Source organism: Panthera uncia (genome assembly GCF_023721935.1).
Source record: "Panthera uncia isolate 11264 chromosome A1 unlocalized genomic scaffold, Puncia_PCG_1.0 HiC_scaffold_17, whole genome shotgun sequence".
Taxonomy (NCBI): domain Eukaryota; kingdom Metazoa; phylum Chordata; class Mammalia; order Carnivora; family Felidae; genus Panthera; species Panthera uncia.
Genome location: NW_026057577.1, coordinates 58,285,525 through 58,568,348, shown reverse-complemented (window position 1 = coordinate 58,568,348; position 282,824 = coordinate 58,285,525). Strand labels below are relative to the sequence as shown.

General features: G+C 37.6%; 3 protein-coding genes across 5 annotated transcripts in view; 1 reads left to right on the top strand and 2 right to left on the bottom strand.

Annotated features, from left to right (window-relative positions):
* TENT2 (terminal nucleotidyltransferase 2) overlaps positions 1–17,790 on the bottom strand; it is a 66,773-nt gene extending 48,983 nt beyond the window's left edge. Inside the window, exons 1-4 of one of the 2 annotated variants that reach the window (XM_049648575.1) lie at positions 16,928–17,790; positions 16,149–16,322; positions 15,629–15,718; positions 12,893–13,130 (exon numbers count right to left, since the gene is read on the bottom strand). In XM_049648575.1, coding sequence (XP_049504532.1) covers positions 12,893–13,130; positions 15,629–15,718; positions 16,149–16,285 — 465 coding nt within the window. In that variant the 5' untranslated portion in view covers positions 16,286–16,322; positions 16,928–17,790. The remainder of the gene's footprint in view (positions 1–12,892; positions 13,131–15,628; positions 15,719–16,148; positions 16,323–16,927) is intronic. The other variant, XM_049648576.1, reaches the window with a different exon arrangement.
* A 70,543-nt stretch (positions 17,791–88,333) lies between these two features.
* On the top strand, positions 88,334–231,993 carry HOMER1 (homer scaffold protein 1). Its single transcript, XM_049648580.1, has 9 exons — positions 88,334–90,138; positions 137,613–137,769; positions 141,763–141,894; positions 145,389–145,481; positions 155,680–155,819; positions 202,719–202,875; positions 207,226–207,336; positions 207,959–208,039; positions 224,619–231,993. The coding sequence occupies exons 1-9, from the start codon at positions 90,134–90,136 to the stop codon at positions 224,805–224,807; spliced, it is 1,065 nt and encodes a 354-aa protein (XP_049504537.1). The 5' UTR covers positions 88,334–90,133; the 3' UTR covers positions 224,808–231,993.
* A 28,497-nt stretch (positions 231,994–260,490) lies between these two features.
* The window catches only part of JMY (junction mediating and regulatory protein, p53 cofactor), a 56,474-nt gene continuing 34,140 nt past the window's right edge, over positions 260,491–282,824 (bottom strand). Inside the window, exons 4-10 of one of the 2 annotated variants that reach the window (XM_049648574.1) lie at positions 281,131–281,296; positions 280,218–280,405; positions 277,161–277,247; positions 271,411–271,506; positions 269,451–270,048; positions 267,267–267,577; positions 260,491–262,885 (exon numbers count right to left, since the gene is read on the bottom strand). In XM_049648574.1, the coding sequence (XP_049504531.1) occupies positions 267,270–267,577; positions 269,451–270,048; positions 271,411–271,506; positions 277,161–277,247; positions 280,218–280,405; positions 281,131–281,296 (1,443 nt within the window). In that variant the 3' untranslated portion in view covers positions 260,491–262,885; positions 267,267–267,269. Of the gene's footprint in view, positions 267,578–269,450; positions 270,049–271,410; positions 271,507–277,160; positions 277,248–280,217; positions 280,406–281,130; positions 281,297–282,824 lie in introns of both variants that reach the window. The other variant, XM_049648572.1, reaches the window with a different exon arrangement.

Here is a 282,824-nt window from a genome sequence, read left to right as displayed (position 1 = left end):
AGAAAGAAAGAAAGAAAGAAAGAAAGAAAGAAAGAAAGAAAGAAAGAAAAGAGACAAGACCAGACCTAGCAGGCTTGTTTCTAGAAACTAAGAAAATAACTTTAAATTTTATTTGAAAGGCAAAAAAACAATACACACACACAAAGAAGAAGAAGACAAAATTTGGAGGATCTGCATTACCTGCCTTCAAGACTTACAAGATAGTATGGCATTGGCAAAAGGATAAAAAAGATAACAAAAAATATTGAAAATATTTGTGAATATTATGTCATTATATAATGACTCAAACTAATGAGGGAGAGAGGTATAGATGAAATAAAACTGGCAGTATGTTGGTAGTTTTTAAAGTTTGGTGATACAAGGATCTGTGATACCATATTCTATTTTTGTATGTATTTGATATTTTCCATAATAAAAAGCATCCAAGTTTATAAAAGATTTGAAAAAGGTTTCCAGTAAAGTGGTTAATATAAATATTTTTTAATTTTTTTTTAACATTTATTTATTTTTGAGAGACAGAGAGAGATAGAGCATGAGCAGGGGAAGGGTAGAGAGAGAGGCAGGCTCCGGGCTCCGAGCTCCAAGCTGTCAGCACGGGGCCCGATGCAGGGCTCGAACTCACAAACCGCGAGTTCATGTAAGTCCATGACCTGAGCCAAAGTTGGACGCTTAACCGACTGAGGCACCCCGGCGCCCCTAAAATTTTAAATGACACTTGAATGATTAAGTTTAATTCATCTGTAGGATTGGCAAACTATAACCTGTAAGCCAAATAACCGTCTCTGAACTGTTTTACAGGCCAGTAACATAAAATAATTTTTACATTTTTTAAGGATTGCTTCAAAAAGAAAGAAAAAAAATTTAACAGAGGCCCCACATAGCCCACACGTCTAAAATATTTACTATTTGGCCCTTATAGAAAAGTTTTGCCAATCCCCTGATCTACAGAATCAGTTAGGCAGATCAACACAATCCTAGAACTGATAGCAGGTACTATCCTACATATAATTACATTTGTTGGATAACAAAAAGTTACAAATTTCTTTATAACAATGCTCAAATGAAATTTTATATATAAAAATTCTTTCATCTGAATGATCGTGTTCATATAGAAACATTCACATATGAAAAAATTTATGATTATATGAAAAATATAATACTATATACTAGCTCCCTTCCCTTTTTTACACTCATGGAAACATTTCTTCTCTTTCAAGTACTGTTATAATGGAGATCTAATAGGTTTCTATACAAAAGAATTTTCCTTACTATCTAATTATTTACTTAGGGATTCTCATTATCAAATTATGTTTTTGTATCTTAGAACAAACACCATACAGAATATAGAGTAAAAATGCGACAAAACTCAAAATTAATACACATATATGCTAAAGTAAGACTTCTACTTAAATTTAGAGAAATATTTCAGAAGACGGTTCAATAATTCAGGGGAGCAGGGAGGGAGGTAGGATATGAATTCTCCTCAGCTGATGAATATCAAGCATCAAATATTCAGATCATATACGTAACACCAAGGTGACTATTAATAATGGCACTTCAGGAACTTTCTTTAATTGCTTTTGCTTCACTCAGGCACCTGAGTGGCTCAGTGAGTTAAGAGTCTGACTCTTGGTCTCGGCTCAGGTCATGATCTCGTGGTTTTATGAGTTCAAGCTCCACATCGGGCTTTGTGCGGGCAGTGTGGAGCCTGCTTAGGATTCTCTCTCTCCCTCTATCGCTGCCACTCCCCCCACTCACACTGTCTCTCTCTCTCTCTCAAAACAAACTTCAAAAATATAATAATTGCTTTTGTTTCCTTATCGTTAGTTTAAAAAAATAATTACAACAAAGTATCCGTAAAATAGATTATTCTTTACAGTTATTTAAATTTTTTTAATGTTTATTTATTTTTGAGAGAGAGCATGAGTGGGGTAGGGACAGAGAGAGGGCAGGGAATCTGAAACAGGATCCAAGATCTGAGCTGTCAGCACAGAGCCCAACGTGGGGCTGTAACTCGGGAACAGCGAGATCATGACCTAGGCTTAAGTCGGCCGCTTAACCAACTGAGCCACCCAGGCCCCCCTATTCTTAAAGTTATTTAAATCTCTACAATACTACCCGTTTAGGCTGCCTGCCAAGATCTACTGCTTTAACTTCAAAGTAATAATAATAGTAAAAGATATCTATTTTTTACTATAAGTAAATGTTATATATGTTCAAAACTGTAAAAAGATTTATATACATACCGTTTAAAATATTATTGTTTCTTCCAAATATAAATGTTCATTTTTCCTAAAAAAATACTATAACCCGTCCTCAAAGTCAGGCTCAAACAAATTACAAGTTATCACTGTCTTAGGTCAACACAAGCCATCAAGGACAAGTATAGATTGGGATTCAGAAAAAATTTTAAGTGTGTCAATAAATAAAGCCTAATGTCATCCTCAGCAGCTTCTATATCTGCCCCTGTTCACTGGGTCCCCAGGTAAAAGAAAGCAAAAAAAAACTACCAGCTGGGATTACCAAGACCTGACCACATACTATAATATATGAAAATGGTGACAGGCTTTTGACTAAACATAATTGCTATTTGAAACAACAAGCACAAGTCGGTAATGAGCTATCAAGGCAAGGGAAATAAAATTAAGTATGGTACAGAAAACATTAGTTATTAGTTCATAAACATTTCAACAAAACAGGCAATTTCTCAAGCTCTCTCAGGCTCTCTCCCCTCAGACACAAAGACTGCCATAATCTTACAATACAGTACTGGGACAGCTGGGTGGCTCAGTCAGGTAAGTTTCCAACTCTTGGTTTTGGCTCTGGGCATGATCTCACAGTTCTTAAGACTGAACCCCACACAGGGGGTCACCCTGCTTGAGATTTTCTCTCTCTCTCTCTGTTCCTCTCACACTCGTGCACACATGCATGTGCACACAAACGGGCTCTTTCCTTCTCTCTCAAAAAATAAACTTTAAAACAAAAAAGAAAAAGTTGGTATTAATTACTGAATAAAGTTAGATAAGTAATAAAAGTTTAAATTCATTACTGATGCTGAATTCCCTTTCTCTTAAAATTAACTAAAATAAGGGGCGCCTGGGTGGCGCAGTCGGTTAAGCGTCCGACTTCAGCCAGGTCACGATCTCACGGTCCGTGAGTTCGAGCCCCGCGTCAGGCTCTGGGCTGATGGCTCGGAGCCTGGAGCCTGTTTCCGATTCTGTGTCTCCCTCTCTCTGCCCCTCCCCCGTTCATGCTATGTCTCTCTCTGTCCCAAAAATAAATTAAAAAGAAAAAAAAAATTTAACTAAAATAAAATAGAATCAGGAAAATGTCATGTCAAAAATAACAGACTCCTTGTTAGCAGGTTAAATTACTATGTTTTTGTGTGTGGACAAAATGTAGTCTTCTTAATTTATCAACTGGCACAATGATTAGGCAGTCTGAATTACTGATTTCTTTCCCTTAAGTTTGACTGCTTTTAGGCATATATTATTACTGAACTTGGAAATAACAAAATAAAACAAGTTTTCACTTGAGGACCTCTTCTGCTGAGTCCTGGCCTAGATTTTCTACATAAATTTACATCTCAGTAGCTTTCAAAACTTTTCTGACACATACATTACAAAGATAGGGCCCTAGGAATAAGTTTAACCAAGGAGGCAAAAGATCTTCACAATGAAGACTATAAAATATTGACAAAAGAAACCGAAGACAACAAATAAATAGAAAGACATCCCATATTTGCAGATTGGAAGAATTAAAATTGCTAAGAAGTTCACAGTACCCAAAATGATCTATAGATTTAATGCAATCCCTATCAAAACTCAAATGGCATTTTTCACAGAAATAGAAAAGACATTGGTAAAATTCCTATGGAACCCAAATGACCCAGAATAGCTACAACAATCTTGAGCAAGAACAAAAAAGCTGGAAGCATCACACTTCCTGATTTCAAATTATATTACAAAGCTATAGTAATCAAAATACTATGGTACTGGCATAAAAAACAGACACACAGACCACACTAGAGAGCACAGAAATAAACCTATCTGGTACCTTGAACAAAGGTACCAAGACTTCACAATGGAAAAAGGGTACTCTTCAACAATGTTGGGCAAACTGGATATCTACGTGCAAAAGAATGAAAATGGACCCCTATCTTACACCATACACAAAAGCCAAGTCAAAATGGATTAAAGATTTAACTGTAAGATCTGAAACAGTAAAACTCCTTAGCAAAGAAGAGTGTAAAAAAGCTCCCTGACAACGGTCTTGCAATGATTTTTTGGACTTGACACCAAAATCACAGGTAACTAAAGCTAAAATCAAGTGGGACTACATCAAACTAAGAAGTTTTTGCACAGCAAAAGAAACAGTCAACAAAATGAAAAAGCAATCTACAGAATGGGAGAAAATTATTTGCAAATGATATACCAAATAAGGGGTTAATATCCAAAATATAAAGAAACTCCTATGACTCAATAGCAATCAATTAATCAATAATCCAATTTAAAAACAGGCAAAGGACCTGAACAAACATTTTCCAATGACACACAAATGTCAACAGATACATGAAAAGATGTTCAACATTACTAATCATCAGGGAGATGCAAATCAAAGCCACAATGAGATATCCTCTCACACTTGTTAAAAGACCATTATCAAAGTCAAAGGTAACAAGTGTCAGCAAGGATGCAGAGGAAAGGAAACACATACTGTCTGTGAGAATGTAAATTGGTACAACCACACTGGAAAGCAGTATGGAGACTCCTCAAAAAATTAAAAATATGGGGCACCCGGGTGGCTCAGCTGGTTGGGAGTCTGGCTCTTGGTTTTGGCTCAGGTCATGACCTCACAATTTGTGGGTTCATGGCCCTGTGTTAGGCTCTGCGCTGACAGCATGCAGAGCCTGCTTGGGATTCTCTCTCTCTGCTTCTCCCCCACTAGCACTCACTCTCTCTTAAAAATAAATAAATAAACTTTAAAAAATTAAAAAATGGAACTACCATATGATCCAGCAATTCCACTTCTGGGTATACATTCAAAGGAAATAAAACCAGTATCTCAAAGAGATATCTGCACTTCCATGTTCACTGTAGCATTAAACAGTAGCCAAGATAAGAAAACAACCTAAATGTCAACCGACGAATGGATAAAGAAAATGTGGTATATAAACATACATACACACATACGTATACATACATATACATACACACACACATACATACACCATGGAATATCATTTGGCCTTAAAAAAAGAAGGAAATTCTGCCATTTGCAACATGGATAAACCTGGAAGACAATATAGTAAATGAAATAAACTAAACATAAAAAGAAAACACTGAATGATCTCTTTTATGCGAAATCTAAAAAAGTCAAATTAATAAGCAGAGAGTAGAACAGTGATTATCAGGAGCTGGGGGTATGGAGGAAATGGGGTGATGTTGATGAAAGCATACAAACTTCCAGTTATAAGATGACTAAGTTCTAGAGACATAATTTATAATATGGTGACTTTAATTAATAATAATGTATTGTGCGGGCGACTGGGTGGCTCAGTCAGTTAAGTATCTGACTTCGGCTCAGGTTATGATCTCACAGTTTGTGAGTTCAAGCCCCACGTTGGGCTCTGTGCTAACAGCACAGAACCTGGAGCTCACATTGAGTTCTGTGTCTCCCTCTCTCTCTGCCTCTTCCCCGCTCAAACTCAGTCTTTCTCTCTCTCTCTCAAAAGCAAACACTTAAAAAAATTTTTTTAATAATCATGTATTATATACTTGAAATGTGCTAATAGACTGTATCTTAGTTGTTCTCACCACAAAAAAAGTGTGGTAACTATGGGAGGTGATGGATATTAGGTTGATTATGGTAAATCACAATTTACAGACATTATAGTTACACCTTAAATATATACAATTTTTATTTGTCAATCATATCTCAAAAAAGCTGAAATAAAAGATTAGCAGGAGTTGTGGGCATACACGCATTTTAACTACAGTTGACCTTTGAATAACACAGGTTTGAACTGCACAGGTATCCTTATACTCAGATTTTTTTCGATAAATACAGTATAGTACTATAAATGTATTTTCTCTTCCCTACGATTTCAACATTTTTTCTCCATCCTATTTTAAGAATACAGTATATGATACATTCAACATACAAACTGTATGTTAACTGACTGTTTATGTTATTGGTAAGGCTTCCAGTCAACAGGCTATTAGCAGTGAAGTTTTGGTGGTGTCAAAAGTTATACAAGGATTTCGACAGTATAGGAGGCCAGCACCCCTAACCACTGTGTTGTTCAGTGGCCAAGTGTATTTAAAATTCAGTGAGCCAACACTTTACAAATACTTTATCCCCTTTTTTAATGTTTCTAAACAAAGTGAAATACTGAAATTTAAAAAAAAAATTTTTTTTTAAACATGGAGCCTCTAAGAGATCTGTAAGATAACTGTCCCTAAACTGTTCCTCCAAAGGTGACAAGAGGATCCACCATATTTTCTCCTTTCCAAAATTAAACATTATAAAAGATACCTTGAATAATTAATTCACAATCATCTTTTTTATTTTATAATCAGTACCAAGAAAACCTCAGCCTAACCTCATCTCAACTAAAAATTCAAAATCAATTACTTCAACTCACATAGTATCTTCAAACTAATCAGAATTTCCAAAGAACAGTTATAATAGAATTCAGGAGCTTGGTTAACTCTTGATTCCTCTACAGCCTCTTTTTTGTCCAGGCAACCATATATTCACCTAAAAGCTAGAGTGAAATAAATGTTAATTCAGAAAGGTAATTCAGATATTTTAAAGAATTCTGTTAATATAGCAACTTGAAAAAAACTGACAAGAGATTTTAAAATGGAGGAAAAATGTGAACTCAAAGGGTATTCATTTTCAAAAACTTACATCTTCAGGTCTCAAAACACAGAATATGAATTTTCAAAGAAATTAAAACTAACTAACAAAACCTCTCCTTGGAGCTAACTGAACCAGTTGATGACTCATTATTATTATAATAAATTCATTATTACCAATCTTAAGCGAATCGTCTAACACCAGCCAGCAACTGGTCTTTCTCTATTTTATTTCTCTGGTCACAGCTTGATGTCCTGCCCTCAGTCAATTTTATTTCAAACCCTCTCCACTATTCTCAAACCCTGGATATCCCACTTCATTCTCCTCACTCTTAACATATGCCCTTGCATAATAATTCATAAAGAAAACAGGAAGAAGCCACTCAACTATGGGAACTCCACATTAATGTCTCCATATCATATCTACAAACTTCCTTATTATCTACACCTATCCTCCCCTCCTTTCCTCCAGTTCCAGAAAGCTTTTCTCTTACCTAAAGCCAATCACTCCACCCATAAGCAAGATCCATGCCCTTCCTATCTTCTGAGGAATCTTATTCATGATTGTTCTTTTCCTGGCAGAATAGTCAATTTCCCCTCTCTCCACTAAATCTTTCCCCTAAACATTTATATATGGTTCAAATAAAAATTTAAAAATTTAAAAAATCCTTTGCTACAACTTCAAATCTTTAGCTCCTCCACTTCACAGCCAAACTCCCCAAAACAGTTGTATATAGTTTTAATTTCCATTTCTGTTTTCCCATCCTTTCCTCAACCTCTTTCAGTCTTGAATCCAGGCTCTCTTCTCTCCCTGAACAATCACATCCACACTCTTGGTTTCACAATTACCATCTATATGCCAATGATTACCAAATGTACATTTCTAGTCAATACCTTTCCTCTGAATTCCAGATCTATAATATTAAACTATCATCTTTAATATCTAATGTGATGTTTCAAATACACATTAAAGACAAATGTCCACAGAATTGATGAGGCTCCTGTTTATCCTCCAATCCCTACTAAGCACACACACACACACACATAAATATTGCTACTCTTCCATTTTGTTCCATCTCAGTCAATGATACCACCATGAATCCATGTAGAAGCCTGAAATTCTCAGTATCTTCTTCTCTATCTAATTCAGTGGTTCTCAACCAGGAGCAATTCTACCCCAAGGTGAGACGGCAATGTCTGTAGACTTTTTTGTTTCTCATAATGGGATTAGTGGTATCTAGTGAGTTGAAAGCCAGGAGTGTTAGACATTCTAAAATGAACAAGACACTCCTTGTGAAAGTAGGCCTGGATGACCTAATATAATCCATCACCAAATCCTATAAATTCGAATTCCCAAATAAAGCTTAAATCCATCAATTTCTCTTCCTAATGTGAAGTGCTCTACAAGCACTTCATAATTCAAGGTATAATTCCCTTTCACCTAGAACAGAACACTACAATAACTTCCTTACATCTACCTTTACTCAAATTCATACAGTGAAGTCTCAGAATCATAACCTTCACGAGAAAGAAAAAGAATCCCTGAGGTTGGCTGTTGCACAGGTAAGAGTCCTTATGGATCTAACACAACTAAAAATAAGCCCCCACCTGTTTGTTTGCGTTCCTACTATATTGAGGGTTCCCACTCAATAAAACATCTCCCCAGCCTCAAACAGCTCTTTGCTGGTATATTTCCTTCTGTGTCTACTTGTAGCAGCCTCACTGACTCAGAGCTCCACTTTTAACTGCCTTGTCTCAGTGCCCTCCACAAGCCAATATCTCAACTCTATTTTGTATATTTTTAATATCCCCTGCAGCAGCATCCAGTCATACTAAGCCGCCTATCTGGTATGACCAAGTTATTTCCCAAGGTATCAATTATTACTCTTGATAGCATTCTGGTTACAAAAATGTTTAGATTTCAAATAATATGCTCCAGTCCTATTTTTCCATAGACCTATATTCTTAGTGTGTAATCTGCAGAAGATGAAGTTTCCCAAAAATTACAGATATTCCCATACTTCCAAAAATTCTTGTGGAGCACCTGGGTGGATCAGTCCGTTAAGTGTCCAAATTCAGCTCAGGTCATGATCTCGCAGATCATGGGTTTAAGTCCCACATTGAGCTCTGTGCTGACAGCTCGGATCTTGGAGCCTGCTTCAGATTGTGTCCCCCCCCCCTGCTCCTCCCCCACTTGTGCTCTGATCACTCTCTCTCAAAAATAAACATTTAAAAAAAATCAAACAAAACAAATGACTGGTTCCTCAACTAATTTATACGCCTCACATCTAGGTTTCTTATCTCTGTTAGTAGTCCAAAATCAAAGCAGTGGAGACATCAAAGCCTCCCCCTCTCTCCCCTATATTCAGTGATTCCACACATTCTACCAATTTGCCTTATGCGTGGTCTTTCACATCTTTCCCACTACCATATGCCATAATTGAAAGCTTCCATGCCTCTCATCAAATGAATTTAATAGCTTTAAAGGTAATCACCCATCTTCCAGGCCCTCCTTATTCCAAGCTCAACTCCACTATACCACAAGAACCATCTTCCCCAAAATGTCAATCTGTGCTATTTCTCTACTCAAAAAACCTTCAATGGCATTCCACTGGGCACTCAAGACCCCAAACCACTACTCCATTTTTTTCACACTGGACTTCCCATTCACTTCATACTGTAGCAGAGATAAACAGAGGTAAATGATAGAAACCACTGAGCACACTGCTGGCAAAGAAAGCCACTAAATATTAGCTATTACTTTCACAGATCACCTGGTGTTATAGTCAATTCTAAGAATGTCATCTCCCTACCCCTGATTTTAAACATCTTAAATTCCTCCTCTTTGTATTATTAGAGACAAAGGTCAAATCTTGGTTGTGTCAGTTACTAGCTGTGACCTTGAACAAGTTATTTAGCTTTCTGAGCCTAAGATTAGGATAATATCCATGTCATGGGGTTGCTGAAAAGACTAAATGATATAACATATGAATGCCTAGAAAAGGCATCAATAAGTGTTAGTTTTCTTTAAAAGTGTTCTCTTAAAGGATGAACACAAAACTAATTGCTTGCCTTCTTTCTCCCACAACTAGGCAGGTAGAGAGTAGCACTCAAAAAAATTTGCTTAACAAAATATATCTTTACCTTTCTGAAACAAATGCTTACTCCAAAAACATGAGATATAAGAGATCTTTTTCCATGCTACTACACACAGAAAAAGTTACTGATATGGAACCATACTTCACTAAATGATATATACTGACTAATGTAAATTATGTTATTAAATTTACTGACACTCAACATATACCTCGTCCACATGCAGAACTAGCAGTTATTTAGTTAGTTCCAATAGTTACCTATTATGACTATATAAATACATACAAAAAGATAGAAAGATTCAATATTTATAAATTCCATAGAAAATGAGTCTGTATACATAAAACTCATAGTAAAAGATTCTTATATATTCACTAAAAGAATTTGTCAGATTTGATTTATACCATAGGCTTTTACATTATAGCATTGTAAGAGTTTCTTTAAAATGAGAAAGCAAAGAAAGGACAAAGAATGGAGAGAGGAGAGAAACAGTACCAAAACTTCTCAAGTTAGTCTTTTCCCATTTTACTTTGCCTCATCCTCCCTCCCACTCGTTTTACCTAATTGCTTTTCTACTTCATATTAACAGAAGAATGATAGAATCTATTTAATAAATAGTGCTGGGACAACTGGACTAACAGCAAAAGAATGAAGTTGGACCCCTACTTCATATCATATTAAAACTCAAAATGGATCAAAGACCTAAATCTAAGAGCTAAAACTATAAAACTCTTAGAATAGCACATAGACATTAATCTTTGAGACCTTGGATCAGGCAATGGTTTTATATATGACACCAAAAGCTCAAGCAACCAAAGAAAAAGATAAATTGGACTTGGTTACAATGAAAAGCTTTTGTGCTTCAAAGGACACCATCAAGAAAGGAAAAATACAAATCAGGAATGGGAGAATATACTTGCAAATCATATATAATGGTCTAATATTCAAAATATACAAAGAACTCTTACAACTCAACAATAAAAAATAAATACTCCAATTAAAAAATGGGCAAAAGATCTGAATACACAAATGAAAAGATGACCAACATCATTAGTTATTAGAGAAATGCAAATCAAAATCACAATGAGATACCATTTCTTACCAACTAGGATGGCTATAATCAAAAAGTCAGACAATAACAAGTGTTGACAAGGATGGAGATAAATTGGAACACTCATACATTGGTGGTGAGAATGTAAAATGGTGCAGCCACTTTAGAAAACACTGGCAGCTCTCAAAAAGGTATACATAGAATTAGCACCTAACCCACCAATTTCACTACTAGGCATACACACCCAAAAGAAATAGAAACATGTCCATACAAACCTGTACACAGATTTTCATAGCAGCATTATTCAGAATAGCCAAAGAGAAGAAACAGCCCCAAAGCTGAGCAAATGATGAATGCATAAACAAAATACAATGGTGTATCTATACAGCAGAATATTATTCAGTTATAAAAAGAGACAAAGAACTGACACATTCTATGACATGGATGAACCTTGAAAATACACTAAGTTAAAAAAGCAAGACCACATAATGTATGATTCCACTTATATGAATGTCTAGAATAAGCAAATCCATAGAGATAAAAAAATCAACTGGTGGCAACCAAGGGGGGCAGGTGGTAAGGGAGAGGAAGGTCAGGGATGGGGAAGGGACTGGTACTGGGTTCATGTTTCGTCCGGGGACGATGAAAGCATACTAGAATTAGAGAGTGGTGATCACTGTACAACTGTGTGAATATACTAAAAACTGAACTGTATACTTAAAAAGAGTGAATTTTATGATACAATGAAAGAATGATGACGGAATAAAAAGCAGCACAACTAAAGAATGAACCAAGTGCTCCTTTTTTTTTTTTTTTTTCAACGTTTTTTATTTATTTTTGGGACAGAGAGAGACAGAGCATGAACGGGGGAGGGGCAGAGAGAGAGGGAGACACAGAATCGGAAACAGGCTCCAGGCTCCGAGCCATCAGCCCAGAGCCTGACGCGGGGCTCGAACTCACGGACCGCGAGATCGTGACCTGGCTGAAGTCGGACGCTTAACCGACTGCGCCACCCAGGCGCCCCCCAAGTGCTCCTTTTTTGATCCAACATTTTCTATACATTTACAACATTCTAGACCTATGCTGGTTGCCAGGAACCCACAGATGAGTAAAACAAAGTCACTATACTCCCTTCAGGATCATTCTCCTTAGCCTACAGATGTCAGTATTTCTTAAAAGTGGAGCAGCTTTGAAAATGTAAAAACAGCAAAATGTAATCCACAGACAAGCCAAGAGAACACAGATATTTACATTGTAAACTCTTCTAAATTACCTAAAATTATTTGGGGGTAGGGGGCAAATATGCTTCTAATATTAGTGTTAAATAACTCATTGTTCCCCAATGCTGATAATGTCATTTTCCAAGAATTATTAAACAGCTTTATTTCATTTATTGGAAATGCTTTTTACAAATGTTTCTGATAGATCTTTCTGCATCATATCACTCTGATTGTATCAATTTCTCCATGACTCCTGGATTCGCTATTTTTGACATTCAAAAACTTCATGACAAACACAAACCTCCCAAAAGGAAATGCTTTTTGACATTTATAATAACCATATGAAAATGTGTTTCTCTAAAATAAAAATAAGTAACAGTAGAGTTCTCTAAACTAAGAAATCAAATGTTTTGAGTTCTAATCCAGATTTTTATGAATCAGAGAAAATCTGATTTCCTGATATGAAAGCTACACTTCCATAAAAGAAAAGCTAACAAAAATCAAAAAATCAAATTTAGACAGAAAACTAAGTTGAACAGTTTAAACAGTGCAAAAAAAGACACATTCTATTTAATCCAAAACATTAGATATTTCTGATGTTTTTAATACATTATTTATATCAACTTTCCAAAAAGTAAAACTAAAATCTATATTATTATTACCTTATCTTTGGCCTCAGGCAGTGTGATTTCTCTAGGTTCTAAAAATGGTATTTCTCGAAAAGGTGGAACACATCTGACTATATCTGGTACATAGTGTGTATGAAACAATGGCGGCATTGAGTATCTTCTTTCACCTGATAAAGGCACTATGTGGTTAACTAGAGTTGGCTCTTGGTGGGGTGAATGGAAACGCTGCCGTTTACCGTCAAGAGGAAGGTTTTTTTCATCGCTTAATCTCCTGAAAACAAGCAATATACCTTAGTAATTAAAGATATAACTTTCTAATGACAGAAAACAATTAAAACTATAAAAATAACAAATGCCAATATTGACTCTTTCAGCAAGGCCACATTATTAGTTCTATATGAATCTTAAAATATTCATTTTGAGCACAAGAGAAGCCTTAGAAAAACACCTTAGGAAAAATGCATACTGATAATGTGTGTGTACGTATGTGGGTGTGTGTATATATGTACATACATGTGTATGTATATATATGCATATATATAATTTATAGAATATATACGTATATATTTTTAAACCTATACACTATATATATCAGGGTTAGTCTCCTGCAGAACTATCCCAATATTTTATCTCAGCAGTTAAAACTTTGGAGGAAAACTTCCATTCATAGAAACACTGACAATAAAACCCAAATTCTAAAGAATGAGAATAAAATTAAGTGAACTGAGTGTTACATAGTTAAAAAGGGTCTTTAAGTCCACCTACATTCCGGTTCATCAGTTGGAAAGATCATATTAAAAAGCTATAAAGACACTGAACAACTAAAGAAATATGAAAACTAACTGCATTTCAGATAACAGTATTGTATTAATGTTAAATTTCTTGGGCATGACTAATGTATTTTGGTTATATAGGAAAAGATCCCTGTTCTTAGCAGGAAAGCACTGATGTACAGTGAAATGACGTCTACAATTTTTTCATCATGGTTCAGGAAAAAAAAAAGTAGGAATAAAGAGAAAGAGGCAAAAAAAATCAAATGAAGCAAAACTTTAATGAACCTAGGTAAACAGCATACAGATGTTCACTGTACTATTCTTTAAATTTTTCTGGAGGCATAAAATTTTTCAAAATAAAAGCCAGAATGAAAATAATTATTTGTCTAAAAAAAGAAATTTACTTCAATGATATATTAAGTTTGTTCATACAGACAATACTTTCGGCCATGGTAAATGATCCAATTACTTTAAAGCTCTCAAATTCTATGGGTCACGGCCATCCGAAGGTTTTTTAATGTAATACCCCAGTAGGATTACACCAACTCCTCTCTCCTTGACCCCAAAAATAAGTAGAACTCCTATTCACAAGTAAAAGTGTACAGCACTAAAAACCTAAGAGTATATTTAATATCTGCTAACATAAAAGTGATTTAGCTTTATATGCTGCTTCTCTTGAGAATGTCAATTTTAGTTTTTAAAGTACAACTATGAGCCAATGGAATTTGTTTTCATTTGTGATTCACAAACTGGCTATCCAGGCAATTTCAAAAAAATTAAAATCTCAATTAAAGCCAATACTTGTGGCATCATTATAAAGCCTTCCACAATGATAACTTTGAAGAACAACTCACAGTGCTCTGAAGCACAAGATCTAGAGCCAGACTACCTGGGTTCAAATCCTAAGTGTGCTTCTACCTGAATAACTAGTTGCTCAACCTCTGTTTCATCTTCCTCAACAGAAGAGGGATAACAGTACTCATCTCATAAAGTTTTGTGAAACTTAAATCATTTGTAAACTCCACAGAACAATGCTACTACGTGAATGATCAATAATTCTTAGCTAGTGTTATTTTTAATTGGACATAAATTTATGGAATGTTTATATAGGCATTCAACAGCTATATCTTGCAAATACTGCCAAACCTTATTATAATAATCATCTCTAAAATTCTATTATAATTACTTTGTGGTACATCAATTTCTTCTAATTGGTTAAAATTAGTTGACTCTGACTTCTCTATAGAAAGCTTTAAACATGCAGAAATTTTTACTATAATAATATTTATTACAGAACCTTAGGTGTGTAAGATTTAGATAAATTGAATAGTGAATTTTACTAGAAAGAAGATATTATGGGCTGAACTGTGTCCCCTCAAAATTCTAATGGTTGAGCAGTACCTCAAAATTTAACTGTTTTGAACATCCAGCCTTTAAAGAACTTAAAATGGTGTCATTAAAAGTAGGCCCTAATCCAATATGACTATTGTCCTTAGAAGTAGAGATTAGGACACAGAAAACACAGAGATGCCTGTGTAGGACACAGAGAAGGCAGCCATCTACACGCCAAGGAGGGAGGTCTCAGAAGAAAACAAACCTGCCAACACCTTGATCTTGGACTTCGAGCCTCCAGGATTGTGAGAAAATAAATTTCTGTGCAAGCCACCCAATCAGTTGTACTTTGATATGGCAGCCCCAGCAAACTAATTCAGAAAACAATCTAATTTAGTTAAAATCTCAATTAAAAGTAGTCTTCTGAAAAATGTGGCTTCATTCCATCTAAAATTTGCAATGGCAGTAATAAATCAACAAAAGTATCCCTAAAATTTTTTAAATTTAATATAAAAGTTTCAAAATTTTGTCACAGGAATGACTTCACAGGTTTCAGAAAATAAAATTTAGGGCATAATGTCCACACAATCTTAATACAAGAAACACTCAGCTACAGTTCAGAGAAATGCAAACTTTTCTTTTAAAATAATTAAGAAGTACTTACTTCCTTCCTCGAAATAACGGAGAAGTTGAGGTCTGTATTGGACTGACATTTCCATATGTCAACTGCTGTAATGACACCGCTCTTGACAAACTACCAAAAACACATAAAGAACAATAGTAATAAACATTTTTCCCTTAAACAAAAAAGCAATTTCATAAAAAACTAAATATTTCACTGATCAGAAAAAACAATACAATGACCTTTTTTATTATTGTTTTAGAGACAGCGCAAGTGAGCACGAGTGGGGTAGGGGACAGAGGGAGAGAGAGAGAATCTTAAGCAGACTCCATGCTCAGCATGGAGCCCAACGTAGCAACTCAATCCCACGACAGGATCATGACCTGAGCCAATATCAAGAGCCGGTTACTCAACCAAATGAGCCACCCAAACACCCCAACAATGACAGTTTTTTTAACTTGAAACATTTCATATAAAAATGAAACATATAAACATATAAAAATGTCCTCAATTAGAAAACAAAATTTACAAATGATATGGGCCAAAATAACACCATACTTACTCTGTATTCTGAAAGTTGAACTGTGCATCTATAAGCTGCTGGTGTGAATAAAGAGTTGGTGACAGGGCGAAGAAATTATTATGTTGTTGATGGTTTGGGGTGAAAGGCGGGCGACCCAAAATTGAGTTTGGGAACATGCTCTTGTTCACTAAAAGTGAACATGTATTCTTCTACCTAGGATAGTTTTAAAAGACAAATTATTATATCTTGAAAATATTGAACTCAGTAATAACTAATATCTATTATTTAAAACAATTATTTACCAAGTTATGAATTTTACTTACAAAGTTATTTCAAAAGTTTTACCAGATCTCTTAAGTCCCACTACAGGTAACAAAAAACTTGTTAATAATGAATTTTAAATCTAGATTAAGAATATCATGCAAATAATTAAAAAAATGCAAATTTCTAATTTCTGATGTGTTTATTTGATAATTTCAACAGATCTTTCAGAAATCAAGTTATCACCACATACTTTGATAATAAAAAAGACACCACTCAGGACAGACATTTAATGAAGCCATACAGATTCTTACATTTATACGCAGTTGAATTTATTCAAAGGTATAAACCATAATATGACAACCTGATTCTTAGGATATAGATCTTACACATCTTCTTACAGATCAACTCAAACAAAGGAAGGAATCCGTACTGCCTAATACCTATAAAATTCTGAGATTTCCTTCAAAGTCTAAATAATTTATATAAAGGACGTCACTTAAAAGAGAGCCTGTTCCACAGCAATGGGGAAAACATACATAACAGTCCCCCCTTACCCACAATTTCACTTTCTGTGGTTTCAGTTATCTGTGGTCAACCATGGCCCAGAAGCAGATGATCCTCCTCCTGACATATCATCAGGTCAATAGTAGCCTAACACTATGTCATAATACACACACCATTCACCTCACTTCATATTATCATATGTGTATGTTATCATCTACATCATCAAAGAATACAATATAATTAAGATATTCCAAGAGACAACATTTACAAAACTTTTATTGCAGTATACAGTAATATAATTGTTCTATTTTATTATTAATTGTTGTACTTAATTTATAAACTTTATCGAAGGTACGTATATACAGGAAAAAACGTAGTATATATAGGGTTCGGTACTACCCACAGTTTTAGACATTCCCTGGGGGTCTTAGTATGTCTCCTGTGTGAATAAGCAGGGGAACTATTGTACAAAGCAATCAGAACCATTCACTGACCCAGGCAGGAGAGATTTATACTTTGCAATGACTGATCCCAAAGGCTACAAACTTACAAAGAGGAGGGCAAAGTAACAAACAAATCAAGTATTAAGTAAAATCAACAAAGTGAAAATAGGATCCCCAGCCCACCCTCCCAATGCAGGCAATCAGAAAACCCATTTATGGTACTGGGAAAGAAACCAAATGACATGGTAACCAGAGAACCTATAATATAGTAACAGTTTTCCACGAAGAAAAAGTTAAGCCTGCTAGCAAACTACAGTAAAGTCTACTACTAAACTGCCCACCCATGCACACAGAGCTTCCAATTTGATTTCTAGAAACTCTCACTTAAAATAAACATTCAAGGATCACCATAAGAGAAAAAAGATCTAGGAATAAACAAAAACAATTCCAAGAGCAAAATAAATATATTAATTAATTAATTAATTAAAGCAAAAAAACACCAGAAAACAATATACTGTTTAAAAAGCAGAAAAGGCTCTTTGAAATTATAAAATTAAAAGCAGAAACACTGAGTAGAAAGTTAAAAGAACACTGAGGAAATCTCTTAGAATAAAAAGGAAAAACTAGTAAAGGCAGAAAGGAGGCAGAACAATAAGAGAAAAAAATATAAGAGAATCAAACTATATGGTCCATCATCCAACATAACAGAAGTTCCTGTAGAAGAGAGAAAACACACAGAAGGAAATTATCAAATAAACAAAACAATAAAATGTCCAGGACTGAAAAAAACCAATCCTGAGATTTAAAGGACCTAATGAGCACAAAGCACACCTTAAAAAATGTATGTACCAAGGTATATTATGGTAAGATTTCAGAACATAAGGAAAAAGAAACTTATATTTCAGAAGAGGAAAATGTTATAAATAAAGAGCTGACAATCAAAATGACTTTAAAATCCTCAATAGCAACAGAGGAAACTATAAGACAATGAAGTTAGTGCCTTCAAGTCTCTGCAGGAAATGCTCTCAAGCTATAATTCTATACCGAGCCATACTATCACTGCAAGGGAGAATAAAAACATGTTCAGACATGTCACGTATCAAAAAAATAAAACAAAACAAAAAACCTGGGATCTAGGAAAAGGGAGACCTGCTGTAGGGCAGAGACAAAGTAATTCCCCGGAACAGTGGTGAAGGAAAGCTACCAGCTTAAATTAGAGCAAGAGGATGAAGGGTTTCAAGAAGAGACCCAAGGAGAAAAAAACTTAGAACTTTACTGGCAGTTTACCTGATGTATTTGACCACAGAGAGGAGCAAAAATAATCACACAAACAAAAAAGTAACAAGTTAAAAAGAAATTACCTAAACACACACACACACACTCAAAAAGTCATATAAAAAAGGATATATAATCATTATCTATTTGGTTCTCACAATAACACAAACATTAAAAATATCAATCTAAACAAAATTGTAACATATTACATATCTATTTCATATATTTATTTAAAGATTACGTATATTATTAAAATATGCTATATATTTACATGTTAATATACAGTACAATTTAATGATAAGGGAGGCTACATTAAGGTGCTGAATTTTCAGTAGATGTCAATTTTAAAAACAAGCCATAGAAGTTTTTGAAGAATAAGAGAGGAAAATAACACTTAAGCATCTAAAAGAAATAATAGCTGCCTCTGGGTATTGAGACCAGATGGTTGGAAAAACTGGTGGAAAAAACAGGATAGAAAAAGAGAAAGATCTGTGAAGAAACTAATAAATCACTCATACACACTTTGTTCCTTGCTTTTTTTCAATTTTGCAAGACTAAAGTTCCAAGGATGTACACAGATAATGAATGAGATTCACTAGGCCAAGATTTATAATGGATTGTGAATAAGAGTCGTGGGGTCCCATCAGATCTCATCCCAAGTGCCCGACTCTCTCATCTGAACCAGAGACAAGGTGTTACCTCCAGAAAACAAGAGTTCATCAACTCCCTTCAGCAGGTCTGTATCTCATTACAGGATACTTTTTTTTTTAATCATTCTTATCATAACTGCTAAACTGTACTCCCTGATTTTCACTGCTCAAAGGAAATGGAAAATATCTTGAACCAAGCAGGATTCTGGACAATCCTTTATTAAAAGTACATGTAATAATCACAGAATGCCAGATTCAAGACTAGCAACTAAAGCCATGTTCTAGCCTTTGTCTGGGTTCATGCTCTTTTCTTTCTTGGCTTTCTTTATTCTGTTTCCCTAACCCAAACTCCCACAAAACATAACTCCTATTTCATAAGATTCATGAGAAAATAACATTAAATATAATTCATTAAATGAACTTTGCTTGATATTTCATTTTCTTGGAATACAGATACTACTGATCAAACAAGGGAAGGAATTTGTATTCAGAAAGCTAAAATTAAAATGTTCTATTTTCGGATTTATTTAAATCAATTAATAGTTAAAATTCTAGACACTTTGTTTACATCAATATGCTTATGTTTTTCCTCTGGACCCAAATAAAGCCCCATATACATGCATTAAGACTTGAAAACCAAAAATGACAAAACAGTCTAGACCTCACCTTATTTCTATGCCATGACATGATAAGATCCAAAACAAGAACAAGTCAAAAGATGTCTTGTGGCCCACAAATACTCTACAAAGCTAATGACCAAATTATCCAAGGTTTAAAAGCTTACAGTGATTTCAGAGCCAAAAGTTTACCTAAAGCAGGTATCTAGTTAGCCTATCCCAAATTCCCAGATAAGCAACTGAAGCTTTTGGAGTTCCTCCAAAACAAAGTATCTGTCAGGTTCTCCTCAGTATGAATCTTGGCCCTGAAGTATGGCTTCAACAAGGCCAGCCCTCACAGTCAGATCATTCCTAGGGAATGTAACCAATGGCATTCACTGCTCCCCAACATGGGCATCCCGCATGACCATCTAGAAATCAGGAAGTAAACCAAAAGGCATGAATTTCAATTCCTCCTTCTAATATTTTTCTAATACATTTCAACACTGATTTTGATGAAGATAAATAATATAAATAATCCAAAAATAATCATCCATCAAAAACGATATGAGGAATCATTTTTTAAACAGAATATAGAGCTTTAGAGTATAAAATCCGACACACCTATTACCATAGAATTAAGGAGACCACCACAAAATTTTGTATCTTTTTCTTTATATTCTGAATGAAAGGCTCCTTCAGTAAGTCTATTTGATGATCTACATAAAACACGATTCCACATCAACTGTGATAGCAGGGATAAGAAATTCTACAATAAAGAAAGAAAATCCAGATTATTGCTGGTATCTTATTTTCCTTAGCTTTAAAGTTATTGGCTTCTCAATGCTCGTGACAATAAAATAGGATGATATAGGAACTTCTGAAGAAGTGTTTTAAAACCGTTGCATGGTTCTTAAGGCAAGAATCTTAAAGTTGCTTCTTGACTAAGGTTGACACAATGGGAAATTATATACGTTTATTTGTAAATAATCATACAGGAGACAAGGGTGTACAGGAGTGGTTTACAAAGTAATTCCTACTGATATGGTATTTAGTCCTGTAACTCACAACCTGGAATTTCTGTCCTGAATTTGACTCTTCTCCAACCAATTAGAGAACTTTCAAGGTTACATAATTCCTTCCATAATCAGGATTCCCTGGAAAGCAGAATCTCCCCAGTATAAAAACCAAAAGCCAGAACTATGGCAACTAAATCAAGTTATCTGTCCACTTTGTCCAAATGCCTTTGACCTCCTAAACTCACTTCTTTTCTCCACAACGCAAAAAGTCCAAATCCTATATCCTGCTCACCCACTGTCAAAACTACTTGCGAGTTTTGAAAAGGACATTCCTTTTGATTAGGAATTAGATACCAACCCAGAGCTAAAAGAAAAAAATCTTGTCATGTGGTTTGAAATGGCCATTTCTTAAACGACTGATAAATGGCCTGTTCCACCTAAAGCCTGTATGAAAGAGCATTTCCAGACCAGACATAATTGGGGCCATCACACCAACAAAATAATGTTACTACCACTGGCTAAATATTGTGAGCCTCTTCGCTGTACATATTAAAAGCCTTGTGGTAATAAACCGTCCAAGACAGAATTTACAAGAAGGGTATGTTACCTGTAATACAAAACACAGATTTAGTGTTCAGTTATGATCTTCCCTCACAAAATCACATACCACATATCCGTCAACAAGTTCCCATTTCGCCTGAGTTTTAGTTTCTCTGTTTCTTTTCGGCTCACCCTATTGGTATCCGCAATCTAAGTACGTAACTCCTATTTTAAACAAAGAGCTGAAGGAGAGAAAAGACGGTATCTGGATAATCAAGAAATTGTGAGACACATAAACCCCATCGTGCTCTCTGGCCTAGACAGATGACGAGTCTATCCACAAAGGCTGACCGGGAAATGAAGGGTACAACAATCTGACAGAGTCCTAGCCTGAGCACTTCCCTGGAAAGTGAAGAACTGAGGTCCCTTTAACTAAAAGCCTTACATTTTAAATACTTAATCCAGATGTTTACCTTATTTTTTCACCACCCTCTGAAACTCCATGCAGGGGTCCCAACACGGTCTTCCTCTTTGGCTCCTAGACTGAGAACGGGGCGCGAGGAAAGGAAACGAGTGGAAAAAGTAAGCGGTCCTAAGATTCTTCAGAAAGTGCAGCAGCCTTGGGGCCGCCCATACGTCTGGGACGTCTAAGAAAGATCGCCGGAACTTCCCACGCAAACATAACAGTGCGGTTTGAGGAAAAGTTCCCCGAGCCCCGCCCCCGACCTGGGCCTACACCATTGCGTCCCTTTCCGAAGCCCCCTAACTCACAGGTCTCCTCGGGGAAGGGCTAAGCAGGGCCTACTGGTACTGCCCGCCCAGGAGCTCCAAGGCCGGAGCAGCGAGAGCCCGGCGCGCTCGGTTGTCGCTTTCGCCGCAGCCAAAGCAGGTAGCGGCCCGCGTAAAAGCTAGGCCTGGCTCCGGATCCGGATCGCAACCTAAACCCCGGGCTCGGCGGCCGGGGAGGAGCGACACAAGAAAAGGCAGGGCCAGCAAGGGTGTGGGAGGTTCGGGGCGGTGGCAAGAAGCGGAAGACCAAAAAGTCACCGAAAAAGCGGCGTAGAAAGCCCTGTCAGAAACACCCGGAAGACTGTCGCGACCCGGATGGGAACAGCGAGCAGGGAGCGAAAGGTCACACTTCCGGCAGCCTCCCCGCCCGCCCCAGCAAGTGCTTTGCTTGAGTGCGCAGGCGCACAAGTGCTGCGGTCTGGGTTAGGACGGAGGTGCCTGTTCAGCAGCTGCGAGCGCGAATGTGGAAGGGCTAGGCCTGCCCTGAGACAAGAGGGATCAGGCAGTCGGCGGTGGCCGGGCCGCGGAGTTCGGCTCTGGGCCGCGTTCGCGCTAATGCACAACGACTCCTGTGCACTTTTTAAAAAGTGAAGCACTTTTTACGGGTCCTTCGTGTCTCAGCTGGATGACTCCGCCCGAGAGGAGCTTTTCCTGACCCAGCTTTCCCTCACTCTTTTGCACTGATCTGTATTAAGTTTTGGTTATTTTCCTCCCTCCAGTGAAATGAAAGCAGCTTGGGGCTGAAATGCCTTATTGATCTCTAAAGCCTGGACTCGGCGCCCTGTCCTTAATAATAGCTAACATTCCCTTATTCAACAAATATTTAATATTTCTACTGGAGTGAACTTCGGTGGTGGTGAAAATATCAACGTTGTTGGATTTGTTAATGTAAATCTGTTAAAAATATACCTTTATTTTCTTTTTAATTCCTGTAGAAGAATTTCTCATTTCTGAAGTTGGTAATTTGTATCCTCGTTCTTTTTTCCTGATCATTCTGGAGAGAGGCTTATCAACTTTACTGATCTCAAATCCCAAAGCCATCTTTGGCTTTCAAAGATTATATTTATTGTTTGTTTCCTATTTACTGATTTCTTCTCTTAGGTTTATTTCCTTTCTTTTGCTTTTTTTTTTTAATTTTTAAAGTTTTTTTTTAATTTACTAGTTTTTTAACTTGGAAACCGAGATCACTGATTACAGATGTTTCTTCTTTTGTAACTCAGTACTGCTTTAACTACATCTCACACGTTTTAATATATTTAATATGTTTAATATTAATGTTTAATATGTTTAATATATTATGTTTTCATTTTCCTTCATTTCAAAATACTTTCTAATTTCCCCATAGATTTTTTTCTTTGACTCGTGGTTTATATGTAAGTGTATTATGTTGTCTCCAAAAATTGAGGAATTTTCCAGACATCTTTCTGTTACTGATTTCTAATTCAATTCCATTATTTAATAATCCAGTTAAAATACTTTGCATAATTTGAATCATTTTCAACTTACTGAGACTTATTCTGTGACTCATAATACAGTCTGCCTTGGTAAATATTCGATGTGCATTTAAGATGAATGTGTATTGATACAATTGTTGGGTGAAATGTTCTACAAATATCAATCACATCAAATTGGTTGATACTATTGTTCAAATCTTCTAAATCCTAGAGGATTTAGAATATGTTTTTTGTCTACTTACCCGATTATTGAGAGGAGTATTGAACTCTCCAACTATAATTATGGATTCTTCTAATTCTGCTTGTTCTATCAGGTTTGCCTCATGTATTTTGAACTCTGCTGTTAGTTGCATAAACTATTTTTTGCATTTGTAATTGTTCTATTATTTTTTTAATATAATTTATTGTCAAGTTAACTAACATACAGTGTGTACAGTGTGCTCTTGGCTTCGGGATTTTGTTCTGTTATTTAGATTAATTTATCCTTAATGAAATTGATTGTGAAAAGTATTTTCTCATTATGAAATGATCTATTTTATAAATCATCCACTTTATAAAATCTCTTTTTCTCCTGGTAATATTTTTTTGCTCTAAAGTGTACTTTCTCTGATGGTAATGTAGCCACTCCAGCTTTCTTTTTTTGTCGAGTTAACAAGATGTATTTTTAAAAGAAAATTTCCAATTCTGCCCAAGTCCTCCTGGTACTCAAACCCAAGAGGTTACAAGAAAACTACAGACCAATATACTTATAAACAGATGCAAAAATTCTTAACAAAATTCCTGCTGTTTTTATTCTAATATATGTAAGAAAGATAATACATCATGACCAAAAGGGGAATTATCCCAGCAATTAGGTTGAATTAATAGAAAATCAAACACTATAATTCACTATATTAACTAAGAAAAATTTTATCATCATTTTAATAGATGCAGCAAAAGCACTGGACAAAACCCAATATCCATTCCTAGGAATTCAAGGAAACTTCTTCAACTTGATAGAAAGCATCTATAAAAAGCACCATACTTAATGGTAAAGAACTAAATGTTTTCAGCAAAGATGAGGAACAGGGCAAGGATTTCTGTACTCACCACTTCTTCAGCATTGTAATAGGGGGTCTAGCCTGTGCAATGGGCAAGAAAAAGATATAAAAGGCATCCGAATTGAAAAGCAAAAAGTAAAACTGGTTTTATTTGCAGATAATATGATCTGTGGTGAAAATCCTACAGAATCTACAAAAGCTACTGGAACTGTTAATGAGATCATCAAGATCACAGGATATAAAATCAATACACTAAAGTCAATTGTATTTGTATTATACTAACAATACACAATCTGAAATTGGAATTTAAAATATCATTTAAAATAGCATCAAAAATGTGAAATATATCAGGATGAGTTTGATAAAAGATAGTCAAGTTGTACACTGAAAATACAAAATATGCTGAGAGAAATGTAAGAAGACACAAGCAGAAAGATATACCATGTTCATGGTTTAGAAGAGCCAAAACTTTAAAAATGTCAGTTCTTCTCCAAATTAATCTGTAAATTCAATACAATCCCGATCAAAATCCCAGCAGGCTTTTTTAGTAATTGACAAAAGGATTCTAAAATTTATATGGAGAGGCAAAGGACCTAGAACAACCAAAACAACTTTGAGAGTGAAGAGCAAAGTTGCAGAACTTACACTAAATTACCTGATTTCAATATTTACTATAAAGCTACATTAACCCAGAAGATATAGTATTGGTGTAAAGAAAGAGAAACAGATCAATAAAACTGACCAAATCCTATTCAATGAAACTGAATAGAGTTCTTAAAAAGTGCCAAAGTTGTTGATTTCAACAAAGGACAGAGGCAATTCAGTGGAGAAAAGAAAGACTTCACTAATAATGCTGAAACGTTTGGGTGTTCATAGGTGAAATGAATAAATTAATTAGTTAAATATTGTGTTGGAAATTAAATATTGTGTGGGAAAACACAAAATGGATCATACATCTAAACATAAAACTTAAAGCTTGTGGAAGAAAACAGGGAAAAATATCTGTGAACTTAGGCTAAACAAAGATTTCTTGGGTATAATACCTAAAGCACTATCCTTAAAAGACAAAAAGTAATAAATTGAACTTCATCATTCAATAGTTAAAAGAAATTAACTATTTATTTAAAGGACACTAAGAAAATGAAAAAACTAGCCAAAAACCGAAGAAAATATTTAGAAATCACATATCTGATAAAGAATTTGTATCCAGAATGTATATTTTGAAAATCTCTCATACCTCAAAAACAAAAAACAAAAAATTCTCATACCTTAATAAGAAAATGAGCAACTCAATAAACAATTGAGCATAAAGTTTGAATAGACACTTCACCAGAGAGGTCATATAAATGGCAAATAAGTGCATGAAAAGATACTCAACATCATGAGTAATTAGAGAATATATGAATTAAAACCACAGTGAAATATCACCACCTACCTATTTCATGGTAAAATGAAAAAGACTAGCCATACCAACTATGGTTGCAATGTGGAGTGATTGGAACTCTCATAACCACTAATGAGAATGTGAAATGTTACATCCTCTTAGGAAAATTCTTCGGCGATTTCTTAAAAAGTTAAACGTATATTTACATGTGACCTAGACATTACACCCCTAGATATATACCCAAAAGAAATGAAAGCATTTGTTTACACAAAGACTTGTACACACATGTCATAGCAATTGTGTTCATAATAGGCAAGAACTGGAAACAACACAAATGTCTGCCAACAGGTAAATGAATAAACAATTCATGATATATCCATACAATGGAATACTAAGAGTAAAAACAAATTTACTTTTGATATACTTGCAACATGGTTAATCTCAATTATGATCAGTGAAAGAAGTTGAGCAAAAAATATGATCCCATTCACATAAAATTCCAGGACATGAAAACTAATCTTTAGAGAGAAAACAAGTCAGTGGTAGCCTGGAGAATGAGTTGGGGTGAAGGGTTGAATGTAGGGAGAATGTAGAAGGGAGAGATTGTAGAGGATTAGAAAAGAACTTTCGTGAGTGATATTCACATTAATTATCTTGATTGTTGTAATATTTTCATGTGTATATACATGTGTAGAAATGTGTAGCTTATTATGAGTCAATTATACCTCCAACAAGCTGTGAAGTTTTTTTTTTAAAGGGAAAATCTATTGGTCCATGTTGCACTTTCGGTGAATCTCTTAAACTGTGAGTAATTTTAACATCCCACAGTGGTCAATTGGAAATATTGGTTCACTGAGTTATGTAGATCTTCCAAATGTTGACATATTTCATCCTATGCTATCTAAATACCACATTTGTTACTATCACTTCCAATCTCATCGGAAGAATCTAAGTATTTGGTAATTGTCAAGATGACAGTGATGATGCAACTTTTACAGTTTTTTTTCTTAAAAGCTCAATTATATCAATGATAACAAATATTATTAGTTGTTTTACATGAACTGATGATTCCACTTCATTTATTTTTGAGAAAATATTTGTCAAATACCCAAGTCTAAATAACCACACTTTGTCTATGAATAGATATTTTAATAAAAATCGTGTTCCATAATATTAAAAGAAGTTAGTTCAGCTTGTAACTCAATCTCACAAAGCGCTTCTCCTAGAGACAATTATGGTCTTTAGTATGCAGTAGAAACGTCCTATGAATACTTATTTTTTTAAACAGAATGTTTTAAAAGATGTGAATTCAAGGATCAATAGTCAATAGAATTAATATTTTTTACTGCTTCCTTAAGAGCATTCTTTTTTATTTTTTAATGTTTATTTTTGAGAGACAGAAAGACAGAGTATGAGCAGAGGAGGGGCAGAAAGGGAGACACAGAGTCTGAAGTAGGCTCCAGGCTCTGAGCTGTCAGCACAAAGTCCAACATGGGGCTTGAATCCACAAACCATGAGATCACGACCTGAGCCAAAGTCAGCGGCTTTTTAACCAACTGAGTCACTCAGGCACCCTCCTTAAGAACACTGTTAAGTAATAAAAAACGTTGAAAATTAAAAAAAAAAAAAAAAAGAACACTGTTAAGTTAAATTGTAATTTATTTTTAAACAGCAAGAGAAGGATAGTGAAGAACATAAGAACTATTGATTTGTGCCAGTGGTGTTCAACTAGAGGTGATTTTGCTCCCAGAGGTTATTTAACAATATTCGGAGACATTTTGGGTTGACACAACTTGGGACTAGAGGTGGTTGCTCCTGGCATCTGATGACTAGAAGCCAGAGATGCTACTAAACTTTCCAATAATCAATACACAGGACAACCCCTTCAATAGTATTATCCAACCCAATATTCCATTGTGTCATATACCACATTTTGCTTATCCAATCACCAGCTGATGGACATTTGGGTGTCCCCTTTTTGACTGTTACAAATAATGTTGCTATAACCATTCATGTGTAAGTTTCTGTTTAAACACATCTTGGGGTGCTTGAGTGGCTCACTCAGTTAAGAGTCTGACTTTGGCTTGGGTCATGATCTCATGGTTCATGGATTCAAGCCCTGCATCGAGCTCTGTGCTGACAGCTCAGACCCTGGAACCTGCTTCGGATTCTGTGTCTCCCTCTCTCTCTGCCCCTCCCCTGTTCACACTCTGTCTGTCTGTCTGTCTGTCTTTCTCAAAGAAATAAATAAACATTAAAAATTTTTTAAAAACCTATGTCTTCAATTATCTTAGGTATATACTTAAGAGTGAAATTGCTAGGCCATGTGATAACTCTGTGTTTAATTTTTTGAGGAACTGCTGACTCCTTTCCAAAATGGCTGCAGCATTTGCATCCCCATCAGCTGTGTATGAGTATTCCTTTTTTTCCACATACTTGCCAACATTTATTACTGTCTCTCTTTTTTATTATAGCCATCTTAGTGGATGTGAGGTAGTATTTTGTGGTCTACAATGATTTGCTTTTGAACTATCAAAGCAAAAGTTAAAACAATAAAAAAACATAAATTCTTACTATTGTTTTGAAAATAATTTTGACTACATGGCTCCTAAAACACACTTTGAAAATGGCTGGAGCAGGGTATAGCAGAAGTCCTAACAAGAATTGATAGCAAAGAGATTTATTGGGAGCTTACTATATGCCAGGCACCTTGCTAAGCAATTTGCGTAAATTATGTCTTATACTCTGATTAACAGTCCTCTAAGATTGCTACTTTCATTATCTTCACTATACACGTAAAAAAATTAAGTCTTAGTGAAGTCAAGCAACTTTGCTCAATATCCCACAAAAAGGCCAAAGATAAGATTTGAATCTCGATAGCTGGACTCTGCACTCTATGCCTCCTCCTTTAGCATAGCGTAGGCCCCTCCCTGACTCAAAGCTCTGCTTTGGGACGTAGTCAGGGAAGAAGGGCAGGACTAAGGGACTCAAGAGCTTTTGATGATGTGGTGTTGTAGTTGTTGATTTTATATTTGCCTGTTGAGCATCTTGAACTTTTCCATGATGTGGAGTCCACTCTAACTTCTAGGTTCCTTCATCTTTGTCTTACTCACTTACATTCCCATTCGTATCTCCCTAACACTCTCTGTTGTATCTGATGAAAATTTTGGTTTCCAGAAAGGAGATGGGGATGGAGAAATAGGTCATTTAGAGAGAAGTTGGCAATCACCAGTGTATATAAATAGCTCTCTAGGCCCAGAAGAGACATTCTTTAGATTCTACCCACTGAAATAGTAGAAAGAATTTACAACCAGGTGCTAGAAGTTCTTCTTTCCTCATCATGAGTGTATTTTAGCACATTTCCCAAATCCGTCTTCAAAGCTTCATCACTTTTGATTCGCTTTGATACATATTAAAAGGAAAGATGCGGGGCACCTGAGTGGTTCAGTTGGTTAAGCGTCTGAGTCTCGCTTTTGGCTCAAGTCATGATCTCATGGTTGGTGGGATCCAGCCCTGCACTGGGCTCTGCGCCGACATTGCGGAGCCTGCTTGGGATTCTCTCCCTGCCCCTCCCCTGCACACGCATGCTCTCGTGCTCTCTCTCAAAATAAATGGATGAACATTTTTTAAAAAGTTAAAAACAAAAGTAAAGATGCAACATCTCCCTAAGACAAAATGAAATAAAGACGCTCCAGAGAAAATAAGGTTAAGCTGAAATCTGCAAGTTATCCTGCAGTGTGAGGCCGCAGTGCTTTGATTTGGACGTGGTAAAGTGCAGAATAGAAGAGAATGGATAAAAATAATGACTACTCTTGTACTTTGTATTTATTATCTGCCATTTCACCCAAGGCATCTTGTGCCTCTTGGGGAAGCAATGGTAAAGAAGATCCACCCAGTTTCTACCTTCGTGTAGATGACCGTTCAGAGACAATAACCTTTACAAATTTAGAAAACAGAAACTTAATTTTTACGGTGGTAACAGAGAAAAGGAACATACGTGTCTCTATAAGAGCAAATAACTGGGAGATCCAACCTATTATGGAGGCTGTGCTGGCTATGGACATGCACTTCTTAGCTCTCCTATGTGAGGAGCATTGTTGACTGACAACCCCAGCTACTGCCTCTCCAGACCCACAACGTTTGGAGTGGAGGCTATGCCTCTCCTGAGCCTCAACCAGCCAATGACTGAGCACAGCAGAGATACTACTGCCAGTCCATTCCTACAGGACACAGAACTCCTCTAATGGGCAATTCTGGCTTCAGAACTCCCCACTGGCATAGCCAGCACTTTCTTAGTACTGCAATCTTTTCCTACCCGATTCTCCTTTCTCCCTCTCCTTCAACAGATGTCAGACTTGCATTGGAATCCGAGTCTTTCTCTGCTTACTCTTGCTTTCTCTCCTTTATCTTCCTCAGGGATCTCCTCTAATAAATCTCTTGCACATCTAATCCTAACCTGATATTAGTTTCTTGGAGGACCTGAGCTAACACAGAGGATTTCTGTGAGAAAAGTGCCATTTAAACGGAGACCTAAAGGAATAGAAGTTAGATTAAAAAAAAAAAAAAAAAAAACAACAACCTTGAGGGAAGAAAAAGAACAGTCCTGAGTTAGACCAGAGCTTGGCACAGTGCCTGGCACATTCTTGGTGCTCAATAAGTATTACTTGATTAAATGGAATGCAAAGTGCTTAGTGTGTGGCATGTAATTATTCCTCATAAGCAATTTTACAAAATGAGTTCTATTATTATCTCTATTTTACAAATGACAAAACTGAGGGTGAGAGCCGTAAAGTAACTTGTCCAAGGTCAGGCAGAAGTTCAAAGTACAGCTGGGATACGAACAGGTTTGTTTATTTCCAAGCTTGTTATTTTTAACTGTTTTCCTGCCAAGATATGCTGGCTCTCTTCAGAAGAAGTGAAAATGGACTTTCAAAAGAAAATACCTGTAGGGTCCTCTGGGTGGCTCAGTCGGTTAAGTATGTGGCTTCGGCTCAGGTTATGATCTCGCACTTTGTGGGTTCAAGCCCCGCGTTGGGCTCTGTACTGACAGCTCAGAGCCTGGAGCCTGCTTCGGATTCTGTGTCTCCCTCTCTGTCTGCCCCTCCCCAGCTCACACTCTGTCTCTCTGTCTTTCTCTCTGCCTCTGAAAACTAAATAATCATTAAAAAAAGAAAAAAAGAAAATACCTGTAATATATTTTTTAAATTCATAATCCATCCAAAGGCCACCACCTCTTCTAAAAGCAGATCAGACACATCCTGAGTTATCCTGGGGATGTATATGAAAGTCATGAGGTAACTGAATAGAAGTTCATTAACGGAGTCTATGTTATAAGCAGGGTTCTACAGTTAGAGAAATAAAAGTTTCAAAAAGATTCAAAGAAATTATAGAAAGTTCCTCTTTATTAAGTAATGTCATATGGAAATCCATAGATGTCTTTCTATTTAGGAGGTAATGACAGAAACCAGAGGTACAGGATATGGTTAGATGATTATTACAGGGTTAAAACTCTTCAAACTTACCAATTTTTTTCTATCCAGTGTGATTCTGTATAGGTCATGGGTACACTTTCAAAGTGCATTTTTCTGTATGCTATTTGAGAACATATACTGGTTCCTGAGATGAACAGTGTTCTTGGGAATTCAAAATACAATTCTCCATAATTTTCTCTCTAATGAATTTATTGTAGAACAATCTGAGTGATTAGAGAGTATCAGAACTAAAACAAAGTTTAGCAACTATTGCCCTATTTTACATGTAAGAAAACAATGGATGTCATAAATATAGAAAAGGAAATAAATTCATATGTTCTAAATCATTTTAAGTATATCAGCGTGTAATTTCAACCTTGATATTGCCTGAGTATAGACAGTACAATCAAAGAAGGCAATTGCAAATTCTACATGAATACATTTTGAATGTAATTCTCTATTCACTCACTTGGAGAGAGCCCTTAGGAATTTCAAGGTGAAATTACTGTCATAGGTTCTCATGCCTTCAGAAATTACTATGATAAAATATAAATCTGAACAACAATTTGCTCAGAGGCATAAGTGGCTGGTTTGGAGAGGTAGGGTACTAACGGGATCTATTGCTTTCTATGATTCTAAAAGTAATGAAGGTTTATTGGATAAATTTTGGAAAATACAGAAATGTATTAAGGAAATAAAAAATTTTAATTCATAAGATACAATATAAGTGAAATCTATGAGCCTGAAAGTTGCTGTATAAAAGGCTAACTTTATGGGTCACTTTATGGGTGGCTAAGTCAGTTAAGCATCTGACTCTTGATATCAGCTTATGTCATGATCTCACAGTTGTGGGATCAAGCCCTGCATTGGGCTCCATGCTCAGCAAGGATTCTTTCTTTCCCTCTATCTCTGCCCCTCCTGTGCTCACACTCACTCTCTCTCTCTCTCTCTCAATATAAATAAATAAACTTAAAAAAATAAACAAAAGGTTACTTTTATGAAGACAAAAATAAGAATTATAATAAATGCCATAAATGCCAATCAATGTCTCAGTTTTTATCATCATGAATGTTTTTTTTAAACAGGTATGATTTAATATGGCCCAGATTAATGTCACCGTCTTTAACTTTTGTTACTTTGAAAACTAAAGAACCGTACAATATAAAATGATATTCTAAGAGATTCAAAGTAAAAGTTAAGAAAGAGTAACTTACTAGGCATTAAAGATCTAAAACATCTTGTTAGTTGTAGGTGCCAAATAACCGGACAAGATAACTGTAATTAAATGAATTAATTAGACCAAAAAACTAACTTTTTAAATTGATCCAATAGTCATTTTTAGAATAGCATTTGATTTTTCTAAACTGAGTCCTGAAATTATATGGATATGTAGCCTTCTCAGAGTCAACAGATTTTAGGGAATGTAAAAGAATAAAGTCATTATCACCAAACCTTCTTTGCAAAGTCCATCAGTTACAATTTGTTTCAAGTTTTCTCTCTTTGATCTTGTTTCTTTCCTCCCTGGAAAGGTCTTCACTCACTATTTCATTTGTTCATTCCGTTTAAGCAGTCATTCAGTTAATCAACAAGTATTTACTGAGCACCTATTATTTGCCAGATTCTCTTCTAGGCAAAGAGAGGCAAGAACGACTATTAGGGAGGTGGAGGATGGTGGTAACAAAAACAGGAATAGAAAAGACGGCTAATGGAAAAGGAGACCAAAGTTCAAAATCAAGCAGTATGTGAACAAGATTAAACCTCAACAAGAGCTACAAAAGTGTTATCAAGAAACAGAGTTTCATTCAAAAAAAAATTTCCTCAAAAGGAAAAGTGGAGAAAAGGGCTGGAAGAAAAGTGAATTTATTGTAGGGAAAGATACTTCTCATAAGTATCAGAATGCAATGCTTCAGTTTCTAAATGTTTCTATTTGTATTCTGCGTAGCTTTATACCACATTCTTCCCTTAAAATTTCTTCTTAGGAAGCTCCACTCAGAGAAGAATTTTTCAGGGTAATGTTAACCAGATGGCTTTTTCTAATCTTCCCCAGAAAAAAAATGCAAAGTAGGGTTTGCAAGTAACACTGCCACCTACAAGTAAGTACTTTGGAGAAAAAATGACTGAAATTCCAATCATCTGGCTAGATGTCCAAGCTGCCAGAAATCTAAGAATAAGACTTTGCAGTGTGGCTTTTGGTTTACAGAAAATAGAAATGTGATGAAAATAAAATAAGAAAAGAAAAATAACTTCAAAGTCTTGGCATCCTTCAAAAACAAAAAGTCTATTTGTCTCTGTATTTTGTCTTTATATTAGCTACATCTTTCCAGTCATATGAGATCCTTGGCCAAGTTAATTAAACACCTCTGCATCTAAGTTTCCTTACCTGCATAGGGATATTATAATGGCAGCTGCTTCTTTTTATGAGGATTAAATTCTGACTATTTACTAAGAATGAATGGCTGAACTTTGAAGTGCCTAGGTGGCTCAGTCAATTGAGCACCCGACTCTTGATCTCGGTTCAGGTCATGATCTCACCGTTCCTGGGATCTAGCCCCATGTTGGGCTCTGCATTGGCAGCATGGAGCCTGTCTGGGATTCTCTCTCTCCGTCTCTCTCTGCCTCTCCCCTGTGCTTGCTCTCTCTCTCTCTCTTTCTCAAAATAAATAAATAAACTTTAAAAAACCCACTTTAATATACTAATATATGTCAACCATACTTCAATAATAAAAAAAAAAAACTTTGTTTAAAACCACTTAGAAAAACACTGACATTTCAAATAAACTAGAATGTGCACATGTTTACAATCCAGCAATCCTGCTCCTGAATATATACCCTAAAGAAATTCTTACCCAAGTAATATGTTTAATTATATTAACACTGCCATTTTTTCAAATAGAAAACTGGTAACTCAAATATCAAGCAACTGAATCAATAAATTGCAGTTTACTCATAAAATGGAATACAATATAGCAGTGAAAATAAATTAGTGTTACATATGTCAACATAGATGAACATCAAAAACCTATATGTTGAAGAAAAAAGAACATGTTTCAGGAGAGAAGAATTATATGCTTCCACTCATACGAAGTTCAAAAACATGCAAAGCTAAACAATCTGTTACTTAAGAATACATTCATATGTAGTAAAACTGTAAAGAAAAACAAAGAAATGATAAATACAAAATTCAGTATAGAAGATAGCCATGGGGAAGAGGAGGAAAGAAGAGGGATGAGACAGTGCAGGGACAGAAGGTAGGACACAGAGTGATAATATTCTATTTCTTAAGTGGGGTGGAGCATATCTGGGTGTTCACTTATTATTGTTATGGTTGTTATTTATACTTACATCTATGTTATGCCTAATAATAAAAAATTTTTAAACCAGAAATTATATATTATAAGAAATGTTTGATTAATATGAGATTTAAAAGTTTTACAAACATCAAAAATCTAGTTAAAGTGATCTGAACATAATTTCAGAGAGACCCTATTGAATTGAAATATTACTAATATAATCAATTGTTCAGTAGACACTTGGTCTTGAAACTATTTGTCATTCTTTTGTGGTAAGAATTTGAATTTTATTTAAAAAAAGAATTTGAATTTTATACACATAAATTCTAGTTTTACAGAATTGCTGGTGACTGAATGAGACTACCAGATTTCTTTGAATACCCCTGAAGTTTTTATCTTATTGTTCTCCCCTTACCTTTATATACATGGGGACACTTGTGAATTAATTTTCTTTAATTATTATTTCTTTATGAAAATGGTCTCCACCAGAAAGTCAATTTTTAGTGCTGGTGTTGGAACTGTAGAAAAAGAGAAACAGCCTAATTTAAAAGTGATTCCTAACTAGAAGTTTTATCAAGAAAAAAAAAGAAAAAGAAAAAGCTATCATGAAATTTGTAATTTGAAGATTTCTGAAAGTGCCAAGATACATACCCCAAGAATAAAAGGAGAATGAATTATAGAACGGAAGTTATAGCATGACTGTGCTAAGAAGGAGTAATTCTGAGGAAAATCTGATAGAAGACAAGTTAAATTAATTCATTTATATAATGTAATGAATATTATAAAAGTTTTTTTTTTTTGAGAAAGATTGAGAAGCTGGCCCATGTGATCCACTGTCTATCACTATTTCTTGGCTTTCTTGTGCTTAAATTTTTTTAATTTAAATTAAGCAGTAACTCATGAACATATTCTTAATGTAAAAACTTTCAACAATATGAACTGAAATGTCCCCCTAATTTATCATCCTTAATAATTCTTGAATGCTCCTCTCAGTTAACTATTAATTGTGGTCTTTATGTAAATGGTATCATGCAGTATAGTAAGTACTGAATCTTACTTTAATTCAATACACAAGCTCAAAGATTTTGTCTGTTTTTCTCCCTACTCTATCCCCAGCACTATTTATTCGTTTAACAAATATTTATTAAACATGAACTATGTACCAGGCTCAAGTAGGAAACATTTACTTGAGTTTTCTGCTGAATTCCATTTCCTCCAAATCTTTCAGCATAGCCCTTAGTTCTGATTCTATAGTTTGCTAGGGTTTACAAGCCGATATTATCCCAAGGATAGGGTCATTGCTGGCCCACATGGTGCTTTTATGCTACTTGAAAAAAAGGCGTTCTTCTCCCACGAACCTTATCACATACATGCCAGGGCCACATAGCCAGCACTGCACCATGTTTGGTGAGCAGAACTCAGCCTGATTTTCTCCCCCAGTGAACACTCCAATGCAGATACAACCTATTCAACTACATAAAGCAGCCCTACCCAAGAAAACTAGCTAAGAGACGCCGACTTCTCTTTCATTTTTTTGAACCTGGCTATCATCAAAAAGGCTTTTCCTTTACCTCTGCTATTTTCACTGTTAACTTGTATACTACACAGCTGTAGGTGTCCATAATTTGCCATGAAGAAAAGCGGCACCAATCATCTCTTTTAAATATAAGCTCGGTGGCTCAAAGAGCATGCTTTGTCAGTAAAATGAACCCAGATACCTTGGCCATTACAGTTTGGTTTGGCTTGGACTGAGAACTGCTTCACAAGCCAGAAATGACCTTCTCTAGGCTACGTATAAGGGACACTGGGTGCCTGAGGCGACGTCACCCAGTTTCAGCAGCCCAATTTCTGTTGATGCTGAAAAGCCAATCAAAGTCACTTTTGAGAACTGTACGTAATAGATGAATAAAGGACACATTACTCCAGTTTAGTTAACCCAAGTGATACTGAGCAATTCGTGATTTTTAGTGATACTCGAAGCTGCAAATATCCCATTGCAGGGAAATTTGGGACACAAGCCCACATTCCTTGTACAAAATCTCCAACAGAGAATGAAATCTGTATGACTCTTCCCAAGAGGTATCTGACTGGCACACTAATTGGTCATTCCCCCAGCAGTGAAGTATAAAAACTGTCTTGTGTCATTTTCCAAGTTCTGCTTTTCTCTCCAACCAGATGCAAACTTCCTCAAGAGAGCTTCCTTGTGAGTTCTTTAACGGCTGGCAGAGTGCTGAACACACACATAACAAAAATTCAATAAATACTTAAGAGGCTGAATAACTTTTAAAAATTGTGAATAACTCAGCCTAAAACATTTAGGTATAAAGTAACATATAACCATTATAAAAATGTAAACAACCTAAGGTGGAGTTCATGTGTCTTTTTTTTTTCCTACTCCCAACTGTCTGCAACCAAGGATTATCAGTGTTAACGTGTGTTACATGATCTCCGACACCCTTTTATATGCACAGACATAGTAATTTGTGGAGTTTATTCCTTATATTAAAATGGAATCACATCTTGTTCTGTAACCTGATTTTTTTAATTAAATAATTTTTTTGGTCTGTTCTTCATGTCTCTGTGTGTGTGTGTGTGTGTCTGTGTATGTGTATGTTCACCTCATTGTTTTAGATGGCTGCTAAGTATCCCTCCCAGAGTATGAATATGTCTTTATTTATTGTTTTTAATAGATTTTTTAAAATTCATTTATTTTTGAGAGAGAGAGAGAGAGAGAGAGAGAGAGCACAAGTGGGGGAGGGGCAGAGAGAGTAGGAGAGAGAGAGAGAGAGAGAGAGAGAGAGAGAATCCCAAGCAGGCTCTGCACTGTCAGTGGGGAGCCCTATGCAGGGCTCAAACTCATGAACTGCAAGATCACGAACTGAGCTGACACTGGACATTTGACCAACTGAGCCACCCAAGCACCCCTGTCATAATTTCTTTAAATAACCTTCTGTGGTTGAATCTTTAAGTAGTCTTCAAGTTTTCATTACTATGAATAATGCAATGAACACCCTTGTACATATATTCTTGCACCCTTTGAGAGTCTTTCTGGAGGCTAAAGACCCAGATGTGGAATTACTGGGTACAGTTGTAAAGGTGTTTTGAGAAGGACACTCAGAACTCTGCTACAGAACAGAACAGAACAGAACTCTTCTGATCTGTTACTCTGAGTATGCCAATTCAACTCCCCAAGATTCTATCTGATCTGTAAGACAAGGGAAAATCTCAGTAGGTTTCATAGGATTGTTGTGAAAATCAAGTAACAAAACTAAAGCTTCATGGTTGATTAATAGTGGGTTTGAGGTCAGTTTTAGTAGGTTGGGAGCATTTCCTGAGCTCTTCCTAATCTGCTAAGTCTCGTTAGATGACCTGCCAGTTCTTAGCAGTCAGCTGACATGTTCCTCTTTGGAATATAGAATAGGGAACCAAGTAGAAGAATATTATGGAAATGAAATAGACCAAACAATGCATTCTGTAGAAATAGGTCTTGCTCTATAGAAAGATGAAGTCATGATTCCAGATTCGATCATCCTTCGAAAAATGTGGAAGTGACCCACAGTAACCTCCAAAAAAGAATACAAAGAAAACATCTGTTCTAGAGTCCTATAAGGTTGTAGGCAGAGAAGGCTACAAGACCTTTATAATCCAGACAGTCAATCTTGAAACACCTTAAAATGGTTTAAAAAGTACTTGTGCCACTAATCTTGTTATCAGAAGACCTGAGTTTGAATTCTGACTTTGCCACTGACTAGTCTGTGAGCAAATGATAAGCTCTCAGAGTTTGAGTGTTTTTTCAAAACGGAGATAACAAAAATACCTACATTATTTTAAGGATTAGATGAGGTACTGTATGTAAAGGAGCCCAACAAAGTTCCTTGCAAATTGGGACATTCAGTAGGTATAATTAACATAAAGGGAGGAAAAAGAAAATTCCTGTGGAAATGACATCTCAAGGAAGAAATAGCTCTAAGCCCTAAATGAAGAATCTCCATTTTCCTCACTCACAAAATGAAAGGGTTGAATTAGATCATCTTTAAGGCCCCCTGCCTTTAAACAATACTAAGAATTATAAGTTGCATGTATAAAGTGCTCATTGTATGTCAGGCACTGTTCTAATTGCCTTATATTTGTTGGTCCATTTAGCCTTTTTTTATTGAAATATAGTTGACATACAATGTTATATTAGTTTCAGGTGCACAACAGAGTGATTCAACAATTCTATACATCACACAATGCTCACCATGACAAATGCAGTCACTGCCTGTCACCATACTAGATTATGCTGAATGAAATAAGTCAGAGAAAGACAAATAACATATGATTTCACTTATATGTGGGAATCTAAAAACCACAATAAACAAAAAATAGAAACAAACTCATAAATACAGAGAACAAATAGATTCATTTAACCTTCACCACAAACCTACGAGGCAGGAACTGAAAGGGCGGGCCTACGCCGGCTGACTCCATCTTGTTCTGTGTCCTTCACCTTGACCACACCTCCTCCCCTTGAGTAACCCCCCCTCACCCGCCTAACAGGACTCAGGACCCTTCCCCAGGACCCTTCCCCAGCCAATCGGCTGAGGCCATAGCCATTACCTCACCAACTGCCCCTAGGCCCCAATAAAACCTTTGTCCTTTTGAAACTCGCTCTCTCTCCCTGGTATCTCACCGCTGCATTGGTGCAGGTAGGGGATTGAGCTCGAGCTAGCTCGAATGAAGGCTCTTTGCTTTTGCATCGGACTCGTCTCCCTAGTGGTCTTTGGGGATCACGAATTCTGGGCATAACAGAACTACTATTGTTCCCATTTTACAGATAAGGAAACTGATGGCCAGAGAGGTTAGGTAACTTTCCCAAGGTCACAAAGCTAGTGAGGCACAGAGGAAGGGCATTAAGTCTAGATTGTCTGGCTCTAGAGTTCATGTTCTTAAGCTTCATTCTATGACTCTGATACCCTCAAACACTTGACTTCTTGGTTTGTGTTGATATTTTAAGGGAGTAGGTAATAGTTTCTTTCTGTTCCTTTCATTTTAAAGTTTTATTGACTTATAAATGTATTTAGCAGAGAATTTTCCTTTTTTGAGAAAAAATATAAATACAGAGAACTTAAAATAGTTATCTACTGCAATGTAACAAATTGCCCCAACACTTAGCAGCTTTAAACAATAAACATTTATTATCTCACACAATTTCTGAGGGTCAGAAATTTGAGAGTGGCTTAGTTGTATGGTTCTCAGTCAAGGTCTCTCACAAGCCTGTAGTCATGTTGTAGGCCAGGACGGCAGTTATCTGAAGGGGCTAAGAATCACACGAGCTCACTCCTCTGACTGTTGGTAGCAGATTCATTTCCTCACCATGCGGGCCTCTCCATAAGGCTGTTCATTTAACTTAGCAGCTGGCCCCCCAGAATGAGAAATCTGAGGGGGTTGGGAGGAAGGAATAGAAGGAGAGAAAGAGAACCCAGGATACAAGCTAGAATCTTCTTTCCTAGCTACTGGTCTTATCTTAAAGGTGGCATTCCATTCCTTCTGCCATATTCTATTTTCTAGAAGCCAGTCACCAAATCCAGCCCAAACTTAAGGAGAGGGAAATTAAACTCCATCTCTTGAGGGGAGGAATATCAAAGAATGTGTAAGCACATCTTTTTTTTTTTTTTTTTTGTAAACACATCTTTAAAACTACAATGAGTGAGGGAGTGCGTGAGTGGTTCAGTCGGTTAAGCATCCAGCTCTTGATTTCATGATCTTGCAGTTTGTGAGTTCCAGCCCCGCATTGGGCTCCACACTGACAACATGTGGAGCCTACATGGGATTCTCTCCTCCTCTCTCTCTCTCTCTCTCTCTCTGCCCCTCCCCTCTCTCACTCTCTTTCTTTCAAAATAAATAAATGAAACTTAAAAAAAATACTACAGTGAGTACAAAGAAAAATATAACAGACAGTGGTGTATTCATTGCCCCAAACTGGCAATTATTACCTTATTGCATTTTTCTCAAAAACATTTTCAATTAAAAACATGAGAAATAAAATCTTCTTTGTTCCCATGTGCAGTCCGAGTCCCTTTTCTACTCTCCAGAGGCAACAATTACCAAACCGTATGGCATATCTTTCCAGTATTTTTATTCTTTTATATAAATATAAATACAGTGAAAATAATATATGGCGTTGTTTTGTGGGTTTTTTTTTTAATTTTTCACAATTGGTATCATACTTACATATTCTTCGGCTTGCTTTTTTCACTTTTCAGATTTATGAATGCTGATATAGTTGGACCTAGTTCAATACTGCATAATATAAACAGACCACTTTCAATTCATCTACTGACAGAGATGGTTTCCTAAATTATAAATCACTATTATAATCAATGCTTTGAGAAATGGCTCTAGTCGTGTTTCCTTGTGTGCATGTGTGTGAGTTGCCCTAGAGAAGGGTTTCTACCTATTTGACCCCATCCCACAATGGAAAATTTCTTACTGTGACCAGCTCAGGTCTCCTTGTAACCAGTTGCATATACGTAGGTGAAAACATTTTTTGAGAAATAGTACTTATTCTTTCTATGAGTAATGACCTCTGATATGACCTACATTTAATCTAAGTTCTTTTAACTTGTTAGCTGAGAGCCACTTGATTTCTGGACCCACTATTGGGTGTCCATCTGCTGTTTGAAAAACTATCTTCAAGGTCTGTCTCTTGCTGTTATGGCATACATAGTTTATGGAAGTTTAAATTTTACAAAACATTGTAACCTGGCTCTTCATAGCTGTATGAGTCTACGCCATCACAACCATCCCCAGCACTGTTCCTTTTTGCCCACATTGACACTCACACTCCATATTCTCAGATTTCTCATTTTTGCCAATATCATTATTGGGTCTCACTGAAGGGTGGATGAAAGGAAGCCTGCATAAATGTACCATTTTTCTTTGTTGTTGTTTAATACATACAGGTGTAATGGGAGAATTCTCCTATGCTTGTCCTCATGGGTGCTGTATGTCACTACTGAGTTCCTTGGAAAATATAATAATTAAAGGGAGAAAGGGGGACTATGGGAGCATCCCTCAGAGGAAGGACAGGAGCCTCAATCCCCCTGCCATGGCTCCCTCTGGTTTTCCAAGGAAGCCATTTCAATCCATTTTCACCAAGCCCTCCACTCTATAAGCTGTCCTCACCTTCAGCAACCACTTCTCCTACTGCGCAAAGAACACGAGACCATCCCAGAAAAACTCCGCCATATCCTATCTTTCATCTATAAACCTATCAATACATGTTTCCATTCCCTCTCCTTCTGTCCTATCCCGAAGCGAATGGTGACCTTCCTCCCGGCCAAGGCTAATTCTTCTACCCCAGCACTGAACACATCCTCTGAGGACTCTTACTCCATAAATTATCCTGTCTTTTGCCTCTCTCCTAAACCCCCCTCGCACAACGTCATCATTCCCTTCAGCACATAAGCACGTTCGAGTTTCTCCTTCCTGAATAAGGCCTTTCCTTATTCTTCTCTGTCTGACTTCCTTTATTTATCTTCAAGCCCAAGCATCACTTTCTCAGAGAAGCATTTCCTTTCATTCATAGAGTCTATCCTTCCTTTTCCTTCATTACATTTACCCAAATATGTATTTACATTCTTATTTGAGGGTCTGCCTCCCCTACTATATAGTCAGCTCCGAGTGGTCAGGGACGTTGTCTCCCTAGCACCTAACATAAAATAGGCACTGGGTGCATATTGTTGCGTAAATGATTTCTAGCTTACAGCCTCATTTCTTCTCATCTCCCTTCCTACATCAGGTGGATATTGCAAAATGAAAAGCCTGTTGGATGCCTTCTGAGCTTGAACAATGCTGCTGGCTGCTCAGCCTGAAGAGTACAGTCCACTCCCCTTAGCGCAGCATAACAGGCTTCCGTGAAAACAACTCTCCCCTCCCCCCACCAAAGCAAAGCAAATAATGTTTCTTCTAATAGAGGAAGCAGAACAGGAAAAACTCAAATCAGCTAATATTATTATTAGCTGACAGCCCTGATAAAAGAAGTCACGGAAGAAGAAGAGTTTAGAATCCACAGATAAAGGCGGTTATGTCATTATTTATAGATTTCATCCTGTTGCCTTTGTTTTTGTTTTCCTCTTGCTCTTTTCCTTTCGTGATAAAACATTAACCTATTGGGTCAAAGGGAAGGGAATCTTAACATTTCATTGGGCAATTACAATTACAATACACCAGGCATTGGGCTAAATGCTTTGTTTATCTGATTTAACTTACTTCGCTTCAAAATCCAGTAACACGTATCACCTCCTGTTTCAAAAATTAAATGACCGAGGCCCAAACTATCAAATACACTAAGGAAAATGAAATGTTCTGGTGATTGCCACATTATAAGAAAGTGCAGAAGGGCTGTACATTATCTATGCTTTTTATTACTTAATATCAGATCACAGGTCATCTCCCGCATGTGTGATACTCCTATCTCGCTCGTTCTTCTCTTCCTCTTGGCTTTCTCCTCTTTCTCTTTCTCTCAATTAATTCCATCACGTTCTATTTTTGCCATTTTTCTCTCTGCCTATCTCTTACACCCATCGCCAGCTGCATTGTTGCCTTTTAGGCCCAAATGGTTATTGACTACTTAACTGAAATGAAAGCAAACAGAAAGAAAGCCTTTTTAAAACTTCTGGACTAGAATGGCAACAAGCAATAATGATGTCACAATACGTGACCCAAAGAGAGAAAGTCATACATTCTAGCCAAGCCTTCTGATATGCCGGGGAAAGGTGCCCACTGAACTTTTTGTGAGGTTCTGAATCATTGCTGGTAATACTAAGGTTCTCATCTTTCCATTCTGAAAAACAGAATCTGCAATCACAAGACGAACATTTTATCAGCACGTGAGAAGTTACCAGAGACCTGGAAGGTAGAAATGGAAGCAAAAACAAACTGGGGCGGGGGAAGGGGGGGGGAGGGGGGGAGGGTTGCCAGAGGGGAGGGAAGGTGGGGGATGGGTGAAATAATTGAAGGGGATTAAGAGGTGTAAACTTCCCATTATAAAATAAGTAAGTTGTGGAGGGGTACCTGGCTGGCTCAGCCAGTGGAGCATGTGATTCTTGATCTCGGGGTTATGAGTTCAAGACCCACACTGGGTATAGAGATTACTTAAAAAAAAATCTTTAAAAAAAAATTAAATTAATAAACAAATAAACAAACTGTGGAAATGGAAAGTACAGCATAGGAGATACAGTCAATAATATTCTAATAATGTAGGGCGACTACATATATAGTGGTGAGCATTGCATAATGTGTACAATTGTTGAATCACCATGTTGTACACCTGAAACTAATGTAACATTGTATGTCAGCTATACTTAAAAAAAAATCCTGAATGTAACACCTGTGTCCAAGGGTAGCAGAAGTCATGGAGCCGTTGGCATGTCCAGTGTCCAGGGCCAGCAGTGCAAAGCTACAGGTTTTCTCACTCCGCAGGGGCACTACTACCCTTCCCAGATGATGCTGGTGTGTGGCTTTGTCTGTGGTTTTATTCAACTGGCCTTTCCTATTCTTCTTTGTTTGCAGACCCTTGTTCTCTGGTTTCTTGGAGATTCTGTGAGCTATCACTATTCCGTCAGATATATTCCTTTGAATATGTCAGACAAAACGAAGAAGAAGCAGAAGAAGCAGAAGCAGAAGAAGAAGGGGAAGAAAGAAAAGAATAGAATAGAAGAAGACGAAAGAAACCTTCCTGTAAAGGACAGAGACTTAGGATGTGGACATCTGAAAGTAGCATCATGTAGAAAATTCAAGATGAGACTGGTGGACCTAAAATTCCGCCCCTTAATTTGGTCCTGAGAATGCAGAGGCTGCTTTGGAAAACCAAAGCTCTATTACTAATCCAGGAGATTTTATGCTCTATTTGACTGTTAAAGTCAAGGCTGGCACAACAGGTGCCTTCCATTTTGATGCTTTCTGAACCCCCACTTTCAGACAAACAAGAAGAAACCAAGGGAATTAATCATTTCCTCGGTTCAATTTCAAGAAAAGATATTCATTTATTTGCAAACTTTTCAAATGCCGTCTGAATACCAGACTCCATATTTAAACAAATCAAATCTTGGAGATCAAGCAGATGCTATAAATCATCATAATAGCTCCCTGTTCCCCCACCCCCCGGACAAACAAACAGGCATTAAAAGAAAATTAGTGTTGAAGAACAGAGCTAGTGGGTAGGTGGTTTATAGCTTGTGGGCTGATGATCTGACAACATTTTAGCAGAGAACTTTGCTGCCTGGCAAAAAGCAGCGAGTTGCTAAACACTCAGAGACTGTTATGAATACGTAAGGGCAAATGTATTGTTTCCTGGAAATAGGGGCAGTGTTTGAAAGCTATAGCCCTGAAACTATCATGATCTGCATCTCATGAGGATGTGTCTTTCCTTGATGAAAAGCATTTAGATTCCTGGCAGGAACCACCCCCTCCTCTTCAACAGACTCCTACCTTCCTGAATTAATCACAGACCTCGTTGGCTCATTAAGTCTTGGTGTCATTTTGATGCTTATGTTATTACAATGATACATACAAAGCTACAATATTCAATTTCTGTTTAAAGGATTTTAAGGCTATACTTTGGAGATGAGAAATTTTGAATCATCCAATTGATTCAGGAAATGAGTTTGCTGGCCTTTGGCAGAGTCATTGGAAGAAAGAAAAAGAGAAAGCAAATCCCCTGAGGCTTAAATCAAGGGCGCTCTTAGGTCTCCATTATACTTTTTGGGATAAAATAGTAACGGTAGTCATAAGAAGTTTTACAAATTCGCACACCAAAAATTTCTCTTTTGGCTAACTGGATATACCTGGTTAATTGAATAAGCTGGACCCAGTCAAGGGCAAAAGTTTTACTTTTACTCTTTCAGTTTTACTCATTCTTCACCATTCTTTCTAACTTCTGTCAAATTATTCTCCTCTATCCTTGCATGAAATCTTAGGCAGGGATCCTAGTTTTTCTGGCCATATTTGGCTATTAAAAACCTCAATATTCAGGTGCCTGGGTGGCTCAGTTGGTTAAGCGTCCCACTTCAGCTCAGGTCATGATCTCATGGTTCATGAGTTCGAGCCCCACATCAGGCTCTGTGCTGACAGCTCAGAGTATGGAGTCTGCTTCGGATTCTGTTTCTCCTTCGCGCTCTGCCCTGACCCCACTCACACTCTGTCTCTGTCTCTCAAAAATAAGTAAATGCTAAAAAAAATTTTTTTTAATAAAAATAAAAAGCTCAGTATTATCTAATATTAACATAATACACCGTCATTTGATTCAGAGTTTCTCTTTATGACCCCATTCCCCCCCTCTTTTCATGCTCAGGCCTGAATCAAGAGCCCAAGTCTCAAATGGGAAAGGCCAGGATGGGTTTGTGTGGCATAAGACATATTCTTTCTTTCTAGATCTACCTGTGTGTGATGATGAAGAGGTATTCTTTCTTTCTAGATCTATCTCCTTCTATACTTTGTAACTGCTCTTTGTGGCTCTTTTATGGTCTAATCAATGGAGGAGGTGGATTAGAGGACAAAAGTAGTATTTCCTAGTTAATGCCGTGGACTTTCTGAGTTCCCACTCCTGAGGACCTCCAACCTCCTGTTTCCTTTCATAATGAGTGATGAGGGGCTGACTACTGCTCTCTCCACCACTTCCTATTCCACATACTGCATCTCACCTGGAAGCTTTAGAAGGTCCACCACCACTCCTTAGAAAGACTGTTTTGGGGGAGTCTCTTTTATTTATTTATTTTTTTAAGAGAGAGAGAGAGAGCACAAGTCAGGGAGAGGTGTAGAGGGAGAGAAAGGGAGAAATTCAAAAAGACTCCATGCTCAGCATGAAGCCCGACATGGGACTTGATCCCACGACCCTGGGGTCATGACCTGAGCCAAAATCAGGACTCCAAACCTCAACCGACTAAGCCACCCAGATGCCCCTGATATCTCTTTTAGATGACCCAAACCCACCTCTTTTTAATGTAATCCACATGCAGACCATAGGAAACATGGACATTTGACCCCTCAGGCCCTTATTTCCAGCTGTATTAATCAGGGTTCTCCAGAGGAACAGAACCAATAGGATACAGAGATATCAAGACAGACAGATATAAAGACAGATATGAATATAAATATAGATATGGATATATAAAGAAACTTATTATGAGGAATTGGCTCATGTCATTATGGAGGCTGACAAATCCCAAGATTTTCAGTCAACAAGCTGAAGACCCAAGAGAGCTGGTAGTGTAGTTCTATTCAGAAGGTCAGTAGGCTGGAAGCCCAGGAAGAAGCAATGTTTCAATTCAATGTTTCAATTCAGAGTCTGAAGGCAGTAAAAATCTTCCCAGCTCCATGGCAGTCAAGGAGATTCCCCTTACATGTGGGAGGGGCAAACTTTTTGCTCTTTTGAGGCCCTCAGCTGACTGGATTGAGCCCACCCACATTAGAGAGGGCAATCTGCTTTACTCAGTCCTGAGTCAGAAATGTTCACCTCAGGGGCACCTGAGTAGCTCAGTTGGTGGAGCATATGACTCTTGATCTAGAATTCTAAATTTGAGCCCCATGTTGTGTATAGAGATTATTTTTTAAAAAAACAACAAAAAGAGAAATGTTAATCTCACCCAGAAGCATCCTCATAAACAGCCTCAGAATCATGTTTGACCAAATGTCTGGGTACCTTGATGCCCAGGCAAGTTGACTCTTAATATCAAGCCTAACACCAATTCTCTTCGCCTGCCACCTAGTTCCCTTAATGACATCTTTTTCCACTTACTTGTTTTCAGAGGAAGGACAGGTACAAATTCCTGATTCCTCCATGCCAGGCTCTCCCCTCCCCAAAATATTCCCCTCCTATCCCACCTTACAGGGCACAGCTGTAAGATGACTCCATGGAGAACTTAGTTTAGCTCATACCAACATGAAACCCCAAATCCATGGCAGAGTAATAGAATGCTTGAAAAGCATCAGGTCGGGGCGCCTGGGTGGCGCAGTCGGTTAAGCGTCCGACTTCAGCCAGGTCACGATCTCGCGGTCCGTGAGTTCGAGCCCCGCGTCAGGCTCTGGGCCGATGGCTCGGAGCCTGGAGCCTGTTTCCGATTCTGTGTCTCCCTCTCTCTCTGCCCCTCCCCCGTTCATGCTCTGTCTCTCTCTGTCCCAAAAATAAATAAAAACATGGAAAAAAAAAATTAAAAAAAAAAAAAAAAAAAAGAAAAGCATCAGGTCAACCTAACCTCTTTAATTTTTTTATGTCCCAGTATGACCCTATGTTTCCCCACAACCTTTCCTGCTCCCCTCTCTACCTCTAGTTCTGCCATCAGAAATAGACTCTGTTGGGGCATCTGGGTGATTCAGTCAGTTAAGTGTCTGACTCGTGATTTCAGCTCAGGTCATGATCTCATGGTTCGTCAGATTGAGCTCTGTGTCAGTAAGGAAACTGCTTGGGATTCTCTCTCTCCTTCTCTCTCTCTGCCCCTCCCCTCCTTGTGCTCTCTCTCAAATAAACGTTAAGAAAGAAAATAAGAAGAAGGAAAGAAAGAAAGAAAGAAAGAAAGAAAGAAAGAAAGAAAGAAGAAAAAAAAAAAAAGAAAGAAACAGACCCTCTTAAATTCAAATCTGAACCCATTGATCTGGCTAAATGAAAACAGCTCCACAGTCTATTTGAAATAAAGTCTAACTCTCCATATGTAGATTTTTAGTCATCAGTACTGTGGAAAGAAAATGGATGTTTATTCTTTATGAATCTCAAGCTCATTCATTCATTCATTCAGCAAATATTTACTAAGAGCTTAATGTATTCAATGTCAGAGAAACACAGGTTAAAAAAGTATGTTGTCTGCCTTTAAGGAGTCACATTCTGGTGAGTTACACAGATGATCATACAAGTGTTCATAGGGTAGGAACATAAGTTCCAAATGTCCAGGACAATTCTCTAAAAGCATTTGAATGAATAACCGGATGAGTTAGGCCAATCCTAACTGATTAACTGTTTATTCCTATGAGACTTGGACAGCAAGAGATGGATGAGGTTTTGTGAGGCCCTAAGCTTGCACAATTTGGGAAAGCTACTTTAAGAAAATGAATACAAAAATCTTGCCTTCACATTTTACAAAATCAGGAGACTATGTGAGCATGTCCCAGGGGACGTGGAAGGGACCCATGCAAGAAAGGGGCTCTGAAGCTAAAGTCCCATTAGCTTCATGTAAAATCTGTCTCAGCCTCAGTCCATTTGATAAAGTATTAGGTCTTTAAGGACTATTTTAGATTGGGGAGTGGTAAATCTAGGCTCTACAATCACACAGACCTATGTTTGATTTAACCTCTACCAGATACTTCTGTATATTCTGGGAAAAGCTATTTAAATTTCCTAAGCTTCATTTTCCTCCATTAGTAGACCTACTTCATATGGTAGTTGCAAAGATTAAAATGCATAAGCATAGGGGCTCCTGGATGGTTCAGTTGGTTAAGTGTCCAACTTGAGCTCAGGTCATAATCCCATGGTTCGTGTGTTGGGGACCCGCTTTGGGCTCTGTGCTAACAGCTCAGAGCCTGGAGCCTGTTTTGGATTCCATTATCTGCCTCTCCCCTACTCTCTCTCTCTCTCTCTCAAAAATAAACATTAAAACAACTTAAAAAAAATAAAAAATAAAGTACAGAATCATGTAAAACATTTTAGCATAGCTCATAATTAGTGCTTAACAAGTGTTACTATTATTAGCTATTATTAAAATCTGAAGTATCTGAACTCTGCCCCTCTACTTACCTTCAAAACTCACAATTCTTGGTTCCTTGCAACATGAAATCCCGTGGAGCATCTGTAAGGAAACAAAATCTAGAAATTCCAAATCTGGAACCGTGGCGAATTTCCTGGTGAGGAATGGCAGCTGGATCCCTGCTCCCCCACCTGAGGTTCCACTCCGGGTTGATTACTTTGCCACCATTCTAGCTGGCTGACAAGGAATTGTTCCTCTTTGCTGAGACCAAACTGGATTGTGGAAGAAAAAACAAAGAGTAAATTATAGAAGATATTTTTTTTTAAAAAAAGGAATAAATCAAAACAAAGTGTATCCAAGGTAGAGTTGGCTTTCTCAAAGATATCTCCCTATACCACACGAAGCCTTAGGAAAAGAAATTTTGCTTAGATTCCTTCTAGCTTCCAACTGCCCTCATCATGGTATATCCCATAGATGAGCGCCCAACCCGAGGTGTACAATCCCAGACACAGAACTATGTGGGTTGGGCACTGCAGAAAGATATCACATATAAGGAGGTACCACTCACATTATAGACATCATATATTTTTATATTTATCAAAATTACTTTCTGGCAAACGGCAGCTAAGTGCCTTGTTACATATTCAGTCAGTACATTATAGTTTTATAATCGTTGGAAGTAAAATGTCTTGAAGACTTAGGGAGGTGGTGCCTTTTTCCACTTTGTGCACATGTATCATATAGCTATGGAGACCCTGACTAGGTATCGAGAATATTCAAGTTCTACATCAAGAGGAACAGAGATCCAGCTCCCTTGTTTATCACCCCACATCTCCTTTGCCCTCTCAGTTCTGATTTCCCATGTAATCTACCTCTTCCCTTAAGAACTGACATAGAGAATTGCTCAGTCCATCAGTCAAGTCTTTACTTTTGCAGAGCTTAATAATATAAGCAGGCATTCATATAATACAATAATCTACAATAATAAATACACATGTGGTAGTAGGGAAGAATTTTCTTATAACATTTCTAAAATACATACACATATGGTTGTTTAAGGCCATGTTTGTTTCAGCAAAAACAAATTTCAGTTACCCAAATGGCTGAAGATATATTAAAGTGGGTAATAGAATATGTCTGCTCTTCTTTCTGACAACTTAAGCTTTTATAATACCACACCTAGGACAAGGAAAAGGAAAAATTTTACCAAGTTGATTTGGTTTTCAGTGTAAAGCTCACCAGATACGTCATATTTCTGGAAACATCAGTGAAAAGAGGATGTTTGGTTTTTCAAATGTGTTGGCCCAACATAAATATAGCTATATCCAACAACATCAGACCTAGCCATATTTAGCCTACCCATGCTTAGTATAAGTGTATTTCTTAAAACATGGTCTTTATTGCAATATTTTGTACTATGTTTAATTCTCAATATGTTCTGAGATATAAGTTAAAACCAAGCTTTAATTCTAAATGAAAAAGAAAACAGTTTTATGATATATACCTTGTAGGGGCACCTGGGTGGCTCAGTCGGTTAAACATCTGACTTTGACTCAGGTCATGGTCTCACGGTTTCTAAGTTTGAGATGCATGTCAGGCTCTGTGCTGACGGCTCAGTGCCTGGAGCCTGCTTCAGATTCCGTGTCTCCCTCTCTCTCTGCCCCTCCCCTGCTCATGCTCTGTCTCTCTCTCTCTCTCTTTCTCAAAAATACATAAACATTAAAAAAAAAAGTGTACCTTTGTAACCATAATTTAGAATTTCCAACTTAATTTAGAAAATATTAGCTTTCTTTTGTTTAAACTTTCTTACTGTGGAATATTTCATACCTTCACAAGAGTGTGTGTGTGTGTGTGTGTGTGTGTGTGTGTGTATGCAGTTTAAGAAGAATAATAAAAGAATAATTATGTACCTACCATTCATCTTAAGAAATAGAACATTACCAGTACCTTAGAAGTTTCCTTTGTACCTCTCCCCAATGATGTCCCCCTCCCTGTCTGCCCCATAGGTAACCATATGTTAAAACTTTGTTAATCATCCCTCACCTTTATTAATTGACTTATATGTGTGTCTCTAAGCAATATATGGTTTAATTTTGCCTTCTTTCTCAATTTATATAAATGGTATATATATCTAGGCTTGTATGACTTGTTTTTTTGTTCAACATGTTTTTAAGATTTATCTAATCCATTGATAATCCATTGAATGTAATTCATTCATTTTTGCTACCCTGTAGTATTCCACTGTATGAACAGACCACAATTTTGTTATCCATTTTACTACTGATGGATATTTGGGCTGTTTCCCATTTTTTGTGTCTTCATGAACAGTGCTACTGTGAACATTTTTATTCACATCTCCGGGGGAATGTGCACAAATTTCTCTAGAATATAAATCTAAAAGTAGAAAGCTTTAGTATTTATCAAAATAGTTAGATTAAGAAATCAAAGCAATGCCAAACCACGGTATTCAGAGAACATATATTCAAGGATGCTGATGATGATGCTGATTTTCTTGCTGAATAATGGTACAGCAGGAGAGATCATGCTTTGCTCACTAGTTCTGGCTTCAAAATGTACTTCATATCACCAAACTCACTGGGAGAAGCTCCAAAAAACCTAACACAAGCCTCCAGGTTTCTCCTGATAGGGAACAACAGCTAAGAGGGTGGAAGAATCAATGACATGGTTTACCAAGTGATGGTAAATGTTTGCCAAACGATGGAAAGAAGAACTGAAGTCTGAGTACTATTAAGGAGAACATGCCTGGACAGGGACAGGAAAGCTTGACTTCTAAGCTGCCTCTATTTACAGATGGGTATATGATCTTGGGGAAATCAGGTCATTTAACTTGGAATCCGTTTTCACGTCCATAAAATATGAAGTTTGGCTTTAATGACCTTTGGGTCATTTCCAGGTCTAAAACTCCAATCCGGTGATTTCAAAATACTTTGGAAAATGACAGTTTTGGTCGCCCCCTAGTGGTTCTTTCTAGCTTTGCAACTAGAGAACCCAGCTCAACCCTTATGGTTGTTAGGGCCTCTCAAAAACTTCCCTGCTTAATGTAATTTAGGCATTGTAATTAAAATGTATGAAAATTAAAGGAAACATTTTGTGAAGTTACTAAAATTTTTGAAAACATACACAAATAAAAAGTTATTTTTCTCACTGACAAGAACTGATATTTAGTTTTAATAATAATGTCCTTGAGCTGTACACTTATAATTTTTGCACTTACTTTCTGTGAATGCAACTCACTTTAAATACAAAGTGAGGAAAAAGTTCTTTGCCCAAGTTGGGGAAAAAAAATCAATTAATTCATCTCTCTTCTACTACATTAATGTCATTAATCATTACCTAGGTAGGTAAAAGACTGGAGAATTCCTAAGGATTAAACAAAATAACTTACACGCGACCTTACCCATAGTAAGCAAATGAATGTATTGAAACGGGTTATGTGAGTGTGAACATGAATCTAAAAAGCAACAATACTTTTTTTTTTTTTCCAGCTGGAGCCTGATGTGTCCAGTGGTTTGAATATAAAAGAGAATGGCATTGATCTACTTTGGACACTCGTGAACAGACTTAACCACTTTAACACCGAGTTTCTCTATTTGCAAGGAAGGAAAAAATTTCGTGATGCCTTTTGAAATGACAAGGACATCATAAAGATTAGTGAGTTGAATGTTGGTAAAAATATCGTGTACCTTAGAAGAGCAGTGTTACGTAAAGACTCAGTGCAGTATCATCAGAAACTGGCTACCAGGGCTCTGTGAAATACACCACATGCTATTTTTGAAATAGGGTATAAAATCGCGACAAGAAAAATAACCCTGCTCACAAAACTATAAAATGTCATTTTTCTTCAAAGAGAGGAAAATAAGAAAAATGAAGACTCCTACCTTTGAATTTAAACACAAAATCAATATATGAAGGAAAAGAATCAAATCTGAGTCCTGAATGCTTTGGTTCTTTGGGCATTTTAATGAATAAATGAAAAATAAGTTTAATTCTATAAAAATACTTTGACAGAAGTTTAATATTTCATCTTTTTGTTGTTGTTGTTGCCTTTTCAACAGTAGCGCTACCTTGAGAAAGCTATTTCTGTGCTCTCTTATCTGTTCGTCTGATTTTCATAGACACAGCCCAGTGAAGGGGGGAAAGAATGGCACTGGAGTCATTTTAGCTCTGGCTCCACCTCTTAAAGTCTAAGTGACCTTGAGCAAGCCACTATAGTTCTCAGACACTTCTATAAAATGGGGTTTTGATCATAACAGTAACTCTCTCACAGTGCTGTTCTGATGTTTAAGTAAGAGTGTGTAAATTCTTTTTAGAGATTGCCAAAATTATTTCCAAATGTTAATGATTGCTTTTTCATCTTTTTTTTTTTTTGCCTGTACAAACCTATCGATCTTGTCTATATCCATTATTAAGTCTTGATAGTTTTACTCCCAATCTCTCATGTCCAGATCTTCCTCTGCACCATTCCGGTTCACCACCTCACCACCCACTTAACCCCACCCCTGACTATCCTAGGGCTTCATTCAAACCACCTCACCACAGAGTGAAATTTCTCATGTGCAAATATAATCATGTTTTTTCTAGTGCTTGGTGTTCTTTATGGCTTCTAGTCATGTGTGGAATGAAATCTCAACTCCGTCACCATCTAGCGCTGCCTACCTGTTCAGCTTTATCTTCTGTTTCCCTTCGTGTACTTCACAATAATTCCATGGTTGTGTTTTTTCCTGTCTCCATGCATTTGCACATTTATTCCTCCTGCCTAAAAGGACTTCCTCCTCCCACTGGGCAACTCTGGTACAATATTTCTGCAGAATCTTCTCATTTATTGCTGGCAAAATTCTACTGATGTTTCATGTCTTAGTTCAAAATGTCTCCCTTTTGCATGCTCCCTTTCGACTTTGTTTGGATCTTTTTTTTTTTTTTTTTCAAATTTGTTGCACTTTTTTAGGCTGTTGATTCCTAAAGAGAATTGAGCATGTCTTCTGTTGCTGTCTCCAGTGGCTAGCACAATGCCTTCACCTAATAAACACTTTGTAAGGGTAGGGCTAATCTGTAGCCTTAACACTATAGGTTAAGAGATAATAGCCTTATCCTATCAATCAAGGGATGGATTAGCGCTTGATTGGATTGGGGCAAGGGCCTGTTTGAACTGTTTCCACCTGGGAACTATTCCTTTGTTCTCTGTTCCCAGGTGATAATAAGACGATGTGGTCGGCTATAAAAACTCTGTACCCTGGCTGTTCAGGACCACACTCTGGTCAAGAGCATCTGTCCCGATCGATCAATCGGTTTGCCTTGCCTCTCATTGTAATAAACTTTGTTGTGACTGTCACTGGTGCCCGTAGCATTCTGTTTCAGGAGTCGTGTGGATGCAACAACTTAATGTTTGTTGAATGAATGTATAGTTTCATATATTCTTAGGCCCTGGACTGATTTCATTTTATAAATCTTACTTTTCTATTTTTGCAAATTAAAAAAAAAATTTTTTTTGAGAGGGAGAGACAGACTGTGAGCAGGGGGAGGGGCAGAGAGAGAGGGAGACTCAGAATCTGAAGCAGGCTCTATCTAGGCTCTGAGCTGTCAACACAGAGCTTGATGGGTGGCTCCAATTCATGAACTGTGAGATCATGACCTGAGGTGGAAGCTTAATCGAAAGAGCCACCCAGGTGCCCCGCCTATTTTTGCAAATTTTAATCCCTTCTGTATGTCAGTTTAGCATCCTTCTTTTAGTATCAGGTAAGCAGTTCTTATAACCTTATTTTGGGACATCATTACTGTATCAAATACAACATTATTGCTTAAGTTAGATCTTGTATAATTAGAAGGAACAAAGAATTACTCAAGCTAACTCAAGGGATGAGATGGGGGTGGGAGTGGTTTTTAAGACACTGAGGTGATATTTAGGGGCTCTAAGCACAGGAAGTCTCATGGGATATGAATACACATGGGGCACAGAACATCTTCTTGGCCTCTTGTCACATCTTTGCATCCTTCTCTTCGTTCTCTCCCAACTCCATTTGCTTTTGATTTCCTGATAACTTGGGCTTGACTTTTGGCTACAATTCAAGTTTCCAACATTTTTTTACATTTTGCCCCCACAACTTCCTCTTTTTTTCTCAAATTTCAGATCCACGAGAGAACTCTAAGTGACACAGCTCATCAAGCCACATTCATTCATCAAATATTTAAGGAATATATAATATATGCTAGACATTCTTCTACATTCTGGGGTAAAAGCCCTGGAAGAAACAGATAAAGATGTCTGCTGTCATAGAACTTACTTTATTAGTCACAGACAAATCATCGAACTGGCAATCCCTAGACCAGATACCACCTTTGGGCACCACCATCTGTGGCTGGGCAGTGGGGAGGAGGGTCATGTGGTACAAAACATGGCTGAACGTCAGTAAAAGTGAGCAGGGAAGATTCTCCAGATGGAGGTGTGGGTAGATGTAGAAAGACTTAGGTGCAATTTTAGTTTGAGTCCTCTCTTTATTACTTATATTCCCTTACTTTATTCTCTTTCGTTTTCTATATATCTCATGGAAGGTTTAAAAAACTTTCTTGAAAACTTTTCTTCATTGGACATTCAAGGCCACTAAGACACTTAAACATATTCTTCTAAGTTATGTGTAATCTTGAAAGTCACTTGGAAATTTTTTACTTTAAAGACAATTTAGGGTTTGTAAGGTTTTTTAATACCTAAAGAGTATATTCCAAGACAGAAAGAATAAACATTTACTCTTGATTTATGCGTATCACCTCATTTTGTGGGTTTCAGATGTTGTTATTCCCATATATATCTATAGTTGGAGGGAAATATTTTAGAAGACTTTAGTAATAAGCCCTAAACTCCATTAAAGTCTGTCATTCAGTGTGCTTCTCCTTGTCTTTCTGGGATTTCTACGTGCGTGAGCACAGGAGTCTATTCAGCATGGTGTTCTTGTCCATTGATAGTTCCATTTCAATTTCTTTACTGTTGATCTTTCTCCCTCTCCTACCGATCCATCTTGTTCTCCCACCTCTTCTCACAGCCCCTGAGTCTGTCTGTCTCCTTGAATTAACTAAGATATAGAACTGAAGTCAATGTTTTGTCTTCAAGATTTTATTTTTAAGTAATCTCTACATTCAACATGGGGCTCAAACTTAACAACCCCAAGATCAAGAATCGGGTGCTCTACCAACAGAGCCAGCCAAGTGCTCCCTGAAGTCAGTGTTTTATTACTGGTGCCACCATTTGGTTGTACTGGGATTGGATATGAGTACCCCATGACGGGATTACCATTTGGTAGAAGGCCTAAAATTTAGTTAGCTGTTAACAGTTGAGAAATAATTACTCAACCATGAGCTCAATTGGAGGGCTTCTCACCAGAGTGAATAACTACCACTCAGTGATACCTTTTCATGTAAAACCTAATTACTGAAACACATAATGCATTATGTAAAATTTCTTAATGATGATGGATGTTTTCATTAGAAAGCTATCACAATTTATAACAATGTAAGGAAATCTAATATCCTTCTACAATCAACAATCTTGCCCATTAGCCTTTGTTATAATTACAGTTAAGTAGCCTACTCGTTAATCCTCTGGTTAAATTAACTCGGGTTTATTTTGGCCCATGCAGATTAAGTTTGCCATAAATCAGGGCACCTGGGTGGCTCAGTAAGTTAAGCGTCTGACTTTGGCGCAGGTCATGATCTCACGGCTTGTGAGTTTGAGCCCCACGTCGGGCTGTGTGGACAGCTCAGAGCTTGGGACCTGCTTCAGATTCTGTGTCTCTCTCTCTGCCCCTCATCTACTCACACTCTCTCTCAAAAATAAATAAATGTTAAAAGATATATTTAAAGTGTCAGGATGACACTTTAGAAATAAAAAATAAAATCTGTTTGATGTAATGTATTATTTAAAAAAAATAAATAAATAAACAAATTCGCCATAAATCTTCTCTTATAATCAGAAGTCTGTAGGCATGCCTTTGATCAAAAACCAAGGGACTTTAAAGCGACTTTTCATAAAGGAATTTTAGTAAGTAGTTTCTACTCTGTTTATAAACCACGAGTTATCTATAACTGCCTGCAACTTTTAGAAAGAAAGCAATTGCTTCAACTCTCCCTGTTCCAGACTTCATCTTTTTGTCCTTAGAGCAAAAGAAGGGGGGAAAAAAAAGTGTTTCAGCATGACCTAGACCTGAATCAAAATCCTGAAATGATCCTCTTTTAGTCAACAGGCAATTCTACAACTGCTGACTAACTTGATCCAATTTCTCCCAGCCTTGTAACTGATTTTATACCTACACTTTCCATCTATGTACTATTGACTCATTTCAAACAGCTTTGGTAGAATTCCACTTCTTTTCAACGTGCTTCTTAAAGAAACTCACTCTTAAACTCATATCAGACGTTTCCTTCCTTGTTCTCAAACACCTTGGCAACATGTTAAAGTAACAGGGGTTTTTAAACAATTCATTTTTAACAAACATTTATTGAGCCCCTACTAGGGCCAGCTACTGGGAATGTAGCTGAATAAAAGAGACAACAACACTTGCCCTCATGTATTTTCCATTCTAGTGGAAACAGATCTAGTTTGAATTGATCACTTGATAGCAATATTCCACTTTCCAAAGTGACTGGCAATTTGGAGCATCAGAAGACATGTTCCTAAGAGTTGATGACTCCACACAAAAAAAGAGTACTCTAGAAAACCTGGGACCAAAAACCTCTGGTGAACCCATCTGATTTGAGTTATTTTAGATAAAGGCCGAGATTTCTTGCATGCTGCTACATCTCATACACAGTAAATAACAGTACTAACCAACTATAAATATTTGTGGATTAGTATAGCATGTAATTGCCATCGTTTTCCCACATATGAAAATGAGTTTAAAGTTTATTTATTTGTTTTGATAGAGTGGATGAGTGGATAGAGCATGAGTGGAGAAGGGGCACAGAGAGAAGGAGAGACAATCCTGAGCAGGTTCTATGCTGTCAGTGCAGACCCTGACCCGGGGCTTGATCTCACGAACCGTGAGATCGTGACCTGAGCCAAAATCAAGAGTCGGACGCTTAACCCACTGAGCCACCCAGGTGCCCCAAGTTAGACTATATTTAAATGTATTATTCTATGTAGCCATGGCCACAATTCTAAGGACAGATATGAGTCTTATTTTATAGGTGGGGAACTTAGCCTCATTTCAGCGCACCGAAAATGAGTTTAGATTCTTTGTTTTGCTCTGCCTGGCTTCTCTTGAGCGTCTGCTTGCCAGCTGAACGGTCACAGGGCATCACTTCAACTTCCAATCAGCCAGACCAGTAGTTCTCAACCCTGGCTATGCACTGGAATCATCTTTTTAAGTTGCTGATGGATAGGCCCCTGATTCCAATTAAACCAGAATCTTGGGGGAGTGGGGCCAGGGTATCAGTAATGTTTTCGTTTTAATTCCAGGGGTGCACATGTGACTCAGTTGGTTAAGCACCCAACTCTTGATTGAGGCTCGGGTCATGATTTCACGGTTTGTGTAATCAAGCACCACGTCAGGCTGTGCACTGACAGTGCAGATGCTGCTTGAGATTCTTTCTCTCCCTCTCTCTCTGCACTTCCCTTGCATCTCTCTGTCTCTCTCAAAAATAAGTAAATAAACGTTTTAAAAAATCCCAGCTGCGCAAGAGATTCTAGTGCATAGCCTGGGCCAAGAATCTTTGGACGTAGCTTGTCAGGCCCAATTCAGCCTCTCCAAGGGTCTCTTAGGGCAATTAGCAATGTATTACCTCCTTAGAGACCTCAGCTTTCACCTCACTCTCCTTTTGTTTCAACTACTTTCCTCCCTTTCCTTTACTTCTTGTCCCCTTTTTGTGTGCTCCTGCCTGAGGCCTGCCAACAGTACCTGCTAAGGCTGTTTGGCCCTATTGTGGTACGGTGGGCTAGATTTTCAGCCTCTAATGCAAAACACACTGATCTAGTTACCCAGAGGTTGTCGGCTCATCATTTCTGCAGCTGCTTCTATGCTCCTCCAGGGTCTCTTCACCTCTGCCAGCCTGGCTGCCCTCCACAGGTGGTGCTGCACTCAGGGCCGGCCCCCAGGGTGGCCTGTTTGACCCTCAGAATTCCCATCTAATATATCCTATCATAGCATCCACGTGTGCCCTCCATGTAGTATAAAAGGCATTTCATTATCTGACCCCTTTCCTCTTTCAACCTCCCCACTATCAGTACCGTAGGATTCCCGCACTCCCACACACATCCCCTCATGCGTCTTATCAGATTTCCACAGACATATTTATATGGCTTAAATCTGGATACTTCCTGACTCATCCTTCAGGCCTCTTAACTGTGACTCCCCTCGGCAAAGCCTTCTCTCACCCCCTTGATCATGGTGTTATTTACACTGTATCATGATGGCTTGTGTGTTCATGCTTCTGGCCCTTCCTCTAGACTGAAGGTAGAGGATGAGTCCTTATTTTACATATTTTAAAATAATAACAACCTCTTAGTCAATGAAGAATGAGTAGACTCATACAATGTAGGCAGCAAACTACAGTTTGCTTGTAGACCACATCTGGCCCATTGCCTGTTTTGTAACTATAGTTTTAACGAAACATAGCTACATCCATCTCTATGTATTGTATAAATACATCCATTTGTATATATGTGTAAATTTGTATTGAAAACATAGCCACACTCATATGTATTGTTTGTGGTTGCTCTAATGCTGCAAGGGCAGAATTAAGTACTTGCAACAGAGACCATATGGTCCCCAAGGCCCAAAATATTTATGATATGGCCATTTGCAGAAAAAGTTTGCTGACTTCTGACCTAAAAGGAAAATGAGAGATCTTCTATTGTAGTGTATCCAGCAGAAAGATAATGCAAATCATGTATGTAATTTAAAACTTGCTGTAGGGGCACCTGGGTGGCTCAGTCGGTTAAGCATCCGACTTTAACTCAGGTCATCTTATGGTTTGCAGGTTCAAGGCCCGCGTTGGGGTCTGTGCTGACAGCTCAGGGCCTGGAGCCTGCTTTGGATTCTGCGTCTCCCTCTCTCTCTGCCCCTCCCCCACTTGCACTCTGTCTCTCACTCTCTCTCTCAAAAATAAATAAACATTAAAAAAAATAATAAAATGTAAAACTTGCTGTAGCCACATTAAAGAAAAAAGAAAAGAAACAGACAAAAATAATTTTAGTAATGAGTTTTATTTAATTCAATATATGAAAATGTTATCATTTCAATGTGTAATTAATATTAAAATTACTATGTAATGAGATATTTTACATTCTTTTTTAGTACTAAGTCTTTGAAACTGTGTAAATATTTTATACTTACAGAACATCTTAATTTCGACTACCCCTGTTTCAAGGGATCACTAGCCATATGTGCAGCTCTTAGCTATATTATTGGACAATTCTAAGTCAAATCCATCAGTTTATAGTTGAAGAAATTGATCCAAAGAGGGTAAGAGTGTAATCTAAAGTCACATGGTTAATGGAAGAATTAGACATTGGGGTGCCTGGGTGGCTCAGTCGGTTAAGCCTCTGACTTTGGCTCAGGTCATGATCTCACAGTACGTGACTTTGAGCCCTTGTCAGGCTCTATGCTGACAGCTCAGAGCCTGGAGCCTGCTTTGGATTCTGTGTCTCCCTCTCTCTCTGCCCCTCCCCTGCTGGTGTTCTGTCTCTCTCTCTCTGTCTCTCAAGAATAAATACACATAAAAAAACTATTTTAAATTAAAAAAAAAAGAATTTGAAATTGAATCTAGCTCTCTTTTTTTTTTTTTTTCTTTCTGAGAGAAAGAGAGTGAGCATGCGCATGCAAACGGGGGAGGGGCAGAGAGAGAGGGAGACAGGATCTGAAGTAGGCTCTGTGCTGAGAGCAGAGGCCTGATGTAGAGCTCGAACTCACAAACCATGAGATCATGACACGAGCCAAAGTCAGACACTTAACTGACTGAGCCCCCTAGGCACCTTGAACCTCTTTCTCTTTCTCTCTAACCAAGTGCTCCTTCCATCACATCATACTGCCCTTGGCCTTGTTGTTTGTTCACCAGAAGAGATACGATAAGAAGACCTGGATTCTAATTCCGCACAAGCATTAATCAATTGTGTAACTTTAGAATATTTCCTAGCTTCTTGGAATTTCCATTTCTTCACCTCTAGAGTAAAAGCATTGGATTAGCACTAATGTTACATGACAATCAAACATGTTGGTTTGCAAACCAGAATATACTGTAGTCATTTTGCTCCTGGAGTCTGTTTCTAAGAACCCATGTATAAATATGAACTTAAGACCATGTTGGTTGTCACCATAACTTCAAAAAAAGCTTTTAGAAACCAGAATTTTAGATAATTCATTCATTAAAATCTATATTTTAATAATAGGGCCAAGCCTAAAGCCTGATACATTTGGCACAGAACCTTTCAGGACATCTGGGTTATATTCTCGAGAGATTTTGAAGCTGATCTGAGAAGGCCATTGCTGAGCAATGAAAGAGCACAGAAAGAACTTGTGTTAGGGTTCATTCAGGGCAGCAGAACGGTCTCCTCTCTCTGCTAACTAGCAGCAGGGTCCGTGACGGGCAACCAGAGCATACTGCGGTGTGAGGGAATGGAACTGGCATAATACCCATGGAAAATTAGGGGTAGGGAACTGTGACGTGATTAGATAATCAAATTTTATTTTGTATTAGCAAATTTTATTCCAGAAATAACTTTATTAAATTTGTACTCCAGATCACAGGAGAAATATAACAGTGTAGGAGAAAGGTACAGAAATGGAAGTGGGCAGGTATGGAAAATGGATGCATTTTTTCAAAACATCTGCATAAGACTTGTGTTTACTTTCAGATACATTCGCATCTCTCCTGTCCCTTAGTACAGAGAAACACTTCCTTCCTTCCAGAGTCTGGAGATGACTGCAGTGCAGGGCAAAAGCTATGGGCCTTGGTATGAGCCCCAGATCCTTCTTTTAAAAATTATAAGGAGTTGGGGCACGTGGTGGCTCAGTCAGTTGAGTATCCAGCTCTTGATTTCGGCTCAAATCATGATCTCATGGTTTGTGAGTTCAAGCCCCACTTGGGTTTCTCCCCCTCTTTCTGCCCCTCCACTACTCTCCCTCTCTCACTCTCTCTCTCTCTCTTTCTCTCTTTGTCAGAAGAAATACACATTTAAAAAAAATTATAAGGCCATGGCATAGTTGATACCTTAGTTTCCTCTTCTATAAAATGTTCACAATAGGGGCGCCTGGGTGGCTCAGTCGGTTAAGCGTCCGACTTCAGCTCAGGTCACGATCTCGCGGTCCGTGAGTTCGAGCCCCGCGTCAGGCTCTGGGCTGATGGCCCAGAGCCTGGAGCCTCCTTCCGATTCTGTGTCTCCCTCTCTCTCTGCCCCTCCCCCGTTCATGCTCTGTCTCTCTCTGTCTCAAAAATAAATAAACGTTAAAAAAAAAAAAATTTTAAAATGTGCACAATAATAGTACTTACCACATGGGATTAAAGATGAAATTAGACAATATATGAAAAGTTTTTAGTGCAGTATCACATATTAAATTCTAAATTAATCTTAACTACTATTCTTATTCTGAAACTAGGAATCCTATTCTGAAAACAGGAATCAAGAAGGAGAGGAACTACCAGAATACTGTTCCCACAACTGGTGGTAGGTGACTCACCCAGTCCACCATGTTTATGGAAATATTTGCGGTATACATCCAATTGTGCACACATAAATCAGTGCGACTCTAAAGCATTTCACGGCAAATCCGACTCTGTCACCCAGTCCTCTATTATTAATGCCTCAAGATGGCAGAAGGGCAGCTGGACACAATGGTGAGGAGTCATCCCAGGAATCCTGCCAGACATTTTGCTTTTATTACTTCATAGGTAGGGTCTTCAGAAACGGAGTTTTGTTTCTTTGTGGCTTTTGCTTTTTTTTTTTTTTTTTTTTTTAGTGTTTATTTACTTTTGAGACAGAGAGAAAGAGAGCATCAGTGAGGGAGGGGTAGAGAGAGAGGGAGACACAGAATCTGAAGCAGGCTTCAGGCTCCGAGCTGTCAGCACAGAGCCTGACGCGGGGCTCGAACTCATGAACCCTGAGATCATGACCTGAGCTGAACTGAGATACTTAACTGACTGAGCCACGCAGGCACCCATTGCTTTTGCTTCTTTATTTCATTTTGATAAGCTTATGCATTGCTAAATGACTTTACCATTGTTTTGTTAATCTTCCATCTTTCTAGAAAAAAAATGACATGAAAGTTTAAGTGGCTTGAAGTTTACATCCTGTGTTGGAAAACTTGCCCTCCAGTACCAAGAAACTTTATGAAACAATGTTTCAGTATTTGTTCAGCCAGCAGCAAACAGGTGGGTTACCTCCCAGCTGACTCATTCACCACATTTCCTGCAGGGTGGATTCAACTCAGCGTGTTTGGAATCATTGGCCAGAGACCAACCTGACAGTCCTGGGATTTCCATCCTGGGAAATTTCTCAATGAAAACTCAGCCCCATAAGACAGAACATGAGGTTAGTTTCGAACCAACCATCAACTACAACGGAAAGTACCATTTGCTTTATAATTTAGGATTGAAAAGAAAGGTACTATAATAAAAACATCTATGCCCATATGGCACTTACCAAGTGCCACGGTTCTGAATGTTTTACTTTTATTAACTCATTTACTTTTAACAGCAACCTTACGAAGGAAGTACTGCTATTGTTGCCATCCCATTTTACAGAGAAGGAAACTGAAGGGCAGTTTCTCAACTAAGGCTGAATAACACGCCCAAGATCGCACAGCAGGGAAGAAACAGAGCCTGAGATCAAACTTCGGCTGTCTGGTACCACAGTCTGTATGCCTTTATTTCCCTATTCCACCTGTTTACAAATTAAGAGGTGTTTTTAATTTTTGACAAATTTTTGCAAAGGAATTCCAAATACGTAGATTTAAAAGTCTATTTTGTTTCATCAAAATTTTTTACATGGGGCACCTGGCTGACTTAGCCAGAAGAGTATGCAACTGTTGATCTCAGGGTCATGAGTTTGAGCCCCACATGGGCTGTAGAGATTTCTTAAATAAATGAAAAATAAAACAAACAAATCACTTTTTAAAAGTTAAAAGTATTCACAATAATTTATTTGGATACTAAGGCAAATTTCACTCTTCAGAACTTTTAAGTTATCAGTTTCTTTAAAATAATTATGTTTATTCTGCAGATAAAGAATAAGAAAGATGATAGAAGTTAGGGGCACCTGGGTGGCTCAGTCAGTTAAGCATCTGACTCTTGGTGTAGACTGAGGTCATGATCTCATCATTCGTGAGTTTGAGCCCTGCCTCCAGCGTCCATAATAACAGCGTGGAGCCTGCTTGGGATTCTCTCTCTCCCGATTTCTCTGCCTCTCTTCCACCCATGTTTATTCTCTCTTGTCTCTCAAAATAAATAAATTTTAAAAAATTAAAAAAAAGAAAGGTGATAGAAGTTAATCTTTTTGCATCAAAGTTTTTTAGAGTTATATGAAATCATTGTGATGTGATTTTTTTCTTACTATTTTACTATTTGTATCTTAAGGATTATTATTAGAAATAATCCTTTTTAATTTTGTGTTCCACATACTGCAATTTCTCATTATGATTCTATGAAGAGAATGTCATTGTACATAGTATAAAATGTTAGCAAATGTGCAAACACCAGATTTTAGCTAAAGAAATAAAGAGCCCAGTGCTGCAGCTCAATTATACATTTAGAAGCAAATACATTTATGTAACAGCTTACATTTGAATCTGTTTTTTACAAGAATAAAAGCAAAGTAATTATGTTGCATAATCTTTGATTAAAATTAGTTGAAAACCAAGATAGCTCTAACGTGTTACGTTATAACTCACCTAACAGTCAATATTATCAATATATCAAACTCGCAAATTTATGTAATTTGTTCTATTGAACATGTTATTTGTTTAGCTTCAATTCAACCAAATTTAAGCTTATGTTACTTCCTGACTAGTTTCTTAAGTTTATTATAAGAGCTCTTTTCACTGAAAATATTTTTGAATCCCGGTTTGGAGTTTATGCCATTCTACAATTATTATTAAATATGGCTTCATATATTTGTATTATAAATATATTTAGTGTTTACAATGTTTTTACAATGTGTTACATAGTGTTTACAATGTTTTATTGTAAGTATTATGGATCTAGGACCTCAGATTCCCTAAGGAGTTTTTAGGAATTTGTGGTAGATACTTTTATTTAATTAAAAAAAATTTTTTTTATGTTTATTTATTTCAGAGACAGAGAGAGACAGAGCATGAGTGGGGGAGGGCCAGAGAGAGAGGGAGACACAGAATCCAAAGCAGGCTGCAGACTCTGAGCTGTCAGCACAGAGCCCGACGTGGGGCTTGAACTCACAAACCGTGAGATCATGACCTGAGCCGAAGTCGGTCGCTCAACCGACTGAGCCACCCAGGCGCCCCAGTAGATATTTTTTTTAATTTTTAATTTTTATTTTTTTAAATTTACATCCAAATTAGTTAGTATATAGTGCAGCAATGATTTCAGGAATAGATTCCTTAGTGCCCCTTACCCATTTAGCCCATCGCCCCTCCTACAACCCCTCCCGTAACCCTCAGTTTGTTCTCCATAGTTATGAGTCTCTTCTGTTTTGTCCCCCTCCTTGTTTTTATATTATTTTTGTTTCCCTTCTCTTATGTTCATCTGTTTTGTCTCTTAAAATCTTCATATGAGTAAAGTGTACTAATTTGTCTTTCTCTGACTAATTTCACTTAGCATAATACCCTCCAGTTCCATCCACGTAGTTGCAAATGGCAAGACTTCATTCTTTTTAATTGCTGAGTAATACTCCATTGTATATATATATACCACATCTTCTTTATCCATTCATCCATCGATGGACATTTGGGCTTTTTCCATACTTTGGCTATTGTTGCTAGTGCTGCTATAAACATTGGGGTGCATGTCCCTTTGAAACAGCACACCTGTATCCCTTGGATAAATGCCTAGTAGTGCAATTGCTGGGTCATAGGGTAGTTTTATTTTTAGTTTTTTGAGGAACCTCCGTACTGTTTTCCAGAGTGGCTGCACCAGTTTGCATTCCCACCAACAATGCAAAAGAGATCCTCTCTCTCCGCATCCTTGCCAACGTCTGTTGTTGCCTGAGTTGTTAATGTTAGCCATTCTGACAGGTTTAAGGTGGTATCTCATTGTGGTTTTGATTTGTATTTTCCTGATGATGAGTGATGTTGAGCATTTTTTCATGTGTCGATTGGCCATCTGGATGTCTTTTTTGGAGAAGTGTCTATTCATGTCTTTTGTCCATTTCTTCACCGGATTATTTGTTTTTTGGTATTGAGTTTGATAAGTTCTTTATAGATTTGTGGCAGATATTTAATAGGGTGTATGGGTTTTCTTTTTCTTTTCTTTTTTATCATTATTATTGGTTTTTTGAGCCCAAAGTAGAGCTTGAACTCATGACCCTGAGATCAAGACCTGAGCTGAGATCCAGAGTTGAACACTTACCTGACTGAGCCACCCAGGAGCCCTGAGCTTTTCTTTTTTTTTTAATTTTAATTCCTACATTTCCAGAAGGGGATATAATTTAATATCAGAGTGAACTTATGGAAGCTCGCTTTCAGATTCCAAAAGGCTTTTTATTTTGTGAACATTCTCCTATAATAACAGTCTGTTGAACAAGCTGAAACTATTAGACAATCACAGGATACCTAAAGAACAATTTCCTTTCCTGTGCTACATTTACAACTAGTTTTGAAGAATCAGTCTTGAACCAAACTATTCTCACAAATATAGTATTGAATGATTTTTTTCTTCACGTGCATCCTTTGAGAAGTAGGAAGCCATAATTTTTGTGAAATCATGTTTTTAAAAAATATTTTTAAGTTTATTTACTTTGAGAGAGAGAGAGAGAGAGGAGAGAGAGTGCACAGGAGGGGCAGAGAGAGAGGGAGAGAGAGAGAATCCCAAGAAGGTTCTGTGCTGGTGGCATGGAACCTGACATGGAGTTCAAACTCCCGAACCATGAGATCATGACCTGAGCTGACGTCAAGAGTTGGATGCTGACCTGACTGAGTCACCCAGGCACCCCAAATATGTTTTGTTTTTCAATGTGTGGCTTACTCAAATTGAAAACAGTAACAGTAGGAAATTTTTTAAATCACGTACAACCTCACCATCCTCACAGATTGAGATTTTATTACTATTTTATGTGTTTGCCTAAAGTTTGGTTTTTTGCACTGCTAAAGAGCCTGTAGCATTATAATTTTAATCACATCACAGTTTTCTCTCTATTCAGCCATCAGGTAGGTATTTAACAGGCATGGAGATGGACAAATGAAGGAAAATAAGAAAAAGTAATCATTCATCTCTGAAATAGCTGAATCTTTGAAACATCTCCCTTCACAAACAGTCCACACTCTTCGTGCTTTGCTTCCGATGGAAAAAAAGCAAAGCTAACTTTGGCCATTACTATTACTTCTTTTAGTGTAAGTCCAAGTTGACCTTGTTCAACCTATGTCAAACCGTTTTAGTTGATTGCTCTCTGGGGCTTACAATGCATTCAACAAACATGTGGACATTTGATTTATTGGTCACAAACAAAAGCTAAAATCTTACAGGAGGATAAAACTCATCTTTGTTTCAGCTTATGTTAGCAGGAAGAGTTGTTTTAGCTCTATGGAGACTCTGAACCTTATTTTGAACTTATTGCATGGTTCCTTAGAGCAGCAGGATCAATATTTTGAGGCATTTCTTTCAAGTCTTGTAATTCCAAATGAGCCTCAGCAAGTTGAACTAAGTTCTATTTGGCTTAAGTAATTTCAAACCTTCAATATTTTTTTCAATATATGGTTGAAAGTCAATGCTATCTACTCATTAACGTGTTTAGGTTTTGTTTGAAGCACAGACATTTTATCCATCTGTAAAAGCCTTGACGTTTTATGCTCATGAGAGAAACATATGCTTATTACAAAAAAATTCTAACATTAAAAAATTATTGTAGATAAACTCTTCTGATATGGACAGCCATTGTTAATAGAAGAATAGCAAATATTCCTCAATAATGTTTCCTGTTTACTTTATAGAAAGACTTTTTTCAATAATTCCTTGATAGAGGGGAGCCTGAGTGGCTCAGTTGCTTGAGCAATAATTCCTTGATAATTATATAGCTCTCATAAATGTACTAAATTATACCATACATACTGTTTTGTACATTGTGTTTATCACTTAATATCTCTTGGACATCTTTCCATGTTAGTATTTATAAAGTCTATTTCATTCTTTTCTTTATGTATATAGCATTCCATAATATAAATGTACCATAATTTGCTCAAGTAGATCCATAATGATGGACACACGAGTTGTTTCCAGGTTAGTTTTGTTTGTTTTGTTTTCTTTTACCATACCAATGTCGCAGTGAATATCCTTTTAAATGTATCTGTATATACTTGGAACATGGTACCATAGAGCATTAAAAAGAAAGAATAATACTGTTTCAATGTATTCATTCTTGTTAGCAATTCAGATTATTATTAACATATCAAACGCAATAAATACTTCAAAATTCTTAATTCATTCCCTTTAGTTCTTAAGGATAAGTGCTTTTTCTAGAGTTTGAAAATACTGATCCACAAGTCACCTTCCAATACGTTCTTTCGTGATTCGTCGAATGATAGTAATAATGATTCCTTGACCATTATCTAGCTCTCCAGTTTACAAAGTGTCTTCGCGTAATTATCTCATCTGACTTCACATCAATGTGATGTATGCAAGACAGGTTTATAGAGAAAAATGGTACTGACTTAGAAATTTTTACTGCCTGAAATAGTTATGTAGAGTGTAAATTCTTTGTTCTGCTAACTCAAGGAGTCTAGGCACTGTCATGATAGGAGTGTTATATCATACTGGTACCTTAATGTGAAAAAAGACACTTACATATCACTTCAATAACCGGCGTTGCTAATTTACTATCCAGTTTTCTGGCGTTTTTATTTAATTTTCTGATATCCAGAGATGAAACTCACCAGGCATTTATTAGCTAAGTGCTCCAATAATTGCTACTCCAGAACCAAGTGCTAAAAGACATTTAAGCAGCAATTGTTAATGGTGGATGGGTTTCAGTGCCACTTTTCTTCATTTGCAATTGGGAGAACAGAGGGTGAAGACACAAAAGAAAAGCCCATAGAATGTAGCACTAACAAGACAGTGCTTGCTAAGACCTTAAAAAGTCCTATGCCCACACAATATTATTCCTATTCCTATGACCTTTAGGAAGGACTAAAGGTCCTGGAAGGACTGGCAAAAAATGGTGAAGCTTCTCTTATTACCTACCCGGCTGGTAGGAAGCAGGCTCCTGCATAGAGAGAGGAAATCATTGTAATGTTGTCTCCTGCTTTGGGAAAGGAAGCAATCTTGAATAATGGTATTGTTGCCATAGCGGCAAACTTATGTTGCCTCATTAGTAGATCTATTCCTACACTCTGTTTAGCTAAGAATGCACTTCTGAACTTCCTCTCTTCCTACATCTAGCACAGGACTTCGGAATCAGTTTCCATATCTAAAATCTTACGAGATCCTGTCCAATTCAAGCCCTGCTTATTGAATATGATAGCAATTTTTAACCAACCATGATTCTACAGAGTGGCTACATCCATACTTAAAAGCAAATTACATTACTTAAAGACAAATCACATAGCTGATAAAACTTTGAAATTCTCATGCTTTGTTCTCTTTCATCAGCTCCATTACAGAAAGTTGATCTGTCCCTATCCTATCTGTCCAATATTATTTTGTACTGCTCAAAGTGTACTTTGTCATCAAATCAAGGAGGTTTCTTCACGATCTTGTGTGTAATACCTAGCTCATTTCCACATTTCTGCCTATCCTCGTATTGTTTCTCTCTCTTGTAAGTCTGTCTACTCTCTTGCCTATCTGAATTCTAATCAAATTTGAAAACAAGACCCCAAAACCCACCTAAAGCCTTTTTCTGCTCTGATGGAGAACCCCACTGAGGTCTAACATAAATTTGTACTTTTGACATCCAGGTTCATAAAAACAGTAACCTGTTTACTGAATCGCAATAATCACATTAGGCACCAGAGTGTAGTATATGCTTTTCCCATTCTCCTGTCCCCAAGCCTTCTCTCTAAACCAAATAGGGAAATATACTGATAAGCACGGTTGGGTTTTAGTACATGTCTCTGGGCCCATATGGAGCTCCCAGTGAAATTCAGAGTCAGAAACAGTTGATCACGATCTTACTCATGTAATATATGGGAATGATGGATGGTTCCAGACTGATCAATGACAAGTGGCCCACCATTCTTCTTGTTTGGCTAATGAACTCTTCTTACCCACAGAGCAATGACCTGTTGGCCCTCAAGATGTTTATACAGCAGGTACCTTTGGACACATTTCCCCTACTCAGGATATTTCCAGAATGAGTGTTCCACGGCTGGTTAACATTTCACAAATACTTCCAGTACAGAATAACATGTTTTATAAGTCTAATGAATAAAATTTTTTTCCAGTTCAGGAAATTAAAAAATACAAGAAGTGTGGCATATCTGGAAGGTGAGTGTTTCCAATAATAATTTTATCTTGTGTCACTTGAGTAGTCCTATGAGCTGCCTAATTTAAGATTTAAAGTCCTGTATTACATATCGTTCAGTATATTGATCAGAAACCTTCTAACTAGAGTTTAAACTTGTCAAGGGCAAGAATCATGCCACAAATACCACTGGTACCTCTCATAGTACTCAGTATAATCCTATGTTTATTAAGATACCCAATATACATTCAGTGATTGAAATCAATACCATCTTTAGAAAGAGGTACTTAAATTCCATTTCAAAGTGTTTTAGGTAAGAGATGGTGTCCTCTGGAAGAAACAAAATTCACCCTAGATGGTTCAAATGAAGAGACTCTAATGAAAAGGCTATGCAAAGATATATAGACCAGGTTAAGAAAAAAGACAAAGTTGGGGCACCTGGGTGCTCAGTCGGTTAAGTGTCCAGCTCTGGATTTCAGCTCAACATGGGTTCGATCCAAGCGTTCGAGTCCTGTCTGTGCTGACAGTGCAGAGCCTGCTTGGGATTCTCTCTCTCCCTCCCTTCACCTCTCACCCCTCCTCTCAAAGTAAATAAATAAACATTAAAACGAAAAAGAAAAAAAAGACAAAATATGATGAGGCACCCAGCAACCAGCTACAGAGGGAGACCCATTTTTCCCCTGGGGCTGGAGAAACAAAGAAAGGCAACAGCAGAACCCATTGAGAGCTGAAGCTGGGGAAGAAGACCAACCTGGAAGAAAACGTGGTTGGAAGGGTGCAGCTACCAGAGAGCAGGGGTGTGAAAGCAGGAGGGTAAGGAAGAAACCTCCCACTTCCAATTCCAGCTCACAGGAGTCATGGAGATGCAGCCTGCAACTCCAGTCTTCTGAGGCAAGCAGCAGGGTGGAACAGGGTGGAGAGAGACAGAGAAACAAAATGGACACAAACAAACAAAAGGCTGAAGTAGTATATATAGAACAATAAAAGCTTAGAAATACAAAAACTATCTGGAGAAATAAATCTGACTTAGCCAAATTCAGACCCTGACACTGGTAATTTTCTTCATGAGATCACTCTGAATACAATCTGAATGAAGAGAATAAATGCTCTGTTATATTCACTTTCAACTATTGCATTTTCAAGTCAAGAACTGAGCATGTACATCCATCACTCGTGGCAATGAATAAACATTCATTTACAGACATAACTGCCAACTAACTCAAAAACGGGGGCTGTCCTGCTTAATGAGCACCTCCATTTTTTTTGCTATAAAGTAAAAGAACAAACATGTTCCTCTTATGTAGAGAAATTGTTATGAATAATATAAAACTGTTCTCTTTCAGTTTATAATAGAGGTATATTTAAACAATTTTTGCTTTTGTCCAGTGCCTATCCATGACCACATAGGCATTGGTGAATATTTACATAAACAGAATCATAGAACTGAAAGGCATTAAGGTCTGGTAATGTACACTGAATCTAACAGGTGAAGAAACAGACTCCCATAAGTTAAGTCAACTGCCCTCAATCAAGTAGTCATTTGTGGCAGAACGAGTCCAGAATGCAGATAATCAACATCCTAACTTAGTCACCCATAGTTCTAGAAATGCTTGATTTAATTCCAGTTTAATGGCAAAAGAGCATAGGGCTTAAGGGCAAAGGTTCGGAATTATGCAGAGCTAAATTCCAATCTAGCTGGACCTTAGCAAACAACAAATTCCTGCTGAGCTCCCATTTCCTCCTCTACAAAATTGGAATGAATACAGAATACCACCCCATTAGAGTTGTTTTGGATTGACTGAAAAATATACATATAACAAGTTTAGCACAGTGCTTGACATGCAATAGATAGCCAGTAAATAAAAGCTATTATACACAGTAGTAGTTATAAACATTTTCCAGCTTTCTTTGAAAATCAACTGATAATAGTCATACATGATGGTCAATAAGAATTTAAGAAGCATTATGTAGGGAACTACAAAGCAAGGAAAAGCAAGAAAAGAACCTTGAAATAAGCCAGACAGGTAAAGTAGAGAATAAGGGAAACTAAATTGGGTTGGAAAGGAAAACAGTCCTAATAAAGTAAATGAATTGTTTTGTTTTTCCTCCATCTTTACTAAGGAAACAATACCAGGAGTCTCACTCATAAAATAGGGAATTTTTAAAAAAATTAATAGATTTTTTGAATAGTTTTTTCTTTATTTATTTTTAGAGAGAGAGAGAAAGAGAGGGGAGGAGAGGGATAGACAGAGAGGGAGAAAGAGAATCCCAAGCAGGCTCCATGCTGTCACCACAGAGCCCACAGTGGGGCTCGATTGCATGAACCATGAGATCATGACCTGAGCCAAAATCAAGACTCAGACACTTAACCAACTGAGCCACCCAGGTGCCCCAGATTTTTGTGAGTAGTTTTAAGTTTACAGAAAAAATAAATTATTTTTTGATTCACAAAGATTAATACTATTGGACCCGTTAAAAAGTTGAAAATTGTTGAAAAGCATAAAACTCTATACAGATGGAAGGTGGTATGAATATATAATAAGAAGTCTCCAGGACCTAGTTTACACGCCAGAAAGAGATAAATCAACAGACTTGATCTACCTAGGTTTTTAAAGAATACCAAGGGTAAAATTATGCAACTGCTGACCAAGTTGTGTATCCTGTTACTGCAAACTTTCCAGGGGACTGATGGATTGCCTATCTAAATTCTATCTAAAAGAAGAATTGCAGGCGTAGCTGTGGAAACTTGCTGATAGTGAGTATCACACTATACAGGACAAACCAGTTGAATCTGTATTTAAAGGGTAGGACCATTGAAAAATACATAAACAAAACCTATCAGGGAAAAGGCACCATACCTCATAAGGGAAACTACACGCAGAAATATCATGAGGTCTTTAAAGAAATAATGACTTATTGTGCTAAAGGGAAAACTAGTGGATAAAATTTCTAAATATAAAACTTCTCCATAATCATTATATGCCCAGCCATTTCCTCCTATTTAATAAGAAATTTTGATTGAGTCATCATTAGATTGGCACTACTTAAAAAAAAAAAAAAAAACAAGTATAGGTAGCTGGCTTAAAATGAAGAAACAGGGTACATGAATCAATAAACACGTCTTAATTTGGAGGAGCATAAACAGCATTTCACAGATTCTTGTGTGCTGGGACAAATATATTTAAATTTTGTGAAAGTAATCTGAAAGATAGCCTACTAGCTTCGTAGGTAACAGTTATTCCAAGCAGAAAATGCCAGCAGTAGCAAATGGGGGTAATGGTAGGAAAAATCTGAAAGTTTGGGTAAGTAGCCAGAAAGGAAGCAGTTCTCATTCTTTAACACTTAATGCCCGGGATTACTGACCCTTTATTTGACCCTTTATTTGAGCAGGATTGCAGAGGGATGCTGTTAGCTAATAAAGTGCCTTGGACATGAGGAAGACTCCATGCAACTGGAGTCCCACTGTTCACTCTAAAGTAGGTTCTAGGCAAAACGTAGAGCTGGCCCACTTTCTCTCTGGGTCCAAACTGGGATGTTCTGTCACTCCAGAGAAGCCTTCCTGTAGAGGTGGGATGGGCCAAAGAACTATGAAGAGAGGCTTTCCCCTGAAGGAAAAATGTTTTGTGGAGGTTTAACTAACCCTTGTAATCAGGTACCCTAATGTACTTGCAAGAGCTCAGTTAACTCACAGGCAAGAGTTGAAGCCAACTTTGAGATCTCCAAAGTCCTTTGAGGGGTGACATGAGCCTTTGTGCCAGGAAGGCATTTTTTTTTTTTTTTTAACGTTTATTTTTTTTTGAGACAGACAGAGACACAGCATGAATGGGGGAGGGGCAGAGAGAGAGGGAAACACAGAATCGGAAGCAGGCTCCAGGCTCTGAGCCATCAGCCCAGAGCCCGACGCGGGGCTCGAACTCGCGGACCGCGAGATCGTGACCTGAGCCGAAGTCTGACGCTCAACCGACTGAGCCACCCAGGCGCCCCGGGAAGGCATTCTTAAAACACCAGGAGTTTACTCCCGCTCCTATGGGATAAATCCAGAGTCAATGGTAATTTGCAGTCTAATTCATGGATGGAAGACACTAAAATGTAGTAGTTCAGAAGGATTCAGAGATCACTGGGCTTGAACTAGAAAGGATTTTGTATTTGTGTACTAGGGTCTCTGTTTTTGCTTCCTTTTATACTTAATAAGATCAAAGTGTTGGTATGATATGCCTCTGTGTAAAACTCTCAAAGGTTTTGCATGCCTTAAAGGAGAATTCATTTTGGAAACAACTTTGGAGTCAATTCCTTTAATTCTTACATATTCTAATGTTTCGTTTCCATTTATATAGTTCCTTTTAGACAGCCGATTATAGGAGTACCTGGGTGGTTCAGGGGGTTAACCATCCATCTTTGGCTCAGGCCATGATCTCAGCGCTCATGAGTGCAAGCCCCTAATCAGCATCTCTGCTGTCAGCACAGAGCCAGCTTTGGATCCTCTGTCCCCCCTTCTCTGCCCCTTACCCACATGCATGTTCATGCGCTCTCTCTCTCTCTCTAAAATAAATAAAATTAACATTAAAAAGTAAATAAATAAACAACTGATTATAAGTGGAATAGAAAGAATGCAATTAATTTTCACATCAGTAAACGAAAAACTGACAGTTACCTTTCCTATACAAAGAGCACATTTACTAAGCACTTGCAAAGTACTGGTATTTTATTCTTCATTTAATTATGTCAGCAAGGCCTTCAAGTACTATTATTATGGCCTTCAAGTACTATTATTATTCACATTTCAGAAACTGGGAAAATGAGACTCAGAGATATTCAATAATGTATCCACAGCTACCCGGCTGGGCCAAGAGAACTCACACTCAAAGTCGATCTTCAGAGTCAATGTTCTCAATATCCCTAAACATACAAGAACCTACTGATTTCTTTAAAGTTCATGTTTGTATTCAATTGTAATTTATATTAACATAACAAAAGGAAATTTCATTAAAATACTTTCTTATCCTTAATCTCTACCTTAAAACTCTTTCCATTTTATTCTACATGCAGCTTACTCTGTTAGTAGAACAACTGCCATTCCAGATTATAAAAACTATTTTTCAACAGGGACGTATTCCTGAATGTCATGACTATTCATGTGCTGGTTCAAGTGCTTCCAAACAAATTTGTCTTATGGTGACCACTCTATTGCATTTTTGAGTAGGTGGTAAATCTTGTTAAAACCAATAAAAATATAATTTCAGAATATTTCAAAAGTGATCTCTCATGTCACTGGAGTCTCAAATGTTTTTCAGTTTTCTACGTTCTTCTTGTACAGTGCAAGAATTCTGGTCAGAATAATTTTATCTTTAGATGTAAAATTTCATTCTAATTACAAAAAGTAATACATGATGACTTGGAAGAATTTAGGATATGTATAAGGGTATAAAGAAAAAAATCCAAAATTCCATTATCCACAGATAAAAAAACATGAACATTTTAATGTACTTCCCTTAAATATATATGAGATAAAAATTTAAGTGTGGCTTTTTTTGGAGAGTGGTTGAAGAATTTCAAGTAATTTAAAATTATATATATATATATTTTTAAATATATATATTACACATGTATATATTCATCTAAGATATTCACTGAAGTTTTCAAATACTTTTCCTAAAGCTATCCCATTCCTTTATATGATGACTATAAGGTTACGATTATAAGCAAAAATGTGGCCAATTTGTCTAGTTGTGAATGAAAAAATAAATTAATGTGATTTGTATATAATAGAAATTTTGAATTTTGCATGTTTTAATTTTATTTTTTCTGTTTACAAAGATTATATGTGGCCACTATAAATAAATCAGATAACACATATAAGTATTAAAAGTAGGTAATATTTGTTGGGTGCTATCTGTGTGCCAGGCACCATTCTAAGGGTTTTATTAAGTCATTTAATCCTTATAAGAACTCTATACAGTAGGGATTATTATTTATTATTTGCATTTTACAAATGAGAAAGCTTAGTCTTCAAGAGGCTAATTTGCTTGAAGTCTTAGTTTACCAGGAAAACAGTTAAGCCAAACTAACATGGTTTTTGTTTATTCACCGAGCTGTTTATTTTAATGAGAAAATAAAATGAATTAGGGCCTGCCATGAATTCACAAAAGAAAATCTTCATTTCCTAAGAGGAAATGATAGCTCCACGTGATATTTTTGTAGGTAAAAAAGGTAAAGGTAGGGGTGTGAAAGCACACCTAGGAGGTCCTGGAGCCAGCTGAGCCCTTGGAGGAAAGGTTAATGGATCACTATCAAGGGCATATAGTTACTAAATGACAGAAGTGAGATCCAAACCTAGGCAGGATGTCCCCATAGTTAATCACTCCCTAAATTGCCTCTATAAAGTATAAAGAAGAATGGGGTGCTTGGGTGGCTCAGACGGTTAAGCATCTGACTTCAGCTCAGGTCATGATCTTGCTGTTTGTGAGTTCAAGCCCCACATCAGGCTCTGTGCTGACAGCTCAGAGCCTGGAGCCTACTTCAGATTCTATGTCTCTCTCTCTCTCTCTCTCTCTCTCTCTCTCTGCCCCTCCCCTGCTCACATTCTGTCTCTCTCTCAAAAATAAACATTAAAAAGAATTTTTTTTAAGTATAAAGAAGAAAGACATCAAGAAAAAAGCCAAAATTTCTCTGATTCCATGAGTCAAGGATAACATTTGCTGTATTTCCAGACCCTTTTAGATGCAAAGCTTAACTGTAGCTGACTTGAATTTTCACAGAATGTCCTGTGAGCCTCTTGGAACATGAGCCCATGTGAAGCTTGTGAGAAACTTCTTCAAGGCCATTTCTCATTTGTCTCCCTATCTTTCCAGGAGATTATCATGAGGCAGTTTCTCATCATCTCCTAGGTTCTAAGGAGGTAAGAGGTTTGCCGACTTCTCCTCTGCAATGCAATTACAATGCTAACTACCTGGAGTTAGGTCAAATTTCACCGGTAAGGGCACAGTCCCCCCTACAAGACTACCCTCACTTCAAACACCAGCTAAGAGCTCAGAATTTCCCAGGCCACCCACATTTCTGAGCACAAAAGTGGAAGTTCCCATGATCTCCTCAATTTTAATAATTCACTAGAACAACTCAACAGAACTCAGGAAAGCACTACACTGATGACTGTAGTTTTATTTTAAAGGATATAAAACAGAACCAGCCATCTGAAAAGACCCATGCGGGGCAAGCTCTGGGAGGGTCCTAAAAGCAGAACTTTCAAATCCTCAAGATGTGTAACCATCCCACACATCAGTGTATGATTACCAACCAGGGAAGCTCACTGGAACTTTTGTGTTCAGAGTTTTTATAGATGTTTCTTTATGTAGGCATGATTGATTAAATCATGAGCCAAATGATTGAACTAAGTTTCTAGTCCTTCTCTCCTTTCCAGAGGTTGGGCTGACATCACCTGGTTCAAAGTCCCAAACTCTCTAAGGGCTCCTGGGTGGCTCAGTTGGTTAAGCGTCCGACCCTTGATTTCAGCTCAGGTCATAATTTCATGGTTTGTGATTTCGAGCCCCCCTTCAGTCTCTGTGCTGGCAGCATGGAGCCTGCTTGAGATTCTGAATCCCTCTCTCTCTGCCCCTCCCCCACTTTCTCTCTATCTCTCTCTCAAAATAAATAAAAATTAAACTTGAAAAAAGTGTCTCAACTCTCTAATCACATGATGGTCAAAGACATCCTATCTCTCAGGAAATTTCAAGAATTTAGAGGTTAGCTCCCAGATACCATCAGCCACATTCTTTCCTATACAACATCTCCACCTCCTTAGCATACAACTGCAGGCTATAAAACTACTTGGCTGCATGCAGCAGAGAATCAACTCATCAGCAACAGCATCCCACCTCTCATGTTGCATTGTCACCTAGCCCCTTTTGTTTCTGTCTTGTTCTGCGGGAAAAGGGACGTGAGGAGCAGCCCCTTTGCTGTTCCTGCTTTTGTTATCTATGTAAGTAATAAGCTGTCTGGATTTTACAAAACTTATGGGTTTTTTTGTTTGTTTGTTTGTTTGTTTGTTTTTGATTTGCTTTCTTTTTGCCAGCCAAATCTGTTAGCCTTGGGTGACCTGTCATGTACAGAAATAAGAAAATCTCAAGAGGACAATTATGGGTGCTTCAGGTGTTTAATTCGTTTTAGCCATTTTGATTTACGAGAACACTCAAGTGTAGGGCACCTGGGTGGCTCAGTTGGTTAAGCGTCTGACTCGATTTCTGCTCAGGTCATGATCTCACCGTTCCTGAGTTCCAGCCCAGCATCTCTTAGTGTGGAGCCTGCTTGGGATTCTCTTTCCCTCTCTCTCTGCCCATCCCCTGCTCACATGCATGCACTCTCTATCTTTCTCTCTCTCTCAAAACAAACAAACAAACAAACAAACAAAGTGGGGGAAAAAAGAACATTCAAATGGGAGTTATTCAGTAAGCTAGGTGTGAGATTGGAGCCTGAAGGAAAGAGGAGAAAGTAAGTTGTGCAGTGGTGATGAATGACATCAGAGGAGAGGATGTGTTCTCTGAAGAAGACAATGTAGAGAAGCTAATGGGTGAAGGACTATTTTGACATGAGCTCAGAGTTGAGCAGTCATAAAATCTTTGAATAAAAAATGGCTTTGGGGGTGTTATATCCAACCTCTTACCTGATATAAACATCTTTTCTACATCATCCTGGCAAATGATCATATGGCTAGTTTCTGCTTCAATATACAGGGGAGGAAGAGCTGGGCCAATAATTATCAGGGCAAACAATTCTATTCATATAGATCTGAATGCTTTTGCAATCTTTCTCATATTGAGCTAAAAACCTGCCTTTTATTAATTTTTACTACCGATCCTTTACTACCTTATAGAGCACATATTCACATAGCTATTACCCATTCTGTGATGGACATGCTATGAGATCAACCAGCAAATTAAACATTTGAGTTTTGTCATCAGCAAATTAAACATTCACCTTCACCCACAACTCACACGGCGCTGTCTTGATTCTTTCTCACCATCTTGGTTATCTTGCTATCTCATCAGCATCTTGCTTAAAATAGAATATCCACATATGATTGCATCAGTGGAGAGTATGATGGAATGACTACTTCCGATAAAATACGTTATTTTTATTTCTTTTTATAAATGTATTTTTAACCTTACATAGTCTTCTTCATAAAAGAATCTGAGGGAGATAGGAAAATGAAATGTATGTAATGCCTTATTCTCTCCTCCTGCAATTGAATTTTAAGTGTATTTGTATTTTAAATAATATTTTAAAATAATTTGATTTGCTTTTGTATTATGAAAATAATAGACGTTTATGGTTAAAAATGCAAATAATCCAAATGGCAAAAAAAAAATCCCCATCCCTGTCAAATTTACAATTCTACTCCTTAAAGGCAACTGCAATTTAATTTACTATATCTATGCAGAATTCTTTTTTACATTAGGCATCTTTCCATATCAGCATTATAGATCTACCTCATTCTTTGTAATCACTGCATAATATTTTATTATATGGTCACACCATGTAATAAAATGGTCAGTTATCTACCATTCCCCTATTGATCGATATAGAGGTTGTCTCATCTTTTTTTTTAAACTTCATAGCAATACAGAAAAAACTTTGTGTTTTTTTTTTTTTTTTTTAATATTTGAGAAAGCCCATCTGTAAAATAAATTCCTTAAAGTAGAACTGCTGTGTCAAAATGTAAGCATGTCCTCAAGGGTATACCAATTGACATGGTTAAGAGTGTGTGGTAGTGTTTATTTTTCCATATGCCAAACTTTAAAATAATTGCTAATCTAACAGCTGATAAATGGAATATGATTCAGGCTGCATATTTTCTTTTGCCCCTTCAGATGCCCGTGCACCCTTCTTTTTCCCTGATTTCCCCTCCCCCCCAGGAAGACAATCTGTATGGACTACATCTGGACTCCTGTGCCTTCTCTAGCTTTCTATATATGTCAAGATTAGGAAGAGCACCAACAGGAAATGGACGATTGGGTAGAGAGGAAAGTGAAGCCGAGATATTTATTTATTTATTTATTTGGGCTCCCTTCTTGTGAAGTCTCTGTGGGTTGGCTGTGACCCTTCAGCAAAGGACACAGCTCCTGTCCACATAATTTTCTCTTGCCCCACCTTTGTAAAGAGTAGTATCATTATTAAGCACTCCTCAAAGTAACTCATTTAAATGTTCTGTTTCCTGCCAGTTCTTATTCCTGGGAGCTCAGCCTAGAGAGATTCCCAGCCCCCCCAGTGGTTCTGTTAGTTGCATATACCATTCTAGTAAATCTCTGTTCCAGTTAGAGCTGGTTCTGTGGTTCACTCCAGCTAACTAGTTAAGAACCCTGGTTAACTAGGTAATTTCTACCTAAGTATAACTGAAAATCTAGCAATTCATTCATTCAATAAATGTTTACTGAGTACCACCTATGTGCTGGACATTGTCTTGCTATTGCAGATGGAAAGTAGACAAGATTACAGATAAAGTTGCTCTTCGTGGGGTGTATAAGTATGTAAGAAAATTAATAAATCTATATTTTAGATAGAGCTGAATACACTGTGAAGAAAATAAAGTAAATCAAGTGGAAGGTGAGTGACTATGTATATTCTGGTATATTATAAAGAATGCTCAGGAGGTGTCTCTCAAGAGATGTGATTTGAAATTAGAACTGAATGATGAGGAGTGTGATAATCTTGGGCATATGTGTTCCAGGTGGCAAAGGCAATGCATTTGAAACAGTCTTTTCATATTTGAAGACTAGCAGGAATACCAGAGTGGCTTTGGGTCGTGTGTTGCATATGTGGTCTGCTTGCCTAATGCCCACTGCCTTTTCTTCCCTGATGGGAGAGCTCTAATTTGGTTCAGATGCAATATGCAGGCTCAAGGGATAAACCACCATTGGTCTAAGAAAATCATGGAAATTCTGTTCCAAACTGTCAGTGATTGATTTAGACATAGGAATATAACTCAGTTCTGGCCAAGGAGACGTGAGAGGAAAATTTCTGGGGGCCTCTTGAGAGTTTTTCTCTCTCATAAGACATAGGCATAAAGGAAAAAAAATTCCCAAGTCTCTTCCTTTCTCTTTTTGTTTTGAAATGTTCTTTGTGAGACTGTAATACCTAGAAATGTAATAATCTAACAACCATGAGATAACAAACCAGGTTTAAAAGACAACAGATTAAGATGTCAAAGTGAAAGGCTGGGAAGAGCCTGGACCATAACGACACTTTGGACTTTCCAAACCACCAAAGGACCACCTACCTTCAGACTTCTTCTTCTTCCTCTTCTTCTTCTTCTTCTTCTTCTTCTTCTTCTTCTTCTTCTTCATCATCATCATCATCATCATTTTAATGTTTATTTATTTTTGAGAGAGAGAGAGAGAGAGCAGAGGAGGGGCAAAGGGGGGTGGCAAAGGATCCTAAGGGGTCTCCACACTGACAGCAGAGAGCCCAATGTGGGGCTCGAAATCACAAGCTCATGACCCAAGCTGAAGTCAGACGCTTAACCAACTGAGCCGCCCCTGGAATTCTTAAGTAATTTGAACACTTTTATAGCTTAGGTCACCATCGGGTGGGGCTTTTGTTTCTTGCAATTAATATACTAACCCACACACTAGCAATGGAGGTATAGGGGGGGTATGGTAACCAAGGTAAGAAAGATGGACAGGGTCCCCTCATGCAATACCTCTTAGGCCACGGCATGGAGTTTGGATTTTATTTTAAGGATAAGACATTTTAGCAGATGACCAAGTCAATGCAGGCATATGATAGAGATCTATCTATATTTATACATGTATTTGTATCTATATACATATTTATTATGTATAGATGAAACATAATTTGTTCTTAAAATAATAGAAAAGGTACATTGAATAAAAATATATTTGCCATTTCCTTTTTAATTTTTAGAGAAATTACTATTTAGAACCAGATTAAAAGAAATAAAAGGTCTTATAAATTCCTCATGAAATATCTTGGCTGAAAATCTCAAAGGTTAAGAATCTTTACTTATGTCTGACCTCTTATGCTTGGGAGAGCCTTAATACAGTTTCTAGGTATTGCTTCTGCCCTTTTTAGTCATGTCAGAGTCTTTACCAATTATGTTCTGCTTCAGAGAGTTTCCAGTTGCCATCTTAAGCCCTTATCTCCCTTTGAAAGTCCCCAATTTTTGCCTCAGCCTTGTCTCTTTGGAAAGAAAGCGACTTCCTTTTATAAGCATGGCTATCCTAAATACTTTGGGTGTTGTTTTTCTCTTAGCTAGCACCAGAAGCATCACAGAATAAGGTAGCTCATTTAAAGCATTTTCCTCATGGTTGTCCTGTTCTCCCATTCAGGAAAAAGATTATTGGTTACCATGGCAATCAGCTTCCACAGCATTCCATTCCAAGTAAACGCACAGGTATAGCACAAGCTTTTACTCAACATTCTTTACTGTAGCTCTCTGCAGATCTGCATATTTTTTCCAGCCTGTTCTCGGTAACTGCTGTTTAGAACAATCAACATGAAATTAAGCCAGGTAATTTTCTCAAAGGCACCATATCCCCATCTATTCTAAATATTTTAAAAATTCGGGGCGCCTGGGTGGCGCAGTCGGTTAAGCGTCCGACTTCAGCCAGGTCACCATCTCGCGGTCCGTGAGTTCGAGCCCCGCGTCAGGCTCTGGGCTGATGGCTCGGAGCCTGGAGCCTGTTTCCGATTCTGTGTCTCCCTCTCTCTCTGCCCCTCCCCCGTTCATGCTCTGTCTCTCTCTGTCCCAAAAATAAATAAAAAACGTTGAAAAAAAAATTTTTTTTAAATATTTTAAAAATTCACACATATAGTTGTGCAATAATTTTCTCATAGCACCAAACAAAAACTTTCTTTAATAAGTCTGGGGTTATATTTACATCTCTCTAACCATTTTTAGAAAAAAAAATAATGAATTTACAGTAAAAAATCAGAGCAAAAGATAGTTTTATGAGATTATCTCCCATGCGTTCTAAATCATATCTTTCCTGAAACTAATTCTCTAACTTCCCTCCCTCCACCACTCCCAAGCCCTCTGATAAAAAAATGCACAAACTCATAAGAATAAAAATTTTCCTTAACCCACCATTATATCCTGGAGATGCCAAACCATTATATCCTTGAACCATTAACTACCCTGGTTTGGTTCAGAACATAATTAATAATAAAATAGGGTTTTGAACAGGCCAAACACATTTTATTGCCACCCAATGTCTGTTATATTGTGGAGGAGGTGGGATGACTTTGGACGATGAACTGGATAAGCTCTGTTTCCCTACAACTCTGTCATTCTTTTTTATTATTACTTATTATTACTTCTAGTCTTTGCTAGTTATTTGGTTTCTTCATAACTATGTGGCATAAACCATGAATCTTGAGACTTCTTTTGTTTGCTGAACTATCTTTTCATTTATTATTTCTACTATGATTTTATTCAAAGTAATACTGGTATTTTGGTAATTAAAAAGAGAGAACTTAAAAGGGAGTTGCTATTACCTAATGTTAAGCAATTAAAAATAAAATCTGGCTTTAACCATCTTTCTTACAAAGTCTATCACCTAGGTGTCTTTTCATTGAAAAAGACCTATCTCACACCCAATCTATGAACACCCCATTGAATATTGCCATCTCCTATTAAGGGCATGGAAGTAAATTCTGTAACTAAAACAGATGCCTTCGCCTACAGGTTCTAAAATCAGAGGGTATTCATAAACCTCTCCACAAATTTTCAGAGTGTAGTGGGAAACAGGAACTGTTAGAAATTTGAAACTCTACTAAAGTACTTTTTACCTCTTCCGGGAAAAGAAAATATATTACTTTCTAGGAAGCTTGCTACTTTAAAAAACATACAAAGCAATCCGGGTTGGAAATTCACTGTTAGCATTTGGGTTACATCAGCTTGGTTTTAGATGATATTTACTTAAAATTTTTTTTAACGTTTATACATTTTTGAAAGAGAGAGAGAGGGAGAGAGAGAGAGAGGGAGAGAGAGAGAGAAAGAGAGAGAGAGAGAGAACAAATGGGGGAGGGGCAGAGAGAGAGAGGTAGACACAGAATTCGAAGCATGCTCCAGGTTCTAGCTCAGTACCCAACTCAGGCCTCGAACCCACGAGCTGCCATATCATGACCTGAGCTGAACTCAGATGCTTAACTGACTGAGGCATGCCAGATGATTTATTTTACACGGAAAGCCATAGAATGGTTCTCTGACTCTTCTCAAAATTGTGTTGAAATTGTTTCAAGGGAGCAGAAAAGTACTTTTATTTATCTATTTTTAATTATTTTTTTAAATTTTATGTTTTAAATTTACATCCAAATTAGTGAGCATATAGTGCAACAATGATTTCAGGAGTAGATTCCTTAATGCCCCTTACCCACATCCCCTCCAGTAACTATCTGTTCTCCATATTTATAAGTCTCTTATACTTTGTCCCCCTCCCTGTTTTTATATTATTTTTGTTTCCCTTCCCTTATGTTCATCTGTTTTGTCTCTTAAAGTCCTCATATGAGTGAAGTCATATGATATTTGTCTTTCTCTGACTGACTAATTTCACTTAGCATAATACCCTCCATTTCCATCCACGTTAGTTGCAAATGGCAAGATTTCATTCTTTTTGATTGCCGAGTACTACTCCATTGTATATATATATATACCACATCTTCCTTATCCATTCATCCATCGATGGACATTTGGGCTCTTTCCATACTTTGGCTATTGTTGATAGTGCTGCTATAAACATGGGGGTGCACGTGTCCCTTCGAAACAGCACACCTGTATCCCTTGGATAAATGCCTAGTAGTGCAATTGCTGGGTTGTAGGGTAGTTCTATTTTTAGTTTTTTTGAGGAACCTCCATACTGTTTTCCAGAGTGGCTGCATCAGCTTGCATTCCCAAGTACTTTTATTTTTTTCTGATCAGATACTTTTTCTGATACATAAAATGTTTTACTTATTCCTTTGAATACACAGACATATGTATTCCTCAATATACTAACCCCATACCAGCTAGAAATAAAAATTGACCAACCATTGGTAGATTTTTTTAGGTTGAGGACAGAGGCCAACATTAAATAATCACATAGAATCTGAGTAATTACATCACGATGCACAGATTTATATAGAAAAAAAAGTTGCTCTGAATTTCAAGTCGACAAAAGAAGAAAGAGACCATGGTAGCTTTGAAAAGTAGAATCTCTAGTGAAGGGTCAGCACTCTAAAAGCAGGAAAGCAGCTGACATGCTGTTTTGACAGTTGGGTAAAGATGAGGGGGAATAAGATAGGAAACCAGAGGAAGTTCTGCTAAAAGGGTAGAATGAAGTGTTTGAAAATGGTAAAGTGAGAGCTCTAATCTACATGGACTAATGGAAAGAGCAGGAAAGAGAGAAAAGTGATTTAGTACAGATAGTAAATACTTTGTGGAGAGATTTTATAGAATAATAACTTAATTTGTATTTTAATTTGCAAGTGCCAAGGGACATTATTTGAAGAATGACAGTTTTATTGTTTTAACATTTTACACATAAGAAGCTACCATTTATCTGAAATATAAGTCAGTACCAGTTTCCATTAATGTGATAATACAGGGGGTTGTTCTTGATTAACCTTTGTTATAACCTTAACAAAACTACTTTCAATATTTCAAATTATAAGATCATGATTTTATAATGTGAAGATAAACAGAAAGCCTGATTTCGTTGCAAATTGGTCCTAACTTTTTTGGCTGGTGTCCTTTAATATCAAGCTTCTAACTTGATCAAGAAAATGTAAAAGCAAAACCCTGGAAAACCAATTTCCTTAACTAGGAATCATGTGAGTAGTTTAACATTAAAACATGTTTAAAACATACATGATAGAAATTGTGTAGAGTTTTATCTCCTTTTATTTAAAACAAATGCATGGATATCCATTTATAGCTCTCCCAATAATCACTGTAGGTTGGTAATCTTATGTTCTGGATTTTCCAGGTCACTTCAGATTTCAAATATTTTGTCTGTTGTCAAATGATGTGTATGGATTTTAGTTTGGAAAACGTGGTCACTGAATTTATAGACCAACTCTGAAATAGCAATGGCCTTTGGCATTATGCAGTAATTCCATATCCGGGTCATGATTATCAAATTAAACCAAATCAAACTTCATTATTCGAGTTTACCCAATACTCGAATAATAAAAGTAAGGACATTTTAAAACTTTGTAGTAATTTGCAATTTGAAAAGCATTCATAATATGCTTTATTATAGACACAAACATACATAATCAGTAAATCTATAAATGGCTACTCACCCTTGTCATATAGGAAATGAAAAACAACATACTTAAGTGATATTGTAATTATATACTCCATGGCCAAAACTAAAGAATACAAAAATAATCTGAATGAAACTTTGTTAATATTAAAAAGAATTTGGTAGTCTTTCTTATTTTTAAAGTCCATAGACTGGAATTCATATTCTTGATAAACTGGAACTGGGAGGGTATACTGGCATTTGCTACAGATATGACAATAATTACGAGTGAGCTTTTAAAGATTGTCTCACTACTCTGTGCCAAAATGTTGCTGTTCTGCAAATGAAAACATTTAGATCATTTGACTGCCTTCCCTCCTCCAACCTTAATTACCATCCTTTATAACACTGTACCGCTTGTTCATAGTTCTGCTCTTTATTCTTTCGTGATGTGGGTAACCACTACGGGGGGGGGGGGAGTTTTAAAGTCTACTATGTTCAGAATGGCATTTAATAACTCTTTCAAAAAGTAAGATGCTTTTTCCCAAGTCTTGTTGGAAATACATCTACCACAAGTGATCAGGCTCTCCTCCCACATTTCCGTGCTAGTTGAAACTTGAGAAGCTCGGGGATGCTGCGAAAGGTGGGAGTGGGAGATAGGATATCACCCGCTTGACACTTCGGCACTATTGCTACGAATGATTCACTTGTGTTTGGCACATTTGTTGCAAGGAAATCTCCTCCCGCCGCTTCCTTCTCGGAGCTCCTCTCGGGCTGTCTCCTGTGCTTTGGCCTTTAAGGAGAAGCGAGAGCAGGTGGGCACAGAGCTGCTCACCGAGTCCTCCTCCCCCTGCTCCTTCCCTAATTTAGCAGTACTTCCGGCCGCGTGACATCATCCCCCGCACCCGGGTGACGAGAGCGGCGGGTGACGTGTGTGCGGAGAGGAGCGCGCTGACGTTGCTATTTAAAGGTCCTCCTGCGGGGAGGATGGAGACACAGCGCGAGCACCTGGTGTGGGGCGCGGAGGAGGCTGTGGCGGCCGGGAGCGGGGCCAGGAGACAGCGGAGGAGCAGAGCGCACGGTCCGCCCGCCGCCCGCCACTAGGGGAGGGGGGGAAAGGAAGGAAGGACGGACTGACGGACCTGCAGGCCGGACTAGCTCCCCACGAGGGCCCTCTCGGCCCCTGACCACCAGCCTTCCCGCCGCCTTCGCGGCTGCTGCTTCCTCTCCCGCCGCCCGTAGGGCCCCGCTGGGCCCTAGGGACGGGTCAGCGCCCCGGCCCCCGACGCCTTCCCGCGGCTCAGAGGCGGTGGCCGCCTCCCGCTCCCTCCCACGAACGGGGGGAGGGACCGCTCTCGCCCCCGGTTCTCCCCGCCTCCTCCCCCGCCCTCCGCAGCCCGCTCCGCCGCCGCGCTCTGCTCACGCGGGCGGCGCTGACCCGGGAAGCAGCGCCTTCAGCTCCGCGAGCGGCCGGTGGAGGCGGAGGCAGCGGCGGGCTTCAGGCCGCCCGGGCCGGCGCTGCTCTGCCGAGCGGGAGCTCGAGGCCGGCGGAGGTGGGCGGTGATGGAAGCGTGAGGAGGCGGTGGCGGGCCCGGGGACTGTGAGGCGGCGTGTGGCGGCGGCGCGGAGCGTGAGAGGCGAGGAGCGCGGGTGGGGGCGCTGGAGCAGCGGCTCTCCCGCGGCTTCGAGCCCCGCTCCCCTGCCCGCGACGCGGGATTAGCCGCCCGCCCGTCGACCCTTCTGCTCAGTCCAACGCCGCTGCTCGGCCCGCCCTCGCGCTGGGAGCGGGTGCCGGGGGCAGCGTGGGGCTTGGCTCTCTGATTCATTCATTCGCCGCCGCCAGCAGCCTCAGACCTGCGGTGCTCCGAAGAGAGGAGGGAAGACGGGCAGCCGCGAATGAAGGGCCGGGCGCCAGCAGGGCTCCATTGTGCTCGGCGGCGCGAGGCGGGAAGGGGCTGAGGGAGGTGGGATCGGGCCCCCTCCCCCTGCTCCCCGGCGTGCGCTGCGCCCCCAGCCTGCTGCCAGCCTGGAAATGGCTCCGTTTATTCTCCTCGGGAGAATGAATCGATCCTGCCCAGTCTTCTCTTCCTCCTCCCCACCTCCTCTCTGCTCCGAGTCTTAGGAGGGGAAACATTTAAAAGACAGATTCCAATGTGGAGTGCCGTGCACATCGCGAGCTGTTGGGTTTGCACTTCGAGGAGATTTTTCTATCTAGCTTTTTCTAACGTGAGCGCAGGGAAGCAGTGGCATGACTGCTTTTAGGATTTTTATTTTCTCGTAGGGATCTCTGTAAAGTGCACGTCGCATTGGGTTACATGCTCCACCCCCAAGGGAACTGGTGTGGTGGAGAAATTTGAACCCGCAGCCTTAGTAGCACCAAAAGGCCGAGTTACCTGGCTCTCCCCGAGTGTCTAGGAGGACATGAGCGAAATGACCACCGAACTCATTTTTTATAGGACTCGGTGAAGCTGGATTCTGCGTTTCCGACAGACACGTAGACTCATTTTGTGGAATAGAGTTGACCGCTGTCTCCTCCGCGCAGCATTTTAACTCTAATAAGCAAATGCCACCTCTGCTTGAACGTTTTGGTATTTACGAGAGAGAAATCCTTTTACCTAAGGGAACTAATTGAATTGTCAGGCACCACTGAAATACCTCCAGAAAAGGATCTCGGGGGGTGGAAAAGCAACTGCGAAATAGCAGACGGAGAAATTCCTTTGGAAGTTATTCTGTAGCAGAAGAGCAGAAACTTCAGAGCAAGTTCTCATTGGGCAAAATGGGGTAAGGACTTTTGTGCCTAACATAGCTTTGAATCTGTTTATGTGTGTTGTTGAGCGATGGTGGTGATTGTGTTTTATGTTTTCAAACAAATTTGCCACCTTGCTAAGCTGGTCGTACATTAAAAATACGGGTTTGTTAACCTGTTAATAAGATATTTTTATAGAGTGACCCCAGAGGCCATAACGAGGGAACATATATACATAATTTTTTTTAATTTTTGATAATTTGTAACCAGAATAGAGTTCGATTAGTAATATTTAAGAAGACAGCATCTTCTGCCCTTTTACTGGTCAGCCTGCTGCATCCGTTTGTAATTAAAATCATACTGTCTTAGGTTTTGTTGCCAGGGTCTTTGAGAGAAAAGTACTGCGTTCTCTCAGTACTTTGAGAATAATCAGTTGCACAAAGGAACAATTGTAAAGTAATGAGTGGTTGGACTTTAGTCCTTGAAAATGATCCAGTGTAAATGATTGCCTCCACTGTGCCCTCTGTTTTGCCCTTGAATATCCAAAGCTAACATGTAGAATTGATTTATTGGGGCATTAAAATGAAAATCTGAAATTCTTACCCATGTGGTGTCCACAGTGCCGGTGCACTTAGTAGATCAGAGCTTCAAAGGAAAAATCTTTTTGTTGAAAGAACTTGTTCGCTTTTTCTGTTTTTTGCTCTAAAGCTCAGGTTTTCAGTTGATGTTAACAGTGTCAGATCCACATCTTCGTTCAGTACCAATGTCAACCAACAGTGTGTTTTCCAGCCTTTCATTAACTCTTCACACAGTAACTTGATAACATGACTCTTTGTAATGTAAGTCAGAAATATATTAATGGAGTAATGATGAAGTCATGTCATTGACAGATTGTCCATGCTTTTTGTCAAAGAGGAACTTCGAGAATTTTCCTTCTCTCTGTAGTTGAACAAACCCAGCTCAAGTGTAGTTAAGAGACAGGAATCGAAAGAATAGACCAAAATTTATTGTGACAGTTTAGGGGTATGTACACCTAAACTTTATTTTTTGAAACTTTGAAAGTTCTTAGATAGTACTATTTGTTGTTGTTGTTGGGAGTTAGAATTTGAAGTTTATTAACTTGAACAAGTTTGAAAATGTAGAACATGTGTTGTAGGGAGTTCTTTCTTCATCAGGAATTAATGAGAGTGATAATTGTTTTTAAAACTTGAGTGACAAGTGATGAGAATATATATAACTTGGATGATTTGAGGTAGAGCTAAGCAATTAAAATACCTTATTCTATTTTAGTACTGCTATTCGTAACTTGGTAATCTGAGGCAAATTACTTAACCTCTGTGGACTCTTATTATCTGTAAAATGAAGGACTTAGATGATAAGTTTTAACGTTTTTTTCCAGTCTGTAAAAATGAATTATTTTCATTTTCTCCTGTGTATTTTAATTACTAGCTGGTTTCTTGAAGTAGATCTTTCAGATGGAGACATTATTCTCTCAAGCAGGTTTTAAATATCAGCTAGAAAATAATGGCATTTAAAACTGGGATGAAATGCACCAATTTTAATAAGAGAAAATGCAGAAAAATACTGCTATTTAAAACCTTTGAAATATGGCTTCCTTGAGAATCTGCAGCTCTTGTGTCTAAAACATGTCAGAAGAAAAAAAAAAATCAAGTGACAATTTTTCATGTTGAAGGCTGCATTCTCTAGACTGTAGAGTGGTAGCATCATGGAAGAAAATCGGGTTTTCCACAATCTTTAAGCTGCATGAATGCTTACCTTTTTACCAAGAGAAGTTTGGGCTGAACTTCCTACCAAACAGGCTGGTATTTAAACTATTAAAATAAGCCCCCCCTCCCAACATGACACACATTTTTGATAATTCAGTGTAATTACATTTGCTTATAAACTGATTTATTTGTCCTTTTCCCAATAAAGTTTTAGAAGTAGACTGGAGAGGAAAAGGAGTGTTTCTGGCATTAGTTTTCTGAAAATCTGTGTAGGGCTATGATTATTTCCCATGGATAGTGATCTGTTCCATCTAAGTTGTCAAGAGAGGATGGACAGGTAGAAGAGAAGAGCATAGAAGAGGCATTTGTGGAAGTTTCCACACTTGGTAGGTGTCAATATCCGTTAAGTGTGGAATAGGTATAGTCTCCTGTATCTATTTAAACCAAAAGGAAATGGTGTTTTAAATGGCCTTTAAAGTTTTCTCTGGGGTAATCCAAAATTACCTTACTTTGACAGGTATATAAAATTTAATACTGTCGTGAAGAGTTTCACCATCTTATGAACATATTTTTGAATGTTAGTTTTTAATAAGAATTTTTCTTTGCCTCAATTATGGCTATAATCCAAGTCTAGGGGCAAAGTTTAAGCAGAAAGAATTATTTTTAGTTTTTTTATTTTTAGTTTTTTTAATGTTTATTTATTTCTGAGACAGAGAGAGAGCATGAGTGGGGGAGGGACAGAGAGAAAGGGAGACACAGAGTCAGAAGCAGGCTCCAGGCTCTGAGCCGTCAGTACAGAGCCCAATGCGGGACTCGAACCCACGAACCGTGAGATCCTGACCTGAGCCGAAGTTGGATGCTCAACTGGCTGAGCCACCCAGGCGCCCCTGAATTATTTTTAGTTTTAAACAAAATGGGTGATTAGGCAGAAAACAAACTTGGCTCCTATAATAGTAGTTTGTGAACCACTGTGGAAATGGAAAAAGAACAGCTGAAAATGACAGTTGCCAGAGTCTTTCAAAATATCTTGGATGCTGCCCGAACTGTTTTTAATTACAGTGAAGGCAGTTGAAGAATTGGTTTGTGAAATAGGTGCATCAGACCCCTAAAAAGTAGAGCATTCATGTGTGTAAGATAAAGTCTGGAAAAAGCTTCAAAGCTCCAGTGAGGAGCGCCTGTTAGGTCCAGCCCCCAAGTCATCCTCCAAGTAGTATCTCCTAATGAGAGCAGTGAGTCAGTAGCTATTTCAGAACCATTAGAGGAAGCAATAGAAATTAAGGAACTTCAACAAGTTATTTCATGCCACCTTTTGTTTTGCTTAGCTCATATTGACAACTTAGTGCCATCAACAAGGGAATAGAGAACCTCCCCGCCGCCCCATTTAAAGTTATTTATAAAAATGTGATTCTCCGTGCTAATAAGGTCTGATAGTGCTATTCTGATTTGTCTCACCTGCTTCTGGGAACTTCTGGAAACCATCTTCTCTGCCTTTCCCCACATAACTTCCTGGAAGCATGAAAGTGGGTGCTGCTGATTGCAGCCCGAAGAGTCCTTTCTTGGCTTAGAGAGGAAGCTGACCCCTCTTTCTCCCTCAGGCTACTGGGTGCTGCTCTCTGGGTGCCCAGGCAAAAACGTGGAAGTTTTGATCCAGCAGTGCAACATGAATGGGCTTGGTTGGAAAGGCAATCGCTCAATCATTACTAACATCTGAGAAGTTAGATGCATGTCCTTAATTGTATATTGGTTCATCTTACTAATTGTGAATCCCTAACATGTGGCATGTTCGGCAGCCCAGTGTTGGTGATACGGAAACTAATGTGCTCCTTCCCTCAGAGAGTTTATAGTTTAGAAGTTAGGAAGACAGTCAAATTAGAAAGTACAGTGAAATGTCTAAGGGGCCCTGATGTAGGGCATCTTAGGGACACAAAATATGTGTGCGTGTAGCATTAGCTGCTGAGGGAAGGATAAAAAAGCTATTGTAGAGGTGTAAATAGCTATTAAATAATGAAAGAGAACAGGTGTGCCTTATAGACAATTGAGAAGGCATTCAAGGCAGAAGGAACAGTGTGATTGACAGTACTGAGACCAGGAACTGCAAAAAAGTTTGGCTTCACAAACTCAGCTCTGTGGAGTATGGTAAGAGATAGGCCCAGAGTCTTATGCAGGGGCCAGGTTAGAAGGCCTTGTAGACCAAACAAAAGCCGGTGTATTTCAAGGTTTTTTGGGGCATTGACCCATTATAGTAAGATACGCATTTTTACCTCACCACCTAGTGCACACATATTATAAATGATAAAATGTCACAAAATAATGCCCTTTGTGTGATGCATTGTCGTATTTTCTAGTTTTAAGAAAGAATGACATTTGAGATCCAGTAAGTTGATACAACAACCCAGTGATGATAACTGGTAATTCGAAAAACACTGCTCTTGGCTATGGGAAGCACTAAAGGATTTAAAGCAGAGTAGTTACATGAAGGGTCGGGTAAGTAGGATGAAAAATTAGTTTTAAAAACCATTGAAATTTTGGTTTTGTTTGTTAGGTCCTGTGGAAACACTAAGCTGGAGCAATGAACCCTAGCTAGTAGGGGAAATGGATGGCTGAACAGGGCCTAGAAAATTCCAGGGTGAGGGGAGAGGAGGGATGATGATGAGTTGTATGCAGTTGTCTCAGTGGGACTTTTTCAGGATTAGGGCATTTCGTGTGCAGGGGTAAAAATATAGGAAATGGCATGATATGTTTGTTCTTTGCTGAGCTGCTCATTCAGATGGGCCTTGAAATCTTGAGTGTAGAAGTTTAAAAAGGACTTTCTAGCTAACATACAAATTGCATGGAAGAGTGAGAACCTGTTCCCCCAAGCAAGTAATTAAAGAATATTTGGAATTGTCAGTGATATTTGCCTTATAAGCAGATAGATGTTTCCTCCCCCTCCAGTTTATTAAAACATAATTGACATATAGCATTGTATTACTTTAAGGCCCACAATGTAATGAGTCAACACATATACACTGTGCAATGATTATTGCACAGCATGTATACTGTGCAATGATTACCATAGTAAGTTTAAGTTAACATCCTTCGTCTTATATACTTACAGATTTCTGATGAGAAATATCATCAGAATAGGTTTATTATATTAATGGCATAATCCCCCCCCCCTCATTAAAATTTGAAAGAACTCATTTTTTTGTTAGGTATTTTTCAAGGTAACATATACATAGACAAGATGACCCTGGCTCTTTCAGATGTCCTTTTCCCTCCATCTAAACCTATTGTTCCTTATAGTCAAGACTTTTAACTGATTATTTTTTGTTCTGATTTCGTTTTATCCTTGTGACTTCATTCCTTTTTCTCTTGTCCAAGGGGCAGGTATAATCACATGGACTCTCAGGGTCTCTCCCCTGGCCCCAGTGCATTTACCCTCTTGAAAGTGCTGGAAAAAATTTAAGGCCATTCCTACTCCTGTCTCCCTAAACTACTCCTGCAGTTTCCCCCCTACTTCCCAGCTTCAGTTTGCTTCAGTGTCTGATTGGCAGTGCTCATCTGAGTGCCCACCCTCCCCAACGCCCCCCCCCCCCCAACCAAAAAAAATTGGAGGAGGAGGACTTTGCTTTTCCGGATTTGGTAGTAATGGGATGGGAAGGCCATCCACTCTGGACTGAAAAGTAGCAACATCTCTATGTGGGATAACAGTGTGTGTTATGCCAAAATGAATATTATTTTTTAGATTTACAAATAAGATATTTTATAATGTCTTTTTAAAAAATTATATCCTATTCCACAGTTTTAAAAATGAAAAAAAAAACCTTTTTGAATGGTTATGTATTTAGCATGGCAGAAATTGAGAAGAGGGGAATCAAGATTATGGTACTTGAATATTTAGACAAAGCAATTAGTGGGAATGTATAAATTAGTGAGGGTTGGTTACTTTAAGTTTAATCTGCATAAATTAATTTTAGGGAGGAGCAAATACTAGAGGTGGGATTATTTGGGAAACAGAATGGATGTAGTATATGATGTTCTTGGCTCTGACCTGAGGTTTTTATAAGAACTAAAGTAGTGATTATGAGGGATGTCTGGGTGGCTCAGTAGGTTAAACGTCCAACATCAACTCAAGTCATGACCTCACAGTTGGTGGGTTTGAGCCTCGAGTCCGTCTCTGTGCTGACAGCTCAGAGCCTGGAGCCTGCTTTGGATTCTGTGTCTCCCTCCCTCTTTCTCTCTGCCCCTCTCCCCCTTGTGTGCTCTCTTTCTCAAAAATAAATAAACATTAAAAAAAATAAAATAAAGTAGTGATTATGAGTAGCATGTTAAGATGTGATTATGTAATTCTCAAAAACAAGATGTGTTATGTCATTTTGATCAGTTATATTATGTAGACGTTAATCCTTTTTAAAAACATCCTTATTAATCCTATTTTTATTTAGTTCACTTGTAACTTTCTTTTCTTTTTTTTTTTTTTTTTTGATTTCCTGTCTCTAGAACAGAATTACTAAACTTTGACCACAAACTTACACATCTGTCATGAGCAAACAAGTGTACACAAAAACAATCCTTTTCAAAATATATATACATAAAGGAAGTGTTTAGGGGAGCTCTTAACTTTGGTTCAGCAAAGTTTATTAATTTAATAATTTTGAAATGAAGTCACAATGTACATCAGACTAGTGTGACTTTTCTTTTTTGGGATTAAAGGATTCTGAAAGTTGGTTTAGGCTAATTACCTGAAACATTATTCATGCAATTAAAGGATTGAACAAAGAAACTGTCTTTATAAATAATTTATAAACTTAGTTTGGTTTTAAGTGATCAAATGTCTCAGTGAAAAAATGATTGAATCTCAAAAGGTCTAACCTCCTTGCTGCTGTATGATTTTTATTTTGTTCAGACCTCTGGTGTTTAATTGAAATACTTATTTTTACTTACTGGATTGTTACGTTATTTAGAATTCAACTCACTGGACAAAAGAGTAAGGGAAATGAGTTACAAATATTTAATTTTTCCTGATAGAAATTTTAAGTGACTTAAGACTTTTTTGAAACGTGTGTGTGTGTGTGTGTGTGTGTGTGTGTGTATGTATGTATATATTTGTAATGTTTATTTTGAGAGAGAGAGAGAGAGAGGGAATGGACGTGGGTGGGGAAGAGGCAGATTGAGAGAGAGAGTGACAGAATCCCAAGCAGGCTCCACTCTCAGTGCTGGAGCCTGACAACAGGGCTCAGTCCCATGACTGCGAGGTCATGACCTGATCCAAAATCAAGAGTCAGATGTTCAACCGACTGAGCTACCCAGGTGCCCCTGTATGTAAGATGTTTTAAATAGATTTATATCTCAATTAGTAAAGATTATCTTTAGTTGAAGGAAATGTGCAATTTTTTGTTTGTGTTGCATCTTTGTAATGCCTTGTGATCTGTGGCTTATACAGTAAATTGACCCTGTTTTATAAGATTCCTTATGTTCTTGTAATAAGTGAGATTTTCCTAGAGATTTTCCTCTGTTAAGTATTGAAAAATTGAGTGCTTTTGGGGCATTGTAAGATTTCGGACTCATTAAGTATCTTCATTTCAAAAGAATCTCCATGTAATAAGCAGTGTTTATATAGATTTTAGCCTGTCTACAAAGAATTGAGATAAAATTTCCAAATCTTACTGACCAGGCATTGCAGGAGTAGGTAAACTTTTTAAAAGCTGATCATTCAGTGGTCTTCAACCTGTAAATAAAAGCATATAGTTAAAATCCTAGTTTTTATAGCATACCTCCATATTCCATAAAATTAGGACATTTCACTATCACTCTCTGTTAAAAGAAGCAGATTTATCAGTGAACTTCTGCTCTTAATTGTAGCCTGATTCTCCTTTTCCCATCCATCATAAATAGTACACCTTTGGTCATTTCTGTGCTCCCTAATATCTGAGTAAAAGAGATGAGATCGGTAAGAATCAATGCTGCTTGTATTAAGCAATATTTTTCAGAGGAGAAGTTGAAATTGTGGACATGGGTATATATACTGTCTTTTTCATCCACTTGTATCAGTAGATCTCTCAACAACTTGGGTTTGAGCTGCGTGAGTCCACTTACAGACAGATTTTTTAATATAAATACAGTGCAGTATTATACATGTATTTTCTCTTAAGATTTTCTTTTTTTTTAGGTTCATTTCTTTTATTTTGAGAGAGAGTGCGAGCCGGGGGTGGGGAGGTCAGAGAGAGAGGGACAGAATGAGAATCCCAGGCAGGCTTCACACTGTCAGCGTGGGAGCCCGACGTGGGGCTCAAACTCATGCACTGTGAGAGGATGATCTGAGCTGAAATCAAGAGTTGGATGCTTAACTGACTGAACCACCCAGCTGCCCCTTCCTTATGATTTTCTTAATAACGTTTTCTCTCCCTCTCTTCACTGAAAGAAATAGTATATAATATACAAAGTGTGTTAATTGACTGTTGATGTTATCAGTAAGGCTTCCAGTCAACAGTAGGTTATTAGTAACGTGTTAGGGGAGTCAGAAGTTATAAGTGAATTTTTCACCGTTGAGGGAATCGGCGCTCCTAACCCACATTGTCAAGGGTCAACTAACTGTATTTCATTTATTTTCCCATCTTGTTTTAAAAAGTTTTTAAAGGGGCGCCTGGGTGGTTCAGTCGGTTAAGCGTCTGACTTCGGCTCGGGTCACGATCTTGCGGTTCGCGAGTTCAAGCCCCGAGTCGAGCTCTGTGCTGACAGCTCGGAGCTTGGAGCCTGCTTCACATTCTGTGTCTCCCTCTCTCTCTGCCCCTTTCCTGCTCATGCTCTCTCTCTGTCTCAAAAATAAATAAACATTAAAAAAATTAAAAAAAAAGTTTTTAAAAACCTCACTTCACTGTTAAGTACAGTTTAGAATTAATTTTACAGGGACATCTTTCTAGTGACCTTGCAAAGGAAAAAAACAAAAACAAATATTCTTTCTCATGAGGTTCCCCCTTCACTAATGGATTGTGAACCCAAAATGGCTTTTGTGTAGCTAAAAGAATTTTAAATGGGTAGAACTAACATTTGACTTAGTTAAGCACTGAATTTCACTTATATATAACTGTCTTGTCTCTTTTAAGGTAGGCCACTGGAGGAAGGCAAAAAGTTCCTCTTTTCTTTCTTGTATGAGAAAATAAAATTATTTATAAAATACAAAAATTTACCAATTGAGTCAATCTTTTCCCTTCATAATAAAATTTACCTTTATACTTACGCTAGCTTTCAAAAAATCACCTTAATCTCTTAATAGCTACTATTAGCTTTAAAAAACAAAAGGTTTGTTTTATAGATATTTTCTTTTAGTGTTCTTCCATAAAACATGAAACATTTTCATGTTATCTTTGAGGGTTTGGCGCTAGTTCCTCAAGGCAGAGAGCAGTTGTAAGAATTGAGGACTTTGTATAAAATTACCAAATAAGAGTTAGACAGAAATTAAACACAAACAACTGCCAAGGGACCACAGATACCAAAGCAGCTTTCATTACTTTCTTTTTAAGTCATGTTTATCATGTCATGTGTATTGGCACATCTGGATCCGTGTGTCAGAGTCCAGAGGGCTGTAGACAAGAGTCCATGACTTCCTCCCTCCCCTTAACCCATAGAAGGGAGGAAATTTGTTCGTGTATATTTTTGTTTTTGTTTTGAAAGAGAGCATGCACACATGCTCAGGGGAGGGACAGAGAAAGAATCTTAAGTCAGTCACCGGCAGGCTCCATTTCCCGACCCATGAGATCATGACTTGAGCTGAAATCAGGAGTCAGACATTTAACCAGCACCCCATGTCCCTGTGTTTAATAGGAGAGCCTTACTAGAAATGTGCTGAGAGCCACAGCTCTGGTACATATGTCTTGTGAGTGCTATATATTGTGTTTGCTAACCGTCTAGTTCATGGTATAGCATGCAAGTGCAATGTAAGTTGAAAGGATCTGGGGAAAATTAGAATCCTTTTTCCATATACAGAAAATCCGGATTCCTAATAGCAATTAGGTATATAGTTGGATGTACCAGTTATTTTTCTGATCATTTTTCTAGGTAAATTGTTGGTTCTTTTTACTTTTACCTTTAAGCATGCCTCAATCTTACTTTATTGTCTGTTTTCATTTAAGCATTTATAAGAAGTTCAGGAGAGCTATTCTGAATAAGGCTTTTTTTGTGAGTTACAATTTTCTGCCCTAGTTATTTTCAGTTTCCCCCATTAGGCTCTTAATAAGTCTCTAAGAAATTATCTTAAGTGGATTTGACTATAAGAGAACTCCAAGTGCTCATGTTAGAAAATTTCTGTCAGTCTTCACAGAAGGTAAGTCTGTACATTACTAAACATATAGGACAATTACTTTGAACCTCTCAAAATATTTGAGTGTGCTTAGCCTATCCCTTTATCTTTATATGCTTCCCTTTTGCAAAACTGCCATTTTCTCTCCTGGGTTGTTAGGAATCTCTGTCACGTGGATTTTAACATTAAAATTCATGTGCTTTGCGTAATCACCCTGCCAGCTCCCAAGATGTTTACAGAATGAGGATTCTACCTACTCTTGTTTACTCAGTACTGCCAGGGATCTGTATACGTTCAGCTGAATGGGAATACTCCCAAGCCATCCTTAAACCCATCTTTCTGTTGATTTAAAACAAACTATTCTAGATCTCGCAGGCTGCCTTACTCAACTGATAATATATAGAATTTTAGTTGTCTAATTTTCATTGTTGCTTTCATTGAATACTCTATGAATGCTGAGTTGATACTTCTATTAGTGTGGGGAAAAGAAAAAGGCATTAATGAGAATATTACTATTTGGTTTTATTTGGTGACATACTAGTATATTCTGAGTCATTAATATATAATTGGTGGTTAAACTGTAGGCTATGTGTATGGCAGGAAGCCAGCCTGAAGAATGTTTTCAAAGATGATACAGTGGTCAGTTAGAAACCAGGATGCCAAATTGTATATTCTCTGTGGCCTCGTCTATATAAAATACATTCTGTATATACATAAAAATACTTGAAGAAAATTCCTTAAAGTGCTACCATGTTTATTTTGGGGAGGTATGATTGTGAATTTTTTAATTTTTTTTTTTAGTTTTTCTGAATCTTTTAGCTTTTTCTGTGAAGGATCTGTTTTTATATTTTTTTAAGTGTTCATTTATTTATTTTGAGAGAGAGAGAAAAAGAGTCCCAAGCAGGCTCTGTGCTCACAGCAGTTGCGGGTCTTAATTCCACAAAATGTGAGATCATGACCCGAGCCAAAATCAAGAGTTGGACGCTTAGCCAACTGAGCTACCCAAGCCCCCTGAATATATTAAGTTTTTAGAACTTCTCTTGGGTTATTAGGGTGAGGGCTGTTTAAAAAATGATAATATCTACAGTACAAATTATCAGAATCGGTCACTGTTCTTACATATACTTAGGTGTTTAACCCAGTTTTAGCTTACCCTTATTTCATTTGTCTTTAAACAATTGATTAAGGAACTAGTTACGCTAATAGCAACACTTGTTTTTTGTTTTTCAGTGTAAAGAGTTTTCGGAGTGTTAGTACTTATCTACACCTTGTGTGGGTAAGGAGAGAGAGCTCAAAGGGAGTTGTGACTTACAGGAGGTTATGCCGCCATGAAATGGCAGAGTGTGTCCCAGCTCCTCCAGCTCCTCAGGCTCCTATCATTACTTTGGAGCATCCTAAATCGATGCTCACCTACGTCGTGACTCATTTAGAGAGAGGTTTCTAACCCCTCATAGTTAAAAGAAGCATTCTAATTTAGTGGAAGCTTGGTATCTTAGTGATGAGTTCATTAAATGTATCTTGTTTTCCTTGTAGATGGTATGGAAAGAAACTGCATTCTAATTTTAGTGTAATTAAATCTCTGCTCATGCATTAAATTTTGAATTCATTGAAGTGTTTCTCAGAAATGATTTGATGTTATTACATGTCCATGGTTTATATAAAGTTTCCAAAGTTCACATTAAATTATAAATTCCATCAGTCAAAGCCCTGTTAGCCACCTCGGTAGTTACTGGGCAGATGAACCTTTGAAATACTTAGGGTCTACTTTTCTGAAGACTTCAGACCAGGAACAGAAATCTTGGGATGGTATGTTGAAACACCTTTCCTAGGGCTTAATGCTGGACCAGGAAACCTGTAAATGGATGGGTAATATATTGTACATGTTTGAATCATCATGAGACAGCTATAAGTTACTCACTTGCCTGGAATTTGTAAGAGAAGATTGGACCATATTGTATCCAGATTTTAAATTATTCATTATAAATTATTTTTTCTGGATGTCAAATTCAAATGCTGTCATTGGCTGGGCAGAAAAATATGTGAACATATGAGGTAGAAGGCAGTAGGGATTGATGAAGATTGTGGGAAAGTGAATAGAACACATCCTGCCTAAAATCGTTCATATCCAATTTCTTCTAAAAACCTTCTGGTGAGAGAAACACATCTGAAGCCTAATACATTAGTTATTTAGCAAACATTTTTTTAAGCTTCTGCCAGGTGCTAGTGACTAATCTAGGAAATCTTTGGAAATGCTTTACCTCTTGACCAAAGAAGGAAGACCAGAACGTAGTAGGGCACTGGCAAAAATTGACATTAGATGAGTGGTTCTTAATTTTGAACCTGTATCAGGATCACCCAGAGGGCTTGTTAAAATCTGAGATTCCTGGGCTTCACCCCCAGTTTTTGATTCAGTGAGTCTGGGAGTGAGTTTCACAAATTTGCTGTTCTAACAAACTCCCAGGTGATGCTGATGCTGCTGGTCCTAGGACCTTGCTTGGAGAGTCGTTGTATTTGCTAAATGAAGCTGACACATGTGAGAAACTTTGTAGCCATATGAAAACTCAATTCTTGAAGCTTTTGGTTTTTTTTCTTTGCAGTTTGCAAAAATTAAAATTCTGAACTGAGGGGAAATCCTTGATTGAGCCTCTCCTCTATTTTTTTATTAGCTAAAAGATCCAGGACAACTTGAAACTGCTCTCTATCTCTTTAAACCTGCTTACTTCAGCAGTACTGACCAGTTACGTGTCTTTCTTATTCAGAGTTAATCCTGCTTTCTGGTATTACTAAATGTATTATTTCTAAAATTACTTGAGCCTGCTTTGACTCCTGAAGTTTTTGCATTTGGAGTATTATTTCCTTTGAAGTTGTGTATTCTGCTTAGATACCCTTCAGTTTGTCCACATGCCATAGTTTTACATTTCTATTGCTGTGTGACAAATTACCACAATTTTAGTGGCTTAAAACAATGTACATTTGTCTCACAGTTTCTGTGAGTCAGGAGTAATTGGATCTTCTCAGGGTGTCATGAGACAGCAGTCAAGGTGGCAGGAACTAGACACATTATGGATCTACATTATCTTTAAAGCTCATGTGGTTTTTGAGTGAATTTGTTGCCTTGCAGATGTAGAACTCAGAATCAGAAGCTGTGTCTTTGAGGCCAGGAGGAAGAACCCCTTTCCAGTCCTTCAACTTCTTTTAAAGGACTCACCCAAATAAGTGAGGGTCCTAAGATAACCTCCCTTTTGATTAACTGAAAGTCAACTGATGAGTGACCCTATCACCTCTGTGATACCCCATCCTATTCAACCCTTTTACCACACTCAAGGTGAAAGTTTTAGGCAGAAAGCATCTGCCAGGGGGCAATAATCTTGGGGCCATCTTAGAGTTCTTCCAGCCACACTGTATCATGTATGGATGGATGTTAACCAAATGGTCAAATGCCTCTATGTCCATTCCAAGTTTTTTTTATTTTTTATTTTTATTTTTAAAAATTTTTAAATGTTTATTTTTTAGGGAGAAAGAGTGTGAATGGAGGGAGGGACAGAGAGAGAGGGAGACACAGAATCTGAAGCATGCTCTAGGCTCTGAGCTGTCAGTTCAGAGCCTGACATGGGCTCGAACCCATGAACCATGAGATCATGACCTGAGCCGAAGTCGGAGGCTTAACTGACTGAGCCACCCAGGGGCCCTGTTTCCAAGTTATTTTTTAAACTAAAAAAAAAAATCTATAGCCCTCTGTACTCCTGATGCAATATGGACTAGGTACTCTTTAGGCATACTATGTAGTTCTCATCCTAAACCTTCCTCTCTCTTTATGCCCATTTATTTACTTATTTGCACTGTATCTCCCGGACATTGTTTTCTTTCTTGGTTTTACTGAAGCTCGTTTTCCTGTAGTACCTGAAAATGGCTCAGTGGGAGATGAATTTTGAGCCATAGTATATGTGAAAGTGTCTCCTCTGCTTCCTCCTTTTATAATTGAGTCTATATCTCTAGATACAGTGTGAGGGCTTTTTTTGTTTGTATGTTTTCTTTTTCTTTTTTTTTTTTTTTTTTTTTTTTTTTACCATTTTGCTGTTTAAGTCTCTGTTGGGCCATTTCAATCCGGTTAGTTTCCCTAAATTTGGGAGATTTTCTTCTGCTAAAAAAATTTACCTGTACATTTTGTCTTCTCTTTATGAATTGTCCATTGGTTGGATGGTGGACTTCCTTTTTGTCTTTTCTACCACTTTTCCCCCTTTTAATCTGCCTTCTGAGGAAGTTTCCTTGACTTCCAGCTTCTAACACTTCTTTTTTTTTTTAAGTTTATTTTTATTTATTTTGAGAAAGACCTAGAGAGCAAGCTAGAGAGGGGCAGAGGGAGAGGGAGAGAATTCCAAGCAGGCTCCACACTGTCAGTACAGAGCTGTACACAGCGCTTGAACTCATGAACCCTGAGATCATGACCTGAGCTGAAATCATGACCTGGATTTTTAATTTCCATATAAATTTTAATTTGCAAACCATCTTTTTCAGTATCTTATTTGAGGAATTTTATAGTGTTTTATAGTTTTGTTTTCTGTTTCCTAAATTACCTTTTTTTCTGTTCTTTTTGTTGTGTTTTGTTTAGTTTCTATCATGTTGGAAAGTTTCCTGAAATACCTGGTGATCCTCATCTATGTATTGGAGATATTGAAAAGCTGATTCAAAGCTCTTTGTGACTTAGTGAGTCATGTCATTAGTGAACTTCATGTTAAGCATTTAGGTGGTGGTCTTCTTGGGTGGTCCCCAAGTGTCAGTAAATAGTCTCTGTTGGGCCCTTTCAATCCAGTTAGTTTCCCTAAATTTGGGAGATTTTCTCTTTAAAAATTCTGAGATTGTTGTCTGAGATTGTTCACTTTATCTAGAGAATGATCTTCCACTATATATAACTCGTGGCATTCCTAGAGCAAGGTAAGTATTTTCTTCTCTATGTACCTATATACGGTATGTACCTGTATAATCTGAATACCACATAGGGGAGAGTTTTTGGAGGGCCATGGTTTAGTTTTCCGGCTTTCTTAAGAGAAAGTGTTAAGACACTCCTGTTTTAGGCCCCATCTTTGTCTCCTGCTCTTGGGCAAGGTTGTTGCTGGACTGTGGAGGGAGTGGGGACTCTTACTGCTTTGTTATTTAAATTTTCAATCAATTCCCAATTGTCATCCTATGACTTACGCTCTGTTCTGTATCCCATTGCCTGTGAATCCCACAAGTTCATTTACTAGTTCCCTCTTTGCAGGCAATTTAGTTTCCTTGCCTTTGCCAAGTCAAGTACTATTCCTTCTTTTAAAATTACATCTTTCAAACCGTATTTGAATTACTTGTGCACTGGTGTCACTTCTGTTCTTTGGTGTTATGGGTTTATACCTTCTTTTCCCTTCACTTACATTTTAGTGGGATTTCAGAAAAGGAAGATAAATGTATGCAATTAATTTGCTATGTTTGACCAGAATCACTGAGCCTTAGCATTTTAATTTATATAAGTCGTTTTTTAGAATGTGTTGACACTGTTGGTGGTTAATTGATTAGAACTTGGTAAATGATAAAGTGTTGGCTTTCTAAAAATCTCTCGCTGTTACCAACACCTGAAAACTCAATGCATGATGCAAACACATCTCAAAATGGGAAAAGTTAAAATTGATCATCAGCCCAGACCTCAGCAAAACAAAGCACTTACTCTTTCAACTGTTTCAGGTAACTAAGGTGTTGCTGTGGTTTTTTTCATACCACTGTGCCTCTTGAGCACTGGTAACAAACATAACACACTTAATTTGTGTCATGAATCATGCTAGGCGCTGTCAGTACAAAGATGACTAGACAGCCATGTAAACAAGAAATTACATTACTGCTGTAATGTAATGCACGTGTCTCTGACAGACCGAGAAGGAAGTGCCCACCTCTACCTGGGAAGGTCAAAAAAAGCTTCATATAGCAAGTTAGGTTTGTTTTGAGAGATGAGTTGATGGGGAGGGTGGTCAATGGGAAGTCAGAACATATGTGAGTGGATATTAGGACATTTCAGGCAGAGGGGTGGCATACGTAGAGCCTCACAGGTGACACATGCTAGTTAGAAAGTTACGGTAGGTGCACCTGGGTGGCTCAGTCCCTTAAGTGTCTGACTCTTGGTTTCAGCTCAGGTCATGATCTCACAGTTTTGTTGGTTCAAGCTCTGCGCTTACAGTGCAGAGCCTGGTTAGGATTCTCTGTCTCCCTCTCTCTGCCCCTCCCCAACTTGTGATGTCTATGGCTCTCTCAAAATAATAAACTTAAAAAAAAAAAAAGAAAATTAAGGTAGTTTGGCGTAATTCATATACAGTATAAAAGTAGATTTGATTAAAAATTAGTCCAGGGTCATATGATGACTATGTGCCATGAAGTACCCATATCAATAAAATATTTGAAGTAAATTCCTTCATATGTATCTAATTCTGTTCAATGTTCTACTGTCTGTATATATATATTCATATAGATATATTCTAAAACACATAAAAACAGAAATGAAAGAGGAGAAAACTTTTTGTACCCCACTTTAGAGGCCGTCACTTTAAGTAATGGTGAGCAAAGGAACAGTTTTAAGCCAATAGAGTTATTACTATACTTGTGTTTTATATTAACTACTCATATTGCAAGTTTTGGATTTGGGGGCTTGGGGGAGGGAAGTGTGTGTGAAAAATGGTTGGGGGTCTTGTAGACCCTCAAGTTTAATTGTGTAATAGGTTAATTATAGCAGTTTAGTCAACAATAATGGCTGGCATTAAGATAGAGTAGAACTGGGGCTGAATTTAAAAGAGGTTTACCTACTAGTATTTATAGGAGTTAATGATGAACTGTGTAGGTATAGAGGGATAAGGAGATTGGCTTCGTCAGCAATTAGTTGAGGTAGGAAATGAGAAATTTGCTGTGAGGTGAAATGACAAATTAGGTAAAAGCTGATATATTTATGGTCATCCACATGGGAATGTCTTTCAGTTGGATATCCAGGTCTGGAGCTTAGGTAAAAAGGATTGGGCTGAGGATAGAGTTTTGGGAGTCAGTACAATACGTAAGTAATGGTTGAAAGTATGAATGTGGATGAGCTCATTCAGGATATTTATAGAAAAGAGCAGATGAAGCCTCTCTGAGGGAATAGTCATTTAAGGGACAGGCAAAGGAGCGGAGAAAACTGTCAGGCTAAAACAGTGAGAGAATAGTGCCAAAAAGCCAAGAAAAGGGAGTTTTAAGAAATGAATAGCCAGGATCAAATGTAGCAGAAACACCAAAGGAAGCAAAAGTAGCTCTTAGATGGGGTAGGCAGTGGTCCTTTAATGACCTTACCATGAGAGGTTTGAGAAGGCTGAGATGGAAGCCAAAGTGCCACACGGTGATGGTGCTAATGGAATGGATAAGGAAGCAGAGACCAAAAGTGTAGACTTCTTTAAGAGCAAGCTTCTTTGAAATAGTGTAACTTCAGCAAGCTGCAGGGTTAGGAAATTTTTTTGGTTTTGCTTCAAAATAGGATTAAGCATTCTTTGAGGCCCTGGGAAAGGAGTTCATAGCTGGGGGTATTTGAAAATTAGAGTAGAGAGGGATAATTACTGAGGAAAGAGATGGGCGAGATTGTGATCTGAAGCACAGGTAGAGTAGTCAACCTCAGTAGGCTTATCTTCCACATGGACTGGAGGGGAGGCTGTAAGGAAGGAAATGACTAGATTAAGTTTGTAGGTTAAAGGGCAGGAGGTTGGGAAAGAGTTCCTTAGCTGGGGGACTTCATTTCCACAATTCATCAATTGATTCATTTAACAAACAAATATTTATTAAGTACTTGCTTTGTGTCTGGCACTATTCTATGTGTATGAGATACATCTATGAACAAAGAGCCCTGCCCTCATGGTAAATTCTAGAAAATGGTGAAAGACAAGGCCATCTGCTGAAAATGTAGAAAGTGAGGGCTGGTCAGAGCCTTGGGAAAAGAGGTGAAGAATGGGAGAGATTACCAACCATCAATAGCCAGGAGCTTGGAGGGCCCAAACTGGGGTAAAGCCATGAGTTGTTGAAGGAGTCAAAATCTAGTTTGTTGCTTTACCTGAGAAACAGAAAGCTGTGTGTTAGAAGGGTTTTCCTGGTCTCCATTCTGCTAAAAATGAAGCATGAAAGAGGTATGTTCAATTTTTATAGTGTTAAATTCAGAGTTACTTTAATATGCTACCTTTTTCCCCCTCAGCTGCCCTTTTCCTTCTTTAGAGAACATTCCATTGTTTTAGGAAACCAACCTAGTATTAAGTTTGCCAGAGCACCACCAATTTCTTAACAGTAGATGTCTTTTCTGTGGAAAACCTCCTGAACCCTTGTGGTGTGGGAAGTTTTGAAACTCTTCTGAGGTCTGGGATTACATTTAATATTTATCTTCTCATTTCTCACTTGTCCTGTACACATACCACCCACAACACACAGACACTCCTGGGGAACCAGAGTGTAGAGGTGATCTTTAAGTTTTTTTCCTCTTCTTTCACACCTGGGAAAGTCACAGAAGTCAGTTGATTGGCATAAGCACTTGAACATTCCTCAGCTTCCTACTAAGTCCTTAACTATTTTGGAAGCAGTTTTGCAGCTTTAACTTATCCTATCTCCCGTGATAAATATAAATATTTTTAGTTTTTTTGGGTAGGGTGGGCTTTTGTTCTCTTTCTAGTCCCTCAAAGTACCTGTACCCCTTTGCTGATTTTAATCTTATTATGACAGTTTTGGTAGAATTTTTTTTAAAGGGAATTTCCTGTTGAAGGGATTTGTCTCAACTAGTGAATTGAGCAGTATTTTTCTTTTTTATAGAATTAAGAGGCAGTTAAGAGAGGCTTGAAAATGAAATACATTTTTACTTTATCCTTTGTTGTGTAAGATGTAATTTCATCATCAAACTCTGATGGCACTGGTAGGATTTTTTAAAGTGTTTTTGTTTGTTTTTTTGGTTTTTTCTTTAAAAACCTTAGGAGATTTAGGCCACAGACGCTGTAGCTGTGGCAAAGCCTAGCCTGGCACAGTATGGCACAGTACAGGGTGGCTTAGTAGTCACATCAAGGTCTCTTGAGCCAGCTAGTGGCCTAATTTAAATTATTGATCTTCTTTAGCTCTGTGATCTTGGAGAAGTTACTTAAGTTTTGTAGGTCTCCATTTCCTCATCTATAAAATGGGGATAGAATTGTGAACATTAGAGGACAAAATACAAGCAAGTTTGTTGAAACAGTGGAGCACTTAACTACTCACTACATCGTGGTTATTGTTATTGTGGCTTTTATACAGTTACATTTCTGGTACTCAGCTGAATTTGTTTAACTTCTAAATAGGCAACATGAAAAAAATTAAGCTTTGGTACTACTAAAGGTGAAAAATAAGTTTATGGGATTTATCCATCTTCTTATCAAATACCCATTAAAATCATCCCTCCCTTTCTATTTTATGTCCAAAGAAATTATCTGCTTAATGTTCTTTTTTTTTTTTTTTTTTTTTTAGTTTATTTATTTCGAGACAGAGAGAGTACAAGTTGGGGAGGAACAGAGAGAAAGGGAGAGAGAGAGAATCCCAAGCAGGCTCTGCACTGTTAGCGCAGAGCTCAATGTGGGGCTCCAACTCACAAACTGAGATCATGATCTGAGCTGAAATCAAGTCAGCGGCTTACCTGACTGAGCCACCCAGACAGCCTTATCTGTTTAATGTTCTAATTTCATTGACTGTCTTGAAATATTCTGATTTTGGGGGATCTTGATGGAATCATGAAAATACTACTCAGTAAGGAAGTTTGAAGTTTGAATATTGTATATGATAGAAATCACTGTAATAAATCTTATAAAATTAAAAAAGTCAAATTTAAGTAGTGCTGTTTTTATGATAACTATAGTTAGGCCATCTTACTGATCATCTTATTAAGTCTACAGAGAAGTATTTAAATATCTGATTTGGTCTTTTTTATTAAAGATTGTTCACCAATTATGGGATTCTTAAAATCGGATATTGTTAAGTTACTCAGATTAAAATTTAATATATGAAATTTTAAGTAGAAAATCCATCAAAAATAACACATAATCTATTTGTGAAAGATGTATAACAATGTAGAGAAAGGCTCCTGTTGAAAAGTTTACAATATTTTGGTGTCATCAGATGGTAAATTCTGGTCTTTTTAGTTCACTACTTAGGATGTGTGATTTTTGGGCACTGTGGAGTGATTATCCCCTATGAAAATTCAAAAGAGAATGATACATAAACTAAGATGGCAACTTATTAATTATTTATTATAAGTCATTAAAAATACATCATCTGCCATAGAAAAAATGCCACAGTGGAAGCCAGATTGTAATCAGAAGTTTGCTTGATAAGTAAGGGTATTTTATTGGATATCCACTGCTACACCCCATGCATTGATCTCCATTTACCACTCAGATACATCAGGCCGCCTCTCGCCCAGAGAGTGCTAGAGGCACTGCCTGACCACCTCTCAGAAATCCTTGTTTCTAACTTACGTAGTTCTCTACTTTCCTCTTGTATCTTCTTGAAGACAAAGGTGAAGCACTTGGGGAGGTTTTGTGCTTAGTCATTAGCGTGATCATTCCTGCCTGAGTTTACAGCCTTATCTTGGTTGGATTTGAGAAGCTTAGATAGACTCCTAAATTTTTTAAATTTAAAGTCTGTATTATGGAAAGTTTTAAGTATATAAAAACATTAAGAGAATTGTATAATAACCCCCTGTCATCTTTCACTGTGGTTCAACAGTTAATATACATATGGCATATATTGTTTCATCTATACTGCCTGATCCTCTTAGTATTATTTTAAAGCAAGTCTAGACATCATATGGTTTTACCTGTAAAATTACATTTGGTTGATAAATTTCTTGAGTCTTTGAATCTATAATAGCCACCTTTCCTGCTGGCTATTTATCAAATATGTCATCTGGAAATCTTCCACATTCTGGATTGGCAGGCTATGTTCTCATAGTGTCATGTAACATGTTCCTCTGTTCTCTTATTACTGGTAAACTTACAATTAAATCTGGGTTTAAGTGGACTCAGTTTTGAATTTTTTTTCCCCCACAAGAATATGTTATAGGTAGTGTGGTATACTTCCAGTGTATTGTATTACTCTAGAAGGCACATTAAAATTTCTTGGCATTTCTTTTTTTGTATGTTAAAGTTGATCAGGGACTCCATGTTAATCAATTTGATCCATCCATTAGATTACAAAACCATGATACTTTAGTTCTTCCTAATTTTATTCTCAAACAGTACCTTGTTGTGAAACATTGCCTTTCTTCTAATCTGTTCTTCTCATGCAGCCAGGATGATCTTTTACATATAAATTGGATCATAGACCACTCTGCTTAAGTCATATCGCATTATTCAACGATTAATACCTATACTTTCTACCATGGTCTAAAAAGTCTGCATAGCCTGGTCTTAATCTACCTGTCTCCACCTCATTTTATGCCATTCTGTCCTTTGAGAAGCAGTATAGAATTTTGCATAAGATAGGCTTTTGCACTAGATTGCCTGAGTGTGTGGACTTTGGCAAGTCATTCAACTATTTTGTGCCTTGATTTTCCATATAAAATCAGTGTTTTAAGAGTACCTACCAACAGAATTGTAATGATTAAAGAATACATGAGTCACTTAGAACAATGCCTGTATAACACAAATACCAAGTGTTAGCTGTCAGTTGCTGCTGATATTGGTGCTGTCATTTTCTATATCTGCCTTTAAGCCTCACTGTACTTTTCAGTTTCTGGAACTGCCAAGTTCTTGCGAGCCTCAGGATCTTTGCACATTGTCTTGATTATCTCTTGCTATATAACAAACCACCCAAAATTTAGTGTCTTATAATAACAACAATCATTTAATTAGCTCATGAATTTGGAACTTGGGACAGGGCTTGGTTGGGATGGCTCATCTCTGCGGTATGTGGCATTAGCTGGGGTGGCTTAACTGGGGGCTGCAGTATCTACTTTTAAATGAGTCATTCATATAGCTGGCAAGATCATGTTTGCTTTTGACTGAGAACTCGGCCAAGGCTAGGGGCCTTGGTTCCTCTCCATAGGCTGATTGGCTTTACTCACAGCATGGTGGCCAGGTTCTAAAAGTGAGTGTCCTTGTGGGGGGAGGGGAAAGTGGGTGATGGGTATCGAGGAGGGCACCTGTTGGGATGAGCTCTGGGTGTTGCATGGAAACCAATTTGACAATAAACTTTATATAAAAAATAAAATAAGAGTGTCCTGAGAGAACCAGGCTGATGCTGAGTGGCCTATTACAGCCTGGCATCTAAAGTCACAGGGTCACTTTTGCCTTATTATTTTGGTCCAGTCTTATAGGGCCATTCAAGTTTAAGGGGAATGGACATAGACTCTACCTCCTGATAAGGGGATGGGAGGGTTCTTGAAGAAGGACAGAGATACTGTTGCAGCCATCTTTGGAAAACACATTTCGCCACACATGCATTTGAGTCTGAAATGCTGTTAACACTCTGATTCTCACTCTTTAACTAAGTATCCAGTCTAAATTAGTTCCCTTTTCTTCCATTCCCATTGTGTACTTTCTTTCTCATAGCTCTTTATTTTCCTTGGCAACCACTGATCAATTACAGTCACAGTTGGTAATTTTCTCCTAAAGTCCATGAAGGCTAGAGCGTGTTATATACCTAGTACCATGCATAAAACCTGTTGAAATGTTAAAATGTATTATATGAAGCTTACACATCTTAACACCATGTATTAATTCCCACTAAGAATAGCATATTCTAAACTTTGTAGAAGGAAGGGAACAGATACAGCAATACCCGGAGTCAGTCCTTTAACTCCTGATAGTTCACATTCTACTGCCTAGCTTGGGGTGAGGATAGGGTGGAGAGGAGACACATGTATGTATAAATTTTGTGGGGGAAAGGGGGTGGGTAGTGTAAGTTGCAATAGCTGAATCCCTGCTTAATCTCTCTATACTTTTAAAAATCAAATTCACAAATACATTTTCTCTTTCTCTGTTTCTCTAGTATCCATTTCATGGCACAAGGCTTCTAGCTGGTCTCAACAAAGAATGGTAGCCTAAGAAATATTCAGTACTGTGCTCTCAGAGCAGCCAGATAGATGTTCTTTACTCAAGGAAACCTAACCAGACCCTCACTCAGAACCACTACCCTTTCACTTTTGGCATAGATCTAACAAATTTAGTTACTGGGTTTCTCAGCCTCCTTGTGATTGGGTAGGACAAAGAGAATAGACAGTGGGGTACAGCTAATAGAACAGCTGCTAATACCTTGGATACTGTAAGCCTGGGAATAGTAATGTGGGATAGAAATTTCCACAAATTCTAAAGGCTTTCATTTGCTTAATACATACTGCATGCCACTTTGTTGGGTGTTGGAGACATAAGAGCAGATAGAATCTACGTGGCCCTTGCCCCCATGGAGCTTACAGTCTGGGGATGGGAGTACACTCATGTTTGCAAGGTATATATTTTTTCATCCTCTTACTTTTAATCTGTATGTGTGTTTGTGTTTCAAATGATTTTATTTTTTTAATGATTTAAAAATTTTAATAAGCATCTTATAGTTGAGTATTACTTTATATCCAATCTTAAAACCTCTGGCTTTTAATTGGGATGTTTAGATTGTGTCTAATTTAATATGATTACTGATATGATCAGGTTTGTCTACTATTTTACTTGCTTTCTGTTTGTCCGTCTGTTTTTGTTGTTGTTGTTCTCCTCCCTGTCTCTCTTTTGACTTATTTTGGCAAACTTACTTGAGTATCTTTTATGGTTCCTTTTATTTATTTTATTGGTTTATTAACTACCTCTAGTTCCTTTTTTAAATGATTCTTTAGAGTTTATAGTATACAGCTGACCATTGAACAACAACAGTTTGAACTGCACAGATCCAGTTATCAGTTATATGTGGATTTTTTTCAATCAATACAGTACTTTTTTTTTGTTTGTTTTTTTGAGAGCATGCAGGTGGGGGAGGGTCAGAAGGAGAGAGAATCTCAAGCAGGCTCCATGCCTCGTGCAGAGCTTGACTCAGGCTCGATCTCATGTCTGTGAGATCCTGACCTGACCTGAAATCAAGAGTCAGAAGCCCAAGTGACTCAGCCACCAAGGTACCACAATATAGTACTTTTTTTTTTTTTTTTTTTTTTAAGAGACAGAGTGCGAGCAGGGGAGGGGCAGAGGGAAAAGGAGACACAGAGTCTGAAGCAGGCTCCAGGCTCTGAGCTGTCAGCACAGAGCCCGATGCGTGGCTTAAACCCATGAACACAAGATCATGACCTGAGCCAAAGTCAGATGCTCATCTGACTGAGCCACCCAGGCACCCACCAATACAGTACTCTAAATGTATTTTTTCTTAGGATTTTAGTAACATTTCTTTTCTCTAGTTTTATTGTAAGGATACAGTGTATAATATGATGTAATAAAAACTACTTGTTAATCAACTGTTTATATTATTGGTAAGGCTTCTGGTCAAACAGTAGGCTGTTAACTTTGGGAGAAGTGAAATTTATATATGGGTTTTTAACCACACAGGGGTTCAGCACCCTTAACCTCTGTATTGTTCAAGGGTCAACTCTATAACTTATCACAGACTACCTTCAGGTGATATTATATCACTTCACATATAATAAGAACCTTACAGTAGTATTGTGTTATCTTCTACCTTTGTGCTACTGTTACACATTTTACCTTATTTTATTTTAGAGAAAGCATGTGCAAGTTGGGTAGAGGGGTAGGGCAGAGAGAGAGAGAGAGAGAGAGAGAGAGAGAGAGGGAGAGAGAAAGAAATAACTTAAGCAGGCTCCACATTCACCATAGAGCCTGATACAGGGCTCGATACCATGACCCTAGGAGCATGACCTGAACTGAAATCAAGAGGTGAATGCTCAACTGACTAAGCCATGCAGGTGCCCCATTTACATTTTACTTCTAATATAAACCCTATAGTACATTGTGATTACTTTTTGCTAAAACAGTCATTTATTTTTAAAGATATTTTAAAAATTAAAAAATGTTGTATTTACCATTTTTATGTTCCTCATTACTTTGAGTAGATCCAGATAGCTATATGGTATCAGTTTCTTCTACCTGAAGCTTCTTTTTAATATCCTTTTAGGTTTCCGATCAACTGATGATGAAGTCTCTCAATTTCTGTGTGTTTGAGAAAATCATTTCACCCTCATTTAAAAAGAATTTTTTTGAGATAAATGTGAAAGTAACCACTAACCATTTAAAAGTATATAGCATTCATTGCATTCACATGTTAGGTAAACATCATATTTGTCTAGTTCCAAGACATTTTCATTTCTTTCACTTTTATTAAATTCAATTTCACTTTTGAAAGAATTTTTTCTGGGTAGAGAATGTTTGATGAGTTCTTTCCTTTCTGTACTTGTAAGATGTTGTTCTGCTGTCTCCTGGCTTGAGTTGCTTCTGATGAGAAGTCTGCTGTCATTCTTATCGTTGTTCCTGTTTATGTAACGTGCCCCACCACCCTAAGACTGCTAAGACTTTTTCTCCATTGTCGGTTTTAGGCAACTTTAATTGTGGTATACCTTGGTATAATTGTCTTCACGTTTCTCTTTGTGCTTCTGATTTATTGAGTTTTTTGGGTCTGTGGCTTTATGATATCAAATTTGGAAATTTTTCAACCATATTTCTTCATGTATTTTTTTCGTCTCTCCCATCTTTGAGGACTTCAGTTAGATGTGTATTAGGCCTCTTTGAATTGTTTTTTGTTTTTTGTTTTTTTAATTTTTTAATGTTTGTTTATTTCTGAGAGAGTCAGAGACAGAGCATGAGCAGGGAAGGGGCTGCTGGAGACAGATGGAGACAAAGAATCTGAAACAGGCTCCAGGCTCTGAGCTGTCAGCACAGAGGCTGATGCAGGGCTCGAACTCACAAACCATGAGATCATGACCTGAGCTGAAGTCGGAGGCTCAACCGACTGAGCCACCCAGGCACCCCGGAATTGTTTTCAATAATCATATGAATACTTAATTTTTTTTAGTGATTTTTTTTCCCCTCTGTGCTTTATTTTGGATAGTTTCTATTTCTATATCTTCACATTAACTTGTTTTTTTTTTCCTCCTGCAATGTCTAGTTGGCTGTTAATTACAACCAGCATATTAGTCATCACTAGAAAATTGATTTGAAGCTTTTATATATCTTCAAGACTCTCCTTAACATGGTTGTGCTTTCCTCTGCCTTCTTGAACCTGTGGACTGTAGTTACAATAAATGTTTTAATGTCCTTGTCTACTTATCCTATCAGTGTCATTTATGGGTCTGTTTCTGTTGATTTCTTTGTGCTGATTGTATTTTACTTCTTTAAATGTTATATATTTAGATTTGTAGTTTGAGTGCTGAATATTTTTGTGTTTTAAAATACTCTTGTAGGGGCGCCTGAGTGGCTCAGTCGGTTAAGCATCCGACTTCGGCTCAGGTCATGATCTCATGGTTTGTGGGCCCAAGCCCTATGTCATGCTCTGCGCTGGCAGTGCAGAGCCTGCTTGGAATTCTTTCTCTCACTCTCTCTCTTCCCCTCCCAACTTGTGCTTTCTCTCTCTCTCTCAAATAAATAAACTTAAAAAAAAATTAAAAATAAAATAAGATATTCTTGTAAAAGGATCTAATGAAAGAGGTAGGCTATTTTCTAATATATATGTGTAGATAATAACTTGTACAGTTACAATGCTTGTCTTAAGGAAATGAGGAAATAGAATGTATTTTGTTAGCCTGACATAAAAATTTGTAAGCTAGGAAATTTTGAGTTGGTTACTGAGTTACTCAGAAGTAAAGAAAAAGGAAATTTAAGTCTAGTTTTCATTGACAGACACTATTCTCTTGTTTGGGAATAGTGAAAGTCGTGGGCTTTGGATTTAGGCATGCTATTCAATGTCAGAAATACTGGGGTGCCTGGATTGCTCAGTCAGTTGAGTGTCAGACTTCAGCTCTGGATGTGATCTCAAAGTTGTAAGCTTGAGCCCCACTTCAGGCTCGCTGCTGTCAGCGTGGAACCCATTCCATTTTGCATCCTATGTCCTTTTCTCCCTCTCTGCTCCCTCCTTTTCATGCCTCCCCTTCTCTCTCTCTCAAAAATAAAATAAACATCAAAAGGAAAAAACATCGATAGTAGTTGTGACCTGTGGCCAATTAGTTAAATCCCTCCTCCTTTAGTAAGTCTTTTTTTTTTTTTTTTAATTCCTTTTATCTCTTGGGGCACCTGGGTGGCTCAGTCGGTTAAGCGGCCGACTTCGGCTCAGGTCATGATCTCGCGGTCCATGAGTTCGAGCCCCGCGTCGGGCTCTGTGCTGACAGCTCAGAGCCTGGAGCCTGTTTCGGATTCTGTGTCTCCCTCTCTCTAACCCTCCCCCGTTCATGCTCTGTCTTTCTCTGTCTCAAAAATAAATAAACGTTAAAAAAAAAAAATTAAAAAAAATTCCTTTTATCTTTTAATGTTATTTTGATAGGAAATGAGAATATATACATATATATGTATATATATAAGGCATTTACATGTAGTAGAAATTTAACAAAATGTTGGTTTCTTCACGTTTCCCCATCCTTCAACTGTTTCATTTTTGCAACAGTGGTACTTCCGAATCACGTGTTGATTTGATGTTTAGTGAAATGGGGAGAAAAACAGAGTCACTACTCAACTACACTTGTTATTCTTGAACAATTACTGTAACTTTTCCCATAGCAATCATTTTTTACTCCTGAGCTTTAATTTTTATCAAATTACACTGCAGTTGAGGATACCCAGTTGGTAAACAAATTGCCTAAAAGTGCTTTAAGATATTCAAAATTGCTTCTATTAAGATTTTATGCTGTTTTCAGGAATTCTTCCCCTACTGAGTAAACATATTACTTGAGAAATATGATTAGAAACTTACTTTTAATAGAATTTAGAATAAACTAATCCTATAAATGGTGGAGAATTAGTAGATTTTAACTGGATGAGGATTTGTGCCATAGTCCCCTCCCTTATCCATGGTTTCACTTTCAACGGTTTTAGTCACCTGCAGTTCTGAAGCAGATGATCTTCCTTCTGATCTCTTGTCAGAAGGTCAATAGTAGCCTACCACTGCATCACAGTACCTGCATCATTCTTCTCACTTGGCATTACATAGGCATTTTATCATCTCACGTCATCACAAAAAGGGTGAGTACAGTCTAATAAGATATTTTGAGGGGTGCCTGGGTGGCTCAGTTGGTTAAGCATCCAACTTCGGCTCAGGTTGTTATCTTACAGTTCGTGGGTTCAGGCCCCACATTGGGCTCTGTGCTGGCGGCTCAGAGCCTGGAGCCTACTTCCGATTTTGTGTCTCTCTGCCCTTCTCCCCCTCGCATTCTGTCTCTGTGTTTTTCTCTCTCAAAAATAAATGAACATTTAAAAATTATTAAAATAAACAAAAATATTTTGAGATCGAGAGACCACATAACTTTTATTACAGTATATTCTATTAGTTACTGTTATTTTTACTGTGCCCAATTTATAAGTTTAACTCTATCATAAGTATAAATGTATAGGGAAAAACACAGGATAGGTAGGGTTTGGTACTACCTGTGGTTTCAGGCATCCACTGCAGGTCTTGAAACACGTCTTGCACATAAGGTGGGGACTACTATGTCATCTACTGTTGTATTAGTTTCTTATGTTTGTTGTACCAAAAAAAGTTCTTGGCTTAAAACAACACATATTTATTCCCTTAAAGTTCTAGATGTCAGAAATCCAAAATCAGTTTCACTGGAGGTGAAATCAAGATGTGAGCAGGGCTGCAGTCCTTCAGGAGCCTCTGGAGAGAATGGCTTCCTTGCCTTTTCCAGCTTCTAGAGTTATATTCCTTGCATTTGCGGTTGATGGCCGCTTCCATCTCCAAAGCCAGCACTGTACACATCTTCCAACCTCTCCCTCTTTTCCCTTTGTGACATAACCTTCTTTTGTAGCTAAATCTCCCTCTACCACTTTCTTATAAGGACTTGAGATTACGTTTAGGGTATACCCATCTAATCCAGAACAATCTCTCCCATCTGAGGAGCTTTAACTTAATCATAGCCTCAAAGTACCTTTGCCAAATAAGGTAACATTTGCATGTTTAGGTTTTAGGACCTATGTATCATCGGGGGCATTCGTCCTTCCACAGTCATTTAAAGGGGATATCAATAAATCTTACTTTTTGTATGTTAAAGTGTTTTTATGCAGTCTTATATTTAAAAGTCTGCCAGTTTACTGAGGTGACCTGTTAACTTCCCCTTTTCTGTAGACTGTTTACAATTTCACATGGTAAAGTATGTTTTTCCACCTATCTCCACAAATATTTAGTTGTGATGATTTATAAGAAAAACACGGTCTTAAGAGTCCCATTATTTTCAGAGAATTAATAAGTACTTTCAAAAGTAGTTCATGGAACCCATTTTACAAAACTTGTTTTTATGAAATTTAGCCTTTCTGATTGTGTGTAAATTCTCTCATGGCTCAGATAGCTTTTATAGAACATATACACAACTTCCCCACAAGTGCAACTAGCTAGGGAGTTATATTTTAAAAACTTTTTTTTAATGTTTATTTTTATTTTTGAGAGAGAGAGAGTGGGGGGAGGGGCAGAGGGAGAGGGAGACTCAGAATCTGAAGCAGGCTCCAGGCTCTGAGCTGTCAGCACAAAGCCCAATGCAGGGCTCCAACTCACAGACTGGGAGATCATGACCTGAGTCGAAGTTGGATGCTTAACTGACTGAGCTACCCACGCACCCCTAGCGAGTTACATTTAAAAAACCGAAAGGAAACATTTTCCTGGAAAAACTCTTTTATCAGAGGTGAAGTATTCAATGAAATAAATACTGGAAGTATTAAATTCTTAGATGCTTTTACTAAAAAGAAACTAAATCAAGATTGGGGAAAAAAGGAGAAAGTAGAAAGTATATTTGCACATGTGCAGGTATGTTAACAGAATATACATATTCTTCCTATCATGTGATACTTTTCAGAAATGCCATGTATGATTAAATCTAGCCAGTGTGTGAAGCAGATGTGAAGTAATTTGAAATTAATAACATCTAGTCTCAAAGACCAATGCTTTCACTTCACACAGGCTAACATCCTCACCATTATTCTTTTTTTTTTTTAAATTTTTTTTTTAACGTTTTTATTTATTTTTGAGACAGAGAGAGACAGAGCATGAACGGAGGAGAGGCAGAGAGAGAGTGAGACACAGAATCAGAAGCAGGCTCCAGGCTCCGAGCCATCAGCCCAGAGCCCGACGCGGGGCTCGAACTCACGGACCGTGAGATCGTGACCCGAGCCGAAGTCGGACGCTTAACCGACTGAGCCACCCAGGCGCCCCCTCACCATTATTCTTAGGAAATTCTGTTAAAGAGGTGGAATCATTGTATCAAAATACAGATCAGAGAGTTTTGTCTTCCTTGCAGAAGAACAGCTCAAGAACTATGACAATTGGCATGACTAAAAATAAGTTTTTGGATTCTCCCAAACCATACTCTCCTTCCAATAAAGTGTTAGATTACAAATTGCTTTCAAAATACAAGTGAAAGGTAAGAAAACACTTTCTTGAAAGAAAGATGAAAACACTGAAGTACTCTTAACGGTGCTTACCACGCACAGTAACCTTAGTTGTGGAGCATACTATCCCACTTCAGTCCGCAAAATTACAGGGGAGAGCCAGGCAAATGTTTGGTCATAGCATAAAGTCTGGTCTACAGGACTAAAGAATTCTTTTCCCATCCATGGACACAGCATAGGATGAAGTTGTGCGCTCTAGAGCCAGGTTATGTTTGTGTGCTGTCTCTACCGTGTGTCATCTTATGAGCAAATTATGTATGGACCCTCTCTGTGCCTTAGGATCCTCACCTTCAAAAGAGGGGTAATAGTAGCTACCTCATAAAGGCTGAGAGGATTAAGTAACACAGGGAAAGTGCTTTCAACAGTGTCTGACCATAGGGTAAGTCTTCACAAATGTTAATTAACCAAAGAATTTACCACGCACCAATTTATAAGTTGAGGTTTTTGTTTTCAGGCCTAGGAGTGGCATATTTGAATTTCTCAGTTTGAATTATCCAATCTGTGGCTTTCCTCCATTAGCATAAACGAGTGAAGTTGTTCATTTGTGTGCTCATTAATTTTTAAAAGGGAAATGGTCGAGGTATCACATTCCAAGGGCAAAAGGTTAAAAACTGTCAACTTTTTTTTGGCCCTGTGTTTTTCTCAAATTCAAAAGCTACTGTTTAAGCTATTCAGTTTTTATTATGTTACATGTGTAAGCTTTCGGTTTCTACATAGAATTTCCAATAATTTGTAAGATCAAGAACAAAGTAAAGCCAGTACAGTTGAAAACAGTTGTTGAAAAGCAGATGAGTAGATACAGCAGACACCTGAGATTACATTACTGAGGGAAAAATAGCATAGCTGAGTTTCTTGGCAAATGAGTGAGAGGTGTATTAGGTTATAGTCTTATTTGGATATAACAGCAAGCAGACGAGTTTTTCCCTAGCGCTGTCACATGGGATACTGAGTAACATGGGGATTCAATGGAAGTTTCTTTTATCAATCTATTAAAAAATTCAACGGGGAGCCTGATATCTTAATTCAGTGAAGGCTTTCTTCAAAGGAATTAAGATAAGCAGAAATTTGCCTTCTGAATGTATTACTAGTGGGGAGGTGGGAGCGGTTTATTCTTAGTTTAGAATAGTTAACCAGTTCCTTAAGCAAATACTAGATATCTGCCAAAGTACCATAATAATATATGAGAGTGAATGATTTAGGATACTAAGGATAGGAAGGTGTCTATTTTGTGTTATGGCTTAGCTTATAAATTCATATAAACTTTTCATTCTTTTCCTTAGTCTCACCGTATTTATTTCTGATACGATTTTCATTGCCATGATACAGATTGTTGTAGGAGACATGCTGTGCTCAAGCTGCTGTTAGTAGTACTCTCCTTGTTAATTCCACTGCTCTCTTTTTTTTTGAGAAGTAAGGCTAACTTGTTTTTCTGAAATGTCTCAAAAGAGAGTTTGATTGCGTCTCCTAAGCTTTTTCTCACATGGTGAGAGGCTGTTTTTGACTGGAAGAGATTTTAAAAGTAGGTATTAGTGCTTTGTCAGTACATCAGAATATGCCTTTTATAGAAGAACCGAAGAGAACTGGTATCTCAGTGGTCACCAAAAAGTTGTGTTAGGCAGCCTTAATTAGATTCCTGATATTACCCATTTAAATATTGTGGAATGTCTGCCAAACACGAAGGCTTTAGTAGAATTGGTACTTTTTGTATTTATCACTTGGTTCGGCTAATATTTGTATTTTGTTAGTTAAACTGTCATGATCTTCTATGCTGTGTTAGCTGGAAGAACCAGTTAGGGAACTTTTCCGATTGAGATGATTGGCTTTCTTAGAGTTGATGTATTGTGAGAGTTTGTAGGACAAGCTTCCTGATTCACACAGTGATACAGTTATATTTTTTACTTACTGTGCAGGATATTTATAGGTATTTTTAAACATCCTAATAGAACTTTAAGCAGACCTGATTGATGGAAAAACTTGGATCAATGGGGATTTGTGTCTGATTTATAGTGGTTGTCTATGGGCAAGAGATGAATCCATTATCAATAGGACTATAATATTTTTAATTGGCATTTACCTTTTTTTAAAAAATTTAAGACATATATTCTGTCAGGTGTGTAAATCATTGAATTCTTACACATATATTTATCTGTGTAATCACCAAGGTAACATTCTAATTGTTTTTTATTTTTTAAATTAAATTTAATTTTTTTTACTAGTTGTGTTTTTTAAAGCAAATATATTGCATGATGGTTGTTTGTTTAAAATTTTATTACAAATATAGCATGTTTACCCCCTGAAAAACTGAGTTAAAAAACCAGTCACTTATAAATTCTACCACCAAGAACTCTATATTTCTTAATATATATTCATTCATTCATTCATTCATTCATTATGTGACTAATGTGTGCCAGGTATTTGAGTTGCTTGGGGGCATAGCAAGAATTTAAAAAGACTTAATTCTTGCCCTTGAGGAGATAACATTTTAGGAGAGGGACAGTAAATAAGAAAATACATTGTATGTCACATGGCGATAAACACCAGGGGGAGAAGTTAAAACAAGGGGATTGGGGAATCCTGGGAAAGAAGAGGAAGGAGTTGCAGTTTTTACAGAGAGCCATCAGGACCAGCCTCACTGAGAAGGTAACATTTGAGCTAACAGCTGGAGGAAGCAAAGGAAAATGCTAGACAGATCTGAGGGCAAAGAGTACTTCATACAAAGGCCCTGTGGTAGGCAGTGCTTGGCATGTTTGAGAAACACCAGGAGGGCCAGTGTGGCTGGAGTAAAAGATACCACATGGCAGATGAGGTTGGAGGGTGGGTATCCTGGTGGTTCTTCCTCCTGGCTACACAGGACAATCGCCTTGCAGGCTGAGGGTTTCTAACACAGCCACGGTTGAGAAACACTGGTAGAAGGCCTTTAGACTGTTGTAAGGACTTTAGTTTTACTTTGACTAAGTTGGTAAACCACTGGAGGGTTTTGAGGAATGACCCGCCTGATTTAGGTGTTAACTCTCCTGAACCACCATCATCACACCCACTTGAGTAGCCTTCCACATTTTGCCTTTCTTGCTTTATCCTCACCCTTCCACCCTTTTTCTTCCCCATAGTTTTTTAATGCTAGCTTGGGTTTTTAGAAGGACAACTCTGGTTTCTGTGTTGAGAGAAGGAGAGGCAGGACAAAGACTGAATATAAGTACTAAATGTCCTCCATATATTTTTTCTATGCATATAGGTATATTTTAAACAAAACATACTGTATTCACTATTTTATAAACTGTTTTCCTTGACTATTTTGGACATCTTATGTCATTGAATATTCTACTACTTTGTTTTTAATAGCGACATAGGATTCCACTGTATGGCCTTACTGTAATTTGTTTGGTCTTACATTACTGAACATTTGAATTTACATCTTTTGGTTATTGTAGATTATGTGGTGATACAACCAGCTAAATAGATACTGTAGATTATGTGGTGATACAACACAGCTAAATCTCTGCATATTCCCCTGATTATTTCCTTAAGGTAAATTCCTAGAATGGAATCGATGTGTCAAAGGATACGCACAAAAATTTAAAGGCTTTTGATATACATTGTCAAAGTGTTTTTCAAAAAGACTTTAACTGATTTGTACTCCCACCTGCTGCTTTTGAAAGTGTCAGGTTTCCTTAAACTCTCACTAACATTGAGTTTTTTCATTGAAAAAAAGGTTTCCTGTTTTGACAGGTGAAAAAATAACTTGTGGTTCTAATTTTCAGTTCTTTAATTTCTAGTGAGACTGAATTTTATTTTCATTTGCATTTTAAAAATGCTTATTCATATCATTTGCTAGCTGTGTGACTTCGGGTGAGTCACCTAGGACCTATGCTTCTGAACCATGAAGTGGGTATTGTGTGCCTGCTTCACATGGTTTTCATCAACATTAAATGAAAGCATTTTGTAATGCCTAGATTTTTAAACTTTTTGACTATGATTCACAGTAAGAAAAAAAAAAGTAGCTTACATTGCAGCAAGCATAAATAAATATGTAGCCCAAAGTTTCATGGGTAATAAATATGTACACTGCTAACAAGTAAGATGTCCTCTGATATTTTACATTGTCATTCACTTTTTATAATGCCCATTGTTAACCATTAAGTTGACCATGACCCTCTGGGTTGCCACAATGTGTAAAAAAACAGTGCTATAAGCTGTAGAGTACTGTATCTGGTGCCCTTTTTATCAATGGTGATTACCTCATGTACCTCTCTACTAAAATTGCCTTTCAGAAAGGCTAAAAAGGCCAAAGACACCCCCCCAACCTAGCTTATTGTATACGTATATTAAATTTATCATCAGTGACAAATAATAAATACATTCACAGTCAGAAAGTTTGGGATTCACAGTCAGAATTTGTTTGGGACTCGATAATGCTGTAATGACTGAATTATTTTAACACCACTGTTTTGAAATAGATCTAATGCATTTGAGCAAAAACCCTATGTCATTATAGAGATTGTATTTGCAAAACCCCAAATTGGGGCACAGCATCTGACAAAAATTTTTGTCTATAATCTTTGTTTCCTGAGAAGCTGACAACAGTGGGCATCATAAATCACATTTAATTGCAGTTAATGCAGCCCTTTTTCAATAGAAAAAATAAGTATATTAAAGTTGGATAATCTGAGAAACTGAGAATGTGTGGCTATCGTACATAAAATACCAGATGCTGTTCGTTGGTAGACTTACATATAGCTAACCTACTTGAAGACCACTCAGAAAGGAGCTAGCCAGATGTAGTTACTACCTGTGACTGAGAAAACTCCATTAGATAGAAGTGATTCTTTCAAGTCTAAGGAAAGTTGGAATGGAAATTGTGTAGAAGTGGTGATATTGTTTAATATTTGAAAAACACCCATGAGTTTAACCTTTTTGACAGTAAAATCACATTATTACTTTTGACTTACAGTTTAGCATTAAAGGTTAGGTTTAAAATTTTTTTAAAGTTCATTTCTTTATTTTTGAGATGGGGGGGCAGAGAGAGAGGGAGAGTGAGCGAATCCCTACCAGCCTCTGACAGCACAGAGCTCCATTCAGGGCTTGAACTCATGCACTGTGAGAACTGTGATATGATGACCTAAGCCAGAATCAAGGGCCAGACGCTTAACTGAATTACTCAGGAGCTCCTGGATTTGTTTGTTTGTTTGTTTGTTTGTTTGTTTTGATAAGAAGCCAGGAAAACTTTAAAAAACTCTAAAAGTTTGACTAGTATACATTTATTACTCCTGTAGTCACCCCTCCACAAAGGAAAAATTTTGAAGAATGTCAGGAACAATTTGGTATATAAAAACTAAAACTATAATTTGCCTTTGGAAAAGAGCAGAATTTATGTGCTATATCTATGCTGTATTGATTTTCAAACATTAGATGTCCTTAGATTTAGGGGAAAAAAGCAACTTGGTTTTTCTGTACTTTAGTGGGTGTTGACCTCAATTAGGTTTATATATGTTAGAATTATGAAATGTTGCCCTGCATATGGTTTGAGTGCTGAATTTTGGATTCTGGTCTCTTTCACTCTCTGAAGCTAAAATAAGGTTTTAAACAAGCTCAGGAATAAGTATAGAAATCTACTGGACTCAAATGGGTCAGAAGTATACGAAGATCTCCTAAGCCTCACTAGTAATCAGTGTTATGCAGATTAAAGCAACATTGAAATACCATTTCATGCCCATCAAGTTGGCACAAATTAAAGATGTTACTTGGACATTACCAAGTGTTGGGAGGAGATTATCTAAGACTATTAAGAATATAAACTCAGGGGCATCTGGGTGGCTCAGTCGGTTAAGCATCTGACTCTGGATTTCAGCTCAGGTCTTGATCTCACTGTTCATGAAATCAAGCCCCGTGTCAGACTCTGCATGGACAGCATGGAGCCTGCTTGGGATCCCCTCCCTCTCCCTTCCCCTCTCTCTCTCTCTCTCTCTCTCTCTCTCTCTCTTCTCTCCCCCCCCCCACCTCCCCTGCTTGATTCTCTCTCTCTTGTGTCTCAAAATAAATAATAAACCTTTTTTTATAAAAGAATATAAATTGGTACATGTGCTGTGAAGAGCAAATTGGAAATATGCTTTGGTGCATACCCTATGATCAGGAATTTTTCTAGTATATCTTCTTGCATGTGTGCACAAGTAAACATACAGGGGCATTGTTTGTAATAGTGTCAAAAATGGAACTTCTATGTCTGTCAGTAAGGAAATGGCTACATAAAATAGTCCAGTATTTTCTACTTGAAATACAGTGTGAGCATCTTGTATAATTTTAAATTGTTAATGTTTTAAAAAGGTAAAATTGGTTTTAACACATTTTGGCACAATATATCCAAAATAATATCTTTTTAATATGTGATTAATATAAGAATCATTGGAATATTTTACATACTTTTACTTACTAAGTCTTTGCAATCCCTTATGTATTTTGTACTTAGAGCACCTCTCATTTTGGAGGCTAAAATCAGAAATACTTGATCTGAATTTAAATTTCATCAAATGTACGGTTGAAATAGTAGATTCACATACCCAGGTTGTTCCGTATATGCTTAAATGTGTTTAAGTGACTTGGGTATCAAAATCTAAATGAATTCACTTTATCAATTGCATAAGCCGTATTTCAAATATTCAGTACTCATGTGGCTAGTAGCTACTGTATTGGACAGTGAAGCTCTAATTATATTATAGACTTTTGTGTCGTGGTTAAAAATAAATGATCTACATATCTATAAAACATAGCTGATTATTCAGATTTCATAGTGTCAATAAAAATTCTAGAGAAGTGGTGTGAAGTTTTATTGTTTGTTGTGAGCTATTTAAAATATTCAGAATAATACAGGGAATAATGTAACATTCATGCAACTGCTATTCAAATGTAGCAAACATTAACGTTTTGCCACAGTACCTTCAATTCTTTCTCTTCACTCCTGGATTTATTTCTTAGAATAGTTACTTCTTCAGATACTATATGGATTGAGTATCCACTTGGTTAGTTGTAGTAGGTGTACAGGAAAAGTACCTAAGAGTATTGTTGTTCCTTCAAATATTACTGGTATTAGAACTTATATAATCTTCTGGGGCGCCTGGGTGGCTCAGTCAGTTAAGCATCAAACTTCAGGACATGATCTTGCAGTCATGGGTTTGAGCCCTGCTTTAGGCTCTGTGCTGACAGCTCAGAGCTTGGAGCCTGCTTCAAATTCTGTCTCCCTCTCTCTCTGTCCCTCCCCCGCTTGTGCTCTGTCTCTCTCTCAAAAATAAACATTAAAAATTTTTTTTAAATAATATTTTTACATTTTACTCACTTTTAAAGGTTTTAGGAATTGGATGTCTACTAGAAAATTTTTTTAGATTTTTTGGAATGCACCACCTATTTTAACACGAATTAAATTTTCATTAATAAGAGACTTTTTTCCTTCGATTTCCCTTTTGTATATTTTCGGTTTTCACTATTTAGCTTTATTTAGTGGAAATCACCTGGGTAAAGAATATTTAAAGTCTAATAGAGTTGGAAATAACAATACTAATTTAAAATTTTTATTTTATTTATTTTTGAGAGACAGAGTGCAAGTGGGGAGGGGCAGAGAGAGAAGGAGACAGAATCCAAAGGAGGCTCCAGGCTCTGAGCTGTCAGCACAGAGCCCGACCCAGGGCTCGAACTCACAACCTGTGAGATCATGACCTGAGCCGAAGTTGGATGCTTAACCAACTGAGCGACCCAGGCACCCCGCCTTTTTAAAAAAATTTTTTTTCATTTATTTATTTTTGAGAGACAGAGATTAAAATTTTTTTCATTTCTTTATTTTTGAGAGACAGAGAGACAATACTAATTTTAAATATAATGAGTTATCAGGAATACCTCTTTATTTTTAAACATCCAGGATTTTATCTGAAATGGATATGGTTTAAAATGGAGAAGAGGGGGGGCGCGTGGGTGGCTCGGTTGAGCGTCCAACTTCAGCTCTGGTCATTATCTCGTGGTTTGTGAGTTCGAGCCCTGCATTGGGCTCTGTGCTGACAGCTCAGAACCTGGAGCCTGCTTCAGATTCTGTGTCTCCTCCTTCCTCTGCCCCTCCCATGCTCATGCTCTCTCTCTGTCTGTCAGTAATAAATAAATGTTAAGAAAAAAAAATTTTTTTTAATAAAAAAATAATAAAATGGAGAAGAGGGGCAGAGATGATGTCACTTGGCGGTTATTTAATAAATAGCATGTCAAGGGGCACCTGGGTGGCTCAGTTAGTTAAGCATCTGACTCTGGATTTCGGCTCAGTTCATGATCTCATGGTTCGTGAGTTCTAGCCCGACATTGGGCTCCGTGCTGACAGACATCAGCTTGGGATCCTCTCTCTCTCCCTCTCTCTCTGACTTTCCTCTGCTCACTTGCTCGCTCTCTCTCAAAAATAAACTTTAAAAAATTACTTAGGGGCGCCTGGGTGGCGCAGTCGGTTAAGCGTCCGACTTCAGCCAGGTCACGATCTCGCGGTCTGTGAGTTCGAGCCCCGCGTCAGGCTCTGGGCTGATGGCTCGGAGCCTGGAGCCTGTTTCCGATTCTGTGTCTCCCTCTCTCTCTGCCCCTCCCCCGTTCATGCTCTGTCTCTCTCTGTCCCAAAAATAAATAAAAAATGTTGAAAAAAAATTAAAAAAATAAAAATAAAAATAAAAAATAAAAAATTACTTAAATTTTTTAAAAAATAAAAATAATTAGCAAGTCAGGTTCTCTGAGCATTGAATCAATTGATAATTATCATTTGCTAAAAAGTGTACATTGAGTGGGATTGCTTTCCTTTACTATGAATTTTGTTATACCTTTTGATGTTTTAAAAGTAGCTAATGATTAAAGTTCCCAAGGTAAATAAGTACTATAATCTCTTTTAATATCTAGTGCTGTGGCCTAATGAAAGGACTAAGATTGATGAAAACCCCTCTTAAAATGAGGGATGGTATATAAAGAAACAGTATTATTACTAAGTATAATTTCGTAATTTAATCTTAAATTTCAAATGGAAAATTTTAATTTATTTGATGTCATGAAAGTTTCTGACGCTCAATTGTGATGCAAATGATGATTTTCTAAAAAAAAATCTTTCATTCAAAGGGTCATTTAACCAATTACAAGACCAAGGAACTCTATTTTTAAACATCAAACATTTCTAAGAAATTCTTCCAGAAAAAATGTTTTGTAGTTGTTGGCGTCACATTTTGAATCTGCATACTTGTGGTATAACAATGTCACTTTACAGTTTTGTGTTGGCTAAATAGTAACTTGGAAGTTTTAAAAAACATATGCCTGCTATGTTTTTGGTCCATCACTAGATGGAGTTCTTGTAGTACAACTATGTGTTGGGTAGCCATTAGAATAATCTCTGCTTCCCTCAAAAGAAGCTTGTATTTTTTAAAAGATAACATTCTAAATGTATATGCAGTCAGCTGTTAAACACATAACATGGCAATAGAAGTACCTAATTGGCAATATGCAGTTACAATATTTGAGCAGCATCAAGACAGGTATTGTAGTCAAGATTTTTCTCATGTGGATGTATGGGGAGATGGAGTTAAACCAGTTCCCCGATAATCCCAGTGGGATTACAATTTATATTATTACTTGTGCAAGATAATTCTTTGGAGGAAATTCAGGTGCTTGAGCTCTGACTTGTCTGAAGACATTTTGTGCCACCACCAAGTGGCACTGAAGCTAAGTTCTTCAGGTATTACATCTAAATTCAGTGATCATTGGTGTCTGTTCACTCCCTGTTTGATCCTTGCTCATGTCCTTTTGGCCTTAACAAGTATTATCCAGCTTCTCAAATTCCAAAAACTGAACTGACATAGAATGTTTTTATCTTAGTGTGTTTTTACTTCTAATGGAGGAGAGTATTTTCACCTCACCAAGAAGTAGACATACCTTCAGTCTTGGATTTAGGCACGTTTGGATTTCTGCTTCTCTCCACTTTCTCTCTATTCCTCTTAATGAATAATAGAAATACCTTCATAGCATGTACTGTTGAGTCCATTGAGTTCCAAGCTATTAAAATTTGTCACTTATTCTTTGGTTCTCGGCAGTCTTCATAAGTGGTCCCTAAAACATTCTTTTCTTGGTGTTAATTTTGATGTGTATCTAGATTCCTCCACAATGCCGCTTTAAAAAAGTCTTTTTGGTACCTATACAGAGTTAAACAATTAAGTAGTACTTGAAGTTTTGTAAAGACAATCACTAGTTTCCCCTTCATCTGGCTGCATCACCAGAGTCAACTGCTTTTAAAACATCCAGTTGTTATTTCTCTTGGTGGTTTTCTCCCTATCTCTAATATGTGTTATACTGCTATTTCTTAAAAGCTTTGGGTATTAAATTCTTAAAGTAGAAAGTCAGTTGATAGTGAACTTTTGCCATTGTCACATTTCTTCCTCCCACCTGTCTGAATGCAGTTAGTCTTAGGGATTTTTTTATTGATTACCTCTAGAATTTTAAATGACCCCCCCACCCCCACCCAAATCTAATTGGATATGCTGTGGGGTCGTGTTATGAAGTTGATGAATGACCAGTGTATAGCTAGCCAGGAGTTCTGGAAGACCATCAGTCACATTTTATTGGGGGCACTTCATTGTAGGGTTTATTTCATGTAAACCTCTTCAGTGATCATTTATGTAATTTTTTGTTTTTTTACATTTATTTATTTTTGAGACACAGAGAAAGACAGAGCACAAGTTGTGAAGGGGGAGAGTTAGAAGAAGACACAGAATCTGAAGCAGGCTCCCTGGACATGGATGGGGCTTGATCCCATGAACCATGAGATCATGACCTGAGCCAAAGTTGGATGCTTAACCAACTAAGCCACCCAGGCGCCCCTCATTTGTGTAATTTTTAAAGTGAAAATGACTTGCTTGAAACAATTAGGGAACTTATTTTACCACATAAGCCTGGAGGCTAATTCACTGATTCAGTAACAACTCAAGGAAGCAGATTCTTTGTCTTTCCATCTGCTATTCTTAGCAAACAATGTTGGCTTTGTTCTCAGGTTAGTGGCCTCATAGCATTAAAATGACTCCTTTAGGTCCGATGTCACTGCATACACAGTGTTATTTAAAAGAACACCTCTTGTTATGTGTGAATCTTTTTGTGACTGTACCCAGAAGCTTCCAGCAAACATTCCTTGCTTATCTCATTGACCTGAATTGCTTCAGAGGTCCATTCCTAAATGGACTTGTGGTAAGAAGACTGGAATTGCCTTGATTATTCTAGTGAAGCTCACAGTCATGTGAAGGAAGGTTGGAGCACCAGAACAAAATGCAGGGAGATGTTAGGAGGGAGTGCTGAAGAATAGTTGGTGAATAGCCAGCCAACCGTGTTTATAATCAGTGTCAAACTCTCAGTGGAAACTATGATTAACCTTGGGGTTTCTTAAACTTCTACCAGGCTACTTTCTTCTGAAAACTTAATTAGAAAGTCGGGGAATTATTTGAAACCATAACCTTCTTTATATCCCCTTTGCTACAATATTTAATTATATTTACATATATGAAAAACAGTATTTGTAAACCAAACCTTAAAAGAAGACTAGGGAGGGGTGCCTGGGTGGCTCAGTGGATTAAGCGTCTGACTTTGGCTCAGGTCATGATCTCACGGTCTGTGAGTTCCAGCCCCGTATTGGGCTCTGTGCTGATAGCTTGGAACCTGGAGCCTACTTCAGATTCTGTGTCTCCCTCTCTCTCTCTGCCCCTCCCCTGCTCATGCTCTGTCTCTCTCTCAATAACAAATAAACATTAAAACAAAAATTTTAAAAGAAGACTAGGGAGTGTATAATTTCTTTTTCTTCCCTTGAGCTTGGTTGTTAATATTGGACCCATACCTTTGCACTTCCTTGAAACATACATTTATTGCATAATCACATAATGTTTGTAAAAATACAGATTTCAGTAATAATTTTTAAAAAGCATTATCATTGAACTTTTCTAAATCAAAGCTATCCAGATGATGAAAGTTAACTTTTTCCTTTTTTTTCTAGATCTAGAGTTTATATATTTCTTGGCAAGTAGTCTTTATGTTTTGCTTCAGTTTTCGTTATTTTTTTTTTTTCTTATTACAGAGATAAGAGTTAAATATACTCATTCTTTATGTCAATTCTAATGTGTTTAAGTAAACCTTGTTTTTAAAACAAAACTCTGATTTTACCACATTTTTCTCAGGTCATCTTGTACTTCCATTCTTCCAGTTTTTCATATCCATATTAAGTTTTGGAGTTGATCACTGCATGTAGTACTTTTACCTCATTTTAGCCCAAGATGAAGAACTTCAGAATTGTTCTTGTACCAGCTTCATAGAATTATTTTATGAACCAACTGGAAAATATTCCAGTAAGCTTTTCTTATAATAGGTCATTTGAACTACTCATTGTCCTGATAATTGATGGAAGAAATGCCAAAGTAGATGATTTTCTAGTTTTAAAGTGTGTATGGGTGTGGTGTGTGTATGTGGTTCAATTTTATTCCTCTAAGGCAGTTTAAAGCATTTCATGCCAAAATCTATTTGCTTTAAAATTGACAGATTAATTCCTTAGAAGAGTTCCTTTCAATGTCGTTTAAGAAATAATACTCTAGTCGTTACTAAAGCTTCGATTTTGTATTGTATTTTTTATATATTTTTTCTACTGACAGTAATGTCAGTAAAAATGACAGAATATCCAGACCAGCTTACAGTGAGATACTTTTACCTCAAAATTTATCTTTTGATTTTCATATTTTGGTTATAAATATAAGTCCTATGACATGTTAACGTGTTACATGGAAAAGAATTTTGGGGCCAGATAATTTTGCCACATGCTGGGTTACTCAGGCCTAAATGGGTTTCTTTACTGCAGGATGTTTTAGAACCTTTAATACATTAATGTACATTATAAGTATTCAGAATGGGACAGAACAGTGTTTGCAGAATTTATTTAAACACGGAACACTCATTTCTAAGACTGTTGTTCCATAGAACGTATTTTGGGAACTATTTGTATCTGATGCAGTTAGTATTTTTGTGAATTGCTGTAAAGGAAGTACTGTGTCTAACCTTTATTGATGAATGCCATCCAGTTTACTTAAAAAAGCATTAACTTTAACACTTGGACACTTGGGTCAGTTAGTTTCAAATGCTTTACGGATCCTTTTAAAAATTAAGAGCTTTAAGATTTCAGGTATGGCTTTTCTCTGCTGCTTCTCAGAGCTTTTCTCTAGAATGAAATACATCCACATGCTTAGTGTTATTGAAATGTATCTTAAACAGACTAGTGTGATACGATCTCTTGATGACTCCCCCAACTTTTTTCTGCTCCGTGGTTTTCTCTACTGTGCTCCAAACTAATATTTTTAAGTTTCCATTCTGACAGTTTTATATGCAAACCCTTATACACATCTGAATTTGGTCAAAACTTCACTCATCCTCTCCCATTTCATTCTTCCTCAAACCCAGACTTCAGTTTCTGTTTCCCAACATGGCTAGTGGCACTATTGACATTTCGGTCTGGTTCTTTCTTGTAGGGGGCTGTTCAGTGCATTGTAGATGATTACCGATGCCCCTGGCTTCTACCATGTAGGTGCCAATAGCAGTCTCCCTCAGTTGGGACAACCAAAAATGTCTCCAGAAATTGTGAAAGGTCCCAATTGGGACAAATCACCCCTGTTTGAGAAACACTGCCCTGCAACCAATCTGTTGCTTAATTTTACTGATTCTGTTTTCTAAATTTACCTTTAATCCCTCCTCAATCTTCATTCCATTCCCTAACTTCCATTCCTCTTCCTTCCTTCCTTCCTTCCTTCCTTCCTTCCTTCCTTCCTTCCTTTCAGGTTTTATTTATTTGTTTTTGAGAGAGAGAGAGCACAAACAGGGGAGGGGCAAAGAGAGTGAGGGAGACACAGAATCTGAAGCAGGCTCCAGACTCCAAGCTGTCAGCACAGAGCCTGATACGGGGTTTGAACCCATGAACCATGACTTCATGACCTGAGCTGAAGTCGGATGCTCAACCGACTAAGCCACCCACGCACCCCATTTGTCTTTATTTCTAGTACTTGAGTTTTTTTCATAAGAGTCTGACTAGCCTTCTTGTGTTCAGTCTTGTTTCCTTCCCATCCACCCCTTCAGTACTGCCAAATGTGTCTTTCTAAAATGTGGAGCTGTTCTCTATTTACAATCTCTGAGTAGTTTCCAGAGGGGACCCACATGAATTGGCTTCTCTCTTTAGCCTCATTCTTCAAAGGCACTCACACTCACTAAGGTTCTTGCTACACCTACCTGTGTACTATTGCCTCTTCCCACTGTTACCTTACTTTGTTTCAAATTCTACTAAGACATCACATTCTCCATGGTAGCTCTCGGTCACTTATTTCCAGAGTCTGTCATGGTGAAGAGCATTTTATTTTTTGACATCTGTCCTCCCTCATCATTTTCAGGGGCAGGGACCATCTTTATCTGTTTTTGGCTTGTAGATATTCAGTAAAGGTGTGAACTATTTATTAGTATGCCTTGATAGATGTAGTAACTTCCTTGTTACTTCTAGGAACTCTGTTCCCTGTGTCAGTAGTGAAATTATTTTCCTAATATTTTTAATCTAGAGTTTGACAAGATTTTGACCAGAAATCTTGAACTGTAATTTTAAGAAATCACCTACTCAGAAGAGAATTGAAGAAAAGCAGTGTACTTGGTTGATACTCAAATTCATAAGGCACACTTGTAAAACAGCTAGTTTAAAGATTTTTATTCACAAGGGAATTGAATTTATGGATTAATTGTGTAGATTAATATAATTATGTGAATTAAAATGTGGAAAGTATTTATAAGACTCAAAACACTAGATTTCCGCTGATAGGGATTTGTTGATTGGTCATATAAGATGTGTAAAGGCAATATCATTGTCTTAACTATTTTTGTTTCTTATAAAATACATATATTGCAACACCCTGCACTATTTAGAAATTTACTGCTTGTCAAATGGGGGAGAAGTTGTTAGATAACCCTAGAGTTCCTACTTCCCTTCCCTCCATGCCCTAAATAAATACACTTGTGTGTTTGGGTTTTCCTGTGGATTGGAACTAGTTAGTTACAGTCAGGCTGACCAACTGCACTACACCTAGAACTTTAATTAAAAGGTGAAGAGAAAAAAAAAGCCTCAAGGTTTGTAGGGCTTTTTGGAAGATAACCCAAGTGTAGCCTCACTGAAAAATTGAAGGATTAAAGATAGGGTAAGAGGGAATGAACTAGACCTCTTTCCAATTCAGAAGAGTTCTTCATCCAGGCACAATGCCTTGGGAGGTTGTGAATAATTACTTGTTGAATGAATCTATATGTAATATGAGTTAAGCCAGAAGTGATGACTCTCTGCTTCAGTTTTTAGGGAGTGGCATAAAATGTATCAGTTGCTTCACAACAGATTCTTAGAATAAGAAAAGTTGTTATGGAGGTTTCCAGAAATAAAGCTGGGAGGAGCTAGGTTACCTACAGGGAAGGGGCCTCCCTTTCATACCTGCTCTCCAAGGGCTGAAGAAGATCATAGACGTATGTGACACCTAGCCTATTACTGTTACCTGAAGAGTCGTGTTGCCATGGGCCAGACTTGCCTTGCCTGTTTTCTAACTTCTTCTCTTCCATACTCTCCTTTCTTTACTAGTTAAAATTCTCTTTAGGACCTTATGTAGCTTTAGGAAAGGAAGATGTTGTGTAATTGAAAGAAATGAACTTTATTTGGGCTCAAAGCAAAAAAGCCTGGTAAAGGCTGTTTCCAGAAGAACGTCTACTCAGAACTTGAAAATTTTGCATTCTGATGCTTCTGTTGCATATATATCATCACGTGCTTGTTTTCCAGACTGTAAAATAAGCTAATGATATTTTGGATACACATTTTTTAATAGTTTGGGTTCTTGAAATTATTTTTAAAATCTGTTTAAGGCCCTACTCAGTAAAAGATACTATGGTTGTGAGCTACCTTGTGTTCTGTATACTTTTTAATATAGTAGAGGTCAACTTTTCTTAGTAAGTTTATTACCTGTTACTGGATTAATCTAGTTTTAAATAGGTGAACATTTTTAACCTAGTGCTTATATAAAGTTCTTGTATTTTAATAGAATATAGTCAGTTCTCATTATTTAGAGTAGTTGTGTTCTATACAGGCATCACGAACACTGAATTATCAAATACTCAAAGATTGCTTCTAGGGGATACAGAGAGTTAGGTTCCTACAAGCCTCCGATCACATTTTCATCAGTCAGTCAATACATAAGCTTGTTTTATGTGTGTTTGTATTTAAAGACCCCTCATTTAATATAGACAATTGATTCATTACCATTGAACTCATGGCCAACAGCACTATAATTCATGCCTGAGCATAGCTTATAACATTCTCTCCGTAAGACACATCACAGCCTTCTTGCATCCAAGAATAGACCGTGCTTCAGCACTATGCTTGGGAGCTGTTTTACACAGTGAAAACACCAACAAAAAGCACAGTATTATGAAATGCATGGTGCCAAATAGATCACAAAAAGGACACTTGTTTATAGTATGGGAGCTGAAATAAGGCAGAGTGTTGCCTTGATCAACCTCAGATGGAAGCATGCATGTCAGGCGATTGCATCTTTCCACTACAAGACTAAGAAGGTACCTCAAGTACTGATTTTGGAGTTACAAATACATTTTAGCGAGTAGACAGATTCATCACATAATGAGAATGGACTATAATTGTTTTAAAGAAGCTTATGATTGAATACTTACAGTATTCAAATATGGAACAATGTTTCTGTCGTCTTGGGGGATGTGGGAGTTTTGGGGTAAGTGGAGTCATCCTCACAGATTTCATGTTCTCTTGTCCAGTGCAATAAAATGACTGCTTTCAATCTGTCATTTTATTTTCTGCCTGATAGGGAACAACCCATCTTCAGCACTCGAGCTCACGTCTTCCAGATTGACCCAAACACAAAGAAGAACTGGGTACCCACCAGCAAGCATGCAGTTACTGTGTCTTATTTCTATGACAGCACAAGAAATGTGTATAGGATAATCAGTTTAGATGGCTCAAAGGTAAGTTATATTCTCTTTAAATGATCTTGCTCTTTTGCTTTTTATAGTAGATCATCTTCTGTTTTATTTTGGGGAATTTTCATCTTTATTAAGATACAATATTTCCTTTTGAGTTTTAAAAACTTCACAAAGCCAAAATTGATCATTTTTAGCAACACTTTTTGTCTTTTTATCTTCTAAATTACTTGGATTGGCCACCTTATTTATATTGAGTTACATTCCAAAATATTCTACAAATTTTAGGTTAGTTTATTTGATATATATTCATTGCATATCTATTACATGTCAGGCACTATGCTAGTTGCTAGGAATATAGTGGTAAACAGAATGGACAGTTTCTACACTTTTGGAGCTTACAGTCTAGTGAGGAGCTAGAATTCTTTTCAGATACACTTTTGTAGATTATTCAGTAATTCTAAGTCCCTAAATGGTATGAAGTCTGGTCAATGTCAGCATTAAAGCTGACATCCCTTACTCTGAAGGGAAGTATGTGGACAAGACCTAAGTTTTTATTTTTAGGAGAGGCAAATAGTATAATGTTTAAGAGCATGGACTGCCTGGGTTCATATCTTAGCTCTGCCATCTACTAAGTTTTTGACTTCCGGCAAATTACTTCTCTGAGCCTCATTATTCTTAGTAAGGATTAAATGAGTTAATATCTGCATAGCACTTTGATCATTGTCTTATAGATAGTATGCCTTTCAAAGGGGGGAAAATTCCATTTTTTATCAATGAATTTTGAATAAGAAATACCAAACATCAGATTCTGGATAAAATGTGTATAGAAGGACAAGGGGTTCATTCTTCTCCTTCACGTTTTTTTTAAAGCCATGAGGCCTTTGAACTTGCAGAAATTATAGCAGGTCAGCTCAGGATCTAAGAGCACACACTCTAGACCTAGACTCTCTGCTTTGAATTTTTGCTCTACTGCTTCCTAGCCATGTGACCTAGATCGAGCAAGATAGTTCATGTCTTCACACCTTAATTTTCTCATCTGTAAAAAGGAACTAATAAAAATACCTACATCATTACACCATGGGATTCATGTGAAGATTAAGTAATTTATGCAAAAACACGTAAAGGGTGTATAGTAACCACTATAAAAACACTGCTCTTGTTATCGTTGTTAATATTTTTAGGCTATTAGGTATTGCCTAGTGGTTTGGGGAAACAAAAGATAATTTAATGCTCAACTTTCAGTTCATTTTCTCTTGTGCTCACTGCTTATCTCCTTAACTAGATTACAGAACCCCAGGGGCTATTTGCCCCTTATCTTGTACTTAAGTGACTAGTACGTATTTATTAGAATAATTGGTTCTCTTTCATTTTTACTTGGAGGATTTAAAGGACTTGAGAAATACTAATAGTTAATTTCTATAAAACTTCTTTAATGAAGAATAAGTTTGTCATATTTTGTAACTATTTAGTGACATCAACAGATATTAATTGTTGTGATCTCAGCCACTAGAATATTAATTTCTTTCTTTTCCCTGACTGGAACTTTCAGTTCTCTATAATCTGTATTTCCCTCTTGGCCCAAACCACAGATAAGATGGAGTTTTATCAGATGGGAGACTTAAATAGAATAAAGTTCAACTGAAGTATTCCCATGTCCCATGTGATTAAATAACTCTCATGTGTCCTTCCTTCTGAGGCGATAGGAACTATTGCTTCTGGCCTCCATTCTTGAGTATACTTTGCAGCTTGTAAACATTACACTCTTAAATAGCTCTTGTGAACAAGTTTTTATTTATTTTAACAAAATCTACCCTCTGTAGCAGTTATGATTTCTATCACATGTTCCATTTTCTAGTTAACTTTTTTAAAACTGATGCTGGTAACTACTGCAGTTCCCTGCAGGCAGAGTTGTTTTTGGTAAGCAATAGTGTAAGCAGAGTGGCTTACTTGTGGCTAAATGAGTGTTTTCTCCTCCCCGCCCCACTTCTATTTCTGCACTGCGTGATGAGTTGGAAAGCCCTTAGGTGCCCCTGATTAGAAAATGTCCATTTGTTCTCATTTAATGCCCTTACTGTGCATGTAAAGTTTGCTTAAAGGCTTTCTAATCATGCTGCAGAGACATCAGCATGGCCGAGGGCCAGGATAAGGGCACTACATGATCTGTAATGACACAGCATTTCTACCTGTTTTCCTTGAAAGGATGGGAACTCTGGGATTGAGAGAAAATTTATTTTAAAGAATTAAGATTTTCCTTTCAAGTGGATTCATCTTCAAAAAATTCAAACCATTCTATTCTAAGAATTCTAATGAATAATTTTTTTAAGTTTTTTTGGGGGGCAGGATGGAACAGAGAGAGAGAGTGGGGGGAGGGAGAAAATCCCAAGGAGGCTCCCTGCTGTCAGCACAGAGCCTGATGTAGGGCTCAAACCCATGAACCATGAGATCATGACCTGAGCCAAAACAGAGTTGAACACTTAACTGACTGACCCACCCAAGCATCTTATGAATAATGTTTTTTAAGTGTGGGATCGTCTTTCATTTTAAAGTTTTTCTTCAGTGATTAAAGAATCCCTAAACAAGTAATCCCCAAGACAAGTGGAGGCAAGGAAAGGTTCAAAATGGGGATTAAAATGGGACTCTTAACCTTAAAAGCATCAAGAAGTTCATTTGAAAGAGCTGAAAGTGAAGGTCTGTGACCTACAGCAAATGGGTCATTTTTCTTACAGGTTTTCTTACAGGTTTTCTTATAAAACCTATTGCTACCTCACTTTTTGAGAGTTACTGAGATCCCATGTAAAATGCCCTTCTCTCCTTGAAAACACTTAGATCTCAGCTCACAAGCACCCTCCTCTGGGAACACTCAAGGACCGCCAAATCTAACCTAGTACCTGCCAGTCATTGCCTTCTAGACCCTCTCTCTATCAAATGCTGGTCTTACAGGCTTCGGAGCACATAACACTCTGAAATTACATTAGTCAGTTACTTACGTATATGTTAATTGACTGACTGTTCTTGGTTTAGAATGTAATCCACAGTTAACATTACCGTTCAGTGTTACATTTCAACTCTCTAGAATTGTGCTTGGCATTTAATAGGTACTCAGCAAAAAAAAAGTTGCATAACCAAATGATTCCATAACCAGATTCCTTACCTTTTGTTATATTTTGTTATTAACCATTTGTTAATATATCCTTTTCCATTGAGTCTTTTCATTTCATGACTACTTGCAATTTAGAGTACTTTGTTAGCCACATTTTACAGAATCTAAAATGACATGCTAGGAAAAGCAGCTTTTGAACTGAAGGGTAAGGAGGTTTGAGTATGAGTATTTAAATTTTGTCACAGGTAAAAATGCTTAATCAAGGGTAAGGGCTCTCATAGAACTACAGATAACACATCTGCTTTTGTGACAGAAAGCAAGGGGCCAGCTACTCTTACTATCTTCTTTAGTAGGACAGGTGTCATACATTTATTATAACTTCATCAATACACTCATACTCATAAGTATTTAAATTTGTACTGTTCACGTGTTCAGTAGATTTTGCTTTGTTCTGAAAATGCTTGATTTTCATTCTACATTTGGTAGTTCACCAAAAAACTGCTTATGAATTTGGTAACATGTTTATTTCTATTATTACTGGAATCACTTTGTAATCTGAATTTTGGAGGGCATTAACTCACTAACTTAACTGATTATATACTTTTATAGTACTGGCAGTGGGAAGGTACTTCTGTTAATATGATACAAAGTAATAGTTGGAATTTATTATGGTGTTCACCAAAATCAATATTTAATAACACCAAAACACTAATTTTGTAAGAAACTATGTGTTAAATAGAAATGATAGTGAATCTCAGTATCATGAATTTATACCACTTTGTGGGAAAAGAAGTAAAGTATATATTTAGGGGTTGTTTTTCCTTTGAGTAAACTCATTAGAAATCCTTTGTTTTTTTACAGAAGTAAATAGTCCTGTGTTTAAATGCCTGTTTGCTAACTTTTGGCTTGTAACTCATATTTATTTTATTTTTTAGGCAATAATTAATAGCACCATCACCCCAAACATGACATTTACTAAAACATCTCAGAAGTTTGGCCAGTGGGCCGATAGCCGGGCAAACACTGTTTACGGACTGGGATTCTCCTCTGAGCATCATCTTTCAAAAGTAAGTTAACTCATTAGATTACGTGGAAATCTTCATCTTCAAATCATAGGTCTTAAATATATAATAGCAAATGAAAAGTGTAAAATATAGGAGAAATTTAATACTGTAGAACAATTACAGTGATTTTAAAGCAAGAAGTGAGAGATCATTGGATTTCACTGTCAATTGGGAAATAATTTATGCACATTAAAAACGGTCACCATTGATAGAGAAGTATTTGGGTGGTTAACTCTCTGTATGATAGTTCACATAACAGTTGGGGATTATCACTTCTGAATGGACTTTGCCCAGGGATTAGCACCTTAGTGGAGATGGTCTGCAAGAAGGTAAACAGCAAGCTCTTCTGAATTGTGAAAACGTAAGCTGATAGTGATACAGATTTCAGCTTTTTGACATGACAGCAGGCACTTAAGAATTACTTTGTTTAGGGAAAATGGTGCTTTCTCTGAGAATTACTTCAAACTCTGTAATAGAGGACAGAGTGGTGAGATCTAACAAACACATGAAGAGTTCCTGCAAGATACTGACCAAGTGAATTACTGTGGTCAGAAAGGCCAACAAAATACAGAACATCACCAGGCTAATTACTGGAAATAAAAGAGTTGTCCTGCGTACCAGCAGCAGCTTGCAGTGTTTATACCAGCAGTGCCTTGTGGGTGTCATCCACAAAGACTAAGGCAAAGGAAACTGTCTCAGGATAAGATACTGGTCAAGGAGATGAGGAGTACTCACTTGGCTCGTCAGATTTTATGCTCACCAGACCCAAAGATTTATTCTTTGAACTTCTCTATTTGAAATGTTCAATTAAAAGGATAACCCTACCTTTCACAATAATTTGATGCCTTTTGGGAGTTACAAATGTTCAGCTTCAGGGTCATCAGACTCTTGTAGGTATACACTGTTTATGTTTACACTGTAAGCTATTCATTACAGAAATCATTCTGATGCTTAAAAATAAGTTCTTTTTAAAAATAATCTTACATTTTTGTGAATATTTATTGACTCGTGGGTATAGTTAGATCAATAATTGAAGTAATCTTTGCTTCCATTTTTTTTGGTTGTAGACATTACTTAACATGGTTGTTTTCAAATATTTTTATTACCTTTAATATAAATTACAGTTTAGGGACCAATTTTAAGGCTATTTTAACTTTCGCCTTCATGATTATAAGTCCATTCTCTGTAGGATGATGAAAATGAAAAAGTGTTACTGATTTGTTTTCTGTTACACCCATCTTACTCTCTAAATACATTTCTTGGACTGTGGTAAAGGTATGAGTTCTAGATTCAAAGTATTTCAACATAGCAGGGACACAGGTATCCAGCTGAGCATTGCCCCTCCGGAAATAATCCCCGTAGGAAATTACACATTTGTTCTAATAATTTTGCCATTACTCAGATGGAACCTTTTTGGAACTTCCTTTTGGAATTGTCTATTAAAGTCTAGAGCAAAAAAAGTTGACATATTACCCTTGCTAAATTTCTTGACAGGAACTAAATTGTGGATTAATTTCTCAAATAAACTTGTATGAAATGATTTTTGGGCATAAGTAATTTTGACTGCAAATTAAGTTTTTGTCACATCTTTGAGGTTACTGGGCAGCTAGCTAATGTGGCAAAGTAATAGCTTATTAAATTCTGTCAGTTATACTGTATCCTTTCATTTCTTTTTTTTTTCCGAGAATGGCTTTTATATTTCAAGAATTTTTCCTCTTTAAAGTTAACATATACTTTTGACCAACCTTACTGATAGTGATTCCTAGTATTTTGAGGGAGAATCTACATTAAATAAACTAGACTTGGCTCCAGGAATTATTCACTGGACTTGGCTCCAAGAGTTGGTGATCAGTCTCTTCATAATGTTTTTGTCCAGAGATGACAAAATCATGATTTATTTTCCATGCTACCTTAAAGACCGTTGTTGCTGCTTTATAGACTATAGGGGATCCCAAGGAGTTTATAATCTTTTACATAAATGAAGCAAGCATGTAATTATTCTGGCTTATTTTATCATTAAAAACCGTAAGTGAATCAAAGCATTATAAGGGTTTTAGAAAGTCTGAAGGCAATTCTAGACAAGGATCTCTCAAAATAAGAGAGAGTAGCAGTATTGAGAGAAATGTTTGGTCCGTAGGGTTGATGTATGAGGAAAATTGCAACTGTGCTTGGATTGTTAGAGTGCTTACTAAGTTGTATTTTGTTACCATGGAAATGCAAACCTATAAAAATTAACAGTAGTGTGAGCCTTTATGAAGTTGAAAGAGTTTTAAACATTAACTATGTTGGAATGCTAGATGAGTGTAAGAAAAACTGTGTTCTACTTCAGATTACATTGAGAGAAATTAATTATGGTTTCCTTTTTATTCCATTTACACAAGTGTGAATGAGACCTTTTTAGCTTTGTGTTCAGATTACTTGAACAGAATACCTCCTTACTTGAAAAAGGAGTAGTAATATACATTCAGTTCCCTGATCTACAAGTTACAGGTGACAACTTTAATGTAAGAAGGAAAGTTGTAATGAAAACTTAAATTTTAGCCTTCTTCCAAATGTCCAAGCCAGGTTAGAGTACAATGACCTTTCCTTCCCAGTTTTCCTTCTCAATATCAAAATGAAATCAGGGTTGGCTTATGGGGTTTGAGTAGGTAACCATAATTTCGTATTTTAATTACCAGCTCTAGCTGGTGCTTTAAGTTGCATAGAGATTTTTGACTTTTTAATTTGATTATTGTGTAGCCTTAACTTACTCTGAGAATAATGTAAACTAGTTTCCACTTCCAAAGCAGTAATAGATAATCTTTGTGGCTCTGACATTTCTAGATTACTATGGATTTGTAGGAATTAGCATTTTATGTACCATAGTTTGTTGTTGTTGTTACCAATTTTAAAGACCTTTGTGGAGTTCGTGTTATTCCTCTCTGCTGTTGTACATTAGCTGTTTAAGAATCTTTGGAAATGAAGTTTTAGTAATGCCATTTAGCGATAATAGTAAATGTTGCCATTTATATTGTTGAAAATAAAAAGCCTCACATAATATGAGAGTTTATGTTCCAGTAAAAGTTAAAAGCACACTCCAAATACCGAGATGTGTATGAGTAAATACCTAAAAGATTCATTTTTTTCCCTGTGATAAACAAAGTATGCTAATCTTTACTGATTCCACTCCCATCCTATACTCTGCACCTTGGTCTTAGTAAAGTATATCTGAACACTGAGGAAGAGACGTAGATAAACTAGCTGACCTCAACTTCTAAGTTAGTTATCATGATGTCTTTGACTGCAGTTTGTCCAAGGAGTTTGTAGTGTACAGATAAGTGTTTGGTAGTAGATTTCTTTTTCCTTCATTTTCGTATTACACCTATAATTGATTTATGGCTACGTCGCTTGTGTTAAGAGTCAGTTATTCAGCAATTGAAAGAAAACCAAGGTAAAAGTGGGCAGTGAGACCTGTTTTTATTTTATTTGGTTAATGTATATAGTCTTTATACATTCAGTTCGCAGAAAAGTTTCAGGAATTTAAAGAAGCTGCTCGACTAGCAAAGGAGAAATCACAAGAAAAGATGGAACTTACCAGTACACCTTCACAGGTGGGTATTTAATTTCTATTCCTATTTTTGAGCCTTACTCATTTCCGATGGTATCCTTTATGCCAGGGTTACATTTGGGAAAACAATGGCAAATTTAAGGTAATTTCCAAAGTGGATATAGAATATGCCCTTCACTTAATCTGTAATAGTGGAGAAAGGTGGTTTTTTCCTGTATGCCAATGTCTGCAAGAATCTGGGGAGGAAATGAGTTTAATAATTATAACTCAGATTTTTTGATGTGCATATAACTTTAAAACAATCATGTGTAAAAAGCATAGATTGGCCTAATGTTTTATGTTCTGTGATGGTCAATCACAAGAGGAGACACAGGAGAGGCTCAGGAAAATGAGTTTATTGTACTCACAGGTCTTAGAAAAAGGCGGCATAGCATACATCTGAGGGGCACATAGGGAAGCCTCAGGGTGGTCAGGAGGCAGAAAGCAGGAGCATGGGAAAAGCTGAGGCTAGAGCTATATTGGAGTTTCCTTGGGAATGGCAGGGCAGGGTAGACAGTTTATTTGGCTTGTTGAATAATTTCTGTAGGCTCTAAACTTATAGGGTATTCCCTTGTTGCCTGGTATCTGGCTCTGGGATGATTAAGGCAGAGGAATTTTGCATCCTGGGTGTTTGGGCCAGATGAAGGAGGTATAGCTCTGCGTTGGTTAGTTTGCATATCAAAGGCATGCCCCCATCTTACCTCCTTGCTCTAAGAATTGGCTAGCCAGAAAGGTTTTTTTTTAAGATGTCAAAATGTCAAATACATAGAAAATTAAAAAAAACAAATCTGTTTTATTTGATTTTAGTCTGTTTTACTTGATTTTAAGTGTAATTAAATCTGACAGTTGGAACATCTTTATACTTAGTACTGAGACCCAAACAATTTTCCTTTAACAATTGATTTAATACTGTGACTTGCCCATCATAATCTTCCTTCATTTGGAAATTAATTAGATCTCCGAGTTAAGTTCCTTAAATACTCCTATTTCAGTACTTTTACAGAGGTTTTAATGTACATGGTATGATTCAACTTTTTTAATAGGCTTTTCTAAAATTAATTTTCAGGGATGCCTAGGTGGTTTAACCAGTTAATGTCCACCTCTTGATTTTAGGTCAGGTTTTGATCTCACAGTTCGTGAGTGCCAGACCCATGTCCAGCTCTGTGCTGAAAGCATGGAGCCTGCTTGGGATTCACTCTCCCTCTCTCTCTGTCCCTCCCCCCACCTCAAAAATAAATAAAATAAAATAAATTTTTATTTAAATTTGTGCCCTAAGTGTAGAGTTCAGGTTTGGGCTGGGTTCTTGTCTATAGCAGTTGTTTTTGAAGCATACTCAGGAGTTTACATGAAAAGGAAAAATCAGATGTTATAAATGTTTCTCTGGAATATTGTCAGTAGTAGCAGATTTACATAAAACTTGAGGAAGTAAATTGGAGTTGCCTGGGAATTTAGTGACTAGCCATTTTTGAAATTTTTTTGCTCTTCACCTTCCACCTCACACCTGGCACCCCACTGGGTTTTGATAAACCCTACTGGTATAAAGAGTTGGGTGGGTTTTTTTGGTTTTGTTTTGTTTTGTTTTTACAGAAAAAGAGAGCTCTGTTAACTATGCTTAAAGTACATATTTCCTCATAGATTAAAGGTGTGCCAAGGCTCCATTGTACCTCCTCAACATTTGCATTGACCTGGAATAACATGAATGATCATTTTAAAACTTGCGTTGAATCTCTTTTCCCTAAGTGCTACGGGAGTTAGAGTATGCTTTTCATAAAAACCTATTTAAAGTTTAGTACCAATACATGTTGGGAACTCCAGGTCCTCAGGTGAATGATTCTAGCATTGTAAGAGGATATTACAGCACATGCAGTTAGAGAATAAGCAAAGGACTCCAATAAAATTATAATTGATTACAGTTGGCCGTTGTACTTAGTTCTTGTTTCTCTGATCATAACATGTCTTTATTTAATCGGCCATGAGCAAGTTGCTGGTAAGATATCTGCCCCTCTTTGGTGGTAGGAATGTCTTTAAGCCTTCACTTTCATCAAAAGAGTATATCCAAGATGTTTATATATGGAAAATACTATGAAATAGAAGGACTAAAAAAGATCTTAAGTTCATCAGTATTTGAGAGCCAAAATACACTGACCTTAAGTTGTCTTTTCAAAACATTTGAAGTCTGGTTGCTAATTTGATGTACAAAGCAGAGTAATATTTTAAAAAAATATACTTATTTTCATTTCCATTTTCTCCCCCTCCTTTTTGTGACATTCTCTTACATATGTCATTAATATCTCTGTTTTACTTTGAAATATATGACTGCTGGCCACTCTGATTATACTCATCTGGAGAGTAGAGTTTGATTCTCCCTGATTTAACCTAACCTGCTAAATTAACACTCTGCCTGAAGAATAGACTACTACTCAGGAATTAAGGGGATCAAGAAGTTAAATGGAATAATTGATAGTGGTAGTCACTCAGTTGGTCATAGCTCTTGAGGAGTATGGGTTTTCAAGTCAGACAAACTTGTACATAATTTTTTTTTTTTTTTTGTCACTATGTGATCTTGGGAATATGGCTTCACCTAGGTCTGTTCATACATGTGTAACATGGCAATTACATACTTACACTACAGGATTGTTGGAGAGGATAAATATGGTAATGGCAGTGTCTAATGATAATGGCACTAATGTAGGTTTTATAGCCTGTCTTTTTTTAATCTGGGCTCCAGCCCTTACTAGTTTTTGTTTTTTGTTTTTTGTTTTTTGTTTTTTTTAATTTAGGCAAGTTATTTTTTTAATATATAAAATGAGAATAACAGTATCTCCTAAAACTAATATAATACTGTATGTTAATTATACTGGAATTAAAATTAAAAACTTGATGGAAAAAAAAGAAACAGTATCTCCTTGGAGGGTTGTTGTGAGAATTAAATGAGGATTACAAAGTGCTTATTATATAGTAAGTGCTTAAGTGCTAACAGCTGTTATTGGTGATGTGGCCTGCATCAGAGTACCCTGGAAAACTTATCAGAACACAAAATGCTGAGTCCTACTCCTGGCATGTCTGATTTAGTACGGCTGAGATGGGGCCTGAGAATTTACGTTTCTGATGACAGCATTCCAGGAGATGTGATCTGGGGACCACACTTTGAGAAGCAGTGCTGTAGACAAACTATTCCTCATCCCTAAGGGCATGTGATGAAGAGAGTCGGGCATTTAGAACCGAGTTAGCTGCTTCCCCATTCTTAAATTCTTGGGCTAAGTTTGTACACTTGATAGAATGTGTGGTCATGTCAGATAGTCTTTATATTGTCTTTATCAGGAAAACATCTCCAGGAATAAGTTGAATCATGTATTTGTTGTTAGTCTGTTTCATGTCCTTCTTTAAATAACAGACATTAATTTAGAACTTCTCCTCTTTTGGAGATCTTCTCTTCTTGTGTTTCCATGGGAATCTTTTAATAATCTTGACATAAAATCAAGAGTGATGATTGGCTTTAAAAGGGGCTACATAATCAAAATAATGCAATTTTTTCTTCACTGGAGTTTAGAAAAAAATAAGTTTTAGCTGACAGTTCACTAAGACTTTTAAATGGAGTGAAATATTAATGCATTACTTGTTTGTAGTCAAACAAAAGTTAGGTTCCCCCCTCCCCATATAAATTGTCAGGTTGTGTAGTATTGGATATGTTGTAGCCTCTTAATCTATATTTAGACTAGCTTTTTTCCTCAGATTTTTAAAAATTCACTTTATAGAAAAAGTAGAATATGTCTGTATGTGTATATTCAAAGAAGGAACAAAGTTTCTTTAGCTTTGTTATAAATACCATAATTTTTTAATGTTCATTTTAATGGTAAATTGTATTTACTCAAATGAGGCACTGTTTTTTTGTAACTGATTGTTAGTATCTCTGTGACTAGCTATTTTATCTTCTACAAGTCACTTGACCTGCCTGGGTAGTAGTTCTTAAATCTGTAAGGTCAGAGGTTTGAATTATATGATCTCTTTGGACATTTCAAATATAATAAATCTCAAATACTTCAGATTTTCTTAAAAAAGGATGTTACTTGCTATACATGGATTTTTTTTGAAAGGTGGTCTGTATTAGCCAAGTGTTACTACTATGAACTGTATTAGTTACATATCTAGCATACAAATATACCATTGGAATTAGCAAATGCCTATAAATTAATGTGATAATTTCTTACTATCACATAACAAAAGTGGTTTTACTGAGCCAGATAGCTCAAAACAATCTCAGGAAAGGTTCACTAGAATTCTCTGGATATTATGGTTTGCTGTCCAAAGTAAGGATGGTGGACTTAAGAGTCTCTAATCCTGTTACTTGCCTCAGTGGAGTATTTATCCATTTCTCTATTGGGTTTACCTCCTAGGTGTTTGCAGTGAGAATAGAGAGGAGGAAATAGATATGACAATGTGAAATTGACCGAACTTGGAGGAAATACAGCAGTTGAAGGAATGGTGAGGGAGGCTGATAAAACAGGAGCTGGATGTTTTTGAAACTTCTATTGTTGTTTTGTAGCATGAACTTCAGAAGATTTCCACTTCACATACTGAATTTGTATCCTAATTGAGCATCAGGGGATGTGTCCTGTATGTAGTTAGATATTTTGAATTGGAGCGAAGTCTCAAGAGTCACCAACAAGTGAGTATAGTTAAAGCTCTAGGAGAGAGTGACATCATCCAGAAAGCAAGTAGAATGCAAAGATAGGGGAAGACAGGGTCAAAATTGTCATTTGAAGATTGTCACTTAAATTGAGGAGGATACAGGGAGAGACACTGAAAAGTGGTAGGAAATGAGCCAGCAGGAAATGTTAGCACAGAAGTCAAGAGAAGAGCATTTTCAGTTGGAGGCCATGATTTGGCAGTGTCAGAGGGGGGTTCCAGTAGGATGAAACTTAAGAGTACTTTAAACCTAACTGGAGTTCATTGGTAATTACAGGTGGACTGTTGGTGAAGAAAGGACAATGCAAAGTAGTTTCTAGAATTAAAGGAAGTAGAATTGGTGACTTTAAGGTATTCTTGAGATGGAAATGTTTGATAGTGAGAATAAGGTCACAAATACTTGTTTCTTTTCTATGAGGAGAATTAGAGTCAACATGATAATCTCTGGAGGATGTGAAGCTAAGAATATTTCTTTTATGTATGTGTGGGAGTGATTTGATTATGTTTTTAAATGTAAGGAAGGAGTCAGTAAAGGACAAAGAGAAGAATAGAAAGAATGGATCATTGATGGAGCATTGTGCAGGGGAAGGTAATGTAAGCGAGGAGGTTAGAGACAAATGAGCCACTTCTTCATCTGAGACAGGAGGGAAGGATAAAAATGAATTCAGATACAGGTAGGAGGAAGACCGAGGAAACTCATGCCAGTTTATTTCTATTTTCTCTGGATGGAAGAGTTGGGTCATTCACTGAGAGGAAGGACAGCTTGAAGAGAGAGGAGGCTTGAACACAGATTTGGAACAGCTGTTAGGTAAAGTAAAAAAGAAGAGTCCAGTGGGAGTAGTAAGTAAAATTAAAGCTTATTCAGTATTTCAAGAGCATAATTGAAGTCAGAGCTCCGGATTATTTTCATGACACTAATCAGCATACCTCACAGTATTTTCTCTCAGCACTTGATAGCTTGGGCACGTAAGAATAGAGAATGATGGTTCAGTTGATGAGAAATTGGAAATTGGCAAGATAGTTATTGTGGAAGGTAAAGGAATCCCCCAAATTGGGATGATGCTAGTGAGAATATCATTAAGGTGATTGGCATTCTGGTTTTAGGCTGAGTGTAGAGAGATTGCACCTCACAAAGTAGGATAATTGCAGAGGGCCTAAAGATACCAGGTTAAAGAGCAGGTTAGGTTGAGAGGATAGGAGGTTGTACAGCACCTATTACCTGTTGGAATCAACATTAGTAGTTGATAAGTTAGTGAAAAAAGTCAGTTTCGATGATGAAGTTTTTAAAAAATCCTTAAAAATTGTAAAATAAAATTCAGTAATACTGTGTTTTATGTATTTGCCAATATTTTTATTTAAAGGTCAAGTGTTCTCTTTGAATATGAATCTTGATTGGAATTCCATGTTCTTTCTGACACAAACCATGTTCATTAATTGTCAGCAATTTCCTGTTTTCCTTTAAGTAGAGCTGACTCTTGTCACTTGCAAAGAAATCTGAGTATGATTTTTATGTCATTTTTCTGATACTATGTGGGTAGCATATAATGTATGTTATGTAATCGTTTATTATATACAGCGACTTCAATAGTGGATTTTATTTTCTAGTCATTTACCTGTTAGTCATTTCAAAGCATGTAGTTTGATTTTCATCAAAATAACCACTCTAGGTTTGCATTCAGATTTTATTAATTTGTATAATATGTAATTGAACTATATAATGATATGAATACAATTGGCATAAACATGTTTGGGACAGATACAGCTGATTCTTGGTTATCATTTAATGCAGCTGGTAGGTACAAGAATATGCAGAATAGAGATTAACCCAGTAGCACTGTGCATCAGTCCATCCACTTTACATAGGGAAGGAAGAACATGAGTTAATCTAGAGTCAGGGTACAAAGAGACTCTGTGGTTGTCAGAAAGTGGGATTTCAGAGATGGTGACCAGGTAAAGGGAATGCTTTGTGATCGTAGACATTTATCTTAACCTTATCTTCCTTTATATATCTTTTTGCCCTTCTGTGTCTCTTCCCTAGCATTTTTTTCCGTATCCACAGCCATGGGAACTCAAAATCCTAAGGTTGTCCCTCAGTTTTTCCTGTCTGAGCCTCTGCCCAGAAAAGAGGATTCTCATCTTCATTTAAATACAAGCGACAGGAAATAGAATAAGTCTTCTTTGAATATTTGTTAAATGATTAAGAGAAGAGGCTCTGTTTTACTGAAGTAAGAAAGGATGAAACTGTAACAGGAATTTTAATTTAGTCTTTATTGGAATTAAAGGGAAGATGTTAGTGGTATTTAGTCTAGTGGGGAAGGGCAGTGCCATCACATCCTTCCGGCCCACCCTCCTACTACAGCACAGACACCAGAGAGGAGGTTGGTGATACTACCCTAAGGCCTGGAGAGAGAGCCCAGGTCATTTGTTTTTCGTGTTTTACGTTTTCGTATTTTATGTTTTACATTTTTCATTTCTCTTATCACCTTTGGTGTATGTATATACATACATACATATATCAAAGAAGGTATTGTGTGATAATTTTTTCCTTAAAATGGCCATATTAGCTTAAGAATGTCTTTCTAGGGGCACCTGGGTGTCTCAGTCAGTTTTAAGCATCTGACTTCAGCTCAGGTCATGATCTCACTTCGTGGATTCAAGCCCCACATTAGGCTCTGTGCTGACAGTGCAGAGCTTGCTTGGGATTCTCTCTTTCCCTCTCTCTCTGCCCCCTCCCCACTTCGCTCACTCTCTCTCTCTCAAAATAAATAAATAAACTAAAAAAAAAAAAAAAAGAATTAACAGCACTGTAGAAACAAAAAATGGAATGTCTTTTTAAAGACAAATTACCCTTTTTTTTCTTTGAAAAGTTTCTAGTCAAATAAATACATCTCCAAGTTTTTTATTTTAATATTTGAATTAAAGATAGAAAATGTTGACTTGATGGAAGGTACACCTTTAGGGACACCTGAGTGGCCCAGTGGGTTGAGCACCTGACTATTGATTTTGGCTCAGGTCGAGATCTCACAGGCGTGAGATTAAGCCTGCATTGGGCTCTGCACTGACAGCATGGAGCCTGCTTGGAATTCTCTTTCTTTCTCTCTCTCTGCCCCTTCCCTGATTTCTCTCTCTCTCTCTTTTTCTCTCAAAATAAATAAACATTTTTAAAAATTACACAAAATTTAGATTAAAAAAGAACTAGATGTTTGGAATATGTTAAATAAAACAACTGTGCTATTTTCAGCATATATGAAATTCCTGGAAAGTTTCACAGAATACTTTTCACTACCTGTGGGGCAGTTAAAAGTCAAAGGAATCTCATTTTCCTTTTATGCTCCTATGCACTGTTGGAACTCTTTCTTAGGATTTTATGAATTTTTAACCTGCTTTAAAAAAAAAACATGCTCTGGGCTTTTTGTTTTCACTTTAGATATAATGTCTAGGGTAACTAAATCTACCTTTCATTAAATATAGCTAATATTCAAGTTTTCTAATGAAAAGCTTGTTGAATTACGATACTGGAATTGTTGCAGCCTCGGTCCCTTTCTTCCTCTCCTTCCTTCTTCCTTTTTCTCCTGCCTCTGAAATGGTTTTTCTACTTCAGTAACATCAGCTTTCCTAATCCCCCCAAGACCCATGCACCCAAACACTCATTTTCCCCCGAAGGCAGTGAGAACCAGAAATCAAACAACTGTCCCTCTTTCTTCTCTTTTAATCCTGATCTACTTTTGTCCCTCACACTCATATCAGTCAATTCTAGCAAATCTCTAGGTGAATCCTTAGTTGCTAATGCTGGTTATGCCCTTTCCGGTTAACAACGTAACTTGTTTTGTTCTCATTTCCACTGAATCAACTTACTGTTTAGCTGATTGGACAGTCCACCTTGATTATTTTAGTTTGGTTTGGTCTTTCTTGGAAAGAAGTAGCTCTGATTAATTTCTTCTTGCTGCTTAAACTTCTTCTGGCTGATTCACGTGATCCATAATTGACCTAGAAGTAACCACCTTGGATATGGTTTTATGTTGTAACATTATCCTGTAAACCTTATTCTTGGACTGACCATCAATTACTAGAAACAAAGAGGATTTAGGAGAATGAAATTAAAGGTCAATATGGAAATTCCATTAATAATTGAAAAATAGTTAAGTGATAAGGTGGAATCAAGAAAGTAGCCTTTTGACTTTTAATAAGCTTGTATAATTAATAGCATTATGGTATAATGAGTTAAAATATTTACATATGAAATAAAATACATACAATTTAAAACCAGAAGCCCACAAAAGAAAGTTACCCTCACCACAGTAATATTTTCTATATTCCTAACATTTCTCCATGTGCAATATTTTTAGGTAAAGTAAATAAACTATCATAATCTAGATATTTCCTTATATTTACATATTTTTCTAATTCTAAGCATTTTCCTGTATTACACATATTTTTCTTGTTGGTTGTTTTTTTTTTGTTTTGTTTTGTTTTGTTTTTGTTTTTGTTTTTAAAGTAAACTCTAGAGTAGAGATTCCAGTCCAGTAGAGATCAGGAGTCATATGCTCTAGGAACTAAACCAGGTCAGGTACCTGTCTTGTTTTTATTTGAAGAAAACCTGTATTCTTTCAAGTTGGCAGATGGTGACCATACCTACCCACTCTCCTCTTGGACACTGATGTTTTCATTTTCTTCACTAGCATAGCCTAATATTTCAGTTGTAAACTTTCAGTGCCCAGAGATCCCAAGGGGTCCACAAAGGTGCACTTTAATGATCCCATGCTAAGATTGCCCCTGGTTAACAGGTTTGTCCAATGAGCCCTCATTCTGATCTCTACTAATACCAAATTTAGATAATCTTATGATGCAGTGACAATAATAAGTGTCAGTTTAAGCTGCATTTTAAAGTCCACTTGTTTTCCAGAAGAATAAATTAAGTTTGCCTTGATAGACAAATCTTAATTAAAAGTAGAAATAAGACAGAAAATTTTGTGAAGAAAAATAATTCCATTATGAGTAACAGGCAAGAAAAGCTGAAATAAACTCACTTTGTATATGTTACAGAGAGATTTCTGGCTGCTTTTGTAGATAACTCTGGAACTGAAAAGTAGGGCAGATAAAAAAATTAAAACTTGATTTCTTTCTTCCCTTTGCCTTCCTACTTCCCCAAGTAAAATCACATTTTCTTCCATTTTTGTGCTATCTTCTTTTTCTTCAGTAATTCTTTGAATATCTTTTCTTCTAACCAATTAATTGCTTATATAAACCCAAAAGCTTTTCAATTCTTTGAAACTACATTTCTAAATTGTGTTATCTTTACATTTCTAAATTGTATTGTTTCAGATAGTTTTATGAGTTGCTTTGCTTTAAAAAATTTTTTCTCCTTTAAATTTCCTTTTTTAAATCTTTGACTCATATTTCAATGGAAATATGGTTTGTAAGTAAACATACATCAGAGTCACTCTTAACTTGAAGATAATCTTGTGTATTTTAACAAAAGCATAACACTTTTATCCCCTACCTCCCTTTTTTTAAAGGAATCAGCAGGCGGGGATCTTCAGTCTCCTTTAACACCAGAAAGTATCAATGGAACAGATGATGAAAGAGCACCTGACGTGACACAGAACTCAGAACCAAGGGCTGAACCAACTCAGAATGCATTGCCATTTTCACATAGGTACAGATTCAATTCAACCATCATGATTAAGTAAAATGTGTAAATATGGAAACTTACTTGGTTTTAGATAAATCTTGCAAAGTTACTACCCTGAGTGAAAATTCCAGGTCAGTCTTTTTTTTTTTTTTTTTTTTTTTTTCCTTTTTTACTTTTTTTGTTAACCTCAGAAAGGTTTTTATAATTTATAGTTTATGGATGGCTAGATGGACTGGAATGAACATTTCCTTTATGTAGAAAAAGGGCTACCTAGTTAATTGCAGCACAAATCACTTTTCAGTGAAACAATATCTTATTATAATATCTCTTCTACTCTTTTTTTTTTTTTTTTTTACCACAGCCGTAAAAGGCCTCTTTGTTAACCTGGTTTCCACTTTCATCTGTGTTCTTGAGGGTTATACATTTTTTTAAAAAAACAGGCTTCCTACTCTGAAATTAAGCTTTACCGTACTCTTAGAGGTGATCTCACCATAGGATTTCACAGAAGGAAACAAGTTATTGTCACTTCTATTAGTGTTAATGTCAGATTTAGATTTTGCATATCAACTAACAGAAGATAAATCTTCACATACTTCTGAATTTTAAAAGAATTTGGTACTTGAAAAAGATACAATGTATCTTAAACGTGTTCTAAACCAGTTACATTAATTATTTGCTATTCTGTGGTATTTTTAGGATGTAGGGAGGTCTGTGGAACTGTAGCCTTGCAAATGTAAACAAAAACCTATTAGTCACTGTCTTAAAATTAATTTTCATCCTTTGGAAACTTTTGACTAGGTAATTTTAAATAAAGTTAAGAGATGCACAACATAGGAAAACTATTTTCTTTTCAAGACCACTTCTTAAAAAATCAAATTCTTTAGCAAATTCAGAAAAATTGTGAAGTGATAGCATCCAAACTCTTCCATGAGAATTCTAATTTCTATTGAATTTGTTGACTGTTAGAGGCAGCATAGATTATACATATCAGAGACAAACATTGAGAGACCTCATGGTCAGATTGAGGAAGAAGAAATTAGTTACAGGTTTTTTTTAAGAATGTGTGAGGAAAACTATTTGACTTTGAGGTATTCTAATTTTGTTCCTAAAAATGCAGTAATTTTGCATAAAACAGTAGACATATCTTATCATGGAGATCATGCTTTAACTATTGCAGTGTAAGCATATTCTCTTTTCTGTTGTTACAAACATTACTGAACACATGAAAAGTTTTGAGTTTCCTGAAGACTGCATTTTCACATTGATTTATAAAGTACACACTTCTTTTGAATATACAATTAGAATTAAAGAGCAATGTGATTAGTATGTAGATTTAAAAAAATGCCAAGGGAAGGAAAAATTTTATTCCTATTAAATTTAGCAGACCCATTTCAAAGACTTAAATGCACTGCATATAATTACAAACTTGATTTCTTTGGCTAACACTTAAATGAGCCATGTGCATTGAATACTGTAGCTTTTGGAAATAAGAACTTTTATATTTAACATTTGTAAAAAACTGTTTCTGCATTATACACCCCAAATTCTCAGAATGTTTGTTTTACTAATCCTTTGTACTTGAATTTACTAACTAGAATTAGTCATCTATTGATTTTCTCTGTTCCTGGGAGTCTAATAGGACTTACTTTGATTTGAAGATACAGCTTCTTTGGTAGAATCTATAGATTAGCCATGGAGATATTTTGAGTTCTGAAAAGAATTTAACAAGTCATTTTAAGCTTTTAATTATGTTAAAGGTATTAACACAATCTTATAGTTCTCCTGTTAGAGTATTTTAAATATTCTTTAGTTTATAAGATTTTTGAAGATTATTTTCTGAACTGGTTTGATTTCCACCTGAAATAGAAGACTGAATGTCTTATAGCCAATGTTAGAATCCCAAAATAACAGAAGAGACCTTAAAGATGGTATAAACCAAGATCTTCCAAACTGGTAGTTTGAAATCAATTTAGGTTATTCATGGCATTCTGAGAAATGAAACATAATAAAATAGGAAACATCAGAGTAAAATTCACGTTAAAAGTAGAAACTTTATTTTAGTCATATACAGATTTATGTGTGTGCTCTGGATCATGGTGTAAAACATCCAAGTTTGAAAATGTGTACCTTTGACACATGAGGAGACTAAATCACAGAGGTTAGGTGAGTTGTGCTAGGTCACGTTGTTCAGTAGTAAAAACTTTAGTAGTAGTACAGATCACCTTTTGACCCCAGTAGGTACAGCCGGTTAATAGTGTATTTTAGCTCCATTCCCATAACATGCACATTGTTGTCAGGAAGTTAATAACTTCCTGTCCTAGGAGAACTCTGTAGACATAGGATCAGTGTTTCATGAATTAGAAACACAAAGAATATTAAAGTAATCTTCACTTAAATCTGAAACTTGTAAGTGTTTACACTTGAAACACTTTTTTTTTTCCCGTGGCAAAGGAAGACAATTAAAGTCTATGGTTTTAAGGCTTATTTAGGCTATTTTGCCTTTTTTTCCTTATTTCAAGAGAAAAGAATGAACAAAAAATATTTTGCCAGCATTTCTCTGTTCTGCCGTCTTATTGCTACATAAGGAGCAAAACACTCGAATGTCTATGTCTATGTGTTGTCCTTTGTAAAGGAAGGATATGGGGAACAGTGATCTAGTTAGTCAAGTTAATTAAGAGTTGATGGTGTAATAGCACGTAGCAAGACAATTTGTGCTCTTAAAATTCAAACTGTATGCCTAAATCTCATGAATTAATTAACATACCAAAAGAAAGCCCTGATTTTCATTTGGTCCTGAAAATTTTAGTAATGTTGCTACAGTTGGCTCTTTACTCTCTGTAAGTTTTATGTACTTTTTAAAAAGTACTAGCTTTAAAGATATAAGCAAGATTTTTTTGTTCCTCTTTAAACTTATACAATTTTTCATATGTATTTGAAAGAATACTGTAATGAACTCCCATTAGTGCATCACCCAGCTTCAAGAATTATGAAAAAATGGCTAATCTCAATTCATTTCTATCCCTGCACACTCTTCCACTTTTGTATTATTTTTAAAACAAATCTCAGACATAATTTCATCCACAAATACTTTTTAAATTACTTTTTAGCTTTTTAAAAACTTATTTACGAGGGTAGTACAGTTTTTTATATTCTCCAATTCAGTGGCATTATCAGGTTACCTTGAATTATTTACTCTTTGATTTGTAATTATACTGCTGAACTAAATTTTGAAATGTATGGGCTGTTAAATACTCCTTAGTCAAGTGCTAAAGTACTGTTTTATGCCCTTGCCATAACCTATGCAAAAACATTCTCACTGAGTAAGTTTCAATAAATTAATAAATTTATAATGTATTTATTTAAATGCTTTTTTAAAGTTTAGGGTGTGTAAAAAAGGGAGTTTGTGAGGATAAAAATATTCACTAATTTCTTTGAGGAAATAGCATTACATTTTATCTAACTTGCTATATTTTCTTAAAATATTTTTTAACCTAAATGATAAAAATCATTTTGGGACTGAGCAGGTATACACTGACCAACTGAAGTGTTCAGGGCATCCTTTGAGACCTTAGTCTTGGATTAGCTATATACTAAATGAAGAGCTATATGCTAATAGACCAGCATATACAATTGGGTGAAGGTTTTGTTTTCTCCTTCCAGGGAGTTATTGTTTCTTCATAACATTGACTGTATAGAATTCTGAAATTACTTGTTAGCACTTAAGAAGAAGAAAATATAGGATTTGTTTTTTTAAGATTTAAAGCTGTTTAAAATTCTCTTGGAAATAGTTAATTTTATTAGTGTCCTGGTGTTACAACATAATACTGAAAACTAAAACTTTTTATTTTGTTCATTGTAAATTTATGCTCCCAAATATACAGGAATATGTTGATAAATAAGTGCTGTTACCATATTTCTGAGAGTCCAGAACAGACATACACATGCATTAGTAGTTCGTGAAACTATTTTCATAGTGACGAATTTTAATAACGTTTTGGTTATCTTAATGGAAAAAAGATTCTTTTAAGCACTGATTATATTTACATTCTTTTAATGTTTCAATAATATATTCTTATGGTGCTGCCAGAACTTCTACATTTTGGGGGTACTGCATGTATCTTCTGTTAAAGAGATTTTTCTGCCACTTTGTGTGTTTCCAACAGATACTCATTAAAGGATGTATGCAGAAATATCACTCTTTAGTACATTGATTTTGCTTTAAATCAGTATAACTATAATTTTACTCAAATTTATGGAATCTGGGTGGGTTCATTTCATTCCTATTTAATAGATTAATTCATCCATTATCAGAGTTTCAGAAAGCTACTATTTTAAAACTGATGAGGGATTTTTGTACAGTTTCAAAAACTAAATTTCATTGGAAATGTTACACACAGTTTTACTTATATGTTAGAATTGTTAAGAAGTGCTTTATCTTGAATCAAATACAGTTTGTACTTACTCGAAAGATGATAGAAACAAGAAAAAAGTTTTGAGTTCTGGGGTTCTATACTCTCCACAGCTGTGCCTTCTGTCTCCCCCTCTAATGGATAGTAGGCAAAATTTACAAGATTTTAGTTGGGAACTAAAATAGATATAATTTCTGTGGCTGACTCTTGTTTGGATAAGATTTTGTGTGTATGGGGCGCCTGGGTGGTTCAGTCGGTTAAGCATCTATCTGACTTCAGCTCAGGTCATGATCTCGCAGTTCCATGAGTTTGAGCCCCGCGTCGGGCTCTGTGCTGACGGCTCAGAGTCTGGAGCCTGCTTCAGATTCTGTCTCCCACTCTCTCTGCCCTTCCCCTGCTCATGCTCTGTCTCTGTCTCAAAAATAAATAAAAATATTTAAAAAAAATTTTTTTTAAGATTTTGTGTGTAAAACTGGGACTTGAGTTCACAAGAAGTGCTTTATCATGAATATAATTATAGATGAAAATTTAAGTTGTAGGATTTCCCTTATAGTAACAGTAAAAATGACATAATTATTGTTATTTTTCCACCATTGAACCTCAAAATTTAGAGTAGGTTTTTTAAAAATTAACTAAGACAGATTATGAAAGATTGTAACTTAACAATTTAGAAATGTCAGAATTTCCTTTACCTTGATTGTGAACAGGTAGCATTTTATAAGAGGTGCTATAGTAATTCAGTAATAGATACAATTTACATTCTCTGGGAAGTGAGAAACAATGTATGTATTTTTGAATAACAGGCAATAAAAAAATAGAGTTTAGTGACCCGAAGTGTTTATTAGCTTTCTAAATAAGTATACTTAAATTTTTACTTTGCGTTTTTCAAGAACTAATCCTTATTCTCTTCTAACGTCTTCTAAAATATTTTGAAGAAAATGTGGAAATTTGCTGAAGCATTTTTTCAGGTATTAACACTTAATACAGGTTATTTGTAAGAAGAAAAATACTATTTATATGAGACAAAGACATTACTAATTCACCTCCATCAGGAATTAGTCCCTTCTCCTTCTTCCCCCTACCAGTATCATTAATGGGAAAGAATGTTTACCAGTCCATTCCAGTGATTGTGAGCTTCTATTTTCAAAATTACTAGCTGAAGTTAGAGGTGTGGTTATTCACAATGGGACAGATTGATCCTAGATTAACTATGATCTCTTCCCTGTAGAGGGCTTTTAAATTTCCTTTTATTGTTTCATTTCTGTTTTTAAAAGACCATAGTGGAGATTCTGTTGGAAGGGAGGTATGTGATATGGATAGTTCTGTTCTAGGACTTAGAGGAAAATGTTCTTTGAATTTGGCTTCCCATTTTCCCTCTTATTAGAGAAGTAAGGGACAAGATCAAGATGTGTACAGAGGCAGAGGTCAAACAGGCTATGTAAATGTGTGACACTTGTGGTGTGGAAGAAATGGTGAGGTCTGTAGTAAAGTGAAGTGTGCAAGGTTCATCTGAAGGTAATAAAGTTTTTAAAAAATAAGGTCACACAGAGGGGTGGGGACTAGATGACCCATCCGGTTTCTAGTCTACACTTTCCAGAGGAAACTTTGATTTACGAATGGTTTAACTCATGGGAAGAATTTTAAGCAATTTCTAGCTAGTAATATTTGTTGTTGTAATAACTTATAAACTCTTGGTGGAGGTATTTGGGAGGATATATGTGCAGATGAATCCTGGGTATGTCCTCTTTGGTGACATATTACTCTGACAGGTGTTCGTTCACAAACAAAAATCACACAGTTTCAGTGGCATGGTATATATATAGACCACTCCATGGTCATCAGATGAGGCTTCCTCAGCCTCATCATCCTGTGCTTCTGTTCCTGTTGCCCCAAATTGCTTGCAGTTCTCCATATAGCAGCAACCATGCTGTTTCTCATCTGCAAGTCTTTGCTTCCTTGTTTTGGGAATGTCCTTCCTTCTCTTTGCAATGGCCTTGTACCCACAGTCCATACTGCCTGCCACCCACCTCTGCCTTTAATTCAGCCACCGACTGTTTGACCCCTACATATCCTTCAAGCTTCAGTACCACTGCCTCCAGTAAACCTTACTCTGGTGCCCTCATGTTGAATTACATGTCCTCCTCTATTAAATCTCTATTACCTCCTAACTTAATATGTGGAGGTTAACATGAAATTATCAGTTTCTCCTGCGGCAGGGATTGTGTTTTATCCATTTGTATTCCTGGTGTTTAGCATGGTAGACAGTCAGTAAATATGAATGCAACAGTTTCCCTTACAAAAATTGAGTACATGCATTGAATACCCTTGGTAGGGCTTCAGTCAACTGAAGTTACACCTACAGGTTCAGAAAACTTTGAAACTAAAATATAAAACTAGCTATATTCTTTGAAATTCAGTCACTCTTAACAAATTTAAGTCTTGAGTTTAACTGACTTAGTCTAATTTTCTTCGAAATCTCCTAGTTTGTATAAAGAAATTTTAAAAATAGTGTGTTAATAAACAATGTTCTTAAGTACCTGAATAACGTGAAAGATGCTAAAATGCTTTATTGTAACAGAATAATTTTTTATCCTTTTGATAATAATTTTTCTTTTTATCTAAAAAGCACCGCAGAATGTTTCAGTGATGTATTTTTTTTGTAAAATTAGGCAATACTTATATTCTTTGTTTTTAAAACCAGTTGTGACCCAAATGTGTTTTTTAAAAATTTCATCTCTTACAAAGGTCAACACAAGCACTTATTATTTGACACAAAGAAGTGAATTTCAGGACTATTGATTTTTTTTTAAATTAAGAATTGTACTATGTACATTTCACAGAAGTAAAGATTGAGAGAATACATTTCATATGGCAATAAGCTCACAGTACACTGAAAAGTATTGTAGGTAGTCATGCCCTAGGGACTAACCTTACTTATAGGGTATATAAAATGTATATATGACTAACCAGTTAAATAAATGTACATTTTTATTTTCCATCATTTTGCCATTTTCCTCTGACAATTTAACTTGGCCGTGTATCCAGTGGAAACAAGAGAGTTAATTTTTATGACTGGACTAAACTGAAGTCTAAACGTCGATATTAGAACTTTGGAGATGGAGCGCTGGGTGGCTCAGTCGGTCAAGCGTCCGGCTTTGGCTCAGGTCATGATCTCGCGGTTTGTAAGTCTGAGCCCAACGTCAGGCTCTGTGCTGACAGCTCAGAGCCTGGAGCCTGCTTTGGATTCTGTGTCTCCTTCTCTCTCTGCCCCTCTCCTCCTTGCGCTCTCTCTCTCAAAAATAAACAAACAAATAGAACTTTGGAGGTAGAAGGAACTTTATATTACATAGTCTACCCACGTCATTTTACAGAAGTGGAAGCGAGTCCAGGGAAGGGGTATGCAGCATCAGTGTTTGCTAATGGCTAGATTAGAACAGAGAGGTCTCCAAAGACATTGATCATTAGGGTCCATCCTGGTTGAGGCAGCACTCCTGCTGCTAAACTCCAAGAGGGTTTGTTTTCTGTGTCACATTTCAAGATACTTTTCATCTGGATATTTGTCATTGTTCAACCCATATTTACCATTACTTGTTAAATTCATCTACTAGATTCTTAGCTTGTGGAGTAAGTCTTACTGGCTTGCATTTCTTGGTGTCTCATATAGTTTCAAGCCATTTAGATATGTAATAGATAAATTAGTGAATTTGTTGTGCAAATAAATGTGTGTTTTTACCATTACTGAGATGACAGAGAAGTTGGTACATCTTGATCATTACCAAGAAAAATACACCATATACTAGACAGGGCCGACAAAGATATTAATATAAAGAATAATTAGTTTAACCTTTTAAATTCTAACAGGATCCACTTAGCTATTAATATTACCATCAGTAATTTTAGTAACTACTTTATTGAGGTATAATTCACACACTTAGCCATTTACCTATATAAAGTGTACAATTCAGGAGGTATTTAGTATATTTTGTAGAGTTGTGCAGCCAATACCACAGTCAATTTTAAAACATTTTCATCATCTCCCCAAAAGCCCTGTACCCATTAGCAGTTACTTTCTTTTTCCCTTTCATGTACTCTCCCTCCTTCCCCCAACCCAAGGCAATCACTGATTTTCTGTCTCTGTAGATTTGCCCATTCTAGATAGTCTGTATCAATAGAATTATATATCTGGTCTTTTGTGACTGAATTCTTTACTGAGAATGAGTTTTTCAAGGTTCATCCGCATTGTAGAATGTATCAATATTTCATTTCCTTTTATTGCTGGATGATACTCCATTGTGCGGATATACTAGACTTTATTAATCCACTCATTAGTTGGTAGACATTTGTGTTGTTTTCACTTTTTGAACGTTACACCATTGTTATGAATAATGCTCCTGTGAATATTTGTGTACAGGTTTTTGTGTGGCTATATGTTTTCAGTTCTCCACATAAACTGTACAACTAGAATTGTTGGGTCATATGGTAATTTGCTGTTTAACCTTTAGAGGAGCTGCCAAACTGTTTTTGCAAAAGCAGCTGCGCCATTTACACCAGCAGTGTATAAGGGTTCCAGTTTCTTTACATTATCAGAAACACTTGGTATTAGATGTCTTTTTGATTATAGCTATCCTAGTAGGTGTTAAATGCTATCTCATTATGGTTTCAAATTGTACATATTTCCCTGATAGCTAATATTATTGGGTATCTTTTCGTGTGCTTGTTGGCCACTTGTATATCTTCTTTGGAGAAATGGCTACTCAGATCCTTTGTCCATTTTCAGTTGGGTTGTTTGGTCTATCTTTGTTGTTGGGTTGTAATTCTTTATATATTCCGGATATAGAAACCCCTGATCAGATAATGATTTGCAGATATTCCCTCCAATTCTGTAGGTTGCCTTTTCCCCTTCTTCTTTTTTTTTTTAATTTTTTAAAAAATTTATTTATTTTTGTTTTTGTTTTGTTTTTTTTTTTTTCAACGTTTTTTATTTATTTTTGGGACAGAGAGAGACAGAGCATGAACGGGGGAGGGGCAGAGAGAGAGGGAGACACAACCGGAAACAGGCTCCAGGCTCCGAGCCATCAGCCCAGAGCCTGACGCGGGGCTTGAACTCACGGACCGCGAGATCGTGACCTGGCTGAAGCCGGACGCTTAACCGACTGCGCCACCCAGGCGCCCCAAAAATTTATTTATTTTTGAAAGAGCATGAAAGGGAGGGGCAGAAAGAGAGGGAGACGCAGAATCTGAAGCAGGCTTCAGGCTCTGAGCTGTCAGCACAGAGCCTGCTGTGGGGCTCAGACCCACAAACTATGAGATCATGAGCCGAAGTCGGATGTTTAACCAACTGAGCCACCCAGGTGCCCCTGTCTTTTCCCCTTCTTGATTGTGTCCTTTGCAACACAAAAGCTTTACATTTTAATTAAGTCTAATTTACCTACTTTGTTCCATTTCTTACACTTTCGTGTCACATCTAAGAAACCGTGGTGTAATTCAAGGTAATGAAGGTTTACACGTGTTTTTTTCTGAGCGTTTTACAGTCTGAATTCTTACATTTAGGCTAATTTTTGAGTTATTTTTTTCTGTACATTGTGAGATAGAGGCTCCACTTCATTCTTTTGCCTGTGGATATCCACTTGTCCTGGCACTGTTGAACAGATCATTCTTGTCTTATTGAATTGTCTTGGCATCCTTGTCAAAAATCAGTTGACTGTACATTTGAGGGTTTATTTTTGAACTCTGAATTCTAACACACTGATCTATCTATTTAGGTTTATTCTTCCTTTTCAAGATTGCTTCAACTATTCTGAGACCCTAGAATTTCTGCATAAGTTTTCGGATCAGCCTGTGAGTTTCTGTAAAGAGGCCCATTGGAATTTTGATAGGAATTGCCTTGAATCTGTAGAACAATTTCATGGGTCATCTTAATGTGAAGTCTATCAGTCAGTGAACCTGGGATGTTTTCCTATTTATTTACCTCTGCAATTTCTTTCAATAGTGTTGTTTAGTTTTCAGAATGTAATTTTTACGTTTCTTTTGTTAGATGTATTCCTAAATATTGTTTTTTTGATGCTGTTATTGAAATTATTTTCTTAATTTCACTTTCTAATTGTTCATTCCTAGTATATAGAAATAAGATCGTTTTTATACAGTGATCTTGTGTCCCATAAACTTGTGAAACACATAATTTTAATAGTTTCTAGTAACTTCCTTAGGATGTTTATATACAAAATCATGTCATCTGCAAATATAGATAATAACATTTCTTCTTTCCCATCTAGATTTTATTTCATATTCTTGACTAATTGCCCTGTCTAGAACCTCCAGTATATGCTGAATAGAAGGGACAAGAGTGGACATCCTTGTCTTGTTCATTATCTTAGGGGGGGAATCTTTAAGTTTTTTATCATTAAGTATGACAGTATCTACAGATTTTTCATAGATGCTCTTTATATTCCTAGTTTTTTGACGTTTTTTTCCATTGATACTCTAGTTGGTTAGTGATTTCCTCCCCTTAGTTGGTAGCTTTAGAAATCTGTGCTTTGACAAATACAGCAATATGCTTTCCTTGTGTTTATCTCTTAAACGGTAATTGATAGTTTCTTTAACTGATAAAAGAACTTAATGGAGAGGAAGAATTCCTTTATAAAACTGTTAATATTTTTTATTTTATTTTTTTAAGTTTCTTTATTTTGAGATTGAGAGTGAAAGAGAGAGTGCGTGCCTGAGTTGGGGAGGGGCAGAGAGAGATGGAGAGAGAGAGAATCCCAAGCAGCCCCACACTGCCAGTGCCGCTGGAGCCCAATGTGGGGCTGAAACTCACGAACCTCAAGATCATAAGCTGAGCTGAAATCAAGAGCTTAACTAACTGAGCCACCCAGGTTCCCCTATCGATATTTTTTAAAAGCACATCACTAGGCTTTAGTTTTTCTATCTAAAATTATGAAACCTTCCAGTTTTCTAGCTTTTTATCTTTCCAAAGTATGTGGAGCAGCTTTTATGAATGGTGGTAGTAGGGGTACATTTACTTCCTTATCTGATTTTTGAGTGACTTTTTTCTTCATTGATTTTTTATATTAAGATAATTAGTAAAGGGGCACCTGGGTGGCTCAGTCGGTTAAGCGTCCGACTTCAACTCAGGTCGTGATCTCGTGGTCTGTGAGTTCGAGCCCCACATCGGGCTCTGGGCTGACAGCTCAGAGCCTGGAGCCTGCTTCAGATTCTGTGTCTCCCTCTCTCTCTGCCCCTCCCCTGTTCATGCTCTGTCTCTCTCTGTCTCAAAAATAAATAAACGTTAAAAAAAAATAATAAAAATAAATAAAATAATTAGTAAAAATATGCCCTATTCATTTATTTTTGTTTCATTGATTCTTTTATTTTTCTTTTCAAATTTTTATTTAAATTCCAGTTAGTTAACATACAGTGCAATATTGGTTTCAGGAATAGAATTCACTGATTCATCACTTACATACAACACCCAGTGCTCATCATACCAAGTGCCCTCCTTAATACCTATCACCCATCTTGCCCATGCCCCACACTCCTCCCTCCATCAACCCTCAGTTCTCTATCTTTAAGATTCTCTTATGGTTTGTTTTCCACTCTCTCTTTTTTTTTTTCCCCTTCCCATATGTTCATCTGTTTTGTTTCTTAAATTCCACATGAATGAATGAAATAATTTGGTATTTGTCATTCTCTGACAGACTTATTTCATTTAGCATTATATACTCTGTCTCCATCCACATTGTTGCAAATGGCAAGCTTTCATTCTCTTTGATGGCTGAGTAATAGTCCATTGTACATGTATACCATATCTTCTGTATCCATTCATCAATCAATGGACATTTGGGCTCTCTCCATAGTTTGGCTATTGTTGATAATGCTTCTATAAACATCAGGGTGCGTGTACCCGTTAGATTCTGTACTTTTGTATCCTTTGGGTAAATATCTAGTAGTTCTATTTTTAACTTTTTGAGGAACCTCCATACTGTTTTTTCCAGAGTGGCTTTACCAGTTTGCATTCCCACCAACAGTGCAAGAAGGTTCCCCTGTCTCCACATCCTCGCCAACACTTGTTATTTCTTGTGTTGTTAATTTTAACCATTCTGTCCCGTGTGAAGTGGTATCTCATTGTGGTTTTGATTTGCATTTCACTGATGATTAGGTATGTTGAGCATCTTTTCTTTTAGCCATCTGGACATCTTTGGAAAAATATCTATTGGGGCACTTGGGTGGCTCAGTTGATTAAGCGTCTGACTCTCGACTTCGCCTCAGGTCATGATCTCATGGTTCATGAGATTGAGCCTTGCATCGGGCTTTGTGCTGACAGCATGGAGCCTGCTTGGGATCCTCTCTCTTCCTCTCTCTCCCTTTCTCTCTGTCCCTCCCCCACTTGTGTGCACGTTCTGTTTCTCAAAATAAATAAATAAACATTATCTTTAAAGAAAAGTGCCGGGTGCCTGGGTGGCTCAGTCGTTAAGCGTCCAACTTCAGCTCAGGTCAGGACCTCACGGTTCATGGGTTCGAGCCCTGCATCGGGCTCTGTGCTGACAGCTCAGAGCCTGGAGCCTGCTTCAGATTCTGTGTCTCCCTCTCTCTCTCCTCCTCCCCCACTCACACTCTGTCTCTCAAAAATAAATAAACATTAAAAAAAAATTTTACAAAAGAAAAGTGTTGGAGCACCTGGGTGGCTCAGTTGGTTGAACGTTCAACTTCAGCTCAGGTCATGATCTTATGGTTCGCAAGTTTGAGCCCCACGTCAGGCTCTGTGCTGACAGCTCAGAGCCTGGAGCCTGCTTCAGATTCTGTGTCTCCCTCTCTTTCTGCCCTTCTCCCACTCATGCTGTGTCTCTCTCTCTCAAAAATAAATAAACATTAAAAAAAAAACTGGAAGAAGAAGAAAAATGTCTGTTCATGTCTTCTCATTTTTTTTAACTGGATGATTTGTTTTTTGGGTGTTGAGTTTGATAAGTTCTTTATAGAGTTTGGATATTAACCCTTTATCAGATATGTCATTTGCAGATACCTTCTCCCATTCTGCATGCTGCCTTTCAGTTTTGTTGATTGTTTCCTTCGCCATGCAGAAGATTTTTATCTTGATGAAGTCTCAATAATTCGTCTTGGCTTTTGTTTCCCTTTTCTATGGCGAGGTGTCTGATAAGAAGTTGCTCCGGCTAAGGTCAAAGAGGTTTCTACTTGTGTTCTCCTCTAGGATTTTGATGGTTTCCTGTCTCAAATTTAGGTCTTTACCCACTTTGAACTTATTTTTGTGTATGGTGTAAGAAAGTGGCCCAGTTTCATTCTCCTGCATGCTGTCCAGTTTTCCCAACACCATTTGTTGAAGAGACTGCCTTTTTTCCATTGAATATTCTTTCCTGCTTTGTCAAAGATGAGTTGACCATATAGTTTTGAGTCCATTTATGGGTTTTCTATTCTGTTCCATTGATCTGTGTGTCTGTTTTTGTGGCAGTACCATACTGTCTTGATGATTAAAGCTTTGTAATATACCTTGAAGTCCACAATCATGATGCCTCCAGATTTGCTTTTCTTTTTCAGGATTATTTTGGACTTTCGGGATTTTTTGTGGTTCCATACAGATTTTAGGAATGTTTGTTCCAGCTGTGTGCAAAATGCTAGTGGTATTTTAATAGGGATTGCATTAAATGTGTCGATTGCTTTGGGTAGCATAGATATTTTAACAATGCTTATTCTTCCAATCCATGAGCATGGAATGTTTTTCCCTCTCTTTGTGTCCTCTTCAGTTTCTTTCATAAATGTTCTGTAGTTTTCAGAGTTGAGATCTTTTACCTCTTTGGTTAGGTTTATTCCTAGGTATCGAATGGCTTTTGGTGCAATTGTAAATGGATCAATTCCTTGATTCTTTCTCTGCTGCTTCATTGTTGGTGTTTAGAAACGCAGCAGATTTCTGTACATTGATTTTATTTCCTTTGATTTTGCTGAATTCATGTATTAATTAGTTCTAATAATTCTTTGGTGGAGTCTTTCAGGTTTTCTACATAGAGTATCTTGTCTGCAAATAGTGAAAGTTTGACTTCCTCCTTGTAGATTTTATTTCTTTTTGTTATTTGATTACTGAGGCTAAGACTTCCACTACTATATTAAATAGTAATGGTGAGAGAGGACATCACTGTCTGTAGGGGAAAAGCTTTCTGTTTTCCTCCATTGAGGGTGCTATTAGCTGTGAGTTTTTTGTATATGGCCTTCCTGATGTTGAGGTATGTTCCTTCTATCCCTACTTTGTTGAGGGTTTTTATTAAGAATGGATGCTGTGTTTTGTCAAATGCTTTTTCTGCGTCTTCTGAGAGGATCATATGGTTCTTATCCTTCTATTATTAATGTGATGTATCACGTTGATTGATTTGTGAATATTGAACCAGCCCTGCAACCCAGGAATAAATCCCATTTGATCATGGTGAATAATTCTTTTAATGTACCGTTGGATTCAGTTTGCTAGTATCTTCTTCAGAATTTTTGTGTCCATGTTCATTGGGGATATTGTCCTGTAATTCTTTTTAGTGGGTTCTTTGGTTTTGGAATCAAGGTAATGTTGGCCTTGTAGAAGAGGTTTAGAATTTTTCCTTTCATTTCCATTTTTTTGAAACAATTTGAAAAGAATAGGTATTAACTCTTCTTTAAATGTCTGATAAAATTCCCCTGCAAAGCCATGTGGCCCTGGACTTTTGTTTGTTGGGAGATTTTTGATTACTGATTCAGTTTTTTAGCTGGTTATGGGTTTGTTGAAATCTATTTCTTCTGTTTCAGTTTGGTAGTTTGTATGTTTTTAGGAATTTGTCCATTTCTTCAAGATTGCCTACTTTGTTGACATATAATTTCTCATAATATTCTCTTATAATTGTATTTCTGTGATGTTGATTGTGATCTCTCCTCTTTCATTCATGATTTTATCTGTTTGGGTCCTTTCTCTTTTCTTTTTGATAAGTCTGGCTAGAGGTTTATTAATTATTAATTGTTTCTAAGAACCAGCTCTTAGTTTCATTGATGTGTTTTGTTTATTCATTTATTTCTATATCACTTATTTTTGTTCTAGTCTTTATTATTTCCATTCTTTTGCTGGCTTTAGGCTTTTTTTTTTTTTTTAATTTTTTTTCTTTTAACGTTTATTTTTGAGACAGAGAGAGACAGAGCATGAACGGGGGAGGGTCAGAGAGAAAGGGAGACACAGAATCTGAAACAGGCTCCAGGCTCTGAGCTGTCAGCACAGAGTCCGACGCGGGGCTCGAACTCACGGACCGCAAGATCATGACCTGAGCCGAAGTCGGACGCCCAACCGACTGAGCCACCCAGGCGCCCCGCTGGCTTTAGGCTTTTATTGCTGTTCCTCTTCTCGCTCCTTTAGGTGTGAGGTTAGGTGGTATACTTATTATTTCCCTTCTTCTGATGGTTTTAGGCTTTATTTCCTGTTCCTTTTCAAGTTTTATAGGGTTGTGGTTTGAAAATAATGTGTGGTATGGTCTCAGTCTTTTTGTACTTGTCGAGGGCTGATTTGTGACCCAGTATGTGATCTGTTCTGGAAAATGTTTCAAGTGCATTCAAAACGAATGTGTATTCTGCTGCTTTAGGATGAAATGTTCTGAATATGCTGTGAAGTCCGTCCCACCCCATGTGTCATTCAAAGCCATTGTTTCCTTGTTGATTTTCTGCTTCACTGATGTGTCCATTGTTGTAAGTGGGGAGTTAAAGTCCCCTGCTACTATTGTATTATCAATGAGTTTCTTTATGTTTGTGATTAATTGATTTAAATATTTGGGTGCTGCCACATTGGGGACATAAATATTTACAATTGTTAGGTCTTCTGCATGGATAGACCCCTTAATTATGATGTAATGCCCTTCGACATCTCTTATTACAGTCTTTGTTTTAAAATCTAGTTTGTCTATAGCTACTCTAGCTTTTTTTTGACATGCATTAGCATGCTACATGATTCTCCATCCCTTCACTTTCAATCTGCTGGTGTCTTTAGGTCTAAAATGAGTTATAGGCAGCATGTAGATGGATCTTGGGTTTTTTTGTTTTTGTTTTTGTTTTTATCCATTGTGATACCCTATGTCTTTTGATTGGCGCTTTTAATCCATTTATATTCAGAGTGATTGTTGATAGATATGAATTTAGTGCCTTTGTGTTACCTGTAAAGCTGGCATTTCTGGTGATGTTCTCTGTTCCTCTCTAGTCTTTGTTGGTTTTGGTCTTTTTTTCCCCCCACTCAGTCCCCTTTAGTATTTCTTGCAGGGCTGGTTTAGTGGTAACAAACTCATTTAGTTTTTGTCTGGAAAACTCTTTATCTCTTCCTCTATTCTGAATGACAGCCTTGCTGAATAAAGTATTCTTGGCTACATTTTTTCCCATTCAGCACGTTGAATATATCCTGCTATTCCCTTCTGGCCTGCCAAGTTTCTGTGGACAAATCTGCGTCAAATCTGATCTCTCTTCCCTTGTAGGTTAAAGACTTTTTTTTCTTGGTTGCTTTTAGGATTCTTTCCTTTTTCTGTGTATTTTGTGAATTTGACTAGATGTTTAGGTGATGGCCAGTTTTGTTTTTTTTTTTTTTTTTAATTAAATGGAAGTTCTCTCTACTCCTTGGATTTCAGTGTATGTGTCCTTTCCCGGAATAGGGAAGTTTTTAGCCACAATTTGCTCAAATAAGCCTTCTGCTCCTTTTTCTCTTCATCTTTTGGGACTCCTGTGATATGAATATTATGTTTTAAGAAGTTGCTGAATTCCCTAAGTCTACCTTTGTGATCTAATACCTTTGTTTCCCTCTTCAGCTTCATTATTTTCGTATTTTTTTCTTCTCTATCACTGATTTGTTCCTCTGCTTTATCCATCCTCATTGTTATGAGGGTTTGCATCTCAGTTTTCACATTTTTAATTTCAGCCTGACTAGATTTTCATTCTTGTACCTCTGCCCAAAGTGATTCTTTGGTGGCTTCTGTGTTTTTTTCAAGCCCAGCTTTAATTCTAGTTCAGACATCTTACTTATACCTATATTGATTAAATCCCTGGCCGTAATTTCTACTTTCTGTTCTTTTTTTCTTTTTTTTAAGGTTTATTCTTTGTTTTTGAGAGAGAAAGAGCGAGAGAGCGCGTACTGGAAAGCAAGCAGGGGAGGGTCAGAGGGAAGGAGAGAATCCCAAGCAGGCTCTGCAGTGTCAGCAAAGAGCCCAGTATGGAACTTGAACTCACAAACCGTGAGATCATGACCTGAGGTGAAATCAAGAATCAGACAACTGAGCCACCCAGTTGCCCCTCTACTTTCTGTTCTTTCTTTTGGGGTGAATTCCTCCATGTTGTCATTTTGTCCAGGGGTAAAACAAAAACAAAGACAAAAGCAACTAGCTCCTAAGTGTGTTTTGGTCTGCTTGGTAAAAGAAGCTAGATCCAGAAAATAACAGGAAAAAATATATAGTTTATACTTTAAATAGTAAAAATAAATAATAAAAAATAAAAAGGAAGCTGGATCCTATTTCCTTAGAGCTAAAGCCTTGTAGCACCCTATAATCAGTAGACTTGGTATCTGCCAGTGATTTTTGCTGGTCTTCTGGAAGAAGGGCTCTTGTGCTGTTTCTCAGGTCTTCTTGCCCTAGTGGAGATGCTGTCTGCAGGGTGTGTCGGGGCAGGGCTTGGTGTAACGGCTCCAGTCTCTACTTGGTGGCTCTGTTTAGCTCACTGAGGTGGGTCAGTGCTGGTGGGCAGAGGGTGAAAATGACTTTGCCATGCTCTCTTGCCTCCAGAGCCGGGAGCTCGTGCCCACCACTCCTCAGGAAGCCCTCACAGAAGAGCAGTCACCCCTCCTGTGTCCCTGGATTCTGTCAGATCCCCACCTTCACCCTGTATCCAAGCTGTCTGCCTGGCAGGCTGCATAGCCCTCCTGTGTTTTATCTCAGATGTGGCTGTGTTTCAAACTTCTGAACTTTAGAGACCCCCACAGTCTAACCCTGTGCTTATCCCCAGGGGGAGGGTCTCCCCCACACTGGCCGGTGCCAGTCTGTCCTAGAAAACGGTGGCACAGCGGTTCAGAGTTTATGGTAAATCACAGCACAAAGTCAGCACCTAGGTTTGCTGCCCTCAGCTGGTGTCTTTGTTCCTATGCTGATGAGCAGGGCATCTCAATGGTGCCTGCCAGGTCTTTTGCCCCTGAGGAAACCATATCACCTCTACCAAATGCACTTTGAAGCAGAGGAACTCTTCCTCCATGTGACCCAGGGGATCCTTAAACCACACTGCCTGCTACCTGGTCTCTGCCCTCCTTCCCCACCAGAGCACTGCCAGGCCTAACCCTGGCAGTAGCCTGGACTTCCCAAACTTCAGACTCTGCATTCTGCTATGATAAAAAACTTGCAATATTTAAACCCTCTCCTGTTTCCCAGTCAGTAGTTTTAGGGAAGAATTTTTTGTGTGTAATCCCCTGCACGTGTTTTCATAATTTTTCTCTTTCTCTCTCGCTCCTCTCTTGCTCCCTCCCCTGTGCAACTGCTGTGCCTCTTTTCTCCCTCATATCAACACCACAGTTGTTATCTTCCACAAGGTAGTCATTTTTTCTGCTTGTAGATTTGCAGCTTTGTTCTCTGAGTCCTCAGATCAATTTCTTGGGTGTCTAGAATGATTTGATATTTATGTTGCTATGTTCTAGGGAGGAGGTAAGCTAAGGGTTGTCCTACTCTTCCACCATCTAAACCCTTCCTTTTTTATAAAAGATTAAGTATTTTCAAAAAGGTAGTAGGTAGGGGCGCTTGGGTGGCCCAGTCAGTTAAGTGTCCAACTTTGGTTCAGGTCATGAGCTCAAAGTTTGTGAGTTTGAGCCCCCTGTTGGGCTGTGGTGCTGACAGCTCAGAGCCTGGAGCCTGCTTCAGATTCTATCTCTCCCTCTCTCTCTGCCCCTCCCCCACTTGTGCGCACGCACGCGCGCTCTCTCTCTCTCTTTCTCTCTCTCTCTCTCTCTTTCTCTCTCAAAAATAAATTTAAAACATTAAAAAAACATAAAAAGAGATACTGGATAAATCATAACATTATTTTAGTGAATATAAAGCATGTTCTTTCTGTGAATAGAAATAGACATTAAAAATTATTCATTTCACATAACTCTGATTTCTAGTGTGATTATTACTCCATAAGAGTCATCAGATATATTTCCTTATTGCATCATAGAAATGTTAGTTTATGATTATCTTAAATCATCTGTTATGTGATCAATACTTGTTTTGTGTCAGTAGTGTTCTTCCTGGTTTATAACATAGTGCAGGTGTTTGTGGATGCGTGTAGTCTAAGTGAGTTTTGGGCTTATTTGTACATTAACCTTTAAGCAACATAGGGATGTTATAATCATATTATGGGACACTTTAAAGGCTGCCTATGCATATAAATTAGAAAATTAAGTCACAAGCTAAATGAAGCCAAATTTTTTCAGTCTTTGTTACCTTGGGTACCAAAGAGGGTCTTTATGTTTTGCTTCAATTTTTGATTTTCACCAGTAGAAATTCTTCATGATAATTAATAAGAAACCTTAAACATAAGCATAGAAAGAATTTTTCTTCATAGTAGTCTTGGAGTCTATAACATGAAATGAATCAAAAAGCATTTAATAAAAGAGTCTTTAGAAAGTATATTTAATCCTTTGGCTTAATAGTTTCTTGTGATTAGATCATTCTAGGGTATGCTTTACTCACAAACTAAGTTACTATTAAAGAGACCACCTAAGGCCTCTCTGGCTCTATGAAATAATAGATTTTTTTCTTTGGATATATAGAAAATGAATATTGATATTTATTAAATTATGTGAAGAACGATATCACTGGGTATTATCTGAGTCCAAGGAACACTGGGATTATATAATATGCCTGCTGGATAGTTTTTTTTTATAAAGTCAGAAAAGATCAGTTCTCCAAGTTGGATTTTTTCTTCTGTGAAGAAAGCCAATTTTCCTTGGCTGACTGATGATTTCTGTGGCCATCTTTAGTTTTGGAGCTTAGTGGAGTCACCATTTCCTGTGGAAGAAGAAGTTCTGCAGTTTATCCAATAGAAACCACGCAAAGAGCCCCTGACTGAGAGAGCCTAACTAACATGGAAGAAACATGACAGTTTTAAGATACCTAATCTTCACAGTTTCGACTTTGAAGAGTCCAAAGAAGTGGAACCTTTAAAGAAGATACTTGACTGTTAGAATTCCTTTTTATTCTTAGATAGCATTTAAGATATTTCCATATAGCAGAAGAAAGAAATGTTTTTTTTTCCTTTGGCAAAATCCTATTATATGGGCATACCTTGTTTTATTGGAGTTTGCTTTATTGCACTTACTAGATAACCCTTTTCTTTTTTTTTTTTTTACAAATTGAAGGTCTGTGGCAACCCTAATTGAACAAGTCCATTTGGCACTGTTTTTTCAACAGCATTTGCTCACGTCATGCATCTTTGTAATATTTTGGTAATTCTCTCAATATTTCAAACTTTTCATCATTATTATTTGAATTTCTGCAATCTCATGATCAAATTTTAACGGTTGAGAAGTTGCTTCTTATGGATGAGTAAAGAAAGTGGTTTCTTGAGATGGAATCTACTCCTGGAGAAGATGCTGTGAAGATTATTCAAGTGACACCAAAGGATTTAGAGTATGACATAAACTAAGTGATAAAGCAACAGCAGGGTTTGAGAGGACTGACTCCAATTTTGAAAGAAGTTCTATGCGTAAATGCTATCAAACAATATCACAAGCTACAGAGAATTTGTTGGTGAAAGGAAGAGTCAGTTACTACAGCCGACTTTGTTGCCTCATTTTAAGAAATTGCCACAGCCACCCCAACCTTCAGCACCAACCACCCTGATCAGTCAGCAGCCATCAACATTGAGGCAAGACCCTCTACTAGCAAAAAGATTGCAATTTTCTGGAAAGCTCAGATGATAGTTAGCATTTTTTAGCAATAAAGTATTTCTTAACTGAGATATGTACAATTTTTTAGACATACTGCTATGGTTCACTTAACAGACTACAGTATAGTGTAAACATAACTTTTATATGCCCTGAGACACACACAAAAAAACTCATTTGACTCACTTTATTGTGATAGTCACTTTATTGTGGTGGTCTGAAACTGAATCCTCAGTATCTCCAAGGTATGCCTGTCCTGTGCTCCACTTAATTTTTGGAAGACTTAAGAGCCCTTCATGAGGAAAAATTCCTGTTTCTTGAGAATCCCAATAGCTACTATTCCTGATACAAAAGAATGGAAAAGAAGTAACCTAACTTGTGAAATAGAACTGTTTATAGATGTCATTTCCTTAAGACTTAACATAGCCATTTTCCTACATGTAATCTGTTACTCCTGTCTTGGTCCATTTCTTTTGTTGTCATATATGAAAACTTTACTCCTCACCTCACAGGGATGTTGTGAGGCAAATTTTAAATGTTCCTAAGAAAAGTGTAGAATTAATAACTCTTGACTGTTTCTTTGTTGGTAGTTTCTATAATTATAAAATTTTGTTTATTTTTCAATTTACAAGTGTTTTTTATAGTTATAAATGGATAGTAGGTATATTAAAATGGAAGTAAGATAATGAAATTGTAATTGATTTATCAATGAGCATCCTTGTATAATTTAAATGAAATGTTGCACTGATTTTATTTTTAAAAGAGCTTTTATATCATTTTAATTAAAGAAAAGCTAAAGTAAGTGTCTCGTTTCCCCTTTTATTTGAGATCTAGTTATTCATACCTCTTAGAAAAAAGGTAACCCAATTCATTAAATGCTAATGAAAAGAAAATGAAAACTACAATGAAATAGATACAAGTTTAACAAAAAAGTGAAAATCTTGAAACAAAGTTGAAGCTTAAAGATGCCTAGAATTAGCTTTGTTAAAAGCTGAGTAAGCTCTGTGTTTAGATAGAGGTGAAAATTTACTAACACTTTGATTAAAAATAAGATCATTATGATAATAGAAATTTGAGGGGCGCCTGGGTGGCTCAGTTGGTTAGGCGTCCAACTTTGGCTCAGGTCATGATCTCATAGTTCGTGAGTTCAAGCCCCTACCCGGGTTCTGTGCTGACAGCTCAGAGCCTGGAGTCTGCTTCGGATTCTGTGTGTGTGTGTGTGTGTGTGTGTGTGTGTGCGCCCCTCCCCCACTCACAGTCTGTCTCTGTCAAAAATAAATAAACATAAAAAAAAGAAATTTGATAAGCACTTGCTTCATATGACAGCAAAAGAGTCAGAAAGAAAATTTGCATTAAGGAAAATGAGTTAAAATTCATGCATAGAAAATTCTTGATAGCCTGCACAATTTGGTTTCATCTGTACAATTCTATTTTCGTGACATATTTTGGGAAGTAATTATATAATGTTTTCTTTTTCGCATAAATCAACCCGAGTTTTGCAAGCCAAAGCTTAGTTACAGCACATGAATTATCAGTTAGTTAATGGCTCCCAGAGTGAAGGTTTAAAATCATTATCAAATGTCTACTTCTGCTTTGTTCTTACTATCATAGAATCAAAAGACAAGTTAATTCAAAGTGAATTTAGGGATTCAAGTTTATAATCTTTATTTGTAAACAAATAACTTGGGAAATATTTTCTAAATTACCATATTATTTAAATGCTTGTTTTGTAATTTATTCTATATGCTTTAAAAAGGAGAATGGATATATAGTCCTAGGTTAAAAATGCTGGGATTAAGAAAGCACTTGACATTGCAGTGTTGTATTTTTGTATGCCTCACTTTCAAAACATGTAATAGCTTTAGATGAGCCTTTCACACTTGTCTCTGCCAGTCTGCTCCTAGTGTCATGTGTACCACAGAATTCACTTATGTTGTGTAATTTATTTAACTTCTGTAGGGGTGGGAACTATACAAGGGACTTTTTGTTGTTGTTCTTTATTTTTGAGAGAAAGAGAAAGACAGACAAAGGGTGAGTGGGGGAGGGACAGAGGGAGACGGAGACACAGAATCTGAAGCAGGCTCTAGACTCTGAGCTGTTAGTACAGACCCCAATGCAGGGCTCGAACCCATAAACATGAGATCATGACCTGAGCCGAAGTTGGATGCCCAACCGAGCCACCCAGGCGCCCCAGAACTTTTCTTTAGCTAACTCAGTTTGTCCCTGTAATTCTTCCCCCTTTTAATAGTTTCATAGTTTGCTCTCATTTAAGATTTATGTAGTAGATATGCATTCATATCTGATAGGAATGGTATAAATTGGTTCATTGTGTATTATTGAGCAATGGTATAAAGTGTATCATTCTTTGTCTAGTTTAATGCTCATATGTTTGATTACTGCAGCAAGAATAATACTTTGAAAATTCTAACCTCAGAGTAATGAGAAAAATTCGATGTGAACAGTGAGCTAGTTTGAGGGTAATAATGAAATTATTGATAACGTTTTATGGATAATAAGCACTTATAAAAATAGAGCCCCTTTCAAAATAATTCTGGGAGCGCCTGAGTGTCTCAGTCAGTTAAGCATCCCAACTTCAGCTCAGATCATGATCTCATGGTTCGTGGCTTCGAGCCCCTCATTGGGCTCTGCACTGAAAGTGTGGAACCTTCTTGGGATTTTGTCTTCTTCTGTCTCTGCCCCTGTCCCCTTCTCCCTCTCTCTTTCTCTCAAAATAAATAAATTAAACAAAAAAACAAGAAAACTAAAATTAAAAAATAATTACAATTCTGAACCTGACTTCCATTGCCCCTACATATTTTTTGACACCAAAAATGGAATCTAATACTGATATGATAGCATTTAATATGTCTACTCTTCTAACCAGTCTGTCACAGGAAGCACATATTAAAAGTTGGTGACCATGTACCACAGAAATAATGGAGAAATACAACAGTATTAGTCATTATCTTAACAGTATTATTACTTATCTGATCTTTAAAATTTAGAAGGGCTATGTTGTATCAGTGCCATTTTACTATGAAAACGGTTTGTAGAATGAATGCATGCTGAGCTTGATGTAATTCGATAGAGAATAATTTCGTGGGAGGAACTATGAATAACATAATGGTTTTGAGATCATTGTATTGATTTCTAAAAATAAAATACATTCTTATCATCCTATCCCTCTCAGAAATAGAGGGGTGAACTTGGATTTTCCTGGCTGTCCTACCAGCAGTATTCATTTTAGGCGAATTACATCAACTCTCTAAGCTGGTTTCGTCATCTGTAAAGTAAAAGAGAGGAGTAAATAATGATTTCTAATGCTCTTTCTCTTGATTATCTTAAGTGATCTTGCCTTAGTCCAGGAAATAAGAAAGATGTCCTCTTGTGATCTCCTGTGGCTGGGCAGCATTAAAAACATTGATAATGTTACTCTGCTACATAAAAGAATCTATTCTACAAGTCAAATTAGCTATCTCTGTCTTAAGTAGAACATTAGGAAAAAGCAGTATAGTATCCTATGCTTTTGTGTTATGTGCACACATAACTAACATTATCTAACTTCCTTCCAGATGGCATTATAGATTCAAAATATGTGATCAGTCCATCAGTTATTACTTTTCAACAGTAGATTCATTTAAAATTAGAGCACTAGCATAGGAGACAGCCATAATATCATACTGTCATAGAATGGATTATTGTAATGGGATACATTTTTGAACTATAATGCCATCTAATAGCTAGACTTAGATTGAAACCCGTAATGATAATTAAACCTTTTATACTTGGGAATGGAATTTAGCAGTATTAAATCATAAACACCAAACTGAAAGAAACTTGCTATATGTAGTCCCTCACTTTGAAACCTGCAGGTTTCAACCCCAGGAAAATGGTGTAGTCTGATATGCTGTCTTGGGAAAGTAAAATGTAAGAATTTAATAAGTGATCTATTGCTGTTGCTGTACCTGGAAATAATAGCACAGGCTTTGAGCACCTCAAATCTTGTTGTTGGATGTCCTACCTGTGAGTCATACCTCACAGTCTAATATAAGTTCTAAACTAATTTATAGGAAGAAAACATTATACTCCAAAAAGCCAGAGAAGACTACTCCTTGCTTTTAACTCACTGAAGTTCAGTGATACCAATTGAGAGAGAAAGATCATCTTTGTTCTTTTGTATTCATTTTTCTTCCTGAAGAGATCATCTTGTGATAGTCTGTTTATTTCAGTTCAGAACTCTGAATGCCAGGCTGTGTGCACTATTCTTAGTACTTCTAAAGATTAGGTGATATAGTATATATGGAAATCTATTCATTAAAGGGCCTAGGTGGCTTTATACTTAAAACTATGTTTTTATAATTTTTAATTTTTTAATCTATTTTCTTTTACACTTGTCTCATGAGAAGATGAACAGATATAATTTTGTTGTTTTCAGAAAACAAACTTGAGGTGTAAGGAGGTTAGAGAATTTTTCTAAAACCTGCAGACACCAGAATTAGAATTTGACTCTAACCTTTGCCTTTTCTCCCCCAGTCTTCCCCTAATCTATCTTGAAGACATTTTAGTCTTCTTATGGAAACCAAACTTGGAAGAGAGGGTAGTTGACAAAATTCAGTCATTATTTGCCACAAAAAATAGCTTATGAATCTTTAAATGTGTGGTTGAAATTCACCAATAAGTAGTAGCTCTGTAGGCATTTCATTTATTTGAGAACATGTTATTATTGAGGTTAAGTCGATATGGTCATGTTGATATTAAAGTTACTTACATTGACAACCATCTTAACAAGGTTTGGTGGGTAAGTTTGTGTGTGTAGTCCTAGAATTCTTGCTTGTAGAGCCTGCAGGAAGGGAAAATATTTAGGTAATCAGATTTGAATAATTTGTATTTATAATTTGTACAGGAATTTGTATTGTATGTTTACCGTGTACTTATACATTATATGCTTTCTTTGCTCTTAAGTCTATTGATCTAGTAATGTAGTAAAGAATACAATCTGAGTGTTGACCAAGTAGCTGGCTAACGTGTTAATTCTCCTTAGAGCTAAGCTTTATGTTTCCAGAACCATCATGGCATGAAGAAACATTTGAAACCCTTCTCCTATGAGTTCTCAGACCTGCATGGAATGGTCCTGACAACTTAGCATCTAGAGAGTGCCCCGTAACAATAGTCATTTCTTGAGAACATCTAGATGAAACTTGTAAACAGCTGCAAAGATAATTTGCAAATTTGATCATAGTCTCTGAATAGTTAAAAAGTAGATTCTGAATTTTATTTGAAGGTGAAGAGGTTAAAAGTAGCTCTACTATAAACCTGTGATACTAAAAACACAGCCAGAGGCTCAGAGCACCTGGAAGGCACAGTGACCTTTGTGAAGTGTTTATATGTACGTATATATACATGTATTATCACCTGGATTAGAAATCATTAAACTAAAAATTATATGTGTAAAATCACAAGAGCCACACACAAAAACAATGTGTGGTCAAGCTAAGCATGACCAGCTGTTTCTGGCAGTTATCCACATATAGGTTCATTTTAATACTCACTTGTTCAAAATCAAGAATTTATTGAGCATGTCTGTGAGCGAGGACAAAGTGAGTAAGATTGCCCTTGAAGAGTTTTGTGAGGCAGAAATATAAGCACTTATGGTAATGATCCCTGGGGTGCTCTGTAAGCCACAAAGAGCCCCATCTCTCTCCATTGCTACTAAAAACTCTCACTAATCTCAGATCTCACACTTCACTTTCTTTTGACCAATTTGAGTGCCAGGCACTGTGGATGCATCATTGAACAGGAGAGCGTTTTACTTCTCATGGTATTTAAACTTAAGTAGTAGGGGAGTAAGAAAAATAACTACTTAAATAACAGCATAATTACTGTTATGAAGAGTATCATGAAAGAAGAGATCAAAGGGAAAAGGAGAGGGCATGTAGTGGTATGGCTGGTTCAGAAGAGTAGGCCTCCTTGAGGACCACACATCACTCCTCCTTCCAGAGAAAAGAAGTTGGCCTAGGAGAGAAGGAGGGGCATCTGCTTGGGCCTTAAAGCTCCTAGGTGTTTAGTGATTTCATCTGAGGTCATGGTAATGACAAAGGAAAGACATGCTAGAGAAGGGGGAGCCTGGATGGCTCAGTTGAGCATCTGACTCTTGATTTCAGCTTAGGTCATGATCTCACAGTTCGTGGATTCGAGCCCCACGTTGGGCTCTCTGCTGACAACACAGAGCCTCTTAGGTTTCTCTCTCTGTCCTCCCGCCCTCTCTCTCAAAATAAATAAATAAACTTAAAAAAAAAAAAAAAAAACCTAGAGAAAGACTGGCCTGGAAGAAAGTAAGGAGAAAAGTTTTACTTTGTAGCTTTGAGAGCAAAGGGATAGAAAGAAATCAAGATGTTTCTAGTCCACTAGCTTGTAAGCCTTTTGAGAATAAGAACCATGCTTATTTGCCCTTGACATTGTCTGGTAGAGTGCTTGATACATAGATGTGCAATGAATATTTGATGAATCAGGTGACTGGTTAATTGTTCCTTATATATTTGATTTCTTTTTTCTTTTTCTTTTTTTTTGACAGTTAAGGTAGAAATTCCTTTGAGGATAAGAAAAATGTCATATAGGGGTGTCTGGGTGACTCAGTCAATTAAGCATCCAACTCGTGATTTCTGCTCAGGTCATGATCCCAGGGTTGTGAGATCAAGTCCCACATCAGGCTCTGTGTTGAGCTTGGAGCCTGCTTGGGATTCTCTGTTTCCCCTCTTTCTCTGCCCCTCCCCTGCTCACACATACTGTCTCTCAAAATAAGTACGCATTTGGAAAAAAGAAAAAAGAAAATGTCATATACATTTATATATATCTCAAAAATATTAGACTCATAAAAGTAATAAATGCTATTGACTTAGCACTGATTGCTTGAAATAAATTCAAAAATTGTACAAACTGAGAGCCTCTTTAGTTATCCAATAAGCATTAAAATGCTAGCATAACATGACTAAATAAATTAGAAATGAAAATCTTAATGTATTGATAGAAAATAGACTAGCATGTCTTTGATTATTTTATCTTTTTTTTTTTCAAATAGAACCCAAGAGCCAGAATATATAAATGCCCAAATTTTATAAAAATTGTTATATGGTTCTCAGTTGCTAAAAATTTTAAGGAAGAAGTACTTCTGATTGTTATAAATCCAGAATATCATTTAGCACTGTCTGCTAAGATCTTCTATGAGTATAGTGCTAAATGGTATCCGTAAATAGAGTTGAAAATAATCTAAAATAATTTTTTCCCTTCTTGAATCTATTCACTTTTACAAAAAGGCATCTGAAAGAGTTAACTATACTCTGAAAATATCACCATTTAAAAAATTTTTTTTTAAAAATCTTTATTTTTGAGAGAGACAGAGCGTGAGTAGGGGAGGAGCAAAGAGAGAGAGGAAGACACAGAATCCAAATCAAGCTCCAAGCTCTGAGCTGTCAGTACAGAGCCTGATGCAAGGCTCAAACTCAGAAGCTGTGAGATCATGACCTGAGCCGAAGTCGGATGCCCAACCACCTGAGCCTCCCAGGCACCCCTGAAAAGATCACCATTTTTAAGTTGCATATGTAGTTGCCACAAGTCATGTCACTGTAATATAATTCTTGAAAAAACTTAGCATAGAAGATAGCTTTCCAGATCTGTATTTCAAGAGTCTCTCCAGTTTTTGTTTTGTTTTGTTTTGTTTTTGTAGTTTTGAGAGATGTTTGAAAACAGCATTGTGTAAGTGTAAGGTATACAATGTGTCGACTTGATATACTTACATATTGAGACATGATTACCACCATAGCATTAGCTAACTTAACCTGTGTTTTGTCACATATTTACCATTTCCTTTTTTGTGGTGAGAACATTTAACATAATACTCTGTTAACAACTTTTAAGTATAGAATACAATATTATCAACTATAATCACTATGCTATATATTAGATCCACAGAATTTATTCATTGAATGAATAGCTGAAGGTTGTACTCTTTAACCAACATCTCAATCCCCCCCCCCCATCCCTAGTTAACCACTAGTCTATTTCTATGCTTTTTTTTTTTTTTAATTCCGCATATAAGTGGTATCATACAGCATTTACATTTCTGTCTCTGACTTAATCCATTTATCAAAATGCCCTCAGGGCCCATCCATGTTGTTGCAGGCAGGATGTCTTTCTCGTAGCTGAATAGTATTCCATTGTGTGTGTGTGTGTGTGTGTGTGTGCGTGCGTGTACATGTCTTTATCCATTCATCCACTGATAGACACTTAGGTTTTTTCCATATGCTGGCTTTTGTGAATAATCCTGTATTGGACATGTACTAAGTACTTAATTTCTTTTGTATAAGTCAGTGACAACAACAGATATAATTTAACTGTTGAATGGTGGGAAAAAAAATCACCAGTCATTACAAGCTCATAAAAAAGGACAGTTATATAAGGAGTTCACTGATATGGGTGAATTTAATGTATCTGATAAAAACTCTCAAACTTGGCATATGTGATTGAGGTAGTTTTCTGAAAGCTGTTAGTAAACCCAGTAAACCTTAGAAGCATATTCTAGTACTAAGAGCCTAGTTTTAGTGGCATGTGCATTCATTTGTATAAAACTGCTTAGTAGGTATTAATAGAAGGGTGTGAAGTAGTTCCACACATATTCACATTTATGTGTTATAAAATTATTTACTTTTCATGTAAATGTAAGCAAAACATGAGGTCATCCATCTCTGTAATATAAAGTTTTTGGTTTTGACTAGTGACGTGTATGTCTAGTATTTTCATATCCTCGAAAAGAAATGCAAAGATCCCACTTTATTTTGTTTTTGAAGGTTTTTTTTTTTCATTTTTTTGTTTATTTTTGAGAGAGAGAGAAATAGAGCACAAGTGGGGGAGGAGCAGAGAGAGAGGGAGACACAGAATCTGAAGCAGGCTTCAGGCTCTGAGCTGTCAGCACAGAGCCCAACATAGGGTTCGAACTAACGGACTGTGAGATCATGACCTGAGCTGAAGTCAGACGTTTAACTGACCAAGTCACCTAGGCATCTACAGAGAGACATCCTTATTTGTAACCATTCTCCACTCTGAAATATGTTGTGCACATTTTGCTATAATGTTGAAGGCCTTTCGAGCAACAACTTAAATCTGTTCAATTCTATACTTCATAAGACTGTCAGAGTGACATTTTCATTTCTGATCAATTTAATCTGATTATCACTGACTTTTACTCATATTCTAAACTAATGAAAAGTGATCAATTATTTTTCAGTGATCCTTGCATAGCATTGTCAACACCTTTATATATGACTACGTATAGTCAGTTGCAGATTCTTTCTAAAGTAATAGAGGAATAGCACATGTAAGAAACGACTATATAGTTGGAAAAATCTTTTTTTTAATGTTTATTTATTTTGAGAGAGAGAGAGCATGGGGGGAGAGGCAGAGAGAAGGGAGAGAGAGAATCCCTAGCAGGCTCCATGCTGTCAATGCGGAGCCTGACGTGGAACTCAGTCTCACAAACCATGTGATTGTGATCTGAGCCTAAATCAAGAGTGTGATGCTTAACCAACTGAGCCACCCAGGAGCCCTTAGTTGGAAAACGCTTAAGGCAGGAATCTTAATTCAGGTCCTAGCTTTATTGTTGTTATACGGAAGACAGAAAGTTTCCAGAAAGTTTAAGGAGGAAAAGTTTAAGTTTTCCTCCTTAAAGTTCTGTTAAAGCATTTTGGATTGTTATCTAGGTTATTTAAAAAAAGTTTTTTTTAACGTTTTTATTTATTTTTGAAGGAGAGCGAGAGAGAGAGAGAGACAGCATGAGTGGGGGAGGAGCAGAGAGAGAGAGGGAGACACAGAATTCGAAGCAGGCTCCAGGCTCTAAGCTATCAGCACAGAACCCGATGTGGGGCTCGAACTCACAAACTGTGAGATCATGACCTGAGCCGAAGTCGGACGCTTAACTGACTGAGCCACCCAGGCGCCCCTCTCTGGGTTATTTAATTTGGGTTAATTAATTCATTGCTTAAGCTTGGTATAAATTAAGCCCAAGTCAGTGGTCTTGAATCATAGATGATAGCTTCACACCAAGAAGAACTTTTAAAGTCGCAGATTTAAAAGAGGATATTTGATCAAGGAGACCTAAATTGGGGTGGATATGCTCAAGTCTGTCACTGTTAGTAGGAAAACAACACGAAGGAAATACCCTGCTGACCAAGATGTCAGTTGTGTCATCATCTTAAAGCTAACGTGATGGCTTGCTGACATAATCTGGAGCTGAAGTAAAGCCAGTCTTCATTACTGTGGCCAGTAGAGTTGGTTCCCAGAGTTATAATAGACTTTTGCTTCCATGCAGGCTAATCAAGCAGACTTTGGGGCCGGGGGGAAGCCTTTATTGAGAATGGTAGTGGATTAACATGTTATTAATTCTGAGCTATATTCGTATATACTATATCTAGCCCTCCTTAAAGTTCATTTGCATAATGCTTTTGATCAGGGTCCTTGTACAAATTATTTATATAGTACATATATGCTTAAATAAATGAAGTTTGGTATGATGAACTGCTTCACCTAACACAATAATAGTTGCAATTAAAATTGTGTTCATGCTGTTAGTCAAACATTTGATTAATTTGAAGTTTTATCTTCTGATCCTGGCCTTCTCTTTTAAAAAAAAATGTAAACTGAAATCCAAAAGTTCTCTGATTCTGAATATCATATAGTGAGTGGTCAATTAGATTATTGATCACAACTGTTTTTTTAAAGAATGAAGTTTTTATGCCAGGAAATTAGAAAATAGAGATTTTAACTGTAAAATTATTCATATATTTCTACCCAACTTTAGCTTTGGCAAAATATGTTAATAGCATCTTTTTCATTCTTCCAATACTGAAAGTGATTTCTATTATTTATAATATTTCCCCCCAACAATACTAATATTGTGCTAAACAATTTTGGGGATGGGTTTTCCATACATGACGTGCTTTGCAAGGAAACAGACATCTTAGAAATCAAATTATGGATGGACAGATAAAAATACTTATTTCTGTCTTGAATACAGTATAATGATTATAATTCTGTTACCCTGTAAATAAAAGGACAGGCTTAAAAATAGTTGTACCCTTTGCAGAATGCAAAAGATAGATGTGTATTCATAAGAGATGAGAGAAACATAATTCTTAACTTAGTATGTAAGGCTGTTTCCCTGAAGATATCTCCCCAATAGGATAGTCTAACCTCATGCTCTGAATAAATTTTAAAGAAAGTTTTTAGTGACTGATCAGTTTGTATAAAAGGGAAACCCGCACAAATAGTAACTTGTATGAAAGTATCAGATACATAATTCACAGTATCTCCTTGAGTAAATTCTTTTCTCACAAACTAACAGTAGGCTCATTAAGTAGCTTTTTTCTTCCTACCCTTATATCCAGCACCCAACCCTCCAAATTCACACATGTAGAGAAAGTATTATTTACATTAGAATATTTAAAATGCCTGTAATGTAGTTTAAACCTTCCACAAATATCTTTGAGCGAGCAAATAGTGTCCACATCTCCTACCATAAGGAGAATGGGCTGCTTTAAATTTTCAAAGGGAATCTCTTCAGAGGTTTTAGAACATTGTGGGTAGGAACTTGCAGCAGGAGTAAAAAGTGGTCATAATATTGGGCCTCCTGTGATCCCTTCACCTTATATCTTCATTCCTTGGCCACAGGTTCCTTAAGGCACGGCAGAAACCACAGAAGTCACTATGTCAGGCAGGCAGTGCCATAAATGTTACAGAGCCTTCTTAGTGACTGCAGTTCTAGCATGTAGATATGCTTCTGTTACTGCTACGAGCACAATTATGGGAGCCAGGAGATTTCTAGAGATCTCTTTTTAGTGGGTTTATGGGTTCCTCCATTTTGGTGAATACAAATGGGGTAGAGCTAGACTTCTCATGCCTGCCAAAATCAAGTGGGAAACTCTGTAGGATGTTTTACTAGGTAAACCTGACGTAGTTCAGATTCAGATTTCATCTTCCATTCTCTCCTCACATAATCAGAAATTAACCGTGCTGTTTGTTTTCTCATTCCTCCATTATCTTGCAAAATTTATTCAGAGGTCTACGCCAGAGGTTTAAGCTTACTATGAATAATACATCTGTAATACCCAAGGATGATGACAAAACTCACTGAGTATATGCTTGAAATGGTTTTGATTTAAATGACACCTATTTAAGTTATTTATGTCACTAGACAAAAACATCTCCCTTAAAATATTTAATATTAAATCTTTTAGCTTTTTCATAGCTTACTGAAGATTCTTTCAAGATTCCTTATTGCATGTGCATATACAGAAGGTACTAATATTTGAGTGTCTTTTATGTGCTTTCTTCAAGGGTACTTTTATGTGGGCTGTTTGTTCTCAAAATCACCCAGTAAGCATAGTTAGTATTAACCATAAATTTACAGATGAGGAACCCAAGGCCTAATGAAGTTAGATAATGTACCAAAAGTCCCATAGCTAGCAAGTAGCTGGAGCCACAGTTTCAACGAAGTCAACTCCTCAGCCAGTGCTTTTTTTTCTTTCCTTTTTTTTTTTTTTTTTTTTTTTTTTGAGATAAAATTGACGTATAACATTTTATTAGTTTTAGGTGCACCCGAGCCTGTATTTTTAACCACTCTATCACACTGGTTCTTGTTTAATGTATACATTTAACAAAATTCTCTATTTCTTTTTAAAGACTGATAAAGGCATGGATTATATATTTTAAAGTAATTTGTTTCAGGTTAATTTTATAACTTGCTCAGAAAAGTCCATGATGTTTCATTTTCTTTACCAGAGCTAAGTAAACTTCTGTATTTTACCTAGTTTCAGATGCCTTTGATGATAAGACACATCATTATTTTATATACTACCAAGAAAAAACATTGTAGATTAAACTGAATATAACAGTTCTTTCAGACATCTGTTTAGACACAGATGTCACCACATCTATAACATTTTTGTACCTAGGTAATTAATATGTGGAATAAATGGCTTAAGATGTTCCTACGCTTTCATCATACTCAAAGTCCAGCTCTTCTGGTTCACTTTCTGACTATATGTCCACATTTTTCAACCCCTTTTGGGCTATCAGTAATGTTGGAGATAGAGTGTTTCTTTAAAAATTATGTCACTCTAACCTCTGAGAGTTTCTTCTAATCCACTAATCATTAAAAACTCTAATACATAATCCATTTCAGTTCTAAACACTATGTTTTCTGGAATGTGATTTCCAGTTCAGTACAGGGACTCTTTTTAGGAGCTTATTTATTTTTTTTTTAATGTTTATTTATCTTGAGAGAGAGAGGGCAGGGGAGGGAGAGAACTCCAAGCAGGCTGCATGCTGTCAATGCAGAGCCCAACATGAGGCTTGAACTCATGAACTGTGAGACCATAACCTGAGCTGATACCAAGAGTCAGATGCCTGCGACAGAGCCACTGAGACTGCTTATAAAATTTTATCAGCAAACATATCTTCATCTCTACCAGTAGCCATCAGTTTCTATTTTGTATGTTATCCAGATGTGGTAGGGTATGTGCAAAGATAATGGATTGTGGGGCACCTGGAGGGCTCAGTTGGTTGAACATCCAACTTCAGCTCAAGTCATGATCTCGTGGTTTGTGGGTTTGAGCCCCACATCAGGCTAGCTGCTGATGGCAGGGCTCGCTTCAGATCCTCTGGCCCCCTTTCTCTCTGCCCCTTCCCTGCTTGCACTCTCTCTCTCTCAAAAATAAATAGAACATTAAAATTTTTTTTAAAAAAGATGATGGATTGTAAGTTAGGAAGGAATCTGAGCTAGAAAGTAAGATTTGGGGGATTATCAAGGCATTAAATTGACAACAAGGGTCAGAAGAGGCCCCGTTTAGAAGCAGGTGCCAATAGATGGATAAGGAACAGAACAATGGGAACATCTGATAAGAGGACCCCAAGGACAAGGAAACCAATTACAGTAAGCTTTGAGAGACACCTTGGTAAGCATTCAGGCACATTGAGGTTTGCAGGTATATCTAGTAGAATAATACTTTAATTTACTAGATTATTTGCCTGGCAGAATCTGAAATCCTTACTCATAGAAGTCTTTTTCATAATAAATAATGTTTGTAAACAATGCAGAGTTACTCTCTTTTCTTCAAAGGGATACTTTCTTTCTGTAACAGGGTAACTTAAATTGTATTAAGAAACACAAATTTAGACCCCAAACTGTTGAAGAAAGCATTAGTTTCTTTTTTTTTTTTTAATTTTTTTTTTTTTTTATGTTTACTTATTTTTGAAAGAGAAACAGAGCATGAGCCGGGGAAGGGCAGAGAGAGAGGGAGACACAGAATCTGAAGCAGGCTCCAGGCTTTCGAGCTGTCAGCACAGAGCTGATGGGGGGATCAAACCCACGTGCGGTGAGATCATGATCTGAGTCGAAGTCAGATGCTTAACCTACTGAGCCACCCAAGCAGCCCTAAAGCATTAGTTTCTAAGTGGAACTTGCTTGGGGCAATAGGCCAGCATGAGAGCACCTAGTTCATGAAAGTGGCACACATGTACATTGAAGTCCAGGTTGTTTGTTTCTGAGCCCACGGGTGTGCAGGAAGAGTAAGGAGACAAACCAACAGGCTGTCCTTAGGGCCTTAGGGCAGTATTGGGGGTGCTTGAGTCACTCTGTTACTTTCATAGTGAGGGAGTAACCTCAATATCGTTACTGACAATTGTGTCCAGATTTGCCTATTGCAACCTATTTTTAAATCCCATTCTAAAAATTTATCTAGGGGCGACCTGGTGGCTCAAGTCACTTAAGCATCTGACTCTTGATTTCAGCTCAGGTCATAATCTCATGGTTCATGAGATTAAGCCCTGTGTTGGGCTTAGGGCTGACAGCCTGGAGCCTGCTTGGGATTCTCTCTCTCTCTCTCTCTCTCTCTCTCTCTCTCTCTGTCCCTCTCTCCCTCCCCAGCTCTCTGTCTCTCAAAATAAATAAGTACACATTAAAAAAAACAGCTTATCTGGATATTATTTATATTTCTACATAATTAGCATGCTTAAGAAGTATATGCATAGGGCTACCATTCTAGAGACTGATGGTGAATCTGGGCCCTGGGGGCATGGGGGAGAAGCATCTTTCTTAAATTCTATAACTGACCATTCACATACAGGATTTACTTCATAGATTAAATAAGTGCATTGCTCATGCATTAGACTCTTATTTGTTAAATAGTCTATTAATTAGATAGTACTTTTTCTTCTAGACTTTACATAACTAATTTTAATGAAGTTTACCACTTTTTGTAGAATTTGACTTTAGTTCAAGGAAACTTGTAAAATTACAGTTTAAAGAGCTATTTAAATGATGTCTTGGGTGTGTTTTGAACTCCTTCATCTGACTTGTAGATCTGAAGCCAACAGGAAACCGGCTGGTCCTTTTTGAAGGGAATTCTTACCAGTCACAGGAATAAAGAATTATTTTGCCCTTATTCCAGCAAACAGACATGAGATCATAGTGGTATTTCAATATCTCTTCTGACTCACTGGTGTCTCCAGCTAAACAATTTAGTGGTTTCTTTGTGAACAGTTTACTTAATGTGGAACTATCAAAACTGTACCTGTAAAAAAGGACCAAATTAGCAGCCAAAGATAGAGCCCTAACATTTTTTTAAATAAGTATTCCTAAAATGTAAGATGCTAAGCTTAAAGTTTTGCTATCAGCATTAATCCCAAGGTATTCATTACTGCTAAATCTGTCTAATGGGTTACTACTAAATCCGTCTAATAGGGGAGGAATGGGCTGGCTTAAAGTTCTAAGAAAATAAACGTTATTTTTTCAAAATTTGAAAAGTACGCGAAGTATTTAAAATTATACATGAGGGCTGAGCACTTCTGAGGTAATTGAGATAGCTCATACGTAGGACTTCTTTCAGGATACTTTTTAGAATTTATTACCCAAGTTGAAATTGTATAGGGTGTTCTAATATACTAGATGGTGAAGGGAATATATGAAAAAGCTATAAAGAGAAAACAGGGCAGATGGACAAAAATGAAAAACATATTTCCTAAATTGTGTTTCACACTGTGCTCTAGAAAGATAGATTACTGAAGAAGTGGCTCATAAAATGGAGGAAGCAAAAGCAAGAATGTTTGGAAAGATTCAGATTTACCAACAAAGTTAAAATTTTGGTTGATATTGCAAAATAGACTTAAAAACACATACTTAATTTGGAACCAAGTGTAAGACAATGCAGAAAGTATATTGAACTGCTCTCTCCTCTAGTAGTCACTTAAAGATTATTAGGTCTCATATTGTTATGGTTTAATGTATTCTCGTGCAATATGCTTCAGTGTATTTGGTATGGCCATTTTCTTCAACATTTACCTTGTTATTTAAACAAAATCAGCAGAACTTTGGGGCTCTGCAAAGAAGAAAAAGGTAAATGGGAGTCCATTGGACAGCTTATCTGTGGCCAGATCTCACTACTTAATATACTAGAGGCACAAGACATATTTAGGGAAATGAAGTAGACAAGTTTTATAGCATATTGAAACTTAGTACCTTCACCTTTTTCTATCCTGATCCAAAGGCTTTGTTTCAGTGTCTTACTGCCCAACACCAGTGTTTATTATGCCTCATCTATGTCCTATTCCTTTCCTATGTGTATCCCTGCCTCTATAATCCTACTTCTCCTATCTACTTCTTATCACCATCTACAGATGCCCACTCACCTCCTTCCTTTTTATTTTTGATTCTTTTATTATGTGTTTCCTGCCCACCCAGTCTCTTCCCATGCCAACAAATACAGACATGATTGGAGCTGCTTAGAGAACGTTCTACCAGTTTCAGACCCTTCCAGCTCTTACTGTTTGTAATCCTACAGTCACAGAAAGTGTATTTAAGAGTGCTTAGAAAGCTTTTTACTTTTCTTTTGGTAATGTGATAATTTTTTAATGGAAGTATAATTTATATATAGTAAAATTTACCCTTTCTGCTCTGCAATTTTAATCACTTCTGACACATTTATATAGTTGTGTAGGCACCAACACAAAGTCAAGTTCTATAATGCCCAGATTTCTCTCCTCCTCTTTGGTATAGTCAACTTCTATCCGTGCCCCCCAGCCACTGGCAACCAAGGATCTCTTTTCTGTCCCTATAGTGTCTTTTCCCTAATGTCATATAAATGGAAATCATACAATATGTTGTCTTTTTTTCCCTTTTAAAAAATTATGGTAAAATATATATAGCATAAAATTTATCGTCATAACCATTTTTATGTGTACAGTTCAATAGTGTAAAGTATATTCACATTGTTGCAGAATCAATCTATAGATTTTTTTTTTCATCTTGCAAAACTAAAGCTCTGTACCAATTAAACAGCAACTATCCATTCCTTTCTTCCCTCCAGCACCTGGCAACCACCCTTCTACTTTCTGTCTCTGAATTTGACTACTCTAGGTAACTTTTTAAGTGGAAGTGTATAATATTTGTCTTTTTGTGACTGGCTTAGTTCACTTAGCATAATATCCTCAAGGTTCATCCATGTTGTAGCATGTGCCACAATTTTTTTCTGTTTTAAGGCTTAATAATACTCCATTGCATGTATATCACATTTTGTTTATCCATCTGCCACTGGACACTTGGGTTGCTTCTATCTTTTGACTGTTGTGAATAATGCTACTGTGAGCATTGTTTTGCAAATATCTTTTAAATATATGCTGAGAAGTAGAATTACTAGATCACATGGTAATTTCATCCCTAATTTTTTGAGGAACTGCCATACTGTTTTTCACAGCAGCTGCACCATTTTATATTCCCACCAACAGTGTACAAGGGTTCCAATTTCTCTGAATCCTCACCAACGTTTGTTTTTTTTTGTTTTTTTGAGAGTAGTCATCCTAATGGATATGAAATGATGTCTCCTCATGGTTTTGATGTGTGTTTCTCTAATGACTAGTGATGTTGAGCATCTTTTCAAGCTCTTATTGGCCACTTGGATATCTTTGGAGAAACATCTCTTCAAGTCCTTTGCCCATTTTCTAATCAGATTATTTGGGTTTTGTTGTTGAATTGTACAAGTTCTTTATATATTCTACATATTAACTCTGTGATTTGGAAATATTTTTTCCTATTATGTAGGTTGTCTTTTCATTCTGCTAATTGTATCTTGATGCCCAAAAGGTTTTTTTGGTTTGTTTTTTTAATGTTTATTTTTGAGAGAGAGAGAGGGAGAAAGTGGGGGAGGAGCAGAGAGAGAGAGAGGGGACAGGGGATCTGAAGCTGGCTCTGTGCTGACAGCAGAGAACCCAATGTGGGATTCGAATTCACGAATCATGAGATCATGATCTGAGCCGAAGTCGAACCCCCAACCGAGCCACCCAGGTGTTCCTGATGCACAAAAGTTTTAAATTTTGCCATGGTTCAAATTTATCTTTTTTTAATTGCCTGTGCTTTTTATGTTATATCCAAGAAATCATTGCAAGTCCTTTGTCCTGGAGCTTTTCCCCTATGTTTTCTTTTTAAGAGATTTATAGTTTAACTCTTACACTTAGGTCACTCATCCATTTTTAGTTAAGTTTCATATACGGCATAAGACAGAGACCTAGCTGCTTTTGCATGTGGGTATTCAGTTTTCCCAGTATCATTTGTTGGAAAGACCATCCTTTCCACACTGAATGATCATGGCAATCATATATGTGAAACCCAATTGACCATATATGTGAGGCTTTATTTCTGGCCTCTATGTTCTATTCCATTGGTTTATATGTCTGTCTTTACGTCAGTACACACTGTTTTGATTATTGTAGTTTTGTATAAGTTTTGAAATCAGGAAATGTGAGCTCCAACTGTGTTCTTTTTTTTTTTTTTTTTTTTTAAGATTGTTTTGCAATTTGGAGTCCTCTGAAATGCCATATGAATTTTAGGATGAATTTTTCTATTTCTCAAATTACATTGTTGGGATTTTGACGGGATTACGTTGAATCTGTAGATCACTTGGGGTAGTATGGACATCTTCACAGTATTAAGTCTTCCAGTCTATGTACATGGAATGTTTTCCTGTTCATTTGTGTCTTCTTTGATTTCTTTCAGTGACCTTTTTTTAAAAAAAAAATATTTTTTTAATATTTATTTATTTTAGAGAGAGAGACACACACACACAGAGTACAAGTGGGGTAGGGGCAAAGAGAGGGAGACACAGAATCTGAAGCAGGCTCCAGGCTCTGAGCTGTCACCACAGAGCCCAACATGGGACTTGAACTCTCGGACTGCAAGGTTGTGACCTGAGCCAAAGTCGGACACTTAACCAACTGAACCATCCAGGCGCCCCACTTCCAGTGACCTTTTATAGTTTTAAGTGTACAAGTTTTTTATCCCCTTGTTTAAGTTCATTACTAAGTATTTTATAAGCATTTTATTCTATTGGATGCTATTATAAATGCAATTGTTTTATTAATTTCCTTTTCTGATTATTTGTTGTATATTAGAATTACATCTGGTTTTGTGTATTGATGCAACTTTGTTGAACTCATTTATTAACAGCCTGTTTGTGAAATCTTTAGGGTTTTCAACATAGAAATTATGTCTCCCGCAAACAGATAATTCTACTTTCTTTCCAATTTAGACACATGTCATTCATTTTTGTGCCTCCTTGTGCTACCTAGGACTTCCAGTACCATGTTGAATTTAGAGTGGTGAAAGTGAGCATCCTTGTCTGGTTTCTGATCTCAGAGGAAAAGGTTTCAGCTTTCACTTTTGACTCTGATGTTAGCTGTGTGATTTTCCTACATGGCCTTTTTATATTGGGTAGTTTCCTTCTATTCCTCATTTATTGGCTATTTTTATAATAAAAGGGTATTGAATTTTGTCAAATGGTTTTTCTACATCATTTGAGATGATCATGTGTTTTTTTATTCTATTAATGTGGTATATTACATTGATTTTTGTATGTTAAACTTTCCTTGCATCCCAGAGTCTCTTCATTTTTTTTTTTAAATTGGGTCTTTCAAAGAGAAGTTTGTAATTGTTATGAAATACCTTTTATCAATTTTTAATGGATCACACTTTTGGTGCTCTATCTAAGAAACTTTTGCCTAACCCATGTTGACAAGGATTTCTTCTTTTGTGGTCTCTTCTTGAAGGTTTATATTTTATAACAATTTTATATTTTCAGTTCATTTTTATATAGGATAGGAGATAGGACTCAAGATTTTCTTCTGTGTGTGTGTGTGTGGTTATCTAGTTGTTTTGGCACTATTGTTTAAAAGGCTATTCATTCTCCTTTGAACTGTCTTGGGATTTTTTATATAATCTTCGTTTAATTTTTTAATATTTTTTAATATTTATTTTTGAGACAGAGACCAAATGTGAGCAAGGGGAGGGGCAGAGAGGGGGGCGGGGGTGGGGAGAGAAAGTCACAGAATCCAAAGCAGGCTCCAGGCTCCAAGCTGTCAGCACAGAGCCTGATGTACGGCTTGAACTCAAAAACTGTGAGATCATGACTTGAGCCGAAGTCAGATGCTTAACTGACTAAGCCACCAGATGCCTCTATAATAATCTTCATTTTAATCATGTCCAGATATTTTCATTTTTTTGTAAGGATCCAAGTTCCTGTCTAAAGAACTTCCTTTATATTCCTGTAGTATGTTATCTGCTGGTAAGGAATTCCTTCAGCTTTTGTTATTTCACCTTCATTTAGAAAAGTATCATCCCTGTGTGTAGAATTCTGGGTTGACAATTGTTTTCTTTTGGCACTATCACACTGTTCTCTTATAGACTGCTTAGTTTGTGATGAGAAACTACTATAATTGTTACCTTTGTTCTATATATATGTTTTTGAGTTTTTTGGGTTTGTAGTTAAATGCCCTTTATAGTTTTTTGAAAATTGTCAGCCTTTGTCTCTTCACATATTTTTTCTGCTTTCTTCTCTTTTCTTTCTGGGATGCCAGTTACACATTTGTTAGAAAGTTTGATATTGTCCCCATGTCTTAGATACTCTGGTGGGTTTTTTGTTTATTTTTTTCTCTCTGTGTTCAGCTTGGCCAATTTTGATTGGTCAGTTGATACTAACTTATAGATTACAGGGGTGCCTGGGTGGCTCAGTCATTTGAGCGACCAACTTCACCTCAGGTCATGATCTCACAGTTGGTGGGTTCGGGCCCCACGGTGGGCTCTGTGCTAACAGGTCAGATCCTGGAGTCTTCTTTGGATTCTGTGTCTCCCCCTCTCTGTGCCCCTCCCCCGTGCACTTGCACACGGGCCCATTCTCTCTCTCTCTGCCAAAAATAAATAAAATTTTTTTTTTTAATTTCTAGATTACACAAAACAAGGCATTTGGTCAGGAATACTAACCTTTTCCTGAACAGGTCCTTTGTAAATACTCCAAGTCCCAGATCTGAATTTTATACATAAAATATCCTATATTTTGTATGCTTGATCAATTGATTTAAAACAGAAATCAAGAAACTGTAGGTTCTACTAATTAAAGCTAGTGTGAAATCCCGTCCCTAATGTGAGATTCAAAATAATTATATTTAAGAATTTTCTTAGTATTGAACACTTAATTATGATTTAATTGTTGTAACATTTACTATTCATTATATTCACCAACTTAATCCTAGGTGGGTTTTGTACTTAGCTCATAAGTCCATACCTTTACTTTTTCATTTAGGTAGTCAATGTGTTTACCTAAACACAAGCACCGAGCTGTGCTGGGAACTTGAAGGTTCGGTGGTGTAGCTAGAAAATACTTGTTGGAGAAGACCTGAATCCCTGAAAGAGAAGAATGCATTCTTATAGATTGATGCTGAATATGGAAAGTTTTGGGCAAAAATTCATAGAGAGGAAAATTAAAGTCTAATTGCAAGGAAGAAACTGTCACAGGAAAGCCAGCTGACTAGAACAGGAACTATAACCCATGGCTTCAATCCAGGAAATAGATTGGTACCACCAAGCAATTAAGTCTGAGTGTCCCACAATTTTAACTCAATTCTTAGACTGCCTGGAGGGAGCATCAGATCCCACATATCAAGGGCTCAGTCCCATAAGACTGCTGCTTCTTCAGATGCCAGGTTGCAAGTCCAGGTTGTTACCTGTGTTTTTGATTCACTGGCTATAAATTAGAGATAGCTACAACCCCCTCCCTAGTTCAGTTAATTTGCTAGAGTAGTTCACAGGACTCAAGAAACTGGCTTTGCTTACTCAATAACCAGTTTATTACAAAGGATATTAAAGGATGTGAATGAACAGCCAGATGAAATAATACATACAGCAATATCCTAACAACTGGAGCTTTTTCCCCTGTGGAGTTTGAGGCCTAGCACTTGAATGCTTTCTGGGTCACCAACATGGCAGCTCTTCTGGGTTTTTATGGAGGCTTCATTACATAGACATGATTGATAAACTCTTTGGCCATTGGTGACTGTTTCACTTTCAGCCCCTCTCTCTCTCCCTGGAGGTCAGAGGGTGGGAGTGAAAGTTTTAACCCTGTAATCAAGGTGGGTTCTTCCTGCCACCAGCCCTCACATCTTTAGGAGGTTTCTAAAAGTCACCTCATTAACATAAACTTAATTGTGGTTGAAAGGGGCTTGTTGTGAATAACAAGACATCCATTTCACTTTTATGGCTCTAAAGTAATTTCTGGGGCTGCAGACAAAAGACCAAATATAACAAAAGATGCCCCCAGGAGTTTTACATTTGCATATATCTAGTGTTTAAACTAGTTCAGTAAGATTTTAGTTAGATTAAAAGGTCTGTTTAAATAAAACTTTATAGGGAAAAAATGGTAGGTGGTTTTGAAAAAATCTGTAATTAAGTTAGAACAGGTGCATGCTTTACTCAGAAAACCTGAATTTGGAAAATCATTTCACAAAAGACCGAATAGAAAAGAGTTTTCTTTTCAAGGCTACAAGTGGGCTGTTAAATTAATAGCTTAGCTTATTGTTTGATTTTTATTCATTCATGTTTTGAGGAAATTTCAGTAAACTTTAGAAAATTTTAAAAACTTTTTATTTGAAACTAATTTTAGACTTACAGAAAACTTACAAAAACTATTTGGAGAATCTCTATGTACCCCTCACCCAACTTCTCTTAATGGTAGCATCTTACACAACCATAATAATTACCAAATTAATATAGACATGGTGCTACCAACTAAACTGCAGACCTCTTTTCACAATTGTCCTTTTCGGTTCTAGGAACCTATCCATGATCACATTTTGCATTTAATTATTTCTTCTTAATCTCCACCATTCTTTTTCTCAGTCTTTTGATACTTTTGAAGAATACCAACCAGTTATTTTGTAGACTGCCCCTCAGTTTGGGTTTATGATGTTTGCTCATGATTAGAATAAGGTTATGCATTTTTGACAAGAATACCGCAGAAATTATCTTGTATCTTTCCCTATGCATCATATGAGAGGGTTCATGATGCTGATACATTTTATTACTGGTGATGAGCTTTAGAAATTCTTGATGATAGATGCTATGATTTCTTTTATATATACATATTAAAATTATTATTAAGGGGGCGCCTGGGTGGCTCAGTTGGTTAAGCATCCAACTTTCAGTTCACAGCATGATCATGCAGTTTGTGAGTTCAAGCCCCGCATTGGGCTCTGTGCTGACAGCTCAGAGCCTGGAGCCTGCTTCAGATTCCTTGCCTCCCTCTCTCTCTGCCCCTTCCCCTCTCATGCTGTGTCTCTCTTACTCTCAAAAATAAATAATAAGACATTTAAATTTTTTAAAATTATTATTAAAAATACCAGTCCATCAAAGCATTTGTTTTGTAATGCAGATAATTTACCAAAAACCAAAATGCAGATTAGGGAAAGCTGTTATCATCACTAGTTAATTAATGGGATGAGGTCTGTAGAATTTCACTAAAAAAAGTAAATTGTTCAATGATAAGAAAAAAACACCTTTTTCTTTCAAATGAGGCAATTCTTTCTTCATTGGACAGTTAACAAAGGAATTATCAAAAGAAGAATCTTCCCGAGTAATAGAATTGTTTTTGTAGTAGAAAAATTGTCTTGGTTGAAGCAATTAACTTTGGATAACTTATCAAGTAGAACAATAAATGAGGAAATAGGTGATTGCTTTTAGGTTTTTTTGTTCTATGTGTAACACTGGAATTCTATCAAATTAAGTCATTAAGACCAGTTTCTGGGGTGTAGCCTATCATCATATCTGAAATAAATTTATTGCAACAAATTTTTTGTATTTTGGGCATTTCAAAATTATGAATAGCATGAAATAAATCAATAATAATTTCAGAGGAAATACTACATTACATGTCCCATACCTTATTGACATTGAATCATCCTCATATGTTTCAGAAAGGAATGAAATTGTGCTTCAGGCTTTGATATACTTAAAAAAATACAGCGTATTTGGTATAGCCGGTGTGGAAAACAGTATGGAGGCTCCTTAAAAATTAAAAATGGAGATACCATATGATCCTTCTGGGTCTTTACCCAAAGAAAATTCTAATTCTAAAAGATATATTTCACCTTTATGTTTATGGCACATTATTTACAATAGCCTAGATATGGAACACCCCAAGGTCCACCAGTAGATGAATGGATAATGGATGAAGAAAATATGGTGCATATATATACACAATGGAATCTTACTTACCCATAAAAAAGAATGAAATCTTGCCACTTGCCACAACATGTTTGGACCTAGAAAGTATTTTGCTATAAAATAAGCCAGAGAAAGAATACCATATAATTTAACTTATATGTGGAATTTAAAAAACAAAACAAACTTGGGACGCCTGGGTGGCTCAGTTAAACATCCGACTCTTTGTTTCTGCTCAGGTCATGACCTCACATTTCGTGAGTTCCAGCCCCACTCTGCACTGTCAGTGCAGAGCTTCAGATTCATTCTCCCCTCTTTCCACCCCTACCCCATTCATGCTCTCCCACTCTCTCAAAATAAATAAACTTAATTTAAAAAATCAAAATACAAAACAAACAAAAATAGACTCATAAGTACAGACAACAAACTGGTGGCTGCCAGAGAAAAGGGGAGTGAGGGGAAGTAGGTGATCAAGGGGATTAAGAGGTACAAACTTGTAGTTATAAAGTAAATAACAGGGATGAAAAGTACAGATTAGGAAATATAGTAAATAATGTAATAATAGCTTTGTATAGTGACACACAGTAACTGTATTTACCATGGTGAACATTTTGTGATATATATAATCATCAAATCACTATGTTATACACCAGAAACTAATATTGTATGTCAAAACTGTGTTTTTATGAAATAAAATTTTTAATGATATCTCCCTCAAATATACAGTAAATTATTAGGTTTTGCTGATAGGTATATCTGTATATACCTATATAGATAGATAGAGTGTTTATTCCTCAAAAGAGAATGAGTAGAAACTCTCCTGTAGATATCTGTAACCTGTCGTAATGAAAGTGGGAACTAGTTCACATTAAGCTTTCTTCACTTGCTAGGTTTTCTTCACTAGGAACATTTCATTGAAATAGTTTTTATACTTTTTGGATTATCTTTGAAGCATCCATGAACTGTAAAACTAATAGAACTGAGTCCTGCTGTCCCTTCAAAGTAACAATATTCAATGTAATTGATAATATTTTCTTTTATTTTAGTTCAGCAATCAGCAAACATTGGGAGGCTGAACTGGCTACCCTCAAAGGAAATAATGCCAAACTCACTGCAGCCCTGTTGGAGTCCACTGCCAACGTGAAACAATGGAAACAGCAACTAGCTGCATATCAAGAGGAAGCAGAACGTCTGCACAAGCGAGTAAGTTCAGAGCTGCTGCCATCCATAGGGATTTATGGCTAACAGACTTCACTGCTCAGCAGAGACTTACATGTAGTAGACTCAGTTCAAGGACATCTTTTGGAGATAATCGTTGGTTGTCAGAACATATAGATAGATGGTAGTATAAGTGGGTTTATTTAGTTAAGAAAAATATTTTCTATTCTGTCATTATCTGTGAAAACCTTGGTAAGTTATGTCTTTCTTTCTGCTCAGTAATCTCATCTGTAAAATAGAAATAATAATTGATACTGTGTAGAATTCCTGTGAAAATTAATTGAGAAAGTGAATTGACATTTAGTTGCACTGAGTTAATGATAGATGCTTTTATTATTTTATTTTTATTTTTTAAAAAAGGAACAGGAGTGCCTGGGTGGCTCAGTCGGTTAAGCGTCCAACTTCAGCGCTGGTCATGATCTCACAGTTTGTGAGTTTGAGCCCTGCGTGGGCCTCTGTGCTGACAGGCCTGAAGCCTGATTCAGATTTGTGCCTCCCTCTCTCTCTCTACCCCTTCCCCACTCATGCTCTGTCTCTCTCTCACTCTCTCAAAAATAAATAAAAACATTAAAAAAATATTTTTTTTAAAGAGCAACTTAAAATATCCAGGTAGGAAACGCTTTATAAAAGTTGGGAGGTGCCTGGGTGACTCATTTGGTTAAGAGGCCAACTTTAGCTCAGGTTATGTTCTCATGGTTCATGAGTTCGAGCCCCGCATCAGGTTGTCTACTGACAGCACAGAGCCCACTTCAGATCCTCTGTCCCCCTGTCCCCCACTCATGCTCACTCGATCTCTCTCTCTCTCTCTCTCTCTCTCTCGATCTGTCTCTCTCTCAAAAATAAACATGAAAAAAAATTTTAAGAAAAAATAGTCGGTTACACAGGTTTCCCCCACTATCCAAAAATAAAGCATTGCTGTGAAACCTTTCCTAAGCTCAAGTGGCATAAAGCAAAGAGTATCCCCTACTTTAAAGTTCACATCATATCACTTCACTTTTACAAAAGACCTACATTAGTGTCTGTTTTTGCTACTTGACAGAAATCTGAAGATGATTTTCAGTTTTACCAAAAAACAACATTACCTAGTATTACTAATCTAGGTCTTTCATAAAAGTGAAGTGGCATAAATGCAAGCTTTCAGAAAGTGGGGGAGCACCTGCATTTGAAATTCATATAGGAAAAGAAAATCAGAAACCCCAGTATAAGTAATATCAGAAGCCCAAACAATTACTTGTGAAGAATTTTTTTTGTGCTCAAAGCATTTACATTTACCCAACAGGAAGCAGATGCCACTAATTTCCTTTTTTAGAAAGGATGCCAAACAAGTGAACTTCATAGACAATAGGAAATTGTCTTACTACCAGAGCACAATTTAAGGAATGTAATAGGACCAGAATGACAAGGGAAATAATATAGAAATGGAATAGACACAGGGAGGGAGACTAAGAAACCTGAATAAATATCATCCTATTATATGTATAAAGGTTAACTTAAGAGGAAGAAGAAGAAGGTTCTTTAATGAGTATAGAATTTCCATTTAGCAAGATGAAAAACTTCTAGAGATCTTTTTCACAATGGTCTGAGTATACTTGTACACTTAAAAATGATAAAGATGATAAATTTAATTATGTGTTCTTTACCACAATAAAAAAAATTAACTCACAACAGTTAACTCATGAGCCAATAAATATTCATTGAAAAACTATCATATCTCCTTATTGAGTAATCCTTGCCCTTAAGGAATTTTTGGTTTAAATAATTAATTGAATTTTAAAGATTTAAGAAATGAAATCTTTCTGTTCACATGTTTATAATTTTCAGTGCTCTTCCTTCCTTTTTATAGATTTGATTTCCATCAAGGTATCCTTTCCCATTGGCCTGAATTAACTTTGCAATTTTGGCCAGGTATAAGGACAGCTTTTTGACTTAACTACAGGTTGCATTTTCCTATTTCTTCACATGTGTAGTCATTTTCAGTTGTGTGTATAGACATTAAAAATTAGATGTTATGCTGCCTATAGATGCTCTCATCTTATTCTGAATGATGTTTTTTATTTGAGCAAGCAGTTAAATGACTTACAGATTTCCTCGAATTTGTGGAGGTGTGGACTTACGCTTCATTATTAGAGTTGTTTTATTTTAATTTTGCCCTTAACCCTCTGGAGAATCCCCTAGTCCTGAGAAATCTTTATTTCTAAGGCGTAACCCTTCGGGTGCTTCAGTGGAAAGTTTGAGGTGATAACCAATGTCCTCTAATTTGGTGGGACTCAAACTTCAAACTGTTTTCTCTATGGTGAGCATGAGCACTACCACCTTAGCTCTTTCAGCCTTCCAGCTCCCCACACCCCACCATGCTGGACTCCTTGGATTCTTACCTGTGCATGTTTAGTTCAAGGGTTGACCAAAGACTTGGAAAAAGTCTCTATGCTTATTTGGGGCTTTCTTCATACAGTTCCCTCAATTTCTAACTGTTTCAGCTGTTCTAAGGAGTCCCCAAATCATCAGGCTCCTCAGGCTATCTTTTAGTCTTTTGCTCTATTTGGTCACTAACCAGGGCATTCAAGCAGTTGAATTTTACATTTCGTTCATGATTTGCCATTGTTATCTATGGGAAAGTTTTTTTAATAAAAACAACTCCATCATTATGAGAACTGGAATTCCCCGTAAGGAATTTATTACCTAATTGAACAAAGAAAACTAATAAACATTGAAGAATAAGGAAATAATTCCCAAGATTTTCAATACATTTCATTTTATGGACCACAGGACAGGAGAGCCTTGACAGATTGAGTAGATAGGAATGGCTTTCTGGTGAAAGTGCATGCTGAGCTGAGAGTAGAGGGTTTGATGAAGTCTGAATGGCCTCAGAGGTAAGAGAGGACATTCATATCCAGCAAGATGGGTACGAGAGTTGTTTATTCTTTCTTCAAGTTTTATTTATTTATTTTGAGAGAGAGCATGCACAAGCCAGGGAGGGGCAGAGAGGGAGAGAGAAGGAATCCCAAGTAGGCTTCTTGTTGTTAGCACAGAGTCTGGCACAGAGCTTGATCTCATGAACCATGAGACCATGACCTGAGCTGAAATCAAGAGTAGGATACTTAACCAACTGAACCACCCAGGCACACTGAGAGTGGTTTGTTCTTAGGACAAGGAGACTTGCCTGCTTTTAGTTGGAAAAGTGATATATCACATACTGTGAGTGTCTTGGATGATGAGGATAGTTAAGTAGTTTAGGACTGGTATATGCAAGACCTGAGGGTTAAGATTTGATGTAAAAAAAAAAAAAAACAAGAGCCTTTGAAAGACTTTGAATGGGGGAGTTAAAGATCACAGATGAATGTTAGTTTGCAGAAGAGGTAAAAATAGATTACAGTTAAGTCTTCTGGCAAGCCATTGCTGTTCTTTAGGCCTGGATGATAAGGGTCTGCACAAGGCTATTAGTACATGAATAGAAAGGACAAAAGTGTTAAGAAAGGTAGAGTGACATTTGTGGAGTGTAATTCGATATTTGGAAAACGTGAAAGAGAAGGATTTGCTGTGTTTCTTTAACAGTCTAGAATTCACTGCAGTCTAGTCACCCAAAATGTATGAGCTCCCGATGTATGTAAAGAGCTGTGATAGGAGGTGTATGTATGTTTTTATGTTGACTTCTGTCTCTTTTGACTGTCAAATCCAACAGTGTTGTTGGACAGGATAACTTTTAGGGACTCTGCCCTTCTCTGTTCTCTCAGAAAATACCAAGTGCTTATTAAAAATTAGGTAGCTCTTTGGGCCCTCAGTACATTGTTATTGACTAAAAAATGTTATCTTTTGCCACAGAGACATTATTGATATGAAGTCATTCTAGTAATAGAATGATTTAAGTTGTATTTTTAAGCATATCTTTTCTTCCAGATTCTCTTAACATTTTGGAAATGTATTTGAAAAATTTCTCACTTCTGCAAGGCCAGTTTTCAGAAGCCATGTTTAATTTGAAAGCTACAGATGGAAGGCAGATGGCTATATCTGATTTTGAATATGTTTTCATAGGAAATTTTTAAAGAAAACTTCATTATAGGGATTCTCTGCTATCATTAATCATTTAATTTTAAGTTTTCCTGATTTTGCCCATGACCAAGCCATATAAATAATTATTTCCCTAGTCTTTTTTCTTTGTCCTAGATTCGTGTCTTTAAAGAATCTATTCATTCTAAATAAGTGTCTTAATATTTCTGTTAATTGATTTTCATAAGTTCCTTCAGAATTCATGTTTTAACTATCAGGAGTTACTATATTTTCAGCAAGAAATCCTTGGAAGTAGTCATATAACTTACCTGTGTTCTCCTTTCATTCTAGGTGACTGAGCTTGAATGTGTTAGTAGCCAAGCAAATGCAGTGCATACCCATAAGACAGAATTAAATCAGACAATACAAGAACTAGAAGAGACGCTGAAAGTGAAGGAAGAGGTATTTGCTACTTTTTACTCATCTGTAATCTGGCTAACATATGTATACAAAATATTTGAGCTTATGTCAGATTTGCAGGTACTTTATGGCGTAAAGTAAGGTCGTGGGATGCTGTTTAGGGGTGTGAAATGTTTTTTTTTATTAATATTAAGCTTGTTCATATTTTCTCCTTCCTTATTTCTGCTGTTACGAACAATGATGAGGCAGTCAGACTGAGATGCTGCCTCTTGCCTTCTGTATGAGAGTTGCATTCATAAAATCAACAGAAAACCAGGAGAGGTTAAATGAATTTTATACGCTGTTGCTTTCTCTGGTTTCTGGTCAGAAGATTTAACATCCCAGGAAAGAATTATATCCACAACCTTAACATATTTCGATGGTTGTTTCTAAGCGGTGCTGTCTCAAAGCCCGCAAGTGTACTTGTTGCTTAAGATTATCATGTAGTAGACACCATACCCATAAAGACAAATCACCCCTCTAAAATTTAGTCAGTATAAAGGAATGTTTTTTTAATTATTTTTTTCCAGGGACTGGAACAATGATTTCAGGAAAAAATAAGACTTTCTCTTTCCTTGATTTAGTTTAAATATTGTGGCTAAAGACCTTGCTGTACTTTTTCTAGGAAATAGAAAGATTAAAACAAGAAATTGATAATGCCAGAGAATTACAAGAACAGAGAGACTCTTTGACTCAGAAACTCCAGGTGAGCTGTAATGACGTTTTGATTCATTTCTGCACAGCAAGGCATCACTCATTCTTTCACATAGTAATGACTTTTTTCTCTGAAATTTCATTTCGTAGGTTCTCAGTCCTTTTTCTTTTCCAGGACTTCTCATTCGGGCCTAATCTTTGATTTGTCAAAAATTACCTGATACCTTTATCTCGGTAGCATATGATCATCATAGATGGTCATTTATAAATTGTCTTCAGTAAATTATTTTAGAAATTTCTACTTTGTAACATAAAAAATACCCTGAATTTAAAGAGAATTTCTCAAATGGATTTCATTCACTTGAGAAGTTCTCATTTTTTTTAACACTGAACTACTTAGCATGAATTACAAAAGTAGTTGTGCCCTAATGGAAATCAAGTTAGTACTGTTTTTCTTCCTTTATACGAATTAATTTTACTCACTTTTTTTGCATAAGTAATATGTTTCTTGGCTCTCATTTACATATGTATATCCTGTGTCAGTGGTTAGGGAAGAATTTTAGAATTCATTATCAAAGTGCCCTGGCACCTCAGGTACTTTTACACCCCAGTGGTTAGCTGCCTCTATAAAGAGAGGTTAGGGCCACTTTAGAGTTGGGAGTAGAAATAAATGTATGTACAGAGTGAGGAATTTGGGCTGAGTGATGATGAGTGGGACCTGAAAGCCCAGTATTAAAAGGAGTACCATAATTATAATGAGAATGTCCAGCATTAATTGAGTGCTCACTTGCACCAGACACTGTGTTAAGCACTTTACTTATATTGTGCATTTATTCCATGTAACAGTCATAGGAGGAAACTGAGGCTTGTATAGGTTAACTTGTCCAATCTCTCTTTAGGCAAAGTTCTTTGACAGCGGAAATGGGTTCTTTATAGAGCATCAACTATTTCCCTCTCTCTCTCCCATCATTTGACTTTCAGCAGTCTGAGAAAAAGGAGGTGGTTTGTTTTGGTTAGCCCTATTAAATGTTGTTCCTACATTTTAATGATCTGTGTAAATTAGTGGTTGTCAACTGGGGGCAGTTTTGTGCCGCAGGGGACGTTTGACAATGTATGGAGACAGTTTTGATTTTCACAACTAGGACTGTACTATTGACATCTAGTAGGTGGAAGTCAAGGATGCTGCTAAACATCCAATTATCTGGCCCAAAATGTCAATAGTGTCAAGGTTGAGAAACCCTGGTGTAGAACTAAAAGATGAAGCATGGAATCAGGGCTAGAGGAGGTGGAAGAAATCAGTGTGGCTTTGCCATTTGTTCGTTTGTTTCGGGCTGTCGTTGTCTGAGTACTTGCTATGCTTCAGGCATTTTGCTAAGCACTTGTATACCATCGCTCTAATTCTCAACTAATTCTCACACTAACAAATGTGGTAACCCCATTTTCAAAGAGAAGGCAGCAGTTCGGGGGTGTTAACAAGTTTACAAGACACTGAGCTAGAAAGTAGTAAGGCCTAAATTTGTTTTGATTCCCAAGTCTCTGTTCTTTCTGTATTAGCACCTCACTGCTCCAGGCAGTCAAGTGGCCAAGACATTCCTGACAATTCTTTAAAAACATTTTTCCAGTTACATACACATTTACATTGTCCCAGAGAAACCAACAGGTGATTTTTCATATCAGACTTCTAAATGTATTTCATCATTGACTGAGCAGTAATTGAATTTTAAAGCTGGCTCCTGGAATAGTGAATATCAATGCTTACCTTTTCTTTCACCAAGTATCAAAAATGCTTATCAAAACAACCTACATGGAACAGGGCAGGGAAGCTTTCAGACCTTCGGATGTGCTGGTCCCTATTTGTTTTAGGTCTTGGCTCACGTGTTAATTTCTCCAACTTCTCAATTTAAGCACTGCTCTGCAAGGTCCTCCCAGCCCCCTACTCCCCCCACCCCAGGTACTCTTTGTAATATTACCATGTTTTATTTTCCTAGTAGCCATTGTCAGTATCTGAAATGATTTTATTTATTTTTAAAATTTATTTTGGAATGATTTCAGATCAGAAAAACTTGCAAGAATAATACAAAAATTTTTTTCATAGACCTTTCACCCACATTTCCCAAATGTTAACATTTTTTGCTGTATTTGTTTTACCATTCTGGAACTCTGTGTATGTATATACATACATACATACATACATACATACATACATATGTGTGTATACATACATACATATGTGTGTATACATACATACATATATACACTTCTATGTGTATGTATATATATACATACACATATATCTTTTTCCTGAAATCTTTGAAAATACGTTTAAGATACAGTATCTCTCTCTCTCTATTTTTTTTTTAATGCTTTATTTATTTTTGAGAGAGACAGAGACAGAATATGAGTGGGTTAGGGGCAGAGAGAGAGGGAGACACAGAATCGGAAGCAAGCTCCAGGCTCCGACTGTCAGCACAGAGCCCGACACGGGGCTCGAACTCACAGACCGCGAGATCATGACCTGAGCCGAAGTAGGACGCTGAACCGACTCTGCCACCCAAGCGCCCCAAGATACAGTATCTCTTTACCTCTAAACACTTCAGTGTGTATTTTATAAGAGTAAGGACAGTTTCTTCTATAACCATCAAAAATTATGTATCTACAGACCTTACTCAAATTCCCATAATTGTCTTAATAATCTCCTTTATAGCAAAATTTAAAAATTGTTTTTCTGGTCCAGGATTTATTCCAGAATCACATATTGCATTTAGTTTTCATGTATATTTATTTTGATGTTTGAATTGTCCCACATTTGGCCAGTTGAAACCCCTTCCAGCTTCTGGTTCCTTTTGATATGACACTCTAATTCTTTAAAGAATTTCTTTATGTTTTAGTACAACATAATCCAGGCTCATCTTGTATTTTTTCAACAGCCTTGGAATTCCAATAGCCTTGGAATTAGCTATTTCTTCAAGGAGAAATTTCTTTTAGCAAAGATTGATATTTAGAAGCCAAAACCTGAGTACTAGATAAGCTTCTTGTTATTAAGTTGGCATTGTTTCTTTTCCATCTTAATAAACAGAGCTAGAAGTACACACATACCACATTATGTCCATTTCAGGTACGTATATATGTCTTTTAAACTGAATTCTTACCCATACCTCCCACTGTAGTCTAATACTATGAAGTTCATTTTAGCCTTTTCCTTATTCATATCTGTAACTTGTTTACCCAACACCAAGAAACCTGGAGGCACCTGGGTGGCTCACTCAGTTAAGCACCTGGCTCTTGATTTTGGCTTAGGTCATGATCCCACAGTTCTTAAGTTCGAGCCCCGTGTCGGACTCCGCATTGACATTGTGGAGCCTGCTTGGGATTCTCTCTCTCTCTCCCTTTCTTTCTGTCCCTCCCCTGCTCACACTCTCTCTCTGTCTCTCAAAATAAATAAATTAATTTTAAAAAATACTGAGAAACCTGCTTCTTATTACCCACAGTATATTTACTTACTTTTTTAATCTCAGAAAGCACAGAAAATAGTTGTTGAATTACTAAATAAAACCACTGCAAGAAAATACAAACAAACCCTTACCAACTAGAGATCAGTATAATTCTTTTTGTCCTTAGCCTATATCCAAAGTTTATTGGGTGAGTTCTTCCACTCCTCTGCAATTGGCTAGGTTCTTCATTTGAAACACATTTATGTTTATTTGTGTCATATTCCATTTTAAATGTATTTTATTTCCCATTCTTCTTCATTTTATAGCATGCATTTAATGAGTATATGAAACATTAGTGTGGTTCCAAAAATCAGAACTATTCAGAAAGATGTCTTTAGAGAAGTATGAGCCCCTTCAGTCCAGACTAGCCTAGTTTCTGTCCCGTTCTTCCCACCCCCCGTATCCATCTGCCACCCATCGGTAACCAGTCACATTAGTTTCTGGTTGATCCTTTCTCTGTTTCTTTTTACACAAATGAACAGATCTATTTGTTTACCCTCTCCTCCCCTTTTTTAAATGATATCATCCACTAGATTATTCTTTTGCACTTTGCTTCTTTAACCTGAAACATATTGTAGAGATCACTCTGTCAGTTCATACAGATCTTGTTCATGTTTGTTACAGTTGTATAGTACTTCATTTCTATGTGTTGATAGTTTATTTAGCCACTCCTTTGTATGGGTATTTAGGCTATTTCCAGTGTTCTGCAACAATACTACAAGTAATGTTGTGCATAGGTATTTTGTTATCATTGGAGGTGTATATTCAGGATAGTTTTGTTTTGTTTTTTTTGTTTTTTTTTGTTTTTTTTGTTTTTTTTTAGTAATCTGTACACTCAACATGGGGCTTGAGCTCATTATGACCCCAAGATCAAGAGTCTCATGGTTGGGCACCTGAGTGGCTCAGTCAGTTAAGTGTCCAACTTCATCTCAGGTCATGATCCTGTGGTTTGTGAGTTCGAGTCCTACATCAGGCTCTGTGCTGACAGCTCAGAGCCTGGAGCCTGCTTTGGATCCTGTGTCTGTCTCTCTCTCTCTCTCTCTCTCTCTCTCTCTCTCTCTGCCCCTCCCCCATGCGCACACTCTCTCTCTCTCTCTCCCCCCCCCCCCCCCAAAATAAGTAAACACTAAAAAAACAAAAAAGAATCTCATGGTCTTCTGACTGAGCCACCCACAGGAAAGATTCTTAGAAGCAAGATTTCTTAGTGAGAAGATAAACACATAAGTAGTTTTGTTAAATATTGTCCAGTTTCCCTCCATAATGAATTGTGGCAGTGCTCACTCATACCACCAGCATGAGTGCATGTGTCTCCATAGCCTCACCAACAAAATGTGTTGTCATACTTCTTAATTGTGTGATAGGTGAAAAATGGTATCTCTTGTGTATCTCGTATTATTATGAGTCACATGAACTTCCTTCATAAGCTTAAAGATCTTTTCAGTATCTTTTTGTACATGTGTGGATTGGGTGTTCATGTCTTTTGCCTTTTCTCGATAGGATTTTTGGTCCTTTTTCAAGAGTTCTTTGTATTCAGGAGTTCTTTATATATCTGATTACATGTTACAAATATTTTCTCCCAGTTTGTTGTTTTTTTTACTTTTTCCAAGATAGTGTTGCTTTATGTAGTAGTCAGATTTCTTCCTTTCTTTACTTGCTTGTGGCTTGTGAATAATAGAGTTAGATAACTCTTCTAAACTCAGATGATATAGGAATTTATACATATTTCCCTCTAGTACTTACAAGGTTTCGTTTTTTACCTTTAGATCTTCGAGTACTTGGGGTTTATTTTTTTGTGTATGGTATGAGATGGGTATCCAATTCCATATTTTTCTAAATGCCTGTCCAGTTATCTCATTACCATTTATTTAAAACATCATTCTTTTTTCCAGAGATTGGAGATACTTGATTTCTATGCGTATTTTGATCTATTGCTGGACTTCCTGTTCTACCCCATTGGTCACTCTATTCATGTGTCAGTACCACACTGCATTAATTGTAGCAGCTTTAATGTCTGGGAAGGCCAGTTAATCTTCACAGCGTTTCTTCTTCTTCATTGCTTTTCTAAATATTCTTACATATTTATTTTATCATATGAACTTCAGTATTAACTTCAATACCAGTTTTTGTGTCAACTAAAAATGTAGCTCTATAAAAAAACTTTTATTGGGATTGCTTAAAATTTATTTAGGAGTGTTTTAAGGTTTTTGTGTGTTTTTGCATATTTCTTGTTTATCCATATTTTGTCTTTTTTTGTTTCAAATGGGATTTTTTCTATCATTGTATTTGATTATTGTGTGTATATGTTGAATTCTGTATGCTTATTTTATATGCTGCTACCTGACTGTTTTATTATTTGAGCTTGTTTTGTCATTTATTGCATTGATTCAGTAAGATTGTTTTGGTACGATAACACATAATTTGCAAACAGAGATAATTTTATTTATTTCTCCAATTCTTATGCCTCTGTTGATTTTTCTTGTCGAATTACACCTTAAAAACAGTAGTAAAGGGGCACCTCTGAGATTCAGTCGATTGAGTGTCCAACTCTTGATATGGGCTGGGGTCATGATCTCAGGGTCATGAGATTGAGCCCCATGTCTGTGCTGTCAGCACAGAGCCTGGTTACGATTCTCTCTGCCCCTTCCCCATTCACATGCTTGTACATGTGCTCTCTCTCTCTCAAAATAAATAAATAACCATTAAAAACAAAACAATGGTATAGTGTCAAACAGTAGTGGAGTTTATGGGCTTATTTTTGTCCCTTATCTTAGTGAAAATGCCTCTATTATTTTTCCATTAATAAAATGCTGGATTTAACACTAAAATATATTTTATCATATTATGAGACTGTCTTTCATTCCTGTTTTCTTGGCTGTTTTTACCAAAAATTTTGTTAATGGCTTTTTTTAAGTATCTTTGGAGGTAGCCATAATTCCCTCCCTAGATCTATTAATATGTTTTGTTTTATTAATAGATTTTCTAATACCAAACCACCCTTGCATTACTGGAATTACCGTTATCTATGATATATTATTCTCTTAATGTGGTTTTAGATTTTCATCTTTTATTATTTATAATTTTTACATGATACTCATTTGTAATATTGGTCTGTAATTTTCTTCCTTTGTGGGGAAGCTGTATTTATAAGATTTAGGTATCAAGGTTATACTTTATACAAAGTTATACTTCAGGAGTACCTGGGTGGCTCGGTTGAGCATCTGATTCTTGATTTCAGCTCAGGTCACAATCCCATGTTCAGATGCTCAACCGACTGAGCCACCCAGGTGCCCCTTAAAAAACAATTTTTTGGGGGGATGCCTGGGTGGCTCAGTTGGTTGAGTGTCCTGACTTCGGCTCAGGTCATAATCTCACAGTTCGTGAGTTTGAGCCCCGCGTCAGGCTCTGTGCAGACAGCTCGGAGCCTGGAACCTGCTTCGGATTCTGTGTCTCCCTCTCTCTCTCTGTCCCTCCCCAGCTTGCACTCTGTCTCTCCTTCTCTCAAAAATAAATAAACATTAAAAAAAATTTTAAAGAAAATTTTTTTAAAGTTATACTTCAGTTATACTTCATACACTTTCTTCATTTTCTGTGCTATGCGTCATGGATGTCATATTGCAACTATCGGATCTTTGAGCATTTAATAAAACTCTCCTTTGACACCATCGGGGCCTGGTGCATTTTTTGTGTAGTTCCTGGATTATTCTGTCTTCTGTAGCTATTGGACTGTTTAAGTTTTCCATCTAGCTTTCATATATTCAGCAAGAACTCTTATTTTATATAGTTGTTCATTATCCTTTTCTTCTTGATTAAGTAAAGTTAAGCAATGGTATGTCCATTTCGTTAAATTAAAAAAAAAACTTTTTTTAATGTTTATTTGCTTTTGAGAGAGACAGAGTATGAGCAGAGGAATGGCAGAAAGAGAGGGAGACACAGAATCTGAAGGAGGCTCCAGACTCCAAGCTGTCAGCACAGAGCCTGACGTGGGGCTCAAATTCACAAACTGTGAGATCATGACCTGAGCCAAAGTCAGATGCTTAACCAACTGAGCCACCCAGGCATCCCTAAAAAAAAATGTTTTTTAATGTTTGTTTATTTTTGAGAGAGAGAGAGAGAGGGAGAGAGAGATAGAGATAGAGATAAAGTGCGAGTAAGGAAGGGTCAGAAAGAGGAGACACAGAATCTAAAGCAGGCTCCAGGCTCTGAGCTGTTCGCACAGAGCCCAGTGCGGGGCTTGAACTCACAAACTGTGAGATCATGACCCGAGCTGAAGTCGGATGTTTAACCAACTGAGCTAACCAGGCACCCCTATTTTGTTAAATTATTTTAAAAATATTTGGCTTGGTTCATCAGTGTCACTGCCTTTCTTTCCTCTACCTTATGAATTTCTCCTTTTATCTTTACTATTTCTGCTTCATGCTTTATTTTGGTTGACTTTTTATTCTTTTTCTAGCATTTTAAGAAGAGAATTTAATTCCTTTATTTTTATTCTTTCACTTTTATTTATACATGTGTAAGGCTATAGATTTTCCTCTGTTGCTTTAAAGTGTATTCCATAGATTCTGGTATTTAGTATTTTCATTATCATTATTTCCTGAAATTCTGTAATTTTGGTTTTATTTACCTTGCATGCAAGAGATGTTTAAAAGAAGGTGCTTTAGGGGTGCCTGGGTGACTCAGTTAATTAAGCATTTTGACTCTTGATTTTGGCTCAAGTCATGATCTCACAGTTTGTGAGTTGAAGCCCCATTTCAGGGATTGGGGATTCTCTCCCTCCTCACTCTGTACCTATCCCCAGCTCATGCTCGCTTGCTTGCTTTCTCTCTCTCTCTCTCTCTCTCTCAGAATAAATAAATAAGCATTACAAAAAATAAAGGGATGCCTGGGTGGTTCTCTCAGGTGAGTGTCTGACTCTTGATTTCAGCTCAGATCAAGATCTCACAGTTTTTGAGTTCGAGCCCTGCATCAGGCTCTGCTCTGAAAGTGCAAAGCCTGCTTGGGATTCTCTCCCTCCTCTCTCTGTGCACCCATCCCACCGCCCATCACTCACTTGTGTGCTCAGTTGTGCACACTTTCTCTCTCTCTCTCTCTCTCTCTCAGAATAAATAAACATTACAAAAAATAAAGGGGCAGAGTAAATTCTGTCGGTTAAGTGTCCAACTCTTGATTTCAGCTCAGGTCATGATCTCACAATTAATGAGTTTGAACCCCACATTGGGCTTTGTGTAGAGCCTGCTTGGGATTCTCTCTGCCCCTCCCCTCCCCCCAAAGAAGTAAATAAACTTTAAAAAAATAAAAAATAAATAGAATAAAGTGCTTTTATTTCCTGGTGGAAGGACTTTAGTTTTTTGATTTAGTTACTAAGTTCTAGTTTTAGTGCATTGTAATCACAAGGGTTTGTAGATTTTTTTTGTTTGTTTTATTTATTTATTTAAATAATCTTGACACCCACCATGGGGCTTGAATCACGAACCGTGACTCCTCCAGCTGAGTCAGCCAGGCACCCATATATAATTTCTACTTTACATAATTCACTACACTTTGTTGTATATTCTCATTTATGGTCAGTTTTTATGAATGTTCTTTGTTGATTTTGTATCTTATCTCTTGTATTCTTACCTTTTCTTTGTTCCACTTAATCTGTCCTATATTGAGAGTGGCATAGTAAAGTCTGTTTTCAATGTGTTTTTATCTGTGTCTCCTTACAACTCCTGTAATTTCTACTTATTGTGAAGTTAGTTGCTGTGTTTCTTGGTACATAAACATCATGGGTATATCTTTATTGTGAGTTTTGACTTTTAGCATTAAAGTCCTTCCTTTGCCAGTATCAAAATTCCTCATTATTCTGAAACCATCTCCATTTTTTTGGCTTTCTTAAGTGAATTTCTCAGTGGAAGGACCATTCTATTTTATGATTTTGTTTTCAGTTACTAGTCTTACTGCATTGTGATCACAGAGTAATTTTTGTAACATTGATACTTAGTGTAACTTAATACTACTTTTTTATGACCTAATGTAAAGTCAGTTTTTGTGAATGCTTCTTGTGTGTTGTGTACATATAGTCAGATAGTGCTTTGTGAGCCAAGCTATATTTTTTTTCCTTTTACTAGGTAACTCATTCATATTTATCGATATGATATTTTTAAAAAAAAATTTATGTTTATTTTTGAGAGAGAGAAAGTGTGTGTGAGTCGGGAGAGGCAGAGAGAGAAGGAAACATGGAATCTGAAGCAGGCTCCAGGCTCTGAGCTGTCAGCACAGAGCCCAGAGTGGGGCCTGAACCCATGAGCTGTGAGATCATGACCTGAGCCTAAGTTGTACACTCAACCAACTAAGCCACCCAGGTGCCCCTTATTGATAATGATTTTTATGTTTGGTTTCAACTTGTCATCATTATTTTATATAATAGTGTTCGTGTATTATGTTAATTTGAATTTTCTTTTACCCTGTATGTGTTCTTTGCCTTTTTGTATCTTTGATATTTAAGATCGTCTTAACTTTGTTGTAGTGGTTACCTTTAGACTTAAACCTTTTTAAAATATTCCTAGTCACCTGTGTTCATATTTAAATTTTCATAATCTGGTTTGTTTGTTTTTAATGCTGTCTAACTTTGAACTATTATATATTCAGTAATTGCAAGCTTATTCTGCTTTTCTCTTTTCCTTTCCTTTTTTCTCCTAGTTTCTAATTGCATTATTTCTACTTTGTCAGAATAAGTAACATTTTGATTGATTGATTGATTGATTGATTGATTTACTTTAAAGAGAGAGCATACACATGCACACTCACATGAGCAGGGGAAGGGCAGAGAGAGAGAATCCCAAGCAGGCTCTCTGCCATCAGCATTGAGCCTGATGCAGGGCTCGAACCCACAAACCACAAGATTGTGGCTTGAGCCTAAATCATGAGTTGGACACCCAACCAACTGGGCCACCCAGGCACCCCTAGTAACATTTTTATATTATTTTTTAACCATCATCCATCCTTGTTTTATTCTTTGATATATATTACATATAGTACATGGTCCTTTCTTTGAAGTTTCCACAATAATCTGTTGGTTGGATGAAGTTTATCTTTAGTGGATGGTTCCCAAAGAGCTCATGGTTTTAAGCTGTTTTTTTTAAAAGACTTAGTACTTGAGTGACAGGTAGATATAAAATCCTTGGTTTGTAATTTTCTTTCTTTGAGTTTCTTGAAAATGCCACTCCATTATTACCTTGTTTTTATGTCTCTTTTGAGAAATCTATTCCAGTCTAGATGCCTGGCCTTGGAAGTTTAGAACCCATTCTGTTTGTATGCCCTGAGGATTTTTCCTTTATATTTAAAATCTAATAGTTTTACTAAGATAATTCTGAGAATTGATTGTTGAGGGTCAGTTTTCTCAGGTACTTGGTGGGCCCTTTTATTTTTTTTTTTTATTTTTATTTTTTTTTAATATATGAAATTTATTGTCAAATTGGTTTCCATACAACACCCAGTGCTCATCCCAAAAGGTGCCCTCCTCAATATCCATCACCCACCCTCCCCTCCCTCCCACCCCCCATCAACCCTCAGTTTGTTCTCAGTTTTTAAGAGTCTCTTAGGCTTTGGCTCTCTTCCACTCTAACCTCTTTTTTTTTTTTTTCCCTTCCCCTCCCCCATGGGTTTCTGTTAAGTTTCTCAGGATCCACATAAGAGTGAAAACATATGGTATCTGTCTTTCTCTGTATGGCTTATTTCACTTAGCATCACACTCTCCAGTTCCATCCACGTTGCTACAAAGGGCTATATTTCGTTCTTTCTCATTGCCCTGTAGTACTCCATTGTGTATATAAACCACAATTTCTTTATTCATTCATCAGTTGATGGACATTTAGGCTCTTTCCATAATTTGGCTATTGTTGAGAGTGCTGCTATAAACATTGGGGTACAAGTGCCCCTATGCCTCAGTACTCCTGTATCCCTTGGGTAAATTCCTAGCAGTGCTATTGCTGGGTCATAGGGTAGGTCTATTTTTAATTTTCTGAGGAACCTCCACACTGCTTTCCAGAGCGGCTGCACCAATTTGCATTCTGGTGGGCCCTTTTAATTTGTAGATTCAGGTCTGCCTTTATTTCCAGGAAGTTTTCTTGTGTAAAAGTTTTAAATATTAACTTTGTCTTATTGGGGTGTTTTCTTCTTCAGGAGCTCTAGTGATATGTAACTGGATTGGATTTTTTTGTCTTCTGTTTCAACCACTTTCTCTCTGATTTTTTTTTATATAAATGTTTATTTGAGAGAGAGAGAGAGAGAATACGGGCAGGGCACAGACAGAGAGAGAGGGAAAGAGAGGATATGAAGCAGGCTCCAGGCTCCAAGCTGACAGTGGAAATCCCAGTGTTGGAGCTTGAGCTCATGAACTGTGAGATCATGACCTGAGCTGAAGTCGGACACTTAACTGACTTAAACCACCCAGCCACCCCACATTCCCTTGAATGTTGAAAAATAATAATTGAATAAACTGTATTTTTTTTGCAAATGTATTTTTTATTTTATAATTCAGTCTTTATTTCTGATGTGATTTTGCCTTTTTCTTCTGTTTCTATCAAGCTTTAATCACTCCTCATTTTTTTTTTTTTTGATTTTTTGGCCCATTTCTGTTTTTTGTGTTTAATATCTGACTCAGGCTCTATTTTGAATGCTTGACAGTATTTAAAGTTTATTTTGGGTGTAATGTCTACACCCAACATGAAGCTCAAACTCATGACCCTAAGATCAAGAATCCCATGCTCTTTCCCTTTTTTAAAAAAAAATATTTTTTCAAGTTTATTTACTTATTTTGAGAGAGAGGGAGAGAACAAGCACAAGCCAGGAAGAGGGAGAGAGAATCCCAAAGAGGCTCAACACTATTGGCGCAGAGCCCAACTTGGGCCTCAAACTCACAAACCATGAGATCATGACCTGAGCCGAAATCAAGAGTTGGACACTTAACTGACTGAGCTACCTTTGTGCCCAAGAGTCCCATGCTCTTCTGACTGAGCCAGCCAGGTGCGCTGTTTGATGATATTTAATTTCGAGTGGAGTCTTCTGTTTTCTTGTGCTTCATAGTTGGTTTTTTGTGGGGACTTGTATTTTCATTCAGTGAAGTGTCTAGAGTTTCATTTTCTGTTTTCATCTTACTATAGTTTCTGTAGATGAAGATATGTCACATCTTTGTATTTGGTGGACTGAGTGGCAGTTTTGGGTAGTTTACAAATTCTTAGTTAAAAACCACTCACTTTTTGGGAGACAGGTAAGAGAGAAAGCTTGGGAAATGTCTTTGCTGGAAATTGAAGTTTGTATTGTTCTATTTCTTCATGACCTGAGATGCAAGTCAGATGCCTAACCGACTGTGTCACCCAGGAGCCTCTGTAAAAAATTGTTTTAATCACTCTAGTGTTTAGGCTCTATATCTAACACAGAGAGTGACCTTCTACCCATTAAGATTTTGTACTTTTTTTTTTTATATTTATTTATTGCTAAGGGAGAGAGAAAGAGGGAGAGAGAGAACCTCAAGCAGGCTCTACACTGTCAGCACCGAACCCAACATGGGGTTCGAACTCACCAACCATGAGATCATAACCTGAGCTGAAATCAAGGACCAGATGCTTAACCATCTGAGCCACCCAGACACCCCTTTATACTTTGAATTATTGCCCTTTAAAACATTCGAAGGGCCTCCATTGCTTTACCAGGACTGAACCAGGTCTGGATGCCCCTAGCACATGGTTACCTGTCAGGGAAGGAGAAGAGGAAATTAGTAGCACACAAGTGGTTATAAGTAGAAGAATAAGTTAGGAGTGAGAATAAACGGCAAGAAGAGGCTTGGAAAACATGGACATAAGGTGGACTACTGGGAAGTGCCCACAAACCAGGGCTCCAATTGCCTTGTGTTGGCCCATGTGCACAGCGTTGGCCATTCTTGCTCTAGGATTATATTCTCTGCTTCAGAATAGACCAGCACTGTCAGCACTGTATTGGATCCCTTTTGTTACCTGCCTGCTAACATTCCTCCAATCAGAGAAATGGTTGAGAGTATGAAACTCTGTCTAGAGAGAACAATGCAATTTTAATAGCTGAGGAAATTTGGTGTTTTGCATGCTTCCATTGAAAATGTTTGGATGTTTCATTGATTGGCAAGGAGAACAAAGAAGGCTTTCATTTTAAGGAAGGCTTTAGAGGGCATAATGGGTGGTGCCTGGTGAAGTGGGTGTTTTCTAGTGAATGACATTTGGTCTATTTTTATAGTTGGAAACATTCTACTCTTAAGCTTATTGTTTAAGCAAGCAAGAGAGCATACTGTGCAATCATGAGTGGAATTTTTACATTTGATCCCAGGCTCTTTTTTCTCCCTCATAGTTTGGAGCCTCCATGAATGTGCCTATGAATTTATAAGTATTTTATTGGTTTCAGATCCTGCTCTCAGTTTACTTATCTTCTCTTTGTGGATTATTCAAAGGAAAAAGATTAGAAACATACTGGGAAATATCTAACAGTAAATGCTTTTTTTTTTTTTTTAACTTTTTTTTAATGTTTGTTTATTTTTGAGAGAGAGACAGAGCATGAGCAGGGGAGGGGCAGAGAGACAGGGAGACACAGAATCTGAAGCAGACTCAGGCTCTGAGCTGTCGGCACAGAGCCCAACGTCGGGCTCCAACCACAAACCGTGAGATCATGACCTGAGCCAAAGTCGGACGCTTAACCAACTGAGCCACCCAGGTGCCGCTCATCAGTAAATGCTTTAATATTAGATTGGGATTTCTTAAATTCTTCATTTATAACTCATTTGAGCTGCTGTATTACTTTATTATATTTTCCCAGGTTCTTGCAGCTCCTCTGTGACTCTTGCTTAGGCCTTTCTCTTAGTTATTTCTGTCAGAGCAAGTGAACATTTATGTTCAGAATCCTAGATCAGGATTACCTTCTTCTGTGTATTCAAGCCAAATTCCCAGTTATTTTTCTCAAAAGTTGAATTTTTACAGGTATTGTAAGAGAAGTAAATACAGGGGTGCCTGGGTGGCTCAGTTCGTTGAGCGTCCGACTTCGGCTCAGGTCATGATCTCACACTCCATGAGTTCGAGCCCCACGTCAGGCTCTGTGCTGATAGCTCAGAGCCTGGAGCCTGCTTCAGATTCTGTGTCTCCCTCTCTCTCTGCCCCTCCCCTGCTCATGCTCTGTCTCTCTGTGTCTCAAAAAAATAAATAAAAACATTAAAAAAATTAAAAAAAAAAGAGAAGTAAATATAAAAAGTAAAAATACCCATAATCCTAACAACTGCAACCATTTCCTATTATGTACAGTAATTTCCAGTGCTTGTCCTCATGCCTACCAATTTTTGTCTATTTGCACTCTGCTGCTTGGTATTGTTTTTTTCATTTAACATTTACCGGATTCTTTCAAAAATTAAAAAAAAAATGTTCCACCACCCTTTAGACTTGCTGTAATTTTTTTAGAGATTTACATTTAAATGATGCTTTAACACTTGAAACATAATGTTTTCTCGGGCTGATTCATATTGTATTATTAACACCAAAATTTTGTCTTTGTTCCATATAATTTATATATGTAAATATAATTTGTGTCAATCACTTAATTCCTCTCAGATGTAAAAGTGAGCTTTCCTGGGGGCGCGTCGGTGGCTCAGTTGGTTAAGCGTCAGACTTCAGCTCAGGTAGTGATCCCATAGTTTGTGGAATCGAGCCCTGTGTTGGGCTCTGTGCTGACAGCTCAGAGCCTGGAGCTTGCTTCAGATTCTGTATCTCCCTCTCTCTATCCCTCTCCTGCTTATGCTCTGTCTCTGTCTCTCAAAAATAAATAAACTTTAAAAAAATTTAAGGGGCGCCTGGGTGGCTCACTTGGTTAAGTGTTCGACTTTGGCTCAGGTCACGATCTCACAGTCCATGGATTCAAGCCCTGCTCTGTGCTGACAGCTCACAGACTGGAGCCTGCTTTGGATTCTGTGTCTTTCTCTCCCTCCCCCTCTTTCTCTCTCTCTCTCTCTCTCTCTCTCTCTCTCTCTGCCTCTCCCCTGCTTGTGTTCTCTTTCTCAAAAATAAATAACATTTGAAAAATTTAAAAAGTGAGGTTTCCTGGGGCGCCTAGGTGGCTTAGTCAGTTAAGCTTTCCAACTCTTGATCTCTGGGTTGTGAATTGAAGTCCTGTGTTGGACACCATGCTGGGTGTGGAACCTACTTTAAAAAAAAAAAAAAAATGAGCTTTCCAGAAAGAATATATAACTTTCTATGAATTGCTTATCTGAATAGCTTATTTAAAGTGTAATAGTCTGTTTTCTGCCGTTTTTCTCATTTAGAATTTTTAACCAAATTTAAGTCTCTAGCTCACTATATCCTTTTATTTTTTAGAGTCACTTATTATATTCGTTATGCTCAGGAACATTTTTAGAGCGGTAATAACTTCTAATTTTTAAGTATGCTGGACTTCATTCTGTTTTTTAAAAAAAAATTGTCATGTACCTTTACTTCCCTTTTGTTGTTTTCTCTTCTTTCCATGATTTGCAGTATATTGGAATGTCAGCTTTCTAATTCTCTCATATGTATACTTATTACACGTCTTGACTATAGTTTTTAGCCCTTGAGCTGTTTGCTCTGCCACCTCGATCCATTTGATAGGCAAAACAAAGAATAATGAACATGCTCAGGGGTTCCTAACACCACATTTTAGGAAGTTGTTGTCTTCCCACAATCTTTCTCAGGAATTGCCAATGAGGAGAAAAAAATTTGTCTTTTTCTCTGTTTGCTTTCACCTGAGTGTGTTCGCAATTGTGCAATAAGAAGAATAGGCAGGCAGAAATTGACATGAGATGTAGCTAATCCACAAAATGGGTCTTTAATCCTATCTAAGTATTTGAAGTGCCTGAAGGGTTGCCTAGCACAAAGTAAGCAATCAGCAAGTTTTTGTCGGGTGGATGGATGGATTCATGAACAAGCCTGTCCATAAAATGCATGGATTTCTCAGATGGCAAAATTCTAAAAATCTCTTTAAATGGTACTACCTTGAGATTCAGAAACTCATCCTCCTACTCGTCCAAGTGCATTAACTACCAGAATATTAGTAATAACAAAAGTTATATTGCTTTCTAAGTCATGAACTGACCTGTGTATATATATCACACTTTTGTTTCTAAAGGAAGTAGAAATTCGGAACAAAGACCTGGAGGGACAGCTGTCTGACTTAGAGCAACGTCTGGAGAAAAGTCAGAATGAACAAGAAGCTTTTCGCAATAACCTGAAGACACTCTTAGAAATTCTTGATGGAAAAATATTTGAACTAACAGAGTTACGAGATAACTTGGCCAAGCTACTAGAATGCAGCTAAGAAAAGTTAAATTTCAGTGCCAATTGATTAAAAAATACACTGTCTCTCTTCATAGGACTGTTTGGGCTCTGCATCAAGATCGCACAAAAAAATTGAATATCATTCCTCCTCCAGGAGGATGATCTTTTGAAAATTGGAATTGTATATTTCAGTGTAAATTTTAGAATTCAGCTTGTAGCTAGTTGGGGAAAAAAAAAGAGATGAAAACTTGAACTACAAATTACCTCCATGTATATTATTGGCCATAGTTAACTAGAAAGTTATAAATAGACACTTAATGCAATCTTTTTTTTCTGATATTAGCCAATGGGAGAATTAACAATGTCTGGGTCACATCCCCTTTTTGTGTTCAACACAGTGAAGGTTATCTGCTTCTTAAATTAATTTATTTATGATATCTAAAGCTGTGTTTTGTGCAAAAACTTAGTGATGAAAGCCCTGTCTTCTGTTGTAATCTGAATAATTTCTCAGGATATTTTTGCACTGCTAAGAAGCAGTGCCATTACCAATTAATTCTTGCCAGGAGTGAGAGAGAGCTGTATCTTTAATTGAAACATACTTAACTAGAACTGGGTGTATAGAGTTCTTCCCTTTTTTTATACTGGAAGATATTTCACTCGGTGACCACTCTGGTACACTCTGGTGTTCTTTAATCTTGTCTGCTGTATAGTTTACTTTTCCACATTGATTCCATGTATTTATGAGAAGATATTGTCTCCCATTTTATTACACATTTTAAAGCCAACTAACGAAGGCAGCTGAGTCCCTCAGAAATTTTTCTTTTTAAATTTCTAATAAATTTGACACACAGTACTGAAATACAGCAGCCCGTCATTGACGGTCTGGTCTAGCAATGTTAAGTATATTTACAGAATATGCAGTTACATTTATTTATATATTTTGCAAGAAATCTTTTCTGAATGATCAATGCATTTCAATTTACAAATAATAATGGTTACTGGGGAACTGTTTATTATAGATCATTTTAAGGTGTATAGCAATTTTAAAGGGGATCCATTTCCATCAAACAGCCAATCAGAGGACTGTGGGGGTTGGAGCCGTGTACTCTGTCTGGGTCTTCACATCAACCACATCTCTAGTCAAACCTCACAAGGCAATATTCTGAACTGTTAACTAGGCATTTCAAAACAAGAATTCAACAGGCTCTTCTCAATGAACAAGTTTTAATGTTGTTTTGATGTAATTTTAAAAGACTTTTAGCAAACATGCATTTCTTTCTATATTTCTTTGAAGAAGCTATTTTAAAAGTGAGCCAAGTGCTGTCTAGTCTGCTTATGGAGTTAGGAATGCATCAGAGTCCATATATCTTTGCTGTACAATGCCTGTGATGTTGAGGAGGGTTCTTTTTTAAAGTGTATGCTTGAGTATCTGACTCTGTGGAGTCTACGAATGCACTGACTTTGTTTGTACCCCAAAACAATTGAATTGTTAAGTACAAAATTAAGCTAATTAATCGATTTGTAACCATTTTTTCACACAACAACGCAACACTAGACAATTTTGTTTTATATATGTATGTGTATGTATGTAAATACATACATATTAATTTATATTAGAGTGAAAAATAAATGGTTTGTTTCTAAAGTTAGTTTCTAAAGTGAGTTTTCAGGTGTCTCTGAAAAGTTTATATCAGACACTTAATCATCATGTATTATATGTGCTATAACATCATGTAAGTTACCTCCATCTATTTTAGGATATTTTCCTCACCTGTTTATTATAGGGAGGATAATTTAGGTACACAAGCTCAGAGCTGAGATATTTCTCTGATAAATCAGGTAATAAAATTATTTGATTGATGGAATTTTGAAGTAGATGTGATTTTATCCATCAGTTTCTGAGTAATAAAGAGCACCAGATTTTAATTTAAATAGGGGATTTAACACTAGGGATCAGGGAATTTAGTTATGAAGAGTTAAAAATTAAAAAAAAAAAACAGTATAAGCTATTGAAATGGTAAGTGAATTATTTTAATGATGTAATAAGATATTTTTAAATTTTGACATCGTTGTCATTTAATGGGAAAATAACTCACCAAAATGTCTCCACTTGAGTTGTACTGATACGTGAGACATGTGTGTAATTCAATATATACATATACCCATATGTATATACAGAAAATTATTTTTAATATTTTCCTACTGATAAGAAATTTAAAATTGGAAATTTTGTGAGTTTTTTCCTTGTCCAATAAGGCCTAATTTTTTTTCTTTTTTTAGGGATTTAACAACTTGAGGGCTGCACCTTTAAATTCCCAGATTGTCTTTAGACGTGTACAGTATATGGGATAAGGTGGACACAAGTGCACATATAAATAAAATCTTCTTAGTAAGACTGTTTTCAGTATTAATTTACAGTAGGAGAGTATCTAGAAATCGTCATCTACAAGTCATAATTAGGTTGTGTGCCTACTGTAGTTTTCTCCATTTCTGTATTGTAGAAATAAAAGTTTGCATATTAAAATTTGATTTTTCCCAGAGACAAGTATTATATGATGTATCTATATTTAGATCAAATTGTGGTAATATATTTATCAGAAAATGATGCTGGGGACTGTAGCCTGAACATGGACTTGAAGTGACACAGAAAAGGAGAGCAGAGATCGATCCCATTGTGTATAAGTTACTATATGATAATTATGAATTCTTGTACAAAAAACAACTGAAAAAAAGGAAAAACAAAAATACAGTTTTTATTTTGAAATACATTTGTTGTTCTCTGGAGAATGTACTTTATCTTCTTTTTCCTTCAGTCTTTTACAGATACTTTTTAAAAGGCATTTTAGTGATGGCAGCATTTGCTCAACTCCTACAGGTGCTACTGGATTTCACATTTAGTGTGTTATGTTGTGAAATCCTAACTTTGACATAAACGGTTTTATGAGTATCTCCCTGCCTGGAAAATTAGTTTTTGTTTCTCCTCTCTCTCCTTCTCTCCCTCTTTGTCTCTCGCTCCTTCTCTCGCGCTCTTTTCTCCCTTTCTTTCTGCAGATTAAAAAAAGTTCATGAAGTTACATCCGTCCTTGTCCTCACAGAAGAGCTTCAGCCCTCTCATGGATTTCATGTTTTGCTCTCATTTAACTGCCGGGAAGCAATTAGAGGAAAAGCTTGCAGGTTTTTTTTTCAAGTGGAAATAAAAGGGACACTCGAAATTAAACTACCACCTTTTAAAGCTCCTTTTCTGCCCTGTTAAAATTAAATGTCTTCTCTCACATGTGTGCTCTGGCCTTCCATGTTTGTGTTTAACTGTGGAGTGAGCATCTCAGCTGCTTTCTCCCTGCAGACCTGGTTTTCTGTCTGTTCTGGAAGGGACACTGGCCAGAGGCAAAACTTGTTTGGTGGCAGTGTTTTGTTTTTTAAGAAATTGTGTCGTTTATTGTGTATCAAATGATTTTACCAATCCCGATAAGCTGTGCGTGAAGTCCTGGAATAGTCTTCATTGAATTTTTGTCTTCTTCATGTTTAGCTCTGTTTCCTTACCATTCATAAGGTAAATTAATTTATATAAAATCTTGAGGAAGCTTTCAGGTAAGAAGTAGTTCAGAATGACATGTTTAAAAAAATTTTTTTTTCTCAAGTAGGATGCTGTACTATAGTAAGTATTGGTTGAGAAGATAATTTTCAAATGAGAGAATATTTTTTAAACTACTAGAAAAGGATAATTTTAGAATGGAAGCAGGTGAATCATTCACCCTACTTTAGATTGTGAAATGCATTTTTTCCAACCTAAAATTGGACCTTACATTTTGACAACAGTTTTTCTTTATGGGAAATTGATATGTACATGTCACAGAAATGTAAGCATCATTATTGAATTAAAGAAATGGTTTGTTGTTGTTCATATATTACCTAGTAAAATAGCTAACAATTTTATCCAAGAAAAAAACCTCAAAACTCAAATCAGCACTGCACTGCCTAGTGATTTCTGCTTCACTAGATAGAAAAGAAACATTTGAAGTTATTTTTACCCAAAACAGGTGACCCAGGTAGAGAAATTGCATCTATGCTAGAATAGGGAAAAGGCCACGAGCTCCCAGTTTATTTCTGGTCAATTCTCTGATCTCATTAAGGTCCCTTCTATCCTTTGGATGAAAGAACACATTCCAGCAGGTGGCAGGAGCTTATCTGGAGGAGGAGAGGATATTTTTTGAGAAAGCGGGGCCAGCAAAGAGTGGGAGCGTGCTGCCCTCAGTCTTTATCTATCTAAGGCAGGTCAGGCTAGCCAGAGACATTGTCGTTTTTCACTAAACAAGTTGGGGTTGCCTTAATGAATTTTAAGGGCTTTCAGAAGATCCTGTCATTTGTACTGTCAGCATTTATAACCTAACAGAAGACACCTCTCATTCAGAACTCACCATTCTGTGAATTCTGACCAACTTTTGCCAATTCTTTTCACATCAGGGGCGCCCAGGTGGCTCAGTCGGTTGAGTGCCCGACTTCGGCCCAGGTCATGATCTCACAGTCTGTGAGTTCAAGCCCCGCATCGGGCTCTGTGCTGACAGCTCAGAGCCTGGAGCCTGCTTCAGATTCTGTGTCTCCCTCTCTCTCTGCCCCATCCCCACTCATGCTCTGTCTCTCTCTGTCTTAAAAATAAATAAAACATTAAAAAAAATTTTTTTAATTCTTTTCACATCAGATCTACCCAGGGATAGAAATAGTACTCTGCTTTCTCCTAGTAACACCAAATTAAGATGATAATGAGTACCTAATAGATGCAAAATTAAGCCCATTTCTGTACCACAGGAAAATGTCTTTTGTGAGTATTTTTTCCACCAAAAGTCAAGGTTTTATCTTGTTATCTATGTTTTATAACTATGCTACTATATATGCATGTATAGTAAGTTCTTATCTACATGACTTGTGTGTAGGACTTATTTGATTGTTACACCTTAAATGGAATGACTGTTTGATAAAACATGGCCAGAAAGCAGGTGCTCTTGAAGTAAATGATTTCTCAACAACCTCAGTGTGAAGTGGAACAGAAAGGAGTGTTTGTTGAATCTGTGCCATGTGACGGACACTGTACTAACTGTTTGACATTTCATTTCTATGTATAGGGGCCCTTGCAGGGGTGTTCCTTTGCGAGGGGGATGAGGGAAAGAAAGGGAAGAGGCTCAGATGATTTCACCTGCTGGGTTGCTACAGAGATCAGTCTGGTCGTCCAGTACGCCAGTCAGAAGGTGGAGATCTTGTTCATGTTTCTGGTACAGTTTTTCCCTCTAGCTTGACTGCCTTGTTTCTAGAATATCTGCTAGGGTACTTCTTAACTGTATATTTTATATTTCCTCCTTTTGAACTTTGTCCTTCAGCCTCCGTTGGTGTTTACAGTGCTTGCTATCACTTGGTTGCAAATGGTACTTTGCCGATCATATTTATGCAGTGTGTTTTAGTTCCAATTTTTTTTAACTTAAAAACTTCAGATAATCCAAGGACAGTGCGCTTGTTATGCAGAGTTCCAGTCAATAAAATTTAAGTAGGAACTATTTATAACTATCTATAAAGACCTTGGGAGGACCATTCATCTCTTAAATTCCTTAGTGAAATAAGCTGTAAACCTGTAAAACTCATCCCCCAAGACTAAACACTAGTTCAGCAGGATGTGGGTTTTGCAGTCAGTGTTAGTTAGGTGACTTTGTGGTCAATTCTGGTTGCACAGAAGTCAAGGCGGCTCCAGGTTGATCACATCATTAGATCAGCTGCAGAAGTACCTCATGGCCTAGATTTTAGGTGATACCGATGGAATCATACGATATTTGTCTTTTTTGTGTCTGGCTTATTTATTTGACTTAGCATAAACTTTTCAAGGCTTATCCATATTGTGGCATATATCAGAATTTCACCCCATTGTATGGATATACCACATTTTGTTTCCATTCATCTGTTGATAGACTCTTGGGTCATTTCTACCTTTTGGCTGTTGTGAATGATTCTTCAATGAACCTTCATTTATGAATTGTTTGGGTCCCTGCTTTCATTTATTTGGGTATATGCGTAGGAATGGAATTGCTGGACAATATGGTAATTTTACGTTTAACTCTTTGAGGTAGGATTGGGTTTCAGTTGTGTTAATTTCAAAGACTCAGAGTAAAATGCCATCTCACTGGAAATCAAGCTGTGGGGTCAGTGTTTGTTAACAGACCTGTAAGTGATCCCTCGATACCTCACTTAGGCCTTTTACTCTCTAACCTAGAATATTTATTGAGTACAGACTATGTCCTATGCCCCATTTTGGAATAGAGACCAGAGAGAGAGTCTCCTAATCCAGTGTAGGATACAGACAGTTACTTCACAGTATGCAAGTGCTGTCATAAAGGAGAGCACTATTGGGGCGCCTGAGTGGCTCAGTCGGTTGAGCATCCGACTTGAGCTCAGGTCATGATCTCATGGCTTGTGAGTTCAAGCCCCGCATCGGGGTCTGTGCTGACAGCTCAGAGCCTGGAGCCTGCTTCAGATTATGTCTCTGTCTCTACCCCTCCCCCACTCATGCTCTGTGTCTCTCTCAAGAATAAATAAACATTAAAAAATAAAACAAAACAAAAAGGAGAGCGCTATTATGAGGGATCCCAGAGAGAAGAGGAGTTGTGAAGTCTTTCCCAAAAGACTGAAGATTCCTGACTGAATCTTGAAGAAGGCGTAGGAGCTAGCTGGTTGAAGAAGGGGTAAAATTGCAGAGAACTTCAGAGTATGTCATGTGCAAAGGCCCAGAGAGATGAAAGCATTGAGACATTGAGAAAATTAGAATGGGTTAGTGAACTGAAACACAGGATGTTAGGGAAGGAGATATAGCAAGATGGTGGTAGAGAAGGCGGCAAAGGGTAGATCAGTAAAGTCTTTGTAAGTCATATGGAAGATTCGGATTTTATTCAGAAAGTAATACAGAGATAGTGAAGGATTTTTTTGTAAACAAGTGATGTAATAAAAAATATGTTCTGAGGGTACCTGGGTGGTTCACTCAGTTAAGCGTCCAACTCTTGATTATGGCTCAGGTCATGATCTCACCATTGGTGAGATCGAGCCTCACATCAGGCTCTCTGCTGAGAGCTTGGCGACTGCTTGAGATTCTCTCTCCCTCTCTATCCCTTCCCCCACTCGTGTGTGTGTTCTCTCTCTCAAATAAATAAACATTAAGTGTGTGTATATATATATATACACTTAATGTGTATATACATATACACTTAATGTGTATATGTGTATATATATATATATATATATATATATACATATACATATTTAACATTTATATATGTTCTATAAGTCTAGGCAATTAGGGAAATCCCAGCATTCTCTTGAAAGGCTGCAGTATGGCAGTGACAATGGAAATGGAGAAGATGGAATGGATTCAGAGGGCATTTAGGAGGTAGAATCAGTAGGACTTCTTGCCTAATGTAGATGGCAAGGAAAAGCAAAGAATGCAGGATGACTGCTAGATCTCTTGAGTTGACCAGCCTCATTTACTGAGAGTAAATTCAAGATGTGGAGGGGCTTAGTTTGGGTGGAGGCAAGGAGGCAAGACAAAGCAAGATGAATGATGAGTTAATTTTGTTTTGAGTTTAAGGTGCCAGTGGACTAGCCAGATGGAGATGTGAGTCTGGATGGAGCTTAGAAGAAATATATGAACTGGAGATCGATGCTTGGGAGCTGTCAGCATATGTAATGGTAACTGAGGGCGTGAGAAATGAGAACACAAGATAGAAGAGTCACTTCGGGGCAGGTGCAGCACAAAAGCTTGGGAAAGAGACAAGCAATGGCCAGGAGGGGTGAGTGGATACACAAAGAGTAGGGACTCATGGAAGCCTAGAGGAGAGTTTCAAAAAGTCAGATTTCACACAAAAACAAAGCAACTCATGTCTTAAGGCATTGATATTCAAACTGTGTTGAAACCCTTTGTTAACATTTAACTTGTAAATATATTTTAACTGAAAAAAAGTAAAAACCGACCAACTCAAATATGTCGCTTACAACATGTTAAAACATGGAAATCCAGCAGACGTCATTACCGGGTTAACTGTTTTTGTGCAAAGGCCACAGTAAGGCCATCTCGCTACATTGAAGAGCATCTTTATATTTCAAGGTGAGTTATTAAATAACTCCATTTCCTAGTGTGAATTAGGACTTTTTTGATACTTTGCAACTGAAACAAATACAGAAATAGGGTCTACTAACCTCACGTCACTGTTCCATAAACCCAGTCTCAAGTGCTTGTTGTTTATGAAAATAACTTCACTTTTCTTACTGACTTATTGATTCAATTAAATGTCATGCACCACCTTTTCTGTTACTGTGTTGGTTTTCCATGTAGCTGTTGTTTCCAAAAGGTGGTTGCGATAGAGGGCCACAGATAAAAGGAGGTAGACACTTTCCTAGTAGAACTTGGCTTATTTTTCTGTGACTCCCTTGCCTCTCCTCAAAGTCAAGTTCTAGGGGCTGAAATGTATTTCCTGCATCTTGTTTAACGTATTATTTGGATGCTTAACTCATTACTAGGAACAGGTGATTTTGTGTTTGCATTGCTTTGGGAAGTTTAGAGAGTTAATACTTAGGTTATCTTAAATGACCTTTATTCTTTTTTTCATACTGATTCGTAAGTAACTGTATACAAATTATCTCTGGTAGACACGATCTTAAACAATGACAACAACAACACTCTGTGTATTTGGTTTCAGACTGCGGTATGGTGTTTGACTTTTATTTCTGGTTTAAGTTAAAATTAGCTTGAATTCCTTGAGTAGACACAGCTTGCACTACCTGGGCAACAAATGAGCATGTTAGACATTCCAGGAAGAAAAGAGGAGCTACTGTTTTTCACATATGGCTCCAAGTGATCCATAAGATTTGCAAATCATTTGTGCATTGTGAAATAAATTCTAACTTTTAAACCATTTTTGTTCATATTTTTCTATTTACTGATTAATCTTGGTCTCCTTTAGCAGAACCCTTATTTTAGAGTATACTCTGCATTGAAATCCCATGGTATATTTCAAAGTATAAAGCATAGAACTTCATGATCTGTGGCACATGGCCATCTCACAACAGTCAACGACAAATTTTCACAACAGTGTCATGACCTAAATGTTACTGTTCTCCCCGCTTTGTAGATTTTACAGAGCCTGAGATTCCGCAACATTAAGTGATTGGCCAAGTCCAGAGGCCACCAAGGAGTAGAATACAGACCCTGTACCTGCTAACCCTGTACCCATCCCACTCCATCATGCCCAAACTATGAACTGCAGACCTTTTTTAAAACGACAGGTACAAAAGTTTATCAATTCCTGGTATTTAACAACCTGTCACTTAATGAGAAAAATCGTTCATTTTCCGTTTAACAATGGTATAATGTCTCTGAATATTTATGTCTCTGCTTTCTCCTTTTGTAGAAAAAAAACTTTAATTATTCTACTCATTCATATATGCTTTCTTTTTGCAAACATTTTTAATAGTACAGTAGAAAAAGAAAAAGAACGGATGTAACATTCTTAATAAGAGTAAAACAAAAATCACCCTTGATCTGTCAATTCCTTCCCTAGAAATTATGTCCTTTTAGCATATTTATATGCCTTTATATATAATATTTATGTGCTTATAGAAATATCTAATTGTTTGGGGGGTAGGGGGCACATAAATTCTATTACTGCATCTTGCTCTATAATTTGCTGGGGGTTTTTTAATCTCTTTGGAAGCTCCATCCAAGTACATACGGTTTTTAACTTCTTCAGAGTGTTCCATTTTATGGATATATCACAGTTTAAGCATTTCCATTTTTTTTCTTTCCTTTTTCACACTACCCTCTTGTTCTTGACCTGGAGGCTACTTTATTAAGCACAGTATTAGGGGTATTAAAGATTGGTTAGTGCTCAGTTACCCCATAATGCCTTCTATAGCACCAGTCAAAATGAACTTTAAGTGAATAAATTTTCTTAAAAACGAAAACTCAAAAAAAAAAAAAAAGACTTAACTGGTCTTGATAAAATTATTTCTAAATTACACTATAAGCAACACCTAGCAACGTGCTTAGAACATAGCAGTCACTCGATAAACGTGTGGAATGACTAAACACGCTTACTGTCTTAGAAAAGAGGGGACACCTAACAGAAACTAACCTTTGCTTAGTGACTTGGTCCACCAGCTCTTGTACACAGTGTCCCCATCTGGGGTGCCTGGAGGACCATCAGGGGTGTATAGGGAGTTTAAAATGCAAGGTGCTGTGCTCTGTAGTCCTCAAAGTAGAGAAGAAGGGGACAGGACTAAAAAGGAAAGGAGAAATACAGAGATACTTAAACTGGTATTTCCACGGGGCTCCTGGGTGGCTCAGTCGGTTGAGCGTCTGACTTCGGCTCAGGTCATGATCTCACAGCTTGTGAGTTCGAGCCCCGCGTCAGTCTCTGTGCCGACAGCTCAGAAGAGCCTGGAGCCTGCTTCAGATTCTGTGCCTCCCTCTCGTCTGCCCAACCCACTGGCATCCTGTCTCTGTCTCTCTCAAAAATAAGTAAACATTAAAAAAAAAAATTATTAAAAAAAAAAACTGGTTATTTCCAGGCAATGCCTCCCTCTTATGCCAAGAGCCTTTTGTCACCTTGATGGTGGCTTTGCAGAAGATGCTGCCTGTTAGCTGTTGATTCAAACTTTTTGTGAGTACCTACAGTGCCACAGGTCACTGTACTAAGCACAAGGAACAGAAAGGTGATAATTCACAGTCCTTACCCTCAAGACAGAGGAAGCAGACGTGTTAATTGATAGGTACAATGAGCTAGTAAGACTGAACGGAGCCATAGCTTCTGGTGAATAGACAGGAGAAGTTGGGCATTGTCACTGAGGGGGTCGCATTTGAGCTGAGATAAAGATGAATACATGTCCCCTTTGACAAAGATTCAGATGGATCTTTGGATGTATGAGGAGCCTAGGGGAAAGGGCACATCACAAAGAGCCACACACACCAATTTAGCCTAACACCCTGGCGGACCCATCAGTGGCTTAGCTAGGAATCCAGAGCAGATGAGGTGGGCACATTCCAGACCGCAACCTTGTCTTGGGTTCTCAGCAGTTCTGACTTCTCCTAAAGGGAGTGGATGGCACTGAAACCTTGGATGAGGAAAGTAACATGATGACTAGATTCACATTTTAGAGAAAGTAAATCACTCTGGCCACAGTATCAAGAATAAATTTAAGACTATGTGAGATGAAGGAGGTGTTAACTTTATTGTGGTAATCATTTCACAATAAATACGTATATCAAATCATCACATTGCACACCTTAAATTTACACAATGTTGTATGTAAAAGATATTTCAATAAAGCTGGGGAAAATGGATTAAAGGTTCTGCAAGACCAGATTCAGAATTCAGGATGACTGTTTTTTTTTTTTTTTAATTGTGGCAATCCAGGTAAGAGCAAACAAAAACTGGAAATGATGCCAGAAGAGGAACTGAATATGAGAGAGACTCAAGAGGTATCTAATGGGAAGATATTTTGAAATTCTAAATTTCTGTTTTTGTGGCATTTATTGCTTCGTTTCCCTTCCTCCCACCCCCCAATTCAGGCAAACAAATGCCTTCTATTCCCTGGCCCTCAGGATTGGGTTGTTACTGCAGTAATGACAATCATTTCTTATTTAAAAAAATTTTTTTTTAATGTTTATTTGTTTTTGAGAGAGAGCATGAGCAGGGGAGGGCAGAGAGAGAGAGGGAGACACAGAATCCGAAGCAGGCTCCAGGTTCCGAGCTCCAAGCTGTCAGCACAGAGCCCAACGCGGGGCTCAAACTCAGGAACCACGAGATCATGACCTAAGCCAAAGTCGGACACTTAACTGAGCCACCCCAGTGCCCCAATGACAGTCATTTCTCTTCTTTTGAATTTCTGCACTCACATGAGGTTCTTATGGGACAGGGAAGTGGAATTGAAGGGAACAAGATAATGAGAAGGTAGCAAGTACCCCTAAGAAGGGGCCCTGGACACTGCTCCTTCCCTTCAACACACCAGCCTTAGATCAGAGGTTGGAGGGTAAACAAATGACCCCCCAACAGGATGGAGGATTGGAGACCCATGCCTCAGTTTCCAGGTTTGCCTACAGAAGAATTCCCCTGGGCCAGGACGATGGAGCAGCTGCTGAGGAGAAATGATGTGGTGTGTCCACTAAGAGAGTCCCCAACAAGTTTGTTGGAGCTCAAAGAAAGTGCCTGAAAAGTCTCCCTGCCCCAACTTCAGCATGTGAAGAAGCAACTGAGGAAGAAGCCTGTGAACTGGGAGAACGGGTCACCTGTGTGGATCTGGCACCAAAGATCAGATGGACCTCTCCGTGGATTCTGGTGCAGAAGGCTCTCAAAACAAATGCCAGCATGGATAGAAGTGGATCGAGAACCAGAACCTGCCACTTTCCTAGCCCCTTGAGTACTTTGACACTTTATGGAACTCACTTGGATCCCTAGGAAGGAAGTGGTAGGAAGGGAAACCTTAACTGGCTGATTTTATCTTGAGTTGACAAAAGCAATGTTTCTGCTGCCAGGCAGAATACCATTTAGAATAAAATTGAGAACAAAATTATTTGGTACCCTGCTCATGGCCTGTGAGCATGTACTCATTACCAGTAGACTTTGCAGGACATGGTAACTGTTGGGAGGATTTCTAGGTTTCCAGATTTGGTGTGAAAAAAGATAAGTTCTGTTTTGGACATGTTGAGTTGGAGGTGCTTCTCCAGCATGGAGGCTAGAGAAATAAATTTGGAAGTTACCAGAAAACAGGCTGATGATGAAGCCATAGGCAGATGAACTCAAATAGAGGGTGAAAAAGACAGGCCCCGAGGGGTGCCTGGGTGGCTCAATAGGTGGAACATCTGACTCTTGATTTCAGCTCAGGTCATGATCTCGGGGTTTGTGAGTTCAAGCCCCGCGTAGGGCTCTGAGCTGGCAGCATGGAGCCTACTTGGGTTCTGTCTCTCTTGTCTTAAAAAAAAAAAAAAAAAAAAAAAGGCCCAGAGCCATAGGAAGCCCTGTCATTTACAGGGGCATGGAGAGAAAATGGAATTAGGAAAACCCTGTGAATAAAGGTCCAAGTAACGTAGAGAAGAACGAGCAGGTGACACCAGGTAATCAAATTGATAGGTATCTAATTTTATAGTGAATGGGATCCAGCCCCAAAAGAGTTCATGATTATAAACTAAAATTTTATGTGTTTGCTTTTTTTTTAAAGGCTACTATTTAAAAAAAATTTTTTTTAATTTTTTTTTTAACATTTATTTATTTTTGAGACAGAGAGAGACAGAGCATGAACGGGGGAGGGTCAGAGAGAGAGGGAGACACAGAATCTGAAACAGGATTCAGGCTCCGAGCTGTCAGCACAGAGCCCGATGCGGGGCTCGAACTCATGGGCTGCGAGATCATGTCCTGAGCTGAAGTCGGCCACTTAACTGACTGAGCCACCCAGGCGACCCTAAAAAAAATTTTTTTAACGTTTATTTTTGAGAGAGAGGGAGCATGAGCAGGGGAGGGGCAGAGAGAGAGAGGGAGACACCTGAAAGTAGGCTCCAGGCTCCAAGCTGTCAGCACAGAGCCTGACATGGAGCTTGAATCCATGAACCATGAGATCATGACCTGAGCTAAAGTCGAACACCTAACTGAGCCACCCCAGTGTTCCTAACCTAAAATTCTTTGTGACATCTCTCCTTATTGACCAGGAAATTATCTGCCTCATTTTCCAACATAAGACCATGTTCTTGTTGCTTGAGGATTCTGGGATTCTGACTACTGGAGCCTAATTTGTGTTGATACAGTTAAATCTTACCTCCCTAGTGTTCCTGCAGGATAGATTGAAGTTCATGTATGTTACGTCAATATGCTGCCGGGATTTTTTTTTTTTTTTTTTTTTTTATGTTTGGCTGTATAACCCAGTTAGCCTTTCAAGAAAAAATCTCCATCACAACTTGTTTTCCAAGATTAAGACGAAGCAAATTTGGGGGGAGCCTATGCTTCTTATTTCTGGGTAATGAAAACTACATAAATCCATTTCCGTATCACCCTGGCTACTAGGAAGCTGAAAAACAGGTTTTAGGCTTAATTGCTGTCGTGTTCCTCAGCTAGGAGTTCTCTTAGAATTTGGGGCTTTTTTTTTCTTCTTTTTGGACCTTTATTTTTTCCTGTTCCTAATTTTTGATCAGTCGTTTGGTCTTGTACTATCTGGTAGTACCTATATTTTTATAATCTACCTCAAATCTTTTATGAGTTTGGCAAGAAACAGAATAGCTAATTTAAAAATAAAGGACATGTCATAATTTTGCAGTTTCTTTTTTAACCTGTATCTCTAAGGCTGACCTTTGAGACCTTTGGTCTATGGTAGTAACCACGGTCTTCATTTTAGTTACAAAGTTCATTCTGATGAATAATTCAGAGAAGCTTCCCCCACTGCACACCCCATAGTCAACCTGTTTATCAACGGCAGTAGCAAAAATGAAACATTTGATTGCTTGATGATAGAGGTCATTTAAGGAAACGAGGTAACCCCAGTGAAGTGACACCAGACATCTTTCCTCTTTCATCTCTTAGCCCGCCTTACCTATCTTGGCTGTGTTTAGACATGTGTATTTAGAAATGTGGACAATCATCTTATAAGTCATTTGTATAAAATTTGCCTTCTCCAAATCCCATGTGAGAGATGATAACAAGCTTCTTGCTCTGTTGAAGTATCATGGGCAAGAACTCAAAAATAAATAATAATGTGTTTCCCTCTACTGTGCTTGGTTTATAACCTTGGACATGGTTTCACTTGCCACATCTTTGGGACTATCAGATCTTTTTAAGGTGCCAGGATCTACATTACCATCACCAGCCAGGAAGATACAACGCATCCCTCCTAAGTGAAGCGTGAACTATTGAATGGCACTTGGTTAAGACCAAATATTTCCCCCAAGACTCTGCCAGAGATTGCCCCCTGGGCCAGATACAGCCTCCTTCAGAGAGCGAAGCACACACCATGTGATCTTTCTTTTCCTCAACTGGTGTCAAAATTAATCATAGAGCCACGTTTACCAGGTTAGAATGGAGTTACCAATCACCATTGCTTTAATTCTCCCACTTTAGATGGCCCTGAGCCACCTGATTTGAAAGTTGGAGGAAATTGTCCTTTAAATAAAACTCATTGCAAGACTTAATGTAGCCTTGGTCTTCAGCCAATGTCTGCTAAATTCTAGCTCAGGTTCCAACAAAAAGAAAAGGTCCAAGCTGTCCTTTTGTCTGATGATTTTTTTGTCAAACCAAAATGTCTCAAACCTATAATTCTAGTCTTAATTGATTTCTAGGTTGAGTTCATTCTACTTGAAAGAACAAGAGCTACAGAGGAGGAGAACAGGAACTTTTATTAACCACAGAGCGTGTATTGGGCACAGCATGTACAAGATACAGAGTGGGTCCTTACAACAACCCTAGAAAAATGAGTGGATGAGCACCCGGAGACTCCAGGAAACCAGGGGTCACCCGGTACTATGTAACTGACAAAGGATGGAATCCAGTTTGAACTCCAGTGGGCTCCTATTTTTCTCCAAGAGGCATATTTTTCTGGGCCAACCTCAGCAATGAAACACAGAAAGATAATGGAAATCACGGAGTTGACTGCTCCCTGAGGAGGCTGTAACAAGAATGGAGCCAGGGGCCTGTTGGAGTCGCTAGGGCAATGTCCTTGGAAAAATTCCTGAATTGCTGACCATGATTCATTCATTTCCTTTCTTTTGCCTGGCTTATTTTTGCCTGGTCCCAAGACCGTGCTATAATTTTGGGGGTGAATTAAAAAAAGGCTAAGAATCTCTGTCGTACGCAAAGCTCCCGTCTAATGTCTTGATTCCCAAGATGCCTACTTCATGCATAATGGGGAAAACACCTACAAGAAAGTTGTGTGCAATGACCGAACTACATTCAAAGTACAATCTGCCATTGTGCCGAGGTAGGCTAATTCATGTGCACTCAAGAACCTCGGGGATAAGGTTTAGAAAACCAAAACCTGGGGTTCAGGAAGTTCAAAATGCTGACAGTAATGATAGTACTTGGTGCTCCCCAAAAGGAGTCCTCCTGTGCCTGTCTGTCTGGAAAGAGATCCAAGGTTTGTTGGAATTGGATCAAATAAAGAAGGGGTCGGTAAAGATGAAGCTGCTGACATACCCCCATTCCTCTACCTACAGAACCTTCTTAGCCTTCCCCATATACATTCTCCAGTAAAGAACTCCCTTCCACCTCGGCCTTGCTGGAATCCACAGATTTCAAAATGGAGATTTTGGTTCCATCCCTACCTCAATACTGAGATAGTTTTTGTTGCAGGCCGAAAGCAGGCAGTGTAATTTTGGGGCCACAAGATGTTGGGTTCCTCAAAGACAAGCAGCATGGAACAAATAGGGAAGCCACAGAATCACTTCTGAAATTCAATTTAATCTTCAAGCTGTAAAACCCACTGCAATAATGGTGAGGGCTTTTGTCTTCTCTGAATAGCCTAAGATTCCTTTGAGAAAACTGACAAATTTGTAAATGTGGTAAAGATAACATTTTCAATAAGCTTTTATTTCTTCCTCTTCATTATGTGGTACAAAGGATCCTAAAATTCCATTCCAATTCTTTTCACTTTGTGAAAAATGGTCACACCAAGAAACACTTGACCAGTATATTCTTTTTGTATAACAAATTCTCTTCTCAAAGTTTTTTTTTTTTTTTTCTGAGAGGAATAAAAATAATTTTATTTGCCGTTGGGTTTAGTTCTTTCTAATGACATTTTTCCTTTAAGTATGCCTTTTCTGACTTACCTGATTGCAGTGTTGATTGCAACACTTAGTGTCAGTAGTGTCCCATCTAAAATAAGCTTTGCTGTTACTGCTAAAGAAGATCTGATAAATATCCTTCTAAGAGTCGTGCATATGGGAATGCAAGCTGGTGCAGCCACTCTGGAAAACATGGAGGTTCCTCAAAAAACTAAAAATAGAAAAAAAACAAAAAACTAAAACTAGAACTACCCTATGACCCAGCAATTGCACTGCAAGACATTTATCCAAGGCATACAGGTGTACTGTTTCGAAGGGACACGTGCACCCCCATGTTTATAGCAGCACTATCAACAATAGCCAAAGTATGGAAAGAGCCCAAATGTCCATCGATGGATGAATGGAGAAAGAAAATGTGGTGTGTGTGTGTGTGTGTGTGTGTGTGTGTGTGTATATATATATATATATATATATGTGTGTGTATGTATATATATATATATATATATATATATATAATGGAGTATTATTTGGCAATCAAAAAGAATGAAATCTTGCCATTTGCAACTACATGGATGGAACTGGAGGGTATTATGCTAAGTGAAATTAGAGAAAGACAAATATATGACTTCACTCATATGAGGACTTGAAGAGACAAAACAGCTGAACATAAGGGAAGGGAAACAAATAATATAAAAACAGGGAGGGGGACAGAACAGAAGAGACTCATAAATATGGAGAACAAACTGAGGGTTATGGGAGGGGTTGTGGGGGGGGTGGGCTAAATGGGTAAGGGGCACTAAGGAATCTATTCCTGAAATCATTGTTGCACTATATGCTAACTAATTTGGATGTAAATTTAAAAACAATTAAAATTTTTTAAAAGAGTACTATAGATAAAAAGAGTCATGCATAATAATATTGACAATGGAAAGCAAACATGAATTGATTTTTTAAAATTTTATTGATTTAAGTAACCTCTACATCAAGTGTGGACCTTGAATTCATAACCCCAAGATTGGGAGTTGCATTCTCCCTGAACTGAGCCCCCCAAGTGCCCCCATGAATTGATATTTTAATTAGAATTTTGTTTTGCTTATGTTTTGGATTAAGAAAGAGATGTGGTCAGTTAATGATTCTATTCTATTGTTTTATTGCAAACAAGACTGAGAAAGGGAACAAGTATTTCCACACTGGATTCTTCTTGAATGAATTCAAGCGAAGTTTCATCAAAATGAAAAACTGCCAAGTAGCTTTGCATTTGGTAAAGGTGTGAGATTGCATCCACAGAGGTGCTGATTTGCTCCTCCTCCAGAAGGACCAGCCCTTTGAATGTGCAGTGCTGGCCTCAGGGGGAGTGTCTGCACATGTCTGTTAAGTCCCAGGGACTTGAGGGGTTTTGTCAGAAGCTTATGCTAAACACTATTTTTTCCCACCGGATTCTAGGTAGAGAAACTATGTCATCCAGTGTAGATGACTAGATCATTTCTGAAAAATTTTTTAAAATATTTATTTATTTTTGAAAGAGAGAGAACATGAGTTGTAGAGGAGCAGAGAGAGGGAGACACAGAATATGAAGCAGGCTCCAAGCTCCGAGCTGTTGGCACAGAGCCCGACACAGGGCTCGAACCCACGAACCATAAGGTCATGATCTGAGCCAAAGTCAGATACTTAAACCGACTGAGCCACCCAGGCACTCCATAGATCTTTTCTAACTGACAGTCCACAAGCCTAACATTGTGAGCCAGCTCCCAGCTGTGCAGCTCTTCTCGACATTTCCTTCTGTGAAGAACCCTGTGTTCTCGTGTTTGCCCTGTAGTGTTCTTGACACTTGTGATTTGCCAGAATCTTTACCCTACCTTGCAGCTCTGTTTTTGGTGGGCGCCTTTATCTCCTCAGGCCTCAAGGTCCTCCTCTCCAGATGAGGGATAGGATCTATGACCTATTCCAACCTCTTCCATCTCTAGAATATTCAATACATAAAGAGAAGGACTGAGTTAAGAACCAATGCCTTTAAAGTAACTGGGAAGTTTCTCTCATCTGAGGGCTAAGGGGCACTTGGCAATCACTTATTGTTGTCTCAAAATTTTGTGAACTTTCCTTAAACATACACTTATGTTCTAGCCTTTCTTCTAGCTATTGACTCCAGAGAAATAAAAACATGTCCAAAGACTTGCACATGAATCTTTAGGTTAATATTATCTATTCACTTTTTTATTGAAGTACAGTTAACACAACTACATTACTTTCAGTTGTACAACATAGTGATTCAACAAGTCTGTACGTCAATGCTGTGCTCACCCCAAGTGTATCCAGCATATGTCACCACGCCATTACAGTATCATCGACTACATTCCCTGTGCTGTGCCATTTGCTCTCGTGACTTATTTCATAGCTGGAAGCCTGTATCTCCCACTTCCCTTCATCCATTTTCTTCATCCCTCACCCTCACCTTCTGGCTACCACTCAGTTTATTCTCTGTTTTTATGGGTTTATTTCTGCTTTTTGTTCATTTGTGTTTTAGAGTCCATATATAAGTGAAATCATACGGTATTTTTCTTTGACTTATTTCACTTAGTATAATACCCCCGAGGTCCGTCCACGTTGTCTCAAATGGCAAGATCTCATCCTTTGTTATGGCTGCACAATATTCTATTGCGTGTATGTGAATGAGTGTGTGTGTGTGTGTGTGTGTGTGTGTGCCATATCTTTATCCATTCATCTATTGGTGGACACTTGGGTTGCTTCCATGTGGGTTGGATATAGTAAATGTTGCAATGATAGGGTGCATATATCTTTTCAGATTAGTGTTATTGTAGTCTTTGGGTAAATACCTCAGTGGAATTACTGGATCATGGGTATTTCCATTTTTAATTTCTTGAGGGACCTCCATACCGTCTTCCACAGTGGCTGCACCAACTTACATTCCCACCAACAGTGCACAGGGGTTCCTTTTCCTCCTCTTTCTTGCCAACACTTGTTGTTTCTTGTGTTTTTGATTTTAGCCATTCTGAAAGTGTGAAGTGATAACGTATTAGGGTTTTCGTTTGTATTTCCTTGATAATTACTGATGTTGGACATGTTTTTCATGTGTCTGTTGGCCACCTGTATATCTTCTTTAGAAACATGTGTATTCAGGTCCTTTGCCCATTTTTAATTGAATTATTTGGGGCAGGGGGGTTAGTGTTGAGTTGTGTAAGTTCTTTATATATTTTGGATGTTAATTCTTTATCAGATATGTCATTTGCAAATATTTTCTCCCATTCAGTATGTTATCTTTTCGTTTTGTTGATGGTTTCCTTCGCTGAACTTGCGCGTGAATATTTACTCACAATAGCCCCAAACTGGAAACAACCTAAATGCCCATTAACAGATGAATGAATAAACAACATGTAGTGTATCCATACAATATACTACTATTTCGCAATAAAAAGGAACAAACTACTGATACATGAAACATGAAAGAATCTCATTCTGCTGAATGAAAGAAGCCAGACACAAGGATACAGGCTGTATGAGTCCATTTATGTAAAATTCTAGAGAATGCAAACTATTATAGTGACAAAAAGCATTTCACTTGCTGCCTGTGGACGGCAGAAGACAAGGGCTCTTTTGGTGGTGAACGAGATGTTCTGTGCTGTGACTAGGATGGTAGTTTCATGGGTGTCCACAACTGCCAACATTCATCAAATTGCACACTTTAAACGGACAGAACTTATATGTAAACCATTTCTCGAGGGTACTGAGGAAAAATTTTTGTAAGCTCTTGACTGTTAAATCTGAGGCTTGAAGAAAATACTTACTGGGCAACGGAGAAGTTTTGTGGGGCTATGACATCACAAAAGGGTTAATAATCTTAAACATTCCGGAAAGCCCTTTAATTTCTGGGCAGCGCATATGAATTTGTCGTGCAAAAATTTTACCTTCTGGTTTCCGGTGAGCCTCAGACAAAGGACTGCCTTGAGGACTTAGCAGGGCCCTGGGCTGGATGAGCCAGCCTGCTCTTTCTCCAGCCTTGTGCAGATTCCTGAGAGCCAGCTGGCTCAGCAAACAAAGGCCAGGTCTCCTGTCTTTTTAGCATGTCAGGCTTCTTAAGACCGATTTTCCTTCCCTCCGCCTGAGGTGGTATGTGTCCACCTGGGGAGATTCCGTTCCACTTTTTTGAAACTAGAAAGCTGTAGGCCACATTCTTCCTTTATAGGCCACCTGGAGCGACCTATTTTAGTTGGCTCCACTTACAGAATCACAGGATGTGAGAAAGAACTTGAGAGATCGTCCTGGCCAACATCCCAAAGGAGGAAACGGAAGTCCAGAGAAGGTTAGTGACTGGCATAGGCTCACACAGCCAGGGCAGGACTATCAATTACTGTCTTCCCAGGTGTCTCTGCTTCCTTATGTTGGCTCTGACTTGCTGAGAAACTGCAGCCCAAGATCCCTGGCTGTCAAAAACTAGGTCCGAAACCCAAGATCGACTTCAGTGTGCGGTACTTTTTTTAAGAATGAAAGTTGCAAAATGGTTGGATTCTAGCTGGAAGAAAGGCAGCAGAGAGTCAGTTCTGACCTCCTATGAGGAAACATAAGGATCAGACCTCAGCTTGGGAATGAATGAGAGGCATTTATGATTATCGTAGAACTTGGCAGCACTTGCAAAAGCCTGTTCCGTGGTGGAAGCGACCGTGTTAAATTTCCGTTCTCATTTGCATTTATAAAAGTGAAATAAAAGTATTCCTGGGATAGGAACAATCTTTGTGATTGGGAAATGCCTCTTGGTCATTATTGCTCTTTTCACTCTTCATATATTTTTCCTTGATGGCTATTGAAATAGCAGATATTTTAAACAGAGAGAACATTCATCATGGCGGATTCTTGAAGTTGAATCCGATTCTTCCAGTGAAGTAGCCACTGCCAGAAAGTAAATGAGACCTTTCTGGAAGCTCCACTAACAGTCCCACATGGCTCTAGTTTTAAACTAGAGTTTGGCAGGCCCAGGTCTCGGTGTCCTCAACCCTCTCCTCTCGCATCTGGCCCATCGGTGCCTGGGCAGGAGCTGGGGTACAGGCGGCTGAGGATTCCTTGGGGGTCGTGCCGCTCTTTCCCAGTGGTATCCCAGCAGCACCCTCAATGCTGGTGTTGGTTTGGGGGGGGGGGTGCGCAGAGATGACAGCTGTGTAGTTACCAGTGGTCTTGGACCTTTGCATTGCTTGCTGTACTGGTGACATGTTTTGTTCTTCGTGCAGATTCCCCAGAATAGAAGTTGCAGAATTTGGCAGAATGATTAGGGTGGAAACTTCAGGAAGAAGACTTCGGGTTGTTAGAGAGAAGCTCCCCACTCCCTAAGCTGAAGAAGAAGCATCCGCACGCCCTGCTTCCACCCGGGGACTCCCAGATTGCCACACAATGGCACCTCCCAGAGGTGTCGGCAGTGGTGAGACCCGCCCTTCCCAGAGATACTGTTTTCTGTGCCACTTTGTCTTGCCCTGGTGGTCACGCTGTGTTGTGGCTGCAGCGAAAACCTTTTGTGTGTCAGACATGATGGGCAGCGTGGACAAGTCACACTGGTGCCCAACACCTCCCACCACTGAGCACTGTGAGGACAGAGACTTGGTCTTCTTTGCAACCTATCTCTACCCCCTCACATGGAGGATATCTGTATACCCACAAGGACATACCATCAGCGTGCAGCAAATCTTGCTGAATGACAGACAAAGTGACATGTTGAGCAAGTGGATGATGAAAGTTTCTGACCTTAAATGTGGACTAATCAGATAAGTGTACTAGTGATACAAGAAATCACAGAAGATGCTGTGGGAGAAGAACTGAAACTTCTTCTAGAAAATCCGTTAATGACCAGAATAGATCTCTGGCTTTTTTCATGTGCGTTGGATAACAACCATGGAGAATTGAGGTGGGTACTTTTCACTTCACCTCCTCTAATCCTGTGATTTGAAATCATTACCGTCATTGGGGCCACAGGTATTTGGGGCACCTGGACTGGCTAATTTATTTTCTCCTCCATTTTCTCTTTATTAATTATAAATGTGGTCTTTTACTTACCTAACTAAGAACCAGGGATAGGACAGCTATTTCGAATCATCTTAATTTTTATTTACTCTTTTTTTTAACTTTATTAATTTTGAGTGCGAGAGAGAGGCAGAGAGGCAGAGAGAGAATCCCAAGCAGGCTCCATGTTGTCAGCACAGAGCCTGATGTGGGGCTTGATCCTACTAACTGTGAGATCACGACCCGAGCCGAAATCAAGAGTCTGATGCTCAATGGACTGAGCCACCCACGTGCCCCTCTCGTACTGTTTTTTTTTTTTAATTAGCATACAAGTACGCTGTCGTGTCTCTTACTTTAAGGTTTACCTTTAATCCTCAGACCTATCAGTTGATTTCTTCTTTTTCACCGAAAAACTCTGAAAAAAATGGTGTCTTCGTGAATTCGCTCCACTTCCTAACTTTCCACTTGCTCTTCAGATTCCTCCATTGTGGCTTCTGCCCTGCCTGCTCCACCAAAATCGCTCTCTCCAAGCTAACCAGGGACCTCCAGCTTGCCACACCGGGGGGCATTTCTGCCTCTTCTTACTGGCACGCTCCTCACGGGACCAGCTGAGCATCCTTCTCTTGTACATGAAAGAAAATCCAACTGATTGTAGCGAGAAGAGTAAGTTTCTTGTACTGTTTTTCATTTTTAAAAGACTATTTTTTTTTCATGGTTATTTATTTTGAGACAGAGAGAAAGCATGAGCAGAAGACAGGCAGAGAGAGAGAGAGGGAGAGAGAGAATCCCAAGCAGGCTCCAGGCTCCAAGCTGCCAGCGCAGAGCCCAACGCGGAGCTCAAACTCAAGTACCGTGAGATCATGATCTGAGCTAAAATCAAGAGTCGGATGTTTAATCAACTGAGCCACCCAGCCTCCCCTCTTGTACTGTTTTTTTAAATAATTTTCTCCTCTCTGCTTTTTTCTACTCCCCAACGTCAGTCAGATATTGGATTAGCTGAATTAACCCTAACTATATTCTCTGTTGTTCATCTCTTTAGCTGTTTATTTGGCTCAACGAGTTCCTGGCCTCTAGCTTTTAAACCTTGCATTGAATTTGTCATATCACCTGTCACGGTTTTTGTTTGTGTCGTTCGTTGTTCTCAGAATATTCCTTTTTATTGCAAATATTCTTATTTCATGGGTGTAGTATTTCACCTTTTCCCGATAGAAGTAACTTTTTCCCCCTAGTCTCTGAATTGTCTATTTTCCAAGAGTTACTTTCCTTAGTTTGTTTTGGTCCCTCTCCATTGTGTGGAGATGTTCTGAAACTGTCTCTCCAATTCTAAGCAGTGTGTTCACATTCTACAGCGAAACCCTGGGGCGCTGGGTGAGGGATGTGGGGTGGAGCAGGCTGGCTGGTGGCTTTGGGGGGACATTGACCGGTCGGAGGCCAGCTTTGTCATCTGGTGACCCTCCTCCCATCCCCACATACAGATATCAACATGGGGTGGTCTTTTCTCTGCAGCCTTTTAGTTCCTCCAGAGAGGGATCTTCCAGATGCCTCTGGCGGCTATAGATGGCCAGCTGAGGCCCATCTCCGAACCAGGCAGGAGAAAGCAGCCAGGGGCCGCCTGGTTCTGAAGGTAGATTGTAACTTAATCCTCCAGCGTTCGGTGTCACCCTTGCCCTCCTCTTGTACTTGCGCTTAGATTCCAGATCCTTTCTGACTTGTTTATTCCAGACAATGAGCCTCTAGGTTCTTGGCTGGACAGGGGGCGGGAGAAATGGGGGGGGGGGGGGCGGAATCTGTCGCGCCTGTTTGAGACGTTTCGAGCTCTCCTTTGCAGCCTCCGCCTTCATCCCCACCTTGCAGGGGAGGCGGTATCTCCACACGCCAGGCCCCTCTAGCTCTTGGCCAGTACTCCCCGCAGACTCTCCGGCAGCTCCCTCCCCGGCTGAGTCATTACTCACCCTGCTTCTTGCAGACGCTGACCTTCCTTGTCCCTAATTTTCTCTTTTGCTCTTCTTGATTGCTTCACTGTCATGGTAGGGATTTAGGAAGGAGTGTCAGTAAAAGCATGTTTCAGTCCATCATATTTAACCAGAAGTTCTTTGTCATTCTTTACATTTTTGGATGTTTTGATTCTTTAGGATTGTATTCCCACAGAACATCAGAAAATAGAAATTCTGCATTTTTCAGTGACACCCAATTTGCTCTACAAAAAGTAAAGCATGAAGGTAAGGGTTTGTTTTTGTTTTTGTTTTTTACTGTTAATATAAAATGTTGCCTCTTGTGTAATATTCCTTTTGTGACATGTGAATGAAATTACATTCCCTTAAAGAAGGTTCCCTTAAAGAAGGAAACATACAGGATTATTGCTGCCTTTCAGATTGTCCAGGAGCAATCTACTTCTAATCTCAGATGTTCTTGCTTCTAGCTTCCTCAAATCTTTGAGGTTCTTTGTGGGAAATTTTGGTATCCTCTTTTCAGGAGTATATAGCTAACGTTTACGTATGTGCAAGGCACTCTTCTATTTAATCCATGTAGCCACCGAATGAAGTTGATATTACGGTCTCCATTTTACAGATGAACAGATTGAAGCATGGAGAAGTAATCTGCCCAAATTCACACAGCTCAGCTAGGTGTCCTGAGTCGCAGATGTTGACCACTGTGCCATATGCCATGTTGCAACATCTTTGTATGTCACGAACTTGTTAAAGACCTGTCCACCTACTTCAAAGGAAACTCATGATATTAAAACACAGAGGAGTTCCTGTCTCTCCCTCTCTCTCTCCACACACACACACACACACACATCCACACACACACACATCCACACACACACACACACAGCGAATTAAAAGGAACAGAGAACTGTGTAGACCAGAAGTTTGAGATGAGTTTTTTTTCCCCCCATTGGAGCACTAAATTTGCTCTGATTTCCTGGCAACTAATGAAAAAAAAAAGTGAAATGTTAGATTATATGGTTCTCATTGTTTTGTAGAGCAAGCATGCAAATTATTTTGCAGAGAAAAGTTTTTGGCAACTGAATTCTAGAAGCAATTTCTAGAATTCTAATAAAAGAATTCTATATTAAGGTTTTTTAAAAATCTTTTTTATTGTGAAATGTAATACTTACTCAGAAAAATACATTAACATAAATGTATAGCTGACTGAATTGTTGGAAAGAGAGACACCACCTCCCCCTACCCTGGTCAAGAAATAGAAGCTTCACAGCCCCAAAGAAGCTCTCCTTGCCCACAAACATGACCATTATCATAATTTTTATGACAATCATCTCTTTGCTTATTTTTTTTTACAGTTATACTACCTAAATAGCACACACACTGTATTTTTGCCTGTTTTTTTTTTTTTTTTATCTTGATATGATTAGAATCACACATTATTCTTTTTGGCTTCTGTTGTTCAACTTTATGTCCGTGAGATTCATCCAAACTGGTCTGTGTAGCTACGTTCATTTTTATCGCACTATGGTACTTGACTCTACTTGGCTGTACGACATTTAGGACTCTCCCACAATTTGGCTACTCATTAGCTGGTGGACATTTGGGTTATTTGGGTTGTTGGCTACTATGGAGAATGCTGCTGTGAGCACTCTCATGTGTGTCTCCTGACTGAAGTGTGTGCATATATCAGCCGGGTCACAGGGCAAACATAGAGGATGTTTTTGTAGAGGATGCCTAGTGGTCTTCCCAAATGGTTGTATCATTTAAACCACCGCTAGTAATGTAAGTTTTCTAAATTCTTTTTTTTTTTTAATTTTATTTAATGTTTATTTTTGAGAGAGACAGAGACAGGATGTGAATGGGTTAGGGGCAGAGAGAGAGAGGGAGACAAAGAATCCGAAGCAGGCTCCAGGCTCTGAGCTGTCAGCACAGAGCCTAATGTAGGGCTTGAACTCATGAGCTGTGAGATCACGACCTGAGCCGAGTCGGACGCTCAACCAACTGAGCTACACAGGTGCCCCCTGAAAGTTTTCTAAATTCTTGAGAACACTTGAAATTCAGTCTTTTGCATTTTAACCATTCTTGAGGGTGTAATGGTATCTTAGTGTTCTCCTTATTACTTGTGACGTAGCCTTTTTTGTGTGCTCACCTTTTGAACCTCTTCTATGAATTCACTGCCCACTCAAGCTTCATGCCCAGGTTTCTACCACATTGTCTTCTTTTCCTTATCAGTTTTTAAACAGTGATAGCTGTTACAAGTTTAATTTTTACCTGATACCAGTATATAGAAATTGTTGATACCCAAATACTAAATCTTATCAAGTAATTCTTACTAAAACTCTTAATAGATTTTTTTAAATTTTCTACATACATAACCATAAATGTGCCCAACACTGTCATTTTCTTTCTGATCCTTCACCTTTTCTTTTTCTTGCCCGACTGCAATGTTAGTTCCCCTGATAGGGTGGTGAAAGGAAGCAGTGACAGAGGCCACCCTCGTCTTCTTCACAATCCGAAAAGGAGGCTCCATTGTCTGGTAGTGCATGAGGCCTGTTTGTCACTAGAAAAGAGAAATATTAGAGCAATGTTTATGGACTCTTCACTGCTTCAGGCTGAAAGTGATGCTTATTACTGCTTCTTTCATTTCATTGGACAGACAGGACCAGTTATGTAGCTCTTCTAACTGCACGGGTGCTAGCAAATGTAGGGAGAATCTTTAGATTACCTGGTTAGCAGAACCGTGACAGAGGATAAGGGGGGACCTACTCAAGGATGGGTGGGACATCCTCATGAGATGATATCTACATGGAAACCAGAAGGATGATGTATTCATTTCCTAGGACTGCTGTATTAAAGTGCCAGAGACAGGGTGTCTTAACCAAGAGAAATTTATTGTCTCACTTGTGGTCTTTAGATGTTAGAAATCCAGAATCAAGGTGTCAGCAGGGGTAGTTCATTCTGAGGACTGTGAGGGAAGGATCTGTCCAGGCCTCTCTCCTCGCCTTGTACATGGCCATCTTTCCTGTGATATCTCTCCACATCATCGTCCCCCTATGCATGTTCATATCTACATTTCCCCACTTACACAGATACCCTAGTGGATTGGGGCCCACTTTAACTTGACTACCGCTGTAAATACCCTATCTCCACCTTCTGAGGGTTAGGCCTTCAACATATGTACTCTGAGGAGACAGATAAGTTGGTCATACTAAAAGGGTGGAGAACAATTCTAGGAAGAGGACAGTTTGCCTAGGGCCTAAGATAAGAAACAGATTATTCATGTGGCTAGAACTCAGCAAGCCATGGGGCTGGTAGGAAGGGTCAAATCACAGCCAGCCTCGTTGGCAGTCCATAGGAAGACTTGCAATTTTATTCTAAGTGCAGTGGAAAGAGATGTGATCTAACCACTCTATGGGTGGAGAATATTGGAAGGTGACAAGAGTGTCCACTCAGGAGGCCAGTGCAGTAGTTTAGTTGAGAGATGAAGGTGGTCTGGACAGAGAGTGATGACAGATGAGGGTGGTAAGGGACAGAGAAAGCAATGGAGGGAGGTCAGATATAATTTGGAGCTAGGCTTCATAGGACTTGTTGGAGAATTGGATGTGGAGGGTGAGGGTAAGAAAGACAGCAAGGAGAACTTGCAGTTTCCTAATTGCAGAACTGGATGAAGTGTGGAAGATGGGCAACATGGGAAGGGTTGGGCTCAAGTTTTGACAAGATGGGGGTCAAGGGCACCATTCTGGACATGTTATATATGAGATATGCATGGGGCATCCAAATGAACAGACCATTAGGCAGCTGAATACATACAGATCTGGTGTTCTGAGAAGAGGTATAGATCAGAAAAAAGAAAAAACAAAAACAAAACTGGGAATCATCTAGACACATGTCATTTAGAGCCATGGGAAAGAGCATGGCTAACTAGGAAGAGAAAACAGTTATGAAGAACGTCTACGAACATTTAGAAATAGGTCTGTCTTCTTATCAACCATCCATGAAAGCCAAGGTATAAAGTCATTGTACTTGTATCTAATGCAGTGACTCACTGAACCCCTAATGCTGGGGTTGGTGAGGTAATAGGTCTAGTAACCCGCCTCCTGAGGACTCAACATAATGTGATACCACAGCTGAGATAACACGAGAGATTTATAGTTGACATTAGAAAACCTTCCAGCAAGTGCTGGGTCACAGTAAACTTATGGTTGCACTTTATGATGGTTGTCGGGCAACAGAGTTAACATTTCAAATGGTGTGGAACTGACCCATATATCTGCCCAGAGGTGGGTCACAGAGATAGTTTTAAAAAGTAATTTTAAAAAGTAATTTTTAAAGGTGGATCTGAACCACTGAAACACTTGAACATTTACTCAGAGAAGATCCCACAGGTTTTGGTTTTTCTTTAAGCATGAAAACGATCATTTTGGCCTACAACATGGCTGGGATGTTGGTGCCAACCGGACTACTTCGACCATAGAACCATAGTATGGCTTTTGCACAATGGAATTTTGTGTGTGTGTGAGGTTTGAGAGACAGCACACGCGTGCATGTGTGCATGCTCACGTGGGAGAGGAGCAGAGTGAGGGGGAGAGAGAATCCCAAGCAAGTTCTATGTCAGCACGGAGCCCGATGCCGGGGGCAGCTTCATGAACTGTGAGATCATGACCTGAGCCGAAATCCAGAGTTGGAAGCTTAATTTACCCACCAGGCGCCCCGCATAATGTAATTTTGAAAAAGATGATGTCACGGTATGCTCTTGACGGCTACATGTGGTGAGTTTCTTCCCATCTTGTTATTCTTCTCCCAAGTCACTTAATGGTGTTAATTTATTCTTCTAGCTTAAGTATATATTTACACACTACCACATACATGAAAATTTAAAAGTTCAGAGTAGGGCTTATTCTAAATCTTTCATAAGAAGTTTTAAGAATATAGGATTGATTCCTGCCAGACTTCGTTTTCTTTCCATTAAAAAAAAAAAAAAAGGTCGCAAACAACTTAAGGTTTCTTGCACTTTTCCAATTTCTCATCATCATTGGTTACAGAAAACCTCTGTGGATGGAGTTCAGTGCCCTTAGGGATAAATAACTAATTGTTCGTGGTAGTAAACTATTCCAACAGAAATCAACTAGCAGGTTTAATTGATGTAAGGCTTTTCTTCAAAAACCATCATATCCATAGTCTTGCAATGACTTGATTAAAGCATTAAGATTATTTCAACATAAAGGGTCTCCAGATCAGAGAGAGAGAGAATATGCAAGGCATTTACTGAGAGTTGAAAGAGCTCAAGTTGGCCCCAGTCAGTGGGGATGTTGTAGAATCATGTGGATAGAAAGAAATTGCTGAGACTAAAAGTGTCAGCATCTGCAGTTTAGAGACCTAACTGGATGGAAGTGAGACAGAGAACTGTGTAGGCATATATGTATGTGGGGATACAGATGCTCCTGTGACTCCCCTTGTAGAAACTGTGTTGTGGGGAACAAGTTTCCTGCATCTACACTGCCTATTAGCCCTATGACTAACCATAATTATAGTCCGTGACTGACTTTATTTGAAGTCACATCTTGATGCCTTTGACTTTTTTCTGCCTCTTGAAAATTTTCATTGGTTTTCTCTAGCACATCTCAAAACAGGAGACTCAAGTCTAGTATTAGCTTAGAATGAGCTCTTTTCACAACAGTCTAAAACTAAAGCTGAACACTAGTTGAACCTTATAGGGTTAAGAGTGAAATTGGAAGTTGCTGTGGGGAATAATGGGTTAAATCAAAGCTGCCACTTAGTAGCCGTCACTATGGAGAACATCTAAACCTTTTTATTCCTTTTCTGTGCCTCAAATGAGGAATAACATTTGTAGAATTGTAAGGATTATATTGGCTTCTCTAATTCTTCCTCTTACACCTTTTTAAAAAAATATGTATTTTTAAGAGAGTGTGCAGGTGAGCAGGGGAGGGGCAGAGAGGGAGACAGAGAATATGAAGCGATACTACACTGACAGCAGGGAGCGCAGGGGCTCAAACACCAACTGTGAGACTGACCTGAGCCAAAGTTGCATGCTTAACCGATTGAGCCACCCAGGTGCTCCACATCTTAACTTTCTTATTCCCCTACTTCCAGTGTTCTAAGAATGTTGACACATAGGGATGGTCATAGTTGCCTACATGCTTTCCAAATTAACAAGGGATGGAATTTAGATGGTGTCGATGTAAGAGAAACATTTTAGGCAGACACGTACAGGTAGAAAGGCAGGAGATGAGCATCTAAAATGGAAACAGTAGGACTAAAGGCTTGGAAAGGAGACCAAAGTCTGCCCACTGAAAGCCTTGTATATTGGCGCATGTTTTACTGGCCAGAGGCAGGAAGTGTAGGACTGTACTGACTGCCCTGCAAACCTGGCCATTGGAATTAGTGACAGGGATGAATGTGAAATCAGAAAGACGCTTAATGCCCTGAGTATATGGAGTCATTCATAGCAACTGCCAAGAGCAGATGGAGGAGGCAAGAGGAAGAGAGGTAGCTGTGATTTGGAGAGACCCATGTGAACTCACACTGATTTTTGAGAGTGTGCGCCCAAGTGAGGGGCCGAGAGAGAGGGAGAGAGGGAGCGCAGAGCCTGGAGTGGGGCCTGAGCTCACGCAAGAGGATCTTGTTTTCTGGTTAGCAACAGAGTTGTGGTATCTTGTCTCTGTGCAAAGGGTATCCATGTAGTAACGTGGCAGAGGGACAGACGGCTTGGGAAATATGATCAAACTTTATTATCAGTAACTGTTAGCATGTGATGGAATGTTGCTATTTTTGCACCAAAGAATCTCAAACCTCTCCCAAACAGCTTGAGCAAAGAATTCACAAGGTTTTCAACCAGCTTATGGAATTCAGCAAGGTCAGGATGTGGGACAGTTGCAAAGGACTGAGGAATTCTGTCGGGCTGAGATTTCCACGTTTTGTGTTTTTTTACCTGTCGTAGTAAAGGTGGCTAGTCCAACAGAGGGGTCACCCACTGAGGCTACCCTTAAGCCACCACACCATGACTTTCCTAAGGATGAACTAGATACTAGGATTCTTCTGAAGTCTTAAGAGTTTAATTCAAGAGGCAGAGGTGATAACTTGTCAGTTTGGCTAGACGTCCTCTAGTAATCAAACCCTTCGGGCTAGTTTCTGATGTATGTGCAGACAGAACACATGGAATTAAGGCCCCTTCCTTCAGAGAAATTTCTCACTTAATACAAAATTCTGAAGCTGGAAGAAGTACCAAATTCTACTGTGTTCAGCCTGTCATTTTAAAAATGGTAGTTTGGGGAAGGAACAAATAAATCACTTAATACCAGCCTGTGAACCTTTTCACATAGATAGCCCTAGTAATAAAAAATCAGCAACAAAAATCCTCTAAGGGGGCAAAACTGATTTCAACTGCACCGGGAGAGATGGAACTGGAGCCCTTATTCAGGGACCAGGGTACCATCTGGGATCTAAGTCCCTTTAAGGACACCTGCCCTGAAATGTGTGCCTGGTGTATGTTGGGGGCCGCATCAGGTCAGCACTGGATAAGGGTATCTGCTGGGTTCCATTTAGGTCAGTCCCATGTTTAAGTGTAAAACCAATAATCTCAATTTAAATGGTCACAAACTGCTTGCTAAAATGAAAGGTATTTAAAGACCTTCCAACTTTGAAAGCCAACATTGCCCAACGATGTGGACAGCTTTATAGATCACATAAATAAGGCTGTTATTACCACAAATTCAGCTACCGTTAAAACACTTCATTATAAATACTCAGGAAGAGGCACTGGTACAGGGGTACACCATCTCTGAAGCCTGTTTATCATCTTATAGCAAAAGCACACCACCAATGCATTTTTTTCTTTTTAAGTGTATTTATTTTGAGAGAGGGAGAGAGAATCCCAAGTCGGCTCCGCACTGGGGAGGAGGGCTCGAACCCACAGATGGTAAGATCATGACCTGCACCAAAATCAAGAGTCAGGCGCTCAACTGACAGAGCCACCCAGGTGCCCCACCAATGTTATTTTAAACAAACAAAATGAAGTTAACTCAATAAATATCTTTTATTAAAGAAAAAGAGGAATATTGTTAAGCACCAAAACTGTATGTTGTTACATTGCATGTACAAGAGAAGGTGACTGCAATACTTGCTGTACAAGTACTTAACTCTGAAGTCGTAAGTGTAAAAAACAGGAAATACAAAGCAGTAATTACAATGCAGAAAAGTTGCACTAAAGAGCAAAAGGCAACAGTCAAAACAATTATTGGAGATTTCAGAGTATTGCTATAAATGCCTGCTTAGTTTTTTCTTTGTACTTTTAATACTTTAAAATATTAATGGAGCATATAAGTATTGTAAATTTGCAAGAGTGGCATTTACAATACACTGTGCATACTTCCATCTAATGTACGGTGTTAAAGCCATCTTTAAAAGCCAAGCACAATGTGCTAGTGTTTTGCTTCTACCATTATAATATTGCACAAAGCTAGTAAAATAGTGAATTGGTCTGCCATTGTAATTTTCATTGAACCAGAAAGGCTAAAAAACATGTCAGTTTCATTAGCCCTTATGGGCTTTCATCATGCAAAATGATCTGTAGCCTTCGAATTTTCACAAACAATATATATATTATGGTTTCACACTTGGCAAGACATACAGTACAGTAAGAAACTCAATGAGACAGTGTTGATTCTGTCCGAGTCAAAGAAGTCAGAAGTCACTGTCTGGGTTGTATCGTCTACCCCTCTTGGTTCACAATTGAAGGGAAAATGCCATCTTGTGATCATGAAGACTTCTTAAAACCAATGTAATTAGTATTGGGAAAAGCTGTAACTTGTTACACTCTTTGATAGTTAACCATAGAACATGCAAGTTAAAAAAAAAAAAAACCAAAAACCCAAACGTCCCTTGTTAAAATTCAGCTCTATAACCAACACCCATACCTTTCTGTATACATCTAAAAATCACTTTGCACAGCCTTTCCTATCCACCCTTAATTCCCCCAAATTGAGGCACTCTTATAACCGACTTTAAAAAAAAAAAAACAGAAAAACTTTCCCTTACCTCTCAAAACAAATGACTGCTTTGAGATTCAGTGTGAAAGAGCATTGATACAATATTTAACATGTCAACCTCAGAGGTATTTTCTGTACATGCACCTTAGTGGCATAAAGAGGGAAGGGGAGAAACATTTAGAAATTTGGATTCTCAATTAAATTCCTCAAATACCAAGCTGTACATTTACTGTGGGCAAAACATTTTAGAATGAACACATCTTCAAAATAACCCAATGGGCAAACATTTCTCTCTCTCTCTCTCTCTCACACACACACACACACACACACACACTCACTCTCCAAATTCCCTCTCACCGTACAAAAAACCTCTGTTTACATACATGATAGTTTAGGCAGCAATATAAACTCATTTTTTAAGAAAAGCTTTTAAATTAGATTATTTATAGGATAAAAAATACCATTGCTTTATTTTACAAAGCAATTTAAGCAGAGGTTCCTCCTCATGTGCTTTAACTAAAGAGCACTTTGTAGCAAAGTTCAGAAGTAACTACTGAATTGTTCAGCAGCACTAAATCAATGCAACACGCTCCAACAGTAAGGTGCTTCTACTTTTTTTACCTCTTCCCTCTGAAATCAATCGTGCTGGCCCATCCTCTAGCACTAAGCATAGCTCTTCTAAGCAATAAAGGTGAAATAAAATCTGTTTATAATGCACATTTAACTTTACATTATCATTTAAATTCAGTGCAAGAGTTAGGGACAACTTATTAGGGTTTCTGTTCTCCTTATCAAATGGTTGCATGTTAACAATGCATCTGCCACGATTTTTAAATGTTTTACAGCTGTTCAAGAAGATTTCTTAAAATAAACCTGGTAAAGCATATGAAATTTCAACTCCCTGATAAGGCCGTCATGGACCCATTATTAGTGCTTTACAGATTGCTATCTCATGATACTTTTTTTTTTTTTTTAAACCTGTACTTAGTGAAAGAAAAACTTGCCTTAGGCTAAAAGCACGGATTCACATTTATACACAAACTCAATGAATGCAATTAAAAAATGGCATCTTAGGGAATGTATAAAATTGTGTTAATTGTATCCTGGTCCCATTCCAAACAGAGGATGCTGCCCGTTCATTTTTGTTCCACTGATATATGAGTTTTAATTCTTGGTGCCTGCTATGATCTAAGTATGCTTTACAATTTAACACTCTTATCGCAAAGTGGTCGTGCCATGTTACCTAATATTGGTACACAGTTCAGCTTCGTAGAAACAAGGATTTCCACCCCCACCCCCCTCATTATACAGAGTAAATGAAAGTGCTGAAGATTTTCTATGGTTTCACGTAATGAGAAAAAACCCACATTCCCGCTGTGGAAATCCTACACCTGATCCACTCTTAGAGCTGTGCCTAGTTGTTTTAAAAATACACATTAAGAAATCTTTCAGTTCTGCAATGAAGAACTAGGGAATGATTGTTTTCAATACTAATCACCAACTCAAAACCTATAAAACATAGAGCAAACAAGACAACTGCTCATCTTTTAAAAATCCTCTTTAGCCAGGCCTTTTGTCACACTGCTACCCCACAGTACCCCCCATATTGGAGATGGGTAGGAATACGTTTTCTGTGTGCCACATTGGTTATATACACAACAGTTTGAGTATTAAGTGGCACTCAAGTGGGCAGTAACATTAGCCTTACAATACCCCCAAGTTATCTATTTGTTTCCCCACTTAAAATATATTGCAGTCTAGACTGATAAATCAACTCGTAAACTGATTCGGCATAAGCAAGCAGCTGTTTGTGTATTCTTATGACAAATGATACACTGAGATAAAACTATCAAATATTTTAAACCATATAAATAGTACAGGCAAGTCCAGTACTTGAAACATGATCACCTGTAAATGTCATCCTAACTAAATATATAAAACCTTAATGTAAAGCGCAAAAATGCTCATTTTTTTTTTAAGGGCAGGTGGAGAAAAGGGGAATTTAACCATGCTTACATAATTTTGTTGGGTTCCAAAACCTCCTTAAAATTAACAGGTTGGGGGGAGAAAATAAAATTAACACGAGGATTCAACTGGTAATGTCATCTTGGACAAATGGACTGGAGTTATTTGAAATTTTAGCATTATTTACGAGAACTCCAAAGGATGGTGATCTGTACTAACTTGTACTTCTGTGGAAGGAGGAATCGGAATCTTAAGGACAGAAGATACGTGTACTGGAAAAGTTACTCAGCAGAGAATAAGCACAGCTGGTTGCTAACAAGACCGCACTTTAACCTGCTCATCATCAAGTGAGACGCCCTTCATGGAGTGCCACAGTGGGATGTGCTCAGAGGTATGGATGCACCTCCAAAGGATTCACAGGGGTCTGTACCCCTCCAATATTTGCCAGAGACTTACTAGAACATGGCTGTGAAAGACAAGTCCCAAGACCCATTTCTAAGAGAACCTGTCTTTTGATGGAATCCCAGCTCTAACACTAAATGGGGAGCAATTCCTGGCATAGAAAAATCCCAGTGCTTTTGCTGTACGTTTAATATTAGGTTCTCTTGTATTTTTCAGAATGTCAATGGATGAAAAAACGAACTGATCCATAAGCATCCAGAGGTTTGAAACTGATACGTGATTTTTTAAAGGTTTGCAAATTTGCTTAAAAAAAAAAAAATCAAACCAATCAGTCTTTGGTTGAAAAGAATGCTTCAGTTCTGTACTGAAGGAAACGGGAGGAGGGGAGGGTCCACACTCACCTCCCCACTGTGAGATGAACATTAAAATATATATCTCGTGTACAGATGTAATCTTCCAAGATAAGAAGTGGGAATAAAACAGGAATAAAATATGAAACATGTGAAAATGCTGTGCAAAAGCTCCTACTCATCAGTAAGCAGGAAGTTTTCTCCTTAATTATTTTAAAGGAAGTAACATCTTAAAGGGACAAATCTGTGAGCATTTTTTTTTCTCTCCATGAAAACCACTTTATACACGTTCAAGGACTTTTACTCTAGGACTGCTTTTCTGGGTCTAGGCCAGAGAAATGCCTCAGAAAAAATAAAAGTTCTTTTTGGTTCCTCAGTCCTTAACTCCCTTCATATAAAGGCCAACATGTGTCTTATACAGAATTACACTCTACAGAATACTATAGACTGGGTCCAACAGATCTACCTTCGGTCAAGCCCCCAGCAGTCCTGCTGAGAATTCATAATGGCTCCTTTCACATAAATGCATCTTTCAGGACTCCAATACAGCAAAATCAGCACCTAGAACTTTATACCTATGTTTTAAAAAGTCTCCTGACAGTAACAAAGGCTCTCTCCCAAAATCCCACTCAAAACATGTGAGGACAGTAAAATGCCAGCCCAGAAGGCTTTTCTGCCTGTCTAGTTTCTGCATTATTTGTAGAGCACATTTCACTGCGGAGCATAACAAAGAGAAACTTAAATGTGCCCGTTACAAAGATTTAAGATCAGCATCCCTATTATTGAATCCTCTTTTTTGATTCTCAATAGGAAAGTCATGTTGCGTTACGCTAATCAAGCAATCGTTCAAACAAAAAGACTAAAAATAATTTGAAATATTATCAAGTTACAAAGTATTGCTTTTCATACACAAAGTTGCACATGAAATTCAAACTATTATAAATTCACAATTATGAAGAGCTATTTAAAAGCATGGAAATTTTTACTTCAAAACCTTACAAAGTGTAAGAGTGTGTGGTCTTTTAAAAATATGCCATGGTAAATCTATCATGTTGTGGTAAACACATTAAATGCATCTCTGTGGTTATGTTATCTTTTCAGATGTTGAACATCTTTAAAATGTGAACATTTTCAGTGCATTTCCACCTGATTCTTTCCAATTCCTGTCCTATAGCTATCATGATACACTTCTTTTTCAGAGTGCTGCACTATTTATATAAGCTGGTATGGAAGAGGTGCTGTCTTTTCAAGCAGAGGACTATTCAGTGCACTTAAAGATGGATTTCAAAGCAGACTCAATACAGCTCACAGTAGATCTCTGTCAACCCAGTGTTCTTCCAACTCAGAGCAACCCCTAGCTTTACTGGCCACTACAAGGATGTAACTGGGTGGACAGGAGGGGAAGGTGCTTAAAAAAACCAGGCATGTCCAGAAGGCCTTTTCTTCACTGCATCAGGAGCACTGCACATCTAAAACTCATGTTAACCACCAACTACTGGAATGACTGGAAAAGTGATAACTTGCCAACTGTGCCTCCGTTTTTTCACACCACTGTGCCAATACACTTTGCATCTAATGGAATCCAATTGGGAAATCGCATGTTTAAAATTTTGTTTTCCAAAACAGTAAGAACTGATCTTCAACTGAATTTTTTCTTTCTGTTGAGTCACCTGTTTAGAAAAAAAATAATACAATGTATTAAAAAATGATGGCTTATTAAGGTCAGTGTGTATATACATGTTCCCACACAACTTCTGTAACACCCAGATGAACACTGATAAATAGCTTAGAAATACCCATTTGTAGAGACAGCATACAGGAGACACTTTTTTAAAAAAAAGGATACATTTCTATTCATAAAACAGTAAAAATGAAAACAAAATAACCTGAATATGGATTTTGATCACATAAGGTTGTAGGGTAGATTCACTTTTATTTCTTCTACTAACATTTTATGTCAAAACTATATGGTAAAAAGGAAAAAACAGTCTAAAATATTGGCGTCAAACTGCCAGCGTAGTAAGAATTGTTAAATGATATTTTAAAAATTCACTAGACTGTGAGTTTTTGTTCTATTGCTATTTAGAGGATAGCATTAGTACTGGTCTTTAAAGGGATCCTTGTGGTAGGGCTTTTTAAGTTTCAGAATAGTTGTGTTTGAGATCCATGGCTTACATATGGCATAGGAATAATTCTTTGAAAGACCTACTTGGCAGATAAAAACAGACATGCATTATTAGTTCTACGTTATTTAATACTATAGCTACATGTGGCTTTTGAGCACTTGAAATGTGGCTAGTCTGAGAAAATGGATTTTTAATGTGATGTAAATTGAAATCTGAAGCAGCATAAAATATTTGTTCATTAAATATAATCTTATTGTTTTGGTAAGACATTTCACATTTAACCACTGAACACTTATCATCAACACTGAGATGTGCTACTAGTTAAAATATACACTGGATTTTGAAGACCCAGGTACAAAACAAATGTGAAATACCTCGTGAATTTTTCATAGCGATAACATGTTGAAACACACGATTTTGGATACATCATGTAAAATAAGTATTAATGAAATCAATTTCACGTTTCTTTTTACCTTTTTAATGTGACTTGAACTGTTTAAATTCCATCCATCCCTCAAACTGTATTTCTAACAGACAGTATTGTCATAGTTACTTCATAACTTTATGAAGGAACCCACAGAAAACAAAATAGAAAATAAAAAGCTTATATATGTATTTCATTCCGTTTAGAAATTTCCTTCAAGGACACTATTACCTATGGCTATCCCAAGAAGAGTTTTCAAGAAAGACAAAGCAGAACAGGATATCTTCACTTTCTATTTCATGAAGTTTTGAGAAATTATTTTATTTATTTATTTATTTAACAAGAGACAGAGTGTGAGCAGGGGAGAGGCAGAGAGAGTGAGAGAGAGACGCAGAATCTGAAGCAGGCTCCAGGCTCTGAGCTGTCAGCACAGAGCCCGACGCGGGGCTTGAACCCATGTATGTGAGATCATGACTTGCGCCGAAGTCGGGACACTCAAGCAACTGAGCTACCCAGGGGCCCTGAGAAATTATCTTCTTTGAAGAGCTAATGGTTTAAAATCTTAAACTAGGGGTGCCTGAGTGACTTGACCAGTTAAGTGTGCAACTCTTGATTTCAGCTCAGATCATAATCTTACAGTTCATGAGTTCTAGCCCTGCCGTTGGGCTCTGCGTTGGCAGTGTGGAGCCTGCTCAGGATTGATTCTCAATCTCCCTCTCCCTCTGCCCCTCCCCCCTGCTCTCTCTCTCTCTCTGAAAAAGAAACAAAATCTACAAAAAACTGATTAATAGGAAATACAAATTATAGCCTGTTTATCCATCTGTAAAGAAGCCATCTAAAAGTTCAGTCTTTAAAAATGATTTCCCAAGGGGCACCTGAGTGGCTCAGTTGGTTAAGTGTCTGACTCCGGCTTAGGCCATGATCTCACAGTTCGTGGGTTCAAGCCCCACATTGGGCTCTGTGCTGACAGCTCAGATCCTGGAGCCTGACTTCGGATTCGGTGTCTCCTCCTCTCTCTGCCCCTCTCTTGCTTGGCCTCTGTCTCCCTCTCTCAAAAATAAACAAACATTAAAAAAAAAAAAAATTTTTTTTTTTTTTTTAATGATTTCCCAAGACCACAAGACAAGGCAGTGAGAATAGCTCCTTTATCACTGCCTGCTCGAATTGGTAGGGATTACAACTAGTCTATGGTTTGCTTCTGGTGTAGGATGCATTGTTTTTTGTTTTGTTTTGTTTTTAAGTGACTTTGCAGATATCTGAGCTCATACATTTTCTGGGACCATTTCATTGTTTCTCTCAATATTCTAACACATACAACAGTCATAAATAATCGGCCAAAAAAAGAGTTTTTAGGCAACTTTCAAAGTGATATTCATCCTGGGCATATTCTTAACACCTGCTGTAAGGGTAAATTAGCAGTCCAAAGCTATAAATAACCATGGAGGCACTTTGACATACAAAATGCTGCTGCAATGTCTATGTCTTGGGCAGGATCCGGTGAGATGGCAGAAAACAGAAATGATGGGCTGGCCTGAGCAACAGCAGGTGGGTCACATACCCCAACTGGGCTACTGTGGGCAGCTGTATCAAAAGGACTAAACACTCGCTTATATGAAGGCCCAATCTGTGCTAAGATGGTAGTTTTAGGCATAGGCTTAGCAGCTCACTGAGAAGCTTCAAGCAGGAGACAAGACGACAGGTAACAAGCACTGTTAAGTGGGAGACAATCTACAAGACTGAAAAAGATTCCCAGTCAGACACCCTGAGTCTCTAGCACTGAGTATACACAATATATTTGCTATCTTCTACAAAGCATAGTGTACATATGTTAAGAACAAATGGTTTGAAATTATTTTGGGATTCGAAAACACTGAATCATACAACATGATAATTAGGGCCTCTATAAATAACAGGGGGAAAAAGATACCAACAGCCCAATACCCATGGCATAACACTGGTGCTATCAAATGTTGTCTGGAGCATAACCACTTATTGAGATTTTTCACCCCCATTTTGTTAAAGCTACTGACAGTAGATCCTGAAGGGAAGTGGTACAGATGAGAGTATAACACAGGAACATCTAAATTTTCCTGATGGCCCCATGCCCAAAAGGAACAAGTGAAACTGCTTTTAGTAGTATTTTATTTGATATATCCAAAACAGTATCTTTTAGCATGTAATCAGTATAAAAACCTTAATGACATACTTTACCTTTTCTGTATGGAGTTTTCAAAATCCACATGTACGCCTGCATGTACCTCAGATCTACTCAGAATTCATGGGAGTGAAAGCCAGGAATCTGCATTTTTAATAATCTCTCAGGGAATTCTTACCATCAGGCATGTTTAAAAAGCACTGGCTAATAAGTAAGTTTATTATTCCTTTATCTATTCCCCTTCCAGAACTATGAGTCTTCCCCAGTTTGGTGAATATTGTGAAGCCCACAGAAACAGTCCATCAAGAGAGCAATTAAGATGCTTAATAGAATATATCTGCATAGTTGCATTACAGTTTGCACAAATAATATAATTTCAGTTATGACTAATATCACTTCTCTATATACTATATATAGCATGTTATCTTTACTGACTCTATATTTAGCAGAATTTGTGCCACAGTACTATGTAATTAGCTTCCTAAAATGTGGTAGAGTAACAACTCTATTACTTTAGGAAAATGTCCAATGTGTAACCAATACCATGGGCATACCCAATAAGGTATGCATACACTTATTACATGTTTGTTATTTTAGCTGCAATTTTATCTGGATTATGCAGTAACTATGATAAGCCTTAAAATGATAATTTTAACCTTAATTTTAAAGGCTTAGAAAGCTAAATAACCAAACAATGCAGTAATTTTTCTGGATTGATCTCAGACAATTCCTCTCTGGGCAGCTAAGCAGATATCACAATTCAAGGGAGCAAGCACCTGAGTGGATCAGTTGGTTGGGGTCCTACTTCAACTCAGATCATGATCTCACAGTTCCTGAGTCTGAGCCCCACCTAGGGCTCTTTGATGACAGCTCAGAGCCTAGAGCCTCCTTCAGATTCTGTGTCTCCTCCTCTCTCTGCCCCTCCCCCACTCATTCCCTCTTCCTCCCTCTCTTCTTCCCTCTCTCAAAATGAACATTAAAAAAAAAAAAAATCAAAATTCAATATATATAACAGTTTGTACCTGAAATACTTTGGTGAGGAAAGAGCTTTTGGGTTTTAAAGTAAGAGTAAGACTGCCACCTTACTGGAATCAGTCTATCCTCTTTATTTGGGCTATACTGTAGAAATTTTTAATGAGCAGGTATAAACCTGGCATTTATATAACTATCTTTGAAAAGTGCTTTACTGTTTGTTAGGTTTCTAGAAACTACACAAAACCTGAAGTTTACAGATCTATGGTCGATTCTATAGCTGAGCTATATAACAATAAACCTCATCAATAAAATAGAACAGACCTCATCATCCACTATTAGTGAATGCTACTAAAGAAATTAAGACCATTTACTTGTTAGTTTTCCCAATCTGTGCAGGGTAAAGCCTCCTCTTCATCCTCTGACTCAGGGGACGCTTCTTTGATTCTTCTAAGAGCTTCATGGATGCTCCGTGTTAGAGGATCTGTGTCAGGCAAAAGTGTGAAGGATTCTCTCAAAACTTCCTTCTGTACCTTCTTCAATTTCACCCCTTTCCGTATTTGTGCCAAGATATTATTACTATCATCTTCATCAGGAAAAGGAGGCAGAGTTCGCTGTTCAACCTTTTTCAGATGAAAACTACCACGCTTCAAGGAAGCTAGCACCTCATCCATGGGTGAGCTCACTTTATAAAATGAAAGAGAAGAATTACAGTTAGGATCACAATTAGAGTCAAACTGATAACCTCTAGACTTTAGGACTGTGATAGCCAAGGACACTGAAAACAAAATGAACCATGAACCATGGACAGGTGTGCCAAAAACACATGAAATACCAATTGTACTTGTTTAAAAAAAAAAAAAAAAAAGCCGGGGCACTCCTGGATGGCTCAGTCGGTTAAGCCTCCAACTTCGATTCAGGTCATGATATCTCACAGTTCCTGAATCCGAGTCCCAAGTCGGGCTCTGTGCTGACAGTTCAGAACATGGAGCCTGCTTCAGATTCTGTGTCCTTCTCTCTCTCTGCCCCTCCCCCGCTCTCTCTCAAAAATAAAACCTAAAGGAAAAAAGCCAGACTCAACTTCCAAATTAGTATTTTTATAATTTCCCCTTAAGACACCTAAGCAGACTGGGAGCTGGGAGGTAGTCTTTAGGAATTTCATAGCTGAGACTCCCAAAGGCACCAGCACAATCTAAATTCAGAGAGCAATTTGAGTTACAAATGTAATTTTAAAGAACTAAGTTTTGACCCAGTATGTTTTTTTTTTTTTAAAGAGATTTTATTTTGTTTTTGTTTGTTTTTTAAGTAAACTCTACCCCTGATGTGGGGCTCAAATGCACAACACTGAGATCAAGAGTCACATGCTCTACCGACGGAGCCAGCCAGGTGCCCCTACTACGATGATGGTTCTGTTTTACCATTTAGTTGTTTTACATATGAAATTCTACTCCAGTTATGGTAAGAAATATTTTACTAAACGGTCTCTCAGATTAAAATGTAATATGCAAATTGTTTTATATAATGTTCTCCCAATGAAAGCTACAGAGAGGGATTATTCTCTGTTCTTTTCAAAAAGAGCTTTATTAAGGCATATCGGACACACAATATATTGTCTATATTACTATCTTTCCTCTTTTTTTTTTTTTTTTATACAAAGAGTGTATCAAGGCCCTCAATAAATATGTGACCAAATGTTGCATGGTCCTGCCAAAGCCATCTTAGTGTTGACAGCCCTTCCCAACTGTCTTACTTTTTCTGTGAATACTGTGCTTGTATTTCCTAGGCTTAAAATCAGATTTTGGGGGCACCTGGGTGATTCAGTTGGTTAAGCATCCAACTCTTGGGGTGCCTGGGTGGCTCAGTCGGTTGAGCGTCCGACTTCAGCTCAGGTCATGATCTCATGGTTCGTGAGTTCGAGCCCCGTGTCAGGCTCTGTGCTGATGGCTCAGAGCCTGGAGCCTGCTTCGGATTCTGTGTCTCCCTCTCTTTCTGCCCCTCCCCCGCTCATATTCTGTCAATCTCTCAAAAATAAATAAGCATTAAAAAAAATTAAAAAAAAAAAAAGCATCCAAGTCTTAATTTTGACTCAAGTCATGATCTTACGGTTGGTGACACTGAGCCCTGCATTAGGCTCTATGTTCACAGCAAAGAGCCCGCTTGGGATTTTCTCTTTCCCTTTCTCTCTGCCCCTCCCCTGCTTGTGCACATGTGCACTCTCTCAAAAATACATTTAAAAAATGATAAAAATGAAGTCAGATTTTCTTCTTAACACAAAAGGAGCCACTTACTATGTATTACCAGTTAGATTAAGTACCACCTCAGAATATATAATTTTTAAAACATCCCTAAGAGCTCAAGAAGGTACACATTTGTGTCTAGGCTCATTTGTTGATGTGGGTTGGTAGAATTCTGCCAGGCTGTGACTTTGAAACCTATTTGCAATCAAATAATGCCCAAAATAAAATAACGTTTTAAGCTTTGTTGGGTCCTATGAAATAAAAGGGCCTTTGATTATGACTCACTTTACTCAACAGATTAAAAATGTGTTTCTAACTTACCTCTCCTCCTCTGCAAACCTTCAGCAGTCTTTTTGAGCTTCTTCCTGGCACTGACCAGCTGACTACTGTCAAAGAGATGTGCTGAGGGGGCACTCGCAGACTTGGGGATCCTCTTCTCGTTTGCCTCTGTTCTAGGCAGACCTTTCTCCAGTGTCTCTGGGGAGGTGTCTTTAGCAACAGGCAGAGGTGGTGGGGGGGGAGGGGGAGGAGGTGGTGGCGGGGGAGGTGGTGTTGGAGGAAGAGGTGGGGGGAGTGGATCTATGGTAACGGAACCTGGTTCGAGGTCAGTATTATTCAAAAGTGGAAGAGAAACAGTGGGCGGCAGTTCAGAGGTAACACCACTGAGAGGTAATGAAGCGGCTTCAAGTTGTGCTAGCGAAGTATCTTCAAGGTGTGCGAGGCTTTGGGCTTCTGTTTTGTGTGATGACCCAAGCTCGCCTATTCCTTCCTCTGCCTTTGCACTTTTCTCTTCTACCTGTAGTGCTCCTGGCAGAGAGTCACACTGGTCCTCACAGGGCACAGGACTGGCTGTGCTTCTTCTTCTTGCATGAGCCAGTCGCAATCTGGTTGATTTAAGTATGACTTGGCCAGGGTACCTCTAAAAAAGTAGAAGTGATTGTAACTTGTCAAATTAGTTTACAACAATCTATGAACTGATGGCTATTTTCTCCTTCAGGTCCAAGATGTTGTTTCGGAGCTGTTGTGATTTCAGGGGGAAATTCTTTGATACGGTTATACAGAAGACCAGAATACCAAAGCATAATCCCTTTCAACAGCCGTCATCCAACTCTATTTGCTTATCAAATCTTTTATCAAGGCCCTATTCCCTCTTATCCACTTAAGAAGTCAACTATTCAAAATTACCACAGGATTTAAAAAAGATCTTTAATTACTGAAATCACTAGCTTAAGTGGAAAAATAATAGCAATATAAAATATCAAACATCAATGCTACTGGGGCGCCTGGGTGGCCCAGTTGGTTAAGCGTCCAACTTTGGCTCAGGCCATGATCTCGTGGTCTGTGAGTTTCAGCCCCATGCCAGGCTCTGTGTTGACAGCTCAGGGCCTGAAGCCTGCTTTGATTGTGTGTCTCCCTCTCTCTCTCTCTTTCCCTCCCCCATCTGCACTCTCACTCAACATTAAACATTAAAAAAATGGTTTTAATACATGCCATTGGTATATACTAAGCTATGGAACTATTAGTTTCTTACATGTATCTTCAAATGCTTACAGATTAAAACATTAATCTTTTTAAAAAGTTTCTTGGCATTAAAAAAAAAACTCTCAAAACAGAATGTACATTTTATGATGGAAGGAGAGGGAATAAAATTTTTCAAGTACTGATATACATAACTCTCATTCTTTTATTATAATAAAACCTAGCATTAATGGATTTGGTGAACAACATTTACTCAACACAGGGTGGTCCACAACCACCATATACTCTCTTCACTATAATACTACAAGGATTTCATCAAGAGCTTCCTGCACCTATAAGGTGATCCCTCGGCACAGACAATGGAAGTAGATTCCTGAGCACTTATGACAACTGCCAAACCATTTCTGACGTAAGCTGATCCATTCTCTAATTCTGCCACTGGTCCCTCCCACAGATTACCACCGTAAGGTTACTGAATGTGTTCTGGTGACAAGTTCATGCCTAAAATGGACAGTCACTTGTGAGCCTATTAATTTTATAAAACTCAAGAAGAATTCAGGTTTGCCAGAGGCCCTGACCACTCCTCTTACACTACTAAAGTGGAAGGCCAACGGCACAAGAATATTAATTCCAGATACAACTGGAAGAAGGGTAGCCCTGTAATCAAACATTAATTTAAAATTTTATTTTCTAAATAATAAAAGGGAAAACCAAGTTTTTATCATAATCTTATAACAGGAGTGTGTATGCAGCTCTGCTTAAAAAGCAATGAAAAACAACAGATGGGCCATACTTTTATTACCTGTTTAAAAGTTCGAAGTCTGTCCAAAGTTCTTTGTCTCTCTTGGCTAACCCAGGCACTTTTTCTTTCTTCTTCATCATGTAATTTTTCTCTCTTCTGATAAAAAATTAACAGTAATTCCATTATGATGTGTCCCATTCATTTTTATTATTAATAGGGAAAAAAAGAGAGCTCTCCCAGTTAAGTAAAATGGATAACTCCAATGAATGATTCATTAAACAGTGTTTATGGCATGAAACTACCAGTTTTAAATAGAAATCATGATTTTAAAATCCAGAATGATACGCTGACAAAAACAATACTGTTTCATTTTTGCATTCACCCACAATTAAAGATGCTTGCGCTGAAATAAAGTCAAATTTTCTCTGCACTAAAATTGTTCCTGTAGGGTTGTGGCTTAAACAGCTTAAGTGTAAAATACCTGTAGCTGCTATATTCTGCTAAATTAAATAGTTGACCTTAAAAACAAAATCAGCAACCACCTGGCCAGTAATTTAGACACTGCACATTAGTTCAACCAACATAACCAGCAGCTAGAAAAAGTATCTTGCATTTTACATGAATCACTTGGCTCATTATCACCCCTTAAAGTTGGGAGTTATCAGCACAGAAATTTAAAATTTTTTCCCATGTTAATGCTAACTAGTGCAGCAACTGTGGAAAACAGTATGGAGGCACCTCAAAAAATTAAAAGCAGAGACTCCTGAGTGGCTCAGTCCAGGGAGCCACCCGACTCAGTTTCAGTTCAGATCATGATCCCAGAGTCGTGGGATCAAGCCCTGCATTGAGTTCCACACTGAGAGGGGAGCCTGCTTAAGATTCTGTGTCCCTCCCTCTGCTCCTCTACACCACTTGTGCATTTTCTCTTTCTAAAAAAAAAAAAAAAAAATTAATAAAAATAGAACTACTGTATTGTCTAGTAAGTAATTCCACTGCTGGGTATTTAACCAAAGAATACAAAAATACTAACAAAAAGAGATACACACCCCTATATTTATTGCACCATTATTTACAATGGCCACATTATGGAAGCAGCCCAAGTGTCCATTAATGGATAAAGAAGGTGTGGTATATATACATGGAATGGAATGTTACTCAGCCACAAAAATAATGAAAATTTGCCATCTGCAGCAACATGGATGAAGCTACGGAGTATAATACAAAGTGAAAAAAAAATCAGAAAAAGACAAGTATCATATGATTTCACTCATCTGTGGAGTTGAAGAAATTTAAAAAATGAGCAAAGGAAAAAACACAAATCAAGAAACAGACTCTTAACTACAGAGAACAAACAGATGGTTATCAGAGCAGGTGGGGGGGCGGATGAAATAGGTGAAGGGGATTAAGAGTACATTTCATTTATCACGACGAGCAGTGAGTAACGTAAAGAACTGGTGAATCACTATACTGTACACCGAAAACAAATAGAACAGTGTATATTAACTATACTGGAATAAAAAAAATTCTCTATACTGTTCAAACAATGAAAAGATATCTAATTACATCTCATTTTGCAGAATATTTAAAGGCTATTGAGCTATGCAGATAGGTTTGGCTTTTATTCCTACTTTGTTTTAAAAACTTGGAGATACCTCCTACAAGACCAGTTAATGTTGTGTGCACAGGACAGTGGTCTCCAGTGTGTCATTAACTTGTCTCTCTTCCATTCATCCTGTTCAAATTCAATCTTCCATTATTCCCTTACATTACTACCTCTCTTCTTCCCCACCAGCTCCTCTAGTCAGAGTTACTGCTTCATTTGTCGGGGATGACCACATCGGAATCTACAGGGTGACTTGAATCTTCAGGCACAAAGTGAACATCCTGTTTCAGAAAACTCTGTTGCACACTCATCACCTGGTAAAGTCACTAGACTTCCACAATAAACAAAGACTGGATATTCAGGCAGAAGATGGGTTGAGGGAAGGGAGACCTCACGCCTCTCGACAGCAACAACATTCAATGTTTCCAGAAGTTTGACAGAGAGAAAATATGGCACTGTGACCTAGACAAACTGTTTCTGACTTAGAAAGGAAATGGACAAGCATTCCCAAAATATGCCAGAACACAGTATGATGACCATGAAACGTTCCGGAAGTAATACCTGCATGAACGTTAACTAACTCCAAGAAAAATCAAAATAAAGTCAGGAATAGAAAAGTTGTGATAATCTATTTTGGTATTGATTTTTTTTCACGTTTTCCTGTATTGCTTTAATCTTTTGTAATGATGATGTATATCTCTTTATAAACACAATGAGGTTTCTTTTTAAAAACGTATAGGAATGGTAGAGAAGCACTTTTGCAAGCCAGTAATTAAAACTGCTCATAATCGAAGGATTTTTAAAGTAAGAGTCAAGAAATTTAGAATGTTTTTATAAATATATATATATATATATGTATATACACACACACACACACACACACACACACATATATATATATACACATACACACAGCAAGATAATTACTCAGAAAAAAATTCACCTTGCTTAGATAATAGGACAGTATTACAAAATACTAACTAAAAAGCAAGAAAACTTCATCAATTCACAGAGTAAAAAAGATAGCATGTAAAATACCATCTAAGAGAGGGGCACCTGGGTCCCTCCGTCAGTTAAGTGTACAACTCTTGATTTTGGCTCAGGCCATGAACTCATGGTTCGTGGGATCAAGCCCTGTACCCGGGCTCTGTGTTGACAGTGCAAACCTCCTTGGGATTCTCTCTCCCTCTCTCTCTGCCACCCCCCCCCCCCCACTTACACTCTCTCTCTCAAAATAAATATTTAAAAATATACCACCCAAGAGAGTAAAATGGTAGGGGAAAAGCTGCTTAAGATAAGGAAATACCATTCTTCCATGAAATGCTTACCAATTATGTGTCAGCCAGGCCCTATATTAAGCCCTAGGAGAGAAGCAGGAATGAGTAAGTGGTGGTGAGGTAAGTGGCAGGCATGTTAAGCAGAGAGGGTTAGCTGTCAAGCACCAAGGAAGAAACTGACCCTACTGGAGGAGGAGGTGGTGAAAAGGAGGATAGTTCCTAGAAGAAAGCACAAGCAGTAATCTCTTAAACATTGGTCTTAGCAACATTTTCTAGATAGGTCTCCTAAGGCAAAGGAAACAAAACCAAAAATCAACTATTGGGGCTACACCAATATAAAAAGTTCTGGCAAAACCATCAACAGAACAAAGAGGCATCCTATTGAATCGAAGAATATATTTGCAAATGATATGTCCAATAAGGAGTTAATGTCCAAACTATATAAAGAATAGCAAGGAAAATAATAATCTGCTTTAAAAATGGGCAGAGGACATGCAAACGGCCAACAGACACATGAAAACATGCTCAATGTCAGTAATTATCACTAATCATCAAGGAAATACAAATGAGTACCACAATGACATATCACCTCACACCTGTCAGAATGGCTAGAATCAAAAAGAAGTAACAAGTGGTGGCAAGGATGTGGATAAAAGGAACCCTCATACACTGTTAGTGGGAATGTAAAATGGTACAACCACTATGGAAAATAATATGGAGATTCCTCAAAAAACTAAAAATAGAAATACCCTGGGGCGCCTTGGTGGCTCAGTCGGTTGAGCATCCAACTTTGGTTCAGGTCATGATCTGATGGTTCGTGAGTTCAAGACCCACATCGGGCTCTACGCTGTCGTTCAGAGCCTGCTTGGGATTCCTAACCCCCCCTCCCCCACCATATAAAAGTCAGCTGCTTTCTAATATACTAGCAAGGAACATCTACTAGAGTTTGATATTAAAAACTATTTATATTACCATAAAAAAAAGATTTAGGCATAAATCTAATAGTTTAGGTATAAATCTAGTAAAATATAATAAATGGGGAGCTATTCCTTGTTTACACATAGGAAGACTCAATATTGTTAAGGTGTCAATTATTCCCAAACTTGACCTACAGATCTGACATAATCCTAAGCAAAATCTCAGTCGCTTATTTTGTGGAGACTGACAAGCTGATTGTAAGGTTTCTTTGGAGAGGCAAAAGACTTAGATGCGAGAACACAGAGCACAAGAGATCCAAACACAGCCAATCAACTGATCTTTAACAAAGGAGCAAAGGCAATCCAATGAAGAGAAGTAACAGATTTTTCAACAAATGGTGTTGGAACTACTAGACATCCAAAAAAAAAAAAAAAAAAAAATTAGCCACAGACCTTACACTTTTCATGTACATTAACTCAAAACAGATCACAGACCTGAATGTAACATGCAGAACTATAAAGCTCCAGCAACATAACCCAGGAGAAAATATAGATGACCTTGGTTTTGGTGAGGAGTTTTTAGATACAGCACCAAAAGTACAACTCATGAAAGAAATAACTGACAAGTTGGACTTCATTAACATTAAAATTAAAAAGTTCTACTCTGCAAGATATGTTTTCAAGGGAATGAAAACACAAGCCAGAAATAGGGGAAAAAATACTTGCAAAGTCCAGAATACACAAAGAATTCTTAAAACTCAGTAATAAGAAAACAACCTAATTAAAAATTGAGCAAAAGATCTGGACATAACCTCAGCAAAGCAGATGGATGACAAAAAAAGCATTATGAAAAGATACTCATTATCACGTGCCACTAGGAAATTGCAAATTAAAATAACCATCACGTACCACATGCCTATTAAGGGCTAAAATACAAAACACTGACAACATCAAATGCTGGTAGGGATGTGGAGCAACAGGAACCCTCTCGTCCACTGCTGGTGGCAATGCAAAACAGTACAGCCACTCTGCAAGACAGTTCGGCAGTTTCCCACAAAATTAAATAAACTCTTACATTATGATCCAGCAAATATTGCTCCTCAGGATTTACCCAAGAGATGAAAACTTATGTGCACACAAAAACCTGTATCAATGTTTACAGCAACTTTATTCATCACTGCCAACCCTTGGGAACAACCAACATGTCTCAGTAGGTCAATCGATAAACTATGGTACCGGGGCACCTGGTTGGTTCAGTCAATACAGCCTGTGCCTCTTCATCTCGAGGTTTTGAGTTCAAGCTCCACACTGAGTGTGGAGCCTACATAAGACAAATTTTAAAAATAAATAAAGTGTGGTTATCCAGACAATGGATTACTATTCGGTGCTAAGAAGAAATGAGCTATCAAGCTATGAAAATGCATGGAGGAATCTTAAAAGCACAGTACTAAGGTAAACAAATCTAAAAAGGCTACATATTGTAGGATTCCAATTAAACATTCTGGAGAAGGCAAAACTGTGGAAACAGTAAAAAAGATCGGCGGTTGCCAGGGGTTTGAAGAGAAAGGGAGATGAATAGATGGAACACAGGACATTTTGAGGGCATTAAAAAACATTTTGTATGATATTATGATGGTGGATTCATATCGTTATACATTCGTCAAAAACAACAATAGCACCAAGAATGAACTCTAATGTAAACTATGGACGTCAGGTGGTAATGATGTATCAGTGTTGGTCCACTGACTGTAACAAATGTACTACTCTTTGCTTGGTAGGGGAAGCTGTGTGTGTGTGGAGGTATATGGGAACTGTCTATTATCTTCTGCTCAGTATGTCTCAAACTGCTCTTAATGTGTGTGTATATGCATACGTATTGAACTGCAATTATACATATATATGGAATTAATGCTAATATCTAGTTGTTTACATTTTCTTATTCTCTATAAATTTTATCCACTTTGAGACAGGTAAAAAACCAGTTTTGTTCTAATTCTCCGAGTCCAAACTTACTAGTTGTACTGTATGATGGGCTCTGTATTCATCTTCACTCCGAAGGCGTTGTTGGAACTTTTCATTGTGTTTTGCAATGCAAATTTCCTATAAATACATAAAATGTGTTTTAATATAACTGAAACCTGAAAGACTCAAAACACCACACCAGGGCTTATTTTATTGGGTTTAATTTTAATCTTAACATGGTTTTCTACAGGAAAACACCAAACAATAAGCCACCTCTGACTGCTCAACTGGAGTACTGAAGCAGCATGAGCCAAATCATCAAGATCTTAAAAAAATATATATATATCAACTTCTTTAGAACTCATTTCTCTCCCTCTCTCTCTGTCTTTGATGGGGAGGGATGGGACAAGACAGAGTTGAAGAGGGTGTCCTTAGGTAATCTCACAGGTCTCTTTTAGTTCTGAAGTCTGTGGCCAAAAGATTCTAAGTCTTATTGTAGTCTTTATCTTTTTTAGGGAATCTCTACACCCAATGTGGGGCTCAAACTCACAACCCCAATATCAAGAGTCACACGCTCTACCCACCGAGCCAGCAAGGCCCCTTATTGTAGTCTTTAAACTATGCTGGGCAAGAAAAAAGGATTTACAACTTTTGGCTTAAAGTCTGTGTTCTTAAACTTTGATGGGTTAAAAAACATGACGTTGCCTGGAGGGCTTTAAATAATAACATGAAATCTGTATCTTATGGTTAGAGAATTCAGAAGGAAAAGAGACTGTCCAGAGGCACCTGGGCGGCTCAGTCAGTTAAGCATCTGAATCATCATTTTGGCTTAGGTCATGATCTCATGGTAGGTGGGATCAAGCCATGTATCAGGCTCTGTGCTGACGGATTAGAGCCTGCTTGGGATTCTCTCTCCCTCTCAACGCCTCCCCTGCACATGCTCTCTCTCAAAGTAAATAAAGATTTAAAAAAAAGAAAGAGGGGAGCCTGGTGGTTCAGTCAGTTAAGCATCCGACTCCTGATTTCGGCTCAGGACATGATCTCTCACGGTTCTTGAGATTGAGCCTCACATATTTGGATTCTCTCTCCTTCTCTCTCCATTCCTCCCTGTTAGCACTCTCTCTCTCTCTCTCTCTCTCTCTCTCAAAATAAATAAAAACATGATAATAAACTAGGAACTATGTGCCTCTTTACAAAATAATGCACTATTATCTGGAAACTTTATAGTAGCATCATGCTAGGTCTTCATTTTCCCTGTGTCTTCCTGGAGAAGTATTCCAGGTAAAAAGGTGGCCATTAGTTTCCAACACTCTCAAAACTATACAAACTTTTAACCAGAGAAAGTGATATGATAAATGATCTTTTAAGCTGGTGAACCAGAGTTTAAAGCATTTGTATCATATTTTTCACCCACATTGGGTTGACTCTAAGGCCTAACCAGTATGAATGAAGAAATTAACCTGTTTGGGGCAGTCTCCAGGGGATAACAAAGGTAGTATTGTATATAAGTAACAGGATATAGTGATACAATGACTCAGACTTCTATGTCACTCAGACCTAAGACAGAATTCTACCTTTGCCCCATATTAGCTGTTTTTCCTTGGGTGATCTGTTTAACTACCAGTAGCCTTGATTCCCTTGATTATAAAATGAGGATATAGGTCCATAATCCCTTATTTTCAGACTTTAGAAAGACGGTATGTTACATATACAGTATCCAGTAACTCCAGCAAGATCTGAAGTAGCACCCTATAAGACTAAAACTAACATTGTTGCAGTGAAACATATGAATAGTCAAAGTAAGAGAGACTCTCAGATGGACAGCTTCCTCTCAGCTCTGGGTTTGTCACCACATCAAGTATGAGAATGTTTTTGATCTGTGGAGCTTTCTCAACTTTAGGCAAAAGAATATTATCTCATTTGACTATTGATAGCATTAAAGAAAATAAAATGCATAAAGAATATTCATCTTTACAAGTGTATTCACAGTGGCACCTGGGTGGCTCAGTCAGTTAAACATCCAACTCTTGATTTGGCTCAGGTCATGATCTCACAGTTTTGAGACTGAGCCCCGAGTCTGGCTCTGCACTGGGTATGGAGCCTTCTTAAGATTCTCTCTCCCTCTCCAACTCCCCTGCTCACTCTCTCTGTCTTTAAAAAAAAAAAAAAAAAAGAAAGAAAAATCTAATCACAAAGTACAGACTTCAAGTCGTCATGGCATAGCCAGAGATCATCATTTTTTCAAGAGGAAAGGCAGGGCATGACTTAAAGTCACAAGTACTCCCCTGGGTATGAAATCCTACCGAGGATGCTGGATAGACCAAACACCCTGTGACAGTGAACATGCTGACATGTAGACAAGGAATATAGGACGTTGTTACACAGAAAGGCATACTTTCATGTTTTGTATCATAGAGGTTATCTTCTCATTATCTTTCTTTTTAGGACTTAGTGTTTCTAGTTTCCTCTCTTCTCAGCCATCTTTTATCACTCCTTTTACCCCCTGTAGTTCTCCCACCTCAGGTGGTGAGTGAGGGCTGGGGGTAGGTATGGCAGAAGGCAAGACCATTTAGAGCCCCTGACTCTGTGTGATGTGATGGGTTGCAGGAGGTCTGAGGCTGCTGGTCTAAATGGGCATATTCTCCAGGAGTGAACTTCCCTACCTCAGATTTAGATTAATAAGAGTGAAGAGTAAAGAATATGGATTAATTTCTTTATATATAGAATTCCTTAAAGACTGAGATCAGAATCAAGACATAATTATACAACAGGACTGCCTCCTTAAATAATCAGGAGCAGAGAACTGCATTACATGACATCCTGCAACCCTGTCCTTTACCAGAGTCACTTATGGGGTGTCAGAGGTAAATAGCACATCATCACTGGCTGTTCTAATGTGTTTAACAAGGCGGTTCTCAGAAAACTCTATAATGTTAACATAATGGCTTGAACATTGACAAGAAGTAACTCTCACTTAGATTTAAAACATGTAAGTGCTAGTGACAAATCATGTTATAATTATTAGATATGGGACAAGGATTAAGTATGACTAACAAAAAGTCTTAAAACTAAGGCTATATATTTGATAAATAACCTAAGCTATTATACCTTTTTATTTCTGAGGTAGGCTTTCTTGGCTGAAACTCGTCCACGCCTTGCTTCCAGCTGGCGTGCTTTCTGCTGAAGTTTCTGTAGCTCTTCTCTCTGTAAGTGCACAGACACTGCCATCTCTTCCTTCTCCAGCATGGCCTCCATGCTTTCGTAAGTGTCGTAATATACCACCTCATCTCTCTTTTCTGTAGCAAAACAGCAACAAGGGGTAGTGGTTAAGAGCAGGAACTCATGGAGCCAGAAAGAACAGAGTTCTAAGCTACTTATTAACTCTGTAACCTCAGGCAAAGCCGTTACCTCTTGAGCTTCTTTGTAAAATAGCAATTGTTAGGAAATATACCTTCTAGGGTGAGTGTGTGTACAAAGTGCTCAGCAGTGTGTGGCACAGTTAAATGCTCGATAAATGTTAAGTATCATCATCCCTCAAATTCAAAATTTTTCTGGCTGAAACAACCTTACAAAGTGAGCATTTTACAAAGGTAATAGCATAGTTGCATTGCTGAGTCTACTAAATAACTTGAGTTTCAGAGCTCCTTTAAAAGGTTTTACCTTGGGTGCCTGGATGGCTCCGTCGGTTCACTGTCTGACTTCAGCTCAGGTCATGATCGCACAGCTCTTGAGTTTGAGCCCTGCATCAGGCTCTGTGCAGACAGCTCACAGCCTGGAGCCTGATTCGGATTCTGTGTCTCCCGCTCTCTCTGCGCGCCCCCCCCCCCCCTGCCGGCCCCTCCCTCTTCTCCCTCTCCCTCTCAAAAATAAACATTAAAAAAATTAAAAAATAAATTAAAAAATAAAAGGCTTTACACTAAGACATTCTTAGTCTCAACAGAAGAACCAGCTGATGACTATGTGTATTTCCCCTATGTATTAATTTTTTTCCTGGATTTATGTGGTTGAATGCACACCATACCCGATATAAGTCTTTTGATGCTTTCCAGTTGTGCGGTCAATAGTAACTCTTCACACTTCAGGATTTCAAACTGTACTTCATACAACTGAAGTTGCAGGTCATAATAATCAGCTTCTAACTGATCCAGCCGAGCTATGGCCTCTGTACCACCCTGCAAACTCTGCATCTGCATTGAAAATAAAAATAAGAACATTTCTAATTGGTTGGGACAAGGAAAACAAATCAGGTTAGGATTAGAAATGAAAACTAATCATACAGCATAAATCCACGAAGCAACTGTTCCAAGAAAGAACCTTATAAACAAGAAGATTTTTTTTAAAAGACAGAAAAACAGCAATAATCGAAACATATAGTTTTGGAAATAACTAGGCAAACATGGTAAAAAATAACGTTTTTAAGTTTACTCATATCACAGGTCATATTTAGGATACTATATTATTCTAATTATTCTGACATAAATATTAATAGTGTTCTTTCCTCCCAAAAGTGGATGTACTAACCTATGCAGTTATTCCTTCCATATATGAATGAGATTATGTATGAATGAGTAAGATATGTAAATAAGATTCATCCATACTCAGATAGTTATAACCAGGGGGTAGAAGTCTGGTCACCCTACACATCCAGAGCTGTGAGCTGTGTTTTGCTCCATGGTCACAGCCTCATTAGCTTCTAGGAGCTGGTCACTGGGGGAGCAAGGTGAACAGCAGGACAGAAATAACTGTAGGAAAACCCCTGCAATCTACTAACAATGATAACTATTAGTATCTTTACATAAATGCAGTTAGGATCCTACATCCAACCTAAGGTGAGACTGAACGGTTACCACACAGGTCTCATAAAGTGGTGGGTGTTCTCGTATGAAGTTTGCTTGGTTGGTCGGTTGATTAGTTTTTGGTCCAGAAAGGAGGGGGAGAAGAGATTTTGCCAAGCAACCGAAGAAAATTACTATGAACAAAGTATGCTTCAGATACTAGTCCCCAACCCCACTATTTCCATGGATTCCTACTTGGATCTGTGAAGAAAGATGGCTCTAAGGAGGAGCTGACAGAATGGCTTTTCAGGAGTCATTGAAGGACAGGCATGTGAGAGAGTAAAGCATTCCTCTCAAAACATCTAAGAATATAGTACTACCACTTTAGCATATTAAATGTTCATGCTTAGAAACTGCAGGACACGGTCACAGGTATCAGTGTGCCCTGGAAGAACAAGCAACACTAGTGAGGAGGCCCTGGCCTCAAGTGGCATCCCAGGGGATGACTGCCAAAGGGGGTGGAGGAGAAACAGAGGAAAAGGAGGGAAATGTTTGTGAGCTCCTCTGAGGGGTCACCTGGGGCTCCCAGAATACCAAGGAGATACTTGGCTGGTACCCTCGGGACAGGCTTGGCAGCAAAGACAGTGAATTCTTATGGCTGCAAAATGATCCCTTCTGTCTGATGAGGTTGGTGAATCGTGTTAGCACATAAAGACAGTATGTTTAAACAAGAGTCCAGCCTGGGGCACCTGGGTGGCTCAGTCAAGTGTCTGCCTTTGGCTCACGTCATGATCTCATGGTTCATGAGTTCGAGCCCTGTGTCGGGCTCTCTGCTGTCAGTGTGGAGCCCCTGTTCCCTCTCTCTCTGACCCTCCCCTGCTCTCTCTCTCTCTCAAAATAATAAACTAAAAAAAAAAAAAAAAAAAAAAAAAAAAAAAAA

Coding starts and splice junctions, on each gene's coding strand:
- HOMER1 (XM_049648580.1), top strand. Junction 137,770..141,762: donor TCAGTTTAGATGGCTCAAAG/GTAAGTTATATT, acceptor TTTATTTTTTAG/GCAATAATTAATAGCACCAT. Junction 208,040..224,618: donor CTTTGACTCAGAAACTCCAG/GTGAGCTGTAAT, acceptor TTGTTTCTAAAG/GAAGTAGAAATTCGGAACAA.